At 51.6% G+C, this 278,537-nt stretch overlaps 9 protein-coding genes and 4 long non-coding RNA genes across 33 annotated transcripts; 5 read left to right on the forward strand and 8 right to left on the reverse strand.

Annotated features, from left to right (window-relative positions):
- Window positions 1–37,078: 37,078 nt before the first annotated feature.
- Window positions 37,079–60,850, forward strand: CTTNBP2NL (CTTNBP2 N-terminal like). Of its 5 annotated transcripts, XM_052815350.1 has the most exons (6): window positions 40,630–41,000; window positions 42,129–42,211; window positions 42,570–42,677; window positions 53,208–53,438; window positions 55,802–55,909; window positions 56,721–60,850. In XM_052815350.1, the coding sequence occupies exons 3-6, from the start codon at window positions 42,579–42,581 to the stop codon at window positions 58,200–58,202; spliced, it is 1,920 nt and encodes a 639-aa protein (XP_052671310.1). In that variant the 5' UTR covers window positions 40,630–41,000; window positions 42,129–42,211; window positions 42,570–42,578; the 3' UTR covers window positions 58,203–60,850. The 5 variants fall into 5 exon arrangements, with proteins under 5 accessions (XP_052671309.1, XP_052671308.1, XP_052671312.1 ...); XM_052815349.1 differs by lacking the exons at window positions 40,630–41,000; window positions 42,129–42,211 and adding an exon at window positions 37,079–37,166; XM_052815348.1 differs by lacking the exons at window positions 40,630–41,000; window positions 42,129–42,211 and adding an exon at window positions 37,792–38,058.
- Window positions 60,851–84,552: 23,702 nt separating this feature from the next.
- On the reverse strand, window positions 84,553–92,032 carry LOC128154254 (uncharacterized). Its single transcript, XM_052814520.1, has 4 exons — window positions 91,739–92,032; window positions 90,546–90,717; window positions 85,913–86,048; window positions 84,553–85,455 (listed from the first exon to the last, which is right to left on the reverse strand). Exons 1-4 carry the CDS (start codon window positions 92,030–92,032, stop codon window positions 85,347–85,349), a joined length of 711 nt encoding a protein of 236 aa, XP_052670480.1. The 3' UTR covers window positions 84,553–85,346.
- Window positions 92,033–102,504: 10,472 nt separating this feature from the next.
- Window positions 102,505–120,999, forward strand: WNT2B (Wnt family member 2B). Of its 2 annotated transcripts, XM_052815192.1 has the most exons (5): window positions 102,512–102,790; window positions 116,611–116,831; window positions 118,494–118,771; window positions 119,209–119,473; window positions 120,552–120,999. In XM_052815192.1, the coding sequence occupies exons 1-5, from the start codon at window positions 102,627–102,629 to the stop codon at window positions 120,779–120,781; spliced, it is 1,158 nt and encodes a 385-aa protein (XP_052671152.1). In that variant the 5' UTR covers window positions 102,512–102,626; the 3' UTR covers window positions 120,782–120,999. The 2 variants fall into 2 exon arrangements, with proteins under 2 accessions (XP_052671151.1, XP_052671152.1); XM_052815191.1 differs by lacking the exon at window positions 120,552–120,999 and having other exon boundaries at window positions 102,505–102,790; window positions 119,209–120,120.
- LOC128154482 (uncharacterized) lies at window positions 118,652–121,108 on the reverse strand. 2 transcript variants are annotated; one of them, XR_008239356.1, is made up of 5 exons: window positions 120,995–121,108; window positions 120,424–120,777; window positions 119,320–119,450; window positions 119,006–119,229; window positions 118,652–118,744 (listed from the first exon to the last, which is right to left on the reverse strand). It is a non-coding gene; the product is annotated as an uncharacterized LOC128154482 (long non-coding RNA). The 2 variants fall into 2 exon arrangements; XR_008239357.1 differs by having other exon boundaries at window positions 118,671–118,758.
- Window positions 121,109–129,576: 8,468 nt separating this feature from the next.
- ST7L (suppression of tumorigenicity 7 like) lies at window positions 129,577–153,190 on the reverse strand. Of its 7 annotated transcripts, XM_052815184.1 has the most exons (16): window positions 152,835–153,184; window positions 151,502–151,584; window positions 149,741–149,900; window positions 149,140–149,194; window positions 148,467–148,582; window positions 146,763–146,841; window positions 145,785–145,939; window positions 145,137–145,234; window positions 144,391–144,505; window positions 142,490–142,562; window positions 141,734–141,836; window positions 138,472–138,622; window positions 138,235–138,327; window positions 135,290–135,429; window positions 130,347–130,416; window positions 129,577–130,114 (listed from the first exon to the last, which is right to left on the reverse strand). In XM_052815184.1, the coding sequence occupies exons 1-15, from the start codon at window positions 153,037–153,039 to the stop codon at window positions 130,363–130,365; spliced, it is 1,680 nt and encodes a 559-aa protein (XP_052671144.1). In that variant the 5' UTR covers window positions 153,040–153,184; the 3' UTR covers window positions 129,577–130,114; window positions 130,347–130,362. The 7 variants fall into 7 exon arrangements, with proteins under 7 accessions (XP_052671144.1, XP_052671150.1, XP_052671143.1 ...); XM_052815190.1 differs by lacking the exon at window positions 130,347–130,416 and having other exon boundaries at window positions 152,835–153,187; XM_052815183.1 differs by lacking the exons at window positions 129,577–130,114; window positions 130,347–130,416 and adding an exon at window positions 130,429–130,649 and having other exon boundaries at window positions 152,835–153,188.
- Window positions 153,191–153,309: 119 nt separating this feature from the next.
- On the forward strand, window positions 153,310–165,480 carry CAPZA1 (capping actin protein of muscle Z-line subunit alpha 1). The gene is made up of 10 exons (XM_052815193.1): window positions 153,310–153,440; window positions 158,293–158,356; window positions 158,616–158,667; window positions 159,521–159,584; window positions 160,828–161,034; window positions 161,446–161,525; window positions 161,974–162,052; window positions 162,550–162,621; window positions 163,259–163,321; window positions 163,902–165,480. Exons 1-10 carry the CDS (start codon window positions 153,402–153,404, stop codon window positions 164,040–164,042), a joined length of 861 nt encoding a protein of 286 aa, XP_052671153.1. The 5' UTR covers window positions 153,310–153,401; the 3' UTR covers window positions 164,043–165,480.
- LOC128154480 (uncharacterized) lies at window positions 156,618–158,609 on the reverse strand. Of its 2 annotated transcripts, none has more exons than XR_008239353.1 (2): window positions 157,455–158,609; window positions 156,618–157,014 (listed from the first exon to the last, which is right to left on the reverse strand). It is a non-coding gene; the product is annotated as an uncharacterized LOC128154480 (long non-coding RNA). The 2 variants fall into 2 exon arrangements; XR_008239354.1 differs by having other exon boundaries at window positions 157,151–158,609.
- Window positions 160,732–167,728, reverse strand: LOC128154479 (uncharacterized). 5 transcript variants are annotated; one of them, XR_008239352.1, is made up of 4 exons: window positions 167,684–167,728; window positions 166,904–167,012; window positions 165,742–165,914; window positions 160,732–161,718 (listed from the first exon to the last, which is right to left on the reverse strand). It is a non-coding gene; the product is annotated as an uncharacterized LOC128154479 (long non-coding RNA). The 5 variants fall into 5 exon arrangements; XR_008239351.1 differs by lacking the exon at window positions 167,684–167,728 and adding an exon at window positions 167,157–167,235; XR_008239350.1 differs by lacking the exon at window positions 167,684–167,728 and adding an exon at window positions 165,411–165,535 and having other exon boundaries at window positions 166,904–167,230.
- Window positions 167,672–175,288, forward strand: MOV10 (Mov10 RISC complex RNA helicase). 2 transcript variants are annotated; one of them, XM_052815181.1, is made up of 22 exons: window positions 167,672–167,854; window positions 168,991–169,087; window positions 169,203–169,342; window positions 169,426–169,664; window positions 169,744–169,984; window positions 170,236–170,358; window positions 170,461–170,614; window positions 170,695–170,849; window positions 170,992–171,168; window positions 171,276–171,423; window positions 171,516–171,677; window positions 171,772–171,875; window positions 172,108–172,205; window positions 172,297–172,416; window positions 172,502–172,604; window positions 172,836–172,959; window positions 173,040–173,231; window positions 173,374–173,448; window positions 173,563–173,688; window positions 173,876–173,964; window positions 174,120–174,241; window positions 174,485–175,288. In XM_052815181.1, exons 1-21 carry the CDS (start codon window positions 167,721–167,723, stop codon window positions 174,232–174,234), a joined length of 2,916 nt encoding a protein of 971 aa, XP_052671141.1. In that variant the 5' UTR covers window positions 167,672–167,720; the 3' UTR covers window positions 174,235–174,241; window positions 174,485–175,288. The 2 variants fall into 2 exon arrangements, with proteins under 2 accessions (XP_052671141.1, XP_052671142.1); XM_052815182.1 differs by lacking the exons at window positions 168,991–169,087; window positions 169,203–169,342.
- Window positions 172,175–173,231, reverse strand: LOC128154481 (uncharacterized). Its single transcript, XR_008239355.1, has 4 exons — window positions 173,142–173,231; window positions 172,810–172,947; window positions 172,452–172,539; window positions 172,175–172,253 (listed from the first exon to the last, which is right to left on the reverse strand). It is a non-coding gene; the product is annotated as an uncharacterized LOC128154481 (long non-coding RNA).
- A 127-nt stretch (window positions 175,289–175,415) lies between the features above and the next one.
- On the reverse strand, window positions 175,416–185,408 carry RHOC (ras homolog family member C). Of its 3 annotated transcripts, XM_052815195.1 has the most exons (6): window positions 185,308–185,402; window positions 184,054–184,126; window positions 177,251–177,408; window positions 176,876–176,996; window positions 176,427–176,557; window positions 175,416–176,242 (listed from the first exon to the last, which is right to left on the reverse strand). In XM_052815195.1, exons 2-6 carry the CDS (start codon window positions 184,058–184,060, stop codon window positions 176,069–176,071), a joined length of 591 nt encoding a protein of 196 aa, XP_052671155.1. In that variant the 5' UTR covers window positions 184,061–184,126; window positions 185,308–185,402; the 3' UTR covers window positions 175,416–176,068. The 3 variants fall into 3 exon arrangements, with proteins under 3 accessions (XP_052671155.1, XP_052671156.1, XP_052671154.1); XM_052815196.1 differs by lacking the exon at window positions 184,054–184,126 and having other exon boundaries at window positions 185,308–185,408; XM_052815194.1 differs by lacking the exons at window positions 184,054–184,126; window positions 185,308–185,402 and adding an exon at window positions 183,855–184,019.
- Window positions 185,409–187,265: 1,857 nt separating this feature from the next.
- On the reverse strand, window positions 187,266–196,675 carry PPM1J (protein phosphatase, Mg2+/Mn2+ dependent 1J). The gene is given in 11 exon segments (XM_052815217.1): window positions 187,266–188,951; window positions 189,256–189,407; window positions 189,551–189,658; window positions 189,846–189,909; window positions 190,140–190,258; window positions 191,813–191,897; window positions 193,405–193,517; window positions 194,058–194,381; window positions 194,912–195,038; window positions 196,415–196,587; window positions 196,589–196,675. Coding segments are annotated over 11 exon segments (1,485 nt in total). The 5' UTR covers window positions 196,661–196,675; the 3' UTR covers window positions 187,266–188,803.
- Window positions 196,676–204,346: 7,671 nt separating this feature from the next.
- TAFA3 (TAFA chemokine like family member 3) lies at window positions 204,347–225,083 on the forward strand. Its single transcript, XM_052815218.1, has 6 exons — window positions 204,347–204,639; window positions 211,788–211,872; window positions 212,158–212,273; window positions 220,788–220,937; window positions 221,912–222,036; window positions 223,450–225,083. The coding sequence occupies exons 3-6, from the start codon at window positions 212,159–212,161 to the stop codon at window positions 223,459–223,461; spliced, it is 402 nt and encodes a 133-aa protein (XP_052671178.1). The 5' UTR covers window positions 204,347–204,639; window positions 211,788–211,872; window position 212,158; the 3' UTR covers window positions 223,462–225,083.
- Window positions 225,084–278,537: the final 53,454 nt, after the last annotated feature.

Consider the following 278,537-nt stretch of genomic DNA (forward strand, 5'->3'; position numbering starts at 1 on the left):
AGCTAGATTTCAACAGTAAGGAGAAAAAAAGAACCTCTTGAGAATGGCATATTGAGAAATGACTACATTAAATATAAAAAAGAAAAAGAGTGTGTAAAACTTCCTAACTTATTAAATTTCCTGCCACAGATCTATTAAACGGGATGTAAAGGAACGACCGAGTCCTCACGACTTCCTAGCAATCCCCTCCTCTCCGCCTCTGTCCCCGTGTCCCGGCGGAGGCTGGGGCTGGTGGCCAGAGCCGGGTGAGGGGCTGGCTGTTTCTGGGCAGGGGTGCAGGAGGCAGGTCAAGGTGCCCCCCCCGGGGTGTTGGCTGGAACCATCACAGGCGAGGCAAGGAGAGGCTGTATTGCCCTGAGGGGAGACATGCGGAGCCATGCTGTCCAAACGCGAGAGGAACGCGCTCAGAAGCAAGCTCCACGCCGGGGCCGCACGCAGGACCGACAAGGCACCCACCAGCCCGCCGGGGAGCATCGAGCCTCCCCCGCGGTGCCGCCCCGGCATTAACACAGCTAATTGCCGTGCTGTCACGGCTGGGGTTTGGCGTCCAGTATTGCCGACGTCGTACCCGCCCTGCTCCCGCTCCACAGAGCGAGGGCTCCAGCCTCCGCGACTCCCAGCATCTCCGCTCCCCACGCCGAACCGCACCCGGTCATCCCAGCCCTGCAGCGCTTTGCAGCAGCGTTCAGGATTTCTCATTCTCCTTGTTACAGGCTGCGTTTCAGCACAGGATGCCTTCGCATTAGTCAGAGCCCCTCTGCCGATGTCTATGACACCGGATTAACTTAAAGCAGAGAAGAGAAACCCAACTAGTGGTATCATTTCCAAACAAAAGGAAAGCCTGGGAAACTGGAGCACTAGGAAAACTTGTTAATTCTGCTTTGTTTTGTTTTGTTTTTTAAGATTTCTTAGCTTTAATGATCTTTGTCATGACTAGTACATATTTCTGAACCCCATCAGGCCGTGCAGCACTGCACATCACTAGAAACGTTCCACTCTCACCTTGGCATTAGTTATCGGTGTGCACTGTGCAAGAGTATCACTCCTCGACATGCCAGGCTTCACCATGAGGAATCCCAGGAGAGGAAACAGCTGCAGCCTGGGGAAAGGCGGCTCAGGGCCGGGCTGGGAGCTGAAACCAAACCCCGCGGAGCCGGAGCATCACCGCGGGGCCAGGCCAAGAGCTTTCCTGCCCAGCGCGGCCCCCGCTGCCGTTTGCCATCCTCCTGCAGAGCAGGCTGCCTTGTCAACATTCCCAGCAGGTGCCACACACAGGATATGGCAGGTTATTTATAACCGGTTCACTTTCATTTTCCTTAGAGCAGGGATGAGATCCTACACCGAGATTTCACTCCTGGGGGAACCTGTCTCATTTCCACTGCGGGAGAGCTCGGCACCTCCCACAAATGAACGACTTCCCAGGACGTGAGCCCGCAGAGGCGGCACGGGGACCCGCTTCCCATCAAGGATTCACATCGTTTCAGTGGCTGCTCCTCCTCCCCAGTTTGTGCTGCTGTGCCTACAGTGTTCCAGCTGTGCCAGATGTGGCATGGTAGCATGGCCATTCTCGTCCCTTCAACGGCCCAGGACGTGCCGCTGCCAAATGCCAAACAAATGCATTGTTCTGTGAGCATCCTGCGTGTCTGCCCAGAAAATGGCTCGGCGAGGATTTGTTTTGGGGTTTTTTTTTTCCTTTTTTTAGGGGCTCCCATGAGGCAGCCCAGGCTGGGGCACCGAGCATCTTGAGCTGCCTGGCTCCCGGACAGGGTTTGCTGCAGCCGGCGATGGAGGGCATCACTCAAAGCCGAGCGTGGGTGCAGGGGGAGGCAGCTGACAGCTGGTGAAGGAAAAAGACAGCTTTTGGCAGCCCCTGCTTTCCTCCATCACTAAGCCCTACACACGCCTTGCAGGGGTTCATGCCCCTCATCCTTTGGCCGGGACATGAAATCTCTGAGGGCCAGCAGAGTGAAATGACAGGCATTTTGTCCCAGCTGCAAGGTGGAATATTATGTAGACTAGACTAGGCTAGAATAGTTCAGTTGGACAGGACCTACAACAATCATCTAGTCCAACTGCCTGGTGGTGCTAGGTGATGCTCTTAGAAATGTGACCCAGACTAGCCATGCTCCAGCATTGCAAAGTGATGCTTTTTAAGGAGAAGGGACCCACGTTTCTGCTGCCTGGCCCTTGGTGGCACTTGGTGCCGGCATGAAAGGTGACAGACCAGGCGAGGAAGGCGAGCGGGAGCCGCCAGCTCGGCAGTGAGGTGCCGGCTGTCTCTGGCAGCGGAGAGGTCCTTGAGGCCTTTCATTCCTCTTAGCAAGAAAAGAGCAGAAACAATCCTCACACCAATACAAACCATGTTTAAAAAACAGGACTTATTTAAGGCAAAGCTCTACCGTGCACTTGCAATTCATGAACTGCTGCTCACGTCTAATATTACCTTAAGTTCTCTATCTGCTATATTTAGTTAACACAACAAGTGCAAGATGACATACAACAGCAGCACCCATTTAAAACCCACGGTGTTTTTTAGGACTGTGCACACACTCCCACGGCATGTGCTCACTGGAGAAGCAACCGGCTGGGAGCCCGGCACAAACCCGGCGACACGAAGCCAGGCACCGAAACCTGGGTGCACCCGCGCCCTCGTGCATGGCGTGCAGTGCTGCGAGCTCCGGCACCGGCCGGCCTCGCACGAGAGCTTGGTGCCATGGGCACGTCGGCCGTGGGACTGATTTCTCTGCCGCTGGCCGGGCAGACGTGGTGCGGGGAAGGGGTGCGCGGTGCCCTCCCCAGCACCCCCGCCAGCGCCTCAGTCATTCAGCTCCTCTACAATTACTATTAATGTGTTAATTAAAATGCATTATTTACCTAAAATATAGCAGTAATGGCTTATTAATTATATATAATGTCTCTCAATGGCTAATTATTTTATACCCTCTCCAAAGTGGGGGAGGTGTCTTTCAAACATTAAAAAGTCTGATTCCTGCTTTTATCCCAGTGTCCATTTAGGTTTTAAAAGGCTAATGCCAAAATAGGCAAAACAGGCAAAAATGGTAGTGGGGCTGCAGAAAAGCCGGTTAAATCCTTCATAATTAAAAGACTCTGCAAATTCAAATGCCAGCGATCAATTAGGTATGCTTTGAAATGTTGCGATTTTGCAATGACACAGAGAGGTGAAACCCAGCAGTCCCTATCTGCCTTTCCTGGCTCTGACCTCCAAGTGATCTTGACCAAAAAAGCACACCATGGGCCCAATCCTGCCAAGCCTCTGCATGGGCAGGCGCCTGGGCACAGGCAGAGCCGGCTGCGGGCAGCGCGGTGGCTGTGTCAGGCAGCAGGTCAGCCCAGGGTTTGTATTTTATGTAGACTGGTGGCCAGGGGCTTGTGCCCTGCTGAAGATGTCACCTTCCTTCAGCCACACAAGGGATGTCTCGAGCAGAGACAGACTTCAGAGATCTTCCTCTGGAACCTGAGCAGTGCCGTGAACAGATCCCACCTGGAAAATAAAAGAGGATTTGGGGGTTGCAGGATTTTTTTCCTTTATGGCAAAGTATTACTCGGGGCCGGTTTTTTAAACATCAGAAGATTCAGACAGGCACCTAATGGAGTTTTCAGAAGTGCCTGACTCGCATTGATTTCATGCCTCTCTACACCTTTCAGGGCTTAAACACATTTAAGAATCTGGCTGGAAGATCTCTGTTGCAGCATATTTTGGCAGGGCTTTCGCTTGAGATGTCGGGCCAAATCCTCAGCTAACATAAATCACTGACACAAGTAGAACTATGCTGATTTGCACCAGTCACAGACTTTAAATTAAAATTTAATTGAAAACTTAAGCTGTCATTAATTTTCAATGAATGGCTTTTGCAAGAATGCAGCCAGATCTCCACCAGTTCAGTCTCCTGCGTGGCCGTCTCTAACAAAGGAATAAAGAAATGCTTATTACGACAGCCATGTCTGATGTATTCTGATCCTCTGTCTTTACCTTTCCTTTCAGCACTGTCTGCCAGCACAGTCTGTGTGATCCTTTGTATCAGGAGATCAGTTATTTCCATGCAAATCTCATTAGCTATCGTCACCCTCTCCTACAGTGTAATTGACTTTCTGGGACCCTGGCTGTATCATGGCTTCCCCAGCTGGGGCTTCTATTATGTTGCATCCTCTATTAAGTGTTGCCCTAGAAGGGAAAGCAAAAAGCAAGAATTTACAAGATATGGTGTGTATCCGTGTGTGCATGCATATGCATGTATATGCAGGGACATAACATGCAAATATTTGTGTATATACCAGTGTATTTGTTTTAGCAGTATAATGAATTGATTTTGACCTTGGACAAGGGATTCCCACATACTGCTTATAGCATGTAAATATTTCAGTTGGATTTCTTTTCGAAGTAGCTTGCAGTCCAGAAGAATTCCTGTCTACAAGTAACATAACATCCCCACCTGCTTGCCAGGCTGACTCATTGTATAAATCAGGTTATGTGTCTGGGACTTGCAGTAGAAGTACGGGATACTTTTCTTCCATAGATATAGGATTTCCTGACTTTTAAAATAAAGAGTAATCACACAATATAAGATACCCACACACCAAACAATGGCAGAATATTGAGTGTCATTGTTAGTTGGTTTTTATTTAAACCAGCTGCCAAACATGAAGGGAGAGTCAATAAATCTAATGCCAACAGCAACACCTGGTGATTTGGGGGCTGGTCACTGGGAGCCTCGGGGAGCAGTCAGGCTGCAGAAGCTCTGCTGGACTCTAAGCTGATTCAGACTGCAAAAAGTAAGTTTTGGAATCAAAAGCTTTTAAGGAAAGATTTATGCTGAATCTTTGTACTGAAAGTATGAAAAAACTTTTCTGTGATTCTTAAGTCTTACAAAATTGTTTCATCTGTGTCTGCAGCCCTCTTGCATTTCTGTGCTAAGAATATACTACTGAGCCAGTTTGCTAGTAGGAGCATTCATGGAAACAGAGGTTATTTTATGAGAGGGGATAATCTGCAAGCAGTTGCACGTGCAGGTATCTTCATTGAGTCTCAAGGAATTACTCTTCTGAGTAAAATCTACTTGCGTAAGTAAGAAAATGCACTCCTAAGGGATAGGTTCATCCCAAAGAGAAAAGGCACATGTCACAAAACAGAAGTGGTTCCTATTTAAAGTATAAAGACTGAGCAGCTCAGCAATTGTATGCAAGTTATAGAAAAGACTCAGACATTGAGATAACTTAAAAACCAAAAATAGCATTAGAGGAAAGCACTGGCTGTTAGCAGATGGTCTCTGAAGAGAAAACTTCAGGATTCAGGTTATTTGCCACCAGCCACCCCTGCTCCCCTCGGCAGCGCTGTCCCCCCAGCAGCATCCCGGTTCCTGGTGCCCAGCTCCTGGCACCCCGCTGCGGCAAAGCCATCTGGAGCATGAAGTAACAGGGAGTGCAGAAGATTGATGCAGTGAGTGATCTAATTTCCTGATCGGTTAATCCCAAATTAAAATCCTTGTGGTAAGATTTAGGTCTTTGCATAGCATGAAGCTGTGGTTTAAAGAAGAGCCCTTCTTATAATGAAGTGACTCCCATTAGCAGGGGACGGCAGTGCACGGTATCCCTCATTAAGCAGTACCACTGCTCCTGCAAATGAAGAAAAATGCTTTCGACAGGATGTAATCGGGCATGGAGAGGAGACGCACAGCAAAGGCGCCAAAGTTAAGATGACTTCAGAGAGATGCAATTCCGTGCAGCAGCAGCACACGGAAACTATGCTGATGAGGCTTTAAAATAACACAGAGATAAATTTGTGCTGAAATTTTCATATACGGGAAGTATTTGTCACCCCCAAAGTCTGTGCAGGACTAACTTAATGTTAGTATAAGCTTCAGAGGAAGATAGATGCTGAGAGGCAGAGGTCACGGGGAAGAGCTCGGAGATATGAACTGAGAGGATAATTGAAGGAGGAGGAGGGGAAGCCGACAGCCGGCTCTGATGAGAAGCTGTGGGTAGAGGAGGGGTTTGCACCGGCACTGCCGAGGTAGTCTGCACGGATGGAGGGGAGGAAGCAGCCAGGATGTCCTCAGCCCGCTAACGGGAGGGCCCTGGGATTCAAGGGATATGGGGGGATGAGGCTCCCCTATTTTATCGGCTTGTAAAACGTGCTATAAATTAATAAAATAATTATTTAATTATTAATAATGTGTTGGTTTGCCTGGAATGGCTTTCCAACAGCTGCATTTGCAAACAGCAGGCTTGGTCTCTGTCGTACAGTTCTGTCAGACTTTTTGGCCCAGGGAGGCAGATTTTAACGATGCTCTAGAAATGATGCAGTGGTGGGGAGCCAGGGTGGAAGGGCTGCGGTTAGCAGGCAGGCAGCCAGCAACATTCGAAACCTGTCCTGTGTGCGGGTCCAGTGAATTTTTCCAATGTGCTATGCATGCAAGCAGACCCTGTGTATGAGCAGCTCCCTGCGGGGTGGTCTGACGGCGGGCAAGATGGGGAGGCTTTTCCAGCAGGTTTGTGTTCAATTCCATCCCCAGCCGTTTAAAGCTGTCAAGTGAACAAACTAGCAACTGCAGCGAAGTATTAATTCTGCAGCGTGGCTGTGAACTTCAGATACTTGTCTTGTGACATCCACTAGGAAAATGCCAAAGCGAGGGTAACCTTTTGCAAGCGTCGGTTGTCTCAAAACGTGACTCTGCTCCCCTTTTACAAGAACAAATGGCAACATGATGTGGGCAGGCAAAAGAGCAAACCTTTCATGTGTGTCCTGCAGCGCAGTGCCCCACTGCCTGACCCTCCATCGCCCGGGGCTGGGCTGCTCTGGGCAAGGAGCTGCTCAGCAGATCCTGGCAATGGGACCCAAAGGTGGCCTTGGACACAGAACCCGATTGATCCAAAAAGGGGGTTTCTGTCAACAACACGAGCTGTGTGGTTTGGTGCGTGCAGGTGCCGTGCCACCGGCACTGCCTCTGTCCCTGGACCTCGCCGGGGGAGATGGGGTGTCCTGTGGGCTCTAGAAACCAGCTCCAGATGATTACAAAATGTGTGAGAAATGCAAATTATGCCAGGGCAGCCTCTCTTCTTGTTCTCTTCTTTAATATTAGAGTTGTTTGAAGTGAATCATTTATAATGAGACTTCTCCTGTTGCCAAATTTAGGTGTCTTTGGCCAAATTTGCTGTAGATTGTGCCTGGGCTGCTCTATTGGTATGTTCATTTCGAGCAGGAACGGCTTGTCTAATTGTATTGTGATTTAAATCTCACCCTTCCTTGCACAGACATCTCTTTCCCTCTTTGTCTTCATGCCTTCTTTCCTGTTCCACACTTTTTTGTCTTCATTCACTCCTGAGCTCTGCTCATCCCCGGCCAAGCGCTCCTTTCTTGACTGCTCATCAGAAGTGTCTGTTTGAGCTGTTCTACTCTCCAGTACATCACAGGGATTTTCTAAAGGCTTCTGGGTGTGATGTTTACTGCTTCTAGCGTAAAGCATCATCACCCAGTTGATAGGCTGATGGGGTTCAGGTCCGGGCACTGGAGGTCCATTCGTGGCCTTTCAAAGTTCAGAACAGGTTTATTGCAAACAAGCTCTGTAATAAGCTCAAATTCACTCTGGCTGCCTCTATACCTGGAAAATGTGGAAATGCAGGAAATTAGCACAGCCTGCAGATGTCTTTGTTTCTTCGATGATGGGAAGACTCTGCAGGCAGATGCTTCTCTGTGGCTTGCCCTGCGATCGCGGGCTCTGTGCAGGACAGCACCCGATGTCAGATGGGCTGAGCCACCAAGGGCCGTGTCACCTTGACTCATACTAAATGTAGAGTAATCAAACATGATAATAGCCTTAGAAAGTGCCGTGTCACAAATGGTTTAAAACACATTTCCTTTGGATTCATTCTCATGCCCTGACAAGATGGAGTCATTGAACTGACAGTTTGATGCCAGAAGGTGATGTGCCTTGGCTGACCATGCTCCTTCCAGGCTGTTCCCGCTTCTCCCCCAGCCACAGCACCAACTCCAGAAGGGCAACAACCATCCCCAGATGCACGAAGCCTCAGTCACTGCCCCTGGCGACCGCTCGAGCACAGAGTACTTCTGCCTTCCAGCTCCCGCTGGCTTTGCCATGCAATCTGTTTTCCACTGGTGCCCACTCCCAAAGGCAGCTTTAGGATCTTCATCATCAGAGACAAACTCTGTGCTGAAGTATATCTGATAGAGATAAAATGCCGTAGTCTCTGCCTTTGATCATCTTAAAGGGACTGAACTCTTTATAAACTGTCACTCACTTCCCTGTGCTGCTTGAGAAATTCTGATGAAATGCCTAGAGGTGCTACCAGAGAGATGATGAATGTGGGAAGCCAATAACTTGGCGGCTTTTAATGCAGGGATGAATTAGGACTTAGTAAATGAATGCTTATTTCTAAAACAAAAAAAGAGAAAAACAGGGAACGAAGAAACATCTGCATGCTCCGCAGCATGCTATGAGCGCTAGCTACTAGTGTTCAGCACAGCCTGGAAGCTCTGTCTGGATCAGCGTTTCCTTGCAGGGCTGCTGTATGCATGGAGTCACTTTACCCTGTAAGATCTTCAGGGCAAGGACAGGCTCTAAGAAATCACATTACATAGAAGGGAAAGCGGGGGTCCTAGCTAACAACCTCCCAAAAGCACAGAGGGAATGTGGGGCAGAGGCAGGAACAGATCCCAGCATTCTGGAGTCTGTGCAGCTTCCCAAGACATTGCTGTCCTCTGCCGATTCTCCCTCGGCAGTTCTGCTGTGCCCAGTCTCAGAGCCTAGAAATCCTCTGTGCTACGGCATTCAGGCTTTCTTCTCCTCTCTTAGATCCATGGAGGCATTTCAGCTGTATTTCTAGCAATTTGACTGTCAGTTTTAATAAACAGATTGATTAAACGGGCACGTGCCAACCACCCTTAAAGCCTCTCGCTTGCTCAAACAGTTGGCAGATTTGAATATTGGGTGATGAATTTAAGTGAAGTATTTCTGCTGATTTATTAAGCGCAGTTGCTCATGAAATAGCTCGGCTGGAGCAGCAGGCAGGTCGGAGGGGGGATGCGCAGGCAGGGCAGGCAGCGCGGGGGCTGCGAGGGCTCCTGCAGCCGCGGCTGCTGCTCTCGGATGCTTTGCCCTTCACAGGCAGGCTGTGCAGCTCAGTTCCTCCCTCTCATCAGTTGCAATCAATAACGTAAATCTGCAGGGACCGCCAGCGATGGATCCCCATCCTCCACAAAGACTGGGACTGGTTTTACTGGTTTGTGGCAATTGATGTGGGAGGCCACGGGAAGTGCTGTGCCCCCTCGTTACAGCTCCACTGCACTCCTCTCCAAGGTGAGAGTTGGTATTTGGGGAAGGGATTCAAGGTCACAGTTAAAGCCAGCGGGGAGCCGGTGGTTCAGGATTATGTATAAATAGCTCAGGGATTTCACCCTAAGGTGGTGAAGCCTGTCTAGCTCATTCTGCATAACCTGAGGTATTTAAAAGGCAGCAAATGTGAGTCCTGCGAGATTGAGATGGATGGTCAAGTCCACTGGCAGAGGACTGAAGAGGGAGGCGACTGGGAGAAGCGGGTCAGGGTGGGATAAGATCACATCTACACTAACGCAGAACTTAACGTGCCACCTCCTCGTGAGGCTTGCAGCTTGTTTACTTTTCAGTCAAAACAGGCCTTAAATTTCGTGTTTATCTTTTGCAGTACATACATAAATTGTAATCTGAGATTTCTTTTGCACAGTTTATAGAAAGTGCAAATCGCATTAAGCAGTAATCGCCTATGTGCTAGGAAATGTCATAAGGAACGGGATACCAAGTTTAACCAAGACCAGGGTTGCGCAAGCTGCGCTTCAGAGCCCGTGGGAGCTTTTCTGGGTGCTGTAAATGCGGATTTCTGGCCAAAGGCACGTTGTCACTCCTGACACGCCAGTGAAAGGCAGCCAAAAGCTCCTGGAATTCCTTCAACTGGCCCGAATAGGTCATTTAATAAAACAAGTGACCAAACCTAGAATTACTTAAGTTGCGATGCTCTCATAGCACTGTGTGCCTGGGAGTCTCTCTTTAGCTCAGTAAAGAACAGGCGAGGCTGCAATAACCTGCCCAGTAATATGAACGATAACAGCTCTTCTGGGAATGGTTTTTTTGATGGCTCCTAAACTCTCCGTCCTCACAGCCTTCTCCTACTGCTTGTGTGAATGGGCTGACGCTAAAGGGTCTCCCGCAGCCCTTCTGCTCCGCAGCCCGTTAGGCGTTGTGTAACGGTTATCCACTGCCCACCGAGGACCGGAGAGGCGGCACGCGGGGCCCCGCACGGTGCGAGGCTGCGGGGAAGGATCTGTCCCATCGCCTGCGGCCACATACTGCAACATTTGCTCTGCATCTCAGGACAGCCCGTGCAGCAGCAAGGGGAAGGGCTGGGGGGGAGACGACAGCATGTGCAATCCTTTGCAGAAAGAAAAGTGTAATAATATTTGGCTCATCTCTGACTTAGCCTGCTCTTAGCCCTTTGAGGGGAGAAGGCATTCCTTCCCCCCTGGGACAGGCGCTGCTGATGTGCTGGGATGGTGATTTCTTGCTCCATCCCATCCCACCATGCGCAGCACAGCAAGGACCTAGCGGAGCATCCTGGCTTCTACAAATCTTCTTCACCACTTCCAAACCAGGCTTCGAGTCCCAGCCCGTTCAGTATGCTTCTTGGTGTGAACCCATTTATAGGCAAAATCACACTATCCCAGAGTGCAGCTGCAATAACTTTTCCAGCATTTCCTTGGGTGCCACATTTACTTAGCAAGCTTAGAAAATAACTTGTCAGGCTGAGCTAGAAATGCAGCTTTTCCTTCTGACTGGAGATTTCGGTGGTCCTCAGAACAAACATGCAGAAACCCAAATCTGATGGCTTTCAGAGTAAAGTCTGTTCTGTATTTCTCGTTGCCTCAGCACAGTCTGGTTATTCACTGCAGCTTGTTAGGAGCAGCAGTGGTGTGGATGGATTGTAACATGAAGTCAAGGGCACCGATTTCCAGCTTGAAACCAGTGTTAACTTTGAAAAGATTTTTCTAATTCAGTTATTTTAGGCAGAAATTGATTAAACAGTCTGGAGAGACAAAGAAAAACAGCAAATAAAATAGGCAGGGATTAGAGTGGACTGTTTATCCTGCCCTCCTGCTCTGAGAGGTGGTCAGCCGATCTTAGGCAAGCCCTAGCAGACATATCCAGCTAATTCCTAAAAGCCTGCACTGGCAGGGATCCCACAGCTCCCCAACACCAGTTGATCTGTGGTTAGTGGAGGGCCAAGGCACAGTGGCTCGAGCTGGCCATGAAAGCTGCAAGGCTGGCCGAAGCGACCCACGGGGCCCCCGCAGCCGAGAGCAGCCATCGCCTGCGCGCAAGGATGCTGCCAGTCAATACTCATTAGCAGGGAGATTGTTATTGCCCTCTCCTTAGACACCAAATTCTTGCCCAAACAATCCAGTTATATTTAAATTGCTTTAAAACCATTAGAGATAATCAATTCGCATTAAAGATCTGCAATTCTCAGCAATCAATTTACTTGTCTGTCTGCAAAGTTTTCCCGGTTTGAGGAAGTTCCCCGGAGCCGGCGGGTGGTTTACGGGGTAAAATGGGATGGTGTCATTGGCACCAGTCCCCCCAGTGAGGGGCTGCTCGCCCGCTGGGTGAGCCCCGGGGAGCTGCCAGAGGATGGGTGAGGGGTGATGGCAATGACCGCTGCTTGGCCAAAAGGGGAGGACAAAAGGAAAAAAACAGGGGAGGATGGAAGTTGAAGGAGTAGCTATTGTTCTCTGTATGTTTGCAAGAGGAAAAGAGGAGAGATTTATCCATCCAGCAGGTAGGGATATGAGGAAAAAAAAATTCAAATTGATCAAAAAATTAAATATTCATAGGACATTATTCATTAAGATTCATCTTGCCAAGTGGGTGAAATGAGGCAAGGGAAGAAATTAGCTTGCTTGAGAGTGTCAAAGTGATTATGTGATTAAATTGCAATTTGTAATTTCTCCTTCAAAAATGTTACTCCTTGATTTGTGTTTCTGCCCCCTCTCTATTTTTTCTTGAAGCCTCCCATTATGTGTGTATGATCAGTAAATGCATAGGGCTTGTCTTAAACAAAAGCCTGCGGACATCTTCTGCATGCACTTGTGTGGGGCCGGCAGACCCATGTCCCTAACACACGTCCTCTGCCAGTTTTCCCGTTATTTATTTTTCCTAGAGGCTGTTTGCATGTCTCGTGACCGACCTCCCCCCCTCCCTGCAGATCCACGGCTTCATTTACCCATTTCACATGCTTGTCTCTGCAGTTGTAGGAAGGAAGCAAGCCCTCAGCTTCTCAGACTGTTGTACAGCATAATCCATCCTCACGATGGGTACGCGAGGAGATTTGGTGCAGAAAATCAGTGTCTTGGTGCTTGCTTCTGTAATCCCGCTTGATGCCAGGGAGGCTGCAGCTCAGCCCCTTCCACACACACACACCTCACTCCTTCAGCACGGTCCAGACGTGCTCAGCACAGGCAGCAAAAGCAGGGAAAAACCTTGTTCTAATATTTCATCTTCATTTAAAGAACTCGGCCTCTTGTTGTTGTCGTTGTGCCTAACCTAGAAAGGGGAGCTATTTCTTTTTTTGCTGCCCAATAAAGATTTAGTGGCGTATGTTGGCTGTTTGAAAAAATACAATATTAATTCATGGCTTGTTTATGAACAGCACAAGGCTTGCACAGGTTAATTAGTTGAGGCAGGCTTTTCTTCAAGTGAATGAGCAGGCATGGGGTTTATAGCTCTGTCACCCAGTTTATTTGTTCACTTTCTGTTTTATTTGGAAATACACTTATACAACAATAAATAAAATCAACCATGACAAGGCTTATGTCTGCAGCAAACATTTAAGCCCTGCCAAGGTAGTAATCCACAGAACACTTGCAGTTATTAGCCCTGCAGGAGCTGGGTGTCTCTCCTCAGCGGTGGGAGAGGTGCTTGGGGGAGACGGGAGCTGTGCCCAGCAGCAGCCGAGAGGGACGGGGAACGGGGCGGGTGGATGTGAGAAATGAGTGTGCAGTGTGGGCTGCAGAGACACCAGCAAAACACATCGGCTCCTGCTTGTAGGGAGAGAAACCCTCATCCCTGAGCCGTCTCTGTGGGCTCTGCCCAGTGCTACTGAAGCCAGTTAATCTTTGCTAACAGCCACCCTTCTCTGATCAAACATTATTAGTGGATGGATGGGCCTCTTTGCTCTGAGGAGATGAAAAAGAGTTAACCCTGGCTATTAAGCCAAGCATCCAGCTCGTGATGAAATCAAACACTTCCCCACTCGAAGGGCAAACATTGGAAGGAGAGCTGGGACACTGTGACAGAGGGAGCTGCAGGGAGGGGGTGGGAGAAGGGAGTTGGAGGGGACTGGAGAGCTTGATCCCCGTAGATGCTGCAGGGCTCAGAGCAGCTGCCTCCCTAAAAGAAACAGAGATGCAAAGGGGTATAAAATATCGAATACTTCCAATGAGATGCAAGGTTTCTGAAAGTCTGCAAAACTCATGTACAGCAGCTGCTCCAGAATCAGATGTCAGGAGAGAATATGCGCTGGCCAGACCCTGCCTGCCTGAACCGGGGGGTACAAGCCATCCCTGCAGCAAAGGCTGGGCCAACGTGCAGGCATTTCAAACCAGATGCAAGGCAAACTGAACACCAGACCACAGAAAGAGCAGAAAGCCCTGCTGTGGATGGGCAGTGTTACACCTGCCTGCTGCAGAGCCCGGGGTACCCCCCCAATTGTGGGGTGCAGACCCAGCCCTCGCAGGGGACGGGCTGGAGGAGCATCTCTGCAGGAGCAGCTTGCTGTCGAGAGGAGCATTGCTCACTTGCAGCACCATTTCCCTATCCCTGGTTAATAGCGTTGCTCTTGTAATTGCCGTTATTTTAATCATTATACTGACACCCAAGAGCATCTCCCATTTATTGCCAAGCCATTGAACTGCCAAGCCACTGGCAGAGGAGTGGCTTTTTCTGAAGGAGTCCATGTCCTAATCCAAAAACGTGTGCCACTGAGCTTTTGCAGTCACCATTGTAAGAAAAGTATTACCTGCTAACCTAAATGCTGTCATCTTGGGTTGGAAGAATGACAACACAGTATGAAAATGTCCAGCTGGTCTCCGCACCAGGATAAGGGTATGACCAGGGAGCTGAAAAGGACTAACTCCATCAGTGCTGGGGAGGCTGGCAGCGTGTGTAGAGGGGCATCTTCTTGGCAGTCACAGAGGTGTCGGGGTCTCCTGTTGCGTTTCTCTTTCTCTCACCTTTCCCCATGTGCATGGACAGCACAGCTAGCCGTGGCATGGGGAAGATGGTTGAGGAGCAGCCTGGGTTGGGGATGTCTGGGGTCAATGCCCCATGGTCATTTTGGGACAGCGTGTAACTCATTTACCTCTTGCTTCCCCTTCTCTTTATGCCTGAAAAAAAGGCATAGCAGAAAGGGCAGGTAATGGAGAGAGGGAGAGGAATAGCCTGATGTATCACTGGATCTGAAAGCAGAATGCTCCCCAAGTCCCCAGCATGGAAACCCAACAAGAATATCTAATAAAGCACAGGTTTGGGCTGGTAAAGTTAGAGGTAGAACATTAGAAAGACACGGAGCTCAAGGAAAACTCAGCTTGGCTAAACTGCTTTAAATCAGTTTACTTGGTTGTTTCTGCTTCACTTGCAAGACATCGTTATAATTACTTGGCATCGGCAAGCCATTACTCAGAGGTTCTGGGCCAGGGTAGCAGAAGACACGATTGTCTCATAAACCTAATGAGCCATATTGATTACTGGAGGATAAGGACTGAGCTATAAACAGCCCATATTCTTTATTTGTCTAGTTGTTAGATCTGTATTTGCAGCCCGGACTTGACGGTGAGTTACGCGGGGATACTGTGTGCTGTTATGTTACTTCTGACATAAAACCCAGTTAAGCATTTGCATCCCCTTCCCTCATAACCAAAATCAATAATGGATGGAAAGTGAATTTGGACCCTGCTTTGAACGCTGCCTCCATCTAAGAAGATGCCGGTGGGAAGTACAGCCTGGTGCATTCATGAGGTAATGACAGCAGCAGTTTAGGAGTTGTGACACTTCTGAAGTCATCTGCAAAAGGAAGGTTCATCACCCGTCGGTACAACACGATTCTGCTGGCCTCTGCCTGTTAAAGGAGAAAGTGTTTGTGGTGGGAGTGAGCGCATGTCCCTGCTTTGGAATTCGATGTCTGCTTTCAGGATAGAAATAAATCAGTAGAGAATTGGAATTAGTTCAATTATTAAAATCACCCAGCTCAGCCTGTCTGAAGAACATATGCCCCAATTCCACAGCAGGGCTTTGGCATCGAACCAGTTGCTCCATTTCAAGCTGCAAGGACAGCTGCCTGGTTAGGGCTGTCCTGCATGGAGGGTCCCCAGCGCTCCCAGTTAAACCCTTCCAGTGGTCAGCTACTAATGCTCTGCTAACAAGAGGAGAGCATCCAAATCAGCTACCAAATATTTCCATCCTTCCCACTGCACCCTGCCCACATCCCCCGCATGGACCAACATCTTCACCTCCAGGCATCCACCCGAGCCGGCAGCTCCGTCCCGGGGGTGACATCCCCTCTCCCCCAACCCCAGGGTGCCTGGGCAGGGCGGGTTTGCTCGGTGCCAGGCGAAGCTCCTGCCTGGCCCCAGGGCTGCTGAGAGCTCACGGAGCGCAGGCGAGAGCCTCCTCCCTCTTTGGCCATGTTTCATAAACCTCCTCGGCTCCTCTCGGCCAAACCTTCAGACATCAGCTCCGTGCCGGTCGGGGGTGTCGTGCCGTCAGTCATCCCACGCGACTGCACAGAGAAATTGATTTTCTGAAAACAGAGGCATGGTGCATCTGTGTGTGTGAAGCCCAGATTAACCTATTCCCTGCTGGCTCCGATGCTCTTCCCCCAAAGCCTCTGTGCGCCCCGAGCGATGGGAACAGCGGGGGAATGGCTCATGGCAGCTCTCGTGCTGCGGTCACTGCCGCGTGGTGACTTTTGGAGCTGGCAGGGAACGCTGCACAGCACACCGTGGCCATGTATTTTCTCACTGGTACTTTTGAATGCAATAGGATTTTGTTTTTAATTTTCCTTGCTCTGATGAATATGTCAAATCTTATGAATGTTTCACTCCCTCAGCATTCGGGGTTTGATTGGGACTTTTTTCCCCTCTTTGCCTGGCAGTTGTTAGCACTGTGCCAGCCTGTACTGGAGGATGCCGGTCAGGGCTGCCACAGCTCTGCTGAGAGAAGCCGAGCACAGCGATCCCTGCAAAACCAGGACAGATGCATTTTTCATTCTGCTTCCAGCACATTTCTGCCTCTCTGCTCTGAAGGAGGCACACTACATTTGGTGTTGCTGTAAATTACTTTTTTTTTTTAAGCTAACTGAATGGAGACTGGAAGGCATTAACTCTTCTTTGCTAGGCCTGTGCAGGAGCAGGAAAATGGCACAAGCATCTCTTGGTACTGAAACAGCATTCATTAGCCACAGAATCTTCTTCCCCAAAAGCATTCAAAAATCCCCTGTTGCTGTAGCGGTTGTTTGGCTGGGGGGCAGATGTGGTGCAGCAGGTCTCCTCCTCTGCTCGGGCACCCACAGCAGGATGGTGCCCTCAGCCCGAGGGGACCCGCACGCCGCCCAGGGTCAGTTTTCTGGTGTAAGAAATGCGGCTCCTGCGAAGCTGTATTCATCTGTCACCCTCGGATTCCCACCTCTGCAGCTGCACAAAACTCCCAGTCCCTCCTAGCACTCCAGCTCCTTGCAAGTGGGAGGTTTTTTCCATAGATCTTTTGCCAGCCATCTACTCAAGAGATTCTTTTGTTGGTATTGGGTTTTTTTTCCTCCCTCAAATCAAGCAAAAAAAAAAAGCCTTCTGGAAATCCTCTCTATTTTCTGTCTGTGCTACACTGGCTGCCCACCCTGAACTCCGAGGAGCCGTGGCGTGACTTTGTCTATCTTGCATGGTCCAGAAATGATGCTGGTGAGCAGCAAAGTGTGCAGGAGCTGAGCCCCGGCGGGGCAGCACCAGCTCCGCGGGCTCAGCTCTCCCCTGTGCCGCAGCGTTTCCAACTGGGAAATGGCTCTACTGTTCCTGCTCTTACCGCAGCTCTTTTTTAATTGGGAATGACTCTGAACTGCAAAATTTGGGCCTTACTCTGCATTTTATACCTTCGTATGAGCGACCTTTGATGTTGTGTGGATTAATTATTTGTGCGATGGGAGTGCTTTGCTGCCCCAGATAGTAATGGGGGCACTCGGGGGGGGGGGGGGTGTCCTTGCCCTGAGGACCCTGCAATCCCCGCTGGAGGTGGGACCCCCAGGGTTACAGCTGGGGCAGCCCTGGCACGTTGTTCCTTACTGAATCCCGGGGTTTGGTGGGGCCGAGAAGAACAGCATCGGTTCGGATCCTCGAGGGACACGAACCAGCTGCAAAGCACCGAGCTCAGCCTGGCCAGCGGCACGGGGCTGGTCCTCGCCTGGTCCCCAGGGAGGGGCTCAGAAAAGCTAGTTGCACAGAGCAGTTGAAATGAGGCAGTAGGAAATTAAATATGCTTATTAGAGCTAAAAATAGCAGCTCTGTTCTTTGGTGATGCATGAAAAAAGCCCCTTGTACCAGAAAAATACTTTGGGCCTCTGCCAGGCAACAGACGCAAGAAACCTTTCGCAGCCTTGCTGGGGGAGCTGGTGGTGCTGCCTCTGAACCTTGGAGGTCCTATTTTTAGCAGCGGATCAATGTAGGCTTTTCTGCCCGTGAAGGAAAAAGCAGGCTGTCCAGCCAGCATGGCAGGTGTGAAGAAGCTTGCGTTAAATATTAATTCCTGTTAGACAAAGAGCCATTTCGTCTCCGTCACTCGGGCGACACAGATGGAAAATCCATGCGGGCTCTCGAGGGTGGCGGGGGCACCTCGCTGACCTGGCAGCAGTAAGGCACCGCCGTCTTTGAGGAGTTCCCCCTCCTCAAGCGAGCAATAAGCTGAGTGCGTCGTTGAGAAGTGCTGATGACGGGTCCATGGATTAGGTGGCAGATGTGGGTGGAGATGGCATGTTCTTGAGCAGGGCGTTGGGTATGAATCTGCTGTCTGAGGAGCTTGGTCCAAAGCATTTTGCAAGCTGATATTAATTAACCTTGGCAATGCCCTTGTTCTTGCACTATCAGCCAATACTACCATCCTCGTACGTGATGTGGGGAAATTGAGGCAGACAGCAGTGACGCATCTCTTCTGTGCCCTGCAAAGAGTAGCAGAGCTGATGTTATCTTAGTTACCAATCCAGTCATTTAGTACGCATTGCTCCTAAAGACTTGTAATTCAGACAAGATACAAAGCTGCTCTTTTCCCAATAGCTGCTTTCCTTCAGATGCAGCTTTGAATCTTATTTCTGCCCATGCAAGAGGGAGCTGAAACCTTGGCAGAGATGAACCAGCTCCGTTCCCCTGGGCAGAAGGTGCAATGCTGCACCCCTGTGGGAACTGGGAGCCTTGGACATCAAACCTGGGATCTCTGGGTGGATGTACATGAGCTTTCTGTGATCTACAGCATCCTCATCTATGTCTAGGTGTGGCCCAGGCACCAAAAGAGGGGGAGAAATGGGGGTCCTGGGGAGGCATTGTATGAGACTTCTTTCTCAAACTCCTGGAAGTGGTGGTGGTGCCATTCCCTGTGACAAGGAACGGAGACAGCTGAGATTACTCCAGCTTGCAGGGATTCTGGAGTTGTATTTTGTAGATAAGAAGCAGTCAGCATTGTCAGTTCTTGCAGGCAGGTTAATCCTCTAAACTTGAAATACGTTTCATCTGGAAGTAGGTACATTTGATCATACAAGGGGAAAGAAAAAATTAAATAGGAGCCCCATGCAAATAGCAAATTATGCAAATCACCTTATATATTAGACTGATAAAGTTTGTGGTTGCTATTTCAACTCGCGTTGACTGAATGCAAATTCTAAAGTAATCTGCTAAATGTGAGCAAGCCTGACATGCATGATAATATCAGGCCAGTTCCCTTGGTCCTCTGTGCTGTAGGCCCTAAGCATTGCTCTCTGCACGAGTGTTTGGCTTTTGCAGCAGCTGCTGAGGTTTATCGAGTAGCCTCCGCAGCCCCGATATCCTTTCTTCTTGCTGAGCAAATTGTCAATTCGGAGACCACAAAGCCAAGCCTGGAAAGTAACTTCTTTCATCCAACAAAATAGAAACAGTGAAGCCACCAACGACAGCATCTTTCTATTTGAATTTCCTCCTTTTCCTGTTCCAGCCCCGGGCTGATGGGGAGCACGGAGCGGCTGGGAGCTCCATCCATGGGGTGCTGGCTGCGCCTGGGGCAGCAGGGAAGCCGTAGAAGCTCTCGTGCTCCAGGCACCAACCAGTGTCTGGACAACACGGTATTCAACCGGTACTCATCTAGGCCTGGTTTGTACCAGCAAAGGGCTCTGGATCCTCTCTCGGGTCCCGGGGACCGGCTGGTAGCCAGCAGGGCACAGCGAGCATCCCGCAGACCCTCCAAACCGCCCGGCAGGACGCAGCACTCGGAGCTCTCTGGTCGCATTAGAGCAGTGTGCGGCCTCTCTGCTCCACGAAAGATAACAAACGAGGAGCATCACTTCCAAAAGTAATCGCCCATTAGCAATATGAAGGATCTTGACTGGAGAGCACCACTGCTTCCCTCTGTGCTGGGTAAAGCAAAAAATCTCCATTAGCTGCTGTTAGTTCAGTTCCCTCCAATATTATACATATTGTGACAATATTATACATCCTTTCAGACATTTTGCTTAACTGTCCCCTTGCTCTCTGCCTGGGAGGGGAGAGCTGTTCAGCACCGGTGGAGGAGAGTTTGCACATTGGTTCGCAGGGACCATTGGCTGCCTCAACAATGGCCCTTAGATTTACTTGCGTTGGCTTTGTGGAAATTTGTCCCCTGAGCTCCCTTTTGCACCGGTGGTTTTTGGGGAAGATCTTTCACATGGCTGCAGCAGAGCTGCCAGCATAATTCTACATGCACTCGAGCAAGCCCGGGGACTTTCAGCACTGAATTAGCAAAGACTCCAAGATGCTGGCAGGCTGGCCTGGAATTAATAGGGGTGGCCAAACAAGTGTCCTCTCATTATTAAACTGAATGAGTCATTTTTTCAATAAACTATTATATGTGCTAGAGGAAGGGTTTCCTGGGTAATAAAACCTCAGCTGTATTTTCTCAGCGGATGTAATAAAATGAGAACTTGACCAAGTTCTGGAGCAGCATCCAAGACGCAATCCATCACCCGTGAAGAGGCTCAAGCTCCCTGTTGCACAGCAGCGTTTGATGCTGTATTTGCTTCCCCATGAACCAGCGATTTCCTGAACCATGTAAGAGGGCTCGAGCCTGACTCCTCTCACGCTGATTTAATGCTATTGTGATTTTGCTGAAGTGCAGGGTAATTTATGCTTTCTGGGAAAAGAATATGCATTTAATGAGAGAGTTTTAAACCTTACAGCTACCAGATTGAAACAGCCACCCCATGTCTTTCCCAGGTGTTTCTGGTGCGTACCTGTAATGCATTAGCCCATTCCCTGTGGCATTCATATTTAAACAAGGACTTGCCCTTGCATTCCATCTCCTGCACTGACATCTCGCTGGAGCTGTCCTGCTGCACCTCTGCTCTTCCATCTGTAGAAGGAAAGTAATCTTCACTAGTCACTGTATTAATTTTTTAAGATCTAAATCTGAAGAGTAAGAAATATTCTTGAATATCTGGCCCTGCTGCTTCCTTCTGCCTTTGTGTTATTAAATATGTTAGGGAGGAAATACCAGCCTTGGGTTTTACTGCTGCCCAAATGTTGTTTGGGTTGGTTTGTTTTCAGAAATTCATTTCCACCACCACCCCCCACTGCCATTGTGAAAATAGCAAGTGCCTGAGAGAGGAAAACTAAACATTCTCCTGGGGTTTGACTCTACTGTTTATCTTGCATTTTAATCTCTTTGTGGTGTGCACACATAGAAGGGCTCTTGGTTTCCCTCCCGTTAATGTCTGACAGCTCTTCGCAGTGACTGTGCCTTTCTGCGTTACGCTCGCAGGGTCTCATTTCCTAACTGGAAACGGTTGAACGTGTCAGCCCGCGCTGCTGACGGACGACGAGCTGGTACAGCCCCGGGCTCGAGGAGCAGGGACGGGCACCCAAGATCAGTTCTTTAACAACCGCAGTGCACCGTGCCAGCAGTCCTGACCTAACACCCAGCTGCAGAAGTGGGTGACCTTTCCTGCCCCACGCAGCTCGTGCTCCGTCTTATTGTCATTATTTATTGACAGTGTTTAGGTCTGAGGCTCGGCTGGCAGCGGGAGCGGGCTCCTCACAGCCTGGCACAGCTTGGTGATGTCCCCTCGGCAAAGAGGGGAGGCTGCAGGGGACAGAGCCAGCGGCTCAGTGGTCCTCAGCATGTCACTCCCAGCAGCGGGCGCTGGGGTTGTGGGGTTGCTGCCCAAGTAAAAATGTCCATTTCCGAACGCAAACTGCTGTCCCATGCTCCCTGGTAGGGTGTATGTCCACCTGAGCTCATCTCTGGGGGAAGCAGCGTCTCTGGTTAACGGATGAGAGGTTTGACGAGAGCACAACCGATTTGTGAGGACCAGAGCAAGAGGCGGCAGTGTTAAAAAGCTTCCGTCTGTTACGGCACATCCATCGCGCCATGGGCAAAGATGCGTCCGACCCCTGGCAGCACCCGGGATGCAGCCGGCGCCGGGGGGGGATGGTGGCTGGACCCTCCAGCTGCGCTTTGGGCTGGTGGGACTCAGGTCCCAGCTCAGCCCTGGGTCCTGCCGGGGCGTGCAGCCCCCTCCCCGCTCTCGGGGTGTGCAGAAGCTCCGGGAGGTGTCCGGGGGGTCCGGGTGACCCAGGCACAAGGACGCGGGGACCCTGGCCGTTGGCGGGATGGGAAGGCAGTGGGGGCACAGGGGTCGGGATAGGAGCAGCGTGCGGCTGCCTGGGCTGGGGACATTGCTCTGAGGTCAGATGAAGAGCGAGGATTGTAGATTATCTATATCGGCAATTTTAGAATAAACTGCTGCTGGAACCCTTCCCCACGGAAGGCAGAGCCTGTGAATGTCAAAGGTTTCTGAAAGTCAATAACCAGAGACGTGTCTGCTCTAGGCCTTCCCTGGAAACGGCGGGTGGAGGGGAAGAAATGTTAGAGGAGCAGCTCTGATCTCGCTTCCCCACGCTTGTGTCAAACTAACCCCTAATTGCCTCTCATTTGCGGAGCCTGTGCCGGCAGGGTCCAGGATGGCCGGGCTGGGACAGCCAGAACTGGCAGAGAGCTCCATAAAAAAAGATTAAAAAAAAAAAAAAAGCCTGTGAAAATCCACTTATTGTTTTCTACTTTGTTGAAATGCTGAGTGCAAGGGGAGAGTCAAATCTCTTCCCCCTGAGCAGGAGCCTCCAAAGGGCCAGTCCAGCTGCAGGTGAAGAACCACCGGCAATGTTGCTTTACCTGCTCTCACCTTCGCTTACGCTGCGGCGAGTGCGGTGCTGGGGACGGTGCATGGCTCCTTCCCGTGCCAGCCGGGATGCTGGTGGGGCGAGCTGGGGGTCGGAGGAGCTGGGGGACCCGGGTGCCCCCACGTCGCTGCCCGTCGGTCGCACCCGAGCCCAGATATGCTGAGAAAGCACTTGAACAGAGTAAACACATAATTAGTAGATGTTATCAGAGTGTTAGGTCTGTGAGCGGTGCATAGCAGAAATTGAGCTTATAAGCAGCCTCCAGGACTCCGTGTACTATGGTTTAATCGGGTATGAAATCACATTGATCTCATAGCTGCCTTCCATAAGTTATTTCTAAGTGAAGTCCTAATACAGAGTGGGGCTCTTATTATTCCTCCTGACTTGCCTCATTGCCCATGGCCTTTAAAATGTTCCTTTCACATCTTTGTCCTTCTCTTCTTCCATTCCCCCTTCACTAGCTCAGAAATAATCAAAGCAGGACCGTGTTCTCGGTGACTTCTGCTCCTCTGCCAGAGCCACGTTAGCACTGGCTGACGCCTGTCATGTTCTTGGAAAAAGAGGAATCTCACTGAGTCTCTTGGGATAAGAGATTGAATATGGGCACGTTAAATGGCTCAGAAATGCCTCATGTTCACTCTAACCTCTCCGGCCAGAGTCTTAGGGAAATGTTTCCTCAGCCCCGCAGTGCCCGCAGCTCTTCCCCACCCACCCCTTCCTGGGAAGGATGCTGCTGAAAAATATCCAGAAAATCCTTCCAGGCAGAAGTAAAGTTTCTTTATATTCTTTCACATTCTCTCCGTTTCAGAAGACTTTGTGTGTTGTGGCTGAAGTTGCTGTTTTGCTCAGGAGAAGGAGGCTGTGTCCCTGCTCTGCCACCATGCTCTTTGCCCTCCCAGGTGCACACAACCCCTCTGTAATTCAGTCAAAGGTCTGTTTTGTTGCAGGATGTATTTGTTGTGTATATAAGTTAATGTTGCTCGTCAATCAGCATATAAGCTGGACCAGTAGCAATCTATCACTTTCCGGCCCTGCACTGGCCTGGTGCTGTCCGTCCCACCCCGGGTCGGGACTCACACTGCGAGTGCTCCCGCTTACGACGCGAGGTGTGGGCAAAGGCGAGCTGTTCTGCAGAGGGGCAGAGGATGTGCTTTCAGCAGCCACGAGGAGTTAGGCTAGAAGGCATGCTAAAAGTGCCGGGGGTTATTCATTCTTGGGTTTTTTGCAAGTCTGGGCTTTGAGAGGGGGCTGCAAATTTTGAGGCCGTTCACTGCCTCCCGGGCTGCCTCTTGTTCCCAACCCCCAGCAACTCTGCGTCTCAACAGCACTTCATAGACAAGAGGAAACCACCCTGCAGCACACTCATCCTTGGTTTAAGTAGTCACTAGTGAATTAACGCAGAATTTCTGTCCATAGTAAAATTTTCCCAGGTTGGGGGAGGGAGGAGGAGTTCAGCACAACAGCAGCTGGTCACGAGAGGCTGCTGGAGGATGGATGCTGCAGAGCACTGGCTCGCTGTTTTCTTTCTGCCCCATTGATCTCCATTAGGAAAGCCCTCGGTGCGGTGCTGCCTGCTGCGAGAAACCCTTCTCAGCACATTAACATAACAGCAAAGCTGGCACGCAAATAACTGACAAAAGCCAAGAAATGCGGAGTCAGAGGGAGCTGCTTGAGGATTTTGCTGTTGCTGGCAGACTTAGTGCGGAGAGCTCAAAAACAGAGAGGCTAGGGATGAGGCAAGGGCCAAATTTCTGTGAGTAGAGGACACTCCATGAACGTGCAAGTGGATAATCTGGATAACATGACACCAGAAACTGAGTCACACGCGAGAGCAGCTTGGGAAAGCTTGGACTCCCAGCTTGGCCTGAGCTGTGGCAGGAATTTAGAGCTGAGCAAGATCCTACCCTGTGTCTTGCAGATGGCTGTGCACAGCACCAGCCAGGGTGGAGAAGAGGCAGAAAGACCCCAGACTCGTGCTCTTGCAAAGCTGGATCCAGCCTCTTCCCAGCACTATTCCCCTCCTGTGACAATGGTTTGCCAAGGACTCATGTAGGGGAGGCTTGGGAAAACTGATTTATGGAAAGGGTTGGAGGAAAATGCAGGTCTTGTGAGCTTGGTTTGTAAAGCCCCAAATGTGAGGTTTTCAGAAGAGATATAAAGATACACCTCCAAGGGCAAGTGTGGGATTACAGCACTCTTGTGTTTGAGAGGAGAGGTCTGAGTCCTGAATTTATTTCTTGTGGACATGCAGTGAGGTGGCTTTTAAAAACATATTTAAAGTCAGGCCACATATATCATTAAGGATGTGGGATTTTAAGAAGCTTTATTATTAATTAACATTTATATTACAGTAATGCCTAGGGAACCCTAAACGAAATCAGGGTCCCATTATGCTAGGGCTGAACAAACATGCTGTGCACTGCGGTCCCTGCTCCAAAGAGCACACAAACCAGATTGACCAAACAGGCAAAGGAGGCAAATCGAGCCAGAGATGAGCAATGCAACCGAGTTTGGGGGTAAGTCCTCAGTAGATGTCCCAAATGAAACATTGCCATGTCCTGTGCGATGGCCCTTATGCATTCCTCTCAATTCTTCTTTATTGATCACCCTGTGCATTTGAAAGCATCAGCTTGTCTGTAGAGCTATCCTTCTGTTACTGACCTGCCCCGTGGAAGGTGCAGGTGGTCACGCGTGGCCCTGCGGTGCCAGAGCTGGCTGTGCTGGGCTGGCTCCTCCACTGCGGGACGTGGTCCTGTGACCTCCTTAGCCATCAGTATGAATGGTGCTTGGCAGTGCAAGAGCCCTGCTATCCATGGGTATGTAAGTCACTGAAACATAAGGTTACTGTTGTAGGCACCAGCTGTTCGTCCCCTCATTTTGATGAAAAAAAACAGTGAAGCATGGAAACTACTGGCTGCTGTCCTGCAAAGAAAATATACTTCTGTATCTGCATTGCAACAGAGGCTGAAATGTGAGCAGTTCCTATCCCTAGTGCTATTTTATCTGGTTGTGTTTCTGCATAAACCGAGACTTAGCATTAGCATATTTTTTTTTTCCTTCAGTGATAGATTCAACACATTCTGCAAGCTGTCTGCAGGAGCATTTTCTGTTTCCCAGATGAAGTAAGATGGAAAGCAGAGCCCTCCCCGTGCTCCTACAGTGATTTAGGCACAGGGCAAGGGGCCCAGAGCCATGGCTGCCTGTGCTGCAAGGTTGCTCCTCCTCTGGAGAGACTCCCTCCTCTACAAAGGTGCAGACTTGTCCCTAAAGATACCGAGTTCCTAGAGCAGCCAGTGTTTCTTATTTTCACATAATACCCATAGAAAATAAAGCTGTTTTCTACTGACTTCCTCTATACCCTGTGATGCAGCGTAACTTCTAGTTTTTGCATCCTTGGTAACTGACTGCCTGCTCTGTCCGGTGCGTTACCAGAAGACGTGTGGTGGGCAAAGCACTTCCCTGTATTCCCCAGATTCAGCTCTTTGTCGTGCTGATTCCACTGCCAGCAATATTTCAGTAGGTGAGCTGTGTGCTTCAGCAGGTTCCTTTCTAGAAAGTCTTCTGCTCTGTGATCCCCATTCAGTGCTTGTGAAATGGCCAGCAAAGCCCTTCACCCCGGGCTGGGGGTTTGCTCCCGAGAGCTCATTGTACGCGCATCTCACCCAAGCCAGGGGCCGGGGACGTGCGAGGGATGAGGGGAGGATGCTGCCTGCCAGCACTGCAGCGTGCAGGCTGCAGCCTCGCTGAACACCGAAAAACCACAGCGTGCAGCTGGACCACTCCATCCGATCCTCCTCTTGGGACTCAGAAACTCAGCAGTCCAGGCCCCGGGTCCAAACTTCCATTTCTGTGAATTTTGCTCCTTCGTAGCAAGGGCCAAAGCAGAACAAACCTGCACATTCGGCAAAAGCCGTTTGCTCCCCGCGAGCGGGGCTGACAGTGCTCTCTGCATAGCGGGGCACCAGCTGGCTGAGTTTTTGAGTTAATTACTTCCTTTTGAATGTTTGTGTGTTTGTTTTAGTGCTGTTAGGTGTACTATGCCGTAGTACGATTAATCAAGTGTCAGGATGCTTACAGCCCTTGTATAGGCATCTTTTATTAACCGCTATTTAAATTGAGATCGCTTTGCTCATTACAATGGGTTTGACCAAGCCTCCCCATCCCAAATCTCCGAGCTGTGCAGCGAGGCTGGGAGAGCTAAGCCGGCATGTGAATGTTGCAGAGGGAGGTTTTTTCTCCTATTTTAAATGCAGGAGGAGATGTTCCAAGGCTTCAGACAGTAATGTAAAATAATAAATGAGTTTCCATGAGGGAGAAATAAAGCAAAACTAACCAGCTTGCAGGCACAGTGTGGCTCAGCTTGCCCCGGCTGCTCCAGAGGCAGCAGCGGTGCAGGTCCTCCCATCTGGGGCTGGAGCCCCAGCTCAGCCGTGCCGCTGCTGTGGGGTACGATGTGCTCCTCAGTGGGGCAAATGCGGGTTGCGGGGCCGTGCCGCTGGGCGAGCGGGCTGCCAGATGGCCAGCAACCACAGCCCAAACCAAGAGTGTTTCCAGATGCATCCCAGATGAAAATTCAGGCTCGGTTCTTACCCCAGGGAGCATCCGTCTGCAGAGGCTGAATGGTGCAAAGCCCTGAAGGGTTACCTCTGCTGTTAATTGCTGAAAAACACCTTTGGATAGAATATTTATAAGGCAAAATGTTAGCAAGTGCTCATCCCAGCTAGACGCTGCCCCAGCACAGCGCTGCACCAGTCCCGGGGGGGTTTGCAGGGTCCTTGCGTAAAGGCCGTGGGCCCCCAGCACACACTGAGGTTATTTTCTCATCATAAGCCTCTCGATTAAAAAGGAGGAAAAGTCATTGTGATTGCAATGTCCAATTGTCAAATATGGTCAGCCTGGAAATCAATCCAATAAAAATGGAAAGCAGGGTGCTGGGGGAAGGGAGGCTGGCAGAGGCAGGAAAAAGGTTTTGCTTGGAGACTTTAATTAAAATGCCGTAAGAGGTTTTCAGGACATACAACAGCTCTTCCTAGTTTGGTGAAGAGATAAAAGTATCTCAGTAAATGCTGACACACTCTGGAAACACTTTACTGTTCCCAGGACAGGTGGGAGATGCTGTTTGCACAATCGTCCTTGGGGGTGCAGAGGGGCCGGGGGGCTGCTTACACTTGTGTTGAATGTTTTAGCACAGCTTTCCCAGGGAGGTGAAGCCGCAGCATCCCTGCGAGCCACAGCCTCTGCCGCCACGTGGGAAGGAACCGCGGCAGTTGCAGGACATGGAGCCTGGCAGGCTGGGGGCAGTTCAGGACCAGAAGAATAGGGGAAAAAAGAGACAGAAACCCTGGCGAGGGTTCCAGATACACTTGTTTAAGGTGAGCTGGAGCCTGGTTTGGATTGCTGCGAGCTTAAGTGGGCAGACCCTCGCTAGCTGGCAAAACCAAAGCGATCGTTAAGTCTGTTACTCAGAAGCCAACCAGTGTGTGCTCTGGAAAAAGTAATTGGTGAACGCCAGAAACCTTAACGCAACTCAGTCTGTTTACTCATTAAGCTCAGCTCTGTTCCTCGCTAAGATTATATAGTCTGAGAGCTCTGGTGCTTAACTGGAGAAGCTGTTGATCAGCTTTAAAGGTAGTTGTATCAAACTACCTTTAAACATATCATTGGAAAATATGAACATGTTTTCCTGGTTCTTGAGCAAATGTACTTGTGCGTGCTCAAACCATTACTATCCAGCTACCAGAACTAGAAAAATGATGTTAAATAGTTCTAAATCCTCCTCCATACAAAGCAGGTTTACAGTGATTTAAAAGTTATAATAAATAGATTTTTTTTTTATATGCCTGAGGGGTTTCATCCCTGACACACGGTGAAGGCAGGTAGTTGGGACACAGGAAAAATACAGCCTGGGAGCAATGACAAGAACAGGTGCCATGCAGAAACATATTGCTCAAAAACTGACTAGGTTTAAATATTCAAGTTAAAAATAAGCTGGAAAAGAGAAGAGATCATGTTCACTATCTGAAGTAACTAAGGTCAATATTCCAGGGCCCCAGTCAGCAAGGCAACACTCTACAAAACAGAAAGAGAAACATTTTTTCCCCCAGATTACTCAGTAAAGTAACAAAATTCAGATTTGAATAACCTGTAAACACTGCATCTGTCCTGCAGATACTTACTTAAGCTAATGAAATCCTCTGTTTTGGGTAACAAGGTGGCAATTGCTGTGTGAAAGCAAACAGAACTTGCTCAGTTTTGCATCATTCAGAAAGAAATGACAAATCAGAAGACGATAAATACATACACTAACTACCACACTCCAAACCGTGCATTTAAATGTATGCTTTTCATCTAAGTGTAGAAATTGTCTAATGAGGCATGCCTAATTTTGGAACAGCCTATTTTTAGTATCTCTCATGAATCAGGTGCATTGTCAATAGCGCAGCTACTTGGCAGTGCCGAGGCAGGAGGCTGTTGCCTTTTAGCTGGTTTAATGGCAGGGCTCTTCCCTCCACTTAAGTCCCTCCTGTTCTGTATTTGAGATCCTGCCGTGAAAGTGTCTCCTGAGGAAAGCCAGGCATCGCCTAATCTCAGCGGTAGGCAGGGCGTCTGTCTGAGACTAAATTATGCTCCATGAGCCAACTCTGCTGCTCCTGAACCAAGCGGTGGAAGGAGCATGCCCAAGTCCAGCTTGGAAAAAATGTATTTTGCCCACATGTAAGACAGTTTCTTCATGACGCAATGCCCTCCCAAAGCATGAAGGACACGAGCTCCGCGACCACCACGTGCATGATCCTGCTTTTGCTGAAATCCCAGGGAACTTTGTTCTCAGAGCAGAGGGAGATCTTCCTTCAGCTATCTGAGGCAGAAGAAAAATGAATGTTATAAAAATGAGGCAAAAGGAGGTGGTGTGACCAGACCGAGATGTCACCTGTAGTTTGATGCCGTTGCTTGCTGCTGTGTTAGGCATTCCACCGTTTCCTCCTGCCTTCGTGTCTCAGGGAGAAGTGCCTCCAGCCTGGCCCAGCAGCCTCCCCTATAAATGGGCTTCACAGCCCTGCTCCCAGCCAAGCTGCTGGGAACACCCAGACCTGCGCCCTGACTCAATCCACGCAGCACGTGCTCCTTGGCCAGTGCTGCAACCTGTCACTCTGGGAAGACCCACAATGGTGCTGGATGTCCTCCCCTAGAAGGGAAAGAAAATACCATAGCAGAAGATGATCTTGCACTCTACATCGGCTTTGCTGGCCTTGAGCACGTGCCTTGTACCATGGGTCTGAAAAGTGTTATTTTTGGAGAAATGGCTTAGAAATTGCTATGTTGGACACAATCATGCTGTTATCTTTCCAGAGAAGGAAGTTTATCTTCTGCGAGCAAAACACATCTATTCAACAAACTGTGCAGAGTTTAAGCTGTAATAATAGAGTGGTGGAAAAACATGTAATTTACCTTCATCTAATCAAGAAACCAGGACAGAGTTAAAGCAATATTTTTATTCTACCCAGTGCCAGTTGGAAAAAAATTGGAGCTTATTCTGTATTGTTTTGGCCTGAAAATAGGATGCAGAACCCTTCTGCAAATGCTTTACCATTAGCAATTAGCCTGTACAGCTAACTGTACTCTGGATAAGCTATGAGGTTTGCATGTAAGGTGAAAGGCTTGCATCTCACATACTGTATGCGATATCAGTCATGCCATTTCAGAGAAAAGCTCTGGGTTGAATTAGAAAAGAGGCAGAGAAGGGCAAAAATAGAGATAAGATTTATGGAAAGAATTCTGTATGAAGAGGTCCTAACTAGATTACGACTGCTCAGCTTGCAAAGGAGATGCTGGGCAAGGGAAATAAAATAGAAATGTGCAGGGACCTTCAATATTAACAAATTCAGATTCAGAAAACCTCTCAGAAAATCAAAATTTGGCATGGTCACCCCCAACCCTAGCTAACTTAAATACAAAGTATTTAAATTACAACAGGAAGAAACTTTTTGGAAGTTTGGACTGGCCAAGGAGCTGATGGTTATAAGCTTGTTTTGCCTTTTGGAATAATTTGATTTAATAAACGCCTTTTACATCAACTGAAAGTAAACTGGAGGACTGCTGAAGAATTGTCTCTTCCCAGCTTTGTCACTGTGCAGAACAGCTGGATTCCTTTCGTTAGGACAACCTGCTTCTAGCCTGTGGCTCATGTCACCTCTGATGAGCTTCTACCTAAGTTTAACGTCACTGCTGGCTAACAAGCCTGTTCGGGATATAGTGTGATTTTTTAAACTTTTTTTTTCTTGTGTGGTCCCTTGGCAAAATGATCCATCCTAGTCCCAGGATTTCTGTAAGAGCCAACCCTGACAGATGAGCTCCAAGGCTGCATTTCCCTAGCAGACGCCTGCCATCGCAAGGACGGCCTCACGCGGGAGGGCTGCGGGAGGACCCAGAACTGCTGTGGGCTTTGAATCGAGGACTAATTTACACTGCTGCTGCCTGTGAAGCTGTGTGAGCACTGCACAGTTCCTGGTCTTCCCCCTCCTTTCCACTTAGAGGGATGATTAGAAAGCATTAGCCAGCCAGCCCACTGCTTGGTCAGTTCAGGGAGAATTTGTCCTTCCCGTTTCTTGTCCCGGTTTTCATGCTTCTCTCCTCTCTGCTCTGCTTTCCCAACTGCAGAGGCACAGAAATCAATCAGGGTCTCAGGGCTTTGGCAAGCAATCGTCCATCAGAAAAAGCAATTTCCCAACACACAGAGCGTAGGGTAATTCAAAGAAAGCGAGACCCTGGGCTGTGTTGTTAGGTGAGGGTCATTTCCAAGTATATTTCTGTTTTCTACTTCTTTTACGCCCTGGTCTGGTACGAACAGTATTATGTGCTTTGCAGAAAGAGCCCAGCATGGTAAATGAGGTGGCAAACAAACTCCTGCTTCTTATCAAAGCGTTCAATCACTGTCGGGAAAGTCATCCACTAAGCCAGCAGCTCCTGGAGTGCTTTTTCCTGGTAAATTGCTGAAGAGGTTCAGGAGAGCAAAGTGACATTTCTTCTCGCTGCCTGTAATTAATATTTTAGGTGCAGCAAGAAGCTTCCTGCCCAGGCTGGTCTGGCTGTCCTCGTCCAGCAAGGCTGGAGAGCCGACCCGTGGGAGGGAGTTCAACGCCACATGCTCGGAAGCGAAGGCTGCAGGATGCACGGACGGGACCAGTGCTGCTCCGGCTGCTCCTCCAGCCTGCCCCTCTGCTCCTAGCAAAGGGACATTAAGTCTGCATGCATGGCCGGTGGATGAATAAATGCTCACAGAGAGAAAGAGAAGTTATCTGAAGAGATTAGGAAGCCTGGGGTGGTGCCTGAGCTGGGTCTGTGACGGGGCTGGGTGAGGACTTCATCTGTCAGCTTCATGTGAGACAGCATGTGCTGAGCAAAGCTGGGGGCAAACAAGTCATTACTGGAGACATAACAACCAGTTTGTTCAGCTGCAGAATTACATGAATGCAGGCAGCATCCTGAGGGGTCTTTATATTTAAATATGTATGTATGAATACATATGTACATATAAAGGTAAAGAAGCCAATTTTATTTCCTTTCAGCAGGTACTTCCATTTACCAGAAATATCAACAAAATTTCTTTTAGTTTTTTCATAGAAGAAATTAGTTATTAGATCAAAGTTGCATGAAGGATGCACCGAAGCAGTCATATGGTAACAACAAAGAATGAGCTTCCCAAATGAGAAATCTCCCTCTTGTGCCATAAAAAAGACATTTCTGTATTACCTTTGGAGAAGCGATGGCTGTTAAATCTTACATAATGTAACATAAGCCTTTCTGAAGTGCTGAGAAAGCCAATTCAGGTGGAGCTAGAGTGCCAAGGAATGAAAGGGGAACACTTAGCAATTGAAATTGCAAATTGCTGGATTGGAAAAAGGGTTTTCCAAACATCCTTTGAACTGGAGCTGCTTCTTAGCTGCTCTAATACGCTCACTCCAGCACTTTGTTGAAAGGCAGAACACTGGAGAGACGTAAGCAACGGTAGCCTGGCTTCACAGGCAGGGAAACCTTGGCCAAGAGTCACTTCCCTGCTGAGCCGAGTGTCTTTTCTCACAAGGTCGTAACGGAGGCTGGGAGCAGCACCAAGATCTCCCGCGTGGGTTTTATCCTGACATTCGTACTAACGACAGCTGCCTGCAGCTGCAGCCCCTATGGCCCTATGGCATTGGCAGCCTCCCTCTGGCACGGCGGGGAGCGTGCCCCCCACGTCCCTGCAGTCCGGACCCGACGCTGGGGATGGCCAGTCCATGCTATTGGGGATGCTGGTCTGGCAGCACTTGGGCTGAGACCTCCTCCGTGACAAGCCGCTGAGCAGCCGCCAGACACAACCAGGGACCCAGGGGCTGGATCCAGGGCTCCTGCGGCCCGTCGCTCCTCCCCGAGCGAGCCGATGCCGGTCAGAGGACTTTCTGGTGCAGAGGAAGGGCTCATGCTGGTAATTCGGGTACTGCAGTGTTCCCAGGAGAGGGTGTTTACTCAAGGGATAATGCTGAAAGGATTTTCCCTTTTTTGCACTCTTACTTTGGAAGACTGAGGCTTTGTTTGCTTATATACCATATATTTTTATGAAATGCTTCATTCCTGTTTTCCTCAGGTATAATTGGATTTTTCTCAATAAGCAACAAAATAAAAAAGGAGTTTATAGCATCTCTTCAGCATTCACTTGTTTAAAAGCAAACCATACCCCAACACTTAAAATCAAGGGTGCATTTTTAAAAGCAAAGCAAGGCAGTAACTTCTACTTTAAAAAGCCCTACAAGTTTTATGAAGCTATTTTACACGGCTCTAGACTTTCAGGAGAGAAGAAAAAAACACTCAGTCAAAAACAATATATTTTTATAGCAGCAAAATTTCTAGAATGAGACCATAGATCTTCTGCTAATACGGGGAGCCTTCAGAAATACACACCCACATGCCAGCACAAACACCACACAGCTATAGAGATGGATGTCATACAATATTTAAAAAGAAAAAATATATAACTCCCAGGGAGGCAGGGCTGGCTCTTTTCCCAAATGGATTCTTGTTCCGACAGCGTCACAAACATGACAGATGTGCTTCTTTCTAATTGTTTGTATTTGTGGCTTATCTCTTGCCTGTGATACTTCAGGAGAAATCTCCTTTCTCCTACTGTTGTGTTCTCTCCTCTTTGGCATTTGAAGCTTTTTTGGTTGGTACTGTTCTCCAGCGTGACACGAGCCTGCACCGTGCTGGCTGGGGGGGGGCTGTACCCCTGGCCCATTTCCTCCTCTGGGCTCCCCACAGAGCCGAGACCTCCCACTCCCACCCTTGGTCCCACGGGACCCCAGCCAGCCCGCAGCCACCCCCGCACAACCCTTAAGAGCCGCTCGCTCTTATCTTTGACTCGTGTCACACACCGTAAACAGATACAGGCAAAGCAGAACCACCTGCCCGTACTTGTGCTTACCCTGATGTACGGGCAGGTACTGTAGTGATTCGTATCTGCCCTCACCTTGGCACTTCTCTGCTGTTTCCTTACATCAGAAATCCACACTGCATGCACTCTCGGGCAAGTATGTAATTTTTCTGCCCATATCTGACACACCTGGCAATCAGCTGCATGCTAAACATAATAAACAAAAAGAAGGTGGCCAGACAGCCTGGAGAGAGATGTGTTCCAGACCTGAAAAGCCTCCTCCTCCTGTGCAGCTGATTTATTTCCCCCAAAAATGCAGACCAGCATTTTTTCTGCATGGGCATATGGGCTCTGCTAAGAAACGTTTTTTCTCTCATCTGTACTAATTTGCTGGGTTTCAAGGCTGCAGTTGTTTAGTTTGCCCTGCCTGAGACCACCTAGGACGTTTAGGACACTCAGTCCCGTCAGATGTTTGCTCTTCAGCTGTGCTGGGTTCATCGAACGTCCTCACTGAGCCCCAGAACAGAGAAGCTTTTGGTGCCAGATGTTCCCTGATGCAACTCGTGCATCTGTGACCTTTACATGCTCAATTCATCGCCAGTCAGTCATCAGCCTCATGCAAAGCTCTTTCCGCACAAAGGTCTCCTTTCTCCTGCGTTTCCAAGAGCGGGATCGGGCCGCGACAGGAATGTTTGCAGCAGCATCAGAAAAGAAATGACCAGCTAGCAGACGTTATCACGCGGATAGTCGGTGCCAACCTGGAAATACAAACCCTTCCTTGCTATTTTCGGATGCAAGCATAAATAACGTTTTAGTTATGTTTTGTGGTATTGGGAAAAACGCTCCCAGGGCGGCAGTTCCCGGAGAATCAAAGCTCCCGTTCAGCCCCTCGGCAGACACCGGCTGCTCCCGCCGCCCCCGCCGTGCAGCGAGCGCGGCCGACACGGGGGGGAGCTCCAGCCACGCGGACGAGGCAAATCCCAAATCCACCCGTGTTTCCCAGGGAAGGATTTGCCCACCAGCTGCTGCCGCCGATGCCCGCCGGTGTCCGGAGCCGCAACCAGGGGCCTTCGCCGCGTTTTTGGATCGCCTTGGAAGCGCTTGGTTTCAAACCGCAGTTGGCTTCTTAAAGCCGATGCCAAAGCGCAGGTGGTTGGGAAAGCCCGGGTCAGAATGGATGTTCATCCCAGCGATGTGCGAGCGGGAATCCCCCGCCCGGCCGTGAGCACTCGCTATGGTGCTCGGTCTCTACCCCCTTTTTTCCCTAAAGCCCGTTTGGTTGGGTTTTTTTTTGGGGTGGGGGGGGGGGAGATGGGATGCTGTGCCAGCTTACAGCCTAGATCTCCCTGGCAGGCTCCGTGTCCTGCACTCGCAGGATGCGGTGAGTTAAGTCAGCTTTTGTTTTGCCTGACTTCCTTCATTTGTGGCACTCCAGTAGCCCCCTTCCCCTTTTCTCCAGCCGCAAACAGCCAGCCACCCTCCTGCAGATGGCAGGTCTCCCTCTGCCAGCAGCCATCTCTTCCCCCAGAGCTATCCAGCCTTCTCGGAGCATCCCCCTCCTCTTACACCCTCTCCAGCCCATCCTTGGTCTTCCAAGGGCTTCACCCACCACCGTCACTTCTCTCGTGGGGGTGGGAAATGGTGCGTAGGAAGTAAAGAAAAGCCCATGAGCCGGAACCTTGGTATGAGCTGCTACCATTTTTCATGTACGTGATGAAAGGACATCTGCCCTAAAACCATATTCCAAGGATAAAAGAAGAGACAACAGGTGAAAAGCAGAGAGCCAGGAGAAGCGCAGTATAAGAGAAAGGTAATCACAATTAGAGGTCTTAACCCACCAGCTGCTTGGCAGTGCCACAAGGGCACTTACAGCCTAGCACAGCTCAGGAGAAGTAACTCACGTGCTTTTTTTTTTCCCCTGGGCTCTGAGATTACTAGACCAGAGGCACTGCAAAAGTTCCAGCATTTATCAAGGCTGGGAAATAATGCTCAGACAACCCTGTCTAGACAAAACCGTCTTCTTCTGAACATACTAGACAGGGCACTGCAACGGTTAGAGGTGAGGTTTATTGCTGGCATTGGCACTGTGTAAAGTCCTGTCACTATGCGACACTACTTTTTACAGTGGATTCACAAATTTCTACTGCAGAAACTGCTGGTTTCATAGCACATGTCACCATCCGACAGCGCAGGCCCGGCGCTGCAGTGTGTGCGAAGCCAGCGCTCCCCCGCAGTCAGACTCCTGACAGTGGGAAAGGCCATTGAAAGCCATTTTCAGCTCTTCAGAACCGAGCGCATTAGCGATGCCAAGCGCATCTCATAGGAAGGTCAGAGACGGAATGATTTGCCGTGTTCTCCACAGAAAGGGTTAGTTCCCGTTTCAGCTGCTGCACCAGCTTAGCAGACTGCTGGGTAAGCAGCTCCAACCGCGAAAAAACCTGCTGCCCTCAACAGTGTCAGCCGCCACGCTCCAGCTGGGGCACCCGTGGGCGACATTCCCTCCAGCAACAGCCTCCAGCGTGCTCTGGGCTCTCTCCTTAGCTGACAGCAGGTAAATAAATCTAAACGGGCCGCGCTTTCCTCGGCACCTCTGTGCGGCCCCTGCTTCTGCCATCACAGCGCGGCTCAGCGCCGGCCAAAGATCGTGAGAGGAAAGCTGTGACGGCAACGTGGTGAGCCGCCCTGCGGAGCACTACGGGCCCCGTACTCCCCCACAAAGAAACGAGAAGGACCGTAGAACACCCTTAGGCCAAGCCACCAGCCTGGAGAGCGGGGCCGCAGGCTCGGGCCGGGGCACCGTGAGGGCCGCAGGCCCGGGAGGCCGGGGCGCAGGCCGGCCCCGGGACGAGGGTCCCCTCCGGCCCAGGCCTGAGCCGGTGGAGGGGCGGCTCCGGGCTCCGCGGGGATTCCCGCCCGCTGGGCTGCCCGGGACGAGGGGGGGGACGCCCGGGACGGCGCTGGCCGCGGCGGAAGTGACGCGCCAATCACGGCCACCCGCTCGCTTCGCCGCCGCCGCCGCGAACAAAAGGGATTTTCAGCGCCCGCCCCGCCCTCCTCGCCTGGGTTCCGCCGTCTGATTGGCTGCTACTGCCGCCGCCGGCCGGCCCACGCCCTCGCCCCGCCTCCCCCGCGGCGGATTGGGCCGCGGGCGCGCCCGGCGGCGGCTCTGATTGGCGGTCGCGCCGTCCCTCAAGCAGGCGGGCGCGAAGGGGCGGGGCGGCTGGATGGGGAGCGGAGCGGCGCGGTAGTGGCGGCGGCGGCGGCGCGGGCCAGGTCGGTGGGGCGGGCGGCGGGCGCGGTTCCTGGTGCGGTGGCGGCGGAGCCCCGCTCTGTGCGGCCGGGCCCGGCCCGGCGCTGCCCCTGCGGGTTGGGTCTGCGGCAGGTGCGGGGCGGCCCGGCTCGGCCCGGCCCGGCCGGCGGGGGCTGAGAGGGGCGGTGGCGGGGCCGAGCCCAGCCCAGCCCAGCCCTGTTCTGCTGCTGGCGGGGGCGGCCGCGGCCGGGACCTGGGCGGGCGGTAAGCCGGAGGGTGAGGGGGGGCCGTTACCGGGAGCTCGGCGTCGCCGCGGCCGTGGCTGCCCGGGGCCGGGCCGGGCCTGGCGGGGAGCAAAACGGCCGAGTCGGTTGCTGTCCCCCGAGCCCCCCCCCCCGTGTCCCCCGTCCCCCCCCCCCCCCCGCTGGGACCCGCGGGCGCCGAAGGAGGTCGGGGCGGCCCGGCACCTTCCCCGGCCGGCGCCGCGTTTCCCCTTTGTCGGCCGCGGTCGTACCGGCCCGTGGCGGCTCGGGAGTCACCGACCGAGCGCAGCCCGAGCCCGGGCCCTGCCACCCCCCCCCGCCACCCCCCCACCTCCTCCCGGTGCCCCCGGGCAGCCTGCGAACCCACGGCTGACGGAGCTCCTCGGCCCGGGGCGTCCGCTCCGTCCCCGGTTGGGGCGGGAGGGGCCGGGGGAGGGCCGGGCTCCCGAGGCTCGGCTTCCCTCGCCCGCCGTCCCCCGGGCTGTCGTGGGGGCTGAAGGCCGGAGGAGCCGGGGGCCGGTTTTCACGTTCCCCCCCCCCGCCCCGAGCAGCTACAGGTGCCGTGCGGGGGTCGTGGAAGGACACGGCGGTGTTTTGAACACGAATGTTAGGTACTTGTTTCGTCCGGAGTCGTACTTCAAGGAGTAGTGGGGTGAGGAGGGTTTGGGCGGGGGGGGGGGCGTAGATGTCCTGTCTCCTTTTAGTTCGAAGGTGCAGAGGTGGGGGGGTTTAAACACTGCTCACTTTAACCTGACTCTCTACAGTTCTGATGCAATGCCAGGTAGCACTGTGGATGCACAATTATAAAGTGTGTGTTATCCTTTTTATTATATAAATGTAGCATGTAATTATTTTAACGACTCGATCATCACGCTATACGTGCAGCAGCAATTTTAGAAACTTGTCCATCAAGAGTTTTCAAACTCATCGCTTAGGTTCTCATATGAATGCGATTACACGACTGCCCATGCAGGCTCTTGGAAAATATCAGTTCTTCTTCAGGGACGGGGGAAAAAAAAAATGAAGCTGATTTGGGGTTATAGACATAGAGGCATTGTTGCATTGGCATAGCTGTAACCATGGCTTACGAAAGGAAGGGAAATACCCTCCTTCAGAGGAAAAAAGGAACAACAAGCTATGTCCTTCACGATATTTTTTTAAAAAGTAGAAAAGTTTTGAGCCAAGTGCTTGCAGAGTATCTTGAAGCTTCCTCTTGACGAACTCCCCTGTCTGTGCCACAGACTGTGCGCTCCGGCTGCTCTTTGGTTAGTGCCCGCTGTGTAGTGACTCAAACCTTCGCTGAAATCAGTGGGTGAAGTTCTCTTGCGCTGGCAAAGTTAGCTTGGTTCGTGCTTATATGTACGTGAGCCCAAGTGAAGTGTAACCTCTAATGGTTTCATAATCATCGTAACGTGATTCAGGCCGCAGAGGAGCTGCCACAGTCTACAAGCTTATCTCTTTTGTTCCTGAAGTGGCGCATGCCAAAGATAATTTACCCTGGTTTGTTAGCCTGCATGGTTGTATGTACGCTTAAGCTGGCCTTGGTATTTATTTTCAGTTAAATACTGGGAAATAACTTTCTAAAAGAAGAGTTCTATCTCTTTTGAGGGTAGGTGTGGGTCTGCTGAGGAGACTCTTTAATGGTCCATAGCATAGCTAAAAGGAAGTTTACCTTTAGGCAAGCAGTAAGTAATTATCTTTGTTTATGCTCTAAACTCTTGCTTGTTGTCCAAAAATGGTGGTATATCTCAGACTCGGGGGAAATATTTATACCATCAGACTAAACAATGAGGTCCTTGCGGTTTGTGATCTGTGTGATTGGACTCGTCAGTATATTTCACTGATTGTAAAGGGCTAATATGCCCTGGGTATTTCTAGATCTTGTTTCTAATGCTGTGAAACTCTATCTCTTGGTTAAAGGTTTTGAAATAATGGGTCAGGTTCCCCAGCTGATGAGTACAGATCTGTTTGGCAGAATGGAACTGTTTGCAAGGGGGAGAACTGGGTAATTGAGTACGGTTGTGTGATCTTTTATTAAAAAGTGGGACGAGGGAAGGCACAAGAACATGTAACCAGAAAGCAGTCTTGGAAAGGTCAGCTCAGGAGCCTGTGATGCTGGAGGGCCGGGAAGGGATTGGGATTTGGACAAGGGAAGAGGAGCTCAAGTATGTGCTTATTAGCTCTTTGATCCAGAGATGCTTCTTGTTCTTGTAAAATAACAACATAAGATGAATAGAGCTCTTTTCCCATTTTTCAGCTCCCTAGTACTGAGTGGCCCTGAAAGGGAATGCTTGGGATTGTTACGGATTCAGCATAACAGGTACCTGCCAGGTGTGCTCTAATGCATTAAAAAGTTCCCTGTAAATCAGTGCAGAATACAAGTGCAATTTAGTGGGCTTTTTTAGGGCAGTGACTTTATTTGTAGCATCTGCTCCCAGTCTGTTGCCTCTGCAGCATGGGATGACCTATGCAAACAGAGCAGTTAAAGGTCTTCTATAGCAGCAGGTTGCACACAAGGAAGTTGAAGTTGTACCACTTATGTATCTTTAATGTTACCTGCTGCTGTTGTATAAATGATTGCTCTGCACACCAGCTCCTGCTCTTTATTTCTGTAAGAATTTTTATCCATATATTTTTAGGACAGGGCTTGTTTATGTTATTAAGCTGATTAAAGACTATAGCCATAGAGGCATGTTAAGAATAGCATGGCTTATTTCTATAACGCTGTGAAGTACAAGTCACAATGGGAGTGTTTAGAATATAGAATAGAAACGATTACTGCCCAGGCTAATAATAGCTTTAAAATATCAAACTGCACTTGATAGCTGTCCTTGCTTTGAGTGTGCCGTTCGGTAGCTAATGGAGAGATGCAGCTGCACATTTCCATGTTGTCTCTTTTTAAGAGAAAAGCACAGAGACAGTCACATGGAAAGCTCATGTTCAAAATTTACTGTCCTGGGGTAACGGAATTAGATGATAGGCTTTGTTCCAAGATCTCAAAGAAAACTGCTCCTTTTTAGTTCTGGCTTATAATGCCACAAAACTAATATAACTTGGTGAGTATCTGTCAAAAAAAGCTGTTGCTATTTCCCATCAGTACTGATTCAGTCTTAGCACCTGTGAATTTAGTCTGAGCAAGGACTGAGATGGTTTTGAAATTAAGCCGTGCATCTCCTGAGCAGATGTTCAGGTGTTCCAGATTTAAAACCTGCCCAGGGAAGTGATGCAGCTCAGACTTAAGTACTGACATAAACATGGTAACTGTTAAAGTCTAAAATCAGGCCCCCTCTTTTCTCACCCTGTATGGCTACTTATTTATGTTTTAGCATTAATTTGCTGCTTCTATTGCACTCTCTCCCTTTTTATATAAGGTGAACAAGTTGTAAGTAACACTCCTTCCGTGAGATCTCAGCTAGCCAGGCTCCCTGTGGTGACGGAACGGTCAGCAGACGTACCCAAAGCTGAGGGAGATGGTCAGGTTCACGTCCTGCACAAGGCTCTGTAAAGGTCTGTCGGCTGATCTGAAAGTGTAGCTCTTGCTCAACAGTGACCAACACTGCCCTGGCCCACTGGAGTGTGATTTGAGTCAATACAGTGAGTTTCCTCAATTACACTTTTGTGTCAAGTCTTGATCAGGTTTTTTTGAAATTATGACAGATATGAGTGGGTTTGCCAAACACTCCACTCGTGTATTTTCCTCTGGAATGTATGTTAATGGATCTGTAATAGGGAACACAAATGCAATGCTGACCGATCTGTGGTGTCCAGTTAAATTGGTTTTGGAACAGCCGCAATACCCCAGACAGTCACGGTCGCTTCCACTGAAGTTTCCTTGAGCAGCCCATGCCAATGGTAGGGCGAGCCGGAAAAGTCTGTCAGAAATGTTGCTGCTTTAAGGAATTTCATGTAAAACTCTGCGTGAAGCAAGAATGTGGCTGCATGATGAGAAACTTGCCAGCTTAGCAGAGGGGGCATGAAGCAGATTTCTGATTTCTCTTGCTGTATGAAGGCTACCTACTCCTCTCTGTAAGCAGAACTTTCTGTTCCCAGCAACTGGAAAACTGCTTTGGCATAAACAAGACAGAACTTGTGTTTGTGCATAATTCTGCAAGGCACAGTTATGCAAATCAGTTGTAAAGTAGCAGTGACTTCAGAAAAATTAGAGTTCAGCTGAGTGTTTTAGCTGGATAGACATCTCTATTAAAGGTTAAGTTAACCCTTTATCACTTGCCAGTGAAGTGGAGTTTGATACCTCTGAGTAGCTGCTTTGTGCTGTAGCATTTTCTAATTGATACAAAGAGTGGTGAAAGATGGATGTGACTCAGAAAAGTGTATTTGATTGTTGCGCAAAGCACAAGACTATATCAGTGGATACATCTGCGTCAGAGACAAGGATTTAGTCTGTGAAATGATTTCCATTGTTAACAAAATAATGTAATAAAAAGGCTTATTACTAGGCAATGTTAAGTGTATCAGCAAAGATGCAGGGGAAAAAAAGGCTTTTTGTATGTGCAGTTCGGATGATGGATCTTTGCTCGTATGTGGGCAGTAAAATCATATTTAATAAATGATGGTGATATTGAAACAGTTTGAAAGAATAGTAATTAAATGTGTGTTTTTTGTGGCATTGATTTTTGTAAAGTGGTTTGGGCCTGTTCCATTAGCAATGTATAATGGCATTCCTAGGAAACGTAGCACTGAAATGTTAACTTTACTGTTAAGTTTGTGTAGGTGGCCCAGTTTGGACTGCATTCATCACAGCTCTTCAGTCTCGTTTCAGTGATGTTTGCAGCTGTGTAATCCAGGTGTGTAATTTACAGTAGTAAGGCTTTTAAATTCCTGTGTTTTTCCCTCTCCTGTTAACTTTGGCTACTTCTTGGTGAATATTACACTGTCATGTCAGCCCGTACATTCTGCCTGCACCATCTGGGTGTGCATATGTTTGTGACCCCTTGGGAAAAGGCAAAAAACACATCTTCTACAACTGGTCTTGGAAGCTGAAGAGAAAATGTTCACCTTGTGTATTGTCCCCTTTCCCCCCAGGGCAATTTGCAGTCCAAAAAACTGGAAGCTGAAGTTAAAAGGAGATTATAAGTCATAGCTTAGAATACTGATTTTAATGTACAAAGAAATACCTAGTAAACTATCTTTCATTTTTTTCAGGTTTTCAGGATGAATCTGGAAAAACTCAGCAAACCAGAACTACTGACGCTATTTAGCATTCTTGAAGGAGAATTAGAAGCAAGAGATCTTGTCATAGAAGCCTTAAAGGTATGTTGTAAGTACCATGATAAGAGACAAAAATGACAGCACTACTACTGTAGGTTCTGCAAAGCACTTGCATTCAAGGTGAAGTTCAGAGGCAAAGATTTATTACTGGTTCAGAATCCCATCTTAATATCAGCAGTATTAGATAGTGAATGCAGTATATCATTCTACGTCTTGGAATTCATTATTGAAAGCTGGCTGCAAGAAGCATTTCAGTGTTGAAATACAGTGTTATGCATGTGCTTTCATCCTTTCTGATAAAGAACCAAGTGTTTCTGCTATCGTGAGGAATGTAAAAGGTCTATTAGACTTCCTTTGTTGGTTTTGTTCTCCTTTAGTAAGGAGAGCTTCTTAAAGCAGAAACTCTTCTCGCCAGGAGGGATCACAGATTAGTCTTTTAGTGAGAATAACGTCATGCTAAAAAAAAGCATCTGTGGCTTTGTATTGTACTAAGCCAATATAAGCTGGCACTGTTGCTGAGAGCAGCAGACCTGTGGGCTCAGCTGCTTATTCTTTCCCTTTGCTGGCACAAGCATTAGAGTAACCTTCCAGTGAGGTAGATAGCAGCTAAAACTAACCCATCAAAAAAGTTAGTTTCAACCCATGTCAGTGCAGCTGACGTCATGGTTGTGTGAGCACTTGCGATGGGACAAGGTGGGGGGTGGTGCTGGAGCCGGTGGGACCTCTTCTTGCAGGGATAGCTCATGCTGCAGGAAAACCAGCCGAAGTTATGTTAGCGTATGTGGTGTTAGCTCTGTGCTTCTGCTTCCCTTGTTCAGGTAGTGTGGGCTGTGGCACTCTGTGGCCAGTTTGGTGTGTTAACGTTGAGCCTAGAAGATATTTTAAAAATGCGTAGTCCATGTGTAATACTGCTGCTTTTTGAAGGATGCCTAGTCATCACTCAGACTCGGTAAGGTGGAAAAAAAACCAGTGGTATAAATGATGGAAGGGGTCAATTTTTGAAGAAATGAGTTGTCACAGGGTCGAACATTGAAGGCTTTTTCAAGCTGACCTGTCACTGTTCATAATGTTTAAACTTTCAGCTATTTCAAAAGAGGAATGGCAGCTTGTAGGCCTGAGAGCTGCAGGGACTTGGTTTTCCAGCAAAAGCTTCTGTAGCTTGATTCCAAATATAAACAGCTTCGGGGGGGGGGGGGGGGGGGGAAGCAGAGGGAGATCCTCCTCCAAAACAGTCAGGATGCTTTTGTGTTTATTGTTAATTGTTTTTGCATTTAGACAATAATTTTATTTTGGAGGAATATTGTTACCCTATCAAAACTATTGATCGGGTGGAAGGCTTGACTCCTCTCTTGGAACAGACTTCCAAATTTCTCCTCTGTCCTGGGATCAGTCTTCTAATTCTATGTGGTCAGAATGTGTTACCAAAACAAGCATCACTTTAATATTGCAGTGTGAAATGCATGTAATGGAGCACAGAGAGACCAATGGGAAGGAATGCAGCAGCTCCATTCCAAAGGCTTTTTATCATGTACCTTCCGATAGCATAAAGCAATTATCTTTTCTGTTGAAATTTAACCTGCCGTTCCCTCTTGCATGAGATTAATATAGTTAGAATACCCTTTGACATAATTTGTCAAGTACTCATAACTGAGAAGAAATTAAATTAAATTGTAACCTATACTTGATAATTATGTAGTATAAAATACCGAGCTAATCAAAGGTTAGTGCTATTTTCCCCTTCTTCTGTAAGGGATACACTGTGGTGTTTCATCTTAAGAATGCGAGGAAAGCTGAAGGTAGTAGGAAAGGGCAGTAAAAGCTTCGCATCAGGGCTGGCTCTGGCTGCCCGCAGCCCTGCCTCCTGAGCGCGACCTCATGGGAAAATGAAACCCCTCCAAAACTGGCCTGTGCCTGCAGCAAATGGTGAGATGCTGTAGGTCTCCAGCTGTGCTGTTACTCGGGTCCAAAAGCTGTGTTCAGTAATGCCGCAGCTCAAGTCTGGCTTCCTGCTGGCAGAAAGCTGCCTTGCCCTTTCGATATGTGGACGGAAAAAAGCCATGTAACTACTTAATCTGGTGGCTGGGCAGAGTTTCAGAAGTAGAAAACTCCCAGCTCTGCTTTGTCCATTTATTTGGAATATACAGTTAGAGAAATTCTGGCCTTACTGTGTTTTTCTTTTTGTTTACTGATAGTAACTGTGGTAACAGCTTTCAAGTGCTTCACCGGCTGAAGTAGTTTTATTGTGTGTGACTGTAATTGAAGGAAAACCCACCTTGCTAATCCATTTACTCACGTTTTGATACATATAAAAATGCTGCCCTGAAGAAAAAGCGTTCTAAGACTGAATTAAAGATTGAAACTCTGAGAGCATTTAGTTTGACTTGCATGCATTGGGCAAATTGAGCTGTAACTTACAGGGAGAGGGGTCGGAACACCCAGGGCTGCTGGAAGCGTTGGTGGTTCCACGCGCAGAGGAGTTGTCTGACTGTGGGCTCGCAGCTGGCTCGGTTCCTGAGTGTTACGAACAGTGTATTCTGCCTCTGCAGTCAGATTGCTTTGGAGGTGTGATAGTTTTACATTAAGTGCACACGTATGGTGGAAAGAGGTGGAGTGGAACCTGAGCTTTGTTAGAGGACTGCATGATCTTAGTGGTGGTGTTTTTCTCCAGAGTTACATTAGACACGTAGATGTCGGTGGTTAAAAACCAGAGGTTTATCTGCCTATTTACTTCCCATATAGTAAGAAAAATGCATTTCATCTCATGGGCTAATTTGACTTGTAATTCAGATATAAATGCTTCTGAACTCTCTGGATGTTTGAGGCAGATCCTTTGGTACATTATAGGAAAGAACAAGCACTTGCAGAGAAAGAGTACCTTAATTTGTAGACTTGTAATTTGATTATAGTACAGTCTGCAATAATTGATATTCCTTCATGCTTAGAGAAGAACATTTAGCATCTGGCATTTAGCAGAGAGAATCCATGCATGCAGATGACAAAGCCTAAAATAGTTTTCTTCTCCCTCATGATATCAGGCCACTTGTTGGCTGGCACTGGCCCTGTTTCTCACTGTGTCAAAATCGAGCTTCTGAGCCTGGCTTTCCAGAGCCCGCCTGCCTAATTTGCTCCTTGACTTTCCTCCCTTCTCTTCACCTCCCCTCCCCAAATCTTCACCCCTTCTTCCTTGCCATGTTCTCCCTGGGTATCTCTTTGCACGCGGGCTGGAGGCAGCATCCCTCCTCTGTGTGCCGGCATGAAAGCTTTAACTCCCGAAGTTTATTTGTCTGGTGCTCAGATTCATATTATAAAGAGCAGTTGTTAGGTCACCTCTAACTGATGCCTCTGGCCTATTATGACTTGCCCTTGCTGACTTCTTTCCTTTGCTGTTTTTTTCTGTGGTTTACTTTTTTCTTTGTGTATTGTTTTTAATTGACTGGTGGGCATTTGTGATAGGGACCATCATCTCTCCCTGTGCGTTTGCAGTGTATTTGGTCTTGACTTTTGATGTCCATTTCAAATTGCAATGCTACTTCGATTCAAACACGAGATACTAGGATAAAGGATTAAGTGAACAAATTTAGTGTATTCAAAATATTCTCTTCCAGTGCTTCAGTTTGCTTCCTCTATTTTAAAACCTCTTGGAAAAAAAGCTTTTTCTTTTTTTGCCTGAAAGTAGTTTCCTGTCCACTGCATAAATCTCAGTGTTCTCAGAACAGACCTTAAGTTTCACTTCTTGTGAGCTCCTTTTGTGCTCCTTTTCCTGTAGTTAAAATCGTACTGAAATCATCCAAAAAAACAGATGCTGTCAGAGTCGCATAATACTAAGGGCTAGATTCTCAGTCCTTATTGCTGTGTAGAAAGGATTGCATGTGTGAACCACAGGTTAGTCTTCTAAAATAGCACACCATGACTGGAAACAATTCAGTATTTAAATGGGCCTCTATTGCTATGTTAGAGCACTTTGTTCCCTGCCCCCTGTTCTTTAAACAAGAATTTTCCATACATTAGAAATGGAAGTTCTGTTTACTTTTAGAAAACAGGAAACAGCTTTCTGGTTTATTCTTTTATGTTAATAAGGCCTTAAGCAATTTACACTGGAATTGAGACTATCTATTTTGTGTTAATGACTGGGAGCTGGTATTCATTGCTTTGCTTCTGAATTTAGTGATTCACTTGATAATGCAGTATTAATGCATTGCAAAATTAAGCGTTCATTTATCAGTGGATTTAGAAATTCAGTTTCCACTGCAGTTTCAAAAACTAAGTCTACCTCTTGTTTAAATAAAAAAAAAAAGTTAAGTAATATAAAACTGTACTGCAGATGCTAGTAAATCTTTCACAGATGGGGCAAAATGGGCTTTTGCATCACTTCTAAAGCAGCTTAGATCTAGCAGTGTTCCTGTGGGTGCTGTCCCGCTGGAACGCAGGCTTTTCTTACAGCTTTTCTTGCAAGTTTGGGGAGTTTCTTGTTTATTTCTTGCTTGAAGCAGCACTGTTTGCCAGCATCTTTCGAAAGACTGATTCTCTTTACCTTCTCAGTACCCAGATGGGTGGAGCAGGGGAGGAGCAGAGAGGTGTGGGAATGGCTTCCACGCTGGAATGGCTCCAGCTCTGAATTTCAGCCATCCGGGTGTTGTCAGGCTCCCTGTTTTAATGGTGACCAAAGTGCAGCGCGTGAGCACGGTAGAGTCCCCGGGCGATCGTCACAAGTGTGCTGGGAGCTGTGCACGGCCAAGTTCATACTGGGATTTGTACTATCTGTGCTGTGGACCAAAAGTTTCCAGGGAAAGAAGTTGCAGTTTTGTGCTGCTTGATATTTCCTAAGAAAATTTCTTACATTTTTCAAAGCTGATAACAGGTCTTATGTGGGCAAATATGGGTAGCTCTTGTTTATCTGGTTTGTTCACTTGATATAATGATGGCAATTAAGACAGATACTGTATTTGAGCAATTTAATTTCTGCTGTGTGGCTCTCTGCTAGGCATTGCTTCAGAGCTGGAGCTAAAGTAACACTCAGAATTCCACTCCAGCATTTTGACATTTATTTTTGTGCAAAGCAAGTGGTCCCCACCCCCATTTCCCTTCTCTCTGTCAGCGATTGCTGTGACCTCAGCTTGTCTTTATTCCCAATATCTGTCTCTGGGGAGAGAAGCTAATAAGGAAGTTCAAGGCAGTACGAAGCTATTTAAAGATTATGCCACTTTCTGCAATATAAAGGAGGAACTTCTGTGCAAATTATTACTGGAGAACTGCATACGCAGTAGCTACAGTTAATTAACAGTGTGTTGTTTGTGCTGAGGGTTAAAACCTAAACTCTGAAATTACAGGCAAGAGTAATACTCTGCTTTCAAGTTTGGGGTTTTTTTTGTTTTGGACTCAAGTCTTGGAAATTCCCGGTTTGATGTTCCAATAAAACAATTTGTAAAGATTATTGAAGGCAGAGAGAAAATGCTTTCACATAAACAAGGTTTCAGTAAAAGGAAATCTTTTATAAAAAAAAAAAAATTACACAAATAGGTTATGGGAAACATTCATCCCAAAACAGTCTAGAAATCCCAAGAGAAAACAGTAGCTTTTGCCTGACAAAGTGAAGCCTTTGCTTTGCCTGCCTGCACAGGAAACATCTCTTCAGTTGTGTCAGATATTGTTTCTGCTCCATAAAATCAGAATTATCTCTTTTCAAACGGACTAGCAGTGGTCAATTACTCTAACTTGAGCTAAAAGCCAGCCAGTTTAAAGTGGTAGCCTCTCTGCATATGCCCAATTCTTCTGGTCGTCGGAGTTTTATTTTTTAAGAGTAGTTAACATGTGTAGCTGCTTCCTTTTTTGAAGAGCAGCCCAAGCTTAAATGTTATCCTTTTTCCTGTTGGGGGAGGGCAATTTAATAGTCTTCAAAATTGCCGAATAGTCCATTTAGTTGCTTTTGGGGTTTGAATGTTTTGATAGGAAATTTGTGAGTCTGCATATTTGAGATTGATACAGGTGGAGGTACTAAACTGGAAGACCTTCTAATTGCAGAAGATTGCATCTTCTTTCAAAGTGTAATTGATGTTATTGGAAGTATGTGTGTCATCTCTGGTTTTTCCACTCCTAAATTAACAATGCTTTTTGTAACCTTATTTCCTTATTATTGAAGCTTGATTTCCTGTGGATTTATGTGTTTTAATAGGTTGATACTGGGATCTGAGATCTAAGTTGATTTTTCCACTTTGGGTTCATTAATAGAATATTTCTCTTCCACCATCAAGTTGCTTCTGTTTTGAAAGTTGAACAAATAATGTATTTAAGACTGAATTCCAGGTCAGACAGGACAAAACTGTTGGAGATGTTTATACGTGACCTCCAGCGTTAGTAGAAGTTGAGTTGAAGAGTTGCCTCAGTGAGGAACATAAGCCATCAGAGGAGTCACTCATGTATGTGACAGTTCAATTAACTGTATAAAATAACCTGTGTAGATTATGGCACTGTGACTTAATTTTAGGAGAGCTGTCCCAATTTATTTTAGCGACAGAGGCGGCTGCTCTGCGGCCGTAGAGCAGAGGATGTCACGGGCAGCAGACTGAAAAAGCCGTATTTGCATTCCCAAGTGCATGGTGGCCCAAATGCCAAAGCACTGGATTTGTTTCTGTAAACTAGATGTGGTCAGTGTAGGATGACCTGTTTAAGACTTTTCCTAGTCTAGACAACTTTAATTAAATGTTTATGCTCTGCTGGCTACTAAAGAAGAATAGCTGGACTTCTGAAAGCTATTAATGTTATGATAGTCTCATCTGTTTGTCATGCTAGTTCAGGAAAATACTTAATTGCTCAAAGCAGCAAGGAAGAACTTCTTGTTCTTTCCCAGACAGGAAATAAACCACCCCACTAAATTCAACAGAGTTCAGAGCCTGATGCTGCGGGGAGCAGAGGAGAAACACGGCTGTCGTTACACCTTCAGTATTGCAAAAAATCAGAGGTTATGTGTAGCGCATGTGACCTTAATCACGGTTCTTTAAGCTTTTATTAGAAAGAACTTGCGCAGAAGTAAACTTTTCAAATGTCCCCACGTTTGCTTACACTGTTAAAACACTGGTGCCCTTCTGCAGGGTTTCTCCCATGTTTCTGTGTGGCTGTAGAGTGACCGGCACTGGGGTGGGTTGGGTTTAAGGGAAGAGCAGCTCATCTGTCAAAGCAGTTAGGCCAGCTGGATGAATATCCCAATTTGTATTTACAGACTTTTTAATACTTGAGTCACTTAGAAATTCCCTACACACTTATAGTGAGGTTTGGTTGAGTCATTTTTATAAATTCTTCAGAATAACTGAAGATTTCCTGCCCCTCAAAAAAAAAAAAAAAAAAAAAAGCCTGTAGTTTTTCCTGTGATTCATTAAACCAGGGGTGGCTCATTATCCAGGGTGGCCCTCCCATTTCCAGGTCTGATCTTTTCCTTCCTCTGCCTTTTTTTTTTTTTTTTTTTTTTTTTTCCCAAAGTTAGAAGAGTATTTTAAGCTCTGATCAAAGGTATCCACCGTTCCTGGTGAATATTACTGATAAAGAGGGAGGGATATTTGTGAGTGTGAGCTGTTCCTCTTTTTTTTTACTGCAAGGGTTAAAATACAACTCTAAACCAGTATCATGGGATGAATGTCCTTAATTGGGTTTGGTCACGGAGGAGATATGGAAAGAAAAGTATTTCGTTTGGGGGTTTTTATGCCTCCTGTCAAGGTAATGCGTACAGTTCTCCCTCTGAGAGCAGAGATTGACTCTTATTAATTTTTTTCATGCTAATCACATGGTTGCATCTTAGAATGTAGGCAGGACCAGCAAACCTCATCAGCTATCTGAGTAAAGCAAAGCTTTATTGTTTATCTCTGTCCTCTGACCTATACAGCTCAGTTACAGCAGTTTGCTTTTCTGTTTCGGTACATCTGTTCCAACTGGTGTGGGGGGTGGTGTCTAGAGCATCATTGTTGCTCTTGTATGCTCGAGGGAAGTGTTTGCATTTTCAGTACAGTTTACTGGGACATCAGAAGACAGGCATTCCAAAAAATACTGGCTTCTAAGTTGTCTTCTCATTTTAGTCAGACTCAGTCTTTCCTATCTAAAAGATGTCCTCAAGCAATCCCATGAGAAATGGGTAACAGTTTGCCATTGATAGTTTGCCATTCTTGTTAGCTGAAGGGGTTTCTGAAGAAGCGTGCAGCGAGGCTGGCGCAGTTTCACTCTGTATTCAAAGCAGATAGCTTGTTTTCCACCCTGCGACAGCTGAATGCCATTTCACAGCATCAGCAGAGTCGGGGCTTTCTGGTGCTTGTGCTAAGTGCCCTTCACCAACTCTGAAAAGCTGCTGTGTTTAATTTGGAATGGCTTACTTTCTGTTCATGCTTGTAAGGATGCCCAGATGTGAGCAGTGCATCCACAGAAAGCCGAAGCACACCTGATAACGTGCAGGCAGCGTTTGTTTGGAGCAGTCTCTCGAGGCAAAAACATGTCATGCGTGTGATCTGTCAAGAAGAGTGCAGCTAGTATCGTAACTCCCCTCTGCAGGTCACACAGTGCTTTGCTGGTTAAACATGCTAACGTATGCTTTCAATTCAACTGCTTTTAAAGGTGATGGCACACTTCGGTTAAAGGTACTGGGGCTCGCTCTTGCATTTCAGAGAAAGGTGTTGGTAACTGGTGCAGAGGAAAGCCCACATCTTTCTGTATGGCCTCACTAAGAACGTGCTGATGCAGAACAGTACATAATCATTTATATGCTCTAGAAAAGTAAAGGTATGATTACCTCGTAAGGACTGGTTACCATGACTATAATGAATCAAGAAGAATCAGATTTAAACCTCAGATTTGGAAGGTGTTCTTTCCTGGCAGGGTGCATCAGCTCTGCTGTGCATGGGATTGTGCTGTCAGTGATACATGCTGGAATGACAGACAGTCACAGGTTTCCATAAATGCATAGCATTTAGCCTGTAACCGTTTCAGTTGAAATCAATGATTAAATTTCTTGGAGGCAAGATAGATCAGCTCTGAGGGCTCTTTTGAATCTAGGTCTGTTTTCCCTCTTACATCTTCTGTTGCATGGATATCTGTTTTCATATGGTTTCTTATCGTGGTGGTAAACATGTAGATAATATTTTAGCATCTGTATGTTTATGAAATTTTGTTTTGTTTTTTGGAACTTCACAGTAGTCATTCAGTAGGATAAGGCTATTGGTATCCTAACAGACTTCCACCTGGAACGGCTGATTGTAAATGTTGTAAATGTAAAGCCTAGTACCTGTGAGTTTCCTCAATTCTTACATGTCACCAAAAGAAACCTAATCATTCCTATCTTGCTTCTTGAGAAACTAAATTTTGTTTAGTCTGGATGAGAACGTTAAGGATTTTATTAACAATTTATGGATTTACAGGCTATTGCGAGAATAAAACTTCAATTGTTCAACTCGAAATTAGTTGATGGTGACATAGTCAAGGAAACCACACAACTGCTCTGCCACTGGTACAACAGTAAATGATTAAATCTTTTGTTGAGCAAGAATTGAGACTTACCTTCTTTCCTTTCACACAGTTGTGGAATGTAAGTCATGGACATACATAGCAGGTAGCTGTGGTACAAGGATGTTAGTAGGCTGAATATATTGTGGAGATGCTGTGTTTTTAAGCAAGACTTTTGTTTGTTTCTAGTTTGTTTGGGACCACTTGGTTAAAAGACACTGTTCGGCTGGAGGGACAGTGAGAAATTAATTGAGCACCTGTTTTATATAACCTCCTACATGCTTACTTCAGACTGCCTGTGAATAGTATGCATTTGCATGTGTTCCAGCTGTGGAAATGCAAGTGTTTTTTGCAAATTTTTTCAGGACACAAGTATCTTACCTGGAGAGCAGGTGGCTTCTAGGAGCAGTTGTGAAGCAGGGGGGACATCCAGCTGGGCAGTGCTGAGTCAGCCTGCGAGAGCTGGGCTCACTTGCATGTATTTGATCCATCTAGATCTTATTGTCTTTATTAGTGGGAGACCATCAACTTTTGCCCATTTTAAATGTATTCATGAGGATTTTTATTAGCTGGGAGCCTAGTTTAAACCTTACAGTTAAAAAATCCCTTCTGATGATAGAAGGTTTATTGTCCTCACCATACGCTTAACTTTTCATAGTCTTAACTTACTTGATCAGAGTCTGCCATTAGAGGAATAGCATGTGCACCTAGTATGTGAAAAACAGGGCGTTTGTCCCCTTGTTGTTGACCTGATCAGAAATGGCAAAGTCCAGACCAGATGGGCTTTGGAGATCACACAGGTAGCATGGACTGCACTGCTGTCCAGCAGGTAGATCACTTGACCAGTTTGTCTTTTGAATTACTGTCTCTTTCTTGTCTGTTAACCAAAGACCTTTAACATGATGCACTTGTGTGTTTTCCTGTCTGAATACTCTTACTCTTGTAGCAGGTAACAGGTTATGAATCAGACTGTGTTAAGATCTCTTTATCACTAAGTGGAAAACTGGAGAAGAGGAATATTAACTACAAAGTACTTTCTTCTTTAGCTAGTTTTCTATGTTAAGTATGTTGAAATGCAAAGTCGTTCTTGTATTGCAGGCCCAGCATAGAGACACGTTCATTGAAGAGCGCTATGGGAAGTACAACATCAGTGATCCATTAATGGCTTTGCAGAGAGATTTTGAGACCCTGAAAGAGGGGAATCATGGTGAAAAGCAACCAGTATGCTCCAATCCGTTATCTATTTTGAAAGTGGTAATGAAACATTGCAAGAACATGCAGGAAAGAATGTTATCCCAACTAGCTGCTGCAGAAAGCAGGCACAGAAAGGTAAGTTCTGCTTCAAATAAGCTGTGCAGAAGTAAATAGTTGCATTTTGATAATATGTTAACTTCGGCAAAAACACTTAAATGCCTTGAGCTTGGTAACTGAAAGGGCTTTGCACCTTTGTTTAAACTTTTCATTCAGTACGACACAGCTGGTAAGCTTATTGTAATTCCAAAATTTGAAATATATGCAAGGTGGTTTTGTTAGGACACACAAAAAAGGAACTAGCTTATTCACAGCTGGGTGGTATAGTGCTTACCAAAATGTAAGAAAGGATTTCTGAAAGATTGAATTCTCAGCAGACTTCTCAAGCAGACATATCACTATTCTGCTTGTGACTTGTTCTGAGTGATTGTTGAAGAGCTGGTACCAGGTACTTATGGGAGTGCACTTCCGTGTGCTTTCTTAAGAAAGTATGGCACGACCAAAACTTTTTCATGCTATTTGGTCTCTTTAATAAAGCACCTATTATTGTTCATATATAGCTTTAATATATATTGACACCAATGAGGTGCTTGGTCCACGTGTCAGACTGTACTGCCACAGAGGTTTGCTCCCTGGCATACCATAGTTTACTAGAGGAGTATAAAGCTGTGGACAAATCTGAAAGCAAGAGTCCAGAGAACTCTGCTTCTTGGAGTATTGCTACAACATATTCCCTTTATGTAGCTAGTTAGCTTTTAAAAAAAACACATTTACACATTTGTTTTGTCCTGCAGTAAATTTAAACAGGTCAAAATGATTAAAGTATTTGTCCCTGCTGTGTAGTCAGGGCAGAGAATAATTGCCCAAGGGTCCATCACTGGAAGCTGTGACTGGGAGGAGCTCTCTGGAGCATCCCTGCAGTCACCTGCATTGCAGCACTGTATCTTAATGTTTTCACATATTTCTTTTCCGTCTTAAAAAAAATAGCTGGGATTTTTGCTTTTATTTGCGTCAGCGGCAGACTGCGAGGTGATGCTGTTACACTGATGTCTAGAAGCTATCTTTTACAATGTCAGTTCTAGGTATACTTTTGGCTAGTGCCTGGGCCAATACCATCCTGTATTTTTTCAGGTATGTCACTCTTGCTTTGATTAAAACTTACTAAATCATGTACAAAGATCTCAAATACAAGTAGTCACATTCTGTTTCTAATCAAAAGGTTTGAAGTTGAAACATCTGTTTCATTGCTCATCAGCATGTGGGTTAGTTTATTTTCCCATAATCTGTTTTGATGGGGATAAGATAGAGCAAGTTCCTTTCAGTCTGTGAATAATCTGAAGCATTTCTGTTGCAGAAACCTTACTATGACATAAGCAACCAGCCAGCTTGACTTTTACATCACAGACCCTGTGCTTAGGGTGGGCAGCTGGAAGTATCTTCAGCTTTCAGTTTGTCCTCCAAGTCACTTGAAGTAACAGCAAGGCTGTGTGTTTCGTTTTTCAGCCAAGTATCTAGCTAAATCGTGCTATTAAAATCAGATTATCTTTTTTCCCCTTCTCATCTATCCTTCCTGTCTCCTTCTGTAAAAATGTTCCTTGTGTACTTAAAGATAGTTAAGCATTGTTTGGAAGCTTAAATTTCAGGAAGACTGAGGAGCTGCTAAATTCATGGTGAGCATGTGTTGGAGAGCCCAGAGTTTTGGTGGTGAGATACAGCAGAGTCTCTTGGGAAGTTTGTATTCTGGCTTTTTTGTTGAGTTAATAGAATTTTAATTATTCATGTAATTCAGCATTGAAGCTGAAGGAGCTCCTTAACTGGGTCCTTGTGGCAAGCAGTTTCATTTCAAGAGCTCATCTTATTCTTAAGTGGAAGAACAAATTAATGTTCTTTAAAATAAACTTCGCACTGCAGTCCTTAAATCCCCGTAAGAAACTGGGGGAGAAGCCTGTATGTGAATTACTGCTGAAGCCGTAGCAAGGATCATTTTGCTGTTAGTGTCCCATGTCCCCTGGATGTGTGGTCTCTGGGGCAGTGCCTCTGCTCCTGCTGGGGTTTATATTAATGGTCCCGCCAGGGAATTCTGATGAGGGCACCATGCAACCAAGGACGGATTACGTGAACTTCTCAAGGCTGTTCTGCAGTCTGGAGGAAAAGCGTGCAATTTAGCTATTTAATACTAAAATGAAGATGCATCCAGTGTGAGGTTTTCCTAACTTCTTTTGCAAACTGATTCAACTATACCAAATAATAATGTAGTAATGTAACTTGTCCAAAAGCTACTTTTATGTGATTTTTTTTTTTTTCTTAGTTGAATTCGGATGTCTGAGGCTGCAGGGATTGCCCTCCTGTGTCATTTGGCTTTGGACCATGTGCAAAGGCAGTGATCTCTCCCTGCTTGTAGGTGTGCCTGGGCATCAAAGTGATGGTTGTTTGTTTGGCAGGTGATACTGGACCTGGAGGAAGAGAGACAGCGGCATGCCCAGGACACAGCGGAGGGGGATGATGTCACCTACATGCTGGAGAAGGAGCGGGAGCGGCTCACCCAGCAGGTATGCTTTGGTAGCTGGTAGTTACCCAACCCATGGAAACCCTGGGCTCCTGGGTGGTGAACTCGGTAGTGATGCCTAATTGCACCTTCATGTTGAAAGAGTAGTAGGGACCTCCCTCCTCTGTAAGGCATGCCTAGCTTTTATCATTTCGATGTGAAAAACAACCTTAATTTGTTGGCGTGTTTTGGTAGCTGAGCAGTGCTAAAAGCTATTAATAGGCAATCAAATGCTTTGAAGTCCTGCTTCAGCCCGAAATTGGAGAAGTTCTCAAGAACAGGGCTGCAATTACAAATGATAGGGCTCTCTAGTACTCAAAATACAGAATAAGGCATGAAAGATCTCCTGGGAGCATTATTCAGAGGTGATAATCAATATTTAAGCTACTGTTTTCTGTTACTCAAGCACTGTAGACTTCATTAAACATACATAACACATCAGCATTTTAAAGTCTAAATGCCTTTAAAAGGCAAACCAACAAAGTAGTAAATGAAGTGGAAGGAAGCTTTGCTCCAGATTGCTTGTTCAGTCAGTGCGTGGCAGGCTGGGTGTACATCTCACTAAACATCAATTGAATTTCATACGTGATAAAACTACTAGTAAGTATTAATTCTTTATACGTGCAACTTGAGTCATACAAGACTGTCTTGCAGATATCTGGGGCAAGAACTTTGTTCTTGGCCATTGCCATCTTTTACCGTGTAATTTCTCCAAGATACATAGTAACCCTATTCCCTTTTGGGGCATTATACTTCATTTACTTTCAAGAGGTGTTGTGGTTCATTTACAGTCTTTTTTTGTTCTTATCTTCCAGTTGGAATTTGAAAAATCCCAAGTGAAAAAATTTGAAAAAGAACAGAAGAAGCTGTCAAGCCAGTTGGAGGAGGAAAGGGCACGCCACAAGCAACTGTCTTCCATGCTTGTAGTGGAGTGCAAGAAAGCCACTGCCAAAGCAGCTGAAGAAGGGCAGAAGACAGCAGAATTGAGCTTGAAATTGGAAAAAGAGAAGAGTAAGGTGAGTAAACTGGAAGAGGAGCTGGCATCCAAGAGGAAGCGGGGTTTACAGATGGAAGCACAAGTAGAAAAGCAGCTCTCAGAGTTTGACATTGAAAGAGAACAGCTGAAAGCCAAGCTGAACAGAGAAGAAAACCGTACAAAAGCACTCAAAGAAGAGGTAGAATGTCTGAAGAAAGCCCTGAAAGAGCTGGAGGCTTCTTGCCAGGAGCACAGTCCTACTGAGCCTTTGCAGCCAAACCCCTCGGTGATGTCCAGAGGTGTTGCAACTGACAGTCCCACAGTGAAGTCTGTGTCTTGCCAGACAGAGTGTCTGCAGGCAGACCGAGCAAATCCTGCCAGCACAAGCAAAGCTGTACACACCATGTTTCCCAGCCCTACTACACCTACTCATTCCTATGCAAAATCCAATGGTCATTGTGATACAGACATGCAGATGGGTAGTGAGCTACTGCAGACAAATGCAGCAGAGAACCAAGTTCAAAAGGAGAAATCGGCTGGTGCAGCCTCAGAAAATGCAGTTGAGAATGGAAGTTCTCCTGTAAGAACGGAGTCCCCTGTGCATCTGATGTCCCAGCTCCCTTCTAGTGGGGTCTCCCTGTCTCCCAGCGGCACAGCTGCCTCCTCTCTAACACCTTCTCCCTGCTCCTCACCAGTTCTGACTAAACGCTTAGTGGGAGCTTCAGCAAGCAGCCCCGGTTACCAGTCATCCTACCAGGTGGGGATCAATCAACGTTTCCATGCAGCTCGGCACAAGTTTCAGTCTCAAGCTGAACAGGACCATCAGTCAAGTGGTCTGCAGAGCCCACCATCACGGGATTTGTCTCCTACTCTAGCAGATAACTCTGCTGCCAAGCAGTTGGCCCGCAATACAGTCACTCAGGTCCTTTCCAGATTTACCAGCCAGCAGGGGCCTATTAAACCTGTCTCCCCTAACAGCTCACCTTTTGGCACAGACTATCGAAATCTGGCAAATGCTGTGAGCCCCAAAAATGAATCTGGTCACTCTCCAAGCCCTGGCAAGGTCTCCAGTCCACTAAGCCCGCTGTCTCCTGGAATTAAGTCACCAACCATTCCTAGAGCAGAAAGAGGGAACCCTCCACCCATTCCTCCAAAGAAACCCGGCCTCGCTCAGTCACCTGCTGCTCCTACTCCACTAACCAAAACCTCTTCCCAGGCATCCTCTCTGGGTGCCCCCATGGACGTGGCAAGTAGCTGCTCTAACAATACTGTAGTGTCAAATGGCAAAGACATTGAGATACTCCTGCCAACTAGCAGCTAGTCTCCAGAAAATGTGAATGTGACATTCCATGGCTTAGCATCCTAGAGCTAAGACACTGTTTTTCCACTCCATGTTATTTATTTCCATAGTAGCAGATTCTGTCTGTATAAAGCATTTAGTATATTTTTTTCTTTTTTGAATAGGTAGGAAAATATTTTTGTTTATGAAGAAACCTTAACTACAGCTATACAGTAGCCTCAAAATGTCTCGTGGCAACAGTCAAATCATTAGAGATAACAAGAACCATAATCATGTGGTGGGACCTAACTATCAAACTCTAATGGGACTGAAATGCTACTTTTAAATTATGCAGAAATAACTTTTGCAGACTTTTTACTCCAGATGAACATTTTATAAAAAGTGCCTGAACTAAGCCTGCAATATGAATGTGATTCTCTGAAAAAGGTGAGGAGGGGGACCATCTAGCTGCAGAGACAAATTCTTCTGTGAGTCCTGAATGTTGAAATCAACACTGTTTTTAATTCTTTCCATTTGCTAAAATAAGTTAGCAAATGTGCTTACAAATTCTGTAAGGTGACCACCAGACTGACGCAGCCAGCCAGACTTTATCCTTTAGGACATAGCTCCTAGCTATTTGAGGAAGCACACATAAGTTTCTTGGGGTAAAATTTAGCTGTAATACAATCCAGATTACTTTTCTGTCGGTAGTCATTGTCCATGTAGTTCTTTTTGCTTTCCTGTAACACATTCTGCAGAGATGCCTGTGTGCTTTAAATGGCTAAACTCTGGTTTCTGGTGTGTCACCTTGAATTTTCAAGCTCTTCAAGCATTCTACTGTTGTGTGTAGAACTTCTGAGAAAAGGATCTTGCTATTACTTGACAAAGATCTCGCTATTACTTGAAAAAAATCACTAGTCCATATGATACAGGTTTTTTTGCAACAGTAACATGGGATTTTCTACTATAAACAAAAGCAATAATTTTGTTCGTCATCTCTATCAGTTGTGTGTCTGGCTGACCTGGATTTTACCCACTAGTTAGCTATGGGATCTTGCTGGCTTTCCTTGGCTGCAAATACGGAACCAAATCATCACTGTCGTGTAATTGAGTACATATGTATGTAAGTAGTTTCACACACATACATACTGAATACACAATGTATTAGGAAAGTCTTTATCTGTTCTTGATGTTCTGCCTAATATGAAGAAAATGCAGGAATTCATTGAGGTTAAAAACATCACTTGGTGAGGAATTGCCTAAGTTTGAGGCAAATCACGTGTGAAAAATTATTTGGGCCCAAGAGGGGAGAAGCAACTGACTTCTGTGCAGAAATGTTTGCTGTAAGAAGTGTAGTCCTCGCTGCAGTCGTGCTGCGTGTGCTGCCCATCGTTCAGCAGCACAGCGCGGGTTGGTTTTCTGAGTCACTGTGGAGAGAAATAGAAGACAAACACACCACAGAACAGTGGCAGAGGCTGAGAGCACAACCCTGAGTTAATTATCTCAGGTGTTGTGTGCGAACTGATCCTAAATTTAGAAACTGGACTTGCTGCTCGCTGTCAGTCAGTGTTCAGCATTTCCCTCTGCAGCAGCGTCACATTTACGCAGAGCACAGCTTCCCACTGCCAGAGACGCTTTCTCCTTTGTCATTTTTCAATATTTAATTAGACAAAATACATCCACCCTTATTGTAGGAAGGATCCCTGCGGCAGCTGGGAGGATGCACTACTGTACATGACCTGATAGGTTCCTTCTAGCTTTGAGTCTGGTTTTGTAGGACATCAGAGCTCTTGTGCTGCTTTGAAGTGGCTGTTGTCTGAAGTGACCTGGCTGTTCTCTCCTGCACAGCCATGGCAGGTATTTAGACTAGAACAAGAGGTTTTTACAGACCTTTCAGCAGCCTTTTAAATTGTGGTATTATGTGCTATTGTTCCTAATCTGGTGGAACAGGCTGTGTACTAACAGTAGGGAGACAGAGACAGCCTAGAGATAAATGGGCAGTGACTCCTTTGGAAGCACATTTATTACTTTTTTAACTTTTAAGTATCCACAGCAGATTTTTTCCTCTTGATGAGAGTAATTGTAAAAACTGATGGGCAGATGGATTTTTGGCCCAGGTATCACTTCCGATTCAAAAGTGAGGCTTTTGTATACACTGCTTTAACGTGTTTCTTTGCTTTTGCATTAATCTAAATGGTATTATCCCCTTTCTTTATCAATAGCTCTATAGAGAGAGATATACTATGATGAAGTCTATTAGGGAAATGCACTGAGTACTTGTTTGTTCTAAAATATAATATGGGAGGGGGGTATGCAAAAGAATGTATTTTTGCTAGTAGCCTATCTTCTGAGAGAAACTAAGCACAAGATATTAAAATGGATCCAACTAATTCAGTAAGACATTTAGAGTTAGTATTTAACTGTTGATGTAGATTCTGTGTGGAAGCAACTAAGTATTTCTTCTATAACTCACATCTGTTATAAGCAGACATTGTTGCAGAGTTTGTCACTGGCTAATGGAGTATAATGAAGTGCAAAATGTATACACTAGTATTAATTCATTAACACTTGTAAATTTGTAAAGCCAAATGTATCAAGCTGAAGTCTTTAATCATTTTTATAGCTGATGGCATTAAACATGTTAAACATTCATATTATCAATAAAGGATTTTATTTTTAAGATGTGCAAATTGCTTAAGAAAATGTTTGGAGTCAGGACTGTGTGTGGACTGAGGCTGCCTAGCCAGAAACAGTCCAGGTGGTGACAGCTGGGCGTCTGTATTCATGTGGAAACCGAAGCTTTAATGTATGCTCTGAAATGTCAGAAGAAAGCAAATTTCTGTGGAGTACAATAGCTAATGAGCAACTGTGGCTGGCTGCAGTTTGGGCTGTATTGCTCGTCCATCTCCCCCCACCTGAAACTGGCAGTGCTGTTGCTGGGGAGGCTCCCTGTGAGGCGGCAGCAAGCTCCGGACAACTGTGGCTTTTAGGTGTTTTTAAATAAAACCAGTTTTCCTAGAGTACCTCTTTGCCATACTGTTATGATATTAAACTGGTGATACTTTAGGGGTATTACACTAGTAAACATTTTGGGGTTTGGGGGTCAAGTAGGTGTGCCAGTGCCCTGCTGGTTTTTTTCAAGCAGGACACAGAATTTCTTATGGAAATTCCCTCGGCAGCATCAGCAGTCTTCTGCCACGGAGGAGCATGGCTCAGTGATGTCACAGGGTACAGCTGAGAGTGTCCCAGCCCAGTAAAGGCACTGGCTATGGAAAAGTCCCCTTTGTCCGGGATGCAGCATATCTGTGCGAGGAACCAGCACGGTTCTTCCCTGGAGAGCTGGGGGCTGCTCCAGGCGCCTACTATGGGGAGGAGTCCACAGCTGCTTTGTCTCCCTGATAAATACCTCAATAGTGACCTGATTTGCTTATCTTTACATCGGTGCAGTTGAACAGGTTTTGCAACAACCTGGGAAGAAGCTCTCCGTTCATCTCTTGAGGCTTGGTGACGTTTCGGAGGAGTGCTGTGCGAGGGGTGGTACCCGCTTCGGTGTGAGAGCGGCGGGCACCGAACGAGCGCTGCTGCCCTCCCGTAACCATCCTGCCCGCTGACGCCGGAGCTGAGGAGCCCTGGCCGGGCGGGACTGGGAACCGGCGGGCGTCTCGGCCACGGCCCTGCTCGCTTTTTTATAGCGGCAGCGGTGGAAGGTCCTTGCCCAAGTCTGGAATGCCTACCGCCCCCTTCATAAACACCGCCGGGCTGCGTTTCTCCCGCCGACACGCCGTGGTGCGTGCAGTAAGGGCGTTCATCCGACCCGCAGCTGGGGGTGAGGCTTAAGCCCGTCACTAGTGTGATGAGCTGAACCCGGCCTCGTGCCCCCCCCCCGCAGCCATTTTCTGCGGGTCAGCTCCTCCAACACAAGGCATCTCCTCACTCCCCCTCGGCGCTCCCCCCACGCGAGTTCTGCCTTGCTGGGCCCCGGCCGGGGGGGGGGGCACGACGCGGGGCTGCGTGTTCGGGGGGGTGAGAAGAGGGGCCGGAGTTTGGGGGGGGGACGGGGACGACGACACCTCTTAAAAAAAAGGCTACCGCCCCGCAGCCAAGCCTGGCCCCCCCCGGCCCCCCAAGCGCCGCCTCGCCCCCCGCCGGCCCCGAGGCCGGGCGGTGCGGGGGGGCCGGGTTTGGAGCGGGGGTGGGCGGGCGGCGCCGGACCCTCCGCCCGCGGCCCCGGGGCGGGCGGTGCGCGGCGGAACGGGGCCGCTAGAGGGAAACCTGCGCCCGGGAACGGGCCGGGAGGCGCCGGGAGCCGCTCCCGCCGCCCGGCGCGGCCTCCCCGGCTGCCCGCGGCCCCTCGGCCCCAGCCCGCGGTCGACAGCGGCAGCGCCGTGCCCGGGCAGGGGAAACCGGCTGCGCCTGACCCGCCGCGGGGCATCCCTCATGGCAGGGCACCCCCCGCCGCAGGGCACCCCCAGCTGCAGGGCATCCCCCATCACAAAGCACCCCCCGTCATAGAGCACCCCCCGCCGCAGGCCACCCCCCTGCCGCAGGGCACCCCCCATCGCAGGGCACCCCCCCGACGCAGACCATCCCTCTTTGCAGGGCACCCCCATCACAGAGCACCCCCTGTCACAGGGCACCCCCCGCCGCAGGGCACCCCCCACCACAGGGCATCCCCTGCCACAGGGCGTGCTCCATTGCAGGCCATCTCGCCAGGACAGCCACAGATTTACTGCGCTGTTGTCGTGGTTTAACCCCAGCCAGCAACTAAACACCACGCAGCCGCTCACTCACTCCCCCTCACCCAGTGGGATGGGGGAGAAAATCGGGAAAAGAAGCAAAACCCGTGGGTTGAGATAAGAACGGTTTAATAGAACAGAAAAGAAGAAACTAATAATGATAATGATAACACCAATAAAATGACAACAGCAATAATGAAAGGATTGGAATGTACAAATGATGCGCAGTGCAATTGCTCACCACCCGCCGATCGACACCCAGCCAGTCCCCGAGCGGCGAATCCCTGCCCCCCCACCTCCCCGTTCCTATACTGGATGGGACGTCCCATGGTATGGAATACCCCGTTGGCCAGTTTGGGTCAGGTGCCCTGGCTGTGTCCTGTGCCAACTTCTTGTGCCCCTCCAGCTTTCTCACTGGCTGGGCATGAGAAGCTGAAAAATCCTTGACATTAGTCTAAACACTACTGAGCAACAACTTGAAAACATCAGTGTTATCAACATTCTTCGCTCTGAACTCAAAACATAGCACTGTACCAGCTACTAGGAAGACAGTTAACTCTATCCCAGCTGAAACCAGGACAGCTGTCAGGACACGACAGCTCTTCCCAGTATTCCCAGCTCTCTCAGCAAGAGCTGGCTCCCTGCTCTGTCCCCAGCAGGAGCTCAGCCCTGGAGGAAGACTCTGGCACCCGGCTGCTGTCCCAAGAAAACATGGCAGCTCCCCAGGGCTGCTCCTGGCTGCACACTGCGAGTCCTGCCAAGGCGCTGGCTTCGTGTGCCACCTCCCACCCTCCCGTCCCCAGCTGCGAGCTCCTGCAAGCCCGGATGAAACGGCATGGGACAGAGCCCGAAAGCAGCGCCTGCACAGCTGGGGACAGGGGCTGTGGGACCATCACGATGCCAAAGCGCTGGCAGGGCCACGGCTGCCCGGCGGGGAGGGCAGGACGGCTTTGGGCTGCTCGGCCGGGAGCAGTGCTGCCGGCTGGGCCGCCAGAGCAGCAGAGCTGCTGTGCGTCGCTGCCGGCCTTGTGCTTGGCAATTTTCCTCTGAGGAAAATGGGCGATCGCCGACCAGCTGATCCCATCAGCACTACTGTTATCAGAATAATCGCAGAAGTGCCAAGAGAAACTGTAACTAAATAGGCTCAGCAAAACCAATCTAGTCCTCCCATCAAGTGCCAGGAGCTTTGGTTTGCTAGATTAATTGGCAAAACAGGGATGGATTTGTCTGGGCCCAGCTCACACATGCTCGGAGCAGCTCTGCGTCCACACCTCTGCCCAGGGCTGGGAGCTCGCGCCGCAGGGTCCGTCAGCAGCCCCAGTGCACAGGCATGTGCGGTGCCCGGCCACGCTGCTCCAGAGCATCTTATGGGTGAGAAATGCCCAGGGGTGAGCAAAACCCTGGAGAAACAGTGGGGCAATGAACCACGCTGCCGGGGAGAGAGACCAGCCAGGGAGCCTGCCGTGGGGTGTTGGGGGACACAGGGTGCTGGTGAGGCTCTATCGGGTGGTGGCGAGAGCGGGGCCGGTGCGAGCACATCAGGTAACCGCAGCTCCTGGGAGCATCCCCGGGGAAGCGTGGCTGTGCCCCAGATGCTGCCAGGAGAAAGAGCTTTTGCTTTGGTGTGCATTCACCTTGTGGCATCGGCTTCGGGCTGTCGCGGCCGCGGTGCCTGCGGCCGCGGTTTGTTTGCACAATCCAGCCCACGAGCCAGACCTGGCTCTCACCCTCCGCCGGGGCACACGCAGCCAAGGAAGCCTTCAGCCGCTGAGTGGTGTTGTGAAAACTTTTCATGCTACAGGTTTAGCACAAGCAAACATGCCAAGAAGCTGAGGTCTGCTTACCCCACTTTCCTGCCCTGCTATTTCAGCCTCGGCCACCACTGCTGATAACCCCTGGGCGCCGTCCAGGCGCCGCAGTCACCGCCACGGCCTCATCACCCGTCAGCTGCCAGCCGCGGGCAGCAACCCACCGCGGCAGTTGCAGCAACAGGTTAAAGGGTCTGGGAAAAATCAGTTTGGGGGCGATCATCTCTTTTGGCATGAGGACAGTGAAAGTAGCAAACACAGGGCTAGATTTGGAGGTCGAAATGCCACGTGCCTGGGTTTCAGTCCTCTGCTTCCAGTTTGTGCATCCTGCTGGTGTGTGTTTCCCGGTGCTGCCCTGTGCTGGATCCTCTGCTCGGCCCTGTGTGTCTGTACCTGCTCAGTGGTCACAGGCAGCTCCTGCCCTGTAGCCGCAGGGTTGCAAACTGCCTTTGTAAAATCAGTGTGCATGGCTGCAGCGGTGTTTGTAGAGATGTAATTGCAACACAAACCACACTGGGTTCAGCTAATTAGGAATCAGTGGATGTCCAGCTGAAAACACATTCCCCCCGCGGCTGCACGACTCCAGCTCCACTGGGCCACTGTTCCCACGTACTGCGTGCCTCGAGTCTGCTCTTGGCTCTGCCTGAAAGACCCGTGGCTGCGAGGGGGTGGCAAGGGGCCAGCACGGTGGGTCGGGCGGGTTGCTGAGCCCCGTGGAGAGTCATGCTGGATGTACCCGGATGATGCTTTGGAAGCTGAAGCTGGTGCTGGATCCAGACTGGCTACTCTGGTCCCAGCTCACTCCCAAAGCCAGATGGGTCTCGGGCCACGCAGGGCTCACCCCGGGCAGGGGGCTGCGGAGCTCCGGTCCCCTCCGCCGCCCTCCCACGGGGTGAACGGCTCTTGAGCGCCGCACGGAAGAGGGAATCCAGCTGAAGAGCTGATTCTGATGGTTTTCATCCAGCTCTGAAAGCAAGAGGGGAATTTGTTTCGTGTGGAGTCCAAGAGCTGTTTACATGTTAATGAAGCAGCTCCATGTGCTGCTTGCGAAAAGCTGGCGGAGCAGCATGTTCGCTGGACCTGGGCACAAACTCGCCACGGGCAGAGACCCCCCCCAGAGCCCCCACACTGCCCAGCAGTGCCCAGTGCTCCCCACCTGCCCCCCACCCGGGCCCAGGCATGGATCTGCTGCCGCCAGCGACTGCAGCCAGGTGCCAGAAATGGTGAAATGTTATCCAATGCATGGGGGCCGGCAGGGCTGCAGGGCTGCAAACCCCAAATAAATCCTGGTGACTTAGAAGATGGAGTGTGGGGTCTCCAGGGTGTCCTGGAGCCAGAGCTGCCCACAGCCACGTTTTGGGCCAAGCAGGAGCGCAGCGCTCAGGTCACGTAATGCAAGGTGACAAAATGGACCAAGACAGACACATGGCCTGGCCACGAGCGAGCGGGGGCAGGACTGGCCCCCTCTCTCCCCTATAGCCCACTGCAGCTTCCCAGGTGGGTTTCTTGGAGCCCCTTGGTGTGCAATCTGCCCAGATCCCACCGAGCTTCCCAAAGGCACAGCCCCACCATGGCCCGGGAGCAGCCCCGTCGGGGCAGCTCGGCCGGCGCGGGAGCCTGGCTCTGCCACAGCTGCCTCTCGTCTGCAGGAGCCTCACGGGCAGCGCAGCCTCGGCCGGGTGATTAATCTTTTGTCACGGAGGAATAGGGAGAATCAGCGATTAATAAACCCCCAGCTTAGGCAGTAACACGGCTCTGCCGTCCCCGCCGTAAACATCGCCCTTTTACTGACTGTGACTCGGGATGTGCCGACTGCCGGGCACGGGCGCAGCGCAGATGTTATTGTAGGGGCTGCCCGCGGAGACCGGGGTCAGGGCTGTTTGACGAGGAGGAATCGCCATCGGGAGGATGTTTGTTTTTGTAGCAGCTGGATGTGTCTCGGGGAGGGATGGGAACGTCTTCTGTCACTCGTGGGCCAGGAGGAGGCTGGCAGGGCAGGGATAAAGCTCCTGACAAGTTTGGACTAGCGGGCGAGTTAATTAGCTGAGAGATGAAAATTCACAGCTCTGCTCTTGCAGGGGCCGTGAGCTGCCAGAGATGTGTTTATGCGAGGGGGAAGCACCCCCCGTGCACGCTGCCCCGCCGCCCGGCCCCCGCCGGTGCTGAGCCCCGGTAGCGCGGGACTCGGCAAAGCGCCTTGGGTCAGTAACGGGTCCCCGCTGCAGGGACAGCCTTCACGGCTCTGCAGAGCCACGTGCCCCTGCCCGAAGCCGTGGGGCAGCGCTGCGGGGCGGTGGGCATCCCCACTTCGCCACGGCCCCGGCGTGTGCTGTAGGAGCACGTCATCGCCGGCTGCCCGAGCACCGCCGCAGTAGCCTGGACGTGCCCCGTGGCCGTGGGCGTTGGGGTCTGGACACCCGGCGCTGCCTCGGATGTTAATGTGCAGCCGAGGATGGAAAAGAAACCCAGCGTGGCGAGCACGGGCCCTTGTCAGCTGAGAGCCCGGGCTGGGCTGTGTCTGATGGTACCGATTACCCAGTGATAGACAGAGATAAATGCATACAGCTGGAGGCAGAATAAATCGATGCTATACATTGTATAATTGTCTTGAAAATAAGGTAATGACTGGCTCTTGGAATGCTTTGATCTTATCAGAAAGACAAGGAATACACTAATGGCTTTAATTAGACTTTGGGGATGAAATGAATTCGGCCTCCTGGGTGAGCTGGTTTCTGGAATTGACCACTGGTGGGGATAGAAAGGCTTTAATCAGATTTAGGCTCTTTAATATCCACAATAGTGTGTGTCTGCATGTGTGATACAGACCTACTGTTATGCCTATTGGGGGGGGGGGGTCTGCAGGCTACGTGTGCTTGGGCTGCCTGTGCGTTTAGGAGTCTTTTTTCAATGTACTTTTCCATTTGTGTTTGAGCTCTGCAGAGTCTACTACTTTTATTTATTTATTGACTTCTAAAGGAAGGTTGAGAACAACTTGTCAAAAGGCAGTGGAGAGCTGGTAATTGTTTAATTTTCCAACAGCAGGGTCATGGCAGCTGCTCCGGCAGCAGGGCAGTGCGCTGGCCACGCTCGAGCATCCAGAGTAGGCAATCGCCACTTACCACGGCTTAATTATTGCATGTAATGGCTACATTCGAAGCAACAGAAAAGCTTCTTATCTCTCTAGGAATTCATCTTTGTGTTGTCCCCCAGAACATGTAAAATAAGCGGTATTTAATGCGCAGAGGACGAGCCGGCTCTGACTCAGCGCCGTGACTCACCGGGTGAAGCCGTTGCTCATCAGCCGGCGGTCGCGGTCCAGGCTCTGCGGCGCTGGGTGGGGAGGCGCGGGCGGCCGGAGCGGGCTCTGCCCCGCGCCCCACCGGGGCTGCAGCACCGCCGGGGTTCCCAGTCTGCGTCCCAGGGATGCGAATGGGGCTGGGGGTGCTACGGCTCTCGGGGGGTTCTGCCTCTCCTCCCCCCGTGCCCGTGGCGGGACCGTGTCCCGGAGTGGCCCCAGAGGGGCCCCGTGCCGGCATCCCTGGGCGCTCGAGGGTTTGGCAGGGGCTGGCAGTTTTCACGGGCTGCACCTGACCTTCCCCTAGTTATTTCCTAGCAAAACTGGACTGCTTTCTAAGCAGCAGCAGCCCAGATGCTGAAGCTAAACATGCAGCAGTTATTCTTCCTAGGCCATGTTTATGTCTTCCCTGTTGTAACTACAGATTTGGATTATTTTGGTAGGTTGACATTAGCTATCGTGTTTCCCTTATGTTAATTTGTTGGGCTTAGATGAGCTCCCGAAAAGGATTTAATAACAAGAGCCATTGCCAATGAAAGCACAACCTTGTTCAACAGTTACTGTACAGCCAAATATTTTTAACGCCAAGCCTCCAGGCGTGGTATGAGCTCCTTGTAAGTAGCTGAGGTTTCGTGTAAGTACGGGCAAGAGCGCAGCAAGGTCAGTGCTTGCCCCGCAGGAGCAGGAGGTGGCTCCCAGCCCTGCCGGGGCACGAGCCTCCCAGGAGCATCGCGATGGGGAAAGCCACGAAGCTGCAGCACCTCGGCCTCAGACGGAGAGCACCGATATTTGGTGATTCTGGCTCAAACAATGGGGCCACAGCAGCAACCCCCAAAACAGTGAGACAGGCTGAGCCCCCTCCTTTCCCACATCCCCAGCGATGCCCACGCTGTACCCCCCATGCCAGACAGGTTATCCTGCACCAGCACGGCAGCAGGACCCCCCCCAGTCCCCAGGGCTGTGGGGCCAGACCCTCCCACCATCGCAGGGCTGTGGACGCCCTCATGGCTGTCTCGCCGCCGACACCGCCGGGGGGGAGAGGAGGATGCGGGGATGCAAGGGGAGGAAGGGCCGTGAGCCCCCGGGGCCAGGCAGCGCCCAGGGACCTGTCTTCCCAAACCGGCCCACCGCCAGAGCCGCCCCACTCGCTGCGTTGCCCCAGGATGTGACAAATCACCCGTGTGTGTGGGAAAGCTCCTCGCCATGGCACAAACACACACATGCTTAGTAACATAATCTCTTAAAAGCAAAATCCCAGAAATTCCTTTTTCTTCGTGGAAAATGTTGCCTGGGGGAGAAACTCATAATGAAGGATGAAAGCTTAATCCTTGAGGTAGAGCAGGACTGGGGGGGGGCAAGTATAAACATGACAGTTGTTGCTCAGTGAGTCGGAAAAAAAGGGTGAAGGGATAAAAGTTGCAGTGGGGCAGGACAGCACAGGCTGCAGGGTCTGGCTGTGAGGAGCCCAGGCAGCGCTTCCTCCCGACCGTGTCACATTTATCATTTCAGTGCTGGCCATGACAAGTGCACAGGTTATCCTGGCAATTTCAGGCACAGAAAAATGCCATTGCGCTCTGGTGGGTGAAGATGCGGGGAGAGTAAATTATGCTCCATACCTCTGTAATTCACCGGCGGGGACAGCCCTGGGTTACCGGCTATCAGCACCAGCAACACTGGGAAGGGGCTTTAATCACGATCAGGCTTTGACCATTATAAAATAAAACACCGGTGTGCCTGCAGATTGATTTTTCACGCTTTCTGGGCCACCAGTACTGATGCTGGCAGGCGATGTGACAAAGCTCCGTGTGCAGGCTCCCCAGGCCAGCGGGATGGCGTGGACCTCCCCGAGCGCTGGAGGATCCCACGGGGGATGCGACAGCGCAGCCCACCCTGCCCACGCGGCGCAGCGTCGGGGACGGCCACGGGGATGGCACCCCAAGGGCGGGTGCTGGCCCTGTGATGGAGGAGCATCCCCACCACCCCTGATGCACCGGGTGGGGGGAGGCACGCATTGTCCCCAGGCCTGTCCTCAAGTGGTTTTCTCCAGCGCTTGAAGTTCACTTCTGATGAAAGAGAGAGTGAGCCAGCGAGCCCGACGAAGGAGAACAGAGAGAGATCAGAGGAGAAAACAGCCCAGAAGAAATGCATTGAAGGACGCAGCTTCTTGACACCTCCCTGCCAGCCACTGGTAACCACCACTCTAACTGGCCTTCTTCAAAGCCAGAGAAAAACTCTTTAAATCAAAGGTAAACCCCCACTGCAGTGCTGCTCTGGTTCAGCCAAACCACCCCGCCGGTGGGCAGCAGGAAAGGCAGCGCAGTGCTGACCCAGGGCGGCAGGAGGAAAACATGGCTCACAGCCGGGTGCTGGGGCCACGGGGGTCTCAGAGTGGTGGCTGCGCTCGGGGCAGTGGAAGGATTCGGGCCGATGGTTTGGGGCAGAAATGGGCATTGCTTGTGGCTCCTCGCCACAGGCAGCTCCCCAACTCCGCAGGGAGCCCCGCGTCCCACCCCGGACCTGTGCGGTGAGCTGGGCGCTCAGCCGGCCGGCCATGCGATAGGGATGTCGGTGATGGCAGAGCCTGTCCTGGGCAGATGTCGACCTTGTTCACCAGGCGTTTGCATGGGGCTCTGCAGCAAAATGCATGTCCTGGCACCGCTGGGACTCACTCTGCCCCGAGCACCTGCCGCAGCCATGCACAGACTGCAGGAGCGGTCCTCAGAGGCCCCTGCACGCCCAGCAGCCCCATGCCCCCACATGCTCGAGAAGGGCGAGGTTTGCCCAGGGCTCCCCTTGGCAGCGGCAGGCACCAGGTCCTCGCCGTCCTTCAGTGCAGGAGGAATTTCACGGCGGTGGCCACCGAAGTGACCACCCCACGCCACCTCCCTGCTCGGCATCACTGCGCGCCAGGCTGATGCGGTCAGAGAGGCAGAAACTGGATTTGGCCAGGTGGCCGGTAACCTGACACGCTGCAGGTGTCCTCCGGCCCTGGCTACGAGAGGCCAGACCTTCAGTGCCACCGGCGTGTGACCGTGACACCCGGGGGACACTGCAGCGCGGACACTGCCGCTGCCCTCCCGCCGTCCCGGCCGTGCCGCAGGGAGCTGTTTAGTCTCACCTCTGCGCCGGGGCACCTGCGGTGCTGCACAGCATCAGCCGCGCTGACAGACACCGTGAGCTTGGCCGAGACCCCAGCACGGCTCCCGGGGTCTGGCTCGCTCCAAGCCGCCTGCACCGCATCCTGGAGATCCTGCACACCCTCGCCCCAGGCACCTGCCCACCCTGTGGGGTGCTGGGCGGTTCAGGGTGGGGGTCCCCATCTCCTGCCTGTGGATTTGCTCTTCTCAGCTGCCTCTCTGCCACGGAGCGCTGTCCCTGTGCCCGCCACGGTGGCTTTTGGGAGCCGTGGGTGCCAGCTCCCTGGCTGTCGGGGAGGCCACAGTGATCGGCACCAAGAGGCACTGCTGGACTAGTGGCTACCTTGTGGGTGCCAGCCAGCCAGGCCAGGTCAGAGCCATCGCATGTCCCTGGGGGGTTCACGAGACAAAAGCTCCCCAAACAGTCTGTGAAAGGGGTTTTTGCAGCCCAGGGGTCTTTTCAGTGGGGTGGTGCACTTGCTCCCTGCACAACATCCCCAAGCCTTCAGCATCCAGTCCGAGGGACAAAGAAACAGGCTCCACTTCTCCTATTTATTTTTTAATTTGGAAGAGAAGCAGCGGAGGTGGGGTTACACTCTCCAGAGCACAACCTGCTCTGCCTTTGCTCACTGCGCAGCAACGCTGTTTACGGACTCAGATTCCAACCCTCTCCTCTCTCGAGGCTGTGAAGATGTATTTCCTCTTGTGCCATTTCTCCTTCTGGCAGGCAGGCTCCCAGGTGGGTCTGGAAAATGTCAAAGTGGGAAATAAAGTTGTTCGCTGCAAAAAAAAAAAAAAGAGAGAGAGGAAAAAGGGAAAGAAAAAAAGAAAAAAGCCCAAGCAGTGCAGTGCTAGGGCCTGCTGGGAGCCGCTGGCACTCGGGCAGGAGTGGGGTGATTCAGACATGGAACATTACGACAGCCCCAGCTCCGCACTGTCACTGCCGTGTGCCCAGCGCTGGGCACGATGGCTCTGCCACCACCAGCGCCTGCCCTACACCGCGGCTGAAACCTCTGTGGCTTTTTCGTCCCTGGAGCAGGCTAAAAGCACAGTGCAAGACAAAGTAACAGCGACGCAATATGTGTGGGTCACCCGTGGCCCTTCGTTCTCCTGCCTCACGTCCCGCTCGGGTTCCCACAGTTTTCCTGCCGGGAGCGCGTGTGCTGCCCCTCCAGACTCATCTCGGACGGCCTCGTAGTGCTGAAACAGATGACTCTATTTATCTGAAGTGACTAATGGGCGAGCGCATTCCTGGCTCTGCCATCATCTGGTTCTCGTAACGTCAGTCGTGATTAGCGCTGACAAACACACACCAGCGTTTTTGGGCGGCGATGGGAGGCAGCGAGGTGGAGTGGAGGTGGCGTTTGTTCTCAGTCACACGTATTTTTAAAACCTTGCTGTTTTGCATAACACACACTGACCGGTACCGCCGCGCTCCAGCAGCCGGTGGCATGGGGCCGGCAGAGCTGCCGCCGTGCCGGCACGGGCAGCACAGCCCCATCCATCCAGCACCGGGCAGGGGTGCGGCGGGGCAGGAAGAGCAGCGAAGGTGATGTGCTGTGGAGAAGCGGTGCAGCCGGCACTGGGGGGATGCAGAGCAGCCCCCCCACCCCACACCACTCCCGTGCCGGGGCGGTGGGCCCGGCTGCATGCCGGGTCATGGGTGCTTCTGCCTGTGCAGCTCAGGAGGGACCGGGAGCACTGGCCAGACCACCTTGCCCAGAAAACTGATTTCCCAGAGAAAATTAGATGTTGACAAAACAATGTTTTTTTCACCCAAACAAGTTTGCTCTTTGTGGAAAAATATTTGGACTCCATATTTGGCCCTTCACACAAACAGCTGCAAGGAAACGGCTGGTGCAGGAGCAGCCCTCCTGCACTGGAGCTGCTGGCACTGGCAGGAGGGACCCCTGGGCATGCAGGCACCGAGCCCCCGGGGAGCCTGCCCGTCCCAGTGCAAAACCCACCCTGCCCATCCAGTTTCTTGGTGAAAAAGTTTCCATTTGGCAAATCAAAGAGGTCAGCAGTGGCGAAGCGGCCGTCACCAGGGCTGTCAGGGCTTGGTGAGGTGCTGACCACAGTGCACCGAAACGGTGCTCGCTGCCTGCACCCAGGGCGCTGCAGGGACCTGCACCCACCATCTGCCTCAGGCTCGCTGCCACCTGCGCCCTTCACTTGGGGAAAGTGGACTTAGTGGGAGCAGGAACCCGGCCCCGGTGCTCCTGCTGCCGCCACCACGCTCACCGCAACTTGCAACAGGCCAGGACTTCACACATCACCATTAATTAATGGGGTGCTGATGAATACATAGGCAGGCTGCTTCAGCTCATTTAGCTCATCCTGGCTCCGCATCCAGTGCTGCAAAGTAAAAAAAAAAAAAACAAAAAACAACCCAAAAGTGCCAAAAGTGATCTCTCTGGCAAGAATTCGATGCACAGTTAAGGACAGCACACTGCGGGCAGGCACCTGGGTTGTGATGACAGCCCTGGTGACGGGATGCCCCGCGCCGCTTTCAGCCTGGGCGACCATCACCTTGCCTCCAGCCCCCGGCCAGAGCCCTCGCCCAGGCAGCGGCAGGCGGCGGCGGGAGCCACGTGCGCGGAGGTGACAGGCGGCACCGCAGCAGCACGAGCACCGGCGGCCGCAGCGCGGCGAGGCTGCCGGTGCCAGTGCCGGTGCCAGTGCCGCCGGCTGAGCTGCCCGGCAAGAGAGTCCCAACCTGCACGTGCCTGCGTGCGTGAGCTCCTGGGAAAGGACACGCCATGACAGCCCGCAGGAGCGCCTGGGCTGGGCACAGATGCTGCAGATTAGAAAATTAAAAGCTGGGAGGTTCTGTTGAAGACATTTTTCCGTTCATGAGGCCATGGGGTGGAGCGGGCGGAGCGGGGGGGCAGCTGCCTGCAGCAACAACAAAAGGCAGAAGGGGGAGAGGAGCACGAGGGAGAGATTTTTGATTCATACTCAAAAATTACCCAAACTTTATTGCCAGAATGTCTACATTTTTATGTGCTTAAGCACAGTGAGTTATGGAAATCTTAAAACAATGGAATGATCTCCTTCATTGCCCTCGATGTGTTCAAAGTCACCACCCCTCCTAACCAAGTGGAATCTCTTTTTCCGTTTTATTGACTTACAAAAATGTCTCTGCTATCAACACCCTCCGTGTGCATCTCATAAATACCAGGGTGGGACACAGGGCTTTTGGTGGGTCTTTTTTATAAACCCATCTCTGCCCCAACCCTTCCTCAAAAAACATTTTTATAGTGTTAGGTGGATTTGGCAAATTTTCTATTAGAACCTGCCTGAACAAGAGGGGCTGCAAATTCCTTGAATCCAGTCCAAGCGTACAGCTTTCTGGTTCCCCCGCTCTCGTCTTTGCTCTGTGGGAGTCCCTTATCTGTCAGTCACGTACTGATCTTATAAATCTTCTGCAGCTCGATGTGAGAGCATTACAGGGTGTGTCTTACACGCTCCGTCTGCCAGGTAAGCGACCGCAGGGGCGAAAGCAAGCACCAGCAATCCAGCTAGAGCACGTGTTTTGCAGCCCTGGACACGCGGAATAAAGTAGGTATATATATATTTTTTTTTTTTGCATTGTGTTGCAGGCCTGGAGCAGACCCGTTCCTTTCTGAGCACAACAGGAGCAGAGAGGGACAGATGCCCTTGCAGGCACCTCCAGCGGGATGCACGCATCCATCTTCAGACATTGCATGCAAGGCTCTGAGCCGGCAATGCCCAGAGCAGCGATGCTCAGCTGCAGGGAAAAATCCTTTGTGCAGCAGCCGTGCCTGTGTAGGAAACCGTAACTGAATGTGCAGCAAGGGCCAACAAGAGCAACACCCACTGGAGCAGTTTCCTTTGCTGCCGAGATAATTTCTCCCCACCCCTCCGAAACAACATCTTCCTCATCTGCCCTGGCTGTGCAAAGCTTGCCCACATAGGCTTGGGCTGTGATTTACAGCCTGCCATCTGACAGGGCTACAGGCAAAGTGCTGGTCTGGGAGAAAATGAGGACCAGATTGGGGGGAGGAGGGGGGTTTTGCCGGGGAGGTTTCAGAGCCGTGCCGGGGGACCGCAGCCCTGGCAAGGAGCCCTCCCACCCCAGCTGCATACACCAGCCGGGGCGAGTGATGCCCATGGCCGAGGAGCAGGGCAGAGAGCAACTGCAAGAAGAGCTTTGGGAGGAATCGAGGCACCGATGGGAAGCCTTGATGTCCACCCAAACTCCTCCACTAATCCCTTATTTCCCAGGCCCCGGGGCGGATGGCTCAGCCTGGCCATCCTGCTGTGCTCACAGCCCGCCAAGGAGAGGAAAGCTGTGCGAGCCGCGGGAAAACGTCTTCAGCCCTACAAACTGACACAGTTGTTTATAATATTCCTAAGTGCCATTGCGTGATGATAGCAATTCTCTGACAGGGAAAATTTACTTTTTTCCTTCCTTTTTTAAATAAAGTTAGAAAGCTGCAAGTCCCACAAAAGATGTTTTGGCTATTATTCAGGGTTTGTTTGTTTTTCTGCTTCCTATAAGTGACACACTGAGGGCCATTTGCTGCTGATAATGTTACAGCGTTATTGCAGCACCCTTAGCACAGCACTGTGCTCAGGCTGAACCGGGCAAGCCGTCTCCCTGCCAGCACCCGGCGCCGGCAGCCGAAACTCTGGGGTCGAGGCTTTGGCTGCCCTCCCTCCGGCCGCCCCACCGGCCACGCCGTCTACCCGGGGCAGCCTGCAGGGAGGCCGGCAGCGCAGGGGACATTTGCCGAGCAGAGAGCCAGAGCAGCACCAGCACCAGGCTGCAGCGGCCAGGGGATCCCAGCCCCGCCGGCTGCCCCGACCCTGCAGCCAGCACAGGCAGCGGTGGAGCAGGGAGCGATGGAGCAGCAGGGCAGTGGAGCGTGGAGCAGGAGGACGTGGAGCGTGGGGCATGGATGGAGCGTGGGGCATGGAGCAGTCTCCCGCAGCTCCTTGGCCAAAGCGCCTGCAGCCTCCTGAGCCACCCGCGGCTGAATTTCCTGGGAAAGTGGCTTGGATTTGAACGGCTGAAAGTTAAAAGTTGTTGACCTTCTGGATAAAACTTATCTGGGCACATTTCACATCCCAAGGAATGAAACCATTACTTTGTCATTACTTTTTGTGTGGAAAAACTCCTCCATACGAGTCAGGCGCTTTGCTGAGGACACTGCAATCTCCCATTTGCTTATATTGTGCTAAAAACAAACAAACAAACAAACCCTAAAAGGCACTGGAGAGCTGCAGCAATCTGCTAAGCTAAAAAAGGAGTAGGGATTTATCACGCCCTCAGTACGAGGCACAGCACAAGTTCTGCAAGGCTGCCGAGCTGACTGTCGGGCACCCCTCCAGCGCGCCCATGCCTTCGGGTGTCAGCAGACGCGGCCATTTCCCATGGTCAGGGATGGGGCTGACATTTCACTGACCTGCCCTTCCATCAGCCGAGGCACAAGGAAGACAGTCACAGCCCGCAGCAGAGACCCGGGCTCATGGAAATCACAGCTGGACAGACGGGCTGATGGAGATTAGGGCTCCTGTCCCTGAGGGGTGACGAAGCATCACGGACGGCCGCGTTCAGGTGCCCCCGAGGAGCGGCAGCAAAAGCAGCAGCAGGGCAGGAGGCAGGACGAGCTCGGCCGAGGCGAGGAGGGCTTCCTGAGAGCGGTGCTTTTGGAGGACCCCCTGCCCCTCCAACTCACTGTTTGCTGGATCACCTGTCAGCCCAAGAAATCAGGCTGCAGGTGAAAGTATCGCCACCTCAGTCCTTGTCCTCGAGGAAAAAATCCTGGAGAAGGTGATAGGGACAATGTTAGCAAAGCAGCCAGATATGATGGTCACTGCCACAGGCTGAGAGAGCCCCTTCTGCCCGGGGGCTTCCCAGCCAAGCCCTCCTCGCAGACGGATGCAGGGCACTGCTCTGCACCGAGGTCCGCAGGACAGCTGCGTTGCTCCATGGGAAGGTTTGTGAAGCCGACAGGACTGACTCCATGAGCCCTAAGACAGCAATTTCCTGCTCAGAGTCATTTTCAGTGGGTGAGGCTGGGGAACCGCTCGCCCTCGTCCTGCTCAGCATCCCTCGTGCCACCGCACTGCCGGGTTACGGAAGCCACAATGGGCTTCTTAAAACCCTCCCAGCAGCACCACTTGGTTGCAATGGTGCTGATGGCTCTGCAGCTCACAGGAGGTTATTTCATCTTGGTCTGTATCTTTGGAAAACAGGAATTTAGACTTAGAGGGTCTCGTTACTTTCTCATCCAAGCTCCCGAAGCCCCTCCTGCCCCCAGGAAAGCCTGGCTCAGCTCCGAGCACAGCAGAGCAGCCCAGGCTTTCCCATGGCCGCATCCACGGTTGGTGCAGGTACTGCAGTCGCAGCTCCGCAGCTGCAGCTCTGCGGGCATTTGCTGTGAGAGCCAGGAAACAAGAGATGGGAAGTTTATAAACACGCTGTGGATGGTTTATGGAAAGAGGTTATGAAATGCAATTAAATGTTTTATAAAGTGTCCTGATTGCACTCCTTGGTCACTGGATGATTTTGATCATAAATCAGAAAACGAGCTGGAGCTGGAGAACTGAAGGGAAAGGGAGGGCAATGGAGTGACATGGATATCAACAGGTTCTCTTCAGCACTTGCTTGTGCCAGGGGTTCTGCAGTAGTGACATTCATGCTTTGGGAAAAGCCCCACAGATAACTAGTCCCGAGTGGGCAGGAATTGTGGCCGATGCACGGGTGCTCCCTGCGGCTCAGCAGCCCCACGCCCGCGCCAGTACCAGCGGTGCCATCCTGCCCGGTGGTATACGGCAGAACCAACCCCGTTCCCATCCTCTGTGCCAGACCCCTGGCATGATGCTGCTTGTTTAATATACAATACCGTTTTGATGATATGCAGATTATGCAGCAAGGGTGAAGGGGCTGATGGGGGACCAGGGGCTGCCGGGCTGAGGGTACCCCACTAACATGCCTCCCAGGGCTGTGCGCCCTGTGTTTCGGGGGGGACCTTGTGCAGCGCAGAGAGCAGCAGGAATGCACCGAGCCCGGCAGCTCCATCGCCCACGGCGGCTCCGCAGCACTGGCACGGTGGTGGCTGGGCGTGCAGGTGTGACAAACCAGCCAGCCGGCCCCTGGCACCCGGGGAGCGGCGGGGGAATGCTGGCCAGAGAAGAGAAGCGAACATCAAGGGATCAAAATGAAACCACATTGAAACGTGTGATTTATGGACTGATTCAGGGCTGCAGCATGCTGCCTCTCAAGGGCTCCCTGGAAGGAGCAGCCAATGGTCGGTGTTTACCAGGGACCGGCGCAGCCGCCACAGAGCTGGCCAAGAACTAATTGCAACAGTCTGGACCGTATCCTCCCAACTGCAGCGGCCACTGGGAAATAGAGGCACAGGGCCTGCCTGCTCACAGGCAACGGCATGGCTAGCACTTGGACACTGCCTCTCATCTTACCCTGGAAGTGAAAACTGAACCTCTGTTCTGCGGGAGAGGTGCCTGCAGCCCTGGCACCCGGCGCTGGAGTGGGGAGAGTCTGTCCTTGCCCCTGGGACCACGGACTGGCTGTAAGAGGGAGCTTGTCAGTGATGCAGCCGTGACTGATGCACAATCAAACACCTCAAAACTTGGAAAAACTAGTTACCAAACCCCTAAACCCCAAAGCGCCGTACAAGCATCATGTGTCTGACATTTGGCTTCTCATCCCTGAGCTGCTGGTCCAACAGCTCACAAGCCAGAGGTTAAGCTTCCCAGTTCCTCTTTTTGATCTGCATCATTCACATTTTTCCATGTTGTTGGGCACAAAAAAAAAAAAAAAAAATCCCTTTGAATTAGCAGGCAGGGCAAGACTCTAATTGCTTTGCCAGCTCCTCCCCGTGTCAGGTCCGGATGGCTGCCCAGGCACCTGCACACCCCAGCTCAGCCCAGGAGCTCGGCAGGTGAGACAAGAACAAGTGCTGCAGTTTGGGGTGGATGAACAGGCTGCGAAACGCATCTCCAAAGGCTCTAATGCGAGCGCACCAGCAGAGAGCTGCCTGAGCACCGTCCCTGCGCCCCGCTGCAGAGAGCCCTGGGCAGAGTGGGGGGATGCTCCCGGCCACGCGTGGCTCCGCGTGCATGGGCCGACTTGGCAGACGTCTTTCTATCCATTACCAGCTAGCTAATGCAATGGAACTGGCTGACAATGGGCTCAGCAGCTGCCAAAATCCAACATGCGGCCTGCAGATGTCCCTGGGACCGGCAAACCCTGCTGGAAGATCCGTGCGGTATGAAAGGTTACCCTCAATTTGGTTCAGATGCTGCTCGCGCCGTTCAACAGCCGTGGTTGGAGGAGGGGGCTCCTTCAGAGCGAAAAGCATAAATCCAGCTCTACATCCAGACTGTTATCTTCTTCTCTGGTTCAAATTAAGTGACTGGGGTCATTTTTTATATGTTGCAATTTGTCTTTTACCTGAGGGCATTGTGGAAAGGAAAGAAAAAAAGGTGAATCTAGCACGATAGCAGGGAAGGAGGAGAATCTTTAGTAGACAATTAGCTAAACTAACATCAGGTTCTCCCTAAAACATCAAAATGGAGATTAAATGTAGGCAGATGCTGCTAATTCCTTGCCAGTGGGTCTGGCGATAAATCAGCGCCAGCATGGCAGAAAATGGCAGGGAGGCGCGTACAGCCCCTATCCCCGGTGATGTTACAGGACAGGAGCGGGACGGGAAAGACCCCAGCTCCCACCAGCACCGTCAGCCCCACGTCAGCACCCCCCCAATTTGTTTTCTAAGGCCAAGGAGCGAGCTTGGTGCAAACAGCCAGCACAGCAACCAGACAGGGAGGGGATGACGCCAGTGCCACCACCAAAAGCCACCGAGCGCGTGTTGTTTCAGGCAACCGAACTATGCGATTCAGAAAACAATGCCTCATTAAAGCATCTGCTCTGTATTTCCACAGCCAGTGACAAAGGGCTTTGTGTGTGCTTTGGTTTGAAATGTGGGTTGACTTTGTTCAACGAGTATTTAAAGAAATCGGGTATTTTATCAACTGCTGTATTACAGGCAACAAACTGCTGGAAGCCCCAGGTTAGTGAATGTCAGCACCGTGGGGCATGAGGAGACCTGGCAGGGCTGCCCGCACAGACAGATCGCACTGCCTGTGGACCTCGTCCCTTTCGGACACTCGCATCAGTCCGGCTCACCCACACGGAGCTTCGTACGGGGCTGTGTGTGCACCAAGGGCTGCCCGGCGCTGGCCGCAGTGTTAGTGCCCACGAAAGCCCCTCCAGCGGTCTGCGCGCCTCAGCCCTCCCCGGCACCGAGGGCACCTCTTCTCTGGAGCCTGGACCAGACCCAGGAAACCTTCCTACTGTTTCTCTCCACTTTAAACAAAAAACCTACTTCTTACAGCCCTGCGGAGCCGGCAAAGCCAGCGACCCCGCTGGGCGGAGGTGCACGAGGAGCGTGCTTGCCTGGAAATGTTTACTGCGAAGATACACAGAGAGTGCACTGGTAGGGCAAGCCGGGGTGTATTTAGGTTATGGCTTTGGAGGAGGGCACGTCCCTTACGGAGAAACCACTTGGCGGAGAGGAAAAAAAAGGGTATCATCTAGTGCTTACGGCAATGTGATCTGCCTCAAAAGAAGTATTTGCCCTTCCTAAGAGTTTTATAAGCCTGTAGAAATAAGCAAACTTGGATTAGTCCCAAGTTCCCCTTCCAGAAGGCAGGGAGAGGCCGGGCAAGAGGCTGGGAGCCCTTCTGCCCTGCCTGCCCTGCCTGCCCTGCCTGCACCAGGGAGACAGCCCTGGCAGCGGCCAGGGATGAGGCTGCTCCCGCGCAGCCCTCGCACTCCCCAGGGTCGCATCCCTCTCGCCATCAGTATCAAGACAGGACTGGAAGCAATCCCCGTGGTATCGGTCTGCGTTTGTCAGCGCCTTTCTCCGGAAGCAAACCCCAGCCCGGGATGCAGCAGAGGAGATTTATTTCTTCTGACAGGCTCCACACATGCCGCTATTTTTCTTCATTGCTCTTGATACATCTCCTGCCACACTGGGCAAATTTCAGGGTCGGCCAAGAGCCAGTGTCAGGGGGGTAAGATGTAAGCTGTTTTCAGACAGTTTATAAAATTAACATCCCCAAAGGATCCTGCCATTTGCAGAGGTGAAATCGGTGACAGTGCCGTGTTCGTTCTGGATGATTTCATCACCCAGTGACTCCTTACATAGCTTTTCCTTGTCTTTTAAAGCAGGGAGCTTACCACCACCAGCCTGGCCAGGCGTCAGGGGTGCCCTCCTGCAGCCACCCTGCAGCACCAAGCCCCTTGCCAGCACCAGTGCAGCACAGCCTGGCAAGGAGAGAAGCCTTGTTTCCAACAAGGGCTCTGGGGAGTCTACATCTGCAAAACCACCCAAGCTCCCAAACCCACCTGCACTGCCTTGCTGCAAGTGCCTTGGGGCAACTGAGCTCCCAGTAGAGCCCCACGGTGCTGCAGCCCAGGCATACCCTGCCACGGGGAGAAAAACCATAGCCTTGCCCTGAATTTTCCATATTAAAAAAACCCTATTTCTTCAGTAGAAATTTAGACCTAAAGCCTGTGATCTGTTGTATTTTGGTCAGAGCACAAGCAGCTCTGTCCCAAAGCAGTCTCTTTTCAATACATTTGGCGACTTAATGAAAAATATTTCCTCTTTGTTGAAGGCAAATATATTTCGTGTTTCTACTGAATGAAAATATAAGCTTCTAGAAAAAAACAGTTTGATGAAAACCTGTTAAACCCACCCTGTTTGTAGCACCCACGAGAACTCTATCTCAACACCCAGCATTAGACCTGGCTAACCACAAACCACATGCGTGCTTTGGGTCAGTCTCTTTTCCAGCACCCTGATTATTTTTTCTCCTGAGGATGGGGCTGGGAAGGACTCAGCCTTCAGCACAGTACAAATCCTGCCCTTTCGGTAAAGTGTAATAAACTTCTTCCCCTGACACATAGGAAAATGTTTTAAGGCAAGCCTTTATAGAGAGCATCAATCACTTTGGAGGTGATGGAATTGCTGCAGAATTATAAGCAAGTCTGAAGTGTCTACAGAGGACTCTAAACACTGTCTTCTATTTATTCTCTGTGTCCTTTGTAAATGTAAACTTCAGTGGAGTCCAGAGGCCCTTCCGTCTCCACGGCTTGTCAATCCAGCACCTTTCACCACCGCTAAAATCACAATTAAAAAAAAGGGGGATTACAAAAACAAACACAGAGCTCACGCTCGCGAGTGATGGCTGCAGACTGTTGTGCTGCTGCCGGCCGTCTCCCACTGGGAGCAGCGGTGGGATCCTGCCCCGTGCCTATGGCTTCCCACTGTCAGCGTGCAAGAGCAGGACCTCCAGAGCCACCTCCTCGCCAACCTTCTTCACCGGTGACCATCTGTCACAGCGGGCAGGAGGCGAGGGAGGAGCAGGGGTGAGGCTGGAGGAGGACAAGTGTCCTGGCCACAGCACCCAGTCCTGGGTGCTCACCTGTGTCCTCCTGGAAGGACGGGAGCAGGGAGAGAAAGACCCAAACTAAATTCTGGAGAAGATGGGGATGGAGACCAGGCTGGATGCATGTGCACCCACACGTGCCCTTGCTGTGCATGGGCAGGTTTTTATCTCCTACAGACATTAGACTACCAGTGAGGAACAGTTAACGGTGCACCACTGAATAAACAGAGATTATGGCTCTGAAAGGCTCCGAGAAGATCAAGCAGAGGACAGTGCACTGACAGCGGGATGGAGTTGGGTGTGGGAGAGCCATCCCAGCTGGAACGCTGCTCAGAGGACCAAGCACAAGAGTGGGAAGTGACTTTTGCTTCCACAGAAAGAGAAAAAAAAGATAAAAGCTTTTTAAAGTTTTGAAGGGAATCTATATTAAAAACTTTTCTTTGCCAAAATAGCTGGAAAAAAGTATTATTTTATACATTGAAATGTCCCACAGCTGCTCTAGCAAAAAAAAAAAAAAGGCCCATTTTGAAAAATACCTTGCACAAGAGACTTGATCTCTCCCTGGAGCATCCTCATCCCAGCTGGGGAACAAAGCCAGCACACTGAAACACAGAGCCCGCAGCGGGACAAGCTGCAATGTTTTGTCCCCACCTTTGAAGGGGTCAGGAGACGCATATGGAAATAAGACACTGGGACCCTTCTGGTTATTTGCATTAGCTTATATGTTGGTAGATACAAGCAGCTCCTTTTTCACACAGAACTGTGTACATCTATGAGCATCAACTCTGGGCAGATCTTAGGTTAAACAGAGGAAAATTCCTGCTATAGCTGACAACACAGGTCAAACCATAATCCACTTTACCTGTGGCTGAGGGATAATCCCAGGTCCCGCTCGTTCTGCCACCTTGCTGGGAACTTGCTTTATCAGCCGGTATGTCACTGGCTCTTGCCAGAATCTCTTGTCTCCTCAAAAGCTGTTTGCCCCAAAAGACAATTCAGAACACAATTATTTTGACAGTAAAGCAGCATTTTGGGGGCTCCCCCCCGGCTCCTAATATCCCTCCCCAAGTCACGCTAACAAGCCAGAGCTCAGAAAGACAACGTGGGGCACGCGTGCAGGGGGGTCCCCCGCACCTCCTGATGCTCACTGTGACCCTGCAGCCCCCCCCAGGGCTGTGACACCACCCCCGGACACACACACCCCCCTGGGCTGTGACCCCCCCGGGCTGTGACACCCCCCCGGGTTGTGACACCCCCCCCGCAGCCCCCCCAGGGCTGTGACCCCCCCAGGGCTGTGACCCCCCCGGGCTGTGAGACCCCCCCCGGGCTGTGACCCCCCCCCCGGGTTGTGACCCCCCCCCCCGCAGCCCCCCCAGGGCTGTGACCCCCCCGGGCTGTGACCCCCCCCCCGGGCTGTGAGACCCCCCCGGGTTGTGACACCCCCCCGCAGCCCCCCCAGGGCTGTGAGACCCCCGGGCTGTGACCCCCCCCCCCCGGGTTGTGACCCCCCCCCCCGCAGCACCCCCCAGGGCTGTGACCCCCCCCGACACCCCCCCCTCCCCCGGGCTGCCCCCCCGCAGCGCAGCGGCTCCGGGCGGGCTGCGGGGCGGTTGCCAGCAGATAGCGCTGCGGGTCCGTGCCCGGGCCCCGCCGTGTCTCCGCGCCGCCTCCCCCGGAGCCGCCGGCCGGGAACGCCCGAGCGCCGGCACCCTCTTCCCGTCCCCGCCGGGCACCGGCCTCGCAGGCGAAGGCGCCCCCAGTCCGCCCCCCGGCCCACCGCCGCCACGGGTGAGAAGGAACCTCGGGGCTTCTCCAGCACAACCTTTCCTCGCCAGCTGCAACCCGGAGTCAGGACGCGACCGAGCACGCGGCCCCGCGCCAGATTCCCGCTTCACGCCTCCGGCACCCGCCGTCCGTCCGGGGTTCCCAGTGCGAGACGTGCCGGGGAGCCCTGCAGGGATGCTCCGGCAGCCCGAGACGGCCAACACCAGAGTTAACGTTTTCCTTTTTGCCAGTGCCGCCGACTGCCAGGCGTGACCCTGGGCGCAAATTCCTGTGTTGCCCCTTCTGCCAAATGGCTCTTGTGACCCCAAGTCCAGCCCTCGCTGCTGCCTGCGTTTAACTGCAGAACTGCAAGGAAAGGGTCGGGCTCTCTGTGGGCATTATCCAGCCCTTCCGCCACGGCAGGCCGTCTTGGTGCTATCACAGTAATTAACAATAGCGTTATCGGTGGCACAAGGCAAATCCTTCCTTTCTGCACTGCTCAGTTCTTCCCATCCGATAACAGAAACAATTTCAGGGATGCCAGGAGGCGGCTCCCTGTGATCTCCCTGCCATGTGCCTGGATCCGAAGCACAGGGCAGGAGCAGAGCCTCTGACAAGAGCACTCTCAGCTGCCAGGTGGGCTGTGAAAACAAAATCTGCCTCTTAACGCAACTCCTTAGTGAGCTAAGAATAGCTCAGAAGCGATCTTTCCTCAATTGCAGGATCAGATTCCTCCTCTTAATGAATGGACTTGATTTGTCATTAGTTACAAAGTAAAGGAGCAGGGGTGAGAGAAAATCAAGCCTCAAATTCAGACAGGCTCAAATTCAAGTGCTGCTAGCGCCGGCACACACGCAGCTCACCCCTTATGCAGGCTGATGCCAAGCTGCAGACCGGCTCCGACTCCTGCGTGTGCATTAGTGACACTGGTGCTGGGCAGCACCGTCCTCACAACTGCTGCCACGACTGCCACAGCATGCCGGTGCTTGGCTTCAGGAAAGGTTCAAGGCCCAAAGAGAGGTGGCAAGGAGGACAAGTGCCGCAGAAAGGCTGCCGGGGGAAGAGAGGGCCTGGGACCTTCCAGCCTTTTGTTTCATCCTGCTAAGGAAAAATTTTAAGGCTAGCTTTTCCAACACTGCCCTGGGAAAACAGGTACCGCTTCCCAGTGCTGAACCGGGAACTAGGTGTTTTGATCCCATTTGTGACTCCAGCATGGCCTGGGCTGTCCTACGGCCATCGAGATTGAGATCAACCCAGTGACCTTCAGCCTTAGAAGGATGAGCCTCTGCCCTTGTGCTAACAGGAGCGTGATTAAATGCAGCTCCTCGCTGGTGAGCGTCTCCTGGACCAGCTGTTAGTGGGAATGTGATCATGACCCACAGGCAGTTTCAGATCTGCCCACTAATCTGTGTGGAGTCTTGTCTGGACACACGGAAATCTCTGGCCATGGCCAGGGGCGGCAGGATGCAATCGTGTGTCCGGGGCAGTGAGACGGGCCAGCAGTGCCTCCCTGGCATGGCAGCCACATGCCCGTGTGCGCACGTGGGTATGAACTCACCCTCCCCCAGAAGCCATCTTCTCCAGCAGCTCCCGTGCCCGCAGCAGGCAGCAGCGCGTGTCCCCCTCCGCCAGCACAACCCTCCTGCCTGTGACGGTGGCTGCAGTTCCAACCACGAGTGCTGCCGGCAGGAGATCTGTGCGGACAGGGAAAGGGAATACAGTCACGCTTGCAACAGGTCCTTTTCCCGGCGTGCTCCAGAACGCCAAAACATCCCCCTGGCCCCAGCACTCCACGCTGCCTCCGGCTGCGATGCAAACAGCTGATCTCTGTACGATCGCACCCACAGCCTTTCCCAGGGGATGACCCAAAGCACCCCTGCCTCCCCAGCTCCGTGCGTGGCCTCCATCACTTTCTGCAGGCGGTTTGTTTTCACCAAAGAGTTGCTGTAGCAAAAGTGCAATACCAGCAAAAGCTGGCAGGGAATCCAGGGGCCAAGTCTGGAGTAAAATTCTGATAATGCTGTGTTTATACCAGGAATTTCTTTGGCAGATTAATCAAGCGAGTGAAGTAACAGATGGGAACTAGCGGGAAACACGAACGGGAATTTCAGCACAGGCCAGGTTGGCGTTCACCCCCCTGGAAACACCGCTGCCGGGGCCACCTCTGCCCAGAAGCAGCGAGGAGCTTAAACAGCAATCGGTGCCGCAGCCCCACGGCACAGCAAAGCAGCGCCCGGAGGCGAACTCTCCTCCAGGAGCCAGAAGAGAGGAGCCAGGGCAGCAGCTTGTGTCCTCCGGCACACGCTGGCCTGTGCTTCCAGCCCCGCGGCATTTGAGAAATGACAGGTATCGAGAGCATCGCTAAAGGAAAGGTCTCGCGCTCCTGCTGCCAGCCTCGGCGGAGGCAGGGCGCAGGCAGCAGCAAGCGCCGAGAGCCCTCACCTTCACCACCTGCTGGTTTTGCCAGCTCTGGACTCAGGTTGCACTTGGAGTTTAAAAACACACAAGGTCAAAATTCCCCAGGGAGCAGACGACTGGCCTGGGCACGGCCACGAGGCTCTGCCGTGTCAATCAATGGGGGACCAGATGCCAGCCACCATCACGGCTGTGTTTTATTTCCCAGTGGTTGGGATGCCAAACTTCTCCCGGACTGGGGAATTATTCCCAGAGTCAGCCACTCAGGAACATGCCACATGCTTGTTTAAACAGCCGTTTGCAACAGCCCGTAGCTGTGCCCGTGAGCCCGGCTGCCCCAGGTACTGCCCCGAGGAGTGACCGGCTGCCAAGTCTGGCAAAGGACAAGGGAGGGAACAGATGTGCCGGGAGGTGAGACCACAAAGGAGAGTGTGGGAAACACTTTGCCAACCACAGACGGCTGTTTGCAAGAGGCAATGGTCTTCTTATTACTTCCTTCTTCATTTGGAGGGGAACAAGATGGATTCTGATCTTTATCTGAATAACTGCAATAAGCCAAAACACACCCTTAGCAGCAACAAGCAAACGGGAAGGCAGCAGCAGTCCAGCCAGTGCTGTGCAAACAAAAGCAACAGGACAAAAGCCTTCCCCTAGTTCAGCCCTGGCATAGCACCGGCAGCAGTAAGCACAGGCTGTGGGAAGTTATTCCAGGATGTTCTCTTCATGTTGTAGGTCCTGGAAAGCAACCTGTTCAAGCTATGCGATCGCCTTACAGTGCCTCTGCTCCTCCAGAGAACTGCTGTGCTGCTCCAGCAGCAGGAGCCGGGCACACGGGCTGGCAGCATCCACGGGCAAATATGGGAACGTGCAACCAGGAGCCTGGGTGCCCAGGGAGGACGTGGTCTACACGTGCTTGACTTGGGTTTTAACTGCTCCCTGGGTTCTCATAATATCTCTTGCAATAAAGCTGCACACATTTTTACTAAGCATGATTTGTGAGAGCCAATGGGTTATTTTAACGACACAGCAGCTTGCTGAGGAAACACCGCTTCCCCTGCTGCTTATTCCTCCCAACAGGCTACAAGAGAGAGCTCCAGGCCAAGGGTATCCATTTGATCATGACAGTCTCTTGCAGAGCGAGAGATCCAGGTTAGCCAGGGTAGATTGGAGACTCTTTGATCTCTTCAGAAATCTATCGAATCTGGCTCAGTGCTGCCCGCAGAGCTTCCCAGCGGCACCAGCCCCGGAGCTACAAGTACACACGCTCCTGATAGCCCCCAGAGGTCTGGACCGCACCAACACGTCCGCAGCATGGCTCCGGCAGCCGCAGCAGAGAGGACGCGTGCTCAGGTGTGAGCCCCGCATCAGCCATGGACCGGGAGCCCCTTCGCCGACCCTTCCCCGGGACGGGCAGAGCCGGGCATCGGCGCGGTCCTGGGCCCTGCCGCCCGCTCCTCGGAGCCAGGTCCTGGAGCCAGCGAGGCTTCCTGCCCCGGGGCCCGACACCGCACCGAACGAGCCACTCTCTCCTCGGGCTGCAGCGGTGGAACATATGGGACCCGTTAGCTGGAAGCATATAAAATTCAAAGCTGTATTAGTCATCGGCTCCGTCATGTTCATTCCACCGCTGGTAGACACTACTCTTGCAGAAGCGACCGACAACTGCTTGTGTTTCTACTGTCAGCTCCAATAAACAACCGTGTTTAATGCTGCGGGGGGGAGATGGGGCTCAGAAACTCGATCCAAAAATAACAAGTTTTAAGCACGATATCCTCGCCAGCTAAATGGCTCGGTCTCTCCCTCAGTTTGCTGTGCTGCACGAGAGGGAAGCGGGGTCTAAAAGCCGAGATGACCCACCATCAATAAATCACCAACCCCCCGTGTGCTGTCCCAGCAGCCCTCCCACATGAGCCCGCTGCTCGGCTGCACATTTTTCAGCACGCAGGACCCCGTGAATCACGCGCCATTAACATTCTCGGAGTGACATCTCCAAAATACTTCAGGGATAAATTGGTTGCTGGCTGATTTGCAAAGCATTTAGGCAAAATTATTAGGAGGTGCGTTGGTGGGGAGCCAAAGGCTGGATCCCAATGGGGGCCGTGCTCTCGCGGGTCGCTCGGGTGGTACACGCTCACCCCATGGCCCCGGGGAGCTCAGCCCAGGCACCGCGGGCACCCAGCCGGGTGCCACCCCGGCAGACACCATCACGCGCCAGCCGGTAAACACGGCATAAGTCTTGCCCTCATAAAGGGCTTAAGTGCCCTGGCACTGTTGGATAAACAGGACCGTGCTGAATGCATACAGCAACTTGGCAGAAGCTCTTTAGGCGTCTCAGCATCTTTGCAAGCCCTCCTGTGCCCTGCGAGTGGCCCCGCCATCAGAGAGGACCCAGAGCCCGGTGCCCACCACCAGCCCATCGCCTGCCCGCAGCCCTGCCACCCACCCTGCGGCATGGCCAGGCACCGGCAGGCAGGGTTCGGCCAGCCGAGGGGAGGATTAGACATCAAAAAGGCGGCAGGCAGGAACACGGAAAACCCCCACCATCTGTTTGGCACAGCCGAAGCTTCACGTACCCCTGCTCTGCCCGTAGATCAAAGCAGCGCCCGATGGCACTGATTAGCATCTTCCTGCCCCGACCCCTGCGCAGCGGTGCGAGGAGGGAGCGGAGGAGCTGGGCTTACCGGGAAGGGGTGCCTGGCTCGCAGAGCCAGCCCTGGGGAGCCTGCGGGAGACAGAAGCACGATGCTGGGAAGGAAAGGGGCATCTGCAGGCAGCTCCTGGCAGAAAAGGAGGAGAGCCCGCAGGGACGGGAGTCCCGTCCCACACCACCAGCCTGCAGAAGCACAGCGGGCATCGCCTCATTGCGCAGACAGAGTGTCTTTTCCCGATATTCTCCCCCATCCCACTGGGTGGGGGGGAAGTGAGTGAGCGGCTGGTGTTTAGTTGCTGGCTGGGGTTAAACCACCACACAGGGACCGAGGTTTTGGCAGAGCGCCGAGAAGGTGTCTGCCGGTAGAGCCCGCAGCCTGCCCTCACAACACCCTGCCTGTCATGAGGAGCAAAGGTTTTCCCAGAGGAAAGCCGGGGCAGGCCTGCCGCCTGCCTTTCTCCCTCCAGCACTCCCCACTGGCTCCCATTAGGAGCTGTCCTGCCCCTGCGGTGCGGGGATACTCGCTCCTCGGCACGGCAAAGGGTCCCTCCTGCCATAACCCACCACGAGACCTTCAGGAAAGAAAACCAGCTCCTGGTGCAGCAGGGCTGATCCAGATGTCACCACCTCGGCATTAAGACCTCCATGTAACGGATTTCCAGCAAAACTGTTAGTGTACTTTCTGAACCAGTAATGGATCTTGTCCCAGATTAATAATAGATAAAAGCAAAAATGCTTTGCCATGCTGTGGGTTTTGCCCCAAAATGGGGAAGAGTTTTGCAAGGGTGTCTCAGGATACCACGTTCCCACTAGCATCTTCCCAAGGACATCAGCTAAGGATGGGCAGCAGGATTAGTAACACTATACATATGCTTTATCGCCTTCTCTCATATGTTGCGCTCTCATTTTTCATTGACTCTTCCAGTTTAAGCTGCAGCCCAGCTGTACACAGACCATGGGTGCCCTCACATCTTGTGTTCGAGCAAAAGAAAAAAATAAAATTAACAAACAGACCATGACCACTCACTCGCAGCTTCCCTCCCTCCAGCCTGGCTAGGGAAGCCAGCGGAGCTGAGCCGGAGCCATTCCCACCGTTCCCATCTCTCCACGTGGAAACCCAACCCACCTGGCCGAGGAGCCGGGACCAGGGCACGGAGGATGTGGAGTGAGAGTTTCCCGCAGAGCCAAACTGGAAGAGACAAGAAGAAACAAACACATGGCAGCGAGCCGGCAGGCGGGGGTCCCAGGGGCACGCACCCAGCCCACGGCCAAGGGGCAGATCCGGGCGATAATGGGAGCTCCCGGGGAGAAACCCGCAGAGCTCAGCGCATCTGTCCCTCATCAACGGCACTGCCAGACCCTGCGGGAGACCCCAGGTGAAAAAAGAGCCAAGGTTACTCATGTTCAGTTAGTTCAAGAAAAAAATGTTTTGCAAGAGTCTCTCTTCATTACATTTTGGAGGTGATACGGAGTTCTGAGCTGTTAGAGGGCTGGGCAGCTGCTGCTGGAAAACCTGAGTTAGGGAGAGAAATGTCACCCCAAATTTATTGTATTTACTTTCTCCAGTGTTTTCAGAATTTTTTACTCTTCGATAGTTTATATTATACACATTTATCAGCTTTCCTTCAGGCTTTTAACCCCAGATTCACTGTCTCAGGTTATAGCAGAGCGTGATGAAATGGGTATTCCTGGGGCTGCTCAGGGGATGGGTTGTGGCCAAAATTTAAATAATCAAATGGCCAAAATGAACCCAAAACAATGGCTGCTGCGCACTGAAATCTTCTGTGCCCCTGGCACCATGAGCTTTCCATGGATCTCCTTGCCTCCTCTCACATGTGGGACTTCACAGCTGTTGGAAGCACCCACACGTTTTATTACTGGCCCTATCGACATATTCCTTATTCATCAGCACTGGGGTTTTTCTTTTTCTTTTTTCAGGGGAGAGAAGAGCAAAACCACATTTTGTCCAAAGAGGTTTGCAACTAAAATGGCCTATTTTGGAGAAATGTGATTTTAAAGAGCATTTACAATCCTCCAAGAAACCAAGGCAGCCACCAGTGAAACAAACCCCACCAGACTGCGTCCTGCCTGTAAGAAGCCAGCAACGGCAGAAGGGTGAAACTCCCCGAGATAAGGGGAAATCACAGAAATGAAGGGGGGACGTGAGCAAAAATAGCATTTAAGCCTGGCAAACGTATAGGTAATGAGTAAAATTAACTCCCTGGCTGTGAAACTATTGAACGCCACAGCCCCAAAGCAGACAATGGGATCAAAGTTGGGATTTCCCTGCGCTCCGGCCAGCCTCAATGGAGCACTCGCCGGGTGCCGGGCTGCGTGCCCACCGTAACGCCCGGGGGCCATAAGCTGCTCAGGAGAGTTCAAAGGAGCCCACACAGCCTTTGCATGGCTCCCGGGGCGTTCCATAATTCCCAGGCTTTCTGGGGGCTCGCTTCCCAAAGGGAGGGGAGCAGGGCCAGCGGCGGGGGCTCCTGGGCTGCCCGCAGGGAGGGTGAAGGGGCCGGAGACACCCACAGTGACCCCAGTGCCTGGAGGGGCCGGAGAACCTCCCCCAGCAATGGGATAATGCACGCTCCTGCTGGCAGGATTAGCCATCTAGCAGGACAGCTGAATCAGACGCTCAGCCCTTAACAGGATTACGCTCTCGGGAACTCCAATGAAAATACAGACACCCTGCCTGCGGTGCGGCTGGGGCAGCTCGGCGCTGCCTCCGCTCCCCTGCAGCCCCCCCCCCGCTCACAGAGTGTCCCCGGGGTGTGAGATGCGCTCCTGTTTCGTTCGGAGTGTCATAATAAAGTGTTGGGCTGAACTCCTGGTGCCTGCAAGGGGAAGGGGCTCAGCTTTCCGCCAGCCACAGGGGATTTGGGCTCCTCCGGGGTCCATGCTGACCCCAGCTTTCCAGCCGCCCCCAGAGCATCCCACCAGGCAGGACCAGGAGGGTGCCATGCTCTGGCCATCGGGGTGTCTGGAGCTGATCCTCAACCCTGTGCCACCCCAGCAGCGCACGCTGCCGTCTCAGCCACAACACCGAGACTCTTGCTGAAACCTTGGTGAGCCACAGCCAGCGGGTTACAGAAGGGACAGCATGCGGCAGTGTCCGTGGAGCTGGGATCCCATCCCAGTGTCGCCAGGAGTGGGTCAGAGCCCACTGGGAGCACAGGGGCCATTCCTCGGGGCACACGCACTGCAGGGCGCTGGGCAGGGCAGGGGGTGTCCCGTCACACCAGACACCACAACCACACAGCAGACACACGGGAGAGGAGCTGGTTTGATACCCCTGCTATCAAGGGGGGGTCTTTCAATATTCTCTACTAACTCTGGATCAAACCTTCAATTTCCATAGAAACACAAACCTTCAGGTGTCTTCTCTGCATTCCTTCTGGATGCTTCCTGAGCCATGCTCCTCACCCACCAGGATTAACTGAATAATCAGGTCAAAAGCAAATCACGAATACAGCTCAGTGAGATGCTGCTCTCCTTACATCTCTATTTCCTTGAACAGCGGATTTGCACCAGACCAGACATTTTTAAGGCATAGGGAAGCACCAAGCAAAAGAGAGCTGTACAATTTCCAGGTTAACAATGAACTTCAGCTGCTCCAGCCTGCAATCTCCACAATAGCTCTCGCTGCCTAACACTCATTCCCGACACAGCAGCACACAGGTTATCAGAGCAAATGCTCTGTTCTTGGCACACCAGGGCTGAAAGCACAGCTTGCTGCCCTGACTCCTTGTTGGATTTCAGAGACACTGGCAACTGAAAAGCTGATCCAATTTAGCCACAGTTCATTATCCAACATAGCATGACATTGGGACACTTGCAGACATAATCCAGCTTCCTCCTGCCTTGCAAGATGTATTGACCAAAGGCAAGAAAACAGAGCATTAATAGCTCTCTGCTGTACAGATGAATCCGGGCAGCAGCAATGAGATTCTTTGGGCTATTTCAATCCCATCTCACACAAGAGTAAATCAGAAGCTTCTGCAGACTTCCATTAAATTTCTCTCTATTAATACCAACATAACAGATGAGAATTTGTCCTCTTTTTTTTATACTTTTCTGCTATTTAAAAAAATGCTAAAACTCCTCAGCTTCTAGCTGAGCTTAAGATAAAAGTTAACCTTTGAACCATACCAGCATCTTTCATGTAAGGCACAATACAGAGAGGGCTTTTTACAGCAAGTTTAGATCAGTAACATGTATTTCAGCCTGTCTCTATTTGCCCCCATCCTCACCTGACTCCAGGAGCCAGGGTACAAGGGAACCACCAAACTTCACAACACGCTTCAGATGGTGGCAAGAACCATGAATGCCAGCTCTGCCCCTTTGAGCTCGAGGCCAGCCCATGTCACCAGGGGCAAAGGCAGTCACACTGTGCCAACGAGAGTGGTCCCCAGTGAAACCCATGGAAGGAGACTGGCCAGGACTGGGTATAAACAAGAGGAGAAAGAGGCCCCTGTTCCCCCTGCCCCCAAGAATGTCGCTCTCGCAGCAACAAAGAGATATTCATTAATTAAGACTCACAACTCTCATGCTGGAGAGGTTTTAGTACATATGCATTTTTAAAAAATATACGCGCATGTATGCACACCTATGTGCACACCAGCTCTCAGGACCCGAACGATCGTTAGCAGTTCTTGTTACACCTAGCAGCCATTTCCACTGTCCATCGGAAGGGGACCTCAACAGTTCAGAAGGGGAATAAAGGGCAATGCTGTCTCCCACAGGGATTTCGGGGAGGGAGGGTGCAGACCCCAGCTGGAAAGTAGTCAGGGCTCCAGAGGTCCCATCCCAGGCCCTGCAGGGAGCTGTGGTTTCACAGCTCAGAGCAGCCTTGACGCAGGCTGCTCTCTTGCTCACTGCCTGCCTTTGTGGAGCAGCTCTCTGTGTAGGTTGAGTCCGCTCCAGACAGGTCTCGGACAGGACACAGCCTGGAACAGCCACGCTGGATGCTTGGAAAAGGAAGAGGCTCAAGAAAGCATCGCCTGGCCCTGCGGTGGGCTATGCCAGACCTCCCAGCGCTGCTCTGTGGAGGGTCAGCAGTGCCAGAACTAAAGGACGACTCCGAGCAGGGGACCACACCGTGCCAAGACACCAGCAACCAGATCCCTCCTGAGAGCAGCGTGCGGATGCAAGGGGCTGCGCAGGGCGATGCAGCTACGGCGAGGCAGTGCAGAAGCCAGGGTCCCCTCCACGGCAGCAGCCTGCCTGCCCGAGCGGAGCTCCTGTCCCTGTCCCTGTCCCGCCAGGGCGTGCAGAGCTGCCACTGCCACCTCCTGCTGCCTCCCTCCCTCCTCCAGCGGGTCAGGGGATGCTCCCAGCCTCCCCTCTGCACATGTGAATCTGGGAAGCTGCTGCTGATCCATCCATCAGGCAAGCTGAGTCCCTCAGCCCTTTGTTCGACTGCAGCCTTGCCCGTTGGCTCCCGCACACCCACCTCGTGCTGCAGAGAGCCCGTGCACGGGCTGCAGCAGGCTCCGGGAGAGGGGTTATTAATAGCTATGGCCTCACTGGTGCTGCTGCCAGCTCCGTGTAATGCCCGGTCCAGAGCAGACAAAGCTTGCGCCCGCTCTTCACCATCAGCGCAGCAGGACTGAGCCCATCCCGTGTCCTGCTGAGCCCTCCGGGGCTCGGGCACAGAAAGCCCCGACCTGCTGCAGGCGCAGGCACGCACGGCAGCTCTGCCCAGCGGGGCTCTGCCCCGTCCCGTCCCTCGCCCACGCACAGCTCCCGGGAGGGCCCGGCACCTCCCGGCACAGGCTGCCAGAAGCAGGCAGGGATGCTGCCTGTCCTCCTCCGGCTAAGCCTCCACCACCCTCTGCCCATCCGGAATCCCACTTGAGAAACCATATTTCTTCCCTCCCCATGGGGCCGAGCAGCCCCGGCCGCTGTCCTGGCAGATGCCTTGTGTGAGGCAGCACGCGGGCTTTGTAATAACCTGTTATCTGATCTGGAGTTCTCTGGCCTTTCGTCTCAGGCGGACAGTCCTTCAAGCCCATTCAGGGACTATGAGTCACTGAAGAAGCACTTAAAATCCATCCTCAATGATAAGGTTAGAGCTATGTGCGGTGCATTTCCTGCCCTAGTTTGGAGTTATGCTTGGGCTCTCCGCACTTCCTCACTTATTCCACCTTCTCTTTCTCCTTCCAAATTCCCCGCCACTCCAAGCTGCAAAACTGTGAGTAGTTCAGCAGAGATTCATCCGGACTCGGTGACTACACTGGGGCTGCAACAGGGAAAGATCAGCCGGGAAAGATCAGGTCTGTGCTGTTCACAGCAGGCCTGGGGAGGCACAGCGTTACCTGCTTTGAAGGGCAGAACAAAAAACGTGGGAACTGTGATCACAAAATCTGCTGCGATGCTGCCACCAGCCCTCGAGCAGCTCCTTCACTCACCCCGGGACCTGGCAGAAGGCTCTGGGGCATCTCGATCCCGCAGGGCTGCACGCCGCACTGGCAGCAGAACAGGCTCGCAACGTAAAAGAAAAGGCAACTCACAGCTGCCGAGCCAGCACTGGCCACGCCGAGCGAGCCAGCCGTGGTGCAATCAGGGATCTGGTCCCGCACGGCAAGCCAGGCTCGCTGTGCAAACGGTGCGCAGCTCCGGGTCAGCAGAGCCGGGGGGTTTCTCACCTCCACCCGGACGAACGTGAACTCTGTGTTTGAGAGCCCCGGGAGCGGGCGAGTGCCGAGCGCGGGTTCATGACCACAGCAGTAAATCGTCATCACTGTCGGGCACTCGTCCGAACTGCATCCGCGGCTCGGCAGCATCCCCCTCGCTATCAGCTGCATAGGATAAGAAATTTGCCTTACATTAGTGAAATGATTATTCTTAATACTTAGACACCGATCATATTCCTGAGGAAAAGGAAACATAAATCCTTCCTTGCACTGACAGCGACAACCCACATCCCTAGATATGAGAGAACTAATTAAGCCTGGTCATTCCAGCCAAAGCCCAATCAGCGTATTAGTACAAGCTTTGCGGTCAAAGTATGTGCAGGATTTGGCCCTATTTCCCCATTTTTATTAATCACAGGAAAAATTCTCCATTTAGAAACAATGCTAGAGATATACCTGATAGGTTTTTTTTCCCCTTGGCCACTTACCACTTGGCAACAGAGATGAAGTTCTGCCTTTGCAAAACATTTTGAAACCTGTTTCTGTTCCAATTCAGAATCACCCACCCCAAAGTTTTCCAGGTTATCTGTAAAAGAAAACCCAGAGAAATGGATGGCTTGAAATGCTTCAACTGATTAAATATATTATTTTAACTGTAACTTTGTTTTGCATTATAAAGTAGAATGAAGATGTTAACAACCACAGAACAAAAATTCATTGGACATGGAAAAGGTTGTTTTGAAAATGAAGAAACAGAACATTTTTGTGCCCTGGGGACCACCTTCCCTTCCCCCCAAAGCTTGACAGAGTTTCACAAAACATTTCAAGTTTGATGTGCTGCGTTTTGGCGGGAGCCGAGCTGTCCCTGCTGGGGAGGGCGAGGAAAAACTCCAGGAGCAAAGAAAACAGCTGGAAACCAGGACATGGCACACCAGTGCCACAGTGGTACTGGTCCCTCGAGCTGGGCTCTGGTTCTCCCACGCTGGTTTAGGCTTGGCTTTGGCACTCCCGAGCCCCATTTCAGATGCTTCCAGCAGTGTCCGGAGGAGGCGGAGGTGTCCCCACCGGTGAGGGAAGGCGGCCGCACCAGGGTTGTGGGACAGGCACCCCATGCCGCTCCAGTCCCGTAAAAACCCACCTCAAACCCTTTCTTGGTTATAAATAAAGCAGCCACTGACCTCGGAGATTAATCAGTGGGCTGGTGTCTCTGCGTGATGTCACCCCGTGTTTTTCCACAGGCCTGTCAAATTTCAGCCCCATCTGATCTGCCGATGACAGCCGGGGCTTGCGCCTGCCAGACAGCACCGGGACGGCTGCGGTCGGTGGGAGGGAGAAGCCGAGAGCGGAGGCCGGCAGGATTTACGGCCGTTTTCTCCCCAGCATGCTCTCCCGTGCTCCCCGCCGCACACACAATACACAGATGCCTCTGGAGGATGACGGAAACCGGGGCTGCTTGGCGCGGTGTGGGTATTTTTAGGTGTTATTGCACCATTTCTGGCCTTTGGTGACTTTTATGACTAACGCAGCTGGATTTGCGGCAATCAATCTGAACCTGGTCACTCGTGTACACCGAGCTGCATTTCGCCGGTTGAGAGGAGCCCGGCGGGTGGGCAGGCGGGGAAGGGAGGGATGGAGCTGCATCCAGGCTGATGCTGCAGAGCAGAATGGGTCCCGCGATGGGAAACTGGCTGTCGTGGTTTAACCCCAGCCAGCAACTAAACACCACGCAGCCGCTCACTCACTCCCCCCCACCCAGTGGGATGGGGGAGAAAATCGGGAGAAGAAGCAAAACCCGTGGGTTGAGATAAGAACGGTTTAATAGAACAGAAAAGAAGAAACTAATAATGATAATGATAACACTAATAAAATGACAACAGCAATAATGAAAGGATTGGAATGTACAAATGATACGCAGTGCAATTGCTCACCACCCGCCGACCGACACCCAGCCAGTCCCCCGAGCGGCGAATCCCTGCCCCCCACTTCCCCGTTTCTGTACTGGATGGGACGTCCCATGGTATGGAATACCCCGTTGGCCAGTTTGGGTCAGGTGCCCTGGCTGTGTCCTGTGCCAACTTCTTGTGCCCCTCCAGCTTTCTCACTGGCTGGGCATGAGAAGCTGAAAAATCCTTGACATTAGTCTAAACACTACTGAGCAACAACTGAAAACATCAGTGTTATCAACATTCTTCGCTCTGAACTCAAAACATAGCACTGTACCAGCTACTAGGAAGACAGTTAACTCTATCCCAGCTGAAACCAGGACACTGGCTCTTCCCAGGGCACCGCATCTGGGAAATGCCTCCAGGAAGGCACAAAACCTCCTGGGTGGAAACCTGGGTCTGACATCAGGGAGGGCTTTAATTTCACTATTCAACCTTTACCCCTGCTTGCAGTTGGACCCACTGTCCAAATGCCTTCCCGCATTTATCAGGCACCGGCTTGATTTACCACCTCCGGCTGGGCACCAGCGGGCACGCACAGGAGGGGAGACTGTCCTCACGTTGTGTGTGCCCAGATATCAACGGAGGCCAAAGGGTTACCAACACCACGTGGCTGCAAAGCTGGGCGCGGCATGTCCACACAGTAATTCATCAATTAATCTGAGAAGGAACAAAGCAATTAACAGGGGAACCAGGGGATAGACTAACAAAGCATATGCCGTCACTCTGCTAAAAGGGCTGGCTCGTGCCTGTTTGTTTGGCTCCTGTTTCTATGGTGGTGGAGGCCGTTATGAAGGGTCAATTCATCGTTCTGGTTATTTGTAGCTATCCAAAATGTATTCTTAGCATCTCAGACCTCGGAGAGATAGCCAGGGGCTAACCGGGGACTGCTCAGCCATTGGAAGTCGTCGCTCTTTTGGGGGATAAAAGACCTTCCTTTCATAACTAAGTACTGAAGTTGTCAGGGCTCAGCGCACCCGAGGTTGTGGCTCAGCGCTAACCACAGGGTCTCCTTTACCAGACGCAGCTTGCAGAGACCACTCGGCTCTCGTGGCTGTTGTGTCCCAGTGCTGTCCCCCAGCAAGGAACCCCTTACCTACCTCCAGCCAGCCTGGGACTGCTTCTCCCCGAGCATCCTCCTTGGCACAAGCCGGGGGACGTGGGGCCAGCAGCGGAGCTCCCAACATGGAGCAGGACTCCTTGCCACAAACATGGCTCTCGCCTGGGGCTCCACTGGTGCTGCTGTGCTGGGCAGTGACAATGTCCAGCACCATGTCCCCGCGGTGCCCAGGCCCTGCTGTGCTGTGGCCGGAGAGGAGACGAGCCCAGCGGAGGCTGTGCCCATTGCGCTGCCCCGCCGGCACACGGCTCCTCTGAGATCCCTTTTGCACAAGTTCAGGAGCTTGGCTGGGCCGCACTATCCATCCCAAATTAAGTTCCCAATAAATATGTTTATAATGGGGCTTTGTTGCCTCAGAAAATAGGTTTCCCATGAGATCAGCAAGCCTGGCACTGAGGGTTATCCGGGGACAGTGATTTTTCCCCTTGGGGTTCCAGGCGGCTGTGATTATGCAAGGCTCCAAGTTATTCCTGGGGCTGCCACATGAAAGGTTAGCTTCCTAGCTGTGCCCAGCACGGGCATTTTGGAGGTGCAGCAATCCCTCTGCAATCTCCGCTAGCTCTGCGTGCTCCTGGCGCAGCCCCAGCACCTGTGCCTGCACAATCAAAGCAGGAATCCAGCGCCGCGGCGGGGGAGACAGCTGGGGAGGGAGAGCAACCTCCCCGCTCACACTGCCAGAGTGAGCCTTGCCCACGGGGCAGAGCACCCTCACCCACGGGAAGACGGCACGGGCAGGCAAGACCATGCTGCCTTCGCCTCCGTGAAAAGATGGGGAGATTTCTGCAGAGCAGGCATGGATCTGGTACACGTCCCTGGCTGGCAAACCCTGCCCGACAGTGCCCCGAGCATGCCACAGGCTGGATGCCACCTATGGAGCTGCTCTTTGGGGCAGGGAATGCCACAGACCATCCTCACCCGATCATTTCCTTACCCTGTTTTCCTCCCCAGGGATAACACCAACCATGGACTGTCCCTCTGCCCCTCGCCGCAGCTCCATGCTGCACAAGGCGTGACGCCGGGCCCTGCAGCGGCTGCCCCGGCTTCCCGGTGTGAGCAGCCACCACCTTCGGCACCCAGAGCGAGTCTCTGGAGTGACCGACCCACTAAGAAAATAGAGAGCTCGTTCCTTTGAAGTTAATGAATCGTGAAAGCCTTTGAAAGCAGAGCCTTGTTTATTTACTCACCGCAGCTCATGTGGACGAAGCACCCAGACATCCTGAGCGCACTGCTAATTTGAATGAAAGATCAAATGCGAGTCTCTGCCTGGCTGAGCCGCAGTTGGAGGAGCGAGGGCTGCCCCGGCCTTCCTCGCTGTTGAATGCAGGCAGACAAGGGACAGCCTGACACAAACCCGGGGCAGTCCAGGGGACAGCTTGTGGGCTGCCCGTTAGTTCTTGTGGAGGAGAGCATCAAAATAAGCAACCAGGTTGACGGAGAAATTCAGCAAGCTGGGTGCAAAGCTTTGTGAAACCTGCCCCAGGCATGCCACTTCAACACCTAAATTCAGCTGTGACCCCCCCACTCTGCAGACACCCATCGCCCTCCCCTCCCAGGGCTGGTACCGCCGCCTGCACTGCTGCCTGCACCGACTGCCTCTTGCCCTCATCCTGGAGCCGGTTACAGCCCGAGCCAGAGGTCCTCTGCCCAGGACCACATCACAGCCGAGACCTGCACACCCAGACAAACGTGGCGCTTGTCACCTTCTCCCCTTCCTTTCCCATCAGAGCAGGATACAGAGAGCTCAGCCTCCTCTCTTTGAATGAAAACAATCCAGTAACAGAGAAAAGCCCATAAAACGGCAACAGCAGAGACCCCAGCACGCTATCCGCTGCAATGGGTCTTCTAAACTAATGCACAGCCTTCCACACAAGTCTATAAATATCGGCCTTTTCAGTGCAATCGCTTTATGAATAAGCTGTAATGCAATATTCCATTTGGGCTCTCTGACAAAAGGACAGCACCCTACCAGCACCAGCTTTCTGTCGCTGCAGTTTTCCAAAGTATAATTGGATTGTAACCAGGTGCAAGCTTCTAGTCGTTTCCCTCGGGCCGGGGAAGTTGCTCTCTGATCTGCAGCACCAGGAATGGGAAGGAGGGAGCAGAATGAGCTGAGCTGGGCGGAGGGGGGGGAAGCTGAGGGCTCCGGCAACGCGAAAAGGACTTTGGTGGATAACGAGGTTTACAATCCCGTTAAATAATTGGCATATTGGGAAGTGCCAGCAATGAGAGGTTACCCGTTGCAGCCTGATGCCTGCTGACCTCGAGGGTGTGGAAGGGCCAGCCAGCCAGGGAACACACGGGGAAGAGGGAGCTCCCAGGTAAGGCTGGTCGTCACCGGCCACCAGCCGACAGTTTCAGGGCGACGAAGGAAGGAGAGCTCAGAGCCAAGGGCAGCTCCCCGTCCCGCAGCCACAGACGGCAGAGGCACGTCAGAGGTGGGAAACCTCCGGCCAAACTGGCACATAAGCGGGGCGGCTGGTGCTCAGACGCCGGCGGCGGTCCCAGGGCAGGAAGGCGGTGGCCCTCGCCGGGGACATCCCGGCCGCCGGCAGCGCCTGTCCCAAGAAGAGCGGCTGTGTCCCCCGTCCCCCAGGCCGCTGCCGGCAGGTTCCCCCGACGCCCGCGCCGCGACCCACCGCTCCGCCCGCCCGGCCAGCGCCGGAGCCGCCGGCTCCCCGGCCCGCGGGAGCGCTGCCGGCGGCGGCGGAGGCCCCGCGGGAGGCGGCGGCAGGCGGGCGGGCAGGGCGCGGCCGGCGGCCCCCCAGGCGGGGCGCGGAGCCCCCGCGCAGCCCCCGCGGAGCGCGGCCGGCCGTTTGCCGCCCTGCAGTGACACCTGGCGGGGGCGAGCGCGGGAGGAGCCGGCGGCGGCCGCGGCCCCGAGCATCCCCGCTGCGCCCCTGGCCCGGGCGGAGCCCGACGGGGCGGCCGCGGCCGGCGGCTCCGCGGGCCCGGCTCCCGGCTCCGCGGGCGCGGCGGCGGCGGGGCGGCGGCAGGGGCAGCCCCGGCGGCGGTGGGCAGGAGCCCGGAGGGGGCTGTCCGACGTGCCCTTGGGGAGGTGGGGGTCGGCCCGGCCGGAGCGGCGGCTCCGCGCCTCTGACTCTGCCCAATGAGAGCCCGCAGCACGGCGGGCGCTGTCAATATTTGGCCACGGCCCCCGCGCTCCCATCCCCAGTGCGTCCTCGCCCTCCGCGCAAGGACCTCTATGGCCCGGCCCGGCCCCGCCGCCCGCCCCGCGCCGCTCGGGGGGCGCCGGCCCCGCTGAGACCCCCCCCCCCGCCTCGGCCCGGGACCCCGCGGGGAGCCCCGCCGCCGCCCGGCCCGGCCCGGCGCTGCCGCCCCCCGCGCAGCAGCATGCGCCTGGGAGCGGGGGCCCAGCCGGGGCTCGCTCAGCAGCGCGGAGCCGGCAGCCCCGCCGCGGGGCCGTGACGGGCAGTGCCCCCGAGGGGAGCGCGGGCAGGACCCCCCTCCCCGGTCATTTCTCCGTCTGGACCCCGCCCCGGAGAGATATGCTCAGCCCAAACCGCCTGGAAGCGTCTCCTGGGATTGCCTTGGCCCCCGGGCGTGCGGAGTGCGGAGCCTTCCCTCGGACGGCGGGCGCGGCCCCGCGGCTTTGCCTGCCCCTCGTCCTCCTCCTGCTCGCCCTGACGCCCCGCGCCGACTCCTCGTGGTGGTGAGTCCCCCGCGACGGGTCCGCCGCCCCGACGGTCCCCGGGCCGCCGCCGGCGGGAGCTGCGCCGGGCTCGGCCGCGGGACGGGGACGGGGACGGGGACGGGGACGGGGACGGGGACGGGGACGGGGCTGGGAAGCCCGGCCGGGGGCTGGGGCAGCGCCGGCGGGAGCGCAGCGAGCCCCGCCGGGCCGGAGCCGGAGCCCGGCGCCCGACGTGCGGCCGTGGGAGCCCCGCGCGGGGCAGCGGGAGCCGGCGGGCACCGGCCGGGGCTGCGCGGGCTCCCCCCGCCCCGCCGGGCGCATCGCGGGTCTCGGTCCCAGTGCCGGTCCCGGTCCCGGTCCCGGCCGGGAGCCCCGCGGCAGGACGGGCTCGGGGCTCCCCCCGGCTCCACCTGCGCGGCTCCGGCGGCGGCCCGGGCTCCCGGGGAAGCCGGAGCGCCGGAGGGGGAGCCGCCTTCGCCCCCAACCTGCGGCGGGGCCGGGGCTTTCCCCGGGGCGCAGCCGCCGCAGTGCTCCCCGGGCACCCCGCGCCCCGAAAGCGCCGTCGCCGCCCGGTTGTGCCCGGGGGCCGGGACTTTGCCGCGGGGACCCCCCCGGCTCCCGCCGCATCTGCCGGGGAGCCGAGCCCCAGGCGCCGTGACCCCCCCGTCAAGCCGTCCCTCCCCGGGCAGCGGCGGGGAGCAGGATTAGCCCCTGGGTACGGTTTAGACCCTCAGCTCCCCCGAGCCCCGCTCTGCAACCCGGCGGTCGCGCCGGAGCTCCCAGCTCCCGACGGGCTGCGGTCTTGCCCCCCGCGCTTGTATTGCAGCTTCTGGTAAGCTGGGAAGTTGCTGTTCTCTCTCATTTGGATAAGATGAGGCTCTGTAACAGATAGACGTGATGCCGTAGAAAATACCAGCCTTCTAGAAATTAGTCTCCTCCTGTCCCGATTCCTGTAACAATGAAAATTCATGTATGCAGACTGAGAGTAATTAGGAAAACAAGGACCGTGAAGTTTTCCAAGGGACTCCGTGCTGCTTCGGTAGTTCAGTAACACTGGAGAAAAAAAAGCCTTTGCTGCAGCAAAGTTCTCAGTGTCCCCCACCCTTAAAAGTCCTTTCTAATCTTGTGGAAAACACTGTTTTCCATGCCAGTCTCACCATCTCATTAGCACATTGCAGTGGATGAAGCAGAACTTAATCAAATTCAACCCATCTGCCACTGAAAGAGAACGGTGGTTTCTGGAATTCCTCAACTACCGTGGAGCATGTTGCGAGGGCCCGGGAGCGCTTAATAGTCATGCCAATAACACAAGTATTCCTAGTGTTTTGAGAGCACATCGGGGCGTGTGGCAGTCCTGGCCACACTGGAATCCCTGGGAGAGTGATTCCAGGGTGAGGAAGGCGAACGGGAAAGCTGCGGGGCTGGGAGGGAGCAGGGAGCCCAGGGGACGTGCTGCTCGGGCAGCGGGTTGCAACCAGGCACAAAAGGTGGATTGTGTGAGGAGCGACTTCTTCCAGAGAGCAGCACAGGCTTCGGGGGGCACGTATAATGCAAACTAGCAATAGCAATGCCGTTCCCGGCCATGCCCAGAGGAGATCTCCTGCAGCCTGAACAGCCCACGGGGAACTGAAATCACTGGGCGAGAAAATGAGTCACCGTTGGCGAGTATCAGGTTGATACAAGCGCTGGCCTGGCTTCCAGCCGCCAGATCTGCCCCCACCCATCAGGGCAGGCGAAGACAGGACAGCATCTGTGCGGAAGGTGATGTTGCTGATACACTAAAAGCTGAGGAAGGAAGGAAGAGTCTTAGGGCAGTGGAGAGGCTGGATTATTTCTCATCATTATCGAGGAGGCAAGAGAAGGGGAGGCTCGTTAGAGCTGAGGAGTGGGTGCATGGGGTAAAGTAGCTGGAAAAAGACGAGGTACTGAGTAATCACAGCATCATCTGCTCCTAGCTGGGCAGTTCTGGTAACATGCTTGGATGCTGGCTGAAAGCTGAAAATTCTTTCTTCGGGGGAGTGTGAAAAACACCTATTTTCCTTGCTGTTGTACCCCACTTCTCCCCACGATGACTCCGCCGTGGTGTCTGCCCTAATTCCAAGCGCATGTCTCTTCCCAACAAGTGGGAAGAAAACCAGCCACATTTTAAGCCTCGGTAGCTGTGGCTTATTTGGAGGAAGCTAGATTTAGCTCCCGCACCAGTTCGCGTTCACAGCTTGCAGACCAAATCCCCGGCTGGCAGCTTCTCGTTTGAGGGAGAAGGGAAAGCGGGGGACAGCACCCGGCGTGGCTGGGGCAGGAGCCCAGCCCGGGGCGGCCGGGGCCGGGCAGCTCCCCTGCGCAGCCTGGCTGGCTCCTCAGCCGTGGCACAGCCAGGCACAATTCCTTTGAATATTTTCAGTAAGCAGAATTGGTCTCAGAGACCTTAAGTACGTGACTTTAAAAAAAAAAAAAAATTAAAACCCAAACGCGTTAAACTCTAAAGTTCACATTTTCAATTGTCCTTTCTCTTCTGTAGACCAAAACATAACTAAGAAAAGCCTTCATTGAAGCGAGCGCTGTTCTGCTGGACGTGTCAGTTCTGATAAAATAGCGTGTTTAGATGAAATTGTGTTTTACTGAAAATGGTTTCAACCAGCTGTGGTTTGGGAAAAAGTTATTCAGTGATTTACATAGGTTTCCAAGCACATCCTTAGCACTACTGATATTACAGTAAATACATTTGGTGGTGCATCATCATTCCTTATTATTATTATTGCCAAATTCTTCTAGGGATTCACACACAATAAACTTGTGGAAATAGAGGAAATGCTTCTCATTTTCAGAGTTGACTTTTAAAGTAGATTAATAGAAAAAAATGGGTCAGTTCTGATCACAGTACATGGAAAGGAAATATCAACCAAATGTTTCTTCTAAACAACTGCAAATTATTAATTTTCAGTGACGTCAGGCACGGCCCGTGCCGCCTCACAAAAACGCCAGGAATTGGCGAACTTTGGTGCTCGAAAAGGTGTCCATGGGTGCGTGTCTGTGTGCACGTGCTCCGAGCACGTAGCGGCGAGAAGAGCGTTTGTGCGGGCAGAGAGGATGGGCTCGGGCCGGTGTGGTTGCGGCCGGCGGCACTGCCCGGGCTCCGAGGCCGCCGTGACTAACAGCAGGATGGCCGCGGCTATGGGGAGCAGCATCCATGCAGAAATGTTCCCAAACTGTCACGTGTTACTTAGCAACAAAATACCAGCTGAAACACAGACGGAAATTAAGAAGGAATGCAACGGGAAAATCCCTAAATCCCGTTTACACTTGAGTGGACTCGGGTAGGGAGAACAGCATCGTCCGGGGGACGGCAGCTCTCTCCAGCGGGCGCCTGCCTGGCAGGGCTGTGCCCCACGCGCGCTGCGAGAGGACATCGGGCCCCAAAAGCGGCCTCCGAAATTCCTTCCGAAAGATTTGGAAGATTAAACAAATGTTGCTTATAAACATAAACTGTGCAATAAACAAACTTGGTGTAAATAACTAAGTAGAGTTTACTGGCTATTGAGAGCCCTGCTAGCTGCTCTGGTGTGGAAAGCCATTTTAAATTGAAGGTTTGGTTAAAGAAAAATGTACACAAAGCCATATGCACACACACCACTGCACCCCACCCTCACACATACCCGCTTGCCTGCAAGCCCACGTGAACCTTCCCAGCCCCCCAGTGCACCAAATCCTCGTTAGCTAACTTGTTTATTGCTAACCACAGCCCTTGGAAACTACAAATATTTAATTTCATCTGGCATTGGAACAGATGGGAGGCATCAGGCTCCCAAAAAGATAAAACAAATCTGTGGAAGGAAGACTAGCGCAAGCCTGGGCGCAGGTCAGGGAGCATGCAGGAGCCTGGCAGCCACGTGGGGCTCCTCAAGGCATCGGCGGGTTACGGGGGCTCCCAGGGAGCCGCTGCACCCCGGGGCACGATGCCTGGACGGGCACTTGTAGGGATGCTCTAGTCCAGATTTAGGCAGCCACCACGCTCCAGCTCCCTTCCTCGGCCAGGGAAGGAGGTGTGTGTGCACGGGCAGGGAAAACGCACCAAGGGCAAATCACGAAGCAGGAGTGCCTATCGCACCCTCCGTGCTAGAGCAACCTCGGGAGCTGGTGTCAAGCTGTTCCCAAGGGCTTGGGGAGGACATCCCCAACGCAGGTGGAGAAGGGGACGTTCCCACCGTGATCGGTAGGAAGGAGCGGTGCTCCCACAGCCGTTCCTCTCCGGGGTTTGCCATGCATTTCCGTGGTGACACCGGTGCTGGGTCCTGGTCCAGGTGCAATGGATGGGCACAAAGAGCAGTGGAAAAATCGAGCCACGCGTATGTGTGGATATAGGATATAGGAGCGAGGAGCTCATTTAAACAGGCATCACACTGAGGTGTGTGGGAGGGAAATAGCATCAACAGGAATGTTTGATATTAAGCCAAGGGAAAGACAGCTGCATGGAGCAACTCCACAGCCAGTCGGTGTAACCCTTTGGGGCGCGCGGGGGTGTCGCTGCCTCCCCTCCGTGCCGGTCTCAGCGGGGCAGATCCCCAGCAGCCCCAGGAGGGCTTCGCTAGCAGAGGGGCGAGCAGCTCGCGCGGCAGCTCCAAGGACTGCCTGCCCGTCGCTCCCGCCGATGCCGTCCTGCGCCGTGGATGAACCGTCCCCTCCTGCGCGAGTGCCCCCGCTGCAGAGCAGCTCCTCGTCCGCCCGGTCTCAGCCGCAGGGCTGTCGCAGGCGAGGGACCAGGAGGGCGACTCGTCATCTCAAAGGGGAGACGACGTGCGGCGCGGCAGCACTCGGGGGATCCCCAGGGGCTTCGCACCGGCTGTACTACGTTTGTTGTTGCAGAGCACTTTGCGTGGCAATAAAAGCAGGAGGTCAGCGACCAGGAAGTCTTTATCCCGAGGCATTCCGCAGCTCCGGCTGTCCAGGCAGCCGCACTTTGAAAAATAAGTTTTAAAGTAACGTCAGACTGATGGAAAATGGACCCTGTGGCCTTTGCAGCAGTTCTGGTGTTCTTGGTTGGGGTGTATCGAACAGATGGGTTCTCTCAGTCACTCGGTGCCGTTATAATAATCCTAATTGTGTTTCTTAGTTCATTTATCATTATGGTCACTTTCACCTATAGGAAATCTTTCTTAGAAACAAATGCAGAAGAAAAAATCCTTCTGTTCTCCCAAAGTCATTAGCTTTTACTGTTGCTAATACCGATTTCAGCAGTGCCTGCAGCCCACCGTGAGGAGATCTCTGCTGGGCTAGGTCCTGTAGAAACAACGCAGCCTCTGCTCTGAGCAGCTCGCACCCAACACACAGGATATGCCATGGGCAAAAGAATCATCCATCCTACTTTACCACCAGAGGTTGTCTTACCTCCCCACCTCTTAGCAAAGTGCTTTGAGATTTTGGGAGAAAAAATTTGGTACTTGAGGATAAAGCATTTTTTTGATGAGCAATTTGCATTGTATTCATACATTGCCAACAACGCCCCTGAGGAATAGCCTTCACCCAGCCCTGAGCGAGATTTTGGCCACTATTGCAAAAGGCACCGGAGTCCTTTTCTCCCTGTGCTTTTATAACCTCCCACCCTCACCCCTCCTCTGGCTCTGCAGCGGCCTGAGCGCTCAGGGGCTTTGCTGCTCACCCAATATATATTCTGCACACACCATATCTCGCCTTTACACCACAGCAAGCAGAGCAGATCTCTATTTCCAGGTCACTCTCGATACAAGATGCCAACAGCAAACCCTCCCACGTCAGCCGAGGGGACGGCAGGGCAGGGCGCTCATTTGGGTGCAGCTCCCCGGGACTGCAGCGTTTCCCGGACATTTCAGTCCTTCCCACAGAAACCGCATCCCACTGACTGCACGTGGGTGCAGGAAAACCACAGAGAGGGGACTCCGACAAGGAACCAAAGGCACACAACTGGAAAAAGGGTGATACACAAGAAACAGAAAGATCATGGTGCAGAAAATGAAAAATATGTCCCTTGAATGGCACTGGTAGTGGCTCAGCATTATGATATTAAAAATTATTCAAGTGAGACTAACACTCTCAACGTACAGAGTAGTGGCTCTAAGTGAGGAAATTAGGACTATTAATCATTCCAAGGCGTTAACAATTCCAGCAGGCCAGGATGGCCCTGTTCCCAGTGGGGCTTAATAAAATACTCAGGGTTTATAATAATAAAATATTATCTCAAATGTCTATAGCACCTTGCAACCCAAAGTGCTTTGCAGTTGGCTATAAATTGTCTGCCCACGGCCAGGGAGAGCAGAGGAAGGAAAAGTGCAGCATCCTTGGGAAGTATGCAAAGAACTGGAGGAGGGAAATGCTGCCAGGCGCGTTGGAATTTGCTCTTTATCAGGCAAAGAGGCAGGGATGTTGGATTTGATCCTATCTGCACGAGGTGTCTCCAATAGCTGCCTAGGGCTTTCCAGCCTCCCACCAAAATACAGATTTCGTGTCGACTCAATGGGATGGGAAGAGAACAGAAGCCAACATAGTTTGGCTCCCAAGTTGATCTTTCAGGACTATCAGAGTGGTTACAAGAGCAGTGGGGAGGTGAATCAGTTTCCCCGGGGGAAGAACTCCAACAGCCTCCGATACCACCAAGAAGCCAGACCACACTCTCACCTCAACCTCAGCAGCTCCTGGAGTACAAGTCGGCAGGGACGAGGCTCTACGCAAAACCAGCTCATGGCCCCAGCCTGCGGGACGGATGGTGCAAGAGGTTGAGCATCTCCCACCTGAGGATACAGGGACCGGGGCTCCGGCAGCTGCGGGGCAGCACTGCCGTCCCCCAGCGCTAGTCCAGGAGAAGAGGCTGGAGATGCCCTCACAGGCACAGGGCTCGGGCACACGTCAGTCGGAAGAGGTACAGCCGGACCATGCTTCACCCAGGCACGGACAAGGGGAACTCTGGGGTTTTCACAGCATTCGGTTTGCAGAAAGACCTAGGGAAACCCCCAACGCCATAAGTGACAGTGGAGCCTAAACCAGTGCCAGGCCACCCCTCCCAGGGCTGGTTTTCGGAGCAGGCAGCATTCACAGTTGACCAGGACCAGGACCGAGCCCCAGTTACGGCTCGGCTCACGGGTGTCTGGTGGCACTGGAGCTGCGGAGGGGCTCAAAGCTCAGTGTTTCTTCCAAACAGTGCTGAGGTTATTTGCCTGAGTCATATTAGGTGGGAGAGCTACATGTGACAGGCGGTTGGTGGCCATCAGAGGATATTGAGTTGAGAGGCACGCTTAACGTGGCCAGGAACAACACCTTGGTGCTTTTCTTGCTTCCCTGCTTTTTTGTTTTGTTTTTCTGTGTTGTTTTAAACGTGGCTTGGTCAAGTTTAGAGCCCCTGAGTGCTGCCGTGCACACAGTGTCAGGCTGCCTGCATCTTTTTACTGCTGGTAAGAAAAGAGCCTGTTAGGAACCCCTGGGAGCGGTTGACACGGCCGGGGGTCCAGCTATTTAAGCAGTCCAGATTGCCTTAACCAAGTTGAGAGCACCCTGCACTTGATGAGAGGCAGTATCAGGAAAGACAAATTCTCAGGCTGAAAACCCATTAGATGGGATGTCGGAGCCAAGCCTGCTGCCTGTGCCGAGAGCCGGCTTCAGGTCAGAGGAGCATCTCCCGACGATTTCAAAGCCATCGCGCTGACAGGGTTCATGGTGCTGCGTCCTGCCCCCCCGGCTGCTGCGTCCCTCCCCGCGCTTCTGTTCCCGCCCTGCTCGGCCACCGAACAAGGAGTTACAAACAGTTGGCAGTGTTTTGGGGATCCTCGGGAAGAGGGAAGCCACAGGAGGATCTGTTAACCTGTCGCCGGTTTTCAGCCGTGAGCTCTCTCTCTGCACTAACAAGTGACACGAGGAAGCCTCGTGCCCCGGCTCCCCGTGCGCCGCAGCCGGCGGGCAGCACCGGCCGCCCTGGTTGGGGAGGTTTGCCCTGCGCCGTGCCGGGGAGCAGCTGGGGGCACCCGGAGCTGCCCCGGCTGAGCTTCCCCACGCCTGGACTCTGGCTCATTGCATCATCATAGCTGCTTGCACGGGCATCCTTCTCCCAGTGTAAAGCTAACCTATGACAGTGATTTTAATTAAGCTCAGCTTGTATTGATCTAATTTAAAATTGTGCCTTCAGTGGTATTGGTGCAGCCCCGATTTGCCCACAGTGGGAACTTCCAACATTTCAGCAGCTGTTTTAATTCTAAAGCAGAGCGCAAAAATTTTAAATATTGGCAGGTAAATTTGAAATTTTTGGAATTGCCATTCTCATTTGCCTGAGAATGGCAATTCCAAAAATTTCCCTTTGGAAATCAAGCAGTGCTCAAATAGGTTCTTCAATGCCACACAAATGGTGCAAAATGAAATATTAGATACAGCAGTGTGTCTAATAGAATTTTCACTAGAAACTGAATTAGCGCACTACTGTATTTCTCAACAACACCTTGGCATTATGGAGAAGCAACAAATGAAAGCAAGTTCCAATTCCGCTGAAGTGTACCCATTCCCGTGAAATGCTTTCCTTTCTCCAAAACCTCATTTTCCAAGAGACATTTTCCACCCGATACCTACTAGTGAGTCCGGAACAGCGGCGTGACTCCAGCTAAGCCTCTCCTGGTCTCGGATCTCCCAGGTCACCACGATGCGGGAGGCTGCGGAGGCAGCCGTTCTGCAAAGCCAGGGCACGTGGCTGGCACGAGAGGAGAGCAGCCGGGCTGTTTGGGAGAGCCGTAACCAGAGCACCGCGCACCCGCACGCCTGGGCAGAGGCCGATACCACGCAACGAGGCAAGCCCTGGGCTGGCACCAGGAGGAAACGCAGAGCTTTCCCCGGCCACCGCAGTGACCGCGGCCCCGCAATGGCTGGTATTTCCTCGCAGCGCTCGCCCCAGCCCTGCGCAAAGCGAGCGGCAGCCGGGCACGCCGCAGAGGTACGAGGCTTCGCCTCTGCCGGGCTGATTTACCCGCTCCCCGGAGAAACGTCGCTTCGCAGGTGGCTGCTGACGGCCGGAGCTGGGTGTGCACAGGGGCTTCGCTGCCGTTGCCTCTTTGGGACTGGAGAGCTTCCCCCACAAAGCGCGGGGTCAGCCAGTAGAGTTTTAGCAATTAAACAAAATTACTGCCAACAGCTCTGAGTTACGAAAAAAATCGGGATGTGCCCCAGGTCTATATTGCAGGGGGCTGTTTATTTACAATGGACGGGAAACTGAATTCCCCTTTGGAGCATCTTCCTACCTTGATCTCTAGAGCGATGGTTCCCTCTGACCGCTGTTTTGCAGAGCACCCCCCAAGCCCCCATAAACGCAGCACGGTGCTCCTGGGGGCCGGAGAAACCCCTCAGCAGCCCCACAGCCAGTTTGCTCACCTGGCCGGGTGACGCGTTTGGGGCAGGCTGGCCTAGGTTGCTGGAGAGGTCTCCTTTCTCCAGCAGTAGAAGTTCCCATCTGCCTGTTGGTAAGGTGCCTTAGGCTCTGGCTACGTTCTCGATCCCCCCGCCACTACACCTGGGCTACAGTGCTTTTCCTGAGTATTTTGGTCTTTCCTATTAAAGAGCTCAGCAACTGGGAAGCTGCGTACACTATGCGGGTGCCAAAAGCACGGTTCATTGATCCGGAAAAAGATTCCAGCATGGTGAAGATGGAGAAGGAACGAGGCGTACTGGGATCTGATCCCTGGGGCAAGATGCAGCAGATCCCAGGAACTCGCAGCCCACATGGCAACTGTGGGGATCCCCTCCTAACCTGCAGGGAACTGCACGTACAGGGAGGAGAGCAGCCATGGATAGGACAGCTCTGAGCTGTTCAGACTTTCACCAGAGCAGTCTGAGCTGAGGGCAGAGACACGACATGGGCCACGCAGTTCTGTGAGAACACCCCGAGGAGTCTGCAAGTCCTTTGGGAAGCTGGGCGGGCTCTTGTGGGAAGTGCGGGAGCAGGACACATACAGCACGGAGGCAAGCCATGGAAGGGGGTTAGCACAAAATGCATGCTGCCAAGTAAATAGATGCGTCTGCCTCTGATTTGCATGTTTATCTTAGAAGCAATTTAGGTTTCTCCTTGTTTACAAGAGTTGAAGTCAGCAGACTCTTAGAACAAGAACAACAACTGGGAGCCAACATGTGACAGTTCTCTCCTGTTCCCCCAGTGCATCGGAGTGGCCAGCGCTCAGGGACTGTTGCAAAGGAGCTTGCTTCAGCTGCACCGGTGGTTATGTGTCCATGCAGTGGATTTACTTGCAGGGAGGAGAAAGGCTAGCCGGGAGCAAGGAGCGCTTTACCTCCTTTACCTGGCAGGCTCTGAAGTAACGTGAAGTCTCTGGTCTCTGCTGCTGCTGTGCAAGTCGCTCCTTGCAGGGAACGGGGAAGGGAGGGCGGGAGGCAGAGGCCCAGTGCCACGCGTGGTGGCACAGCGTTTCCATCAGCACTGCGGCTCACACCCATCTCCTGGCCGCTGAACTCTAGGAGCAAATGGGAAACATAGCAAGCTTGCAATTGCACGCTGCTTTGCAAGAAGTAAATGATGCAGCATCACGCAGCCAAAGGCTGTCGGAGGGATCGGTGCCAGCCCCTCTGCCTGAGCTGAGCAAACAGACACTGTGAGAGGACCTCACAGGAGGCAGCATCCCATGGACCCCCGTTTAACAAGGTGGGGGATCATTATCCCCACGTGCACTTAATTATTAACTCCCTCCCTCCCTCCCAGCTCCTCCTCGCTGCAGGCTGCCCGGCTCTCACAGGCTGCTCCTGCCTCTCTCCTTCTGACCATGCAGAAGCCCAGGCCCAAGCAGCCTCCAGCATCGGGAGCAGTTCCCTCTCACAGACTTTTCTGGGCTCAGGGCTTGGGGTTTTTTCCTGCTGTAAAAATGCAGATTCCCCAAGAGTACAGCATTTCACAGAAGCTTGCCACTTCCAGCACAACTTCATTTTTTAAAAATGAAGTTCTGATAAGGCAGCTGGGAACTTCTCAGAACATCCATTGTCTTTCCTATTTCAGTGTTTTTAAAATGTCATAGATTTTTAGAAATAAAATCAGAAGGGATGCTTTAATCAATCCAAAACAAATGTTTGGGTTTTTTCCCTCCCAAAATTCTGCTTGGCAGAATTTTCTGAAGTTCCCCGTCTTGCTCCATTTCAGAGTAACTGAACCCAACTGGAGTATTTCTCACGAAATGGAAGATCTCAGTCTCGCTGAGATAACCGCAGCCTTTCCAAGACACATGAGGAATTTTCCCCCTTGTTGTGCCATGCCACTTTCCAACGCCACAGCAACCATGGGATGGTTTTCAGTACATAATATCCAATGGAGGCTTGTAGGTACCGCAACAAATACGCTGCTTGATTGCAGCCACAAGCAAAAAGGGAGGTGCAACCACCGAGCCCGGCGGGCGTCTGGGACCCTGCACGGCCAGGTGCTCCCTCGGCGGTCGGTGCCCTTCACCCTGCTCTCCTTCCACTTTCTCCTGCTGATAATGTCTGCTCTGATCTGGGTATTTGGCAGGAGAATTAACGAGAAGTAATTAGCTCACAGTGTGAAAAAGGGAGCGCCTGGTGTTTATCTTGTCTGGAGGGTTTTCCTTGATCTCAGTCTCCCAGGGGATGGTGTTAGTCAGTGCTTTATCTGCCGGCTCTCCCGGCGTGGAGGCAGCTCCTCTGCCAGCTGCCAGCGTGTCTCCCCAAAGCCAGCCCTGCTTACAGCCCACCGACGTTACCAAAGACCAGTGCCGCAGCTCAGCAGCGCTGGAGGCGGACAGGGGATGGCGTTCCCGCAAGGTCCCTGGTGAGGTGGCCCATCAAAGAACGTTTTACCTTTTCCAGCTTTCCCAGCATCTCTTTCCTCCAGTGAAGGGGAGCTTTGGCTACTGCTGCAACCTCCACCCTGCAACACCGCTGCCTCCCAGCAGCCTCGTCCCGGCTCTTGGCAGCGCGGGCAGGGACACGTCAGCCGTCCCCATCTTTGCTGGGGCCAGGCAGGCTGGGCAGAACAAATTCAGGGCCAGGGTACCTGGCCACACGCTTCCCCATGGGATCTCTGCAGCCCCACTCGAGACCCCTGGCCTGTGCCATTATCCAGCTGGTGGGATGCTCCTCCGCCCTGCCCTGCTCACCACGGGAAGGAACTGGCCGCTCTCGCAGCCCAGCATGAGCAAGGCAATTAAACGTCTGCAGTCGGCCTTGCTCGATGAGCTCCTGTTGGCTTTTCTTTCCTGAACGGTTTCGCCATCTCCCTTGTTCCCCTGCTCTGCAGGATGAAAGGCTGACAAGCCTGTGAAAATAATGCTCGCTGGCCCTCAGAGTTGGGGCTTGCAAAGCCATGGGGAGCCGGGTCTATTATCCTCAGCTCCAGCCTGAGATGACCTTGTGCTTCTGCCAGCGTTTAAACAAAATATTTTAAAAAAGGGAACAGATCCCATTGCTTTCTGCGCTCGCAGGGCTTTCCTGAGCCTGCGAGCCCTCTCTGGGGCCGATAGAAGTGATAGAACATGGCCAGAGAGAGACAATGAAATATTGCCCAAGCTTACTGCTTTTTATTATTATTAAAGCAAGGTTCTTACTTCCAGTCTGGGGGGGTTGAAAAATTTGAATCCCACCCAAACCTCATCCCTTCCAGCCAGAATCACAGCTCCGCGCTCCGTGGCAAACATCATCCTCCGGCACAAGCAGCCGCTGCCTGGCTGGGGCGAGCGGGCGGCGCAGGCAGGGGCTGACCGGGATGGAAAATTCCACGTCACCGCCATTGTCCGGGCTGGTGCAAGGCTGCGGGGCAGAGCTCGGGGTCCCTCCCCCGTGTCCGTGGAAAGCTGCCCGTGGGGCTCAGCCAGGCTCTACCAGACTGTTGTTTGCACGTTGTCTTTCTGCTCCGAGCTCCCGCCCTCTCCCCACCGCTGCAGGGAGGGGACCGGGATGCAGGCAGGCTACAGGCAGGACAGGAGGCACAGCGTAGTTCTCCCAGTTATCCAGCTTCAGGGTGCGACCATAACTGTTCACCGGTGCAAGAGATGCACAGAGAGGACTAGATAGCTGGGGGCTTAACGCTGTGGACGAGGACTGCAGCAACAAGATGTGAAGCAAGCTCCTCTTTCTCCCCCACATGAGCATCACGCCTGTGCCATGGACTGTTGTTCCCCCCGTGTACCCCAGCCAGTGTGCAGGCAGGAGACATTGCAGAGCCTGCACCAGCACCGGCTGCGCTGGTCTCAGCTGGGCTCCATCCTGCTGTGCTCAGCAGGGCCGGGCTGCAGAGCAGGGCTGGGATGTAGGGAGGAGGGTGGGAGGGAGGTTTTGCACATCAGCAAGTTCCTCCGCTGCTGCCCCAGGAGCTCACAGAGAGCCCAGGCTCTCAGGGGCACGGGCCCCATGACTTGCAGCACCCATAGCTGGCTGTCTCCTGGGGGAGGTGGGCTCCACAGGGGCCCCTGCTCCCTGCCACAGCAATGCACGCACAGAGCAGAGCTTCGCCTGCCCCAGGCTGGTGCGGCTCAGGATTATTTTGTTAAACACAAAGACCAAAGCTGTGATGGCTCAGCAGTGCCCTGTCCCTGCGTCCTGCCTGTCTGAACAACAGCACCGGGCAGGTCTCGCTGCACAGCCAAGCAGCATGCTCCGCGGCATCCCCGGCTCGCCCACGCCGAGGGGATGCTGCAAGGAGGGGACACCGCTGTGGGGGTACACCCTCCGCAGAGCAGAGAGCAGCTGTGACACAGCTAGAAAGAAAAGAGGGAAGAGTGGGCTTCAGTATAAGCCCTCCCACCCAGCAGGGTGAGGACCTGGGGAGCCAGAGCCCTGCACCTTCCCCCTCCGCGGGCAGCGTGGTAATGTGGCACCGTTCTCTCTCGCAGGTACATCGGGGCGCTGGGCGCGAGGGTGATCTGCGATAACATCCCCGGGCTGGTGAACAAGCAGCGGCAGCTGTGCCAGAGATACCCTGACATCATGCAGTCGGTCGGGGAGGGAGCCAAGGAGTGGATCCGGGAGTGCCAGCACCAGTTCCGGCACCACCGCTGGAACTGCAGCACCCTGGACCGGGACCACACCGTCTTCGGCCGGGTCATGCTGCGAAGTAGGTTCTGCCCCATCCCCTTCCCACTACCGCGTGCCTCGTCTCCCTGGGAGAGTCTCTCCTCTCGCTGGGCTGCTGTGCCCGATGGCTTGGATTACTCCCTTAGAAGAGCTTTGCCTTTCCCTGTAAATTAATCAAGCAGTAATGGGAGCGGAGCACTGCATTCGGAATAGCTGCACCAGATGAGATGGAACAGGGGGAGCACTGGGGAAGAAGGGGGAAGGAGGAGACACCTCCAGAGAACAGGCTCATATGTAAACAGTAATGGGATATATAAATATTTGGAGAGCAGGGTTGGCCAGGACTCAGCAATTCACGTGGGAACGGGCTGTTCCCTTGCCTGGCAAGGGAGGCAAGGCAGAGCCACGGCTCCAGTCCTCGCTTCGGGCTCCAAGGTGGAGGAGGACCACGGCTACGGGGCAGACATCAGCCCTGCACGAAGGGCTGGGCTGGGCGCAGACCCTGCCCGGGAGGGACCTTCCCGCTCCAGGTGAGGGACAGATACGACACAGCAGGGATGTACTCAAGGAGCGAAGAGGAAGGGTGCGACGGGGACAGGGGTGGTTCCAGAGCAGGAGAGGCATCGTGGGCTCCAGCCGCCCCCCGGGAGGGCTCCGGCAGCGAGCGGACCCCGGCAGCCGGCGTGAGCCCCGGTGCAGGCAGCGGCGCTCTGGGACAGATGCTGCTGCGCCCCGTGATGTGCCGGGGTGCATCCAGCCACGTGGCCTCCAAATCAAAGGCAGCTGGGAAGAGCCTTTCGACTCGCCAGGAGCAGCTCATATGGAGAACATGTGAGCGCCCGTGGAGGGAGCCGGGGAGCGGGGGGCTTGCTCCCAGCTGGCGGGGGGATGGGGCAGCTGCCCGGCGGGGTGGACAAGCAGCAGAGCCTGCAAACCAGACCCCCAGCAAGGAGCTGGCTGGAGGGAACGGGGGCTGCGAGCACCGGGACGCAGCACTCGCCCTGCCATGCTGCAGCCTGCGTGGTCTCAGCCTTTCCGTCCCCGCGACGGCACCTTTACTCCTGCCTGCATCCTCTCCTGGCAAAGGATGGGGAATGATGAAAGCTCCTCGCCACAGCCCCATCCTGCGAGGCCCAAAGAGAGCTCTGCTGCCTTTGAAGTTGCTTTCAAAGGCTCTCAAAATGAAGACGAACATGGTTTTGATTTGCAGCTTCTTTTACAGCGTTATAAAAACAGCTGCGAACTTGAACCAGAGACATAAAATAGCAGGCGGCAAGCTGTGCCACGCAGGGAAAGCCGAGCCGGGCCGGAGCTGGCGCCAGCTCCCGCGCTCGGCATCACCCCGGGAGGGAGGCGGCCCCGGCCGAAGGGTGCTGGCTGGTCCTGCAGTCTCAGCACCGACGGGCACCGCATGGCCCCTGAGCCGCAGGTCAGCGAGGGGGACTGGTCGGGCAGTCCCGAGAGCGGCGCAACGCCCCGAGCCTCAACATGAATTTCCCCTTAGTCTGAAAGGTGCCAGGGAAGCCGAGGCTGGACTCGGTGGCTGGCAGGGATGGCCGGGCTTGGCTTACCCGTGTGCGGGACGGTCTCGCCCCCAGCCGCGAAGGTGCTGCCGCACGGTGCCCTGCTCCTCGGTGGGCTGCAGGCGCCTGGCACGGCACGGCACGCTCACTCCCCATCCCCGTTTCTCTTCCCATGGCAGGCAGCAGGGAGGCCGCCTTCGTCTACGCCATCTCCTCGGCTGGAGTGGTCTACGCCATCACGCGGGCGTGCAGCCAAGGGGACCTGAAGGCCTGCAGCTGCGACCCGCTCAAGAGGGGCCGCTCCAAGGACGAGCGCGGGGAGTTCGACTGGGGCGGCTGCAGCGACAACATCAACTACGGGATCCGGTTTGCCAAAGCCTTCGTGGACGCCAAGGAGAAGAAAGTGAAGGACGCCCGGGCGCTGATGAACCTGCACAACAACCGCTGCGGGAGGATGGTGAGCGCAGCCCCCGCGGCCGAGCCGAGCGCCTGGCCCGCCGTCCCACCGGCACCTCTCGCAGGGGAACGGGCAGTGGGAGCAGCTCGGGCATACGGGCAGGATACGGGCAGGACCCTGGGTGTCCGCGGAGGGCAGGTCCTGCTGCAGACGGGGGCAGGATGCTGCCCTGCCTTCCCAGTTCCCCCCTGCACGTTCTGCCCGGCCCCACGGGGATGGCAGGACCCTGCTTACCTTTGCCCCCAGCACGTGTCCTCACTGATGCTGGCATCGGTGACCGTGGGAGTGTGCCCTCCGCACGCAGCACCCCTCTCCTGTTAGGAGCCCCGTCCCGCACAGGCGAGGGCTGATAAGCTGCACCAGGAACAAGCAGACCCAGGCGTGATGTCTGATGCCCAGGGTGACCGCCGGTCCTCATGGCATCTCTCTTCCCACAGGCTGTGAAGCGTTTCCTGAAGCTGGAGTGCAAATGCCACGGGGTCAGCGGCTCCTGCACATTAAGGACTTGTTGGCTGGCAATGTCAGATTTTCGAAAAACAGGGGATTACCTAAGGAAGAAATACAACGGGGCCATCCAGGTGACGATGAACCAGGACGGCACTGGCTTCACGGTGGCCAACAAGAACTTCAGGAAGCCCACGAAAACAGATCTGGTGTATTTTGAGAACTCACCTGATTACTGCGTGATGGACAAGTCAGCAGGTAAAAACCAAAGCTCCAGTCATTGCCCAAAAGCAGCTCTGCCTCCCCTCCTGACAGGCCAGCAGCTCCCAACTAGCCCAGCCTGGCCAGGATGCTTTGAGACGTCAGCTTCCCCACTGAACCCCAGTCCCCAGTGGGGGGTTACCCAGGCCCTCAGCGGGTGTTGGTGCTCACTGGAGCACTGGGTCCCCACAGCACCTCACACCTGCACAGAGAGGACTGGGTTTGTCCAAAATCCCCAGGCTTTACACCGAAGATCCAAACCCATCAGGCCTCTTGTAATGAATGTAGCGCAGCGTTTCCTCAGAGCCTTTCTCCTGCAGAGCAAAGCTCCCTTAAATAGGCAATAAATAGCCCGTTTTGTGCAGTAGGCTGCCAGCTTCTCTGAACCCAGCCGGAGACTGGGATGAGAGCGGGGAAGGCAGTGTCAGGGCTGCTCAGCTCCTGCAGAGAGAAGATCAATGGTTTCTCAGCCTGGAGCATCCCCAGGTCGGAGGTTCACAGTAGCCACGGGGGCTCGGGAAGGCAGCACATGCTCCTGCCGCCCTTCAGTGAGCCCTTAGCCTGAGCAGAGGGGGGCATTTCTAGCTTTGCCAGTTGCAAAGCCCAGCTCGGCAGGCATACGCTGCTCCAGGGCCCCCCCCAGGCACAGAGGGGCTGCACAGAGCCCGTCCCCATCCCCGTCCCCCCCCTCCTCTTGCGCTCTGGGCAGCCGTGGTGCAGGCTCCAGCAGCGGGTGCGGGGAAGGGGCCGTGCAGAGGGTCACTGAAGCTGCATCCCTGGCCAGGCTCGCTACCCGTGCTGCAACCCGCGCCCTTAGAGCAAAGCAAGCACGGGCTCCGCAACCTCTTCCCCGCAGCCTGTGCCCAGCCTTCGGAGGCCACGCCGCGGCACCATGCTGTGGCACGTGCTGTGACAGATACGAGATTTCACCACTAAGGCAGTCGTACCCGAGGTCTCCGTTGCAGACGGTAGATACCCCATCTTACCGCTGCTAACAGTTGCAGGGCCGGGGGGAGGAAGCGTTTGAACAAGATGGAGAAGGGACACCCTGACCTGCTCTCGCTTCCTTCCCCAGGCTCCCTGGGCACGGCCGGTCGCGTGTGCAACAAGATGTCCCGCGGGACGGACGGCTGCGAGGTGATGTGCTGTGGGCGGGGGTACGACACCACGCGCGTCACTCGCATCACCAAGTGCGAGTGCAAGTTCCACTGGTGCTGCGCTGTGCGCTGCAAGGAGTGCGAGGACACTGTGGACGTGCACACGTGTAAAGCACCGAAACGGGCCGAGTGGTTGGACCAGACCTGAGGAGACCGGAGCACAGAGGAAAGAATCCACTGCCGCCACCCCCCCTTGCAATTTTTTTAAAACCCTGTGCCCTGAGGGCCATGACATTCTGGGAGCTGTAGTTCAACTGCATGGCTTTTATTTAATTAATTCTGCAAAGCACTAAAGAAAGGACTGCATTTCCCAGGAGGTACTGTGGACCCTTCTATTTGCTCAGCAAAACTAATCCCCTACCTAGGAGGAGTCTGCAATCCTTGCTTCAACTGTGAAACTGCTGTTGCCCGTTGTTCTCTTTGCAAAGGGACGGTGCAACCGATACAGACTTGGAGGACCGATCGTCGGGATGTGATGGCTGAGGAAACCTGCACCTCCCCACAGAATTTACATTGCAGTAAAGTTTCACCAGCAAAAAACCACTAGTTCAGAATAATCTGCTCTTGCAGAAAGCATCTTTGCTTTTACTTTTTTGCAAGGCCAGAGGAAGAGTGTTGCAAACCCGTAAGGCAGTTCCGTGATCCCTGCGTTTCCCTCGAGCAGACCCGGCACACTGCCCCCGGCCACTGCTGACCCCGCTGAGCGAGAGCAACCTCTGCACGAGGCTTCTCCCCATCTCCCCAGCGAAGGTGACAAGCGGAGCTGTAAATTGGAACTGAAACCTGAATGACTGCACAAAGCCAAGGGCCACCCCTAGATGCTGGCAGACACAGAGGGCTAGAGAAAGCAAACAAAATCTGTGAACTTACTGGTAGGTTCTTAAGTCAACAGGTACAACAGCGTCTCTGTAAAATTCACTTGTATGTTGTGTATACTGCGTATTATTTTAAGTCAAAATTCATTATAAACCTATATCAGAAAATTATGTTCTTTGCTTTTTGAACTCCTGCACACCCAGCTGGGTGCTTCCCCCAAGGCAGGAATCAGCCCACAGCATTTCTTTTACCTGCTTGCCTGCAGCTCCCCCCGGTCCTTAAGCACAGACCTTCCCACCCCAGGAGTTATTTTGTTTCCCACAAAGCAGAGCCATGGCATCCAGCGTGCACAGCCCCAGGGGAGTCCTTCATGAGCAGCAGCACGCTCAGGACATCTAACAACATAGCACTGGGTGAACAGGAGATGCTAGATTAGCTTCCAAACCTTTCCCATAAAAAAAGCCCCAAACACCTGAAACTTACACTATCAACTAAAATTGAAGCTGATGAGAGGAGGGGCAGGCAGCTGCAGACCTGCCAGTAGATACATTACAGACATCGACCCCTCTCATTGCTGGCAATTTCCTCAACTCTTTTGTTCCCACAACTTGGGCAAGCAGTGATTACAAAGATGCTTTATTTAGTGCACAGGTATTTTATAGAGTCTGGTCAAAAGGTACCAATCCACACAAACAGACTTAATGTACAAGTAAGACAGTTGAACCTGCAAACTACATTGATCCAGGTAAAAGAAAAAAAATTACCTTAATCAATTCCTGACCATATGTTGAAGCTGATAGGGTTGCTTCTGCACTTCCCTCCCAGAGCTCAGCTGCTTGTTGCCCTGGGCAGGCTGTGCTTTCTCCTTGACCCAGGAGAAATGTCATTAGTTTCCCTAATGTTGATCATCATCATGCTGATGGGCAGGTAAGAATGTTTCACACACTCAGAGCAAGTTTTGATGGAAGTTACAAGCCTACAACAACAATGGGAAAGGACAAGTCAACAGTAACATTCACCTGTAAATACTTTTAACTGGGATCTGCTTTCACACTGCTATTGCTGCTAGAGGGGCTGTTGAAGCTCTCCAAGGAGTCAGGGTTCTCTCCCAGCAGCAGCAAGGTGTGTGGGCAGAGGGAGCTGAGCAGGCTACAATGGCGATGTCTGAAGGAAGGTCAAAGTAGCAGGATGGGATTGAGGCAAAGAAGATTATTTTGGTCCTAAGCCACCCATCGGCTACTGCACGAAGAGCATCTCTGAACAGGGATTTTGCCCAATGGCCCTAGGAAATAACTAGTTTAAGTGGTGACAGATAACCTCTTTGAAAACTGTTTTGATAGGAACTGCTCAAAGAATTTTAGAGTCTGCCATGGGCCAAATTAGAGCACCTGACTCCATGCCAGACCACCGAAATTGCTCATACAGAAAAACGACCTTCAGCAGAGCTGCTGCAGACCCACAGACAAGCAGAAAGGTGACGTTTTAACAGAGCTCTTAAAACAGTTACAGGAATCCCACCTCCCTGCTGCCTAGCCTGTTTCTTGCAGGAATAAACCATCTCCCTTTTGAATCCCATACTGACAGCGCGAGAGGGCTGAGCAGCACCTTTCGCCCTCTCTGCTCTTGCAGAACTTGCACTCAAGCTGGTGTTTACCTGGGAGGCTCCCAGGTCTTACCCCAGGCCCTTCGAAGCCCTCTGAATTTCGAGGAGAGGCAATTTCCACAAAGACTTGCTCCGTCTCGGCTGTGCCGAGGAATGCTGGCAGGTGAGCGGGAGGTCTGAGCCAGGCCAAAGGCATTTCAAGCCTGCCGTAGCACAGTGTCCGTCAGCACCCAGGCTAATCTACCGGGAAGAGCTCCCTCATTTATCTTCATTACTGCTCCACCTACCATCAATTTACGACAGACTTTAAAAAAAAATGCTGCCCCCTCAGCAATCAATCCAAGCCTCCCTCCCAGAGCAGGACACGCTCCGTGGGCTAGGAGGGACCCAGTGCCTGGGGACCCAGGGTCACGCATCAATAAACATTTCTTCCTCTCCAGAGGACCCCTGGGAGGTGTCTTCCAGCAGAAATACTGCTCCATAGCATATCTGCAGGCCCACCTGATGAATGACACCTTAATCAATGGCTGCTGCCAAAATACGCCTTCCCTTTGAACGCAGATGTTCAACATTTCAAAACAAAGGAGAAAACTCCCAAGGACAGGTTGTCTTGGGTTTATTAGCTTCCCTCCTTCCCATACCATCACCGAGATACTCAAACTGGATGCCTTCAGCGCTCTGTAGAATAACCATAGCTGAGAAGGCAACCCTCCATAGCCCTGCCAGGTCCACTGGCACCATGGGACTGACTCCCTGCCCAGCTGCCTTCCCGTCACAGCACAGCAGTAAATCAGAGGAGTAAAAATACTTGGAAGCAGGTACCAGTAGTTCAGAAGCACCCGGAGGAGCAGTTGTGGAGACAGCCCAACAAGCTCGAGTCTACCTGACAGAAGAGGTGAGCGCTTCTTCTGCAAAAGGCTATGCAAGGCTACACTCGTTTCTTAACAAGCAATTAGCAAAAGCACAATGCCTGGGAATCAGAAATACACTGGTTAGCTAGAGCTGACTCCCAGTGCTTGTGCAGGAAGACGTCCCATTGCAGGCTGAAGGAAATTCAGACCGGTCTATGTCTTCCCACCAACGAGCCCTACTGAAGCTCCCCTTCAGCACACTCATCCTCAACAAGCAGATGTTTTCCATCTTTAAACGTTTATGAAGGCTACAGTCTTGTCAGGGAACACTCAGTTCCTCTCACAAGCCCCTCTTAAGTAATCTGCCTAAAATGCGCAGGGAGCCTTTTATGCAAGATCATCTTCTAATTATCCTCCAGTCAAAAGCATGTCTGAACTCAAGGACAAGGAGCAGAATTAATTGCTTAATGAGCTTCTGAATAAATTACCTTCTCTGAAGAAGCTGGACAGGACACACAGGAGGAGGTAGAAGGCATTGGAAACATGGGATCCACATAAATTCAGGGTATTTTCTCTACTAAACCATGTGCGAGTGAGAGCAGGCCTGAGCTGCGGTGACACCATCATTTTTCTGGATGGATGTAGTAGTGAGATCGATTAAGTTTTTGAGCCCCAGCAATGCAGAGTGTATACACTGCTCAGCTACACCCCAGTCCCAAAACCCCCTTGTCACTGCCGTGGGCCCTTTCTGTTCACCATCGCGTTCATACGTGCACAAAAGGCTTCGCTCGTGTACCTGTGCCAACAACAGCGTGCTCTGTGGGGGTCATCTGCTGTAACAGGTCCAGCTCTCAGGGACAGATTTAGTGGGGCATTTTGACTAACATTTGCATAACCTGTCAAGATCTGTGTGGGAGCTTTCACACCCCTTATTACTGAAGGCAAGTCATGGAGGGCTGCTCCAGCTAGCAGCAGGGGGGTTACTGCTCTGGAATCTCAGCTGGTGAGTCAGTGCAGGAGAATGCAATAGCCACATACTGTGTCACGCTGTTTTATAACTGATGATAGCCTACAGCCAAATTAGAAAAGAAATCAAGAGGTTCTTAAGAGAAGGGCCCGAGCTGATGAGGCCACGGTATGATTGCACAATTCAATGCATCCAGAGTAGAAGGAAAATGTCATTGGCCAGAAATAACCAAAACAAGAAGATCCCCAATGGAGAAACATACTCATCTTCATGGATGCACCCTTCCTGATGCAATAAGTGTGGGTGTGTTATCTAGCTTTCCCCAACGACCAGGCTCACCAAAGGGCCTACCAAAAAGCACAATACAACAACCAAAGCTGGAAATGAGGAAAATTCCAAGCACATGAGCAGCATCCCTGATCACTGTCTTCTTCCTACAGTGCTAAGGCCTGGGGCATGCAGAGCACGCCCCACTCAGGAGGCTCCAGAAAGGGAGGAGGGAGCCAGGAGACAAGAGAGACAGAGCTGGAAACAGAAGCTGCCTTTCCTCTCTATCCACCTTTATTAGAAGCTGGGTGAATTCAGACCACAGAAGAGTGTACACAGAAGCCCACTATGATTGCTACTGTCAATGTGACCTGATGTTTAAGAGGTTTTTGACCCATAAGCAGAAGATCAGAACAGCTCGCACATCACCTATGCAGCTGTACAGCAGAACAGAGAAGGGAGGAGTCTGTCCATCCTTTTTAACAGCAAAACAGGGCAAGCTGGGTACTACTCAGAGGCTGGTAGAGTATGAACCCCATCTGCTTTTTCTGCCCTTGCTACCGATACTGTCCTCTGCTAAGGATACAGCACCAGTGCACATCTGCTCCCTACCTCCACAGCTGGTCCCATTCTGAAACCTCAGCACAGCCTCACGTGGCTCCCAACCACACCCCCCCATATTAGTAGGTTGGGAGGTGCATCTCCCCAGTGTCATCTCTGGGCAGGGGGAAGGGAAAATTAATTTATGCCTGTATGAGCCCTGTATGTACATCTCCTTTTCTCTAAGGGAGTTTGCTCTGCTATTTAACCTCTTCAGGCTGCTGGCACTGGAGGCGGATGATGCAGTTTGTAGAGAGGTGCAGACACTTCACTCTCCCCCTCCCCCTGGAATCTTCCTCTCACTTGTGGTCCTTGGGATTCACCCAATGTTTCTCAGAAAAAAAGAGGACCTCAAGACAAGTATGCATTTAATAAGCAGTGAGACAAATAAGCTCCAGTTATCCCAGCAGAATTACAACACCAGAGAACAATTTTCTGCATTCCTCTGAAGGCCTGAAGGAACCCAATTGCCTGCTCTCAGCCTAAATAGGTACCAGACACCAAGTGCTCCATAAGCAAACAGAGCCCCCGAAGTGCAAAAATGAAATAAGTAAAAAGCTTCACATTACATATACACCAGCCGTTTGCACCTTGTTATTAATGGTCTTGACTATGACCTTTAAACCCTGCCTTGCTCAGAGTCATGGATCTACAAGCCTTGGCACCCTCACAACAATTCCAGGACGAGGAGCAGGGAATAAACAAGCCTGGCCAGTGCCGGACGAGATGCAGGAAGGGAACTGGCCTGCGACACACCAAGACTGAGAACCACTCCAGTGCAGCAGCCAGGGCTAAGAGGTGACCATCTCCACTATGAATTTGTCAACATAACCTTGGTGACTGGGGTTTCTGACGGCATGAAAAGTCCTGTTGCCACATACATACATGCGTAAAGGCTAGCAGCGCTAGCTTATCTATCCCCAGTTTCAAAGAATGAAGGGCTCACAGCGTGGTAAATAACTGCAAGAGAGCTCATTCCCCAGAGGATAATTCTGATGTGGTTTATAAGCCCGTGAGCAGACCGTGTTACTCAGAAATATTTTAGTCTAAACTGCCTCACCGCTGCTTTAAGAGTTTTATTATTATAGTAGCGCCAGTAGCCAGTGGAAAATTTTACCCCTTGAAAGCTGTTCAGTACAAAGTCACCATCTCTGGAGGAGACGATCCTGCAACACAAGTGGCTGGAGAGCGCTCTGGAGACATGCGCGTGCTTGGCTTGCTCTTGCATCCCTCCCTGGGCAGCTGGTACTGGTCACTGCAGAACACTGGTAGCACCCACGGTGCCATTACAATATGCTGGATCAAAACGCTCCTACTTGCACAAAGAGCCAGTTACAGACCGAAGCCACGGCAGTCACTCTTCCAAACTTATTAATTCCTCAGATAAGTAGGTATATAGGAATAGTACACCTGATGGACATTTGTCAGGCTCAAAGATTAGTGTCTCTAAATGACATTAAATAGCCAATAGCATTTAGGTATTAACTTCCAAATACTTCATTTAAAGTCAACCAGTGTTAGAAAGTTGTTTCAATAATAACAAATCACACTTGTGTGATTTCCTCTCCAGATGCATACGCAACAGAAGTCCTGAATCACAAAGATCTTTAGACACTTTTCATTAAAATCAGTGGTAAGATAGGGCAAATTTACACAAGAATTTAGTTGCCTAATTGCCTCACAAACAATAGCTTTACTATCTGTGATAACACTTCCCTCCTTCCTTCCTTTCCTATCCTTTTTGGAGATTACTTCTGGAAAAGTAAGAGGTCGGCAGGAAGAAATGCACCATTCCTCTTCCTGGACATTCTGATCAAAAACTAGTCTGTCGTGACATGGTGAGACAATGCGAGCAACAAAAAAAACCAACAAACCAAACCCACCCCAAACTCAAATCCTTCCTAAATGAATCAGAGACTATCATTACCCTGTTTTACAAATACACATATTAGTATCAGGTATATAAATAAATGCTGATTTTCAAGTTCCTTGACTTTCACTGGCTGTTCTCAACAAAATGAAAATTTGAGAAGTCTACTAACATCACATACAGCCTTATGGAAAGGCTTTTGCCATCCCAACAGCTATAATGTCACCCTAGTGCATGTTTCAGGGAAATGGCAACAAGCAATGCTTACCTGTCCCGAGTCATAATTGTAATTTTTTTCATATATATCCATGCACGCAACTTAATTGCATGTGGAGTGATAGGGTATTACTATGGTATGGATCAGGTGGTAAGGCCCTGCTCCTAACTGGCAAATGAATGTTCTATAAAGTATGAACAATCCTGGCTGGAAATCATACAGAGAGCTCCTCCTTCCTCAAGAATTACTGGCACTTCTAGAGAGACAGGAAGATTTTCATTACATCACCTGTTGCCAGCTACATTTTCAGCGTAAGCCCATCCCCTTTCTGTTACTGTTATGTCAGGGGAGGACAGTGAAAGAAAGCAGCTCTTGGGATGATACATGGGAGGCAGTACTTCATTTATAACCCCACACAAATGCTGGAAAATGTTCAAATTTAAAAAGCATTAGGTTGGTTACCTTATGGGCCCCTGCGGACCAAGAAGTGAAATTACATGAACACAACATATCTATTAATCACCACCATGATTCCACAGTGAGAAACAGCCCCAATGGCATATTCAACTGGAAAGAAAGTTGAGAAAATTACCTACTAGCAGTTAGGCAACTCAAAAAAATTTGGTAGTACCCTTCTGTCGGGCTCCCCTCTTGACTCCTCAATGAATTCAAGTATTTAACTTGGATTAAAGCCCAGTCAATAGAAATATACAGTGGAGAGTAACAATGGCATTTCTACTCAGACGTGTTTCCTCTTAGCCAGAGTTACAAATAAGCTACACTTACATGAGATGCATAGGCGACTGTCCACTTCATAGTACGTTGTTTACAAGGTAAAGAAGGATTTGGGAAAGAAAATAAAAAAGTATTTCTCAGTCTTCTGCATCAAGACAGATTATAGGTCAACTCAAATTGACCCATAATTGATTGATTTAGGTATTATTTCAGAGAATATAGTAAGCTACAGCAAGCTTCATCCACCCAGGATTCAGAAATTAGAATAATTTACACCACCTTTGAAAGAAACTATCAACATCACAGCTTACATCAACCCTTCACAAAGATCAGTGAAGACTGAACATGTGAAATTTCCCTAGTTATTATGGGTAAGTATATGTGCTTATCTGTAACACACAAGATGATGGACAACTTTTCATGTGCTCAGAATTAGCTGTTATCCACAAGCCTGTGCTATTTTTATCACCTCCACTTCTACAAAGCCTTGGCCAACATGACTGCTTCCTCAATGCCAAGCAGCAGACCTGAATGTGAAAAAGTAGACATTTTCTCTAATGGGGGAGAGTGGAAATGGAGGTCACACCAGTTACCTCAAACCACTTGGCTGCCACTGCCATCTTTTCACCTCTGCAGTAAACAAACCCTTGTGGCTGGTCATTATAATGAAGCAATTCCTTTGAAGAGTGCTCCACATCTCAATTCTCTTCAAGTCTTGATATCAACAATGACAGTACTTTGGACTAACGCTTGAAAATTCAGGTTTCCCAAAAAGACTCCCATGCAGATGTCACAACCACTTTTGGCAGTTTCAGAAACCATCCTGTTCTTCAAGGTAAAGTGGTTTGAAAGACAGAAGATGCACAATTAAATCTAAACAAGTAACAATACAAAATAGAGGAGTTTATACTACCATGTCCTTGCGTAATGCAAGCTCATAGGATACGGTAGAAACAAATCTTTGTTTGCACACTATAATCTATATTAAACAGACACTTAAGAAGTCAACAAATTCAATGTGTTAAGAAGCAACCTTTTAATAAAGAAAGCAGAACCATACTTTGCTGTTAACAAATATTTTGAGAAAGGTTTATAAAATTAAATCTAAGCCAATTATCTGGTACATCTGCAGCTGAGAAGGAAGTGTCAATACTCCAAACATCTGCTCAGTTTGTGTCCTCTCCTTTCTTACAGAGGAAGTACTAGCTTCCAGTTGTACAAGTGATTAAGAGAGCAATAAGGTATTGCTCAACAAAAACTATTTTCTTAGATGATTACAGGCTAAGGCCAAAGAAGAAATTCATACGTTAAGCACCATTACCAACATGGAAGCCTGTCAAAGATATCAGTTTGAATAGCCCAGCTTTCTTCCTTGCCCCCCATGTCTAGGGGTCAGCTAACCACCAGAGGGGGAGGCTTGTGAGAACAACAAAATTGAACCATCATGGAAAGCACGCTCCAGTCACACTGGAGTCAGCGGATGCCAGAGACTGGAGAGCAGGAGGACCTCAGTATTTTCCATAATGAAGCTGAAAGGTGAAAGAGTCCCAAAGCACTGGAAGAAACAGAACACAACAACAAATTAGCTCAGTTTCAAAACCAATGTCCTTTTACAGGCTCAAAGTATGAACAAAAACCCACCCTGTATCTTTCCCTCAAGGCAACAGAGCTACAATCCCTTCAACGCTGATGCCATGAAATAGGCTTGTATTAAACATTAAATATTAGCCAAGGCACACAAAAGAAAAAACCCTCTGGAAGCCACAGCTCCAGCCTTGTCCACTCACCCCTGGCATGGTCCACTCAGCTTGAGGCCAGAACGCTGGGAGCACTCACAGGCCACAGCACCCGCAGCACCTAGGCAGAAGCAGGAGGGGTTAGGACAGCGTTTCTCTGTGCTACAGCTCTTCCAGCTGCTCTGAGCAGTGTGCCTTCAGTGTTGAACAGACTGGGGAAAAGGGTAGTGTATTTTCTCAGATATTCAGGCATGGATTATTTATAGGTCATCGACTCAAACGTGTGAAAACCGAACAGACCATCCACCAAGACTGGCCCATGCTTCCAGACAGGATCCATATTCTAGATGCCATCTAAACAGTTCCAGAAATAAAGATTAGGCTAAAACAAATGGCACAAATTCCCCTGCACCTTCTCAACCCATCCCCCAAGTATTCCGCTGGGACTCGTGTTATCCTCATACAAACCCTCTTTTCATGAGGCAGCAATGACAGGACTCATTTACTTTGAGGGTTTTACTTTGGCCCTCCTGGCTTCTATCATAACCTCAAATATTACATTAAAAAGGCTTTTAAAACATAACATTCACAGCAGCGCAGTAACTTTTCATTGCAGCTAGCTTCTTCCCTGCCTGTTTGCGTGTGGCACCTTCACATTAAGTGCATGAGTTAAGATGTAGATTAGCAAGGCAAGAAACCTTTGCCCTTGGCATCGACACTCAGCTGTGACAGGAAACTTCAGGCTTTTTTTTCTATGAAGTGTAGAACCACTCATTACACATTGGCAGGGAAGTGCACATCTCCAAACTATACACATTTTCTCTTAGATAAGCAAAAGACTCAAGTGTTTATAAATATGAAAAGTTCAGCAGCTGGGTAAAAAGTTAATTCTCCAGTCTCACTTAATGAGCTTTGGGGAAAGGGGTAGGGGGATTTGTTCAGAAAGTAAAGCAGAGTGTCACAGAAAGCAGGACTTGCCAGACAGGGCTCTGTTTAGTCCTATTTTCTGTCTCTAGATGGCTGCTATCAGCAAAATGGCAAGGAATCCTCTAACAGGGAGCTACAGAACAACCAGAATGAGAAACGTTTTCTCCTAATCTTGCAACCATAAAAATTAGCCAATTTTTAATTTAAGTCCCATGACTTCTTTCTTTGTTGTCAAAATATCAAGCGATCCATATCATAACACTTTGGAACATGGACTGTCTTAGGATTTTGTCCAATTCCCTGAACAAGGAAGTTGTTTTCAGCAGGAACACTGCTGCAATATTTTTTCAATACTTTAACATTAACTAATACTGGTCTATTCCAGTAGCATTAGGTTTGGACTTAAAAAATGGGATTGATTTGCTTGGAAGGTAAGCATGTTAGTTGTTTTCAGGAACTTCTGAGAAGACTATTCACAGTGCCTGCTGTCACTCTGCATCTCTAGTTTTCCTGAAGGCAGACTCCTCAGTGTCTTTATAAGATAATACAGAAGGAATTGTGCAATATCACTTTTGCAAGATGATATATAGCTACCCAGTTCTCCACCTATGTAATTATTAATAAAAATTCACACTGAATGGAAGAATAATCAGACCCTTTTACCTGCAGTTTCAACAGAAGTTGTTTTATGTAACAGAGTATTTTTCAGCTTGCTCAGTGAACTGTATAGATTGTCATCCCTTTTGCGTACCTCCTCCCTTCCGTCACTTACTGAGAAAATTCTGAACAGCAACTACTTAAGAAACAGAGCTGTCTCTGATGATCAAGAACAGAGTGATTCTCCACGAGATCAGAAATCTAGCTGAAACAAAGAGCAAGGCTGAGGTCTTACCCACTGAGAGCACTTGAACTCATACTGCAGGTCATACGGAGCTCTCTAGCGCTGCCTGTTCCACTGTCCTCACTGGCACTGACTCACATGGTACATCTTCCCTTAGTCAAAGAACATTAAAAGTCCGAGTTGCAAGACAACTAACAAGCCACAGTTGGCTCTAACTGGACGCATAAATGCTAAGCACTTCTGCCAGCACCAGTCCCTAGTGCCTGCAAACCCTTCCACCTGTGCAAGACACAACAAAAATCCCTCCGGCGCCTGGTCCCAGGGCCAGGGAGCACAGAGGCAGGACTGCCTCCCATTCCAGAGGGAGCCAACTTGCAGCCGGTGCCAGTGCTCTAGGCTCTGTTGATGGTGTACTACGCTGTATACATTGGAACTAGCAAATGCTTCATTGTGATTTTTGGCCACTTACAATATTTTTAGCAATTTGCCAAGGTTTACCCTGTGATTTATTACGGAGGAAACAAACTCAAGCACTAGCAAATGAAAATATGTAAACTCAGACTTTTCAAGTCAATAGAAAGGTATTCAACTACTTAAAACCCTTTAGAGGCATGCAGTTTGCTGTAGATTCAATTGCTGGAAACAACAGTTTGATTAAGAAGTAACTGAAATGTAATCTAAGGAGTCATATTTAAGTCGCTTAGAGATTTACAGTGAAAAATTCCATATACACAATACTTTCCAATTGTCATTCCTAAAACTGTGTTCTAGATTTGCTGGAAATCCAACAATTCAACAATTTGTTGGAAACATATTTTGTATTGCTTTTTCGGTAAGGTCAAAGCACTCCAGCTATCTACCATCTAGAACTTTATTATCTCAAATTACTATATTTAGTAAGTTTAAACAGTGTCATGAAAAAATACTTGAAATAATGAAATACACAGAAAAAAAAATTTCATTCAGAACGCTTAATGCACTGGAATTACCTGCAGATACAACACTAAATACAGCAAATAATAATTGTTTTATTACAGTATTCTTGGGTGGAGAGGCAGGTGTCATTAAAGAGAAGGTAAACTTTCATTTTCGTTATGAAAATTCAACTAGATGCTACTGCCACATACCTCCAGAACACAAGAGATAATGCTTTATAAAGTGCTAGCAGCAATCACAGCATTATCTATAGTTAAAATACTGAAGCAATCTATGAATAAAATCAGAAGTGTTAGTTTGATATTGAATATCGTTTCTTACAAGTTTTCTGAATGCTTCTGAAAACATCAGGAATGGGATCAAGAGTACAATAATCTAATAATTAAAATAAGGAAGAATATTAGTCATTAGAGTATGACTGGGAGCTAACATTAATTCTATCTAAAATAGCAGAATACTGGAAGATGGTATTTCCTTCTCAGCTGCCAGTCTCAAGAGATTAATACAGAATTCACTTTTTGTCTGTTTATCTCAATACACAGCTTCCACTTTTGCCAGTATTAAACTAGCACAGTGAGTGGCAAGAACCCCTTTGTCCGTGCCTGCCACCACCGTGACTCAGTTGGTGGAATGATGCAGCGATATGCATGCTTCTTGATCATCTTTTCAGCTGAACAAACACTATCTATCTTTTCCTATATAAAACAAGTGAAATAAACACACTGCCAAAATGACCAAACCCTGGGAGTTTTTTCCCCACATTTGGACACGTCACTTGACATTCAAAATGCCATTATGCAAAGCCAACTAACTCCTACAAAGTCTTTTTTTTTTTTGGTTCAAGAAACCCAGCAGAGAGAACTTTACCAAGCAATTCTTTGTTAGCATAACATTTGACCTTGTATCTCTTTGGAAATCATACAACTTTACTAATGCAGTCCTTACAGAATTAATCAAGCAGATAGTTAGACCCTAGTTACTACGAACCCAGCCAATTATGAGCCACACTGAAATTTGTCACTGGCATGTCCAACTACATTTTCCAACATAAAGATCAACAGAACTGTGTGGAAATGAGGCCCCACTCTCAGACCTGCATGACTTGGACACTGTAGACTAGAATTGCTAGCAAAGCCAACGCTTTTAGGAACAAAGTAGTCTTAAGAAAAAAGGCTTACCTCCCGGGTCTCCATTACCTGTTGCATTAAAACAGCAAGAAAGCATAACACACCTTTCACCTTCTATTTTGACTAGCAAAGCTAGAATACATGATTCATTGAGAGGTCAGAGCTCTTTATTTGCCACTCTGCTCTACTGCATGAGATTAACAGTTCAATAAAGGCCGAATATACTGCATGGCTTAGTTTGAGAACTGGGGAGTGGAAGCTGCCTATGCAGCTTCTGCCTCTGCCAAAGTAAGTCAGCACAGCTTTCAGAGTCCAGGGAAACATGACAAGGTTACAGCCAGCAGCAATGTTAACAGATAACCAAGGAAAAGAAACCCTAAAAAGAGCAGGGCAGAGAGAGGGAGAAAGGAGATGGGCACAGAAGGCTCCCATAGGAACAAGTGGCTCAACAGCAGACATACTTGGATACATTTAAAGCAGCACAGATTAGAAACGTATCTAGCTAAAAGCCTCACTGCCACTGTCAAGTCCAGTTTCTATCCTTGAACAGGTACTCAAATGACAGAACTGTGGTCAATGAATGCGTTCTCTCTAGTAACCGGAACCAGATGAAATATAAACCCATTGGTCTAGTTCCCAAAAGGTGACAGCTAACTAACTTCTGAACCTGGCTTGGAAGTCAACAGTTACTTTTCCTCTGTTCTCATCGGTTCATTCACATCATGCTACTAGTTTCCAATGCTCAACAAGAGACCTCTTTTTCCTGCAGTCCAGCCTGCCTTTTACACACTTCTCAAAATCTCCAATCAACAAATTTATTTTTTGAGGCTCTCACACTGCAGTCTTCCACTTCTATGAGAATAAAATCCATACTCAACACAGTGCTCTGACAAAATTTCTCTGGTGCTGAAATGCTGCGTTCTCACCATAAGAGTGCAAATTAAAGCCATGGTATGTTATAGTAACAGTTCACCTTCTTGTCAAAATAGACATTTTGCCCAAATTTCAACAAGTGTTTGTCACTAGATTCTTACAAAAGATGATAAAATAATTCATGCCCCACAAGCATGAGACTGACTAGACCATACTTCACCATGGACCTCAAAACTCCCAAAGATCCCACAAGTTACCTAAGCAAGCCCCATGACAGAGACAATACTTACAGCTTTAGCAAAAATGACCATCAGCTCAGGGAACTGGTGCGTAAGGAGGGCAAGCATTGCCGAAAAGGAACATAGGCCTGCTGTGAAATGGATGAAAAAGGGAAGTTCCTTCTGTGGGTAAACGGAGACTTCGTGAAATGCTGAAAGGAAAAAATAAAGAATATTGACATTTGATAATCGAGGACAGTTTTCTGAATTATTTACACAGTCTTGTAACTCAGTTCTAGACTTTCAGAAGGAGTAAGTGTGGACTCAAGACTATTGTGCAGCACACGTTAGGTACCAGTACTTAAACTTCTCAAAAAATTTTTCCCCTACACTAAATGCTTGTCTTTATTATTAATAGTCATTGCATCCCTCTCTTCCCAATCTTCTTTTTCACTTGCATGGGCTTTATTTTTGAAGCATTTCATCAGTCTTACTTTTTGGTACCTACTCTTTTAACGGGACAGAGGGAAGAACTGTAAAATTCACAAGCTCTCAAAATTACCTAGACCAATTTAAAGAATTCAGGTGTTTTCAACCCTCTGAAGCATTAATCCTGATACCTGAAAAGAATAGCATATGTCCCCATCCTGTAAGAAGCTCAGCAAGTACAAAACAACCATCATGTTATATATACATGCAAGGTAGCTCCTCAATACTTTTCAAAAGATTTCTGGTTAGTAGGCTACAGTAAATTTTTTCAGAGCAGCTGACAGAGCAGACCTCAAAGAAAACAGTCCCAGGACTAGGTTATAAATTCTGTACATAGCAGCTCCTTGCAATTTCCAATCTACGGTAACAAAATCAAAAGAAGGTGATTAGACAGGCTAAGGGCTGGCATATGGAGCTTTCAGCACTCAAGACACTACTACTGCTTACCAGCTGAGGACCTGTTTGGTGAATTTGCAATTTGTTACTGGCTCTGAATACCTGCAGCTCTGACTTTTATCCAATGATTTTAAACGGTTTTTAAATGACGAAAAAAAATAGTTTCTATAGACATAAGTAATTATGAAAGGGCTGCACACTTCTTGACAAGCTGTTTTTAAAAATCCAACAAAAGCCTCAGAACTTAAGTAAGCCTTTTTGTAAAACAAGAATATACAATTGTATTCATTTTTAATCTGAAGTCTGAGGAGGAAAAAGACACTTTACCCTCTCAGTTACTGTTTCTGAATGCTGGCACATGAAAGCTACCATTATAAGAGCAAGCCCAGCAAAAGTGGCTTGTGCTCTTGCAACTCATTAATGGCAAAGTGCTTGGATTTTGTTTTGCTTTTAAGTATATGATTTTGGAGCACAACTTAGTAGAACATTCAGAGTTCCATGTCTAATGCCCATCAGAGGTGTTTAATGTTATCCCAGAGATTATCAGTTCACCTTCTTAACATGCAACCAGCCCTACTAGGTCATGATACAGTATGATAGCAACACAGTCCTCTTTACTGAGCAACCAAAGAAACTACTTGTCTACTCTGGAACACTATTATGCTCTCATACTATGTAGAAACTCACCTGACTTAAAACATGGAGCAATGTAATTTAGGAAAGGTCCCAACGTAAGATAGGAAAGTGTAAAAAAAAAAAAAAAAAAAAAAAGGAAGGATTCTTTTTGCACTAGTTTATCCTACATTGGGAAATTAAAATCAAATCCGAAATAGGTAAGGACAACTAAAGAGAATTCTGTATGTTCACAGCCATTTGAGAACTGTTACTAGTCACACCAATACAGGATTTCTGCATCACTGATTTGGTCAACATTATGTTAAATAGATAAATTTTAAAAAATTAAGTGTCAAGATTTCTTGAGGAAGTACTGCAATAAAAGTGTTAAGATGATTTTATTTATGGGTAGCTTTATATTTAAAACATAACAGGAATGTGTGAGTGATCGTGTTGAAATATCTGCATGCGTTGGTGTTTAATTATGCTGGGAAGTCTACAATTTAGGGTTAGTTGCTAACCAAGGAATTCCTTGTGCAATATCCTGCATAAGTGAGAAATGAGTAATTTAAAGCAGTCTGGGGGCAAATTTAAATTACACATTTTAAATATAACTTCAGGCTTTTAAATAGAAACATGTATGTGTAGTTTTCCTTTCCACAGCTGTGGTCTCAGTGGGTCTGCTGTTCCTTTTGCAGTAGCCCTTTCCAGTCCCGTGGGACTTGTGTTTCTTCATGATGTAGAAGTTCACCCCCAAAGGAATTCTATTAACATGTACAATTAACAGTCCAATTCTAATCTAAATTAATGCTATTTTCCTAAATATGATGAGCACAGGCCCTAGTGATTTAGTTTGTTTGCCTTACCTAAAGAAAAAAAGATGTAGGCTCATAATTACATAAAGTAATCTTAAAGTAATGGGCAGCTGGACAAGTCTTACTTTTCAGTGTCAAGTGTTAGTATAAAGCCATAGAAATACCTACACGGGTAAAAAGTTCCAGGAAGCATACTGTCTAGCAGACAAATATGTACTAATGAATTAATGACAGAAAGCAATACATATTCTACGAAGCTATCAATTAACCAAGGAATCTCCCTAAAATCACAAACACGTTCTGCTAGACACCCAAATGCAGGACTGGAACCATGCATTTATTCCTTGCTAAAAGGAAACGACTCCTCTACAACAGTAGTCAAATCCATGGCTTCTTTTAAGAGTAATTTAAAGAACGGGTCCATTTTGTTGTTCTCAAAGTTGGCCAAACTTAGTCTGAATGTACCACACACAGACTTCATCTTTGAAGGACTTATGTTATTACAGAATCAAGCTAACATTTACCACACACACACACGTCAAGTGCTTCAGGATCGTTTGGGAGGGACATCAACAAATAGCTGAATCCCCTTCACAGGAAGCTCAGACTAAAAAAATCACAGTAAGGTAAATACAGAATACCACAAACTGAACATGTCCTTAGCTTATGTTTTATTATCATTACTGCTTAGAAACCACTTACTTGGCAACAGCTCTCTGTCTGCTGTTTCTGTGCAACTCGGATAGGGATAGAAAAGATGACCTTTCTCTAATGGATACGGGATCATCCTAAATGCTGAAAAGAGAATGAGTGACATTAGATCTGTATCTAAACCAAGCGACCAGCTTCTCACAAAGAGAACCAATCATGTTTGAGGTCAATAAAGGCAGAGAGATTAGTCTACTGTACAGAAAAAATAAAACAAGGAGAGATACTTACTGCCTTCCCATGTACAGTGCAGCAGATTTAGAGCCCCTTCTATCCTCTTCCAGTGCTGGAGGTGAAAAAAAGCATATGCTACTGCCTCACTGTCCCCTCGTTTCAGAATATGCTCTGGAGGTAGCACTAAGCTTTTCATTTCTAGTAAATACTGAAAGTAAAAATGGAAAGCATACTTGGTTACATAGAATATTCCAAAAATCTTTAATTGTGAAACATAAATGATCATTTGAGGCATAACTGAGCATATCACACAGGGGCCAACTTCTACCTGTTGAAGAACAGCCCAATCCTGACACAGTGCAGACAGCCTGCACTCACATGGGAAGCAAAAAACAGCAAAACACACATCCATGTATAAGACTCTTAAATTGGGGTTTTCACACACAAAATATCAGGGAAAAAAAAGCATCTTCAGTAAGGCAAAATAAAAATACATGCTTGTGCAATATACATAAAGTATAATGCCACAGGTACACTACCAATGAGCTACAAGTTTAGACTGATAAAAACAAAACAAAACAACAGTATTTTTGCTCATCATTTAATCACTGAAAGTTTCAATGTAGGAGACTAAGTACTTGTTAGCTCTCGAGTATGAGTAGCAAACCAGAAAGTGTCAGTATGCTAACCAAAGGAAGAATAATAAACCAAACCCACAAAAAATCTTGGTTTAATGTGGTTTTTCTGGACTACCACAAAGTATCTCTGATTTCAGATTTTTTCAATTTCAGCCTTCTCCCTACATCAGCAGAATATGTGATGCACAGAAGGGTCAAAGAACACAAGGATTAATCATTTTCCATTTCCCTTGAAACACAGGACATGCAATTTTGTTTTCTCATGGTACATTAAAAAAAGACAGGTATTCATTTGAACTTCACTTCTAAAAACAGATGAGTAATTTTTACAAGAATGAAATGACAGTTTCAGCTCTAGTATTTACCTGTGAGTTGTTCTCTCCTAGCATATAGTGTCTCATTCAATAACAGCCCAAGTTAATCCACATCTTTGATCAATGTAGCTGGCAATTCCTTTGACTGTCTCCCAAAGTGTAAGAATGCAGCTAACTCGCCGATTTATTTCAGCAGATGCCACAAACTATGAGATTATTTACTAATCCAGTTTGAGGACTTAACTTTTCCCATTCAGATTCTTGAAGGAATGTAGGAGGGGTTGTGCCCTGGCCAAATAAAGCACATTTACTGCCTGGCTAGGTTCTTCTCTTAGTGCCTTGGGCCTACACTCCAGAGGGTAATATTCTTGCTAATCCCCTCTAATCCTCTTCAATTTTTTTTTTTTTTAATTTTTTTTTTTAACACAGTAAAGGATCACTCACACAGGGCTGCTGTGGGAAAATGGTCTCAAATATCTGACCCTTGACCTGACTCCTCATGCTCTCCGCAGTGCCCACTCTTCCATTGTACTAACTGCGCAGAGAGGAAGGGAATATGAACGCAATAGTGGTGATGAAGCCCCACTGCAAGTATTGCCACAACATGTCAATGGTGAACTCCAGGCTTTGGCTGTCTCTGCGCCCATGCTACCACATAAACAGAAAAATTCCACAGTCTGGCAAATTTTCGTGTCCTCGTTTACCCACAGAACAGGCAAAGTATCAGTACTGAAAATATCTTGGGTTTTGCAGATTTAAGAAAGTCTTTATACACAATAAAAATTTGTAAGATATTCAGAAGATGATGGGAAAAGATTGTTTCATACATTATCAAAATGTAGTTACAGATCTCCAATTTGAAATGGCTTAAGAGTACCATTTTCCAGCACTGTAAAATGCCTTCCCAACTTTCCAAACAAAACCCATCCTTGTAAAAGCATAACTCAGAACAAAGAGAAACAAACATTATTTTATTTTCCTTATGCAAAATGATGTTATGTGCAAAGACAACCACTTTCATCACATGCAAGAACAAAGGGATTTCTACTTTACATACTCATTTACTTTTAGTCCATGGGACAGAACTGACTGCAAATTCGAAACTCAGATTTTCTTCCCCACTACTCCACTGTAACTCATTGGGCAAGTTACTTCACTTGTTTGTGCCCTTGTTTACTTGTTTGCTTTGACTATGAGCATTTCAGAGCTCTAGATAGCCAGCACCAATAAAATTCTGCCCTGCCATCTAATAAATTGGTGTTTCAAGGCAATATCATAATAAAAAAAAAAATCATGAAGATGTTGGGATAGGTATACAATTAGAAGAGAAGATCAAATTAGCGCAACTAGAATCAGTTTCTGTGATTGTAGAACTGCGGAACATATTTTGCAAACAGCCTGTTTGAAATTATATCTAACTTGTTAAAAAGGTATACGAGGCTCCTGAAACAACTGGAGGATATACAAAATAAAAGAACTTCTGGATAATGCGTTATAATCTTCTTCCCCTAAAGGCAGAGGCTAAAGAAAAATCTGTCTGAGACTGTCTGAAATGAACTTGCTACGCTCTTGATCAGTCATGCAAACAAGCAGCAATTTCTCCCAGCAATTAGCTTCCTCAGTGCACATTCTATTAGATTGGACAGGCAGACAGAATAGAGTGGCTGGATAATTCGAGCCTTCACCGCAATAGTCATTGGGACTCCATGATCATTTGCAGAGGATTAGGTCCAGGACTAAGCCAACCTTCTGTATTCAAGGTTTCAAACTGAATGCATCACCAATACTAGTACAGTAAAAAGCAACATAAGATTTTATTTTCACCCAATGCTCAGTGGAATCTGTATCTTGGCCACTTCAAGTAATGCCAGACATTAAATTATAGCCTGTAGCAATACTGACTCTTAATCTTGTTTACACGTGGATGAAGAAAATAAGTGACTGTAGATCTTTCAATAACCCGAGTTCTGAAGCCATGCTTGGAAGCACAGCACTATGAGTGGTTATTGTTTGGAGAACTTAATTTGGCTTCAGAGATTTTAAATATCTAAATTTACATTTATTAATGCTTACCCTTACCCAATAAAGGGACTTCACTAATACATTACTGGATTTTCCAACGAGTTAGAAAATTTTGAGTTCAAATTTTTTGCAAAAACCCCCGTTTGATTATCACTTACTGCAAACAACTAATTCTGGCCACCAAACATTTATGATATAAATACTAGCACATTTAACAACGCAATGGCTGGAGTTACAATCAACTTCAAGAAAACATGGGGCTAGGAAGGCTCCAATAACAAAATGATAACATAACTAGACATAAGACAATAAAAAGTGGTCCAATAGGAAATAAAATACTCTTACCTTTGGAACATGAGGGTTAAATTCCACAGCTCTGTGAATTGCTTCCACAGCATTAATTTCTGCTGTACTAAGCCCTCTTTTGGAGGCAGTTTCTGGGGAGAACCTGAAGGGAAAAACCCACACTGAACAAAAGTAATAAACAATAAATTCTAACCAGGCATTTATTTGCATTGTAAGCTTGGAGTTCATTAAAAATTGGCTTATTTATCAAGAAAGATAAACAAACCCTTTTAGGAGACAAATTTAATGTTAATTTAGGTATCTGGACTGTCATCCATGCCCATATGACAAAGTTATGTTTAACTTTTTGAAACTTCATGTCAATCACATAAGGTAATTGAGTGCCCATGATTGTTACAGCATCACCTACCTGGAGGTAAAGCTAGAATCAGCTGTGCAAATAGACCAGAACAAAAGTGAAATGCCAACATGAACCACCACAAATATCCTGCACCCAATCCACAAAACAAGAACTGTTGAACATCACAAGCAAGACACTGAAAATAAAATTTATACAAAAGCAAGTGTGTGTACATGGGCTCTTGAAAAACATCTTCACCTGTATTAACTTTATGGATGCTTAAAAGAAACTTTAAATTACATTTAACTACACACATATATGTAAAGATAAATACACTTAATTTGCTTTTAGAAATGTAACTGCTACATATTGGCTTTAGTCCTTTTTAATTCATATTTTACAGCATAACCCAAGATTAGTAGCAAACCACTGTTTTCACAGATGTGCTTGCTTACCTTTCTGAAACAGCTCTGGCTTTTAACAGGGCTGCTGTGTAACATATTGCTGCTGATTTTGGAAGACTGATATCTATGATAAAATAAAATAATTAAGCTGTAAGATTCTAAGGAAAGACAAACATTTTAAACCCACATCCTTTGAGCTTAAAGATTTTTACTTGGGTATACCAGACAACGAATGTAACATCTGGAACGTTTCAGCTATGATTAGAAACTTTGAATTTCTTTGCACAGTCTTCTTTCTGGTCACCAGTCAGTCTCAGACTAAAAACTCACACGAGTCATAGTTAGGTGTAAAACAGTAATTTTTTTTTCTAAACGCACCAAGACACTGAAACTGAGTTCAAAAGAGAAATGCATGTATAAATACACACTTAAGAACAGTGTACTTTTCCTGTATTAACCCATGAAGGTTTAAAATAAGCTTCTAATCTTTACCTAATTTTGCAACTGTACATTAACACAGAGTTTTACACAATACTGAAAGAGACTGACTAGAAGCTGACCAAAAAAATTACATTACAGACAGGTAGACAAATTTTAATGAAAATGCAATTTCCATTCTTTTCCAGTTCCATGGGGAAAAATTCTTTTAGTTGTAGGTTTTGTAGAATATCTGAGGCCAAGTTTGAGCTGACAATTACAGATTAGAAGGTTAGCACTCCACAGTACAAGTTTACTTTAAAAGCAGACAAAGTCTGGGGTCTAATTCCCAAGTACCATGTTGTGTATAGTCAGATGGCTCTTGCTTTTTTTGTAAATCCCATTCTGGGCTTGTCCATCACTTATTAGAAGTCTGGCTGTCGTGTCAAGCAAAACACAGGGGTGCTACAGGGAGTTTGAAGCTCATACTCATTTTTCCAGATGCTTAGAAAAAAAAATCAGCAACCCCTTCTTAAGAGAGTGTCACAATTCCTGATGTTAACATAAAGAAGCACCAGGAAAAGAGCAAATGGTTTTGTTAAATTAGTAAGAATCCACACAGAACAACGTGGACAGTCAAGTAACAGGAGCAGGCTGCTAGGGTGGCCACGCGCAAGGGGCACAGGGTTTGGGCAAGAATATCCTACTTTGGATTCCCTGAAGCAATAAAGAACAGAGGCACAAGGGAGAACATACCAACTTCTCAAGGGCACAGAATGATTGCCACAAAATACTGCTTCTACATCCCTCCATTCTGAAGGTGATATAAGGGACAGCTTTGACAGCAGCACTCTGTACACTAGTGATGTGGGCATTACCTAGGTGGCAAAACTCTGAGGACAATAAGAAAGTAAGTATATATTTTATTAATCTTTATCTAGACTTGCACAACACCTGAAACGTATTAGTTGAGATGGAAAGTGAAAGTAAACTACTGCCATTTAATGGACCAAAGCTTGCATACCACTCATCTCTGGCAAGCAGTATGCTTGCGCGTTGCTAATCTCTGGCGAGCAACCTCAGTATTACAGAATCATGAGGCCAAGCCTGCAAGATTACAGAAGGGAAAACTACCTTTCCCAGCTTATTTACATCTATTACTTAGAGGCCTATGTGCTGACTGAAAAAAGCTGATGAATTTAGGCATAACCAGGGATGTAGAAGAGATTAAAAAACTAAAATAATCCTTGAATTGAAGCAAAGTGAGCTGCAAGATTTTTTTACAGATTAGAATTAAAAACATAAAAAGTAATTTTAATAATAAAAAGCAATTTATCTTGCCTAAATTTGACCTCATCATTCAAAAGAAAAAACTTGATTTGCACTCTGAAAGCGTGTATTTGTTGCCAATGAAGGGAATCTAGTCAACTAGCTGAGATCATGGGTAGACATCTGCTTTTGGACAGGCACACCTTGCCTACCTCACATATACTCTTATACAAAACCACCAGTATTTCCCATTAAGCATCACTTACCATCATACTTTGCTAAAACTGCCTGGACATCTGCATAAGCCTGTAACTCCAGCAGTGCCTCCAGGAGGTTTTCATGAATATTCAGCATGCTGAGAAGTGGAAACTCTTTCATCAACTGCAAATCAATAAAGAGAAATAAATTAAGCAGATATAGAATTGCACTTGAATCCCTGAAATACTTAATAGAAATCAGTACAATAATTTAAGCTTTTTCAATGTTCTGTTCTTTCACAGTGTTAGAAACTGACATATAAGCAGCATGAAAAGTATTCCATCATTTCTACCTTACTTTTTTTCCTACATTCACCTACTGGAAAATAAGTATACTGAGTGTAGGTATACAACATGCTCTCAGGCCAAATTTGCACAGCTCCCACAGTGAGTTGGTTTGCTCAGTAATATTTTCCTATGAAAAAAGAACTTATGATAAACCCTGGGCAAGTGAAACTAAAATTATGATGAAGTCTAAAGTTGGCTATTTTGACAAGTTAGATGCCAAGTCAAGCATGAAGCAAACCAGACAACAGAACTGTGAACATATGACATCATATAATACAAAATCTAAAACCTATATGTAGGAACCAGAAAAACTGTTCTCAAAAAAAATCATGAATCATGATGTGCAAATCTCATTGGAAAATAATCCAATTACATTAATTATGATGCCTAGAAAGGAACTATAAACAATCAATTTGGACAATGTGACTGAAAACAACAGTTGCTCACTTTTTTTAATTTTTACTTACATCTCTCATCATTTTCACTGCTTCTCGTATTCTTCCAAGTTTTCTTGCACACATAGCTAGTCTCCTTTTCACATACACCAATACATTGGTGTCTCTTCCTGATAACAAAGATAAAAAAAGATTAGTCTATCAGTTTCAATCCTTATCTCTCCTTCCCTCTCTCAAAAAAAACCCAAACCAACCACCAAAAACCCCACAACCTTTTTCCTAACCACATGTAAAAGCATAAAATAATTACTACTGCTGTCCCAATCAAGGCCCATCTAGACGAATACCAGCAACTTTTAACTAGGTTAAATGACAAAAAAAATTCTGGTTTTTTTCCAAAATGTTGGGTGGAATAAAAGAAGGTGCTACTGACACACACTAATTGCTTCATTAATCTGCTCTACCTATCTAACTTTCCATGACAATAATGTACTGAGCCTTAGCTAGGCAACCCACAATGAACACACAGCGTAACTGTCACTTCCAAGGATTCATTCAGGTATTACAAAAGATCACATAGCAAGTCATGCATAAGCATGGCTAAAATAGTAGGAACTGCCTCACTGAACTGGGAATCAAACTAGAATCACTAACTATAACTTTAGTTTTACATTTCTGCTCACATAAAAACAAGAGTTCATGTCATTCAAAAGTCCTTACTCAGCTGTGCTTCATGCTGGGGGCTTTGGGAATGGCAGTTCTGAGACTTTCTGTAAATCATTTCTCCTGCTTTCAGAGCCTGCTTGAAATACTTCTCAGCATCCACGATAGTTGTTGCTTCTTCCTCAGCCAGGAGGACATATGCAGTGGCACAACTGTAATAAGGAAAAAAACCCACTAATTATTCTGAGGGACAAAGTTTAGTATTTTTTGAATCAGCGTTAAAAGCATTAGAAATGGGCAGTTTTCACTTATGTTTAATATCTAAGCATTGACAACATTAAAGTACCAAAATATTGACTTGAGTTCAAACAGTGACTGTCAGGAAAACAGAAACCTCTTCCATTTTACAGAAAAAACACACATTTGGAGAAAGAACAAAAGAAAGAATTGTTAACAGCAAGTCAAATTATTTTCCTTGAAATATTAAAAACGCTCTGGTAATTGTCTGGAGAAGGGGTTTTTGTGTTTAGTTTGCTTTTTTAAAACCAGGAGGTAGACATTTTACACAAAAACAAGACGACTACATAACAAAACAGATCACAGAAGCGTGTGAAATTCTTTGGTTTGTGTTACAAGAGTATTTTTAAACCCCTTACTGGAGTGGCATCTATGAACTCCAAATACAGTATTACCACAATGCCATCTCTGAAAGCCATACAATCTCATATCCAATTTAGACTGTTCCACATCTGAATAAGATTTCTCATTTGTTATTGCTACTGAAACAAAGATTTTTAAAAAAATCTTTCCCAAGAAAAAAGGAGAACAAAAGCTATTTTTTTATAGAACAGTTCAATACTTCAGTGCAACCGACAGCCCCGTGTGCAATTCTCAGTCACGGAAGTTCCCCTTAAGCTATTCAGAACTTTACTAAGAGTAAATTATTAGAACAAGAAACTGATAGCATGCTCAATATCGTTCCGCTTAATCTTTCACACTAGAAATACAGCAATTGAACTTATACTCTAAACTTACTCATTGTTCAACTCTAAAGCTTGATACGCTGCTTTAATCCGGGCTTGAGGGTTTCTCTCTCGCCATGCTTTCTGCATAACTGTTGCAAAAACATTGAAAGGCTGGTGAGGGACAGAGACACTGGCGAAACACCTGGGAGCCAGTGGAGGCAATGCTGGCTGCTTATGCCTCAGCTCTACATTAACATTCACTTCCATTTTGCAAATTCCTGTTTGCTATATGATTGTTATGGGAAAGAGTAAACAAGTGTTTTAATTCCAGCATGAGTTTCTACCACAAGCAGCAGAATCTTGCAACTTCTCATTACACCCCAAATTTAATTTAAGAAAGCAACACCACCAGGAAGATTATTCACTGACCATTTAAGAACTCGTACACTGAGAAGCAAAGACAGCTTACATAACCAGGCAGATGTACAATTTCTAAATTGCTACAGATTTTTGGAAACACTTCCCAAGACTTGTTGAAAGCTTGGCAGGAGCAATTGTTAAACACAGGTTCTTGCACGGACCTGCACAGAATTTTAATTTAAGCTTTCAAAGAGAACTTCAAAGAAAACAATGATAGAGTAAGCTCTGTCTTGCACAGGTATAGTTTTATACTTAAGTATTTAAACAACTACCAGATCATAAAGGGTTAAAAATTTTCTTTTTAAATTTACAAAGCACATTTGAGTGGCATAACATGGCAAAGCCAATTCAAGATATACTATAATAATTTATCACCTTGTTAGAAAGTGTTCTAGGAAACAATTAAAAAAGGTAAAATCTATCTATTCAAAGGGGCCGTTTGAATTAAACTTGAATTCAAAATTACGGTCAGATAAAGACCAAACAAAAGTTCAATGCAATGACTCTACACCCCTCTCCATTATGTTTCCATTACGGAAAAATGGAAATCCCAAACTGAAACCCAACTTCTAGCAAAAGAAAAACAACATACTTGGAGCTACCATTTTCTATGCAGAACTAATAGCTTTCACACTAAATTACAGTTCTAAAAGAACTCCAAAACCTTACGTTCGTGGAGTTACATATCTGGCCTATCTCAAGTACGATAAGAAAACTGAAGAATCTATACATGTTTCTTTTGGAACAAAACCTTCTGCTGTCCAGCAAGAGTAAAGTGGAAAAATGTTTGAGTTTTCTTTTGGAAACAAAATATTAGTCTTGGCTTAGCAAGCGAGACAATACACTCCATTTTGTGAAACAAAAACACATCATTCATATCAAGCATGTCACAGCCAGCTGACAAGTAACACTTCCGGAACTTGACAAATTGACAATAGCTCGCACCCGGCCTGACAATAACCAGGTAGAGAACACTTTCTGCACTAAACATGTGGAACTCAACGAAAGAATTCTAGAGACTGCGCTATTCATTACTAAGGTTTAAATGAGACCACATCTTTGGCTGTTGAGAATACAATCCAGGTTTTCAATATCGTGTTGTTAATTATTTGAAAAGTGCGAGATCTTAAAATACGTCAGGATCAGCCTTAAAGTTAGTAGAGAAAGCACAAGGTAAAAAAAAAACAAAAAACATCTTTTCACTACATACATCTATTAAATCTCCTTAGTAGTTGGACAGGCTATCATTTCACAAAGTATCTCACATAATAGTTTGCACTACCTTGAAATATATTAAAAATACCCACTTTACACTCTCCAACAGTTATACATCTTACACATACAACATTGGTACCTGTATCTGATGGCCGAAGGGCATCTGTATCGCACGTGAAAAAGTTCTGATGATCTTGAGCAGACAAATTCATGTCATAGTATGTAAGAGGCTCCTTCCCAGTCACCCACATGTATCTTGAACGGGAGAAATTTCAGTAAGACGCACTCCTAGTAAACAGTAATGCTGATACCAAGGGGGACACCTGATATGCCTAACAACCAAAGCTAGTGCAGAAAATTTTTATTAATAGAAGGCACGAGCTACTAACCAGAAGTTTCAAGTACTACTGTTCCATAATCTGTACAGGTTCTAAAGTTCTAAACAGCTTGGGAACTGGCTTCCTAGGAAGCTGTTCTTATGAAATAACACAAGGAGACTTACAATACAGCCGTATCAGTTTAATAAAAGAGAATTTAGATTCAGAATCACTGTCTCAATCTCTGAATAAAGTTTTCTCCTACTTTACTCTCAAAAAACTTGATGATGTTGCAGTAATATTTGCATTCTTAACACTGAAACTGCCAAAGCTTGGATAGGTGCCTTTTAAACATAGGATTGGCATCAAACACCCCTATAATCTTGCAGGCCTCAGCTGTCTCCTGATATTCCTAGTGTAAGCTCTGTGAAGAAGTCATGTGTATGCCCCCAATTAATTTAAAAAATATGCAATGGTAAGTAAGATAATTAATACCTGCTATACTCTGCTCCTCTGAAAAGATTGAGAGGATTTCGCCACACTTTGCACTCTGGAAAAAAAAAAAAGGTACTTTTTGAATGAAGAGCACAGGAAATACTACCTTGACTTTAAAATGCAGTAATGCAAATGCAGTTTTATTTTCAAAAGCTCCTTTAATTTTATTGTTATACAACTTGAGCACAATCATACGATCATCTTCTTCATAAACTTCTGCTATCCCAGAAATATTTTTGCTCCCCAACATTGCTGGGGTACAAAAGCACATGGTAGATTAAGCACTGCCATTTATACTCATACAATGTTTATCTTGCAAACATTCAGAATAGTAAATATCTGATGTTACTGAAACAGTTTTAGCTAAATGTGTAATATATTTTCTAAATCATATTTTTAATAATGAATGACGTAGATCAAAGATACATTATTATTTAGTTTATTTTTACCATTATTAATAAAGCACATTGTAAGATGTAGGCCTTTCTCCAGTTCTTACAAGGACTACACTAATGCAAAGTCAAAGCCATTTAAAAGCCAGTTCCTATGAACCAGCTGCCTTGAAGCTTAAGGAAAACTGCTGGGACACATTAACAATCACCTGGCATATTCTGCCTGCTTGTCTCATTCTCTCCAGCAGAGAATGCTGCTGGTGCTGGAGGGCTGTTTTCTGCACCACCAATGAGGGGCCTCAAATGACTCACAGAAACCTGCTCAATGAAAGACGTGCCGTATTTTCGGAAATGCCACCACTCAAACACCTGTCACAGGAGAAAAAAGCACCAGAAATTTCCTTAGGTGACACCCTTCCAACACAAACATCAGAAATGAAGAGCCAATTGTTCACAGCTAGTACATCCCCTTGCAAATGACTATAGGTGGAACTTATACACATACAAATTAACAACAATTATCAGTTTTGACCTCTGTTGTCATGCAGGATCATCCACATAACAAGACTGAAAAAAAAAAAAAAAACAAAACAGTAAAATTTTAGTCAAACATATGGTCCTCCCCTCCCAAATCATTAGTATAACCTCTAAACCCTTTCAGAAATTGCCTGTATAGGGAAACCGTGCATAGAGGCAAGAACCTCAAGACAAGTGTAGCTTTTTCATTTCACAAAAATAATCTAAAAGAATAAAGCACAAAATGGACAGTTAAATTGACATGTTCTGCCATTCAGAAAAGTCCAAAGAGAAAAAGCTGAATTAACAGCAATCAAGTTCACTTACCAGAAATTTTGGGTCAAAAATATTACACTCTCTCCCTTTGAAGCTATTAAAAATACCTGCATGTCACAAGTCCTCAAGCACTATACCACACTGTCAGCCCTGGACCAACTTAGGAGTATTTTTATTAGCATGCAGAAAGAGGCAATGTTTACACAAACTGTATTATTTGTTAAGAAGCATTACTATAAATAGGGACTGACCAATAACCACTTTTTTCTCTTAAGGGCAAACCTATGTAAAAGACCTATCACAAGCAGAATCCACCTCTGTATATGACTTTCCTCAGATCCTTCAATCAAAACCCAAGCAACATTACAGCAAACAAGTTGTTTCTACCACATAAATAAAACACCTTTTTTTTTTTTTTTTAAATGGTGGCTACAAAAAAAATCACCTATGAAACACATTTTGCATATTCTGGTAAATAGGTTTAATTGATGAGAAGAGACATTTTCTTTAGCTTTTAATACCGAAAATAAAGATTAACCCAAAAGATTTGTATGTAGTGCCACAGTCTACATCAGGGTCAGATGATCATCACTGCAGAAACAGCTGCGCTAGCAGAACTGAGCATGCAAGTGTGCCCCATTCATTTTGTGCAGTCAGCCATGTCTGTGCACACTGTCATCTGAAGATGAGCTGAATTATTGGCTCATTTTCACACCGAAGTTGTTAAGATAGTTACATGATGACACATGCACAAAAGCTCCCCCAAAATTACTGTGGAATCGTAAACTCTTAACTACCTAGTTTAAAAGAGATAAAAATCTCAGTGTTTTCTTTACACAGAGAGGTCTGCACAGTTTGCACATATATTTTGCATTTTTAATGTATCTAGGTATACACGCACATATATGTATATGTATATATGGACACGTCCCTCCTTAAAACAAGCTTTAGCTTCCAAAACAGGTGCAAGTTATTTTCCTTAGACTCACCCCAACATACAACACACATAGCAAAAGAGCATGTACAATACATCAGAGAAGATACTAAACAACAAGTTCCTTCCTAGTACAAAGGCACCCTCTAGAGTCTGATCAAAAAAAAGCTGATTGCATTTACCCCTAATGAAAGCATCTTAGAGGTGCTATAGTTGTTTAAAAAAATAAAAGTGGACTACTTACAAATATCAGTCCAGATATAAAAGACGAAGTCACTGTAAGGGCAAAGTAGAATTTCGGAGTCAAAGTGCTTAAGAACACAGTCACTGTTAAGAGAAGCAAAAACAAAGACTTAACAGGCAGAACTGAAAAACACAAATAGCTTTTTATTAAACAACGCCGAAATACTATGCAAACACATAATACAACATAGCCCTAGTAACTTTACAGATAATGTTACTTTGTTAGAGAATCCTTTCCGTATATTATTTTCTGTTTATAACCATCTGTGACAGCAAAATAGGTTATATACCCGATCTAAAAAACTCAGTGCAAGTTCTTAGACAAAGCAGCCTACAGTTTCAACCATATCATGGCAGGTGGACCGCAACAATTCACTGTATTATTTCATTTTAACCTAAAACGGAAACATACTGGTTTGACACAAGCTCCTATTCAGTGTTAAGAACATCCGTTTTCCACAGACCTCTCCTTCCAGGCATTTACAGCACAAGGCAGGGAACGCAGCTGTCCAGGGCTACTTTGACTGTGGTTTTGACCCCAACCCCACGGTCAGCTTTGTCACCGGCCACCAGCCCGGGCTGGCAGGGAGCTCGGCAGGGAGGCTGGAGCGCCAGGCCCGGCCTGGGGGGTGACGGCGAGCTCCCCTGCCGCAGGCTCACCGCCCCCCCGCCCCGTTCAGGCCTCGGGCCTGACGAGACACCCCGGGGCGGGGAGCGGGTGTCGGCGGTGACAGGCAGCCGGGCGCGAAGTGACAGGGCGTGGGGCAGGGAGGCAGCCGGGACACCGGCCGGCACCGCGAGAGCCGCCTCGGAGGCTTCCAGCCGCCCCGGCGCCGTCACCGAGGCGGACCCGGAGGCACAGCGGGAGCCCCGGGGCCGGGCTGATGCGCTCGGGGGCGGGGGAGGGGGGGGGGGGTCGCTGCGGGAGGCCCGGGACGCAGGACCGGCCCGCAGGCGGCTGCCAGGACGGCCCGGCCCCGCAGCCCTCCACAGGAGCCCGGCCCGGCCCCGCAGCCCTCCACAGGAGCCCGGCCCGGCCCCGCAGCCCTCCACAGGAGCCCGGCCCGGCCCCGCAGCCCTCCACAGGAGCCCGGCCCGGCCCCGCAGCCCTCCACAGGAGCCCGGCCCGGCCCCGCAGCCCTCCACAGGAGCCCGGCCCGGCCCCGCAGCCCTCCACAGGAGCCCGGCCCGGCCCCGCAGCCCTCCACAGGAGCCCGGCCCGGCCCCGCAGCCCTCCACAGGAGCCCGGCCCGGCCGCCTACCAGGGCGGACGGCGGCGTCCTTCCCCTGGCGAACGCTCAGCCCCCTCCCCGCCGCGTCCCGCCGCGTCTCACCGGCCGCCAGGCTGTCCCGGAGCCGCAGCGGCACCCGCAGCACCACGTAGAAGAGGCCGAGCCCGGCGGCCACGGCCAGGAGCCCGCGGGCCCACGGCGCCGCCGCCGCCGCCCGCCGCCGCAGCTGCTCCCAGCGCCGCAGCGCCGCGGCCGCCCCGGGGCACGGCGGGCCCCGGCCGCTCCCGCCGCCGCCGCCGTCCGCCATGGCCGCCGCCGGGGGACGCCGGGAGAGGGGCGGGACGCCCGGCGGCGGGGCGGGGCCCGGTGGGCTCCGCCAGCGCGGGGAGCCCGCTCGCCGAGCCCATCACCGCTCCCCCGCCGGCGGGACGCGGCCCCAGGGTCCCGCCCCCGCGCCGCGGCCCGGGAGCCGCGAAGGTCCCCGGCGGCTGCGGCCCCGCCAGCGCGGCCCTCCCGCCCCGCCCGCTCCTACGATGGCCGCCGCGCAGCGTCTGCCCGCAGCCAACATGGCGCCGGCGGCGCTTCCGACCCAGCCCGGCGGCGGCGCGGGGTCCGCCGCCGCTCCCGGCATGCTCCGCGCGGGGCCGGGCCGGGCCCAGAGCTGCCAAAATGGCCGACTTCGAGGACCGGGTGTCGGATGAGGAGAAGGTAGGGAGAGGGCCGCCCCTCCGCGGTGGGCCGGCGCCGCTGTCCCCGCAGCACCGGCGGGAGGACAGCGGGCGGGGAGGGGGGGGCTCACCCGGTGCGCCGGCGGGCCGATCCGCGGCCCGGGAGCCCGCCGCCCCGGGGCGGGCGGGCCCCCGAGACCGGCTGGGCGGCCAGCTGCCCGGGTGAGAGGCCGGCCGGCCGGGGATCAGCGGTGACTTATCAGCGCCACGCTTTGCATTTCGATTTCCTTATTGCCTGGGTGCAGCTGAGGTGCCTCGGCGCGTCTTTGTGCGTGAAAATACGTTTTCTGTTCTTCGGCTTTCTTTTCCCAGGTCGACAAAGTTATCGGCGTCTTTAAAAGGTGCTGTGCAAGCTGCTCAGTTCCAAAACGCTGCTAGAGCCTGTCTTCACGTTTTCTGCTTGCCCCAGGTCCTGACAGTAACTTTGATGTAGAGCCTACAGATTACACTGGATGGAAGGGACTAAGCAGAAGCAAATAGAGCGATATTTATTTTAGGAAAGGGAGAAATGAACAGATTGTTCCTCTTGCGTAGGAATGTGGGAAAATTACAGTCTTACAGGCAGTGCTGAGTTTCATTTAACAAACGAAGAGGTCGCCTTTTCTGCCAGGTAGCACTAGTTACCTACAAATGGTAGGTAAAAAATCCACCGTTACTCTTCCTTACATCATTAAAACGTTACATGTAGGTTTTTGCTTTGTTTCTTAATGTCCTGGAGGGGGCTTTAAAGCTCATAGATCTTCAAGGACCTACGAGTCTGGAGCCTGCTTTCAGTTTTCCCTTAAACTGCCAGTTTCGCCTTTGTTACAGTGACATTGACTGGGAAACAAGCAGATAGAGCTTTCAAGGTGCAATTCACCGTTTAGTTAATATTTTAGATGACATGAGCATTGTTTGAAATAAATATTCCAGAACAGAATTCATATGGTCTTTAGCACATAACTGAAATGTATCTAATGGTGTATAAAATACTTATCTGACGTCATTTGGCCGAATTTCATTCGAACTGCTAAAATTGAAGTCGTCATTGCATTTGATGTGAAAATTCAAACAAAACTGAAGCTTGGTCACGCTGGCAGTTATGGTGGTACAGGTCTGAGAGCAAAGGAGGTGAAGTAAATTGCCCTTGGTAATCTAGCAAGTCCTTCAAGAGCTGGAAGTAGAACTGGGGTCCCTGTTTGTAGGCTCACATCTAGGCTAGCTGTTTAGTCTGGGAATGAGTCAGTGTTGCAAGAATCTGGGGTCACTAGGTGGGGTTTTTTCCTTCTCCTGCTGCATTTACCTGAAATCTGCAGTTCTTTCAAAGCACTTGTGGGGAAGACTTGTCTTTCGAGAAGAGGCTTTTCAGAACTACATGTGCCAAAGTACTTTATTTGGCAGAGTAGATAGGATTTCAGCTGAAATCAGAGCTTACATTCTACTTCATGTCCCGGCTCAGGCAACCTGTATTCAATTTAAAGTAGCTCCATGCCTAGCACGGGTAGAAAAGGATAATCTTAAGCGAGGATCTGAAAAAGAAACATGCAGCAAAGATTTACTATAGTATCCATTTCATAACTGTTCAGATAGGTCTAGAACTTTTATATATGTTGCCTTTTTTCAGTCTGAGTTTACCAGTGCTTTAAAACAAAGCAAAGAAACAAAAAAAAAATCAATAGAGCAACAAAATTAATTCATTTCATCCCCCCTCCAAGCCTCGCTTCTTTATCCTCTATAGACATATTTTAAGTAAGCTAAGGGATTCATTTTAGTTTAAGGTCTGCTGCAATGTACCCTATTGTCTACTTAAGTTCATTCTGCTGCCATTTTGCCAGCTTAAACTAATGGTTGAGCAGCTTCCCTCTCAGACACTTTCCCCATTTTAGAAGCAGGAAGTTCATTTTGCTAGCGTGCTGCAAAGCTACCTGAAATGGCAACGATGGCCACGAAGTAGGTCAGTTTGCAGAAAGTCTTACTTTCATGCTTCTGCAAATGAACATTCTGCCACCGTGCTGACACTACTTTGAAACAAAACAACTCTAAAACCCAACAGCGATTCAAATGCTTGACATTTAGAATTACTCTGCAGCCCGTTTCCTGCACTCCACTCCTGATTTCAACAGTGTGACTTAGATGCTTTGTATTTTTTTGCTCCACAAGAGGGGCAGGGCTAGGGATACTTTATAAAAATGAACACTGTTGACTTGCAGTGTTTGCTTTGTTTATGGCTGGTTTTGTGATAATGCTTGATTGAAATGTGGAGTCCTTTCCGTGTTGATTTAATTTTGTTCATCCTTCCAAGTGGAAGAATTTGTGGAAGACTGTAAAAATCCCTCCTGTAATACTTGTTTTTTTCACAAGTATCTGTTTATGAGAACCCATTGATCTAAAAGTCAATCTATTAAAACAGTGGTCCCTTTTATGAGGGTTCCATGTACAGTACAATTCTGCAGCCACAACATTTTTGCATAAATTTATAAGATACTATATTTTATGGCTTTTTAGGGGCTTTATTTTTCCGTATGTTGAAGCACCTTATAAAAGGGCATCTGTTCATCTGGGGAGTTAATTTGCAGGATGTATCCTAGTGCAATCCTCCCACTGAGAGGCACCATGGCATGAAGTGGTACATATTTGTAAGTGCTTTAGCACAGCGATATGCCTGTACTAGTGCTTACACTTGCGCTTTCTCAGAAAAGCACACGGTGTCATTTCAGAAGGCTTTCAGCCATTTAGGGCTGGCTCTCGGCAAAGTCCACAGAGGATATAAAGCAGCAGTGTCCCTCTTAATTACTGCTAGGTTATCTTCATCACCATCCAGACTTCTGATAGTGAAATCTAACAAGATTATGGCAGCAATGTGTCCTAATTACAGTTCTTTAAATAGTGAAAATTTTCAAACAGTAAAAGAGCTGCATTTTTAGGATTGCTGTATACTTACCAACCTTATGTAAAAGCAGAAAATTAGGAGAAAATGGTTTGACATTCTGTACTGTATCAATTACACAAGTTACTGACTCTTTAGTTTTTCATTTGTATTGCACAGTTAGTTCAGGCATAAAGAATGTATATATATTTTTTGAAATAGATGCTAATTTGGAAGACGATCTATTTTTATCTGAAGCTCAATCCAGTTAAAGCAGAGTTGTTACTACTGTTGGAATAAGGCAATATACTCTTTGTTTGGAAAGGTGTTTATTTCCTTTCATGATTTGCTTTAAATCATTATGTGACAAAATACAAACAACAATTTCTAATTAAAACGGGGAAGACTGTTGAGAGAAGCAAGTTATTTCCCGCTCTGGCAGTAATTCAGCTGAAGCAGTTGGCTATATACACACTCCTGTGTTTTACCGCTCAAAATGAGAAGCAGAAAAACTAATCAGAGTTGTAATGAGCACTGTTCTGCAGTCATCTTCAATAAACGTCTAGTTGAGCAAGAAAGGCTTATTGCACAGCTTTGTTAGCTGTACTTATTGGAAGAAATGTGACATTTTTATTATTCTAAGGGAGATGTTTGATTTTGTGACATTTCCTGTTTCAAGTCTTCCAAGATAATTCTATTCCCTTTGGTCCTGTAAAAAACATAAAATATTTTATTATGAAAACCATAAACTTCCTAGTTTCAACAGAATCAGTACCTAGACCACCTAAATTCTAACAATGCAAGACATGTATATTGGATTTCAGAACACAATGCAGCTTTATTACTTTTTAGAAGAGAATGGGGTTTTGTTTTCCAGCTTCGAAGTTTGCAGACATTGAGGTATTTTCCTTACAGTTGGCCTTTTCAGTTATTTATTGTATCACTCTCAGTTCCACATGCCTGAATTCTTCCACCACTCTGACAGTTCATGGCGGGACTACAGTAGTTTCCAATGAAATACTACTTCAAGATGAGAGGAGTAACATGCCACAGAATGGCACAGGTGGTGGGTCTACTGCCCAGGGTTAGAAGTGACATGGGCAGCATTAGAGGATCAAGAAAGAAGAAAAAAAAAAGAAAACCCAACACCTGCTGAAATTTGGATGGCTTCATTTGGAGGCTGCATCTGATGTCTCTGGTTCATTTTGGCAGTTCCCATCACCTCCCCCATTTCTGTCAGTTCCCAGCTTTTACTTTCTCTCTCCAGACCACCTTCTGCACTCCAAGCACATCAGTGGCTTTTCAAAGTCCATGAGGCACAATTAACTCTGGAAGCAGTCCCATGGGAGTTGATGTAATTGGTTTACTGCTCCATTTCTAGAGGTATCAACCTCTCATCCTTCACACACTGTTTGCTGTGAAGCAATGGCATCTCCTTCAGCAGTCATCAGCATCAAACAAGTTGCGTCACAGGGAATCACAGTGTCCTGCAATATATGTCAGACACTCGTTAGCTACGTGGTTGCACTGCAGGTTACCATCTAGTTCCAGTGTCACTTTTACCACAGTGGTTTCTTATTCTTTATATACCTTGGCATTTAGGTTTCTGATTACTAGCAAGGATCAGGAAAAAACATTGTTTAGGAATGTCACCAAAAAGAGCGGCTAGCCAGCATTCATATTCTTTAAATAGGTTAGTAGTGTGCAAGTTGAACAGTTCACATTTTTACAGGCGCCCATGTGAAGTTTGCACATCTTCCTGAGTACATTTGGAATTATGCTGCTTGGTTACACTGAAAAGAATCTGGTCTTATGAGACTATTTTTATTTTGAAAATGCGTGCTTAGATTTCTCCCTAGATCCAGCACTTCCTATCACTGTCAGCATTGGTTTTGGTGGTGAATTGCTTCAGTGTAGGTTGCAATATGTATGAACTCAGTAAATTATCTTTTGTCTTTAGTTTAATTACTTTTCTGCTTCATTGTAGGTGCGTATAGCTGCAAAATTCATCACTCATGCACCCCCTGGAGAATTCAATGAAGTATTCAATGGTAAGTAAATACAGAAAAATGATCGGTGGTGTTTTCTTCATGTTTCATCTATTATACGAGCTTAAGGCTGTGTCACAATATACTGCTTTTTAAGTTTAAATGGTGAGGGAAAAGCATGCTGTCATTCTGTGACTACATATGCCTAATAAAATGATTTAACCATTTTAATGTTTGCATTTGTAGAGTTGAAAATGAAATGCATAAAGAGAAACATTTGATCAAAAAATGCAATAACCTGCCTGAATTCTCTCTTCTCCAGATGTCCGGTTATTGCTTAACAATGATAATCTTCTCAGGGAAGGAGCAGCACAGTAAGTATTGATACTTCAAACAAGTCAAATTACCATCAGAGATGTATATGTTTTCTTACACCCATCGTGTGAAGCATGCAAGCCATTTGTTGTATTGAGAGCAATCTTCTGTAATTCCTTATCCCCCCAACAAAATACATAATGAAAGACATGGGTGATTCTTATTAAAAGCCTTAAATTAGAATTTGTGCTGTAGAGGCCATATAAAACTGACAGGAAGGCACTCTGCCAAAAGGTTTAACTTTGCAGCAGCAGGAATGTCTGATCTTGTTGAAGCATGATTTGTAAAGCAAGTGAAGCCTGAAATACTGAGTAATCCTTAGCCGATGATTAGAAAAAGAACTGCTCTCTCTCAAAAAAAAAAAAAGCTTTCAAAATACCTTGTTTACTTGCACGGTTTCATCAGGAGGTGCTTAAAGGTTATGCATACAAGCTTTTTGATGCTAAGATTTTACTTCAAGCTAGGTGACATGTCAGTCAGCAGGTCTTTACGTAAGAAAATTGTTATAAATATTAGACTACTCATTTGTTTACCTTACTGCTGTCTGAATTGTAGCTGGGGTGTTCCTGTTTTGCCTTGGCTTGCTCATATTCCCCCAGGCTGCCTGCTGTTCTACTTTTGAACTCTGTACTTTCCTGGTCATCACTAAATAAACCTGGGTTTATTTAGACCTGGGTTTTTATAGCTATGGTCAATAAAAGGTATTAGAAAATCCTTAAAGAGTGCTCGTGTGTATTATTTGCCAAATTAAGTTGAAATTTTCTGTGACGTAAATCACACCATATACTTATTCTTGAGTCAAAATAAATGTGCATGTACAGCTAAAGTTCATATTCTTTTAATTCTTAACAGTGCATTTGCACAGTATAACATGGATCAGTTCACTCCGGTGAAGATAGAAGGGTATGATGATCAGGTAAGAGAAAACACTTGAGGTTTGTATTACTACACTGTGCAAAACCAATAAAAAATGTTGTTTCATCAAGATGTTGACTAGTTTAATTCTACTCAAAACTTATCACCTCTCCTCCTTCCCCCACACGTCATTTGTTCTTATAGAAGAAGCATAGGTGAAATGTTCTCTTAAAGTATTGTCTGATACTACCTAGTAACTCTAATTCATTGTTCCTTAAGTAAAGCTCCATGCTGAAGTCACTGGAATTCTACTTAGACTATGAATGATTAAAGATTACTGTTTGTTTAAAGTTCACTTCCAAATCCTTATGTTGCCACCTGCTTACAGTTCCTAATGACAATCAGTAGTAGATTTTTAACAGGGTTTTTTTTTCATTTTCTGCATTTTTAATCCATTCCCAGCTACGCTAAAAAACATACTGTATCTTTGGTTATACCAATCTAATACTATCCAGTCTATGCCAGCAAAACAATTTTTTTTTTTTTTTTTTTTGAGAACAAGCAGCAAGTCCTGCAGAAGATAGAAAGCTGGCCTGACCATCTGTTCTATTCTCTGAGCCAAGTACTGACCTAGCTTTTCTGGTGTCCCAGATATGTTCATGGGAGGCAGATATTTTTAAGAGGACTGTCCATAGAAATAGCTTTGACAAGAGAAAGTTACAGTACAACCTGCAAAAAAAAAAAACCCAACCCCCAAAGTCAATGTTTGGCAAGCCAGAGAATTATGGTGACTAAGACAAAGGAGAGGGAAGGTACGGTGCTGCTTTGCTGTGTACTTTAGTTTGTGTATATTAGAAGTAGCCACATCTATATACCCTTCTTGACCAGGAGAGCTATTGCAACACGGACCATGACAATAAATGGTAAATTTCAGAGTAAAATTCTTTGTTTCCTTTAGAAATGGGGAAGGAAACAGCAAAAATAACTTCAAAAGCAAAACCACCTGTTTGTATTGTAAGGGCGCCCAACTTTTAAGCTAAATATATACATTAATGTAATACAGCCATTTCTGGGACAGAAGACTAAGTGCAGTATTACTGAAGAGCAGAGACTTTGCCTACAGCCTCACTACAATTACTCCTAGTTGAAATTATTACCAAAAAATCCTTGTTTCTTTATGTGATATTATAGGTCAATGAAAGAATCTGTTGAAACATTGATATCTATTCAAATAGTCAGGAAAAAATGCAAACCAGCACATTTACAGCAGTATAAGTGTATCTTAATTTCAACTTCTTTTACAGGTCTTAATCACAGAACATGGTGATCTGGGCAACGGCAGATTTTTAGACCCAAGAAACAAACTTTCTTTTAAGTTTGATCATTTAAGGAAAGAAGCAAGTGACCCCCAGCCTGAGGACACAGAATCAGCTTTAAAACAATGGAGAGATGCCTGTGACAGTGCACTGAGAGCTTATGTGAAAGATCATTACCCCAATGGCTTCTGTACTGTTGAGTATCCATCTTGTTTCACTGAAAGTTCATTGCTCCATGTCAGTCAGTACCTTGAGTGGACTTTGTGCTGGGCAGTGCTTTTCGAATTCTCCATCCTCACTAGCATTTTTGCTAACTTTGGAATAACAAGTTCCAAAGAGGGTGCAAATATCTTGGTATGCACACAGTGGTAAAGACGTATTAGACCTTATTTTTCATAGTTGTGACTGCCACGCACCTTAACACCTGCAGTTAATAAAAAGGAGGCATTATTTGTACATACGTGCAAGTGGAGGTGTTGGACAATTAGTGGTATATGTTTCCAGTGAGATACCACAATAGCAAGCCTCCACAATGCTGCCAAGAACAGAAATTAAGAATGGCTTTCCTCAGCTCTTGGGCCTTTTTAACTCTTTTTCTAAATACAGGTTTATGGTAAATCTATAGATGGGCAGCAGACAATTATTGCCTGTATTGAGAGCCACCAGTTCCAGCCCAAAAACTTCTGGTAAGACTATTTCAACATAGTGTATTTTCTTCTTTTACTAGTCCTCAAACAAACCCATCCTCTATGTCTTCTGACACAGTCTGAAGAGCAAGTAGTCTTGGGCTTCCCAAGAAGTTCTGCTTTTCATTCTGTAGTCTGTTTTCCTTGCAGCCCCCTTGGCACTTCCCTAGAGGCTTCATTGTGGCTCAGTGACCTGTCCAGAGAGAAAGGCATTAGCAGAGTTAGATAGATAGCCCCTTACGTATTTCAAAGCACAAGTACACTGGAGCTAGTCTGTACTGAAGCTGCATTGTGTTCAGCTGTGCTTCAGAAATTTAATTCAGTGCCACGTAAGGCACTGTAATATTGGTCATAAGGTGACCGCAGAAACAACTTGCTCTTGTTAATTTGGTTCTTTTTGTTGTTAGAGCTTTTTGGAAATAAGTTTTCGTGCTTGGATTGTTTTTAGGAACGGTCGTTGGAGATCAGAATGGAAGTTTACCATCACACCACCAACAGCTCAAGTGGCTGCAGTGCTCAAGATCCAGGTGAGTTACTTTTTCTGGCAATAACAGGAGAAGCTGCATTGTGCTTCTCTTACATGAATGCATTCGACTCAGAATGAGATGCTGAAATACAGCCAAGATGGCCTTTTCAAGTCAAGATGCTATTAAACTATACAATTCAAGAAATTAATTCTTAAAACTAGTGTTTCAGACATAGTCTACAATCTGGCCTGTGGTTTATTACATAGCATTACCCTATATGCCTCCAAGTCTGCTTCACTTTATAGGGCTAAAACCTATACCATGAATTCTTTTATAATTGCTCTTATTTCAACTCTAGGCGTTTACTGCATTAACATAATCTTGAACAGTCTTGACAAAGAATGAAACCTTTTAGAAAGTCCATCCTGCTTTTAGTCTCCACGTAAGCAGAGAAGACTGGCACAACAATGCTGTTGTGCCATTCTGGTAGCATTTGGGGGCTCTAGGGATTATAAAATGAGTGTTAATGATAACCTGCATTTTGTCTCGTTGTTCAGGTTCATTATTATGAAGATGGCAATGTTCAACTGGTTAGTCATAAAGATATCCAGGACTCCGTACAGGTTTCAGTAAGTATGGTAAAAGATTTTTTTATGATAAAGCAATTAATTTATTTCTTAAGCATCTCGTGAAGCATATACTTCTATGACTACATTCTCCTGACTTTAAAGTAATATAATTTTAGGGTGACTAGTCAGTGTAGTTATAATGTTAAGAGTCACATGGGTAACCCAGATTCTCAACTGCTTGAAGTTAGACCGTGTTAGAAAGTAGTCTCTCTTGGAAGGCTTATCTTACAAATTTCTGTTAAAAAGAGGGCAGAATATGCTTTTCTTTCTATATGCAAGGGAAACGAACAGTAAGAGCAGTGTACTAAGGCAAAACAAGAAGTCCTGTAGTACAGTAGAGGGAGCAACAGTCACAAAATCCCTAATCTGTACCATGAAGGTCTACTTCCCTTTTGCTCACTAGGGTGCAGTCCTGTTTCAGTGTGGAGCACAAGCTCTAGCCAATACATACCTCTGTCTTGAGCCTCACTGAGACACATCCGTAGTGAGTGAAAGGAACCCAGCTACAAACATGAGGCGGAAGCTGCTGATGTTATCCACTTCATCTATACTCAGCCGATCATTTGAGAAGAAATCTATTGTGTAGCTTTTGTAAGTTGCCATTAAACATACAAAAATTTATTTTTCCCCTTTGTAGAGTGATGTCCAGACAGCTAAGGAATTTATTAAGATAATAGAAAATGCAGAAAACGAGTACCAGGTAAGATCAGCGGTGGTTAAATAAATAGGATGGAATCATATCAGTCTCCATTTGCAGTTAATGGAAACATGGAAAATTGACCCCTAAATCTGTTTCTGGCTGAATCTGGTATTGACTGTAAGAATTACTTAGAAAAGGGTAGTAGTATTTGTTTAAAGAACATAGTTGTAAAGCTATTTGTAATTAATAATCAAGTTTGCTGTATAGTTATTTTAAAGGGTTACAGATGATGCCTGGTACAAGTATGGAAGGGGAGTGGGTGAGTCTTAAGTATTTTCCTCTGTGACAGTTAAAAATACTGAAGAGGAAATTTGTGCGACAGCTTTTTACATTGTCCCAGCCTGTGTGCAAGGAGACTCGATGCAGCTAAGTCAGTGAAACACCTGTAAGGAGACACTGCTACATTCACAGGGGAGTTTAATAAAAATCCTTTGACTTGCACACACACTGGTGACTGCATTATTAACTTAGTCAATAGTGTGCCTTCACCTTGTAGAAGGGGTTTTGTGGCTTTAACACCAAGTCATGCTTTCTCAGAATATCTTATTGCTGCCATAACTGAATCTACTTGCCATTGCAGACAGCAATCAGTGAAAACTACCAGACTATGTCAGACACCACTTTCAAAGCCTTACGCCGGCAGCTACCCGTCACCCGCACCAAGATCGACTGGAACAAAATCCTCAGCTACAAGATTGGCAAAGAAATGCAGAATGCTTAATGCGGAAATAAGATTTATGAAATGTTTGTGTGCAAAAAACAAATGTGGTCCCATGCCAAGTAGATGGTTTCTAAACCAGTGCAGCATTTTTCTAGGGCTTTCAAAGTTAACAGGTTTTCTAGCCTCAGAGAGAACTGTGGAACAAATAGTGTTGTCTTTGTGTTTTGTGTTTCCTGCCACATAAACTTCCTGTTGTGACTGCATTTACTGATAGATCGTTTTAATTAAGCCACATTCATGGTTCAGAAGTATAGCTGTTTTCAATCACTGATTGTACTGGTTGGAAAACTTCCTAGCTGGAAAAGCCCTATTATAAATACAGCTGAGGGTGCAGAGCATTCCCTTCACCCGTATACAGCACTGCAGGTACTCCAGTAAGTTTGTCAAATCTGCCAACAGCTCAAGGCGCTATGCTGCAAGATATAATAAATGCAAAAGACAGTAAGTCCTTATGTATCCTTATTACTGACCTCCACAAAGCAAAAAGCCTGCAGGCTTAGATTTTACTATACAAAATGAGTTTACAAGATCCTTTACAGAAATCCCTACGCAGCCAGCTCTTCCAGGGATGCAATTTTTTTTTTTTTAATCTGAAGATTTGAGCCATGTTACCTAAAAATGAACATTTTTGCTATCCCCTGCCTCATGTATGTACGGTTATCAGACATCTGCATTTTTACAGAACTACAAAGTTCCTGTGTTGAATCACTGCTGATCCATGTAGGCTGGATGGTGATTAAAAATGCAAATGTCTACAGAATAATAGGTATGTTGTGCTTTAATGCTTTGTGGCAGGTGCATAGAATTTGTATCACAGGTGTATGGATGGATAGTGTACAAAATAAATAAACTTGCACCAAAGTGAGAGAAAAAACCTTTCCATTTTGTCTCAATTGTGGCCAGTTTCTTGTCATACTTAAAAGGGATTTTGGAATTAATCTCTTCATTGCTCTCTAAATGCTTGCTCTATGTTACCTTTTTTTTTTTTTCCTCTGTAAAATCAAAAATAGCAATCCTACCAGCTTCTCTTAAGAGGAGGTTGAAGAGGCATGCATATGCCTTTCTTTCTCAGTCAGAACTCAGAATGTGGATTCACTGCAAAATGAAACCCCTTTGGTGAACTCACTTTGCTTTGTTTGCACTTGGTTATCACTGGGCCTTCTAGCAGGTTCTGGTTTTTAAACTGGCTAGTGTCTTCCTATTTTTAAATACACAAAGAAAGGGGTTGGGAAGGTAGGGATGGGACTGCCTGTGCATTGTGCATTACACTTCAGGTTTTGCACAGTAATACCACAAAATAAGCATGTCTATCCTTTGTGAGAAGTTTTGTCTAAATAAAATATATTTGTATTTGCTGTTGAGACTGACCATTCATCCTACAGGCATCCTCTGTATCAAATAGTCTAGTAGAAATACACCGGTCTTTGTTTTAAAGCCATTTGTGTCTGTTCTTTTCGTGGTCTCGCTTCTGTTAGCTCCTGATGAAGGCAGATCTACCGGTAACAGTCTGAAAGCAGGGGTGGTGTTGCTTGCAAACCCACAGGTGATGCTCCCACCCTGCTACGCAGACCAGAGAACTGGAGGTCTAAGAACTTGCAGGTTGAAAACAGTCACGCAGCTCTAATGAAGCACTTCACCCCACAGAAAATGGCAAACAATGTTATTCCACTCATCATCTGTGTCTTACTGTAACACCTACCTCGCTTCTACTCAGCTTGTGAAGCACGGCTGGATGCATCCAACGCCGGGTGCACTGGACAAAGCAGGGCTCTCTTCTGGAGGATTTGCACGCTACTGTGCAAAGAGCTGCTCAAGGACAGCGCTTCTGCCAGCGGGTGTTTGTAGAAAGGGTTTCCTCCCTGCCCGCAGTGCCTAGAGGAGATGAAAGGTTGTGTGGACGAGCACCTAAGGTGCTGTGGTCTGTGGCCGTGGTCCCATCCAGACAAGCACTACAGCAATTCCAAGAATGTGAAGCTGAAGCGGCGGCCCAAGATAAGGCTGTGCACACAACAGAGCTTTTATCTGCCTCAAGGCTAGTCTTCCCCACTCTGGGTGAATTACACTGCAAGTAGTTCACCGCCACTTGTTCCAGCCTTAAGACCATTTCTATCTCTTTGTCCTCCAAATCTTTAGCTAATCATCCTTTAGGCCAACCCATTCCCTGCCTGCCCCCTGGCCCTTCTCCCCCACCAGCCTTCTCTACAGCAGGCTCTGCTATCCCAGTCCTAGCCCCTTCCCAGCTCCTGTTTCTTCCTTGGAAAAGCAACACTTGGTGTGACTCACCGCCGCTGGGGCACTAAGCAAGTGCCAGCCCAGCGGTGATGCATGCCCAGAGGCATTCTAATCCTTAAAGCTATCGGCAATTATCTGCTGGAGACCAGAGGTTTCAGCAGAGACTGAGGCCAGCTCCGGAACAAAGTATATCCTGGGCTGGCTCTGCTGAAGTGTACAAAAGTCAAAGCCGGACCCCAGATGAATCACAGCGAGCAGGCACCACAGCTTGGCTGAGCCAGGGAAGGCAAAGCCAGCCCAGCCCAGCGCTGCAGGATGGGTCCTGCCAGCCCAGACAGCAGCCAGGCTACCCAGCTGCTCCCCATGGAAAGAGCTTTCCTCTCTGTTTGCAGGATCAAACCTTAAAGCTCCAGGATTCTGCCTGCGATACATGACAAAGACTTACGAGCAACTTCTCCAAAGGCAACGTGCCCATTTTTCAAGCCTCAGAGCCCTCCTGCAACGTGCAAGGGGCCCTACACACGTCATCATAGTCTTACCAGCCACCTCCAGACCTTGGCAGGTCATTAGTAGAGCTTGGGTCAGAGGAAAAGCCACCAGAGCTACGGTGGGGAAAACAGCAGACTTACCCCAACATCCTTGGGCTACAGACAAGGCAAAAGCAGCACCATGAGCAGTCCCAGGGCCTTGAGCCATTTTACAGAAGCAGGTCAGGGATGACCATCCTCGCTAGGCATGCTGGAGGATGAAAGCACAGAAAACCAGGGACAGAGACAAGTGTGGAAACCAGCTCTTACTGCTGCTGCTGCCCTGTTTACAGACCAGCCGTGTGAGCTGTGGGAGTTCTTGCCCCTCATCACGGGATACAGCGATGCAACACACCTGGGCACCTCTCCTGCCCCGACAGCAGCACGGGTGTGAGCTGGCGGCCTCTGCTCTCCCTGGGGGCAATTACTGCCGGGGGAAGGCAACTAGCCCAGACCCTGGACGCCCGACAGCTCGGCTCCCTGCAGCCCCACAACCGCAGCCGGGGTCCGGTGCGTGTCCCTCACTTCTGGGGTAGCCCTGCGAGGGCGGTGTGCACCCCTCGGGTCCCGGGTGGGCCAGCCCCCGCCCCAGCCCCTCGCACGCAGCCAGGGGCAATTCCCGCGGCCGCGTGGGTCCCGCAGCCGGGACCCTCCGTGGGGTGCGGGACCCCCGGCGAGGCTCTCCCCTAACCGGGCACGGCCGATGCTGCGGGGGACGGGGCCAGCGCGGCCGGGCAGGAGCCGCCCCCGGCCCCCCCCCAGCCCCGGGGGGGCGGGCGGGCCCGCAGGGTGCACGGCCCCTTTCGCTTTCGTTTCTCCCCGCGGGGCCAGCCCCGGCTCAGTCTAGCCCAGCCCAGCCCAGCCCGGCACGGCACGGCACACCTCGGCTCGGCACACCTCGGCTCGGCTCGGCTCAGCCATGCCGCGGTTCAGCGTGGCAGAGGCCAGGCAGTGGGGGGATCAGTTTGTGCAGTTCCTGCAGGACACGGGCCGGGAGCAGGAGAGCCGGCGGGACACGCTGCGGAGCATTTACAACCTGGAGTTTCGGGGCAGGTGAGAGCCCTCGGCCAGACCCGGGCAGCATCGCCTGGGACGGTCCCCCCGGCCAGCATCGCCCGTTCCCCTGGCCAGCATCACCGGTCCCTGGCCGGCATTGCTGGGGCTTCACCTGGGGGGGGTCAAGCCAGCTCCGGCCAGGAGCTGGGTGTGAGGGTAGCGCTGGGGAGCACTTGGGGTCTTCAGGGGCTCACCTTCATCACCTTCCTGGGTGGGATGGAGGAGCGTGTGCTTTCAGAGCAGCAAGGACCACCTGGACCAGTTAAACTCAAACGCAGGGGCTCCGCTCTCTCCGGGCACGGAAAAAACAGAACAGCGTCGCTGGGGCAGCCCACGTCCCGCTGGGCTGCGGATGCAGCGAGAGGCAGAGCTGCCTCTCCAGACACCAGCCCCTCATGCCTCCAAGCCCCTCCATCTCACCACAGCCCTGCTGGGATGTTCCCCAGCTGCACGGGCCCCCCAGCAGCTGCCTGGGCACGGCCTCGGACACCCGCTGCCTGCCACGGTCCCCACCTCACCCCGCTGACACCGGTCACGCTGGCCCTTGTGCAACATCACCACTGTTAATCATTGGCGAAGCTGGGGTTCAGCCTGCCGATGGGCTGTGGGACATGCTGCAGGGTGCAGGAGGAGGTACCTGGGGGGGCATCGCTGCTGGGACTGCAGTGGCCATGCCTTGGAGAAGCCTCCATCTGCACGGGCTCAGCCCCTGGGGCTGTGCGGGAGGCTGATCCCTCTGGACAGCCTCTTCTGTCAAGTACCTGGGGACAGGGACACATCCCAGCCCTGCTGCCACTTGTGCACTGGCAGGGACAGGGACTGTGTGGTTGTCGGGGCCAGACAGTGATGCCGTGGCACAGCTGGAACAGCCATGGTACAGCTGTAACAATTGTGCCACAGCAGGGAGTTGCTGGAGCAGCCTACAGGGATGTAAGATTTGCATGGGCCAGAGAAAAGCTGCGGTCCTTCCTCCCTCTCCCGACACAGAGGGGAGTCACCAGAGTGCCCCTCACCCCAGCCTCGGTGCCTCGCTTCACCCTCCCTTCCCGCTCGCCTCCTCTTAGCTTCCTGTGCCCCCGGCAGCCCAGCCGTGCTCCGTTCCACGCAGAAACCTCTCTCCCTTGTCTGTGCAGGACTGATACAAAAATACCCAACTTCTCCTGCATCTTGTATGCGCTGAGGGTGACCCACCGGGCGCAGGTGCACGCGGAGTCGGTGCACTTCAAGAAGGTGAGGGAGGCCCTGGGCTGGGGCGGCACAGCAGCTCCCACTCCCACTGGGACTGGTTCTGCAGGACCCCCCAGCAGGACCCCGGGGCCATGCTGATGCTGGCTGCTCCTCACAGGAGAAGAGGCGCGTGGTGGTGGCAGACCAGTACCGGAGACCCAGAACGAACGCAAAGGCGTTGGTGTCGGCGTCCGCGACTGTCCCAGGGCAGCAGCCCAGCTCCGGTCCACAAGCGCCCCAGAGCCGCGCCAAGAAGTGGTACGACTGGCAGCACCCTGCCCCAGCATGGCCCCAGGGATCCCCCACCCCGGTTGGGAAGGCCTGACCCTCCCTTCCTGCAGGGCTGAGTTCGTCCACGAGAAGCACGGGATAGAGATCGTCTCGGAGCACGACAAAGGCAACGGGCACATCCGCTTCCCGGTGGTGGCCGGCGAGCCCCAGACGGTCACCATCCTGGTGCAGAACCGCGGAGCGGAGGCTGTGACGCTGCGGCGGTGCCAGCCGCACCAGCAGTCGCGGGAGCTCTCCTTCACGGATGAGCAAGGGGCGACGCAGGGCCAGTCCCTGCTGCTGCACCCAGGTAGAGCCCCATCCCCTGCCCCGCACCCTGCCCTGCTGGAGGAGATGCAGGACCCAGCTCTCGCCTCTTTGCCTCACAGGTGGCACGTACCCCATCCAGGTGCGGTGCCTGACCCCCTGCAATGGCTACTTCTGTGCCGTGGTGGTCTTCGAGTTCACCAAGGAGCCGGACGAGCCCTTCAGCATCGGGCGCTACATCGCTGCTGTCGCCGAGAGCCAGCTGGCCAAGGACCTGGGGCCCTCGGCGCCTTTCCAGCCTTACCAGGCCAGCCTCCAGCGCCCTGTCACTGTCATCACTGAGGACGGCATCCCCCCTGACAGGTATGTGGCGGGGTCACCTGCTGCCAACCTCTGGAGGCAGAGCGGAGGGCCCCAGCCTGTTCTCCAGCTGGGACAAGGCTCAGCTCCTTGGGACCCGGCTGTCCGGCACCCCAGGACACTGCTTCATCCCCGTGCGATGGCTGGTGACGGCAGGGTTGGGGACTCCCTGCTTGCTGGGACCGTGGGTGGTCGCAGTCCAGGGGGGAGCCCAGCCCTGCAGTTCCTGCGGCACTGCTGTCCCCTCTGCCCAGCTCCCTGAAAAACGAACTGGAGAGGGAAATCCCTCTGGGCACCTACCAGTACCCGAAGAGCCTCAAGGACACGATCCTGCTCGGACCCAATGCCAGTGCCAGCTCCAGCTGGGCTGCCATGTGGTGAGTGCCGAGGGGTGGGGGCACCACCGGCCCTGCACCTCCCACCCGCTGCCCCTTGGCCGAGGTGTCCCCAGGGCATGGTGACGTCCCTGCTGCCTGCAGGTCGCTGCTGGAGGCCCCCTTGCAGGCTGAGAACTACCAGCAGAAGTTCCAGCTGCTGCTGCACCTGGAGGAGATCCAGATGGAGGTGGACATACGGCGCTACGACATGCAGGACGTGCCCATGGTGCAGGACAGGACACTGCTGGTCCTCGATGTGCGCAGGGGGAGCCGCCGGGGTGGGAGGGGTGCCGGGTTTCCCGGGGTGCCCGGCATCACTCCAGCTGTTCGGCACAGGTGCCCGGCGTGGCCGAGAACCGCCCGTCCGTGCTGAAGGGGGACTACCTCTTTGCCCACCTGAGCAGCGAGCGGGACTGCTCCCCGCTCGTCCAGTACAAGGGCTACGTGCACAGCGTGGAGCTGGAGAAGGTCAGGCTGGGCTTCTCCTCCAAGTGAGTGGTGTCCAGCCCCAGCCGGGCTGGCAGGACCCCAGCAGCCCTGCTCGGACATGCCGAAGGCTGGGCGCGGGCTGGGAAGGGCCAGGGAGGGTGTGGGGGAGCGTCCCCGTGCCCTGCTCACGCTGCTCCTTCCCAGGCTGCAGAAGAAGTTTGTGAACAACCTGAGGTTCGACGTGACCTTCACCTTCAGCCGGCTGCCGCTGCAGGTCCAGCACCGGGCTGCAACCCTGGCCATGCAGCGCGGCTTGTCCAGCCTCCTCTTCCCCTCCGCCTCCTGCCACAAGTCCCTCTTCACAGGCACCTTCCAGCCCCGGTGAGTCCCCGTGCCTGCGGGGCGGGAGGGGATGGATGGGGACGGGAGAGGATGGATGAGGACGGGAGAGGATGGGGACCCGGCACGCTCAACCTCTGCTCCCGCAGGTGGTTTGACCGCAAGCTGCAGGCGAACGAGGAGCAGTGCAGAGCCGTGACGCACATCGTGACGGGGATGTCCAGGCCAGCCCCATACCTCATCTTCGGCCCCCCTGGGACCGGCAAGACGGTCACCCTGGTGGAGGCCATCAAGCAGGTGAGCAGCCCGTGCCCAGGTCCAGCCCTGGGCACCGCTGCCCACCCTGGCCAGCGGGGGCTCAGTGCCATCGCCCCCCTCCTCCCACGTAGGTATGGACGTGCTTCAAGGATGCCCGGATCTTGGCTTGCGCTCCTTCCAACAGCGCTGCAGACCTGCTGTGCCAGCGCCTCATCAAGGACATCCCCCCCCGCTACGTCTACAGGCTCATCGCCAGCTCCAGAAGCTACCAGGAGGTGCCTGCCGATATCAGGGTAGGTCCCTGCCCCTCCGTCCCGGCACCCTGCGGCACGTCTGGGCTGGCGGCCCTTGGGGAGAGCAGGATCCCACCGAACGCCTGCGTTTCAGCCCTGCTGCAACTGGGACGATGAGCAGAGCTGCTACGTGTACCTGAGCAAGGAGCACCTGGGGCGCTACCGGATCCTCATCACCACGCTGGTGACAGCGGGAAGGTCAGAGGACCTGGGATTGTCCCCACCACCCACGGCGGGTAGACCCCGGGGCTGCCTTGCAACCAGGCTGTGAGGGCAGCCCTGCTGGGGTGCAGCAGGGAGGGGGTGTGGAGGAGGGCGGGCAGCAGGGGGGACCCGTCCTCTGCAGGAGGACGAGGATGAAGGCGAGGGGAGGAAGGATGGCCAGCCAGAGCAGGGACGACGAAGCAGCCCCATTCCACCTCTCCCCCAGGCTGGTGTCAGCCAACTTCGCCCCAGGGTTTTTCTCCCACGTCTTCATCGACGAGTGTGGCCAGGCGGTAGAGCCGGAGAGCATGGTTGCTATCGCGGGTGAGTGGTGCGCGGCTGCCGTCTTGGGGACCAACATCTCTGTGCGGCCTGGGGACCCCCCCATCCCACACCGAGCTCTCCTCCTGCCCAGGGCTCCTTACCGCCATGGACCAGGAGACCAACCCCAACGGCGGGCAGCTGGTGCTGGCAGGAGACCCCCAGCAGCTGGGCCCCGTCCTGAGGTCGCCGCTGGCCATCGAGCACGGCTTGGGTGAGCAGGGAGAGGGGTGGGAGTGCTGCTGGCACCCAGGGGCCGAGTGGCCTCGCAGGGAGCCACGGGGTCTTACTGGGCACAGGCATCTCGCTGCTGGAGAGGCTGATGCTGCACAACCCCCTGTACAAGAAGTCAAGCGGAGGATACGACCCACAGTTTGTCACCAAACTGCTCTGGAACTACAGGTGGGGATGGGGCCAGCACGGGAACAGGCACAGGCAGGGATAGGGCTGCTCTGCCGAGCGCGGCTTCGTGCAGGATCTGTGCATGCACCCCAGGTTCTGGGTCCCCAGAGCCTCGTAGTGCCCCGGCTGGTGCGGGAGATGGGAGCGCACCCGCTGTCCTGGGTGCACAGTGCCCGCGAGGGTGCTGGGGCCATGTGGCACCCACCCTGGGCACAGTCCTGCCTCTGCCAGGTCCCACGAGGCTATCCTCAAGATCCCCAATGAGCTCTTCTACGACAGCGAGCTGAAGGCCTGCGAGAGCGACGAGCTCGATGTCCGGAGTCTGTATTGCGCCTGGGAGGAGCTCCCCAAAAAAGTAGGGGAGGCAGCAGGGAGGGGGTTGGGGGGGAGCCCCGAGCCACAGGCAGAGCAGACCCCAACGCTTTCCACCCCCAGGGCTTCCCCATCATCTTCCACGGGGTTTGCGGGGAAGACCGGAGAGAGGCCAAGAGCCCCTCATTCTTCAACACGGCTGAGATCGAGGTGCTGGTCCACTACCTCAAGAAGCTGCTGCAGAGCCGGGGCAAGGGGGGCTGCCCCAGCGTCTCGCCCAAAGAGGTCGGCATCATCTCTCCCTACAGAAAGCAGGTGAGTGGCACGGCTCTGCAGGCAGGGGACGGGCAGAGACCTCCCCAGGGGATGGGGGGCACTGGGACGGATGGGCAGCCCTGGGGCTGGCACGTGAGGATGGCTCCATGGCAGCGGGACTGTGCTGTGTGCCTCCCCCCAGGTGGAGAAGATCCGGAAAGCCATCACCTCTCTGGACCCTGTCCTGCGGACGCTGCCGGACATCAGCCTGCTGAAGGTACAGTCCTGGGCGCGGGGGGGAGAGGAGCCCACCCTGCCATGGGTGGAGGGAGCCCTGCCAGCCCCAGCCCAGGGATGCTCCCCGACCCCTCACCTGCTGTCCCTGCCCCAGGTGGGCTCCGTGGAAGAGTTCCAGGGCCAGGAGCGGCGCGTCATCCTCATCTCCACCGTGCGCAGCTGCAGCGAGTACCTCCAGCTCGACCAGACCTTCAAGCTGGGCTTCCTCAAGAACCCCAAGGTACCGTGCTGCCCTGAGCAAGCCCCTCTCCCTTGGCACCCCCTGCTCCCCTCCGGTGCCCCCAGGCAGGCAGAGCTGCTCCGGGTGCTCGGTGCCACACCAGAGCTGCCTGCATCCAGGTGGGGCTGGGGAGGAGGGCGAGAGGTGTTGCTGCAGGGTAAAGCCCTCGCTCTTGTTCTCTTTTCAGAGGCTCAACGTGGCCATCACCAGGGCCAAGGCTCTGCTGATCGTGGTGGGTAACCCGGCCGTGCTCAGCAAGGACCACCACTGGCAGAGGTGAGCCTTGCCTGGCTGCGCCTGGCCCCCTCCGCAGACGATGCTCATGAGTGTCTGCCTGCCCTTCCCTGCTGCCTGCGGACAGTGCCGGGCCATGGCAGGCAGCGAGGCCAGTGCCAGCTCCTGCCCACACTCCCCTCGCTCTGTGCCCGCAGGTTCCTCAGGTACTGCAGGGCGGAGGGCGGCTACACGGGATACCCCTACGAGGACGAGAGCCCCGCGGAGGACGGCCTCGCTGCCGACCTCCACGCGCTGCGCCTCAGCAATTAGCAACCAGGTGAGCAGGGCTGGGAGCTGCCGGCGGAGCCCCGGCAGGAGCGGCACGGCTGGCCACGCTGCACTGGTGCCCTGGGGCAGCAGCACGGCCGGGGCCGAGCCGCGGCGCGGGTTCGTGCGTGCGAGGGGCAGTGGGAGGCTTCTGTGGCAAGGGTCGTGACAGGGCTCATGATGGGCTCTTGCTTAGGGGCTGCCTGTCCCCTCCTGAGCCAGAGGCCAGCTCTGCCACTGGGCTTCTCTGCAGGAAACCCACCTGGGAAAGGAGGAGAAGCCCCGTGGAGCTCCAGCACGCCTCAGCCTGCCCCTGGCCCGCAGCAGCCGCCCGCTCTCCCCCTGCCTCGGTCCCGGGGTGCTCAGTGCGCCGTGCGTCCCTGCGGAGACGGGGCTGAGCCCATCGGGGAAGGGGGTCCTGCTGGCCTTTGCTGCCAGCCTAAAGCTCCAGCACAGAACACGCTGCAGCCCGGGGCAGACACCTCTCCTCGCAGAGCAGGACCGTGCCAGCGCTGCACGGGGACCACGCTCCATTTCAAATAGTTTTTAACATGGCCATGGAAAGCCAATTCTGCGGCTGGTCTCACCGTTCAATGAATGGCTTAAGCGCGAGTCTGGCCTCTGAAGAGCATCACTGGGTGCGCGGGGGAGCTCAGTGCTGCTGCGGTGGGTGACTGGGGTGCAGGCAGCAGGCAGGGACCCGGCCAGGCGCGGGGTGGCTGGGGTCCCCCGCCAGACACCTGCCTGGCCTGAGAGCTGGCACAGCCGCGCAGGCACACTTCGCTTTGTTTTCCTGGAATAAAGATTTAGAGAAAAAAACACATATTGATGTCGAGTCCTGGGCCCTGCCACCACAGCTGGGGCTGCCGGAGCAGGGACAGGCTTGCTGCAGCCCTGCCCTGACCTGCTCCAGGAGGGATGGCTCCAGCAGTGACTGCAGCCCGTCACACCAGGGAGTGGGTATGGCCAGGGAGCTCTGCCTGGCCCTTCCCACGTAAACCGCTCCCTGGGTCTTACCCAAGCACATAGTGACGAGCCCTGATCCCGTGCCAGTGGCTGAAGCAAGAGGGTCTGGGGGCCGAGCAAGCCCCTCACCCTGCAGCACATGGACCTGGCCCCCAGGCAGCAGCCTGGACCAGCGCAGGGGCACAAAGGACAGCCAGAAGGATGCCACACAAGCAGAGTTACAATTACTAAAATACCAGTTTGCATTTATTCTCCCAATTATGCAGTTCAGTTTACTGGTGCTAAGTCCGTGACCGATGCAGACTCAAAGAAGGCGTTACTGGCAGAGCTGGGCAGAGGCGCTACCCCAGCACGGGTCCCAGAGCGGAGTGCTTTGGGCAGCAGCCGAGCCCGGCTCCGCGCACAGACGGGGCTGAAAGCTGCCTTGGGCAAGTCTGTACAAAACGCTGGTGCGTGCTGCCCGCGCGGCCGAGGGCCCAGCAGACCCCGCACACGAGCTGCGGGCAGCAGCCGGCAGCACCTCCCGCTCCTGCGGCACCTGCCCGGAGCTGGGGAGGGAGAGCAAACACTGCAGCAATCCCCACGGGAGAGGCAAAACCAGGGATGTGGGTACAAAACGGGGCGACACGGGGAGCTACGCAAATGCCCGGCCCATAGAGAGCAGCGGGTACTGAAGGCACTGGCCCCTCACGGCCGCGGAGTCTCGCAGGGACACCCCGCGGGCTTGGGTGGCAGCTCTCGAGCAGAGGGTTCGGGGCAGGTACTGGCACCACGAGGTCCCGCTTCGGCCGTCCGAGCGCTCCCTCCCCACGCGGCGCAGGGCAGCCGGGTGCCGGCGCAGGCAGAGCTGCCTCCCGGCCCGCGGGGCTGCTCACAGCAGCGGGCAGCCTCTGCGCTTCTTGTTCTTCCGGACCTGCAGGCCTGCGCGGGTGGCCATCTCGAAGACCTCCCGCACGCCCTCCTTCGTCTTGGCTGAGCACTCCAGGTAGCCAAAGGCATTGATCCTGTTGGCCATGTCCCTCCCCTCCTCTGGCTTCACCGGCTCCTAGAAAGCATTAAAAAGAGGGTTCGGAAACATCGCCAGAAAACAGCAGCGAAAGCACAGTGACTGCCCTGGGGGCATCCAGCCCTTAGCACCAGGATGCGGCACGGCAAAGGGAAGCCCCAGCGAGGCGGCACGGGGGGAGCCGCGTCGCTGGCCGAGGCAGCGGGACCCAGGGTGCCCCCACCTGCTTCATCTTCGCCAGCTCCCGCCGTGTGTGCTCGTCGTTCCGCAGGTCCTTCTTGTTCCCCACCAGGATGATGGGCACGTTGGGGCAGAAGTGCTTCACCTCTGGCGTCCACTTCTCGGGGATGTTCTCTGCAAGAAGCACACAGGGACTCCCCTGAGCCGGGGGGCTGCTCCCCCCCAGCCTCCTCGCAGCCGCAGGAACCAGCGCCAGGCTTTTCCCATAGGAAGAGGGGAGAGCTCACCCCATGCCATCCTCCTCTCCCACCACCTCCACCAAGCCAGCAAGTTCCCAGCATTTTCCTCGGTGCGTGCAAAGCCCCGAGATGAAGGGGAGGGACTGGCATCCCCAAGAGGGGCAGCACGGGGGCTTCCCGGACCCTGGGGGGTTTAGCAGCAGCACCCAGTCCTGTGGGAGCACCAGGTCCCCCCTTGCTCCCTGGTCCCTACCGAGGCTATCCGGGCTGTCGATAGAAAAGCACATGAGGATAACGTCTGTGTCCGGGTACGAGAGGGGCCGCAGCCTGTCGTAGTCCTCCTGACCCGCTGTGTCCCACAGGGCCAGCTCCACCTGGGAGGGGAGAGGGACATGGCTCAGCAGCTTGCAGATGGCTTGGCAGGCCAGGAGCGAGCAGATTTATCTTCCTCTGTTATAGCTACGGTCTTCCTCAAACTGGGGCAAGTTCAGGATGACCCAGAAACGCAGGAGCCGTGGGGCTCCCCTGAGCGCTGCAGGAGCATCCGAGCCGGGCGGTGGCACTGCCAGCGCGGGACCGTGGGAGCGAGGGGACGGCAACAGGTCCGGCACCCCGCGACAGCCCTTACCTGCTTCCCGTCTACCTCTATGTCGGCAATGTAGTTCTCGAACACGGTGGGCACGTAGACCTCAGGGAACTGGTCCTTGCTGAACACGATCAGCAGACATGTCTTTCCACAGGCACCGTCCCCCACGATCACCAGCTTCTTCCTGATGGCCGCCATCGCTGTGGGGACAAAAGCGGGTGAGCGGGACAGAGCAGCCGTGGGCAGTCCACGGTCCCAGCCCCTCCTGGCCCCCCGTGCCCCAAAATCTTTCGCACAACTGCCGGGGTGGGTACCGGACACGGGCGCCTGGGCACACGCCAGCGTGAGCAGCCAGGGACTGCCAGGACAGCGGCTCTCCCGGCCTCGCCGGGCACACTTCCAGCTCCTGCACGCACCGGCTCACCGGCACTGCAAGAACCAGCCTGACTGGAACCATTTACATCCATCGCTGCAGCCGCGGCCAGGGGAACCATCACACCGATGCCCCAGCCACGGTGAGTGCTGGCGGCTGCACGCAGGGACTTCGTGCAAGACGACAAACCGCTCTGCCTCACCCACCGCGACGGGCAGCGAGGCTCCTGCCCCGGCCATCCAACCCCTCCCACGCTGGGCTTTCTCGCTGTGCCACCACCCCAGGCAAATGGCTTTTCTGATATCCTAGGAGTCACACACACCTGCTGGTTTTATTTCAGATTATAAATTCTTCAGGGCAGAAACTGTACTCTGGGTTTCACCCAGGCACAGTCACCGGCTCCCAAATAATCCGATCAGCAGCAGGAACACGCCAAGCCGAGCTCTCAGAGGTCCAGGCGAGCAAGACCTGCGTGCCTGGCACCCGGCGCCGGGCTGGCCCCGTCCCAGCCCGTTTGACAAAGGAGCCTTTGCCACATAACGACTGAGAGCCGACGCTGGCACGGGCAAGCGGGAGAAACTGCCAGCCATCACTCAGCAAACAGAGACAACACCCTGCAGTAAAGCAAGCTGCTTTCTGCCCCAAGTAAAAGGGATGCAGTCCTGCAAGTAAAACTATGCCTTTGCATCCTTGAGTTTCAAAAGGAGATTACAGCTGAGCTTGGGAATCACCCAGGATGATGCCACAAAACGCCTGCTGTGGCAAGTGAACGAGGCATGAGAAAATCAGCCGTGGTGGGATCACATCCCCCCCGACCTCGGGCCCAAAATCTCTTTCCCATCCCCAGCTTCCCAGATGCTTCAGTCCAAAGAGCCCGACCCACTCCTTACGTGCATCACCAGCTCTCTGTCCCTGCAGAAATCCCGGGCAAGACACACACTGACAGCTCAGGGTTTAATCCCTGGAAAGGCGCATGCTGTTCTGTGGGCTGGGGGAAATTATAAGTGACCAGAAAACTGCTCACGAAGGCAGGGACGCTCCACGTCCTGCAGCCAACCCTGCCCCTCTCCAAACCCCCTCTGCCCGGGGTGGCCGGACTGGAAGGGGCAGTTCGGGCTTGGAGCATTGGGGAGGTTCGGGGGAAATAACCATGCGGGAAGGATGCACACACCTATGCTAATGTAGGGAGCTGCAAGGCTGGGAGCGGATCATGCTGGGAAGGCCCGGCCATCGCAAGCTTGGCCTTTAACCAGGGCACTGACACCCAGCCTTAACAAAGGCTTGGCGCCTGTCCTCTCCCGGGGTGATGACACCTGTGTCCTGGGCCAACAGAAAAGGGAGGAAAAGAAAAAAACCCGAGTAAGGCTGCATGATAATTAGCTGCAAGTGAAGGATTAAGAAATTAGACTCAGCGGCTGACTTGCATTTCAAAAGCAGGCTGAAGAGAGCTCCTCTCATCTGCATACTCAGCAAGTCACCACTAAGCTCCTGCCTGGAGGAAACTTCCCCAGAGCTGTCACACAAACCCCTGGGGAAGTTTCGGGGACCACCCCAGCTCTCACCACTTGAACTGCCCAACCGTGTGGTTGGGGCAGAAGAGAGAAAGGTTTCACCCAAATCCAGGCCAGACCCTGCCATAGCCCTGCATCTTTGCAGCTTACAAGCACCTTGGCTCACAAGCCGAAGCAGGAATGGTTCATGGCTGCTGAGTGCTGTGGAGCCATTAATAAAAACAGTAAGCCGGCACTTATAAGGCGAGAAGAGCGAGGACGAAGGGCTGCATCCAGCAGGATCCGGCACTTCTCAACCAGGAGCCTCAGTGTTAAGCACACATCCCAGTGGAGCAGCATGTCTACATAGACAGTGAGCACGTTTGTGGAACACTGAAGTTGAAAAAAAAAACTTAAAGTGCCCTAAGGGTCCCAGTGCCAGGGGCTGAGCACGGAGGGGAAACCCACCGGCACAGCTCCCATCCCCTTTCCTTGTGCCCTCCTGCTCCTGCCTGTCCCAGCTGGGCCAGGGACACCCTCAGCCCCACGCACGGGCAGCCGGCCAGGAGCTCGTCCCAAGGAGACACGATGTTTGTGTTATAGAGGCAGATAAAAGGCCTGGAGGAGTCTGCTGTCTCCTGCACGCTTGAGGAGGGAAAGCTCTCGAGGTCAGCATATTCCTGGAGACACAAGAAACACATCACCCCTGTTGCAAACCATCCTTCTCATCTGACCAAAGGCTCGTCCTCTCTCCAGCCATCATCTCCACAGCACGGAAGAGGAGAGCTCATGGGCAAAAAAGTCTATTTACTTAGACAGAAAGCTTCTTTGCCCACAGCAAAATGTGATTTGCTGCTTTCGACTCTGGATCTCAAAGACGAACGGAGGAAGAAAGTTGGTGTGGGACACGCCACTATCTAACCCACACAACGCAGAAGGACACGCATCCGCAGCGCAAGGAACAGCGGGTGCCCCGGGGAGACAAACACCCGCTCCCAGACGGACATCAAGATCTGCCCGTGCCCAGTCTGCCAGACATCAGACCTAAAACAAAAACAACCGGAGCGGCGCAGCGCAGTGCGGCAGCCAGCCCTGCACGGCTGCCAGCTCCCCTCCGCCGCTCCCCTGCCTGCACGCCGTCCCGGCAAGGGGGACAGCAGATGCTCCAAACTGAGCAGAGTCACCGCATCCAGAGCTCCTTCCCACGGCCTCCGATGTCCACCCTGACCTGGGACGGCTCTGGGCCCCGGCAGCTCCCGAGCCTGACATGATGCTGAGCAGTGACTCAGAGGGCAAAGGCACTGTCCCCACCCAAAATCTCAGCACAATTCATTCCATTACTCACGAGAGCGATCCAGAAATAGCCCATTACTAATCCAGAGCTGGCGTCCAAAGGCGAGCAGGGCAAGGAGGCTGTGAGCGCTGTGTGCCTCGGTGGCCGGCTGGGCTGACCCCATCCGTGCCCTCGCCTCGCGAGCCAGCTGCCATGGCACCAACAGCAGATGCTGGTGGCACTCTGCTCGGGGAGAGGTTAGCTCCTCTGCCAGGGATGCTCTGGCACTCAGCAGGACGAGGCCAGTCCCTGGGACACTGGAGCCTGATGCAAAGGGCTCTGCACTGTTGCCAGATCGCAAGCAGATAAGAGAGAGTGGAAAACATGAAGACAATTTGAGGAGGATAGCTTTACTACAACTGCTGGCAGGCCAAATGATTAAAAGGACACAGTCGCCCACAACAGACATAGAAATCCAGATTTTAAACACTGCCAAGCATTAACCACGCCGAGTTACAGCAAAGGCTGCCCAGCCACGTCGGCAATCCAACCCGGCCCGTACAGCAACTGCGGTTTTCAGGCGTGAGCAGCACTTGAGGTGCCTCACTGGAGATGCCTCCTGCTCATTCACAGAGATAACAAAAGGGAGCAGCAGCTTTGTGCTGGCATCTCCCGCAGAGCAGCACTGTCAAACCCCGCAGGGCTCCCGCGCCCGGCCCTGCGCCCACTGCTGAGGGCAGGCTGGGACCACACCGGGATGGCTGCAGGTTTAGTCTGTGCCACTGCCGCCAGCAGCGCCCACGCTGCCGGCACCGGCCTAATCCTGAGCAGGCAGTTCCTTCAGTACACCAAGAAATGGCAAAATGAAACCAAATTGCACCACTCTGCTTTCCAAGCAGCTATTCTAGAGCCCTCACCATAAAACAAGCTGGGGGTCCAGGACAGCCCTTGCATTATCAGCCTCTCCCAGCTTGGTGCCTCAAAATGTGAAGTTCCTGCTGAGCAGGAAAAGGGGAATTCCTCTGGCAGCAGGATGTGTCCGTCATGCAGTGTCTGCTACAGGATCTCAGGAAATGGCAGAGAAAGATGTTAACGCTTTGCACGTAGGGCTCAAACTAGGGACAGAAATCTCTCAGCGAACCTCCTTGGCAAGGCACGAGCTCCCCCAGCCAACAGAGGGGTTTTGTTCTAAACCAGAAATTCCCAAGCACTGCTGCTGACAGCCCCACCCCGGCCAGACCCGTCATACCACGTATCAGCAAAACCAGCTGAATTTCTGTTCTGCCCACAGCCCTGGCCAGAGGCACAACCCCGAAGCCTGGCAGGGCTGGGCTGGGCTGGCGGGGATGGAGCCGTGGGAGCAGTCCTTTTGCAGGGACACCCCCAGCACTGCCTCTGTGGCAGTGCCAGCTCCCCACAGCCCCCAAGCCTGGCAAGATGTCCCACTCCGAACAAAACCTCCTCGTCCTGAAGGAGCAGAGAGCGGAGGAAGGAGGAGGGTGACGCCTCCAGGCAGTGCTCCTGCAGCCGCTGGCATTGCCCTGGTGATCTTCTTGGCCAGGGATGGGAGAACAGACCCGGGCTTGTGTTCCTGCCTTGCAGAGCTGCCACCAAGCATCTCCTTACAGGCTGCCTGTCGGATGATTAGAAAATACTCAAATACTCCTCTGCCCTGGCAGCTCTCCAGTCACTCCCCTTGGACTGGAGGCTCAGGGAACAGCCAGCCCACTGCACGCAGCCCCGTCACCCCAAAGCCCAGGCACCCACCCGCACCCCCCAGCACTGCGACACAACCACAGAAGGAAAACCACCTCTTTGAACAGACGGAGATCTTCCTGGCATTGCTGTGTCTTCAGCTCTGCTAAAATTTTCAATGGTTTAACAAACAAAAGCATCCAGAGTGCTGGGTTGGGCTGTTTTGATTTAACTCTTGTTTGGGAAGGAGCTGGGCTAATGCAGTACAGACCAGGCTCAAGGTTAGAACCGCCACGAGGCATTTAACTGGATTTCAAAAACCCCAAAACACACGCCTTCAGCTCAGGCTGTGCGACCTGCGATACAGACAGGACCTAAGGGAGCTCGCAGCATCCAGAGAGCACAAAACACTAGCAGGGAACACAGAAAATGTTTCCTAACCAGTGCAGCCAAGGACAAGCTGTCTCCGCTTCTAAACGTGGCCGTGTGTGTGCACAGGGCTGCTGCCACCGCCCCAGGCGAGGGCACCTCGGGACAGGGCCCCGCAGACGTGCCACTGGGCAAACAGGAGCCGCTTTGGACAGCCACAGGCCACCATGGGCGCTGCTGGAGCCCCAGGGGCGGGGGACACCGTGGGGGGGTGCCTCCCTCCAGAACCCACCGGGAGCATCTCTTCTCCCACCCCCCCAACAGGTCAGGGCTCCGATCAGCACAAGCAGGGAACCCCACCAAAGTGTGTGTCAAGGCCACAGCTGTCCCCAGGTTAAAGTAACTGGAAGGGGATTGAAGGCGTTTGGGGACAGAATGAGGTACACGGGTCATTTGCATGCATTACTGGCAGAAAGCCCCCCGGTGCTGTTTCACAACAGAAACGGTTTTAGCCCGTAGGACTTGCTGGCACAGCTGGTGCAATGAAAAAGAAAGTAAACTTCCAAATTAAAATCTGACAGGTACGCCCATCGAGGGGAATTTAATTTGCTGAGACACCTAAACCACGGCCAAAGGTAGCACAGGACAAGTGTCCTGGCAACTGTCTCAGGTATCAGAGGGACTCTTATACAGAAGCAGAAAAAAATTCCAAAAAGGGCTTGAAGCGAAGAGCAATGCCAAAAGGAAACGCAACAGCCAGGGCAGAACCCGAGCTCTAAGCTCCCGGGCGGATCGCAGCTTTGGGACGATCAAAGTGGCGCTGGTTTTGGCACAGCAGCATCTGCAATTTCATGCTCGCACAGCCCCCGGGCAGGCCAAGCTGTGCATTTCTGTGTGGCACAGAGGAGACCAGCCTCCAGCCCTCGCTTACGCCAACAACCATCGCTGACATCCAGAGCACGACCCACACCCACCAGTGACGCCGGCTCCTGCTGCTCAGAGCCTCCCTGTCCCGCCTGCCACCGCTGCCAAAACTACCCGGCACTGAGCACTGAGGAAATGGTCTGTATTTACGCCCAGGAAAGCTGCCCAAAACCTTCTTAAGACCTAGACCTGCCATATCCACATGACGAGCGATCATCAAAAAAGGAGCTCAAACTCAGTGCTTAAGTTTTACATCTTCCTGATTTTTTTCTAAAATTTTGAGCTATTCTTTGGGCATGATCAGCCAGCCTGGGTTTACAGCATGCTCCAGTGCAGCAGCAAAGGGCAACCGCCCGGACCCGGAGCAGAGCGGCCAGGCTGGCTTGTTTTCATTGCTAAATCCCACAAAAACATCCACGAGCAAAACAGAGAAAGGGACTTGGACCAGAAGAATTCTAAAGCCTAAACAAAGCTTGAACCACAAGTGCTCGAGCTTTGTGGGAAAACGCTGCCTGCCCTTACCTCCTTTTCCAAAGGTCATCATGCCATGTTCTTATTTTACCTCCCACGGAAGTGACAGCCTTCCCAGACTCACGGCAGTACAAGGGTCTTGCTGAAAGCTTCAAATAACATGCCACGATCTCAGCAGATGCCTGTACTTGTGCAATGCCTGACTGCTGCTGCCCCAGGGCTAATCAATATTTGCTAATACATTCCTTACTTTTCATGTCAATACGCCTCTCCAGTGTAAACAGCAAGTTAGGAGGTGAGCCTGGTTAAACGCTCCCGATAACCTGTTGGAAGACAGTGACTTGGCTTATTTTCCACTTAAAAAAACATTTCCCTGGAGAAGCTGTAGCTGTCAGGATCACGGATTCAATTCGAAGTCCGTAAAATCTCACACAGTCTCTACCTATACTACTTGCAGCTGAGAAGGAGGAGCTGAACGTACATTGAAACTGTTTTGACACCAAAAGGCACTTGGCAAAATTAAAATAAGATGCAACTGGTCTCAGTGAAATATAGACAGCCAAAGCTGCCACCTCCCTGTCTCTGCTTTCACAACCTGAACACTTTGCTGGGGATGTGGCAGTGCCACTGCCCGGCCCCGGGTGGCTCAGCCGGGTCCCCACTCCCAGCCCACCCCCCGCACAGATGTGCCCTGCGAAGCAACCTGGGGATCACGCTGCCATTTTCTCGGGGGGGTGTCAAGAGGCTAAGGCTAGATTTGGGGGGTTTGGCGGCTGCTGGGAAGACTTGGCTGCCAGATTGTTAGTGCTGGAAAGGGCCGCGCAGTCATGCTTTTGGAATGCTCCCTTGCTCCTAAGACATTACACAATTATTTCTGCTCCCCGCAAGCCCCCCTAATATAAATGTTTAAAAATGAGCTCAGCAGTAAACAAAGGGAACTTTTTTCCTTTTTCTGAAGAAAACACAGAGCGGCCGCTCCGCGAGCAAGGCCGCGCATGGGGACGCTGCTGGGGTGGGGGCTGTGGGGAGGGATGGTGGGACAGGGCAGCAGCCCCCGGGCTCTCACCCCAGCCTGGCCCAGGTGAGTCAGGACCCTCGGCCCAAGGCCACCCTCGAGGGACGACCCACGGCGGCCGAACCGCCACTGACCCACCCCTGCCCCACGCCCGGGGACCCCCACCCCATCCCAGGCACACCCATCCCGTCCTGTCCCGCTGCACCCCACCCAGCCCGGCTGGGGCACCCACCCCCACGCCCTGCTCCCCCAGCAGTGCCCCTGACCCCCCCAGCACTGACCCCACACCCCACCAGCAACCCCAGACCCCACCAGTAACCCCACACCCCAGTTGCCCGGACCCCAGCACTGACCGCAGCCCCCGCTGCCCCCCTCCCCGGCACTGACCCCACGGCCCCCAGTCCCCCCCAGCCCCAGCAGTGCCCCCCGCCGCCCAGCTCCACCAGGGCCCCGCACCCCGAGCGGTGCCCAGCCCAGCCCAGCCCGCACCTCTCTCCGCCGCCCCGTTCCCGGTCCCGTTCCCGTTCCCGGTCCCAGCTCCGGCCCCGGCTTCGCAGCGCGGCTCGGGCGGCGCCGCCCCGGCCGGGGGCCGCCCGCGGAGGGCGGGGCGGGGCGGGAACGCTCCGGGCCGGGCCGAGCCGGGCCGGGCCGAGCCGAAGGGCGGTGCCGGGCCGGGCCCCTTCCCCGCGCTGTCCCCGTCCGCAGCCCCCATCCCGGCTCCGGGGACACCCAGGACCTGCCGCTCTGTCCCCGCGGACGCCATCCCCGGGCTGGTCGCAGCCCGGCCGGGCAGGGAGGTGCTGGGGCAGCCTGGGCTTCCCCCGAGGGGGTTTTCCCGGTTTACGGTTCCTGACGCCGGGTAGGGAGAGGGGCGATCCAGGCGCTCGGCTTCCCAGAGCACCCGCTGCTGCCTGGAAGGGCTGAGCTGCTGCTCCCAGCACCCCGCCCCCCCCGCCAGGTAGGACCACTAGCGAAGCCCACCCCGTGCTTGGCCCCTCACCGGGGATCCTCCCGCACCGGAGCACCTCCCGAGGAGACGCCTTCGCCCCCCGTGAGCGTTATTTGTGGCAGCGACAAGAGCCACCGCTAGCAAGAGGCGAGCTCTGCCAGGGAAGGCAGATCCCGGCGGGGGCCAGCGGCCGAACCCCCCCCCTCCACCCCGCTGCCCGGTGGGCTGCTCGCTCCTTGAGGAAAGCCCCGTTTCCCACCGGGGGCGTGAGGGACATGCCCTGTCCCCAGGATCTCGAGTCCCCTCCGCAGGGGCACCGGCGGGGGGGGGGGGGCTGTGATGTGTCAGGCCCCGCACCGAGATGACCCCAGTGCCGCGGGAGGGGGGCTTCGGCTGTCCTTGCCCACCGCGGGCTGTTGGCAGGGGAGGACCCGGTGGCTGCTCCCCCCCCGCGACGCCCCCCCCAGCTGCAGGGCTGAGTCCCTGTCACTCAGCCAGGGAAAGGCAGCCCCAGGGTCCTGGCCCAGACCCAGGCTCATAAACTGCTGCTATTTTAAGGGCTCGGAGACAATTTTTCTTAATTTATCAAGCCCCAGGCCAGGAGCTGGTTCCAAAGGAAATGTTTCCGTAGTAAAAAAGGGGACCACAGAGGAAGCTTTAAATGCAGCCTCTGCCTCCTTGCCCTACCCAGCAGCTCCCAAGCAGTGACCTGGAAAAGCAGAGCCAGTTCTCAGGCACCAGCACGAAAAGCATCGCGCCAGGGCAATAGGGCTGTGCAAGCAAGTGCGGGGCAGCTGGGGGTGTGAGGAAAACGTGTATGAGCATTGAGAGCACCAGGAGTACTGGGTGGCAGTCAGGGGGATGTGGGACAGCAGGGATGCTTCCAGCAGGCAGCCCACCCTAGAGGCAGGCGGTAGCTGATGCTGGAACACCTGAACTCCCCGAGAGGGATCTGCCTCTTGGGCACAGTCAAGTTCCTGGGAGCTCCCCCAGGAGCCACAACCTGCAGAGCTGTCCCTCCATCCACAGCCCACCCCACTCCCTGAAGAAAGGACCCCACAGGCAGGAAAACCATCACCTTTCCTCCCCTCCGCTCCCTGTCTGTGTCCATGTGCTGCCTGCAGCAGGGAGCAGCCGAGGGGGGCCAGGCTGGCGCCTGCTGGTTTTCAATCCTCATCCAAGCCCAGTGCAGCGCTCACCAGCCAGGTCCTGTTTTGGGTTATTGACCCACCCTGCAACCCTTCCCCACCAGGCTGGCCACCACCACTGACCCCCAGCCAGCACCATGCAGAGACCGGCAGCAGTTCCCACTCTCCATGGGCGAGGGAGGGATACTCCATGGGCTCTGGCCAGGGCCAAGGGCAGAGGGACAGCAGGTCACATGGCTCTGCCTGGGCCTCTTTGCTACCAAGCCTGCCTACATAAATTAATCAGAGCTAATTGGCTTTTAGGTAAGTCTTCTTCACAGGAGCTCTGCAAGAAAGACTTTGAAGTGGGATTGCAAGTGGCAAAACCTTTATTTAAACACACAGTGCTACACAAGGACAGGCTCCCGGCCCCAGTGTCACTCGCTGCTCCCTTCAGCACAGAAGATGTCAATAGGTTAAAATCTCACTGGATAACTTTCACTTCCCATTAAGTGCACCCAGTTTATTTACATCTTGCTAATTACAAGAGACAAACAGCATTCACTAGAGGTGACACTTGACAAGAGCTGGCTGCACCCAGCAACAGCAGGACAGAAACTACTGGTGCCACAGAGCCTTTCCAAAACAAGGGAGCATGGCCCAGCTCTCCCCATCACCACACTGCCAGGATGGGACCACCCCTCATATTTTGGGAGGATGCAACAGTCTGCAGAGGCCCACAAAGCACATCCTCCAGGTCAGAGGTATGTATGATGCAAAATAACATCCCGTGCAGAGATCAACTGCTGCTACAGGTCTGCTTGGCACCAGCTTCCAGATTATTAAGAAAAAGGAGGGAGTTGTCTTCCCCCCCCGTCACAACCAAGCTGCTTTTATTGTGGGTTTCCAGCCCTCAGCTAAGCAGATCCATGCAGCACATTTAAGCTGTTAAGCTTGGCTGAATAGGGCTGCTCTGTGTGCAGCTGCTGCTCAGCAGTGGCCAACTTAGAACCACTCAAAAATATAGACATATATTCATACAGACTTCCCACACCAAGAAAGGATTTAGACATTTTCCAGCTCAGCTCTCCAGTTAATAATAAATAATTGGCTCCAGGAACACAGCAGTGATCCAAGGCATGAAGAGGGGTGGGGGCAGAACCTGTGGCACAGCCAGTGCAAGTGCAATAGCTCATTCCTTCCCCGGGGCTCTCAGTACGCTACAGTGATCGAGCACTGTCCCATGCTCCCAAACTGGAGACTAGGACAAGGTACGTGGCTGGGACAAAGGCGTGAGGGGCTGGAGAGGGCAAGCACAAAGCTCACCCACCACCACACTACCCACAACTGGACTTCTGCCGGGCTGAGTGTTGCCCAGCTGCTGGCAGGGCTTCACCCCAGGCCACAGCCCGTCCTAGCCCCAGTGCCCAGCCCCAACAGCAGCTTCAGTGTCACTGGTGCAAGTGTCACAGGGTAGGGGGAAAGGAGATGATTGCAGCAGCAGGCACCCACTTCTCCAGGTACGAGTGCCCCACCAGCCCGATGGCCGTTGCACACTGGCGGAACCAGTGCACCCAGGCCCAGGGCAAGGTACGAAGGACACACTGAGCAGCCAGGGAGCCTTTAGGCTTTTCACAGCAATCAAGAAAGTGGCAGCACAAAAAACATCCCTCGACCCCAGTCCCTGCTCTCTGTCCAAAACCCTTCCAACACCACCTGGGGCTGGGATGCAGCAGGTGGAGGGGGATGCTCTGGGCAGGGGCACAGGCAGAGGCTCCAGGTTTCTTACTCTTCTCACAGTTGGCTCAGGAAACAAGTGCTTGGGGAGAGGTGGCCCCGAGGCAGCGCCAGCGTCCTGCTCACCTCCGTCCAGGCAAGGTGAGCCCCACTGCCCCGGGGTCACCGGGCATCACGTGTAGTTGCCCGGGCCACCCAGGGGGATCACAAAGACAGAGATGTCATCGCCAGAGCCCAGCTTGTCGTTGGCCAGCCGCCAGCCCCGCTCCTTCAGCACCCCCCTGGACCGCACCACCAGCTCCTGGGCCACCATGGTGTACCTGGGGGGCACAGCACAGTGCAGCTCAGCAGTGACCCCAGACCCTGCAGACTCCCTGATGCAGCATCCTGCAGTCCCTAGCAAGGGAGAGGCTGGAGGAGCTAGAGGTGCAGGAAAGGGTCCCTTGGAGAGGAGAGATCTGAGCTCAGATACGCACATCCAGGGGAGCATTGCATGCTGTGGAGCAACAGCACCAGCCCCGAGGCCAGAGGGACACATGGCTGTGACACTGCTCCAAGGAGCAAGGCCAAGGGAAGGTGTTAGAGAGCAGGACACGCTCATCCCACTGCCCACTCACAGCTCACCTGCACGGGTCATTGGGCTCGTAGCTTGTCAGCACCTCCATCACCACGCCAGCCACCTCCTTGTCATTGGTGACATCCCAGAGTCCATCGGTGCCCAAGACCAGGACATCATCAGGGCAGTGCTCATACTGCGTGAGGTCGTAAACCCTGACCTGGCAAGCAACGGGACAAGAGATGAGGGTGAGGGGCAGAGAAGGCTCCCGCTGCACTGGGCACACCACGGATCTGGTCACCCCAACCAGCTCCAGCTGTTGCAGGAACCCCTGGGCATGGAGCGGCCGGCAGCCAGGCTCACCTCTGGGAAGCAGGACAGGAAAGGCTTGATGTGGATGTTGGAGCTGAACACCTTGAGGTCGTGATCTCCCAGGCCCCGCGTGACCCCAATCGTGGCCATCACCCGAGCCTGGAGAACAGCAAAATCAGAAGAAAACTTTAAGCCACTTCATCCACCTCCATTCCAGCTGAGAATTGGTGGCAACGGAGCGGTGACGGCACTAGCAAAACCAGAGCAAAACCAGGCTGGAAACCACCGATTCAGCGAGGGCAGGTGGGAAGCGACCCCCCCCACAGCTCCTGCTACAGCACTTCACCTTTTTGCCTTCCCCATAGATAAGCGGAAACTTCAGGTCATCCTCTTCTATCTTTTTGTAAGCCCTGGTTAAAATAAGCCAGGGACAACATATCAGCAGGTGAAGGCTTCCAGCACCTCCTCTGCCCGCTCGGGACACAGCATCCCCCGGGACAAGGCCCCTTCAAGACCCGGGTACCCAGTGTGCCACAGTCCCCACCCCACGGGAAGGGATGCTGGAGCCGGACAGCCACATGCCGTGGGACCCCAGTGCCGCCCCTTGGCACAGAGCCTGCCAGGCAGGTTGGGGGGTTACCAGCCGTTCATGTTTTGGTCTCTGTACAGCATCTTCCTCCCCAGCTCCTTGGGCTGGATCCTACGGGGGAACTCGAGGTGGGTGAACTCCTTCCCCAGCAGCTCAGGCCTCAGGAACGCCTGCGGGACGAAGCAGCGGCTCAGCCGCAGGGCCGGGAGAGAGGGATCCACGCAGCAGTGCCTGCCCTGCCGGCTGGCACCACCCGCAGCACCTCACTGGGCACCGTGGGATCTGCCAGCCTGCTGGGACCTCGGCTACGGTGTTTCATGGTGGGCATAACATCAGTTGCTCTGCTGCAACTCAAATGGGCAGCAGTGGTAAAGCAGCTTCAAAACACCCATCTGTGCTATGCCCAGAGGGGACAGCTGTGCCAACACCCAGCAAGAAGGTGAAGCTTTTGCATGGAGAGTTTTGGGAAATAAGGACCTCTCAAAGGGATCAAAACCCAGCAAATTCCAGGAGAAGCTGGAATTTGCCCAGGGGGAGTCAGCTGCAAACCTCCCAGGACCCCAGGCTCAGCACAGGGCACTCGCCCGAGGAAAAGAGCCGACGGGTCTTTTCAGAAACCATGTCCCTGCTGTGGCTGTGACGAGGGACGAGAAGCAGCACAAAGCCCCTTCCCGGGGCAGCACCAGCAGTCCCAGGGCCTCCTGGAGCACAGCGTGCAGGGGACCAGGAACAGCGACAGCGCTGGAAAATGCAGGTGGAGGAAGAAAGAGCTGAAAGAAAGGAGGAGAGCCCTTGGGAACATGGGAGGGTTTGGTGCAGAGGCAAGGAGAGCCCCATCCTGCTCCAGGAAGGGGGGCCCTGACCACTGCCTGGGCACCGTGCAGCAGACCAAGCGTGCGCCTGGCCCCCTGCCCATTGCAGCCGGCTGGAGAGGATCCCGCTCACAGCGGTTTCCTCCTCTCGGTCATTCAAAAATAGATTCAAGAAAAAAATGCCTCAGTGTTTTTCCAAGTACATTGCAAGCCAGGAAATCACATCCAGCAAGACCTCCTCCAACACAAACGCCTCCTCCTCTGTGCTGCTATCAGAGAGGTCTTTATAACCTTAAAAAGTCTCCCTGTGTGGCACAGGGGGGTTTGTCCAGGCCAGAAGGAGCTTTCAGGAGGAAAGCTAGAAACCCACTAGCACACGTCAGCTCCCTGCCTCCCCAGGGAGCAGCCGGCGAAGAAACTAGGACTCGGCGCGCGCGCTGCAGCTCCTTTGACCGTGCGAGGGAGCACGACGGGTGGAGGGAGCAGAGCCACACTCCTCCTGGTCACTGCGCAAGCCAGCCTGGTGCTCCCACAGCAGCGGCAGGCGGTGCTCCCCGTTCCCCAGGCAGGAGCAGGACAAGATGGACTGAAGCGTCTCCATGCAACCGCACCAAACTGGCCCCACACCGAGAGCCCAGGATCCCCAGCTGACCCTGCAGCAAACCAGGGCTCCACCAGCCACGAGATGCCCCCACGCCAGTGAGCTGGGGCAGCTCCCCGCATCCCAGTGCCTCTCCCCAACCCAGCGAGCTGGCTGGGATGGACGAGTGCCATCAGCGCGTCCCAGCTGTGGGGCTGCCCTCGGCCCCTGGAACCCCACCAAGGCGGCAGCCCAGCAGGCAGCGTGGGGGGCTGGGAAGGGTCTGGGAGGTGGCTCAGCAGGAATGAGGTTAGAAGAAAGGTCTTTCTTACTAAAAACTGCAGCCTCTGCCTCTCTGTCTCTGGAGTAAACTCCCTGGACATTGGAATGATTTCCCCGTTACGGATGATAATGGCCCTGCAATGAAACATGGAAGGATGAGATTAGAGAAGAGGAGAGGAGACATGACGGGGGAGCTAAGCCTGGCTCTCCAGGGCTGGTTCCCTGCACAGCTGCCCAGGCAATGCAACCCCTTCCCCTCCGCTGCCTGCCCTTTTCCCAGCCCCGAGCTGGGGGGCTGCTTGCTGGCTCCACTGGCCCCATAGCCCCTGGGTGGGCAGGGCATGCCTCCCTCCTGCACGGGATAGGGGCAGGGGGGAAGAGAAAAATGGAAGAGAAGCATGGGGCAGAGGAGAATGAAGCAGAGCAAACCAAAAGGAGAGGATATAGTTAGAAGAGGATCAGCACAAAGGTGGCAAGCCCTCCTTTAGAGGGGACCCGCACACAGGACGGACAGAAATCACCAGCAGCAGGACATGGGTGCAAGTGCCCAGCCCACACCAGCACTGCAGCTCACTGCTGGGGCCAGTCTGATTGTTTGATGTGTTAAAAAAAAAAAAAAAGTCTGATTATGAGATGTTTCTGGATGTCATGGGGGGGATCGAGGATCTCCAGCACTGGTGGCCCAGCTGTCCCACCTGCTGTCCTACCTAGGCCTGCAGGTCTCCTCCAGGGCAGCAGGGTCTGGCTAAGCCCAGCTCTGGCAGTGTCCGATGCCTGAGGAGGGTACACGGACCCTCACCCAGAGGCATGGTTACAGCCTCAGGACCCTGTGCGCATGGCTGCTGCTGCCATGGAGGGGCCCCGCACCCAAAAGCAGAGGCACAAAGGATCTCCTCCTCCTCTGTCCCAGAGCTAGAAGCACATCCTCCAGCCTCAGACAATTTACCAGAGCCTGTATTTGCTGGCCTGACACTGCTGAGGACAAGCTAACCCTGCAGTAAATACAGGGCAATTCAAACTAGCTTCACCCTCAGCATAAGGTGGACTTGCCTTCCTGCTGTTGCTCGGGGGTATGAACACACCCAGGCGCAATTACAGCAACGCACCCAAGGAAATGCATGTATCAGTCAAAATCCTTGGGCTCCAAGCTCCCACGGGACTTGTCTGCACATAGATTTGCATGTCCTTCTCCTGAAACAGTTCACTGGTATGAAGTGCACCCTAAAATGACTTCTTGCACATTTTTGAAAGTTTTGCTGAGGGCAATTTTCAGTTGCCAACTCACAGCCCAGGCCAGTTCTGGCAGCAGGGGCCAGGGTGTGATCCAGAGCCATCTGGGAAGCAGACAGGACGCTGCCGGGAAGGAAGGGAGCAAGTCCCAGACTTTGGAAGGCAATTCTGCATCCCCCTCTGTGCACCAGGCAAATGCAGAGATCACAGCAGGACACGCTCTCCCCAGGGCATGCAGGCAGGCAGGGGATGGCTCTGCCCAGTCCTGCTGCTTCTGCCCTCCCCAAGACAGCCCAGCTTCAGGGATGGAGCCGGGTGCTCCTCACCAGCCATGCCTCCAGCACCGCCCTGCTCTACCGGGGTGCTTCCCAATTACCGGGTGAAAGACGAGGGCTGCCCTGCGGGGCCGTACCTGCTGTCGCCGGCATTGGCCACGTAGAACTTGCCCATGAGGTAGACGGCAGCCAGGGCACAGCAGCCCCCGGACAGGCGCTGGGACGACCGCTCCCGCTCGATCTGGTCGTCCTGGGAAGACAGAGAGCAGCTCCAGGCAGGGCGGGAGGCCCCGTGCCAGCAAGTAAAGCTGCAAGCGGCCCAAAATAGCACCCGGCTGCTCCAGTAGCACCTCAGCTGCTGGCTGAGCCAAGAGCCTGCTCCAGGTGGGGAGCAGCGCTCAGCCAGGGCCCAGGCACCTTTCCCCACACAGCCCGGGGCAGCTGCAGGGCTGGGGGAACGGGGGTCCTGCAGTGCAGCTGGGGACATGGCTTTACCAGGGCAGTGGAGCAGGCAGGGAAGAGCAAGACAGGAGGGGAGCAGCTGGGACTGCTGGAACCAAGTGCAAAGGAGCCCTCTGCACCCCTACAGGCCTGGAGCCCAAAGCCTCTGCGTCCTGACACCCAAAACAGGGGAGAGCATCGCAGTGCTCTCTCCAAGACCATCCTGCTAGGAGCCGTCACTGCAGCCCCCTCCTTGCTGCAAGAGCTGCCTTTTGCAGAGGGGACAAGCCAACGCAGACATACTCCCAGGGGATGCCCTGGGCATCCCTGCAGGCAGGGGCTCACTCACCATGTGCTTAAAGGCATTCTCGATGGCACCGATCACCAGGCTCTCATGGGAAACCGCTTTCTCCAGGTGAAAGCGTGGCACAGCATCGTTGGGGACCTCCCCATCATCCTCTGTGAGGGGCACCCGGCTCAGCTCTGCAGGGCCAGCCCTCGTGTCGTGCAGGAGGCAGATGGGAGGCGGGGAGGGGTCCTGCAGGATGTCCACGAGGTCCCGGAGCTGCTCACAGATGTGCAGATGGAGCCTCTTGGATGCCATGACAGCAGCACCGCTGCCTGCATGGCCATCAAACAAGGCCCAATAGTGGAAATAAAAACCCTTCCTGCCCTGCGGGGAGAGAAAGGAAGGTTAAGCAAGCCTGTGAGGAAGCAGAGAGAACGGGGAATTTGGAGCAGCTGGGGTCACCAGCTGAGGATAGCAACACAAGACTTTGCCTCCAGCTCGCAGGTGCCAGCCCAGTGCAGGCAGGAGCAGGCAGGCAGCTGATCAAGGGTATCTGGACACAGCTGGTCCCTGGCTCGAGCCCAGCCCTGCCTCAGATACCTCGTGCTGCCAGCAGCACATCTCCAGCAGCCGGCTCCCCCAAAGGGGAGGCATAACTGGGCCAGTGCGGTAGCCACCTCTTCAACCCACCAGGGCACATGGGCCAGCAGCCTCCCCGGGCCAGCCAGCCCCAGTGTAGTCCAGCGGGTATGATGGCAGGAGGTGGCAGGGAGCAGGGGCAGCGTGCCTGGGAACCGAGGGAATCCCTGGGGAAGCGTCGGTGCGCATGCATCTCCACATGCCCCATCTCGCGTCCTGCCCCTGGGCATCCTCCCTGTCGTGTCCCTTCCTGCGCACACCGCCCCGGCTCTCACCCCGTCCAGCTCCCCGCTGCTTTCCCTGGACGGCGGCCGGCCCCTCAGGCTGGGCCTTCTCTCCACAAACACCACCTCGCAGCACGCCTGGTCCTCATTGTGCTGACTCTTTCCTGCATTTATCACCCTGCCATGAGGAAACAAGGGGTAGAGGCTCTTTCTTTCACACCACACTCCAGCAGAGGCCACCCCGCAGTCCCTCGTCCCTCCCGACCGCCACTCATGCTCCCACATCCCCAGGGATGCTCTCTGCAGGTGCTCCTGTCCTGCCTGGGGCAGCAGCAGCCAGGAAAGCAGATGTCCCAGACCAGTTGCATGGGTTGATCTGGGGCCAGCAGCAGTGTTTGCTCCCAACAGCACGGCTGGGTCCAGGGGAGAGCGGCCCTCCAGGCACCCACCGAGGGAGGTGACCAGAAAAAGGTGGTTTTGCTGAAGGTCCCCACTGCTGCCCCAAGCAGAGCGATTGCCTGAAAACCTGCACCAGCCTCAATGCACACACACCCAGCCAGGACTCACAGACAGGATTACAGCCTCATCCACATCCCATCAAACCCAGCACCTCTCAGACAGAGCAGGTGCCTCAGAGGAGGAGGGGAGAAGGTGATGAAGGTGAAACCAGCAGAACTTTTGCAAAAAGAGTCACACTAACTTTTCACAGCCAATGCTGGCATAGCAGATTTCAGGTCTAGATTGCAAAACCTGCTCATGGGAGGAAGCTGTAAACATGCATAACAGGATGAGCTCTTTGGGTACAGACTTTTCAAGTGGTTTGCAGAAAGAAGTCTTGGGAGACAGAAGAGAAGTCTTGCTGCTGAGCAGAGGGTGGTTTCTGCTCCAGGTGGTTTTTGCTCAGGGTACTCCTACCCCAGTATCTCCTGGGGCAGATTAACATCTCAAAGAGCTCCCTAGGTTATCGGGAAGATCAGCTTGAGCAAGAGATGCAGGAGCAGACTGACAGCACTGAGCAGCAAAGGTGGTCTTCAAAGCCTGACCTTCCCCGCCGGCCTTCAGTAAAGGGTGAAACTCGCAGCGAGTAAAAGGAGAAGAGAATCAGGCCCTTGAAGGGGAAGTCGAAATCCGGTCCCGCTCCCAAGACAGCTTCAATTCCCTCCTCCCCCCGAGTCCTGCAGCAGTTCCTTCACCCCTCGGTGTCGGTTCCCCATCAGTGACACCGGGTATCCCGCGGCTAAGTGCGGAAAACAAAACGGGCGGAGGAGCCCGAAACCCTCGGGAATGGGCAAGAGCACGAACCCAGACGGACGGCTTTCCCGTCAGCAGCCGTTTAAAGAGCAAGCTTCCCATCTGCTGCCTCTGAAGAGCCAAGCGCAGCTCACCGCCGGCTGCCCGCGACCCAGTTCGGTTCCCGGGGACCCCGCTCCGGTGCCGAGCGCTGCCAGTCCCGTGTGCCCCCCCCGCCTCCTCCCTGGGGCTGCAAAGCCCCCGGCCGGAGCGCGTCCAGCTGCGGGCAGCCCCGGCCCCCGCCCGGCCCCGACCCCCGCTCACTCGGCGTAGCCGGTGCTCCAGGGCAGGCGGCGGCGGCCGTCGCGGGGGCTCTGCACCGCCCGGCCGGCGTGGTCGTCGGCGCGGCGCAGCTCCTCGGGCGTCAGCTGGAGGAAGGCCGGCCGGCAGAAGGAGGCTCCCGCCGGCGACCCCCCGTCCCCCGCCGCCCCGGGGCTCGGCGGGGGGCTGCGCGCCCGCCCCCAGCCCCGCCACCAGCTGCGCCACGGCGGCGCGCACCCGCAGCAGCATACCGGGCCGGGCCGAGCCGAGCCGGGCCGAGCCCTTGCCGAGCCCGCCGCCCCGCCCCGCGGCCCGCCCCGCCTTCCGCCCCGGCGGCGGAGGCGGGGGGACGGGACGGACGGGACGCGGGGCCGCCGGCGCGGCTGCTCAGCGCCGCAGCGCGTACGCGCATCGCCCCGCAGGGACTGCACAGCCGGGACGGCAGGCGGCCCCGGGCGGAGGGAGAGCCCCCCGCCCCGAAACGCGGCCGGGGGGGGGGGAGGCTCCGGTGGGGAGCTGGCCGCCGCCAGCCCCGGAGGGATGAGCCAGAGCTGCGCAGCACGGCGGCTGCGAGAGGCAGCGCTGGGAAAGTCTTTTACCGGCGGCGGGAGGCAGAGGGAAGGCAGGGAGACGGCTCTGCAGGAGAGGCAGGGTCGCCCTGCCCACGCGTGGCCGGTCCCCTTCGTGTGCTTTGCCGGCAGAGGAGCAGACGGGTTTGCCGGCTGGATCTTCCCGGGGCTCCAGCAGAGCCACCTACTCCGGTACGACATCCCCTGCCAGGGCCAGGTGCTTCGTCACTCTCCCTGCGCTCGTCGGTGAGGCCCAACCCATGCGCAGTCACGCCGGGCTATTAATAAATAGCCAGCCTGCAGAGGAGCAAGGAGTTAACGTGACAGGACCGAGAGCCGAATCTCTCCCTTCCACCCAGGCTGCTGCACTCCAGCGCTGCTCAGGATGCAGATTCAGCTGACCCAGAGCAACACATTCCCGCTGGCTGGGAGGGGAAGAGCTGCCAGTTTAAACAGCATCACCAGCTCAGCCCAGCCTCAGCACCTCCCTGCCTCTAGGTTCCTATGACAACAAAAAACCTGCCGAAATGAAAAAGCACAGTATTTACCTACCATAAAGTAAAACTGAGGCTATTTCCTAAGACACGCATGCCCCAGTGCTCTCAGCTCCACAGAGGAACCATTTATTCCTTTCCATGCAGGGCTTCTGCATTGCAAGGTCTGAGCAGAAGCAGGGCTCCCGCTGCCAGCTCTGTAAAGCTCTCCATACTTTAGCTGCCTTCTTCAGCTAGAGCTCTTCTAACTGCACCAGACTATTAGGATCACCTTACAGAAGTTATTCAGTACTCCCTATATTCCCATCTTCTAACCCCTAGCTTGAAGCTATTCAGTAGCCTGCCTTTCTTAAGGTCTTTACACACCCAAACCCATACCTCCTTTCCTACTCTGCTTTCTGCTCGCACACCCCTATTTGAAGCTGCTGCTTCATTTCCTGCCTTGCTTTGCACCCACTGCTCACCTGGGTGTCCCAGCTGTTGCTTGGCTCCAATTAAAGTGTTCCCTCATAAATATGTCCCTGCTCCCCCCTCATTATAGGTGCTACAAAACTGGGGGGAGGGTTAGGAGTACTGACCTGCAGCTCTTTGAGTTGGAAGTATAGCTAGGACACAGGCAGATTTATCAGCAGGTACATGTGTGCTGCTTTGTTACATCTCATGTTAGTGGGTCAGAGTATGCCATAGCTTGTCGTTATTAATCCCAGTAATCTCTGAACTCCTGTAGGAGCTGCTCTGCTGCCAGCACCAAGCTGCCCAGGTGGGAACATCCCCTTGCTGACAGCTTTTGCTCTTCCTCCTCACAGTGCCTGTGCCCCCCTTCCCCAGCTGGAACTGGCTGCGTTTGTGCCTCACGGGGGGCTACAGCCGCCCCCAGCCCCTTGCTGCCTCAGCAGCACCTCTGCCCTCCATCACCCCTTGATCCTGGGGTCGGGATCTGTCCGGGGGGGGGCTGCAGGGAGCCGAGGAGGCGCTGGATGGCGACACAGGCTGCGCTACGGCCCGGGACCGGCCGGCCCCCCCCGGCCCCCCCGCAGCGCGCTGGGCAGAGGGAGCTGCCGGCCAGCGGGCTGTGCCCGAAGGCAAGCCCGTCAGCCCCCCTCCTGCCCCTCTCTTGGCGGGGGGGAGTCCAGCTGCCTCGTACGAAGTATTTCAGAATCCCCTGGCGCTCCCGGCTCGCTGCAGCTCTCCGTAAGCTGCTCTGGGGTTTGTCACAGTCGGGGGGGCAGGGAGCCCCCCGTGGTTTGGCTGGGTTTGCAGCCCCGGCACACGCACTGGTTACCCAGCTTCACGGATTTCTGGCACTGGCTCCCCATCTTTTTTCCCCGTGGCCCTCCAGTGCCTTCTGGCTGCCTGGGTGCTCTGCCAGCCTGGACCCCCGAGGGGTCGGGGCAGCTGGGAGCCCCGGGGCTGCCCCAGCACGGCCAGGAGCTGTGGTGGACAGGGGAGCGGTGGGCAGGGGCTGACTGGGAGCAGCTGTGCCAGCCCCGAGGCCAGCACCCCTCTGGTCCCAATCCAGCAGCCCTGGGTCCTCTCCCTTTGCTCCGGATGCCTTCCCCCTTACAGTGTCTCGGTCCTGCTGCTGGTCACACGGGGGGGGGTCTCAAATATTATGAGTGCAATATCCTTTTGTTATTAAGGTTGGAAATCGCTGGATTCTCCAGGGAATGCTTCTCCCCTCTGTAGGGCTGCCAATCTGCCCTGTACTGCTGAGTCACCAGGATGCTTTCCTTGGAAAGAAAGAAATGGCAGTTTCCAAAACGGCTGATGTGTAAGGCTGATCCTGTTTTGTATTTGTTGTTTCCGTTATGCTGAGCATTGCACAGAAAGAATGGTCTGACATAAAAACATGCTGCAAGAATGCTCCCTGAAACAATGCAAGGCTAATAAGTGTTTTCCAAGAAAGAGGGCTACATTTCCTCCTATTCATCCTGCCTGCCAGTTCAATGTGAAGTTTCCTCCTTGCCTGCGTGGCTGGTGTTCCCCTTCACAAGTCTGCCTGGCACAAGACCTGTGCACGTGTCTGGGGACGCAGACAGTTACGGACTGAGTCACACTACCAGCTTGGGGAGGCAAATGCCAGTAAATGGCCACTTCTGGCGTCAGCGGCTCTGCCCTTTGCCCTTCCCACCCCTCAGGAGTTCCTGCCTGGGATGCCTGTACTTTCCCTGCTTCCCCGTCTCGCCCAAAATGTCTCTCCCTGTCTGAGCCCAGGGCCAGGCACTCACCTTCCATGGGCATGGCTTCAGGTGAGCCTTCAATGCTCTACTTGGCAGACCTGCTGTCCTGTGTAATTCCTACCAAAGCCACCAGCTTTCTGCTTCCAAACCCAGCTCTGGAGATGCTTCTTCATCCCCAGGCTGCACTGAGCTATTTTTAGCAGCAACACTCTTCAAGTGGGTGCAAAGCTGGGGAGACTTTCTCCTGCAGCCTCCAGAGCAGTTGGGATTGCTCAGGCTGACCTAAACCCAAGGTTTCTGCGTAGCTTGGCATCACTTGAGGGTTTCTGCTGGACCTCGACACTGGTGTTTCCTTCCCCTCTTCAGCTGGGTGCTTCCTTGCCCCCCAGCTCCTGGGAGAGGATGAACTCTGGGGTCCTCACCTCCCTCCTTAATTGCCAAGGGTTTGCCTATGCAGAACAGAGGAGACATAAGGTTATGACATCTCTGTTTCTGGACAAAGCTATGGGAAAATGGTAATGAAAATTATTCCTTTTAATTTCGAGTGGGGGGACTGGAGGAACAATTTTCCAAAGCTCTTTTTAAATGAAAAGCTTTATTTCAAAGGAGTGAAGATTTTAATTCCTTTGGAAAAGCCATTTTTCTTTGAGAAGGCCAGCCCTTTTGCTGGTTCTACCTGTCTCTGTGGGCAAAATGAGCTGAGCTCATCAGGGCAGCAGCCACATGCGCAGGAGGAGGAAGCGGCTGTGCATGGGGAGCACTGGCACCAGGACCAATGCCACCGCTGCCAGCCTGCTGCCATTATAAACACCGATTTAAAAACTAGCAACACAGGAATTAGGCTTAAATTATGCTATTTTGCTTAATTTCTCGTGCAACTGCTTAGCATTACAAAAGCCTTTCTAAGTTTCGTCATTCATCTATGTTGCTGAGCCCCAGAGGAGGTAGGATGAAGCCAGGGATATTTCTATGTGAAAGAATGACATGTTGGTGGCATTTAAGCCAGAACAGAAGTAAATTAAACATCTAGATCATAAAAGTACCAGAGGATGTTTTAAAATCGGCTCTTTGCAGCAGTGCATTAGTTGACTGCACAGCTTTACTGTGTAATGAGCAATATATTAATTTATAATTAGTGTAGTACAGTGAAGCTCAGCAAATACCTCTGTGCACTCTGGATAATTCATCAACAGAAGAAGCAGCTCTTAATGGTTTCCAAGGTTTGCCTGTCTCCTGTAATTGGGAAGTTCAGAATTTATTGTTATTTCTTTTAAGCGATAATTTGATCGCAACCACACATCTTTATTCCGTGTCTGTTCCTGCTCGAGCGCAGAAAAGCCTTTGGAGCGTTGCAGCTCAGGGTGCGTGTGTGACCTCGCTGCAGGTTGTTGTAGTCAGTGTTTTGCAGACCAGAGGACCTGGTGTTGGTGCAAATTTCCTATAGGCTTTTACCCTTGCCTGTCCCTGCTGCAGAAGGGGAGGTCAGCAGGTTAACCTCCTTGGGTCACTTGGCTTTTCCCCTGCTGCTGCTACCAAAACTGCCTTACCCCTTTCACATCGCCCAAGGGATCTTCATGTGAAATTCTGCTCTCAAAGGCTTCATGAGTCTCCTGTTCTTGTATAACATCACCTGACAGCAGAAATACAGAAGGACAATAATAAATGTGTGATAATAAGGCTAATTGGAATTTATGGAGCCTGTGGGGATTTTATTTTTCAGTTTGGAAGCTCAGACCCACATCCCAGAGGATGCAGGGACCCTGAGTGGTACTCGTCCCTGCCTGTGCGGTGGGTGCCCAGGCTCCCCGGAGATCCTCCCTCCTGTACTGCTGTATTGTCAGGCTGGGAATCTGCACAGAAATTCCCTGTTGTCAGCAAAGTCTTCTGAAAAGGGAACAAAATCCTCAGAGCTGGGTACTCGGTGCTGAGACAGCCTGGAGACATCAGTGCCTTCTCAGAGGAAGGGGATAAATAAGTGTGAATCTTAATTCAGTGACACACTGAAAACAGGGTGTGACAAATCCTCCCCAGGAATAAGATGTCGGGACTTCTGCTTTTTCCAACTTTAATAAAATAATTTGTATGCCTCTGCCTATTAGCAGCTGCAGATAAATTGATCGCACTGAGGATTTAAAGTCCTCTGGTGTGCCCATCTGCCTCAGTATAGCCATCTAACCCAAGCCCTTGTCGCAAACCCAGAATTTTCTTCCTGAAAAAAAGCCAGTTGGTTATCTAGAGAGTGCAGAAGGGTTCTGGGTATGTTGGCAGCCACCCAGTCTAAGGGGAAGTGATTTCCTACATGGTAGTGGGAGTATTCATCACTAAGATTTTCTAGTGCCGTTCCTTTCCTGCCAAACTCGTCTTGTTACGGATGCTAAACTCTTCTCCCTGCTCCCAGTAAAATAACAGGCTCCTTGAAGAGCCACAGCCAGGGAAGAGAGCAGTGCTGAAGGCTGCTGCTGGACAGTCGAACAAGAAGTCAGGGGGGAGGAGGAATTACGGTGTTCACTTCCAGTGTTCACTTCCAGCGGAATTTAAATGAAATCAGTTTTACTGAAGTCTTAATTCTTCCCCTGCATTGAAATTGAAACGCTGTGATCTGGAAAGCAGCAAGTTTGTATTTCTGTACCATTACATCAATGAAGAGCTTGATTTTTGTAGGCCTCCTTATTGAATAATCTGGCCTAATTTAATTGGAATTTGGCTGGTGTGAAAAGTAGTTTTGATTGCATTTGCTCTTGATCATTTCCATTAAAACTTTGTGATCTGAAAAGTAGTATGTTTGTATTTACTTATCATAGCAGTAGAGACCTGAATTGGCAGACTCTCTATCAAATTACCTGATGAATATAAACAGCAGATTTAATTTAGTTTTGTATTGATTTTTGCCATTATTATTAAAACCCTCTGCTCTGAAGAATGAGATGCTTGTATTTCCTTAATATCTTATTACTGGGGTTTGGGTTAATCTTGTAGAGCTTTTCCCTTTTCTTTTGAGCATCCAAGTCTAATTAATTGGAATTTAACACACGGCAATTTTGACTCTAAAGGGGGAAAAAAACTTATTTCCCTCAGGTAAAATAGCAAAGAAACCTATTCTTATCAGGGGCCTCTTAAAGCTGGGGTGCTTTCCCCTGGCTCCCTACGTGCATTTTGGGGTGACTCTTCCCCCAGGGAAGAGGCCAAGGTCTCCGGTTCCCCAGGAGCTGGTGGGTCACCTCGGGGCATCTCCCCTCTAGCCCGGGGAATGGGGGGGCTGTGCCGGGAGGGACCGGCCTCAGGGGAGGCTGCCTGGGGCCGGGCACTGCCTCTGCCTCCCTGCCCATGGTGGCTGTGCCCTGCTCTCTGCTTTTGCCAGCACTAATTGGTTTTACTGATCTGAACTAGGGGTGTTATAAATCAAACCAAGATTAAAGAGGGACAAGTCTGGGCTTCTGCTGCGGGTATGCGAAGGGGAGAGGAACCTTCCCCTGCGGGGGGACTTAGCTCTGCCCTGCATCATTTCCTAGGGAAAAAATGGAAACATCTGATGCGAGGCGCTGAGAGGCTGTGGTTTGCTCTAAGTGGCTGCAGAAACCCGCTTGGATCAGAGGAAGGAAAACAGGTCAGATGATGAGGCTTGTCAGAGGCACGGAGCGCTGGAGGAGCAGGAGCCAGGGCTCTGGGAAGCAGGACAGGCTGAGACCCGGTGCGCACCAAAGCCACCGGCGAGGGTGCTGGGTGGCAGCGAGGGGCCTGGCTTGGTGGTGGCCTGAGATGTCCCTGGGTGTGCAGAGCTACGGGGCTTGTACAACTCGGGGGCCAGTGGGCGGCTGGTGAGGACGGCCCGAATGTGGCAATTTGCTGGGGCTTTCAGCAGAGCCCTGTCCAAGGGCCGGTGCCTGGGTGGGGAGAGGGGATGCACGAAGGCTTCAGTGATCTCACGGAAAGAAAATGGCTGGGAGATTTGCAAAAAACTGCCCACATGTGGTTTGTCCGAACAGCTGCCATTGACCTGTAAATCAGATTGGTCTTGGAAATCATTCAGTGCCTCCAGCTAACCGCTGGCTTGAAAGGTCCCGGAGTAAACTGTGAGCTGTCTTCAAAAAACAAAGGTGTTCATTGATAGGCAAACAGTTTTGAGTAAAGCAAAGAAAATGAGTTGTATGTAATTCCAGCCTCTGTCTCAGCTGCCCTGAGGCTGTGGAACTAACTCCTGGCAGCAATTGTTGTGAAAATTCAGTCCTCGCTTTTGCTGTTTGTTGGCATTTTACAGCCTGTTGCTGCCAGTTGTCACAGCAGCACGGGCAGGTGTCCTGGGGTGGCCCGGAGGGGTTCGTTGGGCCAGCCTGGAGCTGCTCTGGGGCAACAACCGTCCCAGGCTGGTGTCGGGGTCCGGGGCAGCACCGGTGTTTCAGCAGTTCTTGGCTCCAGAAAGCTGCGAGTTTTGGTGGGTTGAGGCTGAAGCCAAGCTCCCGCTTGGAGGAGAGCACCGCAGGAGCGGGGCCGGCAGTCAGTCTGTCTGTCCGTCTGTCCCCGCACCATACAGTACCGCTCGTTGCTCGCCGGGGCTGTCGCGCCTTCTTTTTTTTTTTTTTTTTTGGGGGGGGGGGGTGAGGTAGCTTAGCTGAGACCGGTCCTCCCTACTGGCTACGTTAATGAGCGCCGGGGCTAATTGGGGCGGGGCAGCGTCCTTCCAGGAGGGATCGGCGGTGGGGTGGGTTGGTGCGGAGCCGGGCGCCAGCCCGGGATCGCCGGTGCCGGTCCCGGGGCGGCAGGCGGCGCTGCGCCCCTTCGCGCCGGTACCGGGGCCGTTCGGTTCCGCGCCCGCCGCCCCCGCCCAGCCCAGCCCCGCACCGAGCCGAGCGCTGCCGGCGCCGCCGCCGCCCGGCGATGCCAGCGGCCCCCGGCCGCAGCGGCCCGCGGACGCGGCGCTGACCCGGCGGAGCGGGCGGACGGCGGCCATGGGCAGCGGCGGCCCCGGCCCGCGCGGACGGCACCGGCAGGTACGTGCGGCCCGGACGGAAAGTTTTGGGGCGGGCGGGGCGCGACGGCACCCCCGGGCCGGCCCCGGTGCCCGAGGTTCGGCGCAGCGGCGGCGCCGTCGGGGCCCCGCGTCCCTGCCCGGTGCCGGTTCCCGGGGGCGGTGCGGGGGGGGGACGACGACGACGCTGAGCCCTGGCGGGGGCAGCGCCGTTCCCGGCCGGGGAGCCGGGGCGGAGGGGGGAGCCGCCGGTGCTCGGCGTGCCCGCGGGCAGCGGCGGCACCGGGGGGCGCCGGCCCGGGGCTCCGCAGCGGAGCCCGTACCGGCCCGGCCCGGTCGCCGCTCGGTGCGGCGTGTCTCGGTCCCGTATGGCCCCCCGGGGCGGTGCGAGGCTCCCCGAGCCCCCCCCGCTGCGCTGGCCCCTCGGCGGCCCGGGGGGGGTCGGGCCGGTCTTCGCAGTAAGTTTCTCCGCGCCGGCCCCTGCCGTGTGCTCGGTCCCGGGTGACTCCAGCAGAAGCGGTCACCTCCGGCCCCTGCCCGCCCTGCGGCGGGGGGGGGCAGTGCTCGCGGGAGGGGGTGCCCGACCCAGCGGGGCCTGGCTCTGGCCACCGGGGCTGGCAGGGTCCTGCTGCGGGGCTGCGCTCTGGCCAGGGGTGCGGTTTACCCCCGGTGCAACGAGTCTGCCAGCCCCGCGCAGCCGCTTGCCGTTTTGGGAGGTAAAGCGCTGCTGGAGAGATCCGAGGTTACTGCAGCCAAAAATGCTCCTTCACCCTGGCAGGGGAAATGGAGACCAGCCGCTGCCTGCCTTTGGTGCAAGCTGTCCGCTGCAGCCCAGGCTTCAGGCAGGACGGGATGGGATGTGGGCTTCAGTCTGGGATGGGATGTGATGTGGGCTTCAGTCTTCCTCTGCTTCGTTCCTCTCTGCTGTAACTCCTTCAACCGGGGTGGGCTTGCTTCTGGCCGATGCCAGGCTGGAGCGGGGCAGGGGCGCTGGCCCCGTGGGGTGGCTCGAGGGGCACAGGACGGGGAGCAGCTCGCACGGGCTGGGTGCCCCCCTCACCTGCGAGGGGAGGCTCAGTGGTCCGGAGGAGAGTGTCAGTTGTACCAGTCTCATTCTGGAGACAGGCAGGAGCGGATCCATGCTGGGGTGTTGGGCAGGGAGCAGGAGTCCCCTCCTACTGCCGGTTAGCCATCCCTTTTGATGCAGTGCGAGGCTCGGCGGGCTATTAGGTGTGCAGGTGCCCTTGCCCTGGGAGCGCTCGTCTGTGCTGGGGCACCCACATCCCAGCAAAGAGCCTGCACAGGTGAGATGATGTTGTATCTCCTGGGGAAACAACTTGAGCTGTCAAGTCGTCTGCTTTCCTCCACTGACAAGACTGACTGAGCTCCTGTTGACCTTGGGTTTCAACAACCCTGATGAGTGGCCACGCTCTGCCAGAGAGAGGTTCCTGGCACTGGATGAGTCTGAGGTTTGAGCTGTCAGCAGAGCTGACCTTCAAAATGGCAGCGGGGCAGTGGGATTCACCGAGTGAGGGAGAAGGAACAGGCCCGTGCTTGGGTGGAATTAGAGTTAAAAACTCTCCCGCTCATCTTGGCTGGGAAGGAAATGCTGCAGACGCTGGAGGAATGAGCAAGGAGCTGGAAATAAATCAGTGTAGAGGAGAGGACGAGAGAGCACACCTGGGGGAAAGAGTCCTCTGCATTTCTCTGTGTTCCCCTGCCACCTCTTTGCCTGGTCAGAGGGCACATGCCTCATGCTGCCGTCCCTAGCACATCTGTGGGGCTGGACTGCTGTAAGTGCACCCCAAGTAAGAGCTAAAATGAAGTGTGCAAAAGGACTTGGCTCAACCTGGAGCTCTGGGGCTTGGGCCAGAGTCCCCTGCGGTGGGGTTTCCCTTTGGGGAGTAGCAGTGCAGTGTTCAGGGCAGTACAGAGTGTGGGAGGGTGCGGGAGATGCTGCGTGAAGCTCCCGTCAGTGCAGGTCCAAGTGGGCATGCCAGCCTTCCAGGCGCTGCCCCCGGCTCTGTGGCCACGGTAGCTCTGACTTCCCAGCTTTGCCTGTAATTAAGCATCCTCAGTGCTGCGGAGGGAGCTAGGATTTAGCCAGTCTGCTGGCCTGCACTGATGAACCCGAAGCTGTGGAGGTTGCTGCTGTTGTCGGTCTGTGCTCAGAGGATGGCAGCATCTTGCTGACCAGCCTCCCCAGGGACCCCCAACCTTGCAGCTCGTTCCCAGGACGGGCAGCAGCAGAGTGTCTCAGAGGTCCTGGGCCCAAACCTCACAGCCTGTGCATGTCTGAGTGTATCCTCACCTGCCCGGGGCAGAGGATCCAGTGCTCAGCTGATTTTCCAGCCTTGGGGGAGAGGGAGATGCCCTCTGTCAAGCCTGCCCTGCTGCTTTTGCTCTCTCTTTGGCTGCTGGAGGCAGAGCCGTACCAGAGCCTGTGCCGTGCCTTCCCGGGGGACTGTGGAGGTGTCTCCTTGCTTGTCAGGATCTTTTGAGGAGGCGTCAGCTTCTCAGGAAACTCAGCAGCCTCTCTGTGCTGCTGCCATCGCCTGTTGTGCAGCCCATGGAGCTGTGCTTTGGGGGGAGGGAAGGACACCTTCCCTCTGGGCAGCACCGGTGGGCACGGAGCAGGCACAGTGGTCTGGGGTCCAGCCCTCCCTCTTGTACGAAACGGGCTGGCTTGGCCACTTCTGTCATGAGGTTTGCCAGGTAGCCATGCGGCACGGCAGGGATGTGCAGGGTAGTCATGGGGCTGGGTGTGCAGCCTGTCCCCCGGTCCTGCACAGTGGGGCATTTGCTAAGATGGTCTGACTTTTTGCTTCAGGAAAGTATTAAAATAAAATCACCCCCTCCAACGGGCAACATAACCTCTCCAACATCACGGGAAGGTTTCTGTGCCTGCTGGGCTCTGGCCAGGTTTCCTCCCTGCTCCGCGGCTGAGGTACAGGTCTGCCCGGCACCGTGGACCCCCAGGTTGTGCTCTGTTGGGCCAAAGCCTGCACCTCTTCTTGCACCAAACAAAGGTGCCCAAGTTCCAAGAAGTGCTGAAACAGCAGGAGTATGAAAATAACGTTCAGAAAACTGGCAGAACTGTAGGGCCAGGTGTGCACAAAGGTTGACAGTGTTAGAGCTGCAGCAGGGAGGGCTTGTGTTGCTCGGCACATAAAACCAGCCAATGTGCCAACCTCCCCCACCACTCTTTCTTTTTTGGGTGGAATTCTGCTAACTGTAATTATCCAGCTCACATGAAGCATTGCAAACAGTGCTCCAGACCGGCAGGACTTGGAGTATAATTTGGAATGACAGAGAGTCCCTCATTAGCACTGTGGGGCTCTGGGCTGAGTGCCAGCCGAGCTGCGGACGGAGCAGTCCTGGCTGGAGGGTCGCAGTTACACGTGTGGCTTTAATGAAGAAGGGGGGAAAAGTGTCTAGCTCCTGCGACTGACAGAGTTGCTGGCGTCTGGGAGGGCAGCGCAGAGGTGCTCCCGGTGTGCCCGTGTGCTGGGGGAACCTCGATGAGGCTCCGGTGTGGGTGATGGCCCGGGCCATGTGGGCCCATGCAGAGGAACAGTCATCTCTTGCTGCGCTGGCTACAACTGAGATTTATCTTCAGAGAGATTTGGGCACTTTGCAGTTACTTCACGTCCCAGCTCAGACCCAAAAGGCAGAAAGCAGCTAACAAAAAATATTAATGAAAAATTCCACAAAATTCCAAAGAGAACATAACAGAAGAGAGAATACTGATATTTTCAATCAAAATTGAGTGCTTTGACGTGCCAGAACACTGCTCTTCATTTCAAAATGACATTCCAGGCTGAAAAATTTCAAGTCAGACCAAACATTTTGTAGTTGGAGTCTCATGACGACGGAGGTTGATAACTGTCAAAATAGCAATTTCTGCAAAGCTGTGTTTTCTAACGGGAGTTTGTGCATGAGTGGGAGTGCTGAGTGCTGGTGCCGGCATGGCTCTGGGGGAAGCATCGCTCCGACGGCCGCTGCAGGGATGGCACCTCTCAGCCTCGTGCTCCTCCGAACCCTGCGTGCTCTCCCTGGCTGCCGGCTCGGCTCCTGCCGCTTGGCGCGGTGGCTTCCCTTTTGAGTGCAGTGTGGACAGTGCGGGCTGCATTATTGATAACTCTGTGATTTATTTATGCTTCCTTGGCTATAGCAAACAACTCTGCCTTTCTGAGCTAAATATAGTTTGCACTGGGAGTGTGTCCCTGTCCTGTGCGGGATGGAGGTGGCCAGCGGTGCACTTGCTTTTTGGTCCAGCCGAGTGATTCAGGGATGTCTGCTGCAGACCTCACGTGGCCCGGAGGGTCCCATGGGCAGGAGCTGGGGCCAGGCTCCTCCAGAGGGGCTCTGTTGCCTGCTGTGGGGCTCAGTGCTCGTGCCTGGGAGCTCAGCTGTGCTCCCTGCACGCCCCGTGTGGAGGGGCAGCTGGAGCAGCAGCCGGGAGACCAGGGACTCTCGGTGCGGGCTGAGCTCCCGCGGGGACCCGGCTGCTCTGCTGGAAGCTGCGTGGGATGTGCGTTGGCGTCGGGGGTTCATTGCCACAAGAAATGCAGAGCCTGGTGACAGCACCGTGGCTGCTGTCCTCACATCTGGGCTGCCAGATGCGGCCCTCAGTGGGGTGGGACAGATGTGTGCTCTGGCACGTGTCCCAGCCCAGCCGGGGCACGGCTCCTCCCTGGCTCCCCCGGCCCAGCGTGGGCAGGGGTGGGTGCGTGCGTACGCAGGTGTGCGAGGGCATCAGGTGTGCGAGGGCATCGTGCCCCGCTCCTGGCTGGCCGCAGTGCTGAGTGCTTTTGCACGCACTGACCCTGGATTTACGTGAAGGGCTGAGCAGCTCTGAGAGAGCTGTTTACTTTTTCATTGAGGAAATAGTACGCGTTTTAAGCTGGCATCAATATTTACGTGATGGGCTGTTGCATCTCTGAAGGGGCTCTGACAGTGCAGGCTGTTGTGTGAACCCCCCCGCCCGAGGAAGCCTCTTGCAGAGCAGATTCTGCCAACAGCCCCGCCGGAGCGCCGGAGATTGCCTAAATACACGAGGGAGTCGGCGCAGTCTTGTTGCATCAACTCACGCCAACTTCAAGGAGTGATGGTTTTCTTGCACATTAAGCCATCTGAGTTCGTCCTGGTGATGTGGTGGCTTGGGTGGGCTGGGGGCTGCCTCAGCCCTGGGCAGCGGTGCAGGTCTGCACAGCCCCTCCAGTCCCCACAGCACGGGGTGTAGCCTGTGGGAAGGCTGTGCTGGAGCAGGATCAGTCCCTTGTCACCCGGTGGGCAGGGACGGGGCCAGGAAGGAGAGCAGGATGCCTGCGTGTCCGCGCCCTCACCAACCACACTTCAGTCTGCTCCTCGCCAAGCTGGCTATCCCGCAGTGTTAATTAGGAGTATTTTCTTACCTTTAAATTCTTTTCTATCATAAAATAGGTGGTTTTGTCAAGATACCTTTCTGTTTTTTCTAGGCAAACGTCAACGTTTTTGGTGACATTTTCTGAATTCCCCCCCCCCCCCAACCTGGGAGAATCAAAATGGAAAATATCGTTTTAAATCAGCATTTTGGAATGAAACATTTTTCATTCTGAAATGTCAGTTTAAAACAGAACAATTCATTTTTAAATGCTTCAAAACAAGAAATGCCCTTTTACCACCTCAAAACACTTTGGTTCGATTAAAACTGTCGGTGTTGTCTGTTCTGGCACTTCATTATATGAGTCTGTTTTACTGTCTCAGCCTGGTCTAGAGCAGACAGAAATTTAGAAAATGGTTGAAAATTAAAGATTTCTTCTCCCAGCAGCCCGGGTTTGTCCAGTGCCCGGCTGGAATCCCGTGCTGCCAGCGTCGGCCCCGGTGGGTGCGGGCAGCGGGGCCCCGTGCGGCAAAGCTCGCCGGGGAGGGGAGCGCAGGCGTGAGCGTTGCGGGAGGCAGGGGCAGCCCGGGCACCCGCTGCCTGGTCCTGGCAGCGCTCCCGAGCCTCGGCGTCTTTGCCACTTGTCTTCCTGGCCTCTCGTTAATAAGTTATGGTCCGGCACTGAAGTTTTATGGGGGACATGGTTATTTGCCCTGGACCCGGTTAGATCTCAGCAGGCGATAACCGAGGCCGGGAGGCTGTCACTTCGCTTGGCGGATGCCGAGCGGAGAAGTCGTCGTCGCAGCTGTTATCGCTCGTGCTGCTGCCAGCAGAGCCCCAGAGCCGTTTCCACCTGCAGGGCTGTGGCTGATAAATGGTACAGAGAACATATTTAAAGCAGTTGACAGTAAAATACCAAGTCTTTGGGGATTTAAATTTTTCCTTAAGGGCTCCAGATGATGTAAAACCTCCCTCCCAGCACATCCCACGTGGCGTGGGAGGGGGTGCCAGCGCAGTGCCCTGGTGTGCACGGAGGGGCCAAGAGAGGTTATTGGGGGACCAGGTGCGTTCAAAGGTAGTGGACGCAGTTTTGTGTCTGTCTGTGTGGTTTTATGAACTTTGCAGCTGTGCTGAGAGGAGAAACAGCCCCAGAAGAAGGCATCGCACTGGGACAGCGGGGTGCGGGTCCTGGCACTGCCACGGGCTGCGCGTGTCCGCCCGGGCATCGGCTGCCCCGTTCCTCGGCTCTCCGTGCGGTGCTGGGCCCTGGGACAGCCGGTGTGGTCGGTCTGTCCGTCTGTCTGTCAGTGAGTGGTTTGCAAGTGTGCAGCCCTTGAGAGCCAAACCTTGGGCGTCACTGCAAGGGACCTCGGTGACACGAGGGCGATGACAGCGCATAACTGCACACGGAAAAGGCGATACCTGGAATGACTCATTGCTGATTTACTCTGGCTCTTCCCACACACCCGGGGTCTGTATTTAGTGTTTCTGATCTGCGTTAATAACGTACTATAACGGGCCTGATTTTGCGCTCTCAGCGGTAAAAATCAGGAGCAACTCCTCTGAAGCAGGTGGAGTCCCGCTGTTGTTAAAAGGGGGTGAGCAGGGTTATGGGCTGAGTTCCCAGGGAGGTTTTGCTGCGTGCCGTGGGCAGGCGTGTGCTTGTGTGCACGACAGCGTGTGTGCCAATGTGGGACCAGCCAAGCTCCCAGGCATCCCCAGCCGCTCCCAGGGGACACAGTGGTTCGCACTCCCCGGGTACTTACAGCAGGTATCGCTACCCATATTTCTCTTTCTCCTTTCAGATGCACTGATGTCTGCCCCTTGCAAAGACCTGACCTACCCGAGGTTGGCAGATGCGCAGGTGTTAGTGTGAATCCCCAGTAAAAGGTAACTATCTCTCATCTGTGCTACTGCTGGTGTGATTTCTTTCCGTCCTGCTGCGATGGCCTGGCTGCTGAAGAAGTCCAAGCCCGTCCGAGGGCTGTGGATGAATCCCGGGTGCGTGCCCTGCCTTCCAGGGCTGTGTCCCCGCAGCCAGGCCACCCCGGTCCCCGTGGCCATGCGTGTTCAGGGGCTGCACCACTGTGTGCAGCAGCGTCGGTGAGTGGGGGCTGCACCTCCCAACCCTCCTCAGCCCCTCTTCCTCCATGCGTCTCTTCTTGTTTTTGGTAGAATGAGTGAGAGAGACATACAAAGCCTGAGCAAATGGGTTTTCGTGCTCACTCTTTGCCTTACCACGCTGTGGGGAAGACTGACGCTGGCCTCCACCCATCACAGAAGCCATTCAGGTAGGGGAACCGCCATCCTCGCTATGGGCATCATGCTCCTGTGCAATTGCCCGGAGCCCCCATGACACTGGTGGGACCTTGGGGTCTCCATGGGATGCCCAGGCTGGGGGTTACGTGGGGCCAAGATGTTTGGTGAGGGTCCGTCCCTTGTTCCTGGGTGGGAGGACAAGTGCAGGTGGTCTCTGGTTGTGGCACGCACCGGCTGTGGGGGTGGGTGGGTGCTTCTCTGGGGACCAGAGGCCGATGGCCCGGGGGACCTCGGGGTCCGGGCAGTGAGGATGAGCATGCTGAAGGTGCGGGGCAAAATCCAGCAAGTGGATGCCGAAAGGCACCGACATTTTCTCTCCGGTGCTGCTGTGATGGCTGCGGGATTTGCATTTCGAGTGTCCATGCGTGCAGGAAACTCCCTGGGCTGCTTCTCGGAGACAGGCAGGAACCTGGAGCCATATAGCAGTAAAGCTGTTCCTCGGAGTTATAACTTGTAAATACTTAATATGGGACATTTAAAAACTGTTGCTTGGTGAGCCTAGCTGGTCTGAGGAGCTGAAAAGCAAATTTCTTTATGTTTGTGGCAAAATCTGAGACACATCTATGTATTCAGGTTATTACTGAGGTAATTCTTTCCATCTAAGTTGCAATGAGTGTCACAAACCATGCTTGTTATGCGATGGACGCTCTCCACTTCAGGCTTTCATTAGAAACAAATTTTCAGCCCTCTGGTTGTAAAGATCATCTTGAAACGTGGAACAAGTATAAACTGATGTAGAACTGAAAGTCTTGCTGGAAAGCGTAGCCTTGGCTCTGGGGTGTTAATTTGTTATTCCCAGCGGTGGCTTTGAGATCCCCCTCTGTTCGTGTATGTTGGAAAGCTGTTTTGTGCAATCAGCGTGATTTTTGGAGGGGGTTACATGAACGCGTGGCTGAAGTTTGTGTCTTGAGAAGAGAAGCAGCTGAGAAGCCGTGCTCAGCCCTTCGTCCCCGTCCTGCCCGGTGCAGGAGCCCGATGGGCCAGTCCAGAGGGGGGATCTGGTGGTCCAGGGCTGGGGGTTCCTCTCCTCGGTGCCTGGTGAGAGGATGGTGTGGGTGGGTGGGAGCTGACGTTACTGGTGTGCTGGCAGACTTGTGCCCCAGAGGCGAGCGCTTGGAGTACGGAGCAGTCCTGGGGCACGTGCTGTCTGCCTCTCGTGCCTGTGTTTGGAAAAGAAGGTATTTAGGGGTTAATTTGAAATTGTTCGTGCTCTTGCCTGACCCCACACCTAACCCTGTCCTATTTCTGTCATTTTGCCTGACAGTTAAAGCAGTTCTAATCCTATAATCCCGATCCTCGTTGCTTAAAACCAAAACGTATCTTCCAGAGTGGCTGCCTCAACCAGCTAGTCAGCAGTTACCTGCTTACCCTCTTTCTAACCTGTAGCAGGTGTGTGAGAAGATAAAACTCCTTAGTCATTTCTGGAATGACTTTTTGGGACCGGCTCAGGACTCCCCAGGGTACAGGCTGGGGCAGTGCCCGCAGCCGGGCGCTCACCCAACCTGCCCGGTCCCCGACAGGAGCGGTTTGCAGAGGAGCTGCTGCTTTTGGAAGAGTCAGACCTGGCATTAATAAAGCAGCGACTCACCCAGGTTTAAAGTGCAAATGCCCAAGTGTACTCGTGGGGTGTGAATTATGTATAAATCTCGCTCCATACGTGAGGAGACAGGCTCATGAATTCATGTGCTCGCAGGCAGAGAGCTGGGGATTTTTTGCTCACACAGACTTATCCACAGTGGACCAAATCTTGTACTTTTTATTCAAGCAAATTCTAATCCACAGCAAAGAGGGCATACCAGGAGCAAATACTTAAAAGTTTGACCCCACTCTGTGTCTGTATTAACACGGTTTCTCTCTGCACGTCCTGGTTTCCTGGCACTGTAAGTATTTGGTGTGGCTGCGCTGGCGGCTGCCTCCTCTCCTGGGCTGGGTTTCCATGGGCTCAAACCAGGAATTCTTAGTCTGCTTGCTGAGTTCATGGGCTTTATTTTCCTGTTGTCTGCCCTGTGCTTTTGCTTCATTTGGGACAGTTTTTGGTAAAGGTTATGTTTGAAACATAAGCGTAAGGTTCCGTTCTCAGTTGCAATGACGTTTTTGTCCTAGGAAGGCCGCAGTTACGTTTCTGCATGTGGAATAGAACTGGAGGGGGGAATGGCGATAGCTGTACTGCTGATGCCTGCCTGCGACCCTCACAGTCAGAGATGCTGGTGGATTGTGTGCATAAAAGGACAGACACGTCCAGAGCTTTCAGCTGTTTAGAGCATTGTGTTTATTCACAGTTAAAACCAGGTGTTGGCACCTAAAAATGAGCAATAGCAGAGGAAGATCTTTAATTGTGGCAATGGGGCCACAAGGTTTTAGAGCCCTCAAACTTCTGAATTTCTTGAACAGAGAGCCCACGTGCAGACCCTCTGTTAGCTGTCCAGGGAAACACCACACTGCAAACATCTGGCTGTGGAAATAAGTTTTAACCACTTGTGTTCACCAGCACATGGGGAATTCTGATGTGTCCAAGTAGAGCAGTGCTTCCTGGGGTATGTGGTTGCATTTAAATAGCCACATGAATCAAGTGCAGAGATTAAGTCATTTGGAAATTGAATAGGAGACTCCTCAGTGAAGAATGATTCACCAGCAATTTAATCCCCCATATAACGTGGTGAGTTCTACGTGATGAACAAGGCTTGCTTGTCTGGATACAGCTCCCGCAAAGGTGGCCCCAGCATCTTCAGATAAACCCCTCTAATGCTGATAATCAAAGTGCCATCTTTGCCTTTGTTCACAGTCATCACTCAACCCAGAGCAGAAGCAAAGGCATTTAGGCAGCTGGGATTTGCTTTCGGGAAATGAGGTTCTCTGAGTGAGTGGAGAGCAGAGCACCAATTTCTGATTATCTTGTAAGAGAGATTTACCGGTCAGCGCGTCACTGCTCGGGTTGTAGGCAGCAGCCCTATGGCGTTTATTTGTGAGATGCTTCTGCCAGATTCCCTCTTGCTTGGGGAAGTGTTGGTTCCTCCATCACGTGCAGCCTTTACATCAAGATGGAGTCTTTTTCTAAGCCACCTTCTCTAGATGAGGCAGGAGCTGCGCTGGGTGTGTGGGAAGCACCGCTCGGCACCACAGGGGAAGGCAGGTTGTGTGTTGGGAGCTCTATCCCCTAGTCGCAGGGTGCCCGTACATGTTCATCTGTCGCATGATGGCCAAACAATTTCAGCTGTTCGTGACACAGTCCAGGCATTCGGTTTTCTGCTTGCACATATGTAGTGATGGGATTTGCACGAGCGGTTCATGGATGTGCGCACACTCGCACGTGCAACGAAGGGGACAGAGCATGATGTAGAGTCTTGAGGTGACAAGACAGTAAAAAATCCCAACTGACGTGTAGTGATAATGAGCAATAAAAACAAGCCTGCTTCTCTCCAACACCCTCTTAAATAATACATGCATCTAAGGCAGTAGTGATTTTAAGACTTTAATTATTTAGTGAATATTACTAGTAGAGTTGTTGCAGGGCACGGAGTACAGATCACTCACGCCGCTGGCTGCCCGGGTCTGCCCACGAGCCACTCGTTCCCCGGTGCCCCCGGGGCCGTGCCGCCCTCTGAGCAGAGCCCACCGAGGCCGCAGCCCCGCTCCCTGCCATGGACCGGACCCTCTGCCTCCCTCCCAGGTTCTGCCTCTCTCTGCTGTGCTGCTCAGCCCTCCTCAGGACACCTGGACCCCTTTAATGGCATTTCAGTGCCCAGGAGGAAGGGGGTTTCACGCAGAGGGTTTGGGCATTGCCTGGCAGTTACATGCATTCAACTTCTCTTCATTTTACAACTCTCCACCAGCAAGCAGAGCCATATTTTACACTGAACGTGTGGAGCTGTGCCCACGCCTCCCTGAGACACAAAAAATATGTCATTTCAGGTTATGCCATAAAAACCCATGCTCTGCCACTCACTTAAAGGTCAGCCAGCGTAGGACAGAGGTTTTATTTTATTTTTGCATGCAGGATTCAAAAGCCTTGTGGTCTTACAATGCTTTTATGGTTCCATGAGATAAGATTTTTTTTTTAAAAAGAGTTCCAGTGGGGAAATACCAGATAAATGGGAGGGAGAAGCATGCCAGAAGCTCTGGAACTTATCCCAGGCTCTCTGGGGGTTTCCTGCTCTCGGTGTTAAACACACCATCCATCTGGTTTGCATTTTCAGTCCTATCTGGTTCGAAGTTTCCTGCTGCTCAGCAAAAGGAGAAGCAGCTGCAGGGAGCTCTGGAGGAGCTGATCACTCTCCCTGCGATCTGGCTTGGGCTCTGCTCGCTCTTCCCAGGCGTGTGACATGGAAGCCCGGCATGGCAGGGAGCTGCTCAGCACCCCTTGGCACCGCTCTCCTGCCAGCATCCCTCGGCACAGGGCTGCTCATCTCCTCTACAACGAGGAAACAGCAAAGTCTCCTGCTGACATCCTGGGAATCACTGTGTCTGATGCGGAGGGGTTTATCTGCATCCACTTACAATCCCCCGAACTCCTCAGCTCGTTCGGATGTCGGCGTCCGTGGCGCTCGGGTCTGGCGTGGTCCCATGCTGCCTGCGGCCGAGGGGTAGGAAAGCGGGTGAATCTGGTGTGTAGGGGGCTGAGGTGCTTTACACCAGGAGTGGTGGCTCTTGCCCTGCGCCCTGTGGGGCTGTCCCTCCTGCTCCAACACAGCCTGCAGCTCTGCGGGGAGCAATCATTTGGGGAGGGGGTCCACCGTGCCCTGCTGCCGTGTGTCGGGCCGGGGCTGGCGCCTGAGGGGTCTGCACTGGAGAGAAGTGCCTGGGCCAAGTTTCCAGTGGAGTTGTGTCCCAGGGCAGGATATCAGATGGTCACAAGACCTTGAGGCAGATGCAAGTATTTCACGGCCCAAGAGAGGGCTTGGTCCCGGGTGTGCGTGCTGCTCCCCAGCTCTGCCCTCAGGAGAGCCCTTGCTGCAGGGCTGTGCGTGCCCCCGAGGGGGCTGGGGGGCTGTGCCAGGGTGTTGGGGGGCTGTGCCAGGAGCCTGCCCGAGCTCTGTGGTGCTTCAGTTTGTCTTTGAGCTGTTCACGGTTTGAATCCTGTGGCAGAAGCAGGCGGGTGGGCTGGAGCTCCTGGCTGCGGGCGATGGGGTGTCTGCCCCCGCACACGGTGCCCTTTGTAGGCAGCCCTTCGCGGGCAGGGGCAGCTGCTCCTGGCACTGCCGTTTGCTGCCTGACCCCGCTGGCAGCAGCTGCCTGGGCTCCGACTGGCTCAAAGGAAAGCTGTATGCTTTTGAGGGAAAACAAAGGCTTTCTGAACTTCCCTGTTCTGAGGCTCGCAGCTGCCCTCTGCACTCCCCGCACAACCGCAGACCTGCACCCCCGGTACAGCTCAGCTAATCGCAGACCCGGGCTGGGTCCGGTGGGGCTGGAGCACAAAGCAGCATCTTAGCGAGAGCATCTCTCGTCTGCCATGGGTTCTGCCTTCCCTGCCTGGCGTGCCCGGACAGCTGGGGGCAAGGCGCAAGCTGGAGATGGACCGTGTCCATCTGTCCTGGTGGGAGCACCTTCTTGTGTCTGCACACCCGCGGTCTGCCGGGGCGGCCGGGGTTCCTTGGTGTGACCGGCAGGGACGCGGCGGGTGCCCACGGGCTCCTGCCAGGGCAGGACAGGCTCTGAGGCTGCGGTGCCAGCACCGCGGTGCTGCCGTGCTCAGCCAGCTGCAGTAAGGCGGAGGAGAGGCAAATTTTTCTTTATCTCTGTGCTGCACCTTTTTGAGCAAATTAAAAGGGCTTTGGCATGTTAGCAAACTCTTATTGCATGGCTGTAATGAGTGATTTCTCAGTTCTGCCTGGCTTTCCCTCAGCTGAACCTTTTTAAATTAGCTGAAAATGAGAAGCCGGAGAGCAGAAGTGAGAGGGAGCAGAGGGGTCGTCTGGCCCTTCCTCCTGGGCAGAGCTCTGCTAATGGAGCTTTGCAGGGAGGCTTTCATAAAAACGAGTCAAAACCACAGCTGTGTGCGAGTGCTGAAGTTGGAGGGTGTAAAATCCCCTGTCGGGGGGGGCTGTGTTGGGGTGCGCGGGGTGTGTGAGTGACTCCTTGAGGTCCTGGACCAGAGCATGGTGGGAATGTGGGTTCTATCTGCCAAAGCCAAGGACCTCTGCTTATTCCTCAGATTATTTGAAAAAATCCCATTAACTGTAAAAACAGGGCAAAACAGTCACGTTTGTTCTGTAATGAGTTGCTTTCCTTCTCACTTCCACCAAAGCTTTTTTTTCGCTGTTTCTGCATACAATAAGAATGGAAATTATCATTAAAGCTGAATTATGATGGCATTTAAAAGGGATGATAAAATTTATGGCCAGAGATGCTATTACAAAATACTTCCAGGGTAGGTAATTGTGTAATTATTATGGGCAGAAGTGAAAGTGATGGTTCATTAAAAGAAAATGACCATGAAATAACAATAAATAAAGCCAAATTAAAGCCACGGCAATTGCATGGCCCATCCTGCCCATGTGCCGGCGGGTGCAGCGCACAGGTGTGTGGCTACTCGATGGAACAGGCTGCAAGGGACAAGCAGTGTTGTCGCTGCCCATGTTCACGTTAAGATGTGGCCTTTCTGCACGGCAGCGAGTGTCTCTCTGCCCTGGCCCCAGGCTGGTGGCACTGCTGGAGAGCAGGTCCTGGGGTGGCTCCTCATGTCCTGTCCTGTTGTCTCCCGGCCGGTGTTCGCACACGGTGGGAACAGGAGAGAGGCAAGAGCTGCTTTGGCTGAAAGCTGGCGCAGCTGTGCCCAGCCAGCACAAGCTGGGAAGTTGCACTTGCATCAGCATTTCCCCGCAGAAATGTGAAAATGTGGCTGCAAGGCAGAGGGATTTCCCCCAGTGCCTGGGGAGAGATCCCGTTTCCCTGAGTTTTCATTTGAGAAGGTGAAGTGGCTGCTTTCCAAAAACTCCTGGAAGGCAGGCGGTGTTTGCTGGTGAGCGTGGGTACGTGCTGCCTCTCCCCGGGGACACACAGGAGCGCTCGCTGTGATGCAGGTCAGCCGTCCCCGCTCCCCTTCACGTGGCAGTTCCCGCAGAGCTGGGCAGGGGACACCGGCACGAACCTGCGGCACGAAGTCCCTGGGCCGGTTGCCTCACTTTGCGGGGATGGGGGTGGATGGGGCCCTGGGACCCTCAGCAGGACCCTCCTGGCAGTGGCTGGGGGGGCGAAGCAGAGCTGGGAGCTGAGGCTGTACGGGCAGGATGGCGAGGGCAAGCTGGCAAATGCAGGTGGGGTCGGAACGACTGCCAGAGCCGTGTGTGCTGGGAAAGGGCTGAGCGTGGGCTTGTGCTCACGGGTACCTCCACCAGCAGCAGCACGGCTCTCTGCTCCCTGCAGCCCTGCATGTCCTGCTTGCAGCCTTTACCGAGCCTTTCCTCCCGTGGCTGCTGAGGGCTCCTGCCCGCGCCCTGGGGGTGCAGAGGGAGGGGGCCGAGTGCGCGGTCCTGAGCTGAGGATGCAGAGCAGCCAGGTCTGACAGCCTGATGCATGCTCGTCTGCATGTGTTTTGGGATGGCACGCTGCAGAAACACAGCTTCCCTGTCCTCCTCCCAGCCTGGCTCCCGCTCACTGCAGAAATAAAAGCCTGTTCCTGGTGACCCAGGGGATGTCTCAGTGCATGGCTCTGCGCTCGCTTCTCCAGTGCTCATTAAACAGGACCTGCAGGGATCATGGTCATGGTCATGGGTCATGGAAATGAAATCTATCCAGCCCTGTTTGGCTAATTTGCATTGTGCTTGTGTGGGCCGTTACCCAGTGAAAGTCATTGATTTGTGATGCTAACTAGCTTCTATACCCGGATCCCAGAGGTGATAAGCCAATACATTAGTTTTCTTTCTTCCTTAATATTTTAATGGCATTGGGAGGGGGAGCAGCAGAGCAGCCGGGATTTCTGATGAACACCGTGACATTTCTGTGTCACCGCAGGGTGGGAATGCCATCCTGCTCCCCCTTCCTCCAGCCGGAGGATGGTGTGTGATGGCAAGATGGGAGCATCGGTTTTAGCTGGGGTCGGAGGTGGTGGTACTCTCTTTGAAGCCAAAGGCAGCACGATGCGCCATCCACTCTTATAGCTAAGTGTGCATCTCATTATCAGCTGCAATTAATTAATGTGCACATTCATTTCAGTAAAGCTCTTGGCTTGGCCGTGGCAAGAGGCTATTAATTTTGCTGGGTAGGACGCACGTGAAGGCTGTTAGGAGTAAGGGCTCGGAGGTAGGAGGTCTGGAGCAGGACCAGCGCTTCTCCTCATGGGTGGGGTGGGGAGATGCTGGGACGAGCCACGTGTAAGTCATCAGCAGCCCTGGGACGATTGCCAGAGGCCGGGACAGCGCTGCCCGCGCTGGGCTCCTGGTGCCTGGGTCCCGGCACACACCGGCAGCGCTGCCCAGGGGCGGTGAGCGGGAGGTGGCCTGGGGGCTCCGGGGCACAGCCCTGCCTGACGGTGGCTGTTTCTCCTCCCGCAGTGCACGTAGAGCCTGGCACGTGTGAAGTCATTGCAGCTCACAGGTGCTGCAATAAGAACAAGATTGAGGAGCGCTCCCAGACGGTGAAATGCTCCTGCTTCCCGGGGCAGGTGGCAGGGACGACACGGGCAGCTCCCTCCTGCGTGGATGGTGAGTATCCCGCAGCTGCAAGCCAGGTCCTGTGCAACCCCCGACTGCGTTCCCGGTCGGTCAGGCTGGTGTGGGGTTTCTGTGCCCCGGGATTAGCAGAGGAGACCTGCCCAGGGGCTCCTGCAGCAGAGCAGAGGGGGAGAGGGGGCATTTTGGGGACGCTCTCCCTTGGTGTGGCTGCGTTACCTGCCTCTGTGCAGCCCCGGGCTGTGTACCGTGGGTGGGTTATGGTGCTGCAGGGGTTTGAGCTCCTGCGGTGCGTCGCTGCGCTGGGGCCAGGCGCCGCAGCATCAATCCCTGCACTTCTGCCCACCGCGCTGCTGCAGCCAGAGGCAGGGACGTGACTCCAGCCATGCAGCACCATCACCTGCAAGGAGCACTAAGCAAAGCTCAAACCATGTATATTTTATCGAATGACATCATGTGGCATCACCGAAGAGCCGGCAGGAGCAGCTGCAGCCTCTGCCAGTGCGTATTGATTTGCTTGACAGCCGGTATCCTGTGAGTGTGTTTGTGTGCAACACCAAGAAATACCAGGATGAATTATCAGGGAAGGCTTTCGTTGTCCCAAACAGCTTATGTGTGTCGTCGTTCCCAAATATAGGGGAGCCCGCTCTGGTTACCTGTGTTGGAGGCATAAATTACAAGAGCCTAATGGAGTACAGCAGTAGTAGACAGTCCCTTTGCCTCCATAAGCGGAGCCCGAAGTAGCTTATTGAACAACAGTGTTCTCCCCGCTCTCGCTGGGAGCGAGGACAGGGCTGTCCTTAGGCTTTTTACCTGGGGTAGTGAGAGAAAACAGGTTCGGAGTGAGGCCAGGCAGGCGACGAGCAGCTCCTCGGCGGGGTCTCTGCAAACGCGGGCTGTGCCGGAGAGAGGGGCTGCACCTCCTGCCACCGCCCGAAGGCAGGCAGGGCTGGCACCCTCCGCACCCCGTGCCGCAGCCCGGCCGCTGACGCCCTCCTCTCCCCCAGCCTCCATCGTGCTGCAGAAGTGGTGGTGCCAGATGGAGCCGTGCCTCGACGGGGAGGAGTGCAAGGTGCTGCCCGACCTCTCGGGCTGGAGCTGCAGTAGCGGCAACAAAGTGAAGACGACCAAGGTATGTCCCCTGGCAGGGTGCTGGTGGGGGAAGCCTGGCTGCGCTTTCTCCAGCCTGGGGCAAGCAAAACCCAGGAAAGTGTCCCCAAAGAGTTCGCAGGGGAAGGGGAGAGCTCCGGCTTCTCCAGGGCACGCGCCCTTTGTTATGGATGCACCGAAGCAGAGCAGAGGGTCTGGGCTGTGCTGTTGTCACCAGTGCTGGAGGGGCCGGTGGGGGTAGCGCAAACCCCGAGTGGGTCCCACGGCTTTGCTGATCGGTAACTCCTGCGGGGAGGCTCAGTGAGGAGGGCGTTGCGTGGCTCAGCCCACAAGCAGACGTGTTGGGGATGTTGCTGTACCAGCCTGGGGCTGCTGGGCTGTCCTGGCTGCTCCCCAGCATCTCCCTGCTGCTCTGGGGCAGGAGGTTGCTTGTCCCAGCCCAGTGGTGCAGCCCTGAATCCATCACCACTCCCCCGTCTGAGGCAATCATCTGTGACAGAGTGCTACATGATTATTATTTTCATGGCTTGCTGAATGCCCCAAAGAACAAGGTATAATTAAAATTTTATCAAACTCATTAGTAATTACATATATGCCATGGTTAATCAGTTGCATAATTTTGTAATCATTGTTCATACTGTTGAGTGTAATTATTCCTTATGCTTTAGTTTTTCTCACCCCACATCCCCTGCCATAAAATTATCTTATTAAGTGATGTTGGGATTTTTTTCATTATTGCTATTATTTCTGTGCACGGAAAGCACTTTCATGCTCAAGTGTTTTTATGGACATCCAAGAAGGTTCCTCTGGCCCTGGGCATCCATCACTGACCACTAACTGCAGCACTACATTTAGCTCATTGACTTTTTCCCATCTTAATGTTGTTTGTTAATTTGCCCCCAGCTGCTAACTTAGCCCAAAGCTTCTGCTCTGGCTTTGCTGTCCTGGGCTCTCACTGGGGACCGTTCCCATCTGCAGGACCCCAGGGCTTCTGCTCTCCTCCCTCGTCCAGCAGCCCCGACCTCCATGGCCATCCTCCTAGCACCCCTTTTGGGTCCCTTGCCCTCCCTTAGGGAGGTGGCGTTTTGGAAACGCAGACCTATGTTTTTGAAAGAACTTTTGGTGACTTTGGGTGCCCATTAGGAACTGTGCCGAGGGGCTGGATTTGCCCCTCCCAGTCCCCTCTGCAGACAGACCCCCAGTGGAAGCTGTAGCCAGAGCACGGGGTTCACAAACAATCCATAAGCTGAAATTTGGAACGACCACCCCATTAAATGAATGCAAAGAGCCAATCGTATTTGCACCTCCCGAGGCTGTTCGCTGACAATTCGCAGATGGGGGAATCGGCGGGGTGTGTTGGGTAACTCGCCCGCTGCCAACAAACGGACCGTTGCCATTAGCAGGCGCCTGCCCCACTCTTCTCTTCTGCCCGCAGGTCACACGATAGCCTCCGTGCAACTCGGCGGCGGCTGACCAGCCTCGGCGCGGGCCCCCGGTGCTCCGCAGAGCCGGGAGCAGCAGGACACGGCCCGGCCGGGTGGTCCCTGCGGAGGCGGGATGCTCCGGGGCTGCCGTCCTGCACACGCTGGCGGGACCGTGCCGGGTACCGGATCAGAGCGCCTGCTGAGCCCCGGCTTCCCCAGAGGCTGCAAGTATGGGACCCCGGCGCAGCTGCGAGACTCCTGTCACTCCACGGTCCCCTCCTCCCCTGTGGACACACCCACTGACCAAGAAACGGGCTCGTTTTCCTATCCTCTTAAATAAAATACTCCAATCATGTAAGAGCTGTTGACAATACAGAGACAGACGGACAGCGGTCCCCCAAAATGGGCTTTATTCTGAAATAGCTGAAATCATTGCTGTGAGTCACCTTTCCCCATCTCCCAAGATGTTGAATAGGGTCGCTGTCAGGAATTGGGAAGTCAATGGTTGTGTGAAACCCTCCCCCGTTTGGCTCACGGCTCCTGGCCCTGTGGGTTCCCAGGAGCAGGCGCTGAGCTCCGGCCTGATCTTGTGTCACCCAGGGGCTGCTCCGACCCCTGGAGCGTTGTGCTTTCCCTGCCCTGTGGCCTGGCTGCTGTGACCACGTGTGGCAAATGCGTCAGCATGGCCAGGGGTGCCTGACACCCCGTCGGCCTCCGGAGATGGTGAAATGTCTCCATGGAGCATGCTGCTGGTTTCTCCTTCCTCAGTAACTGCATTAATCAGGCTGCGAGTTTAATATCTGTTCTCTACCGTGCAAGTCCCAGGCACCAAGTTACTGCTTGTGTTTGCAATCGAATTTCAGAGTAACGCGTGGGGGAAGCCCTCTTCTGTTTGCAGGTCTGGCGTGCCTGACACCATGCAGATGCCCAGCCAGAGACCCAGACCGAGCCAGGCTTCATTGCATTAATTCAAAATAAAGAAAAATGTACCATCTCCTGGCCCCGAGTTCGTGACCTTCTCCAGGACGCACCGTTTCCCCTGGTGTGGCAGCTTGAGGGGGAGAGGATGAGAGCCCTGCGGTCCCGACATCGGCAGCGCTGGGGACACTGGGGCTGCTGCACGGGTGGGACCGGTGGCACACGGCCTGAGCAAGAGCATCGCTGCCGGGAGCAGGGCCAGCACCTCCCCGGGCACCCCAGTCCCGCTCCGTGACCCGTGCGGGGGGATGCACTGGCTCAGGAGGGGCCGGGAGCTGGAGCCGGCGCAGGGGCCGGCAGCATGGCGTGCTGCCCGGGGACGCTGGTGTGCGTGCAGCCGCCTGCCGCCGTGCTCCGGCTGCCACCCACGGGACTCGTTATTTAGACGTTTTTGTAACGGGGTATGTAATACCTGCTTCAGATGTGATGTAAATACCAGACTGTGAAATAATAAATTCATTTTAATCTCAGCAAAGGATCTTCTCATTCAGCAGCGAAGGGAGGCTTTGGGAGCGCTTCTCTTGCCGGCCGGATCTGAGGCAGAGGGGCTGGGGGCTCTGCCCTGGCCATTCCCATCCCAACTGGCTCGTGTGACAGCAGCCGCTCTCATTACTCATGCAACTGTCTAATTCTCTGGCTCAATAAAATCTTTTGGCTGTGACTTACACTCTCTAATTACACGTTGCATTAAAAAGGCATACTCTTTCATTTAGCCGAACCGCAGAGGAACAGTTCAGGCGATGCTCAGCGGGCTGATTTTCGTCTCGATTTCACTGACGTTGCTGCAGGGATGATTCTGCCCGTGTCTCTCCGTTCCAACATGCTGAGACCTGACCGGCGACAACCTTCTCCGGCTCTGGTGGGCAGGTAGCCGTGCCTCGGGGCCACAGCCACTGATGTGCTGCCAGCGCGGGCACAGTGGTTGTCCTGTCACGGGCCCTGCATGGCTTGGCTGCTGGGTTACCCAGCAAAGGGCTTTCATGTTCTGTCAAGTGTTTGGATATGTTTTTTCTTATTATCCATTGCGCTGGCTGGAAAGGTTTGAGGAATAGCGGAGGGCAAAGCCCCGCAGAGGAGGAGCTGGCAGCTGCCTGCGGCTGCCCATGCACCCAGGGCCAGCGAGCTCTCCCGACTTTGGGATGTTGCTGAGCTCCTGCTGGGACGGCCCCGGCTGCACGGTGGCTTTCTGTCCTGGGCCCAGCACAGCTGAATGACTGAAAATACCCTTGAGATGGCTTTCCCCCATCAAAGGAGTGAGACGAGCCTGGGCCACAAGTTATCAGGAGAAGGGATGCGCAGCGGGAGCCTCCTTCCCTGGGGAGAAAAGACGAAGATGGGCAAAAGATACAGAAAAATCCACCGTCAGCTTTCTGTACCTCTCCTGATGCAGAGCCATTTCTGGCGGGACTTCTTATCAGTTCAGAACAGCAAACGGAGGGAGAAAAAAGGAACAAATTCAGAATAATTGGCAAGAGATTCCTTAGCACTGAAGAAAAGAGGATCTGTCCTCGCAGAAAGGAAGGGCAGGACGCGTCCCCCGAGCGCAGGGCAGCGCTGGCGAGGAGGGAGGCAGAGGTGGGGGGACAGGACGGGACAATTTGTGCCCCGCTCTGGGCCAGGGCTTGGGGCAAGGGCCAGGGCTGCCGGGCTGGAACAAAGAGCCGGTCAAGCTCATTTATCGAGCGCTGTTCACAGCATGAATAATTTACCCTGCTGCTCTCTGATGCCAGCGGGAGAGAGCAGGGGCTGGTGCGGGAGCCTGGGCTGGGCTGCATTAACCAGCCTTTCCCTCTGTCTCTGCTCAGCTGAAACCAGCCTGGTGGAGCCCGGGAGCCCCTGGGCTTGTGCCTCCAGCCCCAACATGGGGTTTGTCAGCAGAACCTGCTGCTTCCCCCCACCCGGGGTGATCAGGGGCCATGCACCCCGTGAGCTGGGGGGAAGGGAAGGGGTTAAAGGGTGCGGTGTGAAGGCAGCTGGGGGCAATAGGCAATGTGGGCCCAGGAGAGCTTAAATAAAGGAGGCAGGGGCAGTGGGTGCTGCTGTGGGAGGAGGTACTGTTCTTGACATTTCTTGCTGTTGTTCTGTGCAGGAGCTGGGCTGAAGCTTCCCTCTCCTGCCAGCTGTGTGCCAGGGCAGTCGGGCTGGGGAGCAGCAGGCGCTTCAGCTGCTGGTTCTGCTCTTGGGGAGTGATGTGGCTCTGAGAAGATGCTCTTTCTTTGTACTCTCTTAGCTCATCCCAGTTCTGGCTTGTTGGAGGGGACTGCAGTGCCCTTCTGTGGTGTCCCGGGCAGTGGAGGTACCTCAGTGTCCCGGACACGCTGCTTTCCTGCAGGAGAGGGGAGAGCAGCTTGCTGCTGCCTACACCCACTTGTGGGTGTCTGTTGGGGTTCTCCATGCCCCTAGGCTCAGTACAGCTGCGGGAAGATGGCACTTTGTTGCTGTCCTCTGCCTCCATGGGCTTGTGCCAGGACTGCTTCTGTCTGCTCCTGCTCTGCCCTTTACAACTGACAATGGGCTGGGAGCTTTCATTGATTCCGCTCCTCGGGTCAGGTGCTGACTTCATGGTCTGCACCAGCGTGGGAAGGGCCTTCCATCCCTCCATCTGCTCCCAGGGCTCTGGCAGTGTTATTCCTTGGTGTTAGTCCTTGCTGTGGTTCCTGCTCTCGAGGCTTTTAGGACTAGTCTGTACGCGAGTGAATTCTGGCCAAGGAAGTTTAACCAGAGAGATACCAGAAATGGGTGATCCCAGATCGGATCTGGGAAGTGGCAGCAAGGGCTCATCAAGGGGCACAGGCAGTGGGAAGGTGAGCAGCCCGGGGAAGTGTGAGGTACCAGTGCTGGCGTGTGCTGCAGCATCCGAGGTGGCAAAGGGCGCTTGAACTGCACCGCTGTGGGAGCAGATCCCTGCTGCATCTGCTAAGCTTTGGTGGCAGAAGCTTAACCATGAATAAGCTGCACCTGGAAACCCCCAGATGCCTGTACCCCCCACCAGACCTGATCCTTGTTAGTTCAAGCAATGGCTGGGCTGGAAGCTGGTGAGCTCTGGTTAAATACCTTCTCTCCCTCTGATACTGACTGCAGCCTCTGTGAGTATGTACTTGAGGGAAAGAAAAATGCCTGGCTCTGGAGGAGAGCTGAAAGCCTGTTCTGGCCAGCAAAGGCTAATTAGCTCATGGTGATCCTAGAGCAATGCACATTAATTTCTCCAGGATGCTTTGCTGAGAGCTTCCCCTGTCCTGTCCTTTCTCCTTTGCATGGTGGCTCTCACTGCTGCAGTGTGATGTCCCTGCACATGCCACCCCTCCCCAGGGCCAGTCTGTGTTTGTACTGTTCCCACCTGGGAGGCCTGTCCCCCACCAAGAGCACTAGCTGCCAAATGCAGAGTGGAAGTCTGTTATTTCTAATAACAAACACTGGGCTGCTGCTAGGAGCATCCCTGCTTGGCTAAGCGTATTTGTAGTCGGCTTATAATGTGAAGGATCCACTCTGCAGAATTGTTGAGCTTGACACCTACACTGATATAAAAACATTTTATTGTCTGCGTAATAGCCACCCTTAATGCTTATTTTTCACTTACTGCAATACATGGTTTAGTGAGGAAATAGCCCCTTGGTGTCTCTGCTGAGAGCTGACCTTGTCTGTTGTATACTGCTATCGCAGTAAAGTATACAAATATGGAAAATCGCTGCTCCCCTCCTGGCAGGTAAATGCTTTTGAGAAGAAAGTGCTGCAGCCTGCAGTAGTGCTGATTTTCTCTCCCATCTCTCAGGTCGGGGGGAGCTGGGAGAGGATGCTCCTGCCACAGCTCCTGGCACTCCTTCCTTGTGCTCTCTTTCTTTATTGTCAACGCTTTCCTTTGGCCAAACAGGCAGAACAATTCTAGCAGGAGTATTAAGCCAAGGAAGAGGGTGATGGAGGTGGGAACGTCCCTGCACTGTGGCTGCAAGACTCCTGCTTCCATGGCAAGGACTTTGTGCGATGTCCTATGCCTTTGGTCCCTTGGTGGGACGGTGCCACCCCCGTGGCCCCCGGCTGCCTCAGACACCCTGTCCCCTTCTCTCTGCGTGGGACCACACTGCTGGTCCCAGGAGGGCAGAGGAGCCCCTGTGGCCACATCGGTGGCTTAGAGACCTTGAGATCCCAGCCCAGGAGCAGCACTGTGCCCAAATTCCCCTAAGTTTGGTCCTGGCATGTTAGTGCAGTAACTGATGGGGAGCTTGCGCATCCAAGATTTGCAAGTCGCTGAAGGGGCGATTAGTCAGAGGAAACTGTCACAGTTAAGGTACTTTCAGTATCATCTCCCTGGGTATTATAATTACACCCCATTCAATTAGTCTTCAGAAAAAAAAGCCTTTTGTATTAAGATTTGGTGGAGAATTATTAGAGAGTGAATTAAAAGACAAGGATTCCATTTTACTTCACAATAATAAAGGCATAATGTATAAAATACCCCAAAATTACAAGCTGACTAAATTTAGACCTGTGCTAGGAGGTGAAATGAAAGGTAAAATGAAACCCTTTGAGCAGCTACGATGTGCAGTACAAGGGGGGGTATTATCTGAGAAGTAAGATGGAAACATAATTAACCATCCGGCATTATGCTGAAAGATGGCAAATTGAAATGGGAGACAAAATTAGGTGAAATTGCAGAGCAGACTCATTTATTTCTGCTTTATAAATCAGTGCTACCTGTCAGCAGTAAGGCAAAGCTGTTCCAGAGCAGGAGCTTTCTGAGAGATGCTGCTGGCGGGGACGTCACCTCATCTGAGCTGGGATGGCTGTGCCCACCCCTATGCCATGAGCCATGTGTCACCGTGGAAGAAGCTGATGCCTCCAAAAGCCAAGTCCTTGGTGCCCCTTTCCCCCACCCAGCCTGCGGTACGTGCCGGCCGGGGCTGATCCATGCCCTTCTCCAAAGTCCAGTTTGCCTGCTCTGACATTTTGCTGGTATAACTGGTGCCACCCTTGTGACTTCTGCCGGTGTCGCTCCTACATCAGCTCGCGGGCAACTTGCCTTCAGGGGCCTCTTGCACTGATGAGTTGAACAGCCCAGTTTAGGGCTGGAGGAACATTTTTCTCTCACTGGCTTTAAATTTCCTCCTCAGACTTAATTGGCTCCCTTTCCCTGTAGCAGGCAGAGGCAGAAGTAACCTCTGCCACCTCCATCCTGCTGCTGTCACTCAGCTTGCTCCTCTCTGGCCATTTGGTTTATTGCTACTTTTACAATGAATTCAAACAAGAACAAGAAAAAATTTTGTCTTTTCCAGAAGCAGCAAGTTTTTTGCTAGAATCACCTCAGCTATGGAAAAAAACTACTGTGCAGCTCCCATGTTGTATTTAGGAATGCAGAAAACCAAAATTGGCTTATCAGATGAGGAGTGGAGTCCATCTCATCCAGCTTATGTGATTCAAACAGGTGGAAGGTGCATGCAACTGTTCTGGTGCTCATGTGAGTTTTTGCACATGAGCACATGGTTCAGTGTTTTTCTAGTTTGCTAATACCTTTCACTAAGAAACTCGGTATGGCTTTTTTTTTTTGTCTCTGGCATGCTCATAAATGGATATATCCATGTTTGACCGAGGGGTCTGCAGGGGGGTGAAGCAAATGGCTCCAGTGTTCACGTGCGCTGCCCCATCCCACCGGCACTTGGGGCCAGGAGCAGAAGGCAGCCGCAGCCCTGGCTGCTGTCGGGCCCCGCTGCCAGGCCGTGGGGCCGTGGGCACCTTCGCCATTGCTTCACACACGGCAGGACTCCATTAGAGTCACCAAGATAAAAATACAACTGCACAGTGTTTGTTCTGCTTAATAAGCTATGATGGGGCTGTTCGAAGCATTAGATGGCTCCTCCAAAAATGTGTCCTCATGTTTTATTAAAATGTGCATTTGTGGAGATGTTCATAAGGGAATGAATAAAATATTCATTCAGATGTTACTGTGCAATAAAAGCAGAGTCAGGGCACAAACCACGCTGCTGGGGGTCACCCGCAGACCTGGCCCTGCTGCGGGCAGCCTGGCTCCCACTGTGCCCCAGGAGGGTCCCTGGGGACGGTGGCCCTCGCTGCCACCTGCTTGGGAGACCCCAGCCGCGTCCAGCGGCTCTGGCACAGCCCTCCCTGCAGAAACCCCCAGCTCCATGTGGCCCTGGAGCAATCGCTGCTGAACAGGGCTGCAGCCCGTTTTCTTTGCGTCGTGTTTCTTCTGCCCAGGGCCTGTCCCTCTGTCCCGCATCCAGGCAAGTGACGTGGGACAGCCTGGGGACCGCTGAGAGGTGGCACCGCACCGGAGAGCAGTGCCCACGTCCCACCTCACTGCAGGCAAAGCCTCATCCCTGACTCCCCTCCCACGCTGGCAGGAAAATGCAGGCGTCCCGAGTCCCAGACATGGTCATTGCTGCAGCCAGCCTGGCAGCACTTGTCCCTCGTCTCTTCTCCCAGGCACGGCTCTGTCTCCAGATTTGGATCCCTGCACGTTTGGAAAAGCTAGACGCTCTCCCCTCCCCAGGGGAAAGACACACAGAGATGGGGGGGGCGTTGCACAGGCATTGGTTTGTTCTGGGCAGGCTCTGCTTACTGACTGCATCAGGGATTAAAGTAGATTCTCATTTTTATAAAGTGATTTCTAACCTTGTTTTCCTGCTGGGGGGCCTGCTGTGGCTGGAGCAGAAACAGAGCCATTGGCTTGAGCAAAGCAGCGAGGGAGAATGCAATTTAATTTGTGCATTTCCCAGCTTGTTGTTAATCTCCCGACTTACTGCTGGTATTTGATTTCTGTAGCATTACTTCATAATAAAGGGATTAGCTAGGACCATAGGTCTTCTCTTTGATGCTCATCTGCTGGGGATTACTGAGAAATTTTGTAGTTAGTTAATGGGTCAAATAGGTAAAAATGAAAATATGCGTATGATTTTGTTGACATTTGCAGGAACATTCAATCTATGATTTAGCACTTGCTCTCCTGGCCCGTTCAGCATCCCCTGCTGCCTGTCTCATGGGGGTCCTGATCCCCTGCTGTCATGTTCAGAGCCCCAGCGCCGTAACGCAGGAGCTGCTCTCCTGAAAGGGTCTCTGTGCCGCTGCTGCTCCAGCAGCCCTTTTGCCCACAGGGACCAAAGCCATGGAAAGATGCTCTGGGGAGATGAAAGCTGTGCTGGGCACGGGAGGGCTTAGCTACAAGGGCAGCTCCTGTGTTTGTGGGACAGATTCATTTACAGCTGTGTGAAGCCCATGTTGCAGCACAGGAGGCTGGTGCATCCCCCGCTATGTCACAGGGATGCTAACGGCACTGATGCAGAATCAGGCCCAGTCTCCATGTCTGGTTCCACCTGGGCAGGACAACCTCTCCTGTCCCCTCTGCCAGCTGAGCTGACTTGCTCCCCAGGGTTGTGCTGCCCAGCTGGGCATCTGCTCTGCCCGCCCCTGCCCTGGCGCTCGGGCCAGCTTCCCATCCCCCTGGAGAGGCTGTGTGGTTTCAGGCAGAAGGGATATTTTCCAGTTTTCATCCCATTCAGCAGGAAAACGCCGCTGCCAGCTCCCACCCTCTCCTCGCTGGCTGCTGGGCTGGCGCCCGTGGGCTCTGCTGCTTGGCCCTGGCACCCGTTGGCCCGGGCGGCTTTGCTCCCCCCCATCTTCTTAGAGGGTCCCCACTCCCTGGGGAACGTCAACGCTGGTCGCTTTCTGCAGCCGCAGGCCTCGGGAAACGCCGTTTCACCCCCACGTGCACCAGCCCGGAGAGGGCACCCAGGGTGCTCCGGCCACGCGCTGCCTCGTGCCGGGGCTGCGGGCCCTGGGAGAAGCTTCAGCATCGTTCCACGGCCGGGCTGACGGGCACCGCGGTGGGCAGCCAGCGGTGCCTCCGGCCAGCAGCGTGCGGAGCATGGTCAGGAGATGCTTTGGGTGGCATGTAAAATCCCCACGAAGCGTGGTTTGAATTTTTCCTGTGCACATCAGTGGCAACAGAGGTTAGTATAATATTAGCAGGTTGACCTGAATAGAAGTCAGACATCCCTAATAAATGCCTGCTAACTGAAAACATGGACAAAGTAGCACACGCTCCATTGCCTTCTAATGATGTGCTTTTCTCTGGTCTCAGCCTCCCCACGCGTGTTGGGAGCTGGCTGCACCTTGAGTCCCGTGGAGTAGGACTGGCCGCCTCCCTCGCCGTCACCCTCTCCTTCAGAGAGCCCTGAGCTGGGCCAGTGCACCCACCCCTCCGCAGTGCTCCCCGGGCCAGCCTGGTCCTCTGAGCCACCAGGAGAAAGATTCTGTGAGCAGAGAGATGCACAACTGATTTATTGGTAACATGATACACCCCACGGCGCTGGGATCAAGTAATGATCCAATTAAATACTTGTGGATGCATTCATATTAGTGAGCGCTAAGTCAATCAATTATTTAAATACACTGGGAATCATGTCCTGTGATTATTAAAGGGGCTGAAATCATGCTGCATTAATAACAACAATAAATATTGTGGATACTCCGTTCTTTAAGGAAATGATTCCATGAGTTGTGAAATCTGTGCAGGAGCTGCGAGGCTGGGAGGATATGAATATGGATCAGCAGGATTATTACACATACCAGTACCAAGGGACAAAATTAAAGAGTGCTTAAAATTCTCTGCAAAGACAAAATGTAGAATATGAAAACTTTTGCAATCATTTATAATAATGAAAATTTGATTAGAAAGCCAGGATCATGCATAAGTTATTGCATCAGCCCTGTGGGCCAAGCACCGTGTAGAATCGGTGAATTCAGTTGAAAACATCCCGGCTTTGCAGCAGCAGACGTGGGGGTGCACACACCGGTCGGGAAGCGGGATAGGCGACGGGGCTGAGCAGCGTGCGCTGATGGGGGCTTGGGATGTGCAAAGTGAACTGACCTGGCAGAGGAAGAGGAGGCAGCCCCCCCCGGTTAGGGCTGTCTTTCTGAAACATCTTCCAGCGGCGCTGGTGGCTCGGCCCCGCGTGTACCATGCAGAGGAAGGGAATCTTTCTTCTGTGTTTTCTGCTCTTACATAGTGAGGAAAACAGTATATAAATTATTTAAGCAGGCAGAAGATAATTAACTCTAATCAATCTGGATTCTGCCCAGGTTATAGCTCTACAACAGCATTAATCTTACTAATTACTTAATATTACTAACGTAGTTTTCGATGAGTTCAACAATGCATTCAGTAAATCCAACATTGAGTGATAGATGTAAAGTGATTGATTCTGAGTTGAAAAGCCCTTTGGTACTGCAAATCTGACCATTTTATTAATCAGATTATCACTTTTAGGGCATTCAAGAAGTAGCAGCTCAGTCTCGCAGGGAAATTTTTTCATTACACTGATGGGTTATTCTTGGATTGCATTAGAGAAAGTGTTATTTCGAGAACATTAAGAAAGAAGAATTTAGACTAAATTAACAGTATTTCTGATAAGCAGTTATTTAGATTACAGGGTGAGCTTTGAGGTTAGAAGCCTGGTTTTGATTGATGGAATTGGAGCTTGTGTCCAGCTCCGTGGTGATCCACCCCACTGGAGGGTTTGGGCAGGATCCATCCAGGTGCCTGGATGGAAAGGCAAGCCCCCAGCGATGCCTTCTGTCCCTTTGACGGTGCCTCTGCTTGCGTGCAGCTCCCTGCGCCTGCCGGGCTCTGTTTGGTGCCACCCGGCCTGAAATGGGCTCCTGAGCATCGGTGGTTACCGCTGCGAGGTGCAGCCTGCCTGCAGGTCTGGGCTGCAGGCGGCACGAGCTGTACCAACCCCGCAGACATGCAGGAGAGGAGGGAAGGTGCCGGGCCAGGCTGAATTAACTCCCCGGTAAACGCCAGCCGCCGTTTCTAAAGCCACCCAGACAACTTGGTCTGTTATTTTCCAGTCATTCCACTGTGCAAGTCACAGAAACCTAGGGAAATTAAAAGGTGAGGATGCATTATTGATTAATTACTTAGTCATCTCCAAACAGTTATTGAGCACAGCTGTGACTTTGACAAATTACTCCTCAATTTTTGTGACTGATATGCAATTTGATTAATGCAGTTCTACGGTGCTCCTGTCAGAGGGTGACATGGAGTCTGATTCCAGTGCCTTGCAAAAGGCAATGGTGTCATGTTTTCAGTAATTGATGGCATTTGCAAACGGTTAGCCAAAAAATAATTAAGCGGTGTGATATTTTGTTTGAAAGGAACACTGGGTTAATAAGTTGAGCTGAAGGTGGAATACCAACTTTGTATAGTCACACTGACAAGTGAGCTGGTGCCGTTGCCAACGCAGGGTGTCAGAACCCTGAACCCGACCGATGGCGTGTAGTCCCCACGCAAGACACCGATACTGGCTGGGGCCGAGGAAGCACTCGGGGCTTTGCCCACACAAGAATTCGCCCTGTGGTGCCCTGACAGAGGGGGCCCTGGGCAGACCCCCCCGCCTTGTGCTTCAGCCCCTGTCGCTGGCTCTGTCCGGACTGACGCTGCTCCTGGGAGAAGGCACGTGTGCGTCGTGGCTCTGTGGTGTCTGATTAATATTTGGTTTTGGCTCCCGCACCTTCCCTTTGAATCAGAGGCCTAGGACAGCAGAGCACAGGAGGCATAAGCAGAGCAAACCTCCCATTTTCACAAGGAAATGCTGTTAAAATCCTTTGCAAGAAATTGGAAGATTAACCACCTGTGGATGTGGTGCCTAAGCAGTCCTCACCTGCAGCTTCGGTCATTTTATCTTTAAATCCTCAACAGTTAGCAGCTGAAGAGCAGGACAGCGGGGCCGGAGAGGACAGGCTGTCTCTCTAACAAATAGCATCGGGGATAACAGGGAACATTAGACGCTGCAAAAGGCCATTCTTGTAGACCAGAAGGCAAGTGGCCTCATAAAGAAGGATTTCACACTATTTAAACAATAAAATCCCTGCTGGCTGCCTGGGGAAAATAGCCTTTTACCGTGAAAAAACTGTGATTTGAAAATAGTGACTGCCAGACACCGTCCCAGTAAAGGCTCATTGCAGAGGGAAAAGCCAGATGAGCTGGTGTGATAACGGCCACTTCACGGACATTAATTATTTGTCTGCAGTCCATCCCAGCCAAGTGTCCTCTCGTGCTGGCAGCTACCTGGGTGCAATAAGAAGCCACAGCAGAAAATCTGGCAGTGGGCATGGACTGAGCTAAGGGTCTGCGGGGACAGCCGGGGACGGGGAGGGGGCACCAAGGACTGTTCCCACGCCCCCCCTCCCCGCTGCGGTCCCCTGCCCACCTCCCGGCGTTCAGCCCGGCCCTCCTGCCCTGGGTTTGCTGCTCCCGGGATTCCATCCTTAGGTGGGATGGGTAGGACTGGGGGGTGAGGCCCCCCGTCACCAGTGCCCGTGCACTGGCGCAGGCAGGCGGATGCTCGGGAAGGTGGGTCCGTTTCTTCCAGGACAGAGCTGATGGTTGATGCCACAGTTACCACTTTCAAATCTATATTCCTAGAAACATCCATCACTCATACCCTGTCCAGTGGTTCTGCTTGGTTTCCCTCCACAGTAATCAATAATTTGCTTTTTAAACAAACCGGCTTTCTGCTCCACTTAGAACTGCTTCCCTCTGGTTCTGCTCAGTGCTCCATTTACAAAGTTACATGTTTAGCAAGCTATGTGTTTTGGGTTTTTCTCACTAAGTCCATGTGCAAAGGGCTGTTCTTGCTGCTTGTGCTCATCACTAGGTTGCTGACAACGTGCTCGTGTGGCAGCTTGCTCTGGTGTGAGCTGTTTCTGCACCTCTGACTCCCTTCTGTTGGCACCTTTTCCATTCGAGACCTTGTCTGGAGAGCTGACATCCCGGCGCTCTGCCCGGAGCGAGCAATTAGGGACGGTGCACAGGGAACAGGGAGTCTTAAAGGTGGCAAGACTAGTAATGAATATTTTAACTGCTTTGCTGGAATAAATTCAGCTTTAATGAAATAAACTGAAATCAGTGGCCTAGTGCAAAATGAGAACAGGGATGGAGCTTACCTCATATCGTAATGTCCCAGCGGTGAGTTTTTAAAGAAAAGCTGCCTTTCGGGCAGAACAACCTCTGGCCATCAGATGGTCTCCCCTGCATTGCTTCAGAACGCAGCACGGCTGCCAGACTGCCTCGGAGCCAGGAACTGGAGATGTGCCAGCAGATACTGGAAATCAAAGAGAACAAGCAAATCTGCCTCTTAAAAAATAAGCCGCTGTTATTTGGGGTGGGGCCATGGGACTTGGCATCAGGTTCCCTCTTCTATTAATCAGTATTTGTGTTGGTTTTAATTAGTTTTGATTGCAGTTTACAAATGTAAATGTGTCTCCCATGACATCTCCCTCACCTCCTGGGAACATGAAATGAGTGTTTAGCGTAACAGCATCTGAGTTATGCACAGGAAGGAAAACAAACAGAAAAGCTCCCTGGACATCCACAGCACCGGTGCAGTTTCTGGTGATCTCCACCTCAGTCTGCAGTAAGCGCCAGCTAAACAGAAAGGGGAGAAGATCCTCGAAAGGAGAAGGGAAACCCATCTTGATGGTCCTTCAAAGAAGTGTCTAATGCTCTGAGGAAGGGTTCAAGGACTGTCCCTTTGCCGGCGTCAAGTCTGCCGGAGTTACCCATCCTGTCGTGCTCGGGAGGAGGAATCATGGCCGTGCCACGCTGCGGGTGCAGGAGGAAGGTGTCCCGCAGGCAGGGGAGCAGCCCACCACTGCCACTGACAGTGACACCGGGGCCACCGGGCTCAGCCCTGGCAGCAAGCTGGGAGATCGCTCGTCTCCGTCAGATGAAGGAAAGCTTCCTCACTAGGAGGTTAATGTACTTGATTCACCACCCACAGGGATATCATCTTTCTTATTAGTGTTTGCCGTTTTATAGTTTAATTAAGGTCACCCAGTGGGCCTGTAAATGACATCTTAATTAATAGCCTACGATATCTGCCAGTGCCAGCCAGGCTTGCTGTAGAGTTGGTACCCCAGGAAGAGAGAGCGAGAGCAGAGACATGAGGCACACCTGCAGTTACTAATCTGCAAGAAGACTGTCCGCACTTGCCCTGAGCTAGCCCACGTGCACACGTGAGCACACACGAGCAGCACGGTGGCAAACGCCTCGGTACGCGTGCAGGGCACGGCGAGGGGCCCAGCTCTTGCTTGTGGGTGCTGTGTCCCCGCAAGTGAGGCGCAGGGTCAGGTTGGTGGGAGGGTGCACCCCCTTCGTGTCCCTGCCTGCTAATTGGTGTCATTAAGACCAGCGACGGGGCCAGCGTGGCTGCGCTGCTGCAGGAGGGCTGAGCACAGGGCAGAGTGCTGCCGGGGCTGCCAGCAGCAAATGCACGTATGCTGGTGGCAAACGTGGATGTCACCCACTGGTGACAGCCGAGGACACAGCCAGCCACCTTCTCTTGTTTAGGCAAACACTTAAGTCCCAGTGAAAGTCATAAGCTCGGTGCATTTGCATGTCCAGGCTGATTTCCTGAGAACAACCGCTCTGCTGTAGAGGTGGGTTTTATCGTTATAGCCTGGTGCTGCTGGGGATTAGTTCCTGTAAATAACAGACAAATTAGACGACAAACGAAAACCTCTTTCCACTCCATTTAAAGGGCAAGCGGGAGGGATGGGGGGAGAGGGTACAGCAGCCACCTCTGCTAATGAGTAGAAGAGCAAGCCAGTGCCTGTCCTCGGTGTCACCTTCCACTCGCATCCCTCCCTTTGAGACCTGCTGGCGACGTCCCCCCGTCCCACCCCAGCACTGTCCCCTCTGCAGCGCTGTATCTGTCATGGTGCTCGTGTCCTCCCTGCCCGGCATCACCCCTGCCTGCCTGCTCCTGGCAGGGCTGATGGAGCACCTTCGGTAATGACGGATTAATTCAGTCTGCTGGCGTTCAGAGGTCAGGGAGCGAGCGGGAGCTCTGGAGGACGGGATGCTTCGGAGGCTCTCGCAGAGCCAGTCGCTGGGTCACGGCAGCACTTGGGCAGCTTCGTGCCCTGCTCGATCCGTGCCGGAGCTGCTCCAGCGATGGAGGAGCTTGCCTTCGGGCTGATTGACGGAGCAGTGGCATTTCACACCTTCAAGCGTTACCTCTTTCTCTGGTGGTTATTTCCCCATTTGCCCTTTCCTGGGCAGTGTGGAGGGGTGTGAAGGGCTCCCAGTGCCCGCTGGCTCCTTGCCCCCCCCCCCCATGGTAGCGCCATCCCAGATTTACACCTTGGCATTTACTCACAAACCATGAGATAATGCAGACACCACCTCACCGGCCCGTAAATGGGGGTGTGTGATCCGATGACGTGCTTGCGACTTAGCAGTGTACCCAGATCCATCTCTTGTGATTTATGACTCAGCTTTGTGACTTATTTCAGAGTCAGTCATAGTTCAGAGCCAAGCTATAACTCAGACCCATCACGTATTCATCAGTGACACAGGACCTGGATAACTGGGGGATAACTTCAGAATTAATTGTGTTACTTATGAAGTTGCTGACATGACTTATAAATTGCCACATGGTCAATAAATCAGTGAGGCACCTGAGAAATCCATCATATTTTTTTTCAGTCAGAAACTTCATATGCCTTATAAATCAGACATTGGAACAGTTTATTGTACATCAAACCCACACTTGGAAAACAGCTTTTTGGGGAGAATATATATTTACAGAATATCTGTCCCAAACTGCTTAACAGGGTTAAAGAAAACATAAGGGCAAATGAAAGTGAAATGCATGAAGGAAAAGCATGTATCACCGAACCATACTGCAGCATTTGTGCTGATGGAGCCAGCGGCGTCCCTGCAGCATCGGCGCACGGAGCTGGCTGGGATCTGCACACCAAGACGTGGTCCTGTGCACCGATGCTGGATGCTCGCAATGCAGGGAGCACCTCCGCTCTCTCACACCACCTCTGATGCTGTGACCAGGGCAGCGGTGGTGGAGGATGTGCTGCTGCTGGGATGTGCTGCTGCTGGGCACCATCAGATAGGACCGCAGCAGCATCACGGTCCGGTCAGGGCTGGGCCACAACACGCAGTTAAACCCCTCAGCCCTCTCTGCGCTGCTAGCAGCCAAGTGCGTTCCCCAGCAAAGTTGATTAAAGAACATTTAACAAGACCCATCATGGAAATCCAAGTGCAGCGTTCAACCAGCTGAACTTCCATGATTGTGATCTGTGCAGAAGCGATGAACTAAAGACTTGCCAGGGCCATGGCTGAGCAGTTTGGGTCGGTGCAGGGCAAGGCGTTGTGTCTGGGGCCAAGGCGTGAGCCATTCCCACCCCTGGGGATGAGCTCTCAGCCTCACCCCGGGGCTCTCTTCCAGAGCTGGGAAGATACACATGGAGATGACTTTTGTATTTCTTAGGCTTGCACAAAAAAATACATCCAATCGCGTATGACAGAAACACGTAAGGGCTGAGGTTTCTCCGGTGTAGGACAAAGGCTTTAAGGAATTGCCAGGGCTCACAGGGACACATGGGTCAACTCCCAAGAGCCTGCTGCAGCCCATGAGCTCAATAGTGCTCTCTGCTGCTGTAATTTCTATCAGCCCCCTGCAAGGAAAGTATAACAAATATGCTCTTAATGATAACAATCAATACATTTGATGAAGAATTGGATTTTATTTAATGTGCAATTCACTTAGAGCCTGACACATCTATTTAGATTTATTAAAGCAATTCTTGTACATTGACTCAGTACTGATTGATTCCTTGAAATACATTTTAGTGGGGCTTTAAAATCCCAGCAAGATAGACATTTTCTATATCCTGCATTTAAACTACTACAAATGCAACATGTTCTTATCAGTAGGTGTCCCTTTAGAATACAGAATCACCCTATTTTTGTTCTATATAAAACGCATGGAAGAGATTATTCAGGACATATTTAAAGGATGGGGGTTTTTAATGAATCTGTGGGCAATTTACCGTAAATTACACATGGAAATGTAAAATCTAATCAACTAGTTGCATAAGCATAGCCATATGTGCAGGAGTTTCACTCCTGCAAAAAAAAGCAAATTAAATGAATACATTGAAGGTGATTTGAATACATCAAGGAGATTTTTAAAGTATTTCCCTAAGAAACACAACCTGCACAAAGCCCTGTCACTAATAGAATGGGAATAGTTGCCAGTAAATATTTACATTAGCAGCTTTTGATGGAAAAACAAAACTCCAGGCAAAACATCTCAGGTTTCCCGTCAGGTGCGGCTCTGAGACTTGCTTTTTCCTTGCCGCTCTCCCCAGTGGAGCGGGATCCTCAGGCAGCTCTGCCCGGCTCCTTGTGGTGGGATCCCCTGGGACCCCGGGTCTCTGTGCCCCTGCCCAAGGCACCCAAGGAGAGAGCTTTTCCAGAAGCATCTTTATATACATTTGCTCCTAAGAGCTCCTTCCCTGTGACGTGCACCCAAACTGGTGACCTTAAACTCCATTTCCCCTGTGTAAAGGGCTTGGCGAGGGGTAACTGCCTCCTTTCTCCAAAGCCCTTTGAAACCCGCAGCACTGGGGAGCTGCTGCATCTGCTGCTGCTGGCGACCAAGCCCGGTCCAAGCCCTCCTCCCGGGATGCTCCTGGCAGTGGTGGGCTTTGGAGGGGGTCATCCAGGTGGGCGGCAGAGAAGCTGAATTACCCCAATCCCTCCACTGCTCCGGGAGCAGGCGCTCAGCCCGTGCCATGCTGCTGGCACCCAGCCTGCACAGCAATGGGACACGGCCGTGCAGCCCCGCTGCCATGCACAGGTACAGCCCTTGCAGCAGGGTTGGGGCTGGAGTTGCTCCACTTTTTTCCTCACATCTGGCCCAGCAAAGTGCACAACACTGCTTCTGCTCCTTCCCCGGAGGAAGGTGAGGGCTCACTACTGCAGTGAGTTTCAGTGCCAGCAAAACTTCCCGTTTAGAAGCACACATCAACCAGAGAAGAAACGAATGCTTGCGGGCAGCAGATGCAAAAGACGAAGCCGCAGCTGGAATAGATTCATGAGATGAAAATACTGACAGCAAACTTTTTGCAGCCCACTGAGCTCCCTGGGTGCCGTGCATGGAAGCACTCACAGCTGAGTCCCATTTTCTGCTGGCAGTCAAGGCGGAGTGGCCGTCCCCAATTCCAACTATCAGCATGGCTTTCTTAGGGGTAGAATAAAGGTCTGATGCTAACTCAAAAAACCCCAGAAGTCGTGACTCTGTAGTGATGTGCTCCTTGGTTTCTATGGGAACAGGCTGAGCTGGCTGATGAGAAAACCGCATGCAGAAGAGGCAGGAAAAGCAGTGACTGGTGCTGCTGGTGCAGAGATTAATTGGTGTGACTAAGGCTGGGCTTTTATATAATCTGCAGCCATCCCCAAAGGTGCCTCAGTGCCTAAGTTGGGATGTAACGAGGAGATGTTCACAGGAGAACAATCTCATCACTTGTTGCAACGATTCCTACTTTAAAAAAAAAAATGGAGTGGGTGATTTATTTTTGACTGCTGGTTTCTAAATCACCTGTAACTTCACTCACAAAGATCGCTGCTAAGGCATGGGGAGCATCTGCTGCCGGTGGGAAGGCAAGAGGCTGTTCCTCCCCTTGCCCTCACTCAGCTTTGTCTCACCAGTATTGGCTACAGGTTAAAAATGCAGGTTTTTTTCCATGTGGGAGAGTCTTCCCAGCTTGGAAAGGACCTAGACAAGCCATGGGACTGCTGTGTCCCAGTCCTGGCAGTGTGTCACATGCCACAAACCCACCCATCTCTCCTAAAAAAGATTCCTGAGCTAAAACCCTCCCTGCCGCCAGCCTGGGTGGATGGGAACGGCTCCCGGGTGGGGGGAGGCAGTGGCCTGGAGGCACTTTGCTGATGAACTGTTGGCGGGTGAGGAGGCAGCCCCGGTGCTTTAAATGTCTTTGCTTGGCAGGGTTCAAGTGCAGGCTGAGCCCGTTGATGTTGGCCCCCATCTGCCTATGCGTAGCCTTTGGTGAAGGCAAAGCTGCTGCCGGGCTCCATGTCGGTGCCTTTCCCAGCCCATTTGGCACATGGGTATGGCAGATTCGGATGCACTTTTCAGGACGGTGCATGGGCTGGGAGGTGGCCTGGGAGGAATATTTGTAAAGTGTGTAGAATATGCTCCACCTCGGTCATTTAGAAATAATGAGTACAGCTACACCCTCGTTTGAAAAGAAAAAACATTTGGAAACCAAAATTAGACCCAAAGCTGAAATATAAACTCTGTTGTAAGCACTTGTAAGACAGAGTTTAAGAAAAGGATTAAAAGGGATTTGTTGGGTCTTTGAGACAGAGGAGCTCCATCAGTAAATCTGATTATCAGGTCTGCGTAGCGCTCAGTGATGTAAAACGCCAAAAGCCTGATGCTGGAAATAAGGTGGATTTTGAGAGTCAGGGCCCTTGTCGCTGCTGCGCTGGCAGTCACAGAGGCTGGAGGCCATGCGTGGATGTGCTGGATGCGGCGGCAGCCCCACACACGGTTCCGTGGGAGGCTGGGTTCCCTGGGGAGCAGGGCACAATCCTCCCCTTCCACCCACAGAAGGACACGTCGTGCCTCCAGGTCCCAGAAAAAGAATGAACCGATGGTATCATTCATTTCCCTGGCACTAGCTGGTGGATAGGTGAGGTTTTCATCCTCTTCCTAATGAATGATGCTCAATGCAAATCAGGAGGTATTACTTATGTGTCAGTGGCTGTTGAATTATTCATTGGTGAAAAAATCACCAGGGACCAGCCAAAGGAAAGCGCAATAAGCAATTAACTGCCTTCATTGGTGCTGCCTGCCTCTCATTAGTCTGTATTCATGTAATCAATACTTTTTCCGTGGGATGTATTTGGCTCAGAAAGGGAGCAGAGTGCATGAGCCGTGCTGAGCACAGGGTAACTCCTGCTCGTATTTCCTAGAGAGTAGAAGAAGATTTCTGTTGGTCCCTGTATGTCTGTCTTTGACTGGTTTTTTTTGGGGGGGGGTTGGCTTTTTGTTGTTTTATTTTGGTTTTTTTTTTTTAAGAATTTCTGGCTTCTGCCAATGCTGAACAGAGCAATCCCATTTGGCATAAGATGTGCATTGCCTTTCTCACTGCTCCCTTGGGACCTCTCACTTTGCCACTGACCCTCCTCCAAAGCCGGCCCCAGCGCTGCGCTGGGGGTGTCCAAGCCATAAGCCCCTCCGCAGGCTGCGGGGCTCAGGCACCCTTGTCCCGCTGAAGCAAAGCAGAAGGGAGTTGTGCTTTATGTGGCACGTCTGCCCTGGGCACTGATGCTGCTTTGTACTGGCTTCTGAGGGCTCTCCCCTGGGAGCTCGGGGCTGGAGGGAACCTCGTAAGCCCAGTCGCTTCTATCATCGGCACGGGTCCCTGCAAGTCTTTGTGGAACCTCATCAAACAGCTTCTTAGAAGTACGGTGGATTTTATTTCCACTGCTGTTGGAAGGGTTTTACAACCCAGACCCACACTGTTCTGAGCTTAGAAACCTTTTTGTAATTTCCAGCGTAAATTTATTCCTCAGTTCATACCTCGTTATCCCTCTGCTAACACTGTCATTTCATTTAGATAGCTCCTCTTCCCTGGGGACAGCCTGCACAGGTGTGCTCGGCTGCTTAATGCGGCTGCTTTCAGGTGCCCCTACCCCAGGCAGACTCTGCAGGGTGGGACACCCTCATCCCTGCTCCCCGCTCCCTCTTGCTCCCTCTTGGCAGCAGGGATGCCAAGGCGAGCAGGCAGACCTCGGACCCCAGCTTTGCCCACCCGGGCGCCGCATCTCTGTCAGTGTCACCTTCCCACGGGGTCCCTCACGCCCGCCTGGCCCTGGGGACCCCCTGCTCCTGAAGGATGAAATACAGACCCTTGGGCTCAGGCTAATCGATAGAAGCTCATCACGTCAGTGTTTCCAATGTCTGGGTGGGTTTTTTTCCTTTTCACAAAGATAAATGCCTCTAATGAGCTGGTTAAACATTGGCGATCAACAGAAAACTGTTTTTAATTAAATTCACATACAAAAAATTGGTTGCAATTACAACAATTAGGTTGTTATGGAAATTGGGTGTGTGGAGAGGATAAAAATGTTCTTGCAAAGAAAAGGACAGAAAATTCACAATCACACTTACAGAAATAATCTCCTTAAATTTGTCACTTTTTGACTTCAATCCTGTACTTTTAATGTATGCATAACGCCCCAAGGGTTTAGCTCACTTGCTGAATGATGCCACATATGCACATACTTGCAGGATAAAAAAAATCAGAGCAGCAGGAACTGTTTTGAAGTCCCCTGTTTTGTCAGTTGTACTTCCTACCCTTCAACCCTCTGCTTCACCTGTCGGTGAGAGGTACCAATGCCTGCTGGAAAATCGAGACCTCTTGGAGAGCTGAAATACTCCTGGGCACTTAATTACAAGAAAGTGGGGTGGTTCTTTTTATTTAAGATTAGGAAAGAAAAAGAAAATGAAACAAAGTACTTGTGATTTTAACCTAAAATGCTTTTGCATTCTTGGGGAGCACAACTCATGCCCCAAACCATGTTGGTTTTGACAGTGATGTTTTGCAGAGAAAAAACAAACATTGCTAGGAATGTCCAGGATCAACACCACCAGATCACAGGTGGAGGAAAAAATGTTCAAAGTTCTGTTTGATCTCTTTACAATTTTACATATTCTATTGGTCCTAATGAGGTGTAAAAGGAAGTAATCCAGGGCAGTGTAGTAAATGGGAAGAAAGGAGACAGCAGAGGGTAAATGCAGGGGTGTTTCTTGGCCTGTTGACACAAAGGAGAGCCACTATTCCTTTACCAATTTATTAAAAACTGGCTTCATCGTCTGCTATTAAGGCTAGTAAAATTATACATCCTCTTCCATCTCTGCCTGTTCCCATCTCCTGCTTCACTTTTCTGTATGAGACCTACAATTTGAGTTCATTTTCTGCAGCAAGCAGCATTTACTTGTAATGTGCACAGCAGTCTTTGCTGGGGAGAGCCGTAGCTCGGCTCGGCTCAGCCCCGTGCCGCTCGGTGGCGGCCGCCCCGGACAGAGCTGGGAGACCCTCGTGCCAAGCTGCCCATCTCCGGGCCGCAGCAGGAGCAGGCAGGCTTGCAGCGAGGGCAGCAGCGTGCTGGCAGCGGCAGGAGGACGCATTTCTCTTCTGCCCTTGGGTGAGGATCCTCAAATGAATCTTTTTCCTGGTTTCCAGCCCTCACCCTCAGCAGCAGAGCTGGGCGCCCCAGTGCTGCTCCAAAGGCAAATACATCTGCCCCTTGTCCAGCATCTGTCTGAGCTCCAGCCGTTCTGATCCTGGCTTTTCCCATGCCTTCGTTGGTCGTGTCGCTGAGAGCAGGAGCTGTGCGGGAGGAAGGCTGCTGGAGGACACGCCGGGTGAGGCTGCTGCGCCCGAGAGTGACACCAGCCCCTCAGAAGGGCCGACCAGCTCCGCTTCGGTCACTCCTGGAGCCTGGGGGGGCTCCGCTTCCCTGCAGCATCCGCGGTCCAGGGTGTTCTGCATGCGTCCCTCCTCGAGCCTTATTGAGCAGGAATATCATGGTCAACGGTAAATGAAGTGGATAACAATTACATTTATGCCTCTAATTTAATTCATTTATTTGAAGTTATAAGGGCATCCATCCGGTGTTTGCCACTGACACCAGTGAACACTTACACAGGCACTCGCCAGCCCACGTGCCCCAGGGGCTTCCCGCAGGAGGAGTGGGTAAAGTCTGCAGTAAAAAGAGAGATGTCTTAAATTCAGCGTGCATTAACTCATCTGCCCACTGCGGCTAGCAGAAAGCATATTGTCTGGAAGGCTGTGCCATCTCCCGGTTTAGTTAATAAAGGGAAGCTATTTAAATAAAAATCAATAAAAATCACATTTAGAGAGGCAGCACTGTCTGACAGGCTGGGGGTGGCACAAAGCTGCTCAGACCCTCCCCAGTTCGGCTGGGCTTGGTGGGGGGGGATCAGTTGCTGTGGCCCAGGCTGGATCAGATGGGTCCCCAACATCTGCTGCGTGGACTCATCACTGTTTCAGAGCAGCCCAGCTGCAGCTCAAAGCCTCCTGTATTCACAATGTGGCCTCAGTGCAGTGAAACAGTACTTAGAAGTTACATCTCATTCAGAACAACTGTAGCCTGAACAAAATTACTCTTAAAAAATGCAAATGAACTGCAGTTTCTTTTCATTTTTCCCCTTTAACTGCAGTTATTCTGTCGCTGGTGGATTTATGTAGTTTGGCTGCAGGTTTTAATTGCTGTTTGCATACACAGCAGTGCTACATCCAAGCACTAAAAGTGTATTTCCATTTTACATCCAACTCTGAACCACTGCAGAAAAATTATCGGTATGTGTGTTTTGATACCAGCTACATCTTAATCTGCCCTTAGAGCTGCTGAGGAGAAAGGACTAAGTATATTTGTTTTATTTTAAGCACTTTGTAAAATACCCCATGAAGCAGAAAGGAAACTAATACCAAGTCAGAGGCCACACAGGACACGGAGGCTCTGTTTGACTTTGTGGCTGGAAGAAAATGTAATAAAAACTTGTGTCACTGTGGTGGGATGAGGCGAACATCCCCACACCCCACCGGAGGGGCACCGGGATGCGCCGTCCCGTGGGCTCACCCCGTGCCCCTGGTTTGGCTGCCGGTGAGCCCCAGGGACAGGGACCCCTGCCTGCCCCCCCTCGGCATGTCACTAAGACCAGCCGGGGGGGAGAGGGACCGGGGCAGCAGGGCTCGCTCTGAACACTAACCCGTGTGTTTCCTTTCCAGCTCCACACACCAGCCAGGTGCCTTTCTTCCCTTCTTTTTTCTTTTTCTTTTTTTCCCTCTTTCTTACTCCTCAGTTGATCAATTATTTAATACGTTTCATCCCAGTGCAGAGCTCCCTGAAGTGAGTTGTTTTAAATTAAATACATTTCTCTTTGAATCAACTTGAGTCCCTGGGAAATTTTTAGCTCTGCAAATGAGCTCATTTGAATTTTTGAGGTGTACCTGAAGCTTGCCTGTGTGTTTTTTCTTTATTTTTATTATTTCAAATCTCATTCCACTTTGTTCCAGGTTCAATCTTTTCCCTGCAGCAGTGCCCTATGCACCAACTTACCTGAATAATTTAAAAAAGAGCGTATTGAAGGGCCCAACATGAAATTTCCTTAGAGAATTGATGTGGGTTAACTGTCTGTATCTTATTGTGCTGGCTTGTTTGGAAGGCTTCTAGCAACCATCCATTATAGTTATAAGGCTGAATGATGACTACATTTAAACTAGAAAAAAAGGGGAAAAAAACGAAAAGCATTTTCTATGAATAACTGCACCGGGGTGTTTAAAACACTATTGGCTGCACACTTTTCAGGCAGCCTGTGCTGAAAAATACATTTCTCCCTTAATAACATTATATCCCTTGTATGATGTGGGCTTTCTCTAATCCTCTAAATATGTTTGGAGGAGACAACAAAAATACATACATCACACTGCAGATTATGCCTCCCAGTATGCAAACTACCCCTTCATCTTCCCATGCACGCAGATCAAAAAAGGTATTTTCACAGCTGTGATATTAGCAGAGAACAGCCTCTGTTCACCTTTCCTGTCACAGCAGGGAGAGCCGTGCCGGCCGGGTGAGCAGAGACCGTGGGACCCCCCCCGGGACACGGCTTCTCCCGTGCTGGCTGAAGTCAGCGGCACAGGGAGCAAACTGACCCGAGCAAGGGTCGCTGGGGGGGACGGCAGAGCCGACCTGGGGTTACGGCTTTGTGCACCCACCGGGGTCAGGAGAGCTGCTAGCCAGCAGGAGGGTTTTGATGGCAGCCCCAGCTCCAGAGCACCCACGCTCTTTTTTTTTCTCTTTTCTGCACTGGGGGAGGCCGGCTCCGCTGCCCACTGTGGAGGAGTTGAGGGGTGCGCAGCGGCTGCAGACCTGGCGTCCCGGGGGCCGTGTGCCCTCTGCCTCCTCCTGCCCACACGGCGTGGGGGGACAAGCCCACGCCAGAGGCTGATGGCACTGGCAACCTCCCTGCTGCTGGCGGCGACCCTGAAGTATAAATAAAATGACCCTGAAGCTCAATAAAAATGATGTAATGGGTACATTACTGTGCAACTCCCTGGGACCATGATGGTGAGTTTTCTCAATCCCTCAAGCAGGCGAGGGCAGCACCAGACTCGTACAGCTTTTAATGCCAAGGTTGCTGAACAACCTGGAGACTTTTATGCAGTCCATGTCCAGGTGTGCCGAGGTGAGCTCCGTGCATCCCGCTCCGGAGCGAGGTGCCGGTTCCTGCCATGCCGCGGCTCTTTGGCAGCAAGAGAAGCAGCGGCCAGGCAGGGTTGCAGACGCGTGCTGCGGGTGGCACCCAGCCTGCTCCGAGCTCTGCCCGCAGCTCTGCTCTCACCCCGGAGCCGCCGGGCAGCTCCCCGGACCCCCCAGCACTTGTCCGGAGCGGTTCCTGCGAGCCGGTGGAAGCAGAGTCCCCAGTCCCAGGGAGCAGCCCAAGGACCGTGCCCCGGCCGGCTGGGCTCTTCCAGCCCCCAGCTCTGGCTCCCAGGGCACACGGCCCCGTGTCCCGCTGGCTTCACTTCCTTTGGGCACACTTCCAGGGAGACAATAATTCAAGTACTATAGGCCAAATTCCTATACCTCTGTAGATGGTTTTAGCTGTGGACTAACTGCGTTATCTCCCATGGAGACAGGCTCTGAGCAGTGCAGCCAGGGAGCAGTTTGGCAGCATGTGTCCCCATGTATTTTGTTATACCCAGAATGGAAATAATCATCTCCCAGATCTGTAAGAGACAAACACTCCCAAGCATGGAAGCTAAGCTGCTTTGCCGTGCCCCCGGCAGCCAGCTGGGTCTGTGTGGGGCACAGGTCGTACCCCACCAGGTCCCCCGGGGAATGCCGTCGCACCCCTCTGCTGTCCCCGCTCTGCGAAGGGGGTGAGCTCCTCACAAGTGGGATACAGGTCTGTTATCACAGGAATGAGTTCTTCAAAGGACAATTTTCTCCAGCTTTTAAAGATGGTATTGAAACAAGATATATAATTTATACCTGGATCTGATCCTTTATAATGCAAATGTACAGTACTTCAAACACCAGCTGGCTCTGGCTCCACATGGCTGAACGCTTTAACCCAGTGCTGGAAATGACACTCTTTCTTACCCAGCAGGGCAGTTATGTACGTCCTGACCATTTCCCTCTGTCCTTCAGCTCGAGTTCCTGGGGCTGGGGCTGGGATGCAGTGCCTTTGCACTGGCGGGGAGTGCTGGTTCTAGACCTTTTCTGGTGAATGTCACCATCTAACCCTTGACCTGTTCAACCCTTCCAGGCTCATCACCCTCTCTGTTCTGCTTTTGTTTGGGGAGGTACCTGCACTTGTAAAATATCCAAGCCATAAAGGTTGTGAAACAACTGAGGTGACAGTAAAGCCTAAATCAGCAATAAAATAAGTTGATACAGAAGTCATTGGCTGGGATTTGCTGAGGAGGCCACAGGCAAGACTCGGGCAGCCTGTTCAGAAAGCGTGACAGCTGGGGAAGAGCAGAGTCTGGATGATGTGCAGGACCATGTCTCCCGGTTCCTCATGCTTTCTGTCTCTCCACTGCCAGAGCATTTATTAATGGGAAAACATCTCAGATACAAAATTGCATGTGGGAAAAGTTTATTATTTAAAGAAATGTCAGCACGAAGAGATATCTTTCTGCTTTGTTGGTTTTGGCAAAGGACTGTGGGGATGTGGAACATCAGGGTGATATTTCTCATGCAGAAATGTTGAAAAGAAACTGCACAAATAAATCCTGGTGTTTTAAGCAGAAACAGAAAGACGAGAAAGCCACCACCTGACCCTCTCACTTGGGTGTCAGCAGTGGAAAAGGTGGGACAGGCACCGGGTGCAGCGGTCGCAGCTGGCTCAGCTGGAGCTCCCTTCGCCACACACAGCGGGCAGCTCCGGACCGCTGCGCTTGGAGAAAGACGGACCGCCATCCCTTATAAATGCTGCAAACACAGTGGAGAATCCAGGAGAAAATGAGCAAAGGGAAAAAATAGCAGGAAAATAATCCCCAGTGTGGCAGAAAGAACAGCAGCTCGTAGGGCAGCAGTCCCGGAGGGAACCGCTCGCTGAGCTGAGCACACACCAGGATTGGAGCTGAAAACCCTGCCAGGACAGAAAAATGCCGAGGGTCTGGGGGGGGCTGTGCACCCTACGCTTCTGACAGTGCTGGATTAGACCAGTGAGCCTGTGAGCCGAGCAGGAGCCTGTTTGCTCTAACATCTGCAATTGTTTCTCACTTCAATGGAAATTTTTTCCGCGAATGACTCTGATACCTGGTTTTCGCAGGACACACAAACCCATGCTGTCTGCCTGAAGCTCTGCTATTTTTCCCTTTCCCTCCCAAAAAGCAAGACAAGGGTTAACAAAAGCAAAGCCAGGTAGGTTTACACTGAAATCCCCCCTGCAGATCCCCAAACAAAAGCTGCAAAAATGCCATGAATAAATTTCTTCCTGTTTGGCTGGTTTCCAGTGTTAAATGGACTATTTATGTGCTTTTGTTACCCCAGCAGGCAGAGAGGTCTGGTGTGTTTGCAGAGTGAAGGGAGTTCAGTCTGCCTTCTGCTGTGGTGTTATTTCATTTTAATCATTACTAGTTTAAAGACCCAATAATCACGGGTAAGCCTGAGTGAGCTCTTGTTAAAGCCACCGGGCAAATAACCAGCCCAGCGCTGGCGGCTGCCGCGATGGGCTCAGCCCAGCCGGGGACCTGGCAGGGCTTAGAAATTGCTTCCCTCCGCTCCACTGCCTTCCGACACTCAGGCAACGCATCTTCTGATCCGCTAACAGTCAAAACTGAACTCTCCAATTGGAAATTTAGAACGGGCTCATTTCTGTCAAACAGAATAATTTGCAGTTTGTTCGGAGTTTTTGAGCCAAGCTGTTGCCCTGTTTATTTTCTGAATTTGCCGTTTAGATAAAAGGACTGCCTCCTTTGTTCAACAGCAATTGCGGACTTACTGCTGCAGCTTATTCTTGACAGGAAGAAAGACCAAAAACCAGAAAAATACCCAAAACAGGGTTCTGCCTCCAAAGGGAATTACGCTGTCACGCCTGCACCCGTGTTTTTTGGTGGATGTGTGACTTCCCCACATGTTTGAAGGAGAGAAGGAGTATGAAGCTATCGGGATTAAAACGAAACAGCCTGGGGTGTCTCGCCTCCACCCCACAATGCTGTCAAAACTAGGAGGTGATGGGCAAAAGCCTCTTCTCAGCAGTGCTGATCATTTGGTTGATTTTGAGGCACCACCAGGCTCTGCACTTTGGGAAGGACCATCCACTGCTGGTGCTGCCAAGGTGGGAGCGAGCCCCGATGCTCCCACCCCGCCGGGAGCTTCCACTCCCTCGGGGCTTTTCCCTGGGAATAGGGGATCGTTATTTCAGAGGCAGCTGTGGGCCCACGGTGCAGGATCAGTCCTTTGGGATAGGGATTGAAAGGGCTTTGCCATTGCTGTGGCATGTGCCACAGTTTCTCAGTGCTCACTGCCACATGGGTTTCCTCCCGAATGGCAAAAACCCCATTTCCCAAAGAATGAAATCTATGGTGCTTTCCTAAAATACCTAGAAAATGGAGTGTAACTCATGGATGGAAAGAAATTGCCTGATGTGTCGTTTTTATGAACATACTTTGGGAGAAAGAAAGAGGTTACTTTCAAATAATGAGTTTCATATTTTGATAACAGGGGCTAGTAATTAGGTCTGGGTGCCACTGCTGGCAAACGTCAGCCGTAACAAGAGTGTGAAAACTTAGACTTCTGGAAGGCTTTTAATAGCCTCTTTGATATGACACTTGGGAGGAGGGTTTGTGCAAGGAGTCACAGCCGTCTCAAAGAGAATCAGCTTAAAACCACAAAGAGGGAGGAGGGCAGCACGTGGGGCTCCGGCAGCGCAGAGCCACAGGCCCCTCCGTGCCGGGGACGGGCAGCCCGGGGATGCTCTGCACTGGGTCGTGCACCAACAGCCGCTCTCAGGGCCTGAGACTCGTGGACCATGCACGGGACATGAACATATAGTGAAGGCAAAACCTCAGGTGGTGTTTGCCGTCGAGTATTTACCCCTGCACTCATTTCTAGATTATTGGTCTTCCGTGGAGCAGAGATGGGAAGGCAGGGAGCAATCCTGTGTGACAGGCGATCGAGCAGGGTTAGGAGCCGGCTCTCCTTCCCTGCTCCTCATCCTCTTACTGCTGATCTCAGAAGGAGCCCACTGTCTTATTTATTTATTTATCAGTCAGTCATGAGCGCAGAAGATGCCTTTGAAGCTCTCTCAGTTATGTCTCTAGCTGGCAAAGAAATATTGCACATCTTGGTATTTTATTCCTTTTGATCTCATTGCCGTGATTTTCACTACCCCTGCCAAGCCGCTTGCTCGGGCCTCCATCTTTGATGTAGGTTAACAATAGCTTCCACAGCCCTTTGATGCTCCCCGTAATATTGCTTTTACGTTTTTCAGCAGCAGAGCGCACCACTCCCAGTGCAGGAGTGGGGCTGAGCCGCTCTGAGCCCCCCTCTCAGCTCCCCGCTTCGCTGGCGCCCGCGGGTGGACCCAGGTGCAGGGGTCCAGTCTGGACCAGTTGATGCTGCACACACACACAGCAGGGGCACTGGTGAGGGGAGTGAGTGGAAAATGAGCCCCAGTATTACCCACAGGTAAGGAGTTTTAGCAAATGCAGCCCTGAAGTCCCCACTTCCCACCCTGCTCTGCTGGGGGGGACCCCCCCTCTCCCCACCGTGTCCTCCAGCAAAGCCCCATCTCCTCTCCCTCCACCCCGGGGTTTGGCTGCTATTGCCTAAAGGCACACAAGAAAATCTTCCCTCAGGTGGGCCAGGTTCCAGGGGAAGCTGCCACAAGGTGACAACTGATAACCGCTCACCAGCATGAGCTACTCAGAGCTGCACCCCAGGACCCCAAAAATGGGATCTTCATCATCCTTGAAAAACAAGCACCCAGCTTTTTGCCCGGATGCTTAAGGGGACCAGGAGTCTTTATTCAACGTTAAAATTGCACAGGCTGTGGCTTGCTCTGTGCTAATTGTTGCCACCGCTGAGCCAGGGGTCACTTCTCCTCCTGTACAAACAGCCATTAAATGTCACCTGAGGAGTCCATAACAACCCAGCTGCCTGCTATTTAATGCAAAGCGTGTCCTGGTGTGCCAACTGGAGATTGATTCCACTTCCTTGCGTCAATATTTTAATTAGGACTGTGTTTTCAGGGTTAGGTAAATTTGAGAGGCGAGCAGTTGTGGCAGGGAGCTACATGTCTTTACTCAGGAGCTGCAGATCAGCCGGCATCAGCCCGGCGGGGGGGCACACACCTGTGGGATTTCCAGCCCACCACACCTGGGGCAAGGCATTAAAGGGCTTGGGGCAGAGGGTGGTGGGCTCAGGATGTCTCTGCAGCTTGTGGTTAGCAAGCACCAGCCTCCCAGGAGAGTGAGCTGCCTGCGGCAGGGACCCTCCGTGAGTACGGCTGCCGGGGCGAGCGGGGAGGGGAGCTGGGTTCCCGCGGCCGGAGTGAGTCGTGGCGATGCTTGGCCCGTGCCCGCATCCTTGCTCCCGGCTCTGCAGCTCTCGGCCAGCGTCTTGCTTAGCTGCCTGCCAGCATGTTCACTCTTTAGCCAATGCTTAATGTTTAATCTAGCTGTACTCAGGCAGAGGTGCTGCCTCTGATAAATGTCTGTGTATGAGCCACCGGCAGTCCCTGCCGAGCTCCTGCAGCCCTTCTGTGTCCCTGTTCCCAGCCCATGCAGGGCTGTGGTGGTGCAGGCAGCGTTTGGCAACATCTGCCAAGGTCATAAACAGCTACTCCGGAAAACAAAAAATGCTTAAATAGGCCCCAAAAAGCCAGAAAATATATGAGGGTGACAAATGTTCTCGGAGAAGCCTGTGATGATACGGCAAGTACAAAAGGGGCTAATTATGCAAAAGAATCCCTTGTTTCCTTACCTCCTTAGGTAACCTTGGAAAGGGCAATGTGGTGGCTGGTTTGTGGTCTCTCCTCAGACATGCTGGTGTTGGGTTTGGGGATAGGTGCTCCCCTGTCCAAGCAACTGATGTAAGATGTTTTTCTGAATACAATGGCCTTGCTATTTCTTTGCCCAATTATTTGCTAATTAGTAGTAGATAAAAGTTCTGTATGTTGCAAAATGTATGAGAAATTGCTTTTGGATGGCCTTGCAGTTTCTGAAGAAGATAAGGACTTTAGCCCTCTTAGGTAACTTAGCTTAGAAGTATCCATATGGATTACCTCAAAATGTAAGCATAGATAATGGAAGCACTAACGAGCATTCTTTAGGGTAAGATGTATCAAATGTGCAGAAGATCACACTGCACAGAATCATCCAAGAAGGGTCAAGCAGCAGACAGGTGAGGAAGACTACTGAAGACCACCAGAGGACTCCTGAAGACCACCAGAGACCTCGAGTACGCCTGTGCGAAGGACATTTACATATGATAATGAGTTCCCAGAAAACTAATGAATATGTAAAACTTTTCTCAGAAATCTGATGAATATGTATATAGAACCTGTATATAAACTATGTAATTAACCTGAACAGGCGCACACAATAGGAGGAGAAATCCCCTGTGTGCCCAGCGCTGCAATAAAGGATACCTGCTTAACAGTCTTTTGACTATTGAGTCCTGATTTTGGCGTTTCACGGCATCACAATCAAACCGTGATCACACCGAAACTGGGGTCCAGCTGTGTGCAGCAGCGCATTGGGAAGCTGCCAAAGGCCTGGTCAAAAGGAGGTCCCAGGATCTCGGGGGACCGAGCCCCAATCCTCCCGGCAGACCGCTGCCCTGACTGCTCGACCGTCCTGTCCCCTGGCTTTGAGGTGCAGCAGAAGGTGCCTGCTCAGCCTGTCAGCCCCTGGTGCGGTCTGGCTGCTGCGCTGCGCAGGGCTCTGTTCGCTCTTGCTCTGCTGCATGCATGACAGCTCGCCCTCGCTGCTGGAGGTGCATGCCAGGCTTCTCTCCTTTGTTTTTGTGGAACTTCTTGGTCTCTGCAACCATGCAGTTACAGCCTGATTTTCAGTATTAATTGAGCACGGTGCATTCATACAGGGTGAAGTGTTTTGCTTGTGAATAGGTAATTTATAGACTGGCAAAATAAAGCCATAGGCTATTAGCATAATGGTGCAAATAAAACATGGCATAGGGTTTTTACGAGGCTCCTCCTTGGCGTCCTGTCACCTAAATTACAAGAAAACTCCAAACACGCAGACAGAAAACACACAATAAAAGTTATTAAGTGTTCAGAGCAGCATTGTGGGTCGGTGATGGCTTTGGATTTGTTTCAGGACTCCAGGCTGTAACGGGCTGGAGTGCAGCATGATTTTGCATGGCTGTGTTGAAGAGGTGTCGGCCTGTTACAAGCCTGTTATCAGATCTGAGGTGCTCCCTCTCTGGTTGCCTTGTGCTTACAACTTAAATTTAGGATTTCATATGCACCTGTGGTTTTTTTTTGTGTGTGTGTGTGTGTCTGGCTGCAGCAGGGTCACTGCTTGACACAGGAGAGCACCTGCCTGTGGGGCGAGGGGAGCCAGGGGATGGGAGCCTTGGGACGAGCCCGGGGGCTCCTGGTCCCCAGCCCGGCAGTGTCAGCATGGCATTTTGGGGGGCTGCAGGGATCTTGCTCGATGGGCTAGCTGCGTGCCCAGGCTGGTGGCCTCTCTGCCAAGGGAGCTGCCGGCCAAAGCCAGTCCCGTAGGGTGCCCGGGCAGGATGGGTGCCTGCAGGGCCGGCGTGGGGTGCGTGGGAGGCAGATCCTGACAGCACAGCGCGCTGTGCCTTGCAGATAATGTCTCATGCAAATGCCCTCCCGAACGCGCTGCTGAGCTGGCTGATCTAATCGCAGGGATAAATAACACAAACAGAGCGGGGAGAGAGAAGGGAGAAGCGGAGGCAAACAAAGCATGCGAGGGGCTGGAGAGCGCTGTAAGCACACACTGGTTTCCAGGCTGCCTTGTGATCTGTACTGATGCCTGATCCTTTCCAGGGACTTACTAAGCTTTTTGCAGTCTGAGGCAATGAGTTGCTTAATCTAAGATAATGTAGAGGGGGGAAAAAACCCCAAGGGGGTGAGAAGGTGGGCCTGGGGGGGCCCAGCAGGAGAAGCAGGGCAGGAGCTGCAGTACCTGCATGGGACTTGCTCCAGCGCTTTGAGCCCCATGTTTCCCAGGCTCTGCTGCAACTGATGCACTGAGAAAGAGCAAAGCGGAGGAGTCTGCTGTATGATATTGTACATGATAACTTCACAAAAATCACTTCCTCCCAGTGGGGAAGTAACACTGAAGGAGGAGAAAGGCGGAGGGGGGAAGGTTATAAGTTATCAGAGAAAACTGCTTTGAAGAAAAGTGTAAGTTTCCCCTCCAGAGGACTAAGAAGCATATTACATTATAACCTGATTAACACAGGCCTCCTTACAAATGCATCTGGAAATGGCTTTGAACTTTTGCATGGAGCATGATCAGCATACGCTGTGCAGTGGAGGGGGACAGGAGATCACGGAGCTGGCTGGCTGGGGAGTACTTAGGCAGGAATTTAATTCCTCCAAAGGGAAGATTAAGGCATTTCTCTGAGACGAAGGTTTGTTATCTGGCCCTTTTCCTTTGCTCTCCAGAGCCAGGTAGTATTGTTGAGGTGTGGGAAGGGTGTACAACACACTGGTTCAAGTACCCACCAGGTACCCCTTCTTCATTCTCTGTAACCTGTGTTTTGACTCAGATGTGCCTTCCAGAGAGACATCCTACTTGCCAGCTCCACACTACTTCCCTCCCTCCAGTTTGCTTCATTTGTTTTGAACACTTACCCCATGAAAGCTGGAGTGAGAAACTCGCATCATCACTTGACTGCAGGGGCTGGGACCTTGGAAAAAGGAAAGAACAAAACTGAGAACAGCATTTTAAAAATTGTTAGCACTGTGGTGAAGCTTGAAAAGGAGAACTTGGAGACTTTTGCCAGTTCTCCCCTTGCCCTTCCCTGCCACCGAGGAAGCCGTGTGCGGATGCTGCTCAGGGAAAGCCAAGAAGCCATTTGAGAAGGACGAGCTGGGTCCCACAAAGCCTGTTAGATGGCTCAGGGAGTCAGGGATGCCAGCCTTGCTGCAAACAGGCGACAGCAGCAGCTCCTCGGACTTCTGCATCGTGTGGGGTTGGGCAGCCCCGGGGAAACAGTCCCTCCCAGCAGACATGCCAGGGAGCCTGAGGGGTGAATCAGACGTTTCTTGTGCCTAATGAAACTGCTCAAGCAGAGTAGTGTCAGCACATCAAGGGCACTGCTGACCCTACAAACAGGCAGTGAGCATGCTTGGGTTATTATTACCTCCGTTACTACTTTGCTTTCCTGGTGCTGCTCCTATTTAAAACCCTGAATCAACATCAGACCGTTCACACTATGCCAAGACACCCTGTGCAAGTCACTGGGCTCCTCCGGGCTGTCTGCTGCTGGCTTCCCTCCACGCAACCATACCTGTGGCTGTTGCTTTTCAAGCTCTCCCCTATGAGAGACCCAGGCAGCTGGTAATTAGCTGCTACTTGGAAAATCGTTGTGTTTGATTAGTGAAGTTAGGCTGGAACTTTGCATCAGTATTGTTCTTGACCCAAAAAGTCCTGGTTGCCTTCAGGCTGGAAAAGGCTGTCTGGGACTCAGTCATGCAGGATGAAAAATAAAGAAAAGCCTGGGCTGCAGTCTCTCGTGAGATGTGCATTAGATAGAAACCGTTAATAAATGCCTGTGCTGCGCTGCTCAGAAAGACCATGCAGCAATACCGTAGCTTACATATGCCACACTTCTTGCACATCTCCAAAAGTGGGAAGACATTAGGGCTGTAGATCCTGTAAAATTAGCGGCATGAGCCTCTGTCAGCCTGAATAGGTACAGTTAATCTTGCAGAAGTGACAGATTGTTGCCTTAACAGGTCAGATGGTAACTGTAAATCTCTGCAGAAGGACTTCCAGCACGGCTCCATCAGGGGCTCCGGCCTTGCTCAAAGCCGTGCAGGCTGCTGTGCGGGTTCGCTGAGACGCCCAGGCTCCGTGCAGGGACGGCAGCGGGGACATCGGCTCTCCCTTGCATGGCTGCACGGCCCAGCCACTGGAGTCTCTGGAGTGGGAGAGAGCGAGGTGGAAGCAGGAGCCCTGTGCTTCTCTGACAGTAATGAAAGGATCTTTGAAGTGCTAACGGGGGAAAAAAAGAGGTCTTGCTTTCTTCTGTTTCAGAAGCTGTCAATGAGCTGTGGGGCTCTGCAGCCCTGGCACTGGGCTGTTCTGCAGAGCCAGGCTCCTCCAGTTATTTACAGTTTAGAGAGGAAGAAGAAAACACCCTGGAAGTGCTAGAAGCCAAAAGTGTCTGGAAAAGCCCACCTGGGCCAGGGCTGCTGTCTTCAACAGCCATCCCCGAGCTGCCTGCGAGCTGCCTGCGAGCTGCCTGCACCCGCGGCCCTGCCTCTTGGGGACAGGGCTCCTCACCCAGCATTCCTGATGGGAGTACACCGGGACAGGGTCTCGGCTCCTGACCGCCCCGTCCCACCGGAGCCGGTGTGTGCCCGTGCTGCTCCCCGGCCGGGTGGGAGATGCAGCGCTTGCCTCCAGCGGGTGCCTGCCTGCAGCGGGCAGCTGCCTGCAACAGCCGCGTGGGCACGGGTCGGTGCCGGAGCCTCCTGATCTCCACAGGGCACATCAGGTCACGCAAGGAGAGCAGGCTGCATGGCCAGCCCTGGAAAGGCACAGAGTTTCCATTTGTAATTTTAACCATTAAAAGTAGTGTTTTTCTTCAAATACAGTCTTACAAGTTATTCATTTTAATTTGCTGCATCCTTGAAGGTGAATTTAATACCATTCATACATTTTCATTTATAAATTTGTCAGTAATAAGAGTGTTGGCACATGGGAGAAAGTAACTGCATAATTGCAACTTACACGCTTGTCTTACTGAAAAACTGCTAGCTCAGGCATCGTCCGCGCCTGTGCGTCATGCATGAAATTGCAAATAGAATTTAATTTGCCCTTGTATCCTGTAGGATCAGCTTAAAATGATTAATGCAGGAGAGAATGTTGTCAAGATTTTATTCATGACAATCTCGGAGGACTGCAGTGCAAAGCCATCATGTATAACATGATAATGTGTAATATGGAGCTTTCTGAACTGCTTTCTTATGGCAAACAATCGTATTTCTGCTCTTTAATTCCAGTGCTGAGACAAGCAGGATTCATCCCTCGCACGTTGCCACAACTATCTCATGGATAGCTGGAAATGTAATTTGTTTAAATTTAGAACATTTAGGGCTGGTGTCTGGAGCAGCGCTGGAGCAGGTAGCACCCAGGAACCAGAGGTGTGACCTGTGGGACGGTGGTGTCACCCGCTCCCACGCCAGCCAAGGACAGGCCAGGCTCTGAGGCAGGGAGAGTCCCCAATTTTAGATTTTATATTTTGCTCAGATAAGGTGTCGAGAACATGCGTGGGTTTCCTTTTCCCCACACATTGCTTAGGGAAAAGCCAGCTCCCGGGCAGCGAAACAAGCACCCCAGCAGCATGGCTGCTCACACGGAGCTGGGGGCAGGCAGAGCTGCCCGCGGGGACGGGGTCCCACTGAGGACCCTCTGCCTGCGCCCGGCCGGGGGCTGCCCCCGCAGGGTCCCCGCTCAGCAGAGCCTGCAGCAGCCGGGCTGCCTGTGCCCATCCCCGGGGTGCCTGGGCAAATCCCAGGGGGCTGTGGCAGCTGGCAGAGGGGTGGGCACCGTGCCTCCTGCGAACCGTGTCCTGGCAAGGCGGCTTGTCGGTGCTGCAGATGGTTCGAAGGCAAAAGCAAGCAGCCAGAGCTCTTAACGAGGGTGTAATTAGGAGGCTCAGTCCTCGGTGAGCACAGCTGTCAGCTTCTCTAACCTTCCCCTTCCCTCCACTGGCTGCAGAAACAGTGTTTGGCCAAACCCCGGGTCATCCTCGGCACTAAAACGCAGTCGGTGACAGGAGTAGGGATGCAGGGCAGTCCGCCATGGGAGCAGACGTAGACTTCACCCGCTCACGGCCTCATGGCACAGCCTCACCGCAGAGCCGGCAGCGGCTCCTGGCCGAGGGGCAGGTAGGAAGATTTCTGCAGCGGCAGCTTGTCTGGTGCTGCAGAAGTGCAGGGGGGTGGAGCGGGAAAAATACTGGCAAAAACCAGTTAAATGGGAAAGGGCAGCCGAGGCGGAACTGCGGGACTGGAAAAATGGCTATGGAGCCGAGTCCCGGGAAAGCAGTGGGGAGCAGGGAGCGATGAGCAGTGCCCGGCAGCCCAGGCACATCTTCTGTACATCATGCACCGGTCTCTACCTGGGTCGGTGAAATGCTCCCTGGGGGCATCGCCACACAGTACCTGGAGGGGAGAGCTGATGGGATGTGGGGGGGGAGGTGGGACTGGACAAGCCCCAACTTGTAACTCTCTGCAAGGGCAACTCTGTCAGTGCGTCATCTTCTACTGCTCCGGGCTGATTTGTCCCAGCATGTTCATCGTTTGAAAGACTACAAGTTTTTCAAAAAGGCCTCTGAAGAGGGATGCGTTCTTCCACTTAAACTTCTCTTTCCACTGCTGAGGAGTAGCCAGTAAGAAAAATACCTTTCTGCTCTGTTGCCATTGGGCTAATTGGCTTAACATGGTGAGAGTAATTATTGGATTGTTCTCTTTTAAAAATCATTTTAGTGATGGGTTTGTGAGGAGGTTATGGCTTAGAAACTGTTCTAATCAGAACAGTAATTGAGGAATGAAATATGTGTTGTGATTATGTTATTGAAATGGATTGTCTGGTAATTATATTAATACAACAGAATTACTGTATATCCCATGTAAACTGCAGTTGAGAGTGTTCCTGTCTCAGAGGAGTACTCCCTCCTGCCTCAAAGTTAATCACTGCATTATTCAAATGAGAAATGTCTCTCCCAGTCCTCTGAGTGAGAGACAAATGTCCTTTTTCCTTGGACCAAAATCCATTTTTACTTTTTGATTTCTTGTTGGCTGATCCACCACCCGCCGTTGGAGCAAAAGCTCCAGCAAAACAACAAGAAACCTGTCCTTTCCCTCTGCCTGTGCCACCACGTGTGCGATCCCAGGACGGGCAGGTCCATCCCAATCCAGTGGGATGCACAATTTACACCCTGAAGCTGCGGGTTAGGGAATCCTCGTGCAGCAGGTTTTATGGATGTAGTTACAGAAGCTGTTTAGCCAATTAAGCGTTCATAGCACAGCGTGGACAGCTGAAGCTCAGACCTCTGGCCTGCACTTTGCGGCTTGCCTATGTGGCAAGGACAGACTCTCACCCGTGTACCCAGGGCTGGGACTAGCAGGTAGCAGCACCATTGCTCGTATAAACCTCCCCCCGCAGTGAAGCCACCCATCTCTGGGATGGAGAGTTCCCTCTAAACACACGTTTTCAGTGGAAGAATGGGCACCTGTAGGGCGTGCATCAGGGGAGCTCAAATGATGACAATTAGATGGCTATGGTGTAAATTAGTGTCCCCTCTTCAAGCACTCTGGGCACCCTGGCTGTGCCTCCAGAGGTGAGGGCTCTGCACGCCCTTGCTAATCCAGCTGAAATGGTCATGACAAGTGGGCACAAAGTGCTGGTGGCTTCTGCCCCCGTGCCCAGCCCCCGGCAAGCAAAGGTGGACGTCCTTAGGCAGCCTGTGCCTGCCAGCGTGAACATGCTTAAAATGCATCTCAGTGTGATAGGTTCCACTCTTGCATTAATTTAGAAAACTGCTGCAGGTAGTTATTCTGCCTAATCCCCTTTGCAAGCCTTACGCCGGATTTTTGTAATTAATTATTAGCAAAGAGAAACACATCAGGCTTGAAGAAGCTGACTGGACCTCCTGGAAGGAGCACATGGACTAATGCCTTATTGGTTTAGCTGCCAGTTAGAATGAGATAAATCAATGTTAATTTCATTGTATTACAACAATATTGATTTCCTATTAAACAACAGACAAAGCAGGTTATGGCTTTAGGAAAGCTATTAGGAGTTAAAGAATGTTTTTTATCGAGAATAAATGGGAAATTAGTGTTTAATACTGCTGGGTCTGGAGAGTCAGAGGAGGAGGAAGGTTTTGTATAGGAGGTTAAGGGGAGTAAAGGGGCAGAGTCAAACCCAGCAATGCCACGCACAAACATCCTAGCAGAAAACAGTACAGCAAAGGATACTGCCTGGATGGAGGGAGAGGAAGGCAGGGGAAGACCCTGGCTGCAGGGTGGCGGGGTGCAGGTTGCCAGCACCCAGATGGGGTTCAGGTGTGGGGATGCTCCGGTCCCTCCCAGCCCTGCTGCCTCTGAGCAGGATCTGTGCTCGCATCCCGTCCCCCACACTCTTCCCAGAGAGGGGCTGCTTGCTCTGCCATTTATCTCGGCTTCCTATCGATCATCGGGTGAGAGTGCCTGGGCTCTCACAGCAGAAAATCACTAAAGAATTTCATTACAGAGAAAACCTCCCTGCAGCCTGGGAGCCGGGCAGCCACCTGACTCCATAACATGCCTCCTCCAAAGGGTTAAACTGGCAGCTGTGGGGGGCCTAGGATTAAGATAAATAATTATTAACTGAATCAATACTGATAAAGCAACTGAACTGAAGCTGTTGGTTTATTGACTCCTGGAGTCACTTTTAATGGTTCTTTACAAAGTGAATGACGTGTAGTCTCCCACTCATGTGAGCACGTGGCACAGCCCGGCAAATGCTCTTATACCACGGAAATTGTTCTGCATCAGAGGACAATAAAATGAGGAATTAGAAGCAGTAATGTCTGCTGTTAATTACCAATGACAAACTAGAAATCAACTATAAAGTGGCATGGAAAGGAAAACATTTTTTATGCCCTCACTCAAATGTTTATGTCCTATTTTCTTTGTACATACACCAACAAAATAACATTCTAGATACTACCCACTGAACGAGGCAGTGGCAGGTTGAGGGCTGTGCTGTCAGCACGGTCCCACCAAGCTCAGCCCAGGGACGGGGTTGTTGCGAGCGTGGAGGAGGGGGCGTGAGCTGCTGCAGCAGAACCACAGACGGACCCCAACCAGGAGCAACTCAGCTCAGAAGGGGAAAATTCTGTTTAACCTGGTGGTATTTTCTTTGTAAGTAAGTTCAGAATTTGGCTAAGATCATGAACTGGACACGCCCCAGCTCTGCAACTCCATGGCTGGTTCAAAACCACATGAATGATAAGGGGAAGGGGGTTCCTGCTGGGTGAGCAGGGCAGAGCATCCCACATAGCAGTAGCTCAATCCGCTCTCTGCAAGGAAGTGGATGAAGATTAACCGTAACAGGGATCAGAGCTGAAATTTCTGCGTGTTACACTGAGCTACAGCACTATGCTGTACCAGAACAGTCTGCAGGCAGCCCAAAAGGCCTCGGATTGCAATAATCCAATTTAGGGAAACCAAAAGCATGAATCATAGAACACCAGCTACAGCAAAAGCATCCAGGTGTGAATGAATGGGAGCAGTGTTGGCTGGGTGATAAAACGAGCCTGGCAGGAGCTGAAACAGGATGCTGAAAACTGAGCTGTCATCTTTCTCAATTAAAAAAAAATGCAGTTATAAAAGCGAGGCTTCTAGGCAAATATAGTCAGCGTGCTTGGAAGGTAATTTGATCAGAGCCTTCCCTGCATACAGCCGCTATGCGAGGAACTCTGAGCACCCAGAGGACAGTGCTGCTCTTCTCTTTCTCTTGGTCCCTGGTCAAATTCCTGTTGGTTTCTGCAGGCCGGCCATGAGCTGCACACTTGGGTTTTACCCTCTGCTGCTGCAAAACGAAACAGAAATCACTGACAGTTGTGGACACCCAAGAGCAAGAGCGGCCTGGGAGACCTGGCAGCACACAGGTGCTGGGACTATGGGATTTCAAAGCTGAGGGAAAAATCCCCCCTGAGGTCGTCGTGCTTCCAGTGGGAGCTGCTGCTCCCCAGCCCTGCCCAGCACAGCGGGGAGCGTGGCTGCCCCCCGGTCCCTGCCCCCCTCGCTCCTCTTTTGTGGATTTAGGCATGCTGGGCACAGTAAGATGTGGTGCCCTGGACCGCCTCGGGATTCTTGACTGTTTCTGAGCTATTTATCACACATCCAAGATTTAAGGTCCGATGTCAGTCTCCGAAGAGGACAGACAGCCCAGAGCTGGCTGCCCACCGCAGCAGGACAGCCCCTGCTCCACGTGCCAGGAGAGTGGGGTGATGCTTCCCCTCCCTTGCTCTCCCTTCTCCTGGGGTTCATGGGGTTTTTTTTACCCTGTAAATGCTCTAAGGCTCTGTTTTAACCCAATAGTGCTGCTAGTCTAACAAATATTTCCCCTTTTTGCTTTTAAAGCTCTCTCTGAGCGAGCCGGAGGCTCACAGTTTCCGTCTGCAGCTCTGCTACAAGACATCGCCGTCCCCTGTGCACAGCAGCTCTTTGGAGTGGAAACCAGTGCGTGGGAGCGACGGGCAGGTAGGCTGAGGTCTCTGCTCAACCCCGAGATACTGCAGCGAGAGCAGGCGACATGAAAGGGACTTTCATTGCAGATGAATCATATGTGCTGTCATTTGTTGGCCTGGTTGCTCACTTTGTCAGGTCCTCAGAGGCATCAGCTCTTTGCTTGTAGCTAGGATAGACGTTACATTCATTTAAAGGTACTTCCCCTCAGTTTCAGCCTTGCAAAAATGCCGAGTACCGAGAACTGCAGCGGTGGCCCATCAGCCCTCTGCCACCCGCTCCCGGGCCGGGTGCCTGTGCTGGTGATGCTCCTCAGAGACGCGGGTGCTTGGGCTGGTGAAGCCTCCCCCCGGAGCGACAACAATCTACAGACTGCAGCTGGAGCAACGAGTCTCTGCATTTCTGGGGGTGTTATGCCCCAGGCCAGCAAGGGGAAGGCGGCAGGGGCAGACCCACCAGCCCAGGGAGGACAGGGGGTTCGGTCTGGTGGAGCACAGGGTGCGGGACTGGGAGCTGCAGAGCCCCAAGGCTGGGGGCAATGCGGAGGTGTCCTCCCCCCAGCTGCTCTCCAGCCTCCGCTGCAGCTTTTGCAGAACAAATCGGGCTGCTTTCCAACAACACGATACGCTCTTTGCTGTCTTATGTGGCTTTACAGGGCTAATCCTCTTTGCCTGCCGTGCCCTTGCTGGGAACAGTGGGTTTGGTGTGTTTGGGCTTTGGGGGATGCCGCGGTCAGAAACCAGAAGCCGAGGCAACAGCAATGCCAGGGAAAGATTACCATCCTCGGCCGGCTCCACTGCCACAGCCACTCCCGGTTAATTATTTGTCTGAGGATTACATAATGCAGACGTGTTATTCAGAGCTTAGCGAGGGATTTAAAAAAAATTCAAGAGGGATGAGAAGACACAAAAGCTGGAAAGAGAAAGACTATAAAAGAGCAGGGAATGAAATGGGAAGACAAAAGATCTAATTACAAATTACATTATTTGCATTCTCATCAACTTAATTCAATTTTATTTTCTTATTGCTTTAATCTTTGAGCTTAATTCAGTGGAACATAGTGCATGAAGGAGGCAATGAGATCCGTGCAGGGTTTGTTCGGGGCAGACTGCGGTGGTGGGCGCAAGCAGCCCCAGTGTTGTTTTCCTGTGGGCTGATATATCTGTTCTCAGTCCTGGAGGTTTCAATTCAAAAAAAGGTGATAAAAATTCAACATTCCTCCCCGTGCTTATGTGAAATGGGATCTGAAACGGCTCCAGCTTTGATTGGATACCCAGTGTGACCTGACATTTAATCAAGGATTGGGAAAGCACAGGTATCTTAAAGAACAGGAGGAAAATAATTCTGACATCGTGCTCATGATGAGAAAATAGCATTTTTCATATTACATCGTGCATTACATTACAAGTACTGAGGGCTATGCAAGTGATGGTTAGAGAGAAACACATTTGGACTTCCAGAGGGAGCTTGTGATGCTTTGGGGGTTCACATGAATTTTGAATTAAATTATTAAGAAAAAATCTGGCCCAAAGCTCAAGGACTATATTGCATATCAAATTTTTAAAATTCTTTGAAATTGTGCTCGCAGTAGGCATGCCACCATAATGAAGTAGTAACTAGTGTGAAACAAATTGAGTCATCTAAATAAACAAAAGACGGGTAATGTTGCTCATGGGAAATAAGACACCTGACAACCAAACCAGTTGTGGTGTCTCCACTTCTCTCCCGCATAAGGAACAACTGACCTGGAGATGAGCTGGGAGCCCTGTTGCATCCTGCCTTGTGAAGCAGCCAGGACAGCATGGTACTGCAGGCTGGGGCTAACCGCAACAGCGGGATGCTACCGGCACATGTCAGCCCTTAGGAAAGGTGCGGTGCGCTGGGCTCGTCCAGAGCCCGAGCAGCTCTGGAGACAGCCCCCGACTCCCTTCGGGTCCAGCCCACCCTGCGCTCTGTCGGGTGTGACTCCACCAGTCCAAGCTGCCTTTCTGCCCAGCTCTGCAGCAGTTTGGCTTCTCAAGTTTATTATTAAAACTCACCCCAGCAGCAAGCACCCTGCAACTCTCAACTTGTATTTCACACCACGCAGTCCTTTCCTCGGGATATTTCCCCACTCAGGCATGGATTTGCTCACCGTGCGAGTTCCCACGTAGCAGACCCACCGTCACGCTTGCTGCCGCTCACCGGGCTTCCCTACCCCTGCCTTGTGCTGCAGCGAGCAACGCGTGACCTTCCATTTCAACTCCCGTGGAAGCAGGAACATTCACATTTTAAATTACAGATATTTCAGCCAAATAGACTATTTGTGTTCAGTCTTTATTATCATCTTACACTGTTTTGCAATTGACTAAAAGGAGGGGTGGGTTTATTTGGGGGTATATATAATGCTAGGTACACGCAGCCAACATATCTCCACGCATTGATTTTTTGGGCCAGCTCTGAGAAAGGCAATTCAACAGACAATTAAATTAGCAGCTACATTTGTCATTTTGGGCCTAAATGAGATCCCAAGAAGAAATTGCCCTGCTACCAGCTCAGAGTTCATCACTCTATGAGGAACATTGCACGTTAAAGCCTGAGCTGAGCTGCGTCTTCATCAGGCTAGGAGTCTGCCTGTGAACTTTATTCTCTCTGCAGATGATCCTAGCAATATACCTTGGAACAGAGTTATTGACTATAACCAAAATAGGAACTTGGTCCAATGTCTTTCAAGACGCAATTAGGCAAGACTTTTAATATGAATTTCAGTATTTTCCTCTTGGTTTGTGCTATGACTATTTCTGTACCCCTTCAATGCCAGTATAGGGGAGCAGAAGCAGAGATGGGGTCATATTTACAGTTCTGTGTATGATAAAAGCTAAGGGAATTCTGCACACGTCTGCTGAGATGTTGTGCTGCATCAGGAAGGGCCAAATGTCACAATTTCAAGGTTGGTTTGCACAGGTATGTCTGCATTTGCTATGCCCAGTCTTAAGCTTTTCCTCTTTTGATCCCCATCCAAAGCTCTAGCACCAAAGCCCACCTTCACCCACCTCTTTGGACAGGCCTCCAAGAGCAGAGGAGACCAAACGATTGTTTGTCCCAGGCTGCCCTGTGCCTTGCGCCAGCCCCTGGGACTCGGCTGAGGACCGGGCTGTCTGCGAGAGCTGCATCTCTCTGCTGGTCCCCCCCGGCCCCACTCCCGCCCCAGCAGAAACCTCAGCGCCGGCTGGTTATCAGCTGGCATTTGGGATGCTTTCACCTGCAGTAATTTATGGTGCACATTGTACCAGCGTGAAAGGTTTCCCATCAGCAGAGCACTGCGTTGATGGCACTAGGGCACATGCAGGCTTTAAATTTGATGATGCCTGTAGGATCTGCTGCCCAGAGTTACCTCTGCGCCGAGCAAACCATCCTCCGGCTGCGTGCGTCGAAAGGGATGACGGAGAAACTGCTGAAACATCCTCCATCCCTGGGGCTCACAGCCAGCAGGAAAAATGTGCTTTGTGGCTAAGGATTGCTACATAAGCTCTCGTGTCTTAAACGTTTTATATATCATTTTATTCCCCAGCATTTATTGACTGTGTCGAGCACAACCATGCTCAACAATAACACTCGGAAAACACAGATGAAAATAATGTGTCTGGTTACTACCAGAGCACCAGAAAGCAACAGCAAAATGGTTTTAGCCCTCGTTAAAGCAACAAATAACCAACCAAAAAAACCACCAAGCCCTAAAAATCCCTCATATGCATGAGCAATTAGAAAAGCTCCTTTTCTGTGCCATCCCTCGTACTTCTGCTTTCAAAACCAAAAGTGAACGTAAGGCTCAAAAGCAGAGCCTGCCTAGGCAGAAGGGATGTAATATTAATATTTCTGCCTTAGCTGAACATTTTTCTCCAAAGTCCTTAATTACCCAGGTAAGCAGATAACCCAGCCTTTCTGGCTAATTGTACAATAATACCTGCCATCTGCTACTGTATTCCAGATTTGTGGGGGCACAGCTGCATGCAGAGTGCTTAGTGAAACAACTGCAAGCTTTTATAGATACTTGTAACTTCTGCAACAATGAATCTGTTCTAATTAGCACTAGAAATAAATGTTTATGATGTAGGAAATGACAAAATGTATTTATCACCAAGCTAATAATTCACCGTAGAGGAAACTTAAGGCCAAGCCATACAACGTGAATCGAAATGATTCTTTCTCTGTTTCAGTACATATATACAGTGACATTTGCAGGCAGTGTGCTAATTAAACCAAACTATCCAGTGTAAGGCCTCCCTCATCAGGGACAGACATTGGCCATCAGCATCTCAGAGCTCTTGTCTTCATCTTCTGTTGATTTTGAACCTGGGCAGGAGCAGGTGAGAGCAGGGGACGATGCACGGTGTCCACAGCTCGTGACCGGCCCGTGAAACCCCCAGCTGGAGAAGCAGCTCGGCGTGACCCCATCTGACTGTGGGTGCCCGCTTGCCTGGGGAAGGGGCAGCTTGCCAGCATCCTGCTCATCACACCTGCAGAAATGCAGATGGTAGGAGAAGTCGGTCCGTCCTGCCGGGGACCAGGCAGGCTCTGAGTGCCTCGGAGCCCTTCGGGAAGCACCGCGCACGCAAGCAAACCCCTTGGTCTGACGGGAGGCTCGATTGCTTGACTTGCCTCCCATGCACTCCCAGAGGTTTCCTTTCCTTTTCTCTTCTTTCTTTCATAGCTGCCGCCGGAATTTGCTTTTGTTTTGACTACTCTAAGGGACAACAAGCCTTGACAGGCTGGGATTGATGGTGCCACTGGGAGCCTGGCAGCCAAACAACCACGCAGAGCAGCCGGCAGCGGCGGTTTTTGAGGAGCTGTCAGCATGATGGAGCGCCCGGGCAGGGACCCCGCTCCCGCAGCACCGGCAGGATGGCCAACGCTGGACACGGGCTCTGCTGCTCCCGGTGGATGCCGGCCCTTGGGGTTCAGCCCCGGAGCGGGGCTGCGGGATGGGGGAGCGATTGTCTCGGGGCTCTCGCAGGAGCTGGGCAGATTCCGGCCCAGGGGATTCGTTTTCATGCCTCGTCAGCAGCTAAAGCAAAGGATGATTAAGGACCAGAGGGGCCGAATCCATCACACTCAGTGGTTCGAGCACAGCCCCAGGGAGGGGATGGGGAAGGACCAGCGCTATCACTTCTCTTCAGGCTTCACTTCTGGCCGTTTCAGTTTGAAATGTACCTGCTCTGGGCGGGACTGCGCTGTGAGGATGGGCAGGGGGGACAGCCAGCACGGCTGGGGCCTCTTGAGGAAAATAATGAAAGGCCCATCCTCCCTATCCAGCGAAAGCTTTTGTTCAGAAAAAAACCACAGAGGAGACGTTTCAGTCACTTAGGCACAGGGCATCCGAGCAGGCATTACTGAGGGGCAATTGTGGGCATTGGGTAGCTGGGAACAAAGTGCCACCCCGCTTCACCTTCTCCATCGCAAGTAATAAATCTTTAATTTTATAAAAGAGTGAATCAAATAATCAGGTTTGGTTTTTATACCTCGAGAATTCATATTCCCAGTCACAAACTTGGATAAATCATCTTTATTTCAATAAATCTAACGCAATTACTTTCCACTACTAGGAAAATTTTCTGCTATTTCCCCTTGAAAAAGAGCCTATAACAGGCCTGCATTCAATATTGCCACAAAATGGAAAGTTAACGTGATTTAGGGGAGCTGAACTATTCCTGTTAAGTAACATTTTCCAGGTCTTGATTTCTCTTCCAATATTTCCTCTGTCAATTAGCCAAAGCAATTTCCGCTGACTAATAAAGCAGCTGGTTAAGCTTATTTTCCAATCAAAACTCACTTAATTCCAGAAAATAATGGTTGAAAAAAGAATTGATCAAAAGCATTTAAAATAGCCAGCCTTGCCACCTCCAGAAAATGAAGTGGCTCTTTCAGCCCACGTTGTCCCTGCTGAGGTTTCGCATCTGATCAGGAATCCCAGCCCACCAAAAATAAACGGACACAGTCTTAAGTGAATTCTTCACATATTTAATGCCAGCCATTGATATTAAATTGTGCTTTGCTTGATTCTTTTGTTGAATCAGGGTTTTACCCAACAGGTTTTACCCTGGTTGGCCCCAGACCGCACACTAAAATGCAGATTGCAGACATTCACTTCCAGCCACGGCTGGGGTGGAGCACGTCAGCCGCTCCTTATCGTGCAGGACAGCACGCGGGTTTTTAGGAGAGAATATAAAAGATGTTTTCAAATTGAAAACCCTAAGTAATTTAAGGGAAAAATGCTGAAGCTTGCATTCTTTCCGTGTCTTGGATTACCACCTGCGATTAGCACAAGCACCTCCGCTTTACCTCCCTGCCAGGAAGATGGACATGGATTTGAACTGCTTCAGCTCTTCCCCTTTGCACGCTGGGTCAGGGTACAGCTCTGTGCAAGGAGGCTTCGCAGCATCTTCTGGTGCACTCAGACAGATCACACTGTAAGGTCAATTTAACCAGCTGACACGTGTTCTTATCATCAGTTATTGAAGTACGTTGCTATTGATTGCTGATAATACCTTAGCGGAATTGCTTGCTTCATGGAAAATGGCAGAAAGACTTTTTTTAATGGTAATTACTTAGTTTTCTTTCCCAGAGGTGAATTCTAATTATTCTTTCTGTTTCACAATGTGTGTCATGCACTCTGCTGGAAGAGCAGAAGGACACTGAAATAAAGGCTTTAATTTATTGTACATTACGTATTAAGTTACCTTTCATGAATGTTAAGTGGATGAACAGCTATAGTTTTGAAAACAAAAGTCGGAATGATTAATTTTCCTATTGTTCACTACTCGACGGTTTCATTTTTCCTCTCCATTGGAACGAAAGCCCCGCAGCGTCGCCCAGCTCCCCCAGCAGAAATGGCTGCGCCGTGTCTCTGGGCACGGGTCCGTGGGCTGCGCCCCGTGTCAGTATTCTGCTCGGCGCTTCCCCGCCTGCTGCCTTCCCCAGCGGCTCGAAAAAAGACTTCAAAGGAAAACTTCAGACCAGGAATCTGACTTGCCATCAGAATTTTTTAACCTTGAAGACATAACCCCACTGATGTGTGTTTGAATGCTAACGAGGACTGGGAGGAAAAGGCACAGCAGGGGGACTCAAACGGGGGGGAAAGGTGGGGGTTTGGGAAGTTCTCCATCAAGCCTCAGAAACAGCCCTGGGGGACACGTAAACTTAATGAAGGTGGCAAATATAAGAAGAGCTCAACCACAGGAGAAGTTAACAGGGGGACAGTGGCCCAAGCCTGAAATTCCAGCGCAGCAGAGGCTCCGCCGGGATGATGGCCTCAGAGAGAAACCGGAGGTGGAACAAGGTGATGCAGTGAGAGCAAACCCCGGGACCGCAGAGGAACCCGCTGGAGACTCAGGCCCTGCTTTTCGAGAAAATTCCTGTGCTGTCACTCACATCTTCAGAGGTTGTCTCGTTTGGGGGCAGTGTTGATTATATTTAGCTCTGCAATCAGGCAGTGAATTACTTTTTCAAATTTCAGTCATAACATTGGCGCGTCAACAATATTCCTGAATTTTATTGCCACATCCACCTTGTGGAGTCAGTTCTTTCACTGCTTCAGACAGAATTTCCATGGCATCCCCTTGGAGTTTTATTTGAACGTACTTTACAGTACCACCAACATAGCCCAAATTCTCCAATAAACTGAAATATTAGCATTACTTCTTTTTTTTTTTTTCTAAAGGGCCTCCTTGCCACAACACCATGTCTATAGGGAACTTCTCTCCTTACTCCCTGCAAGCACAATAATAACATATGCTGTAATTAAACACTATGGTCTTCTGAGCCCATTATCTTCTTATCATGATGGGACAGTCTCTTTCAACTCATGTCTTCCTGCAGGAAGTAATTTATTTCCTTGTGTTCTGCCTCTACCACCACCCATGATCCATAACTATTATAAGAAATCGATTCATGCTTGTTACTATTTCCTAAAGCAACATCTGTCTAACTTCAGCCCCAGAACACCACCAAATAGGGAAACCCTTGGAGGCTAAGGGGTACAGAAAACTGGGATTAGCTGTTATTTTCTCTTGGAAAGGAGTTATCTCCTCTGAAGCCACATGATTGTCGTGTTGGAAGCCGTTAGCACCTGCATGTCCTGCAGTTCCCTACAGGAAGATATGATTTCTCATATGCAATGTAAGCTCCTGAACAAAATGCAGAGTTACCTGGGAAGAGGAGGCAGAGTACAATTTAACAGCATTTTTGGAGGGAGCTGAAGTGTGTGATTGCAGAGCTGATTACTCTCACAGCTCAGAGTGTGGGGCACCAGGATAGATTTCCAGGCAAGCCTTTTGCTGCTGTTCTTGCTGACAACAATGAATTTTCATACTAGCCAAATGCAAATTAAATTGCTCTAATGAAAAGCAAATACAGAGGTTTTGCACTGCTCACACTAAGTCTCCAGATAGGTCATCCTAAAAATAAAATCTGTGCACAGTCATTACAAAAGCTATTGCCTCTTAAAAGAGAAAAATCTTCCTAAACTCCCAGGAATTTTTAGCATCTTCCTCCAGAAGCCGCCCGCCCAACGTTTTGATCTCTTCCCCACTCAGCTGCAGCCTCTGGTTTAAAATACTTTATCTGACTTGCACACTCAGGGTTGTGTGGGCTGAGGGAAGGCGGGAGAGGCATTGGTCCTCCAGGGCTCATTTATTCAAGATTTACAATTAAATCTTGGCTGAATTGGGCTTCTCTGTGTGCCAAGTCTCAGCTAAGGACAAGGACGGTGCACAGAAAGCCAGGCCCTCACACTCTCCTCGATGTTTTGCCAGTGACAGCTGGAAAGGGTTTTTTCTGTGAACTCCCCCTCTCCCTCAATTTTGTTCGCATTTATAGCAACGTCATTTTTCCAAGAATATGTGGCAAAAATTACTCTGTGTCCCAAGGGACATCAGCGGTGCATGCTGAGGGAAATCAAATTAGTCTACAGCCTGTCGTCTCAGGCTAATAAATGATTTTGTAACATTTATTGGAATAAGAGAGGAATAGGGGAAAGCAAGAGACTTTAAAGAATTAACACTGATTAGTAGCTACCAAAGAACAACAGGCTTGGTGGCACTGGGGGGATTAGCATGTTCTGATTCCAGATACAATAATCCCTCTCACAAGTACAAACTTAAGGTATTTTCCTCGCCAAGCAAACAAAGGAATTACCATTTCCAGAGCTCTTTGCTGCAGTGGATGGCACAGAAACATTGGCGTTTGCCATCTCTGGTAACTCCAGGTCACACGAGGGAAAAAAAGATTAACGTGAAGTGATGGGAAGTTTCAGCTGGGATCAATTTTTCATGTTGTTACCACAGAGCTGCCGCTCTGGCCCTTTCTGGCTCCTTTTCGGGAGCATCTGTGAGGTACGAAGAGGAACTGCAGCTTTTGTAAGAAAATCACCGAACTTGGGAGTTCAGAACTATTCTATGGCCTGAAAACATTTGTCTAATCTTAACATGATGCTCTAATCATCCCCCATTAATGTGTTAAGCACCATATACCAGTAATGCTAGCAAACACTAACATTTCCAAGGCACAATGCGTGAGGTACATTTGTGTGGCCTGTGAAGCTCCGTTTTCAAATAAACCCTATTTTCTCCTCATAAGGAAATTCTGAAATTGTCATAATTAATCTTCAGACAGACAGCATTAGTTACCAGGAGCAACCACATTAAATTACACTTTACAGCAAGCAGCAGAAATAGCGGGAAAGCCTGGGGGTGCAGAGGTGGGCAGCAGAGCATTAACGCTGTGTTTGCCAGGGGACCTAGCCCAGGGGAGTGTGGATTATCTTTGCTTTCCTCACCGCTGGGGGCATTTTACACTCCACGGTACATTTGCTGTTAAGCAATTTGGTCTTTTGGCTTTGCTGAGGCTGGGCAGGCATGGTACGTGCATGCCAAGGCTTTGCCTGCACTGGAAGAATCACTGGAAATCTTCTGGGTTCACAGATCTTGTGTCTTCATCTTCCATTACCAACAGACAGCAGCTTTTCCTCCTGATCTCCACCACCAGCCCCTGCTCACCAGGGCAGGATCCCACAGCCCTCAGCAGCAGCAGAGCATGCAAGCAGCAGAGATGAGGCCAGTCTCCAGCGACTAACCCTGGGTTTGAGTTAACATGATTTCTTATTAGCTCTTTCCACGTGGGGATTTTATGGCCAGACCTCTGACTTGCTCTAAACTCTAGGGAAAAGACAGGATGCCTTCTGCATTGCAGACCCCAATTCGCCATCTCCCAGCCGCAAGCGTCCTCGGCCAGGCCCACGCTGCTCACCCGATCGCCCGGGCTGGTGGGAACATCCTCCCCACCTGCAGAGCCCTGATCTGGAGGCAGCTCATACAGCGGCACCACGTGAATCAGGAGAGACTGTTTTCTTCATGTTTATTCCCTGACACCACCCCCGAAATACGGAACTGCGTCCCATTCTGCAAACATCCCAGCACCACCCATGCCTGTTTGGATTAAATGAGCTCTGCTTGGCTGAGCGTTAATGAACATTGATCCCTTGGGAAGATTTTGCAAGAGCTGTCACTAGCAGGAGACACCTTGGTCATTAAAGTAGTTGCTTCTTAATGGGGTCTGAGGAAATGTGTAATGGTTAAATGCATACCAACAGTCTCCAACACCAAGCCATGGAAATGAAACTCTGTGCACCGCTGTTTGCACTGTTACTGCTGGATTAGCTTCCAGGGCTTGTCTAACGAGCAGACATTTCTCCCCGCTGTTGGCCCAGGGCTCACAGAAGATTTTATCGCATTTCATAAGATATCTGTGGGACTGTGCTACATTTGCTGTTTACAAACATGCTTAATTACGCCGTACCTTCTGGCTTTTGCTGGGCTCCACTAAATGAAGCTGAACACGGCCGTTCACCCAGCAGCCGCTCTGGCAGGCAGCGGCCAAGCAGACACACCGCATCCCGTCGTGATTGATCTCACCCCCCCTTGCTAAGGTCACTGCTCCTGCAGCTTCAGCAAAGCCTTCGGAAGAGTAATTCACACAGCTGGCCCTGCTCTCAGGATAGTATTCCTTCTGGAGGAGGGTAAATGCAGAGCTGCTTGGCTAATTTAAGGCAATGGCTGTGAATAGCCTGAAGCAGCGCTAGGGAAGAGAGATGAATGCCCCTAATCACAACATAATTGCTCATCTTAAGGGTGGGGTGGAGCACAGTCCTGCAATTAGGAGCAGATGGAAGTGGGAGCATCGTTATTGCAGAGCATAAATTTTGTAGGGAAAGACTCTTTCATGTCTTTGGGTGTATGGTCTAGCATGGTGGTGTTCCTCAAGATACTTGTGGTCTTCATGTGCTGCTGGGCTCAAAGGGGGAATGTTTATAATCTACAGCACTAATGTAAGTGACTTATTTGTAAATGCTTGTACAAGCTGTGAAGTTGCCTATGTTTCTTTCTGAGGATTCAAGATCTTGGTTTTGTTTAACAAAACCTTTCTCTAAGTTGCTTACTCCTCTATTACAATGTGGGAAAATGAGTTGCACCAGCTGTCCAGATTAAGTGCTCAACTGCCCAGTTAATACTGTCTTGCTCACGTAAATTTGATGTGTGCAACTTCTAGAGATAACAGGGTTGGTGATCTGTTTCTTTGTAAGGAAAGCCTTAAAAAAATATTCATAGCTAAAGTCTTGCTCTCTGGGTGTTCTTCTTGTGAATCCTGAACAAGAGAAGATTTCAGAGCAGCCCTTTTATTGCTCTGTTAGTGCTCAATCACTGAAAGAGAAATGCATGAGAGATAAATGAGATCTCATCGTCTTCTCATGTTTCTCAATTTATTTCGTGGGGCATATTTCCTCACTCTTCTCTCCAGACAGCACTTTATCTCTGCTTTTCTTCCATTACCTCTCTCCCATTTTTCTTTTTTTTTTTTTTTTTTTTTCCTCCAGTTCTCTTTAGTTTTATCCAATGGCTTCTCAAGACCATCTGATTAGAAGCATAATAGACAAACTCCTTTTCTGGAATACTTTCTGGTGAGATCTTAGGTTTCAGGCAACCACTGCTATGTCTAGGGACCCAACTCTAAATCATTAAACAATTACAAGTTTGACTGAAAGAGTATCAGAACTTGAGATTAATTTTCCCAGCACCCCTGTGCTGTGCAGTGCCTCCAGACTCATTCCCTTCTCCTGCTCGCCCATGGCATCTTCCCCCCATGCCTCAGGGTGATACCCCCCCACACACACCTCCACACACACACACACACACACCCGGGACAGGGTGTCTCTGGAAAGCCCTGGAGATGTTCTCTGGGGGCAGAGGATACCTGGTGCCTTCCCTGGCAGCTGGCTAGCTTCAGGTGGGGCTGGTTCAAAACTTGTTTTCTGGGAAAAATGGTATATGAAATGACTTTATTACACTTGAAATTATGGTTAGATGATTTTCTGTGAAAAATGGTATATGAAATTACTTTATTACACCTGAAATTATGGTTAGATGATTTTGGAGTGAAATGAGACTAGTGGTGGTGCTGCTGCAAAAGTGTGTGTGATTCTGGCAGAGCTATAGGCTTGGTCATGGGACAGGACAGCGGAATGGGTAGTGCGTGCTGAGGGCAGCCTGGGTGCTTGTAACCATCTCCATAAACTTAGTATCTGCAAATGTATTTGTGATTTTTGCTCTTTTTTTTTTTTCTACTTATGGTGTGTAAACAGAGGGGTTTTGTTCTGTTGCTTAGTGGCTTCCATGATACTCTGGTCTGGCCACCCAGCTTTATATCAAACCCCACCTGCCCAGGTGGAAGCATGACTGGGGTCCCAGTGATTGCTCCTCCAAAGCACAGCAATGCCAACCCCTTTCTTCCCCACACTCCTGCACAGAGGACTTTCTAAACTGAAATCCCCAAGCAGAGTTTCTGACCCCCCCGAGTGGCAACACCCTGTTGTGTTTTAGACGGTGAATTCACTGCTCTTAAAAAGCCAGCCTGAGCCCCTAACAAAGGACACCAAAGTGTTTTGTTGCTAAAGAAGAAGATAACAAAACCTCTGTGAAAATATCTCCCATTTCTCATCTTATTACAATGCAGTTGCACAAATAACTTCAGATTAAATAAACACATCTGCATACAAATTGCTCCAAATATCTTTTGATGATTCTCATGACCTGAAATAGAGCTTCAGTTTGAAGCAAATGAATGGTTTCCACTGAAGTTTATTTTGCTTGGGAACTGGTGCTCAGATGGGTACTTCCCTGGGAACAGCAAGGCTGACATGGAGGCATCTGCACTGAATTTTAAGCAGCCTCCTGTAAACATTAACTTGAGCAGCAGGAGCCTGTAATCTATAATAAATATTCCACACAATCTCACTCCAAAGATAATTTCAACACAAGCTATTTGAAATAGCATGTTAGGAACTAGAATATTTCCAGACTTCCAGTTCATTTTGGTTCTCTCTTTTCTTCCCTAGTATCACAGGCTATATCACAGTGCAAGCTGTGACTATCCTCTCCACTGAGACTCAGAATATTTGGTTTATAACTTTGCCTCCTCAGGCTATCATCTATTACTACTTCCAGATACTTGCTCCATGACTAGAGCCCTTTATTCCATGTAGCATTCTTTTTGTCACTAAATACTGGAGTTAGTTTTATGAGGATGGACTCTACTAAGTTCTCATGGTGATATCTTGTACATGAACTATTTAAAATGGGGGGAAAAGTTTCAAAAAATCACTGCAAAAGCATGTGATCATGACTGTGGGGACACATGCTCATACAAATCTGAGATGTACCCAAGTAGGAACA

This window comes from Harpia harpyja, chromosome 19 (genome assembly GCF_026419915.1).
Source record: "Harpia harpyja isolate bHarHar1 chromosome 19, bHarHar1 primary haplotype, whole genome shotgun sequence".
Taxonomy (NCBI): Eukaryota; Metazoa; Chordata; class Aves; order Accipitriformes; family Accipitridae; genus Harpia; species Harpia harpyja.

What these genes read in the sequence shown, in the direction of transcription:
- LOC128154254 (XM_052814520.1), bottom strand. Translation starts at nt 92,032, where the DNA reads ATGGCTAATCCTGCCAGCAGGAGCGTGCATTATCCCATTGCTGGGGGA. An exon ending in GGTCCCGGCTCCTCGGCCAG is followed by an intron (nt 86,049 to 90,545) that starts GTGGGTTGGGTT and finishes CTGTCCGCACAG; the next exon opens with ATCTCCTGCCGGCAGCACTC. An exon ending in AAGATGGCTTCTGGGGGAGG is followed by an intron (nt 85,456 to 85,912) that starts GTGAGTTCATAC and finishes ATTTTTCCTTAG; the next exon opens with CAGGATGAAACAAAAGGCTG.
- ST7L (XM_052815189.1), bottom strand. Translation starts at nt 153,039, where the DNA reads ATGGCGGACGGCGGCGGCGGCGGGAGCGGCCGGGGCCCGCCGTGCCCC. An exon ending in CCGGGACAGCCTGGCGGCCG is followed by an intron (nt 151,585 to 152,834) that starts GTGAGACGCGGC and finishes TTCTCTTAACAG; the next exon opens with TGACTGTGTTCTTAAGCACT. An exon ending in GCACTGTACATGGGAAGGCA is followed by an intron (nt 138,328 to 138,471) that starts GTAAGTATCTCT and finishes TTCTCTTTTCAG; the next exon opens with CATTTAGGATGATCCCGTAT.
- RHOC (XM_052815194.1), bottom strand. Translation starts at nt 183,876, where the DNA reads ATGATGACCTTTGGAAAAGGAG. An exon ending in TAGAGGTAGACGGGAAGCAG is followed by an intron (nt 176,997 to 177,250) that starts GTAAGGGCTGTC and finishes CTCCCCTCCCAG; the next exon opens with GTGGAGCTGGCCCTGTGGGA. An exon ending in AGCTGGCGAAGATGAAGCAG is followed by an intron (nt 176,243 to 176,426) that starts GTGGGGGCACCC and finishes AATGCTTTCTAG; the next exon opens with GAGCCGGTGAAGCCAGAGGA.
- TAFA3 (XM_052815218.1), top strand. Translation starts at nt 212,159, where the DNA reads ATGAGTGAGAGAGACATACAAAGCCTGAGCAAATGGGTTTTCGTGCTC. An exon ending in CCATCACAGAAGCCATTCAG is followed by an intron (nt 212,274 to 220,787) that starts GTAGGGGAACCG and finishes CTCCTCCCGCAG; the next exon opens with TGCACGTAGAGCCTGGCACG. An exon ending in AGCTCCCTCCTGCGTGGATG is followed by an intron (nt 220,938 to 221,911) that starts GTGAGTATCCCG and finishes CCTCTCCCCCAG; the next exon opens with CCTCCATCGTGCTGCAGAAG.
- CAPZA1 (XM_052815193.1), top strand. Translation starts at nt 153,402, where the DNA reads ATGGCCGACTTCGAGGACCGGGTGTCGGATGAGGAGAAG. An exon ending in ATTCAATGAAGTATTCAATG is followed by an intron (nt 158,357 to 158,615) that starts GTAAGTAAATAC and finishes TCTCTTCTCCAG; the next exon opens with ATGTCCGGTTATTGCTTAAC. An exon ending in TTCCAGCCCAAAAACTTCTG is followed by an intron (nt 161,526 to 161,973) that starts GTAAGACTATTT and finishes GATTGTTTTTAG; the next exon opens with GAACGGTCGTTGGAGATCAG.
- CTTNBP2NL (XM_052815348.1), top strand. Translation starts at nt 38,011, where the DNA reads ATGTTAGGTACTTGTTTCGTCCGGAGTCGTACTTCAAGGAGTAGTGGG. An exon ending in GTACTTCAAGGAGTAGTGGG is followed by an intron (nt 38,059 to 42,569) that starts GTGAGGAGGGTT and finishes CATTTTTTTCAG; the next exon opens with GTTTTCAGGATGAATCTGGA. An exon ending in CAGAAAGCAGGCACAGAAAG is followed by an intron (nt 53,439 to 55,801) that starts GTAAGTTCTGCT and finishes TTTGTTTGGCAG; the next exon opens with GTGATACTGGACCTGGAGGA.
- MOV10 (XM_052815181.1), top strand. Translation starts at nt 167,721, where the DNA reads ATGCCGCGGTTCAGCGTGGCAGAGGCCAGGCAGTGGGGGGATCAGTTT. An exon ending in AGTCGGTGCACTTCAAGAAG is followed by an intron (nt 169,088 to 169,202) that starts GTGAGGGAGGCC and finishes TGCTCCTCACAG; the next exon opens with GAGAAGAGGCGCGTGGTGGT. An exon ending in CGGACATCAGCCTGCTGAAG is followed by an intron (nt 173,449 to 173,562) that starts GTACAGTCCTGG and finishes TCCCTGCCCCAG; the next exon opens with GTGGGCTCCGTGGAAGAGTT.
- WNT2B (XM_052815191.1), top strand. Translation starts at nt 102,627, where the DNA reads ATGCTCAGCCCAAACCGCCTGGAAGCGTCTCCTGGGATTGCCTTGGCC. An exon ending in CGCGCCGACTCCTCGTGGTG is followed by an intron (nt 102,791 to 116,610) that starts GTGAGTCCCCCG and finishes TCTCTCTCGCAG; the next exon opens with GTACATCGGGGCGCTGGGCG. An exon ending in CGGCCGGGTCATGCTGCGAA is followed by an intron (nt 116,832 to 118,493) that starts GTAGGTTCTGCC and finishes TTCCCATGGCAG; the next exon opens with GCAGCAGGGAGGCCGCCTTC.